We start from the raw sequence: 260,855 nt of genomic DNA on the forward strand, positions 1-260,855 counted from the left end.
TCAGATCTATACAAACAATTGCATATTGGAAATCATTTTCACATTTGTTCCACCTTCTTGGTACCTAATGCAGTAAGTTCCAAACTGTTCTTTCCACCCACCCACTCTCTAATTCTAATCCTCTTCCAAGATTTTCTACCTAAGTGAAGAGCGCTACAGTTTCTCCAGTTTTCTGGAAGACTCTGAGGGCAGAAAAAGGACAATGAAATTTGAAAACAGGTGAACACCAGAGCTGGATGCAGTGGCACATGCATGTAGTCCCAGCCACTAGGGAGCCTTCAGATGGGAGGATCCCTTGAGGTTAGGAGTTCAAGAACAGCCTGGGCAACAGAATGAGACCCCTATCTCTGAAAATATAAAATAAACTAAGAAATAAAAATAGTGTAAAACTTTAAAAGATAAGAAAGAGTAAATACAAAAGACAAAGAAACAGAGGGTAGGAAAGTAAGCAAGAGGTTGTTATAATTGACCAGGCACAATGGGACAAACATTTGGAATAGGGAATGGGCATGACCACTTTATAAATAAATGAATGAATAGGTGGATGGCTGTGTAATTTGTATGCAGTGGTACATAGTTGTACATTATATGCTTGCATGTAATTTGTATGTAGTTCATTAACAAAAATAGGATGAAGAAGAGACATTGAAGGGAATAACACTGATAGACTAACTCTGAAGTCACCTAAAATGCATGGCATCATTAATTCTTATTTTTTTGTTACCATGGTCATAGAAAGGGCATGCCCACTTTTATTAAAAGGGTGTCAGGAGATGTAAAATCTGAAAGCTGTAAGTATTTTCAAACTAATCGTGGCTTGGCTCAATATGATCTTGGGCAAGGAATGACAGTGAAACGCCTAATTTTTCAGTGTAGGCTTTTCACTTGGTGTCATTCCTTGGAAAAGGCTAGTAACTTATTTTCCCCTTACAGCATTTGTAATGACTTTATCAACAGCCTTCATGCATCATTTTCAGTTCCTTTTCTGTACCAAGACATGTGATGACATTTCCAAAAAGGTGATGTCAACATGTTAATAATTTGCCAGATAAACACATGTATTCTGTGTCAGTAAATCACTAGACATGAACTTTAATTACATGTTGTACTTAGTCAGTAGTGGTGGGACTAGAACTCAGTACTCCTGACCCAACTTATTTCCACCATCTTTGCTGTTTCCCGAATGAGGTTTCCCAGACCTAGTAAAATCACCAGAAGCCTTTGTGTCTCTCATATAAAATAGCTCTCGAGATCAATAAGAGTTCTGTGTCTAGAGCAGTCTCAGAGATAGATTATGGGTTTTAGTCCATCAATGGAAAAAACAGAAGTGTACCTGCACTACTCCCATTTTGATTTGTTTGTTTTGTCTTTAGAAGAAAAAATGAGTATGAAAATATATGTTCTTTCTGAAAATTTTTCCCCTAGCATTTCCTTTTGTATTTCTCAGGCAAATTTGACTGTCATCTTAATGGCAATATAAGGTACCATGACCTTTTTTCACCCACCCGTTACTCAGTTTTTCACCATCTAGAATTTAGTGCCTCTTTGGTGAAACCTGACAGGTACATGGAGGGTGAGTAGGGAGAGGTTGGAGGAAGGTAAGAGGGCTAAGAAAACAGCTATATAATTTACAATCCCCATTCCCATAAAAGCACAGCAAGCAGGTAAGGTCGAGTGTGCTGTCAGAGTAGCACCAGCCAGGCCTCCAAAAGCTACAGGACCCTATTTCATTATCCCACAACCTGCACTGCAGTGCACCAATGTCCCACTCTAGGGCCATAGCTAATCTGCTATGACAGAAGAGGAAAACAATAACCAGGAACCCGAATGCAAATGATAGAACTAGCATTGCCTGGTAGCCAACATTCATTTGGAGAACAGCAGTGACCAGTTAGGATAACTAGAACTTATGGCCAGACTCCATGACTTCGTAGCTGTTAGCACAGTGCTTAGTGCTAAGTGCATGGACTTTTGAGTCCAGATTCTGGTTCTATCGTTTGTGAGCTAGATATCCTTAACCTTTCTAAGTTTCAGCTTCCTTACCAGGTGATTAAAATGAAGCCAACCCCTTAGAGTTGTTGAGAGAAATGACAACAATAAAAAAAGTATTCACATCAAATGCATAATACAGCGTTTGGCACATGTTAAGCACACACTAAAAATTGGCTGTTATGATTATGACAGACACCTCATCAGTGTATCTGTGGTGTCAGGCTAATTTTTTGGATTTGCCTACATACCTTTTGGCTATCTGCCTTTAGCTACTAGAGACTTTCCTCAGTTTCTATAAGATAGTGTATTAGTCCACTTCCTACTGCAGATAAAGATGTACCTGACACTGGGTAATTTATAAAGAAAAAGAGGTTAATGGACTCACAGTTCCACATAGCTGGGGAGGCCTCACAATCATGGCAGAAGGTGAAAGGCACGTCTTACCTGGCAGCAGGCAAGAGAGAGAAATGAGAGTCAAGTGAAAGGCGAAACCCCTGATCAAACCATCAAATCTTGTGAGACTTATTCACTACTATGACAACAGTATGGGGGAAACCGTCCCATGATTCAGTTATCTCCCACCAGATCCCTCTCACAACATGTGGGAATTATGGGAGCTACAATTCAAGATAAGATTTGGGTTGGACACAGCAAAACCCTATCAGACCGATCAACTTGGCAAGACACAATAATTAAAAACTCATGCCTTGATCACACCACCACAATTATCAGAATACCCGAGGAGACAATTACAAATGTGTTCTGGAAAGGAGAGATGAACAAAATGTTCCTACTGTGCATCACACAGCTTGTATCCATTTCTTGTAATTAGTTCTTATCCTTCCCTTGACATAGCTCACCACAGAATAGCATAAAAAGCACAATGAGAATACAACTATAGAAAAATAATCTCATGTGCTATTTTGTCATTTACAAAACACAATGCCACTTACAGCAGTTCACAAATGCTATCTTACAATAAAGAGTTCCATTAACATTAGGGAAACCGAATGTCTCATTCAGAATGGCCTTTGTATCAATGACTCCTTTTGTTAGTGGACAGGGAAATGAAGCGGGAAGCAGAGAGCGCTTGCTCTTAACATTTTAGATTTGAAAAGAAAATGATCCATGGGGATGCTTTTGATCTACAGTGAAATGTAATATTCTGTTCAGGAGTTGACATAGTATCACTGCATTGAGCAGGGCAGGTGGGGACAGAGAGGCCCCTGCATATTTTTTGCTTGTTTCTTCTCTCATCAACAGGAAATGTGACAGTGTTAGTAGCAAACCTTCTATCCAGTGTATAAAAACCAGGCACTTAGGTATTTTTGAGTGATAATTCAATAGGATTAAATTACACTCATGTGACAACTCAACCTCACTAATGAGGTACATTTCAGTAAACTGTTGACAGAACTGTCTGAAAGGTTCCTTTAATTTACCAACATGTAACAACATGGGAAAAGCATTAGTCAACTAGATGAAGATGAATAAGCAGTGAGGTCTAGGGGTATTTTACATTAATACTCAACAACCAGAAAGAGTTTTTGTCACCTGCTCTATTTAGCCCAAGGCAGGCAGAAAATAACTGGTACCTGTTAGTGTGATTGACTTACCAAAGCAATGAAAGGAATTATCTTGAAGAGGTCTGGGTGGAAAATATGTCAGAAAAATTTCTTTTCCTTTCAGTTAGCAGGAAGCATGTTTCTTGGAAAGTGGGTGATGGTTGCAATGAAGTTGAAAGAATGCTTCAAATCTTTTCAGATGGCAACACCAACACTTTCATTTTTCAAGTCTTTGAGTGTGTCCTGATAGATTTTAAAAATCTGTCTGTATATATTTCTACCCATGTGTTAAGACTACTGCAGAGTTACCCTTGCCCAACTAAACAATTTATTCCAAGCCAAAAAAAAGAAAGAAAATATAAGGAAGGCAGAAGAACAATAAATAGGAGACAAGGAAACCTGCCTCACTGAAGCATTGAATGCTTATTGAAAAGTAGCTCAAGCTAAGATTATACTGGCTAATAAGAAGAGGGCTATGAAAGTATTTGCATGCTTTGAAAAGTGTTCTGAAACTAATGCTTCTATAATGTCTGACAAGCAATATGGCTAAAGGAAAAAGCAGATTAACTCTATGTGGATGAATACGGTAATAGTTAGGGGGTACTATGGATTCCCAAGTGGATATTTAGGTCCCAGGATTTACTGGTCTCAATAGTTATTTTCCATACCTAATTTTTCTAAAAAAAAAAAAAGAGAATTTACAGATGTATTTGCAAGAGAAAGTGTGTCACAAAGAAAAGGTGGGGAAAAAGCTGAGACTATTATCTTACTGCATCTGTTGGTCATAAAATACTCTAAACGACTGTGCATTTAATTAACGCTTTGAGTATCAAACATAGTAGAGTGGAATGTTGGTTTAGCTAATCCAGACTATTAGCTAATTCATAAACCACATCTATGTGCCTTTGAAAGCAGAATAAGGTTTATAGGGTTTCTTTGCAACAAGTTACCTTTCTCATTTCACCTTAATATGGCTATTGTTCTAGTGAGTTTGCATTTCCAGAACATACAGTGATTGGTAGAGACCACTGGCAGACAGAGTAGCAGGGAGATGATGGGAAGACCTGGTGAGAAAGAAAAATAAACTTTACAGTTTCAGTTGAGCCAGTTGAAACTGTGCATGGGAGCAAAGGAAAGAAAATTATTCAGTGTTATTTTCAATACATTCAGGTATAAAATTTGCAGCTGGACCATGAGTAAGAGAAAAGTTCTGCCAATAGATCAGCTCTAGTAGGTCTGAAAATACTGACAAGTGCTTGCATAACAGAATGGGAAGTACTACAAGACAGCCAGCTAATTTCAGAAATGAGAGAGTGCTTCTCCAGCCCACCTGGCAGAGCTTTTTCTGTTACCAGCCCCCAGGTACTATAGTATCTCTGCCTCTCTGAACATTGTTTCCAATCTCGATGGGAATTATAATGACAATAATCACCAACATTTGTCCCATGCTCTATTATCCATAAGGAACTTTCATCATCTTATTTGTTCCTGAAGTAAGTAGGGACAGTAATTTTTAATAACACTTGACAAACATTTTCATAACACTTGACTTCAGTGACTGCCCTACTGAAGGTACAAAACACCCAAGTCTTCTAATTCCAAATCCAAGTGCTTTTTTCACTGTGCCAAATTATCTCTAAATGTCAATCCTTGGAACATCTAGAGGCAAAGTTGCAGACTTTGAGAAGGGCTGGTCCAATCCAAGTGAGAATCAAATATCCCAGAAAGCAATTGATTCCAGTGGTCCTCACAGAGAATTCTAGGAGAGGCTTCGGCTTTGCATAGTCAGGCTAGGCATCAGGGAGAAAACTGATGTGAAACTTGATTGTCTCTCTCCTTTACATTTGTTTAAAACAATAAATAAAGGAAGGAAGAGGAGATCCCAAAGTATTAAAGGCCAAAAATCTTTTTTAATACTTTCACTTTATGGGAAAATACAAAATTAATAATAAAGTAAACTGGCAACAGAGAAAGAAATAATTAGGAATTTGTACCTTGAAAATATTTTAGTATAAGGTCTCATTTGAAAATACTCGCTTGAACAATAATACTCTTCTCTCCTAACAATGTATATACAGTAGTGGCTAACCTTTGTGTTAAATCTACTTATAAGACTATTCCAGTGTTAGGTCAGATTGATTGTTCTGGCTCTTACTATGACAAATTAACACTCAATTGTCAAGTAAGAGTTTGATGAGAATAATTTAAAAATTAGAAATAAACACTATCTAAGATTAACTCAGCTGTCTAATCAACTATTTGGACAGTTTTAATAATGTTAATAGCTGATACTAGTTAAGAATTGTTGACTGCTTACTATGAGACAGAAATTGCATTTACAGGCATTATGTAACTTCATCTCTCTATGAGTCTATGAATATCAGTGCTGTTATTAGCCACATAGAGATGAGAAAAGATGACTGAGAGCCTGGACAACTTGCCTGCTTCGCATGAGTTAGTAACTAGTAGAGCCAACATTTGAATCTAGGTATGTTTTATTCCAGAGTCCTCACCACACTGGCTTGACTTTACCTTAGCTAGATCCTGTTTCTCAGCTAGTTTTCTAATGTTCTGCCCTATTCCTAATTTTCCTAATCTTTCATTTGTTCTGCTCTGTTCTGGTGATCTAACCCAAACATAGCTTAGTTTAGAAAGATGGGATGAAGTTTAAGCAATAGGGAGCAAATGGAGTAGATATTAATAGAAAAGCCTACTTTCTTTTTGATAGGGGAGGTTAGCACCAAGCTGAGTAGCCAGAGAATGGCTATGAATAAGATGAAGAGTGAATTTTTTAAAAAATAAGGAATTCATCTTCCTAATATACTTAAATTTGCATATAAAGATATATTACAAAGATTTTAATAATGTTTATAATATGAAAGGATGAAAAATATAAATGGTTATCAAAAGGAGTATATAAATTATGACAAATACATAAAATGGAATGTTGTGTAACTATTAAATGAAATGAATGCATTTGTGCTAATATAAATCAATCACCAAGACATAGTGTTAAGTGAACAGAGTGCTGAGTAGGTTATGTCTAGTATGTTACCAAATAGTCTTTTTTTTTTTTTTTTTTTTGAGACAGAGTCTCGCTCTGTCGCCCAGGCTGGAATGCAGCGGCCAGATCTCGGCTCACCGCAAGCTCCGCCTCCCGGGTTTACACCATTCTCCTGCCTCAGCCTCCAGAGTAGCTGGGACCACAGGCGCCCGCCACCACGCGCGGCTAGTTTTTTGTATTTTTGGTAGAGACGGGGTTTCACCGTGTTAGCCAGGATGGTCTTGATCTCCTGACCTCGTGATCCGCCCGCCTCGGCTTCCCAAAGGGCTGGGATTACAGGCATGAGCCACCGCGCCTGGCCCCCAAAATATTTTTTTTAAAAGATAGACATATAAACTAATATAGAATCAGTGTTATTAATTGTTTCTGGAAAGGGTAACTAAATCAAATAAAATAATTATTTGTGTTTTTCTAATGATTTTTTATCCTGTGCATGAATTACTTAAAAGTATTTTAACATTAATACAAATTGATAGATTCTCAGTCAACGTTCATTGACCTCAACAGTGATTAGAACACATGAGCCATGTGAATCTAGTAGCACTGGACTTGGAATCAGACGTCAATTTTAAATTTGGCTCTGTCACCACTAGCTGGATTTCTTTGTATAAGATCTGAATCTTTTAGTTTCAATTTCTTCTTAAGGGAAATTGGCATACTAATATCTACCCCACAACTCACAGGTTATCAAGGATCGGATGAGGTAATATAAGGATTCTCTAAAGTGTAAAAATGTTATTGTTGTTATTTATTGGTGAGGCATGCTCTGGTTCATGAAGTCAGAAATGGAAGAGTTAACATATACAGTTAGATGTGATACATCAGGCAAATCAACCAAATTTATGTCAAATATCCACCTCACGTGGAACCATATTCCTATTCTATTAACATCGGCTGTGAAGACATTTTTCATCTCTTAAAGGGGAAAATATTGATTTGAAAACATACTTGCGTGAATCTTTGTGATAGAAGGTAAACCACACAGGGGCCCTGGGGAGAGAAAGAGAAACAGCATTGTTCCTCAGAAGAAGAAGAGAAAGAGGAGAGAAGAAAAGATGACAACTAGAGTAGTCAAAGATCAGGGGCTCAGCAATGTGACCCCACCACCTCACTTGTCAATAAAACCCCAAAAGGGTGGAGGTGGGTAGATTTTGAAGAAAGCCAGTAAAAGAGCTAAGCACTACAGAGAGCCTCCCAAAAAAAAGGAGAATTCGAGCGAGATGAAGAGAAAAGCATAAGGAAGTAAAAATGCAGCGCCTTTGGGGAATAAAAGGAGGAGTTTTGTAATGCCACTGACAAGGATTGAGATCCAGGCCAGACTGACTTTTGAAGTCTAAGGGGCAGGGGCCCCAGCTGACTTCAGGGTGACATACTATTTCCCCAAATAGGTACTTGGCCATTAAAGTTCAATACACCGTAATGTTAGTCTGCAGTTGTAGAATACAACTCCCGGATAGCCAGCCCAGTGGATTGATTATCCACAATCAGCAGGAATATTCGTAGGCGAAGTGCAAATTGCTTTCCTTGGTGCTTGACCCTTCCAAACCATAATGATAATTGCTGCTGTGTTGCAAGCTGGGCTTATGAACAACTCCAGGGTTAGTGCCCTCCCCTCCAGTAAGGCTACCAAGTAGTGTGGACTGTATACATCTGATTGTGACAAATTACTAGTTTACGTGCTCATCAGTGCACAGTGGTAGGTACTTTGTAACGTCACCAAAGCAGAAAACAACACTCCTCTTTCCTCCAAATAGTAAAATAAAATCTGCTTCTATATATTTTTGGTAGGAAATAAAATAGGTTCAATTTTAATCACATAAGCAGTAAATCAAATATCAAATTTAAAACAATGAACTACAAAGAGCCTCCTCGAAGTCATTTAGCATTGATAAATTAGTAATGTATTATTAAATTATTCATATCTTTTTTCCTTTGGACTATAATGATATACTGTACACAGCACTGATAATTTACTTAGGCTGAGTCCATTCATTTAATTATGCTGCTAAACTTGGTAGGCCAATTGGTCATCATGAGAGTTTCCAGGCAAGCTAATCACAAATATATAGAACATGTCCCTTATTGTCCCCAGCGGCTAAGTGCTAAAATGCTATTTAGTGCTCAGAAGGTTAATGTCCTGCTTATGTAAATTGTCCAATTTAACATTCAGCAGCAGTATCATAAATTCTGGCTCCAGGATTTCATTAAACGTATGTTCAAACTAGTTGACCTTAAAGGTTAACAAGCACAAGTTAAACAGGACAATTATTTAACTCACTTTTTATCAAGAGACTGAAGCGTACTTGCCATTTAATAGCTCTGCATACTTCACAATTAGAATTCTTATAAGGCCTCTGATAAAACTGCAGGTCATGAATTTTCATAAGGATGTCAGATAATAACTATTTATCTGCACTTGTTTTTCTTTCTTATAAACTTAAACTTTGATCTTAACATTCAATTAGAAATAATTCCACAGAGAAAGACTAGGTGACTCAAGGAGCTAGTATTCACTTTCTTTTGGGGCTGCATGAAGATTTAAAACATGTTATCTGCATTGTCATTGATGGAAATGAATATAAAAGTCAGAGGCTCACTATCAAGTGCACGAGACTCAAGTGAGATATTTGACCCAACACTGAGTCACAACATTGCTTACTGGTTTTGGACATTAGACTAAACATTTGATTCTTTTCTTAAAAGTCCCCATGAGTTCCTGTTGATCTGCTGGAGAAAATCTATTCTGCTTTGCATTTATTTTATTATGAGTTTTAATTCGATGTGAAAGAAAGATGATATGAGACATCCTTTTCTTCTCCAGTCTTGTTTTCTCTCCTTGTTCTCTTTGGGCATTGTGAAATATGAGCAAAATCTGGGAGTGATTGCCACAGTCTTGCTACCTATAGCTCAGGTGAGGCATTGAGAGAAATCTGGGGGCTGGCCGACATTTCCACACACTTCTCACTGCAGCAGGATCAAGCAACGGCTTTGGGATACATTAAATTGGTAACCATGCACCAACGATCTCAATAGTTGAAAGCCACTGTACACCAGGAAAGGCACAGGAAGCATTATCTCCTTGCAGGTTCAACTGTTCATAATACATGCTATTTGGAAGATAAAGCCGCAAATAAGAGAAAACAGGATTTTATTAATAAACCATGAGCTGAATTTCTGTTAGGAGCTGAAATTGAGCAAACTATGTCATAATTGCCTATAGGTACATTTATTGGGTGCATAGTAACTTTTAAAATTGGTAATGATTGTTAAAAATAATTAAATTTAATAAAAGGAAAAGAATAGTAGAGATAGATAGATAGATAGATAGATAGATAGATAGATAGATAGATAGATAGATAGATAGAATACCTATCCTTGGCTCAGTTCCTTATTCTGCACTCCTTATTGCCCCCAGAGGTTACTTATTGTTAGGAGCTGTTTAAAGAAATAATATAAGGAAGAAATATTTTCTAGCATGAAAAAATGTGACAGTGTTTTATACCATCTTGTGTTGCTCTTCATCCAAACTTCATCTTTTGAATATTGGCTTCAAATCCTGCCTGAAAGGGGACATAAATAAAGTGAAATGGCTAATGGACTAAAAACACTTATGATCAGGTTTTCATAACTAACATTATTGATAGCTTCTCTCACACATGTACTCGCACATAGTGCAATATCCATTTCTAAAATAAGATTTAGAGCCCTATTTGCAATAAAAAGGCTAGCGCATGAAAATAAAGAATGCCAAAGTGAGGCATAGGGATGGTATTTCCCTAGAGAGGGAGAAAAGACCCTCCTTCTAAAGCAGAGCATCAGAGCTGACCGCAGAGAAGACACAGAATACTTTTTCAGATTTCAGACTTACCTATGCTTTTTTGTGTGCTCTGGAAGGGTCCTAAAGAGCAGAGAGTTGTTCTTTTCCTTTGGAAATGACAACTTTGTTTTTACTTAATAGCACTAGTTTTTGAATTTGCTAGTGTAAATAGATTCCTACTTCTGTGCATTAAATACGATAACAAATAGTGTCATACAGGAAATGTGACACAATACAAATAAGGAGGCTGGCAAGATGGAAATATTGTCGTGGGATCTAGTGTTTCCTATTACCAATTTGAATGTGTTTTCCTTCTTCTGATCTCTATTATAGCAAAGACAGTAGAAGAAATGTTTTTTCAATGCCTAGAAATTCATTTGGGGAAAAAATAATTTTTATAAGTTACTTTATCTTTAAAAATATTTTAGCCGCAATTGCAATAAGAAGATGCTAACAAAGTAGAAAGTATTTCATCTGCTTTTTGCTATTTTAATATTTGGGGAAATAATTTTCTTTCATTTTAGGTTCTATTTTTTTCATGTCAGCAGAAATTTTTTTTCTTCAAAATCTGGACTTTAAAAAGTTATTCTATAAACAATTAAATGTAGATTACATGGTAAACAGTAAATTATGTTGTTACTAAATTAACTTCAAAGAGCATAGAATTTGTGGGATTGATATACATAGCCAGCCATGTTGATAGCTTCTATCATGGTAGGATGCCCTCCTTCAATTATGATCAAAAAGTTCTAGCTCATCACTTAATAAGCTATAACCATTGGCCAGGAAGTTTACTCCTTCGTTCTACCAGTAAATACTGACCGTCCAGTACATTCTGGATTCTGCAGTGAAAAAAATTAAATAACTCAAGCATGAAACTTTCACTTAAGAAATTTTATTCTACTTAACTAACTTCTCCAAAGTTCAGTTGCTCCTTCTATTAATATAGGGCTATAAAACATCTAATTTGTGAGGAGCATATGAGGTACGAGGAATGCATGAGATAATTCATGTGAAGAAATTGTAAGGTCCAATAAATTAGCTAATATTTCTACTGGATTATAAATTCTTTTAAGAGTTAGAGCAGTTTCCCACTTACTTTTGTATCCCCTGCACTTTGCACAATGCTCAGCATTTAGTAGACACTTCATAAATATTGGTTGCATAATTATGAACAACAAACATAGACCAAATTAGTCTACCTCATCTTGCTCCTCTTCTTACATTTGGTACAGTGCTTTTAACAATACCACACAATGTGAAAGCATATCTTGTTCATCTTTGTATTCCTCTTCCCCTTACCTGACACAATCCCTACACATAGAGGCTACTTGAAATTTATTTGATTAAAAAGTCTGTTGGTTAATTATCATTGAAAATAGAAAACTTAAGCACTGAGGAGAAGTGGAGCAAGATGACAGAGTAAGACCCTCCAGCAAGCATCCTCCCACAGAAACATCAATTTGAAAAATTATTTACACACAAAAATGCCTCCATAAGAGGTAAGGAAAACAGGTGAGAGATCAAAGTACCTTGTTGTGATGCATTGAAGAGGATAGGAAAAGACAGGTTTATATTACCTGTTTCACCGTTTCCCTAACCCCAAGCAGCACAACGCAGAGAGAGATTCTGTATGCTTGGGGAAAAGAGAGGGAAGTTAGCACAGGACTTGTCTCTGTACCCCACAGCTCCAGGGTTCAGGCTTGCATGGTGGACTTGATCTCTAGTCTGCATTGCCGCCAGGCTGATATCAGTGGCCCTGCGCTTCAGGCAGCCCTCAATGACAGGCACCCTTCAGTGGCTCTGGGCTTCTTGCAGCACCATGCCAGCCACAATTGCCTAGGGCTTCTAGTGTGCCCCAGTGCCACCCCTGCTATAGAGCTTTCCCAGACAACACCAGTCTGCAAAGACTAGATTAAGTAGCTACTTCTTCAAACATGCAGATATTGATGCGTGACTACAAAGATCGAGAACAATCGGGGGTATATAACACCCAAGTGCTAAATTTTACTGGCTTAAAAAATAATAATAAAAAGAACAATAATAAAAAGAAACACGCCATCACCAAATGGAAAAAATAAGGTACAAATGACCAACCCTAAAGAAATGGAGATGTATAAACTACCTGACAAAGGATTCAAAATAACTGTTTTAAGGAAGCTCAGCAAACCTCAAGAAAATACAGAGAAACCCTAATACAGGTGCAGAATTGAATGTGAATTTAGAATGAGAAAATAAATCACAACAATTTATTGGACTCTTAGGGGAAAAAAAAGAAAATACAAAGAAACAATTAACAAAATGAGGAAAACAATGTGACCAGAATTAGAAATGTAAAGAGAAATTAAAATAATACTTGTTAAAAATAAAACAGAAGTCCTGGAGCTGAAAATACAATAAAGAAAATGAAAAATGCAGTAGACAACGTAAACAAGAGAATTGATCAAGCAGAAGAAAACTCAAGCACTTAACCATGTCCACATGGACCCCTTTGGAACTGGTCTACACTACAGCCTATCCCATTGGCTAGCTGCCAATACTGAAGATTTTAAATATGTAGTCTTAGTCCTACCCAGGATTTAAGACAATCCTAACAATGCGTGTAAGCATATAAGAGGCTAGTTGGACATTAGCAAAGATTTCCCTGAGGAAGGGACTTTTACAGTAGCATTTAGATGATGAGTAGGAAGAATTGTAGGCAGAAAGCACATCCTTCAAAGAAAATAACATGTACAAAGGATGATAAATGGAAGAGAAGATAACAAATTTGTGAAACTAAAATAAATCCAGCATGCCTGAAGTATAAGTTAGGAGGAGAGTGGTCTGGGTTTCTCAACTGCCTCACCATTGGTACTTGTGGCCAGATAATTTTTTGTTGTGGGGGTGGGGTCCGTCTCATACTTTGTAGGGTGTTTTGCAGCATACCCACTAGGTGGCAATAACACACCTAATGTGACAATGAAAAATATCTCAGATAATGACCCTCTGGAGGAAAACTCTGGGGTTGAAACACTGAGCTATTATTAGGCCATTGCAGAATCATGCAGGCCACATAGGGTTTGAAGAGGAATGTATAGGAGATTACTATGATCTGACTTGTGTTAAAAATGATTCCCTATATCCCTGAGAGCATGCAGAGAGATAGCTTAGAATTTATTCCAGAATCCACTGGAGGAATGAGGAGGTTTGGACTGAGGTAGTGGTAGGAGGATGGAGAAAAGCTGATAGATTTGAGAAGTATTAGGTAGTAGAATGCAAGTAGCATTAATGATCTTTATGACAATTTTCACTGTTTTATCTGATCTGTTCTGCCGGTTCTTCCTCAAGCTTTGAGCTGGGCTTCAGGTTGTGCTATAACTTCTGATTTCAATTGATTACATCTTTTTTTTTCAGACTCAGGAAACTTCTTTGCTTATTTCTTGCAGAGGATAATTTTTAACTCTGCACTTTTTATTAAGGTTGACCGTAGACTGTGTGTGATCTGAAAAACATTGTTTGCATTTTCTTTTGAAGTGAAACCCAGGCTAAATGTGTCCCTTTTGGTTATCTACCTGTTTTTCCTGAGAGCAGGATTACCAGAAGCTTGTCAAAGCAGTTCCTATAATTCCGCTGATCTTTATTTGACAAGAAAAACTTAGGGAGAAATCTCAAGTTTAAAGGAAAAATCATCATTGTTGAGTCTTCCAGAGTCTGAGCATCTGCTGAAGTTGAAAGAATAGTCTTTTGGTTATCTCACAGAAAAAATCAACAATGGTCAGAATATATGTATTGCTCTATTTAGTGGGTTGCAGTACAATTTTATTATGCCCACCCTCACACAGTACAAGGCCTTTTCCATTAGTAAAAGAAGGAACAAAAGGTCATAGCTTCCCTGCAACTTTTATCCACTAATTAGAGAGACCTTTTACTAGAGAACATAATTGGGCCATTACTAAATTTCTCTGTAAAGTAAAAAATACACTATTTCATTCTTGTTGGCTGTCTTGTGAGTGAGACACAGATCATCAATGGATCCTCAAAAATTAGTAAGAATATTACTGGTGGTTTTCTAAATGTGAGATTCCAGCCCCAGGGATTCTATTAGTGTTCTTTGTATTTAAAAGTCTATTGGCTAGGTAGACATTTAGAAGCTGCTTCTTATCCAAAGCCATTCCAAATATATAATTTTACAATAGTTAATCATATTAAATGTCAAGTGCAGAAATAATATTGGCACTGAGACAAAAAATCTTTCATTTAGCAAGAACACTAAGGTTTCCTTAAAGCCAGCAATGTTTCATAAACAACATAAAAAGACCCCCTCATAAACATATGTGAGTAGACACATATAGTAACAAAATCAGTGGTACCCATTACAACCAAGTCTTGTAGGTACGTATCTGGATCAGCACATCCGAATCCAGCCTCTGAGAGCCAATTGCTTCATAGAGACATCTTCTTTAAGGTGAATCTTGCTCTAAATTCTATTGCAAATGTCAACATTCTTCTTCCATTTTATCCCGTACAGTGCCAAGGTCCTAGTGCAATGAGTTTGATGAAGTCAATACCCAATTGTGTCTAGTTTCCTTCTTAAGAAAATTAAATTTTAGGTTTTCTACTTTCATTTGATTAACTTTATCTTAAATGGCAAAATGACCAAAGTTTTTTTTTTTTTTTTTTTTTAAATTAGGCAATGTGCTATAGCTTACTTTGAAAGTATTTGTTGTATAATAGCTGGGCACAGTGACTCATGCCTGTAATCCCAGTACTTTGGGGGGTCGAGGTGAGAGAATCACTTGAGCTCAGGAGTTCGAGACCAGTCTGGGCAATATAGCAAGAAACCATCTCTACAAAAAAATTAAAAATTAAAAAGGTATTTATTGTAATAATGCCCATTTTTCATGTGTTGTAATAATGCCTAAAATGAGTCTTGATGAAATACATGACTATCGCCATTTTTCTTTTCTTTTTTTTTTTGCCCAGACTGGGGAGCAGTGGCATAATCTCTGTTCACTGCGACCTCTGCCTCCTGGGTTCAAATGATTCTCGTGCCTCAGCCTCCCGAGTAACTGGGATTACAGGAATGCACCACCATGCCCGGCTAATTTTTATATTTTTAGTAGAGATGCGTTTCGCCATGTTGACCAGGCTGGTCTAGAACTCCCAATCTCAGGTGATCCACCCGCCTCGGCCTCCTAAAGTGCTGGGATTACAGGCGTGAGTCACCTCATCCATCCTGTATTTTGCTTGAGGAAAGTTCTTCCTATCAATACCACAACAACTCCTCAAGGTAGTGAAGTTCAAGAAACTGGAAAGTTAATATGTCATTAGAGGCTGGAAGAAAGTCTGAAAAGGCTAAACTTGTTAGCCACAGAGAGGCAATATGGTGCAGAGGAAAGAGCTCAGACATACGAGTTAGACATGTGAGTGCTGGACAGTTCCTCCTAGGTGGCCTTGGGCATATTTGTCTCAACCCACCTGAGTCTCTTATTAACATATAGCTAAAGACTTCTCAGACATTAAAATTCTATACTTATAAGAAAGAAATCCACAAGATTACATATTTTCGTTTGGTCTTCTCTGACTTTAGTATGGTCATAAGAGGGAACAAAAAAATAAATTCCCTTGTTAAGAATAAACAAGTTTGTCTTTTGGTGATTAATTCCCTAATCTTTCTCACCTCAGGAGCTGCTTAACTAGAAGCACTGCATGTTGTGATCCCTTTCTGTTCAGGTCAAGGATTATTCTGAAAATAGAAATGTTGTTATCTTACTCCTAGGCAGCAAGTGTTCAGATCAAGCCTGGGAAGCTAAACAAATTTCTGAATTGTCAAAACTTCAAGTTTCCTGTCACTACCCATCTGTGAATCAGAAATTCCGCCAACAGAATACCGACTTTCTTAGACAAAGAACGCTGAGGGCTGAGTGGTGCATGGTGCTTCTTGTTGAGTTGATATTTTGATCCTAGTAAGTGTAGCCAATACTCACAAATTAGATAAGAAAAAAAAAAACTGAAAAAAATCTATAGGGTAATAGCATTAGTCCTCTGTGCTTACCATCCTCTCCAGGTACTGAGAGAAAATCATACTTTAGTTTGGGCAATACTGCAGTAAAAGGGAAGAAAATCTAATGACAGAAGTCCTCATCCTTATGTCATGGTATAATGGACATTGGAGACCCAGAAGCAGGGAGAAGAGCAGGCGTGATGGTTCATGCCTGTAATGCCAGCACCGTGGGATGCCAAGGGGGCAAATCACTTGACCTCAGGAGTTCTAAACCAACCTAGGCAGCGTAACAAAAGGCCTCCTCTCTATTATTATTATTATTGTTAGAAGAAGAAGAGAAGCTGAGAGGGTGAGAGAGAGGTGAGGGATTAAAAAAAAAATCACCTATTGGGTGAGGTCTGATGGCTCACACCTGTAATCCCAGCACTGTGGAGGCCGAGGTGGGCAGATCTCTTGAGCCCAGGAGTTCAGGACCAACCTGGACAATATGGCAAAACTCTGTCTCCACAAAAAATATGAAGACATTAGCCAGGCATGGTGGCATGCACCTGTAGTCCCAGCTACTGGGGGCTGAGATGGGAGGATGACTTGAGCCTGGGAGGCAGAGGTTGCAGTGAGCCAAGATCACACTACTGCACTCCAGCCTGGGTGACAATGTGAGACCCTGTCTCACACATATTTTTTGTCACAAAAAAAAAGAGAAAAAAAAAAAGGAAAGAAAGAAAGAGAAAAAAAAAGAAAAAAGAAAGAAAGAAAGAGAAAGAGAGAAAGAAAGAGAGAAAGAGAGAAAGAAAGAAAGAGAGAAAGAGAGAAAGAGAGAAAGAGAGAAAGAAAGAAAGAGAGAAAGAGAGAAAGAGAGCGAAAAGGATCACTTGTTGGGTACAATGTACACTATTGGGTTGACATTAAAAGCCCAAACTTCACCACTGTATAATTCATCAGTGTAACTAAAAATTACTTGTACCCCTAAAGCTATTGAAAAATAAAATAAAATAAAAATTCTCATGTCACAATATTTAGGATATAAGTAGTATACCACAATTATGATCCATGTTATATTTAAATATAAATAAATGTAAAGTTTTTTCCTCCATAAGCAACTTTTTCAAAATTCTTATAATGAAAATTTATTATTTTATTGTAAAAAAAAATACAATAAAGGCCGGGAACCATAGCTCACACCTGTAATCTCAGCACTTCAGAGGCTGAGGCAGGTGAATCACTTGAGGCCAGGAGTTCAGGACCAGCCTGGCCAACATAGTGACATCCTGTCTCTACTAAAAATATAAAAAAAAACCACACAAAAAACATTAGCCGAGCATGGTGGCACACACCTGTAATCCCATTTACTCAGGGTCTGAGGCAGGAGAATCACTTGAATCCAGGAGGCAGAGGTTTCAATGAGCCAAGATTGTGCCACTGCACTCCAGCCTGGGTGACAGAGTGAGAAAAAAAAAAATTATCTTAGTTTGTCCCAAGCTCATCTGTGGTTGGGCTCTGTGTCCTCACCTAGAATAGTGTCTGGCATATAAAAGGTACCTAACAATTTCTTTTTATTGAAAGATATTAACAAGTACATAAGATGATTTCAAATCCCAGTAATGCTGTAAAGATTCCTTATAATAACTATGGTTCTCAACACTTGCCTGAACTAAATATTTCCTGCAAGAGGAATCTGGATAATAATTTGGAGATATGAATTTGTATTTTGCTCTCTAACCCCTCCCTCCTTTTCAGTTTTAAGTAGATAACTAGACCTTTGTATTTCCCTGACCTTGTGACTTGTGCAGAGTTGTAAATGAGCTGTCTGAAATCTGGTACTCTTCAAGTTTTTGTAAAATCATGAACTCACTGTAAGAGATTATGTGTTTGAGAAGTTTTGGAAGAGAGAAGAATGCCTTTAAGAGTGACAAAGGAGAGGAGAGAAATTTCCTGTGGACTGAGAACAGGGAGAGGGGGGTTACTCCAAGGCTGCAACACAGGGAGGCCAAGAATGTGTGGAAAAGTGCCACCCCCAAGTCATCACACCATCTTTCTCAGGTGAGATGGCCTGGCCCATAGGCTACCATAGGATTTCATAGTTGCTTCATGACCTCATATCTCCCAAAGAAAGACGTTCAACTGTATCTGAATTTTGACCACGTTCCATTAACTGATGATGAGATGAACTCCATCATTATTGCATTGTATTAGTCAGGGTTCTCTAGAGGGACAGAACTAATGGAATAGATATATGTATATAATGGAATAGATATATGTATATAAAGGGGAGTTTACTAAGTATTAACTCACATGATCACAAGGTCCCACAATAGGCCATCTGCAGACCAAGGAGCAAGGAGAGCCAGTCAGAGTTCCAAAACTGAAGCACTTGGAGTCTAATGTTCCAGGGCAGGAAGCACCCAGCACAGGAGGATGTAGGCTGAGAGGATAGGCCTGTCTCTCTTTTCACATTTTTCTGCCTGCTTATATTCTAGCCATGCTGGCAGCTGATTAGATGTTGCCTACCCACATTAAGGGTAAGTCTGTCTTTCCCAGCCCACTGACTCAAATGTTAATCCCCTTTGGCAACACCCTCACAGACACACCCAGGATCAATACTTTGTATCCTTCAATGCAATCAAGTTGACACTCAGTATTACCATCACATGCATCTCCCAGTTTCCGTAAATCACCACTTGAAGTCTCCTAGGTCATCCATTTTCACCTAGACACTTGTCCTCTGCTGCTTGGAAAAATCTCTAAAGTGATCCAATATTTCTACTCCCTGTCCTTGCAAACTCATCTACTATTTCCTACATCAACCAAAATCTTCCATCGGCAAATTCCCAACCTCTTCTTTCAGAAATCCTTCCACATCCTTGTTCAACTGGAACTTGGTTGGCCTTAGAGCTCTTTCACAGTTAGGCTGTTTTTTCTTTTACTGCCACACCTAAGATAGATCAACTATTCTTCATGTTTCTCTTTGCCAGTCTTCTCCTCTTTGAAAACGAAGGCTTCTCTGAAGTGTCTAATCCATATTTGTCTTATAGTATCATCCTTCAGTCTCAGCACCTATTCATTAGGAATACTAGCACCTGTTGTCCACTTCGAAGACTTCAGCATTCATGTAGACCTAGGGCTCTCACCTTCACTGTACATTAGAATAAGCTGGGTTTTTTGTTTGTTTTTGTTTTTTTAAATACCAGTGCTAATACTCTATCCTCAGAGATTTAGATGTGGTTATTCATGAATAGGACTTGACTCTCAGTAGGAAGCAGATGTTCTCTCTGACCCATCCCCATTCTGTCCCACAGAAGCACTCTAATTTCCCTGCCCAGAAGTATTCAGGGAGAATAGACAATTGATTTTCAATTCACTGCCTAATAGAAGCAGGTAGTGCTTTGATGCTTTGATTACCCTGCCAGGTGATGTAAAACACTGAATGGGGCAAGTCTTCCATGCCTTGCTCTGCCAGGTGGCGCTCTAATTCCCTCACCAAGATAGTGTCAGTAGAGCCCAGCAAATAGCTGAGCCTCCACCCCACCTGGCAGCAAAAAGGCTTAGTATCACTTGGGCCTTGCACAACAAAGCTTGTGTCAGATCACCATGTCTTTCCTCCTTGGAGTCAGTATGGTCCAATAGGAAGCTGAGCTTACCCCTCTACTCAGAAGCATTTGGTGGTATGAGTCAGTGTTCTAATTGCTAGGGTGGTATTAGTAAAGTCCAGTGGGTAAATGAGCGCACACAGCTACTTGGCTCTTATGTTCCACCTTAACAGGGGGACTGTCTGCTAACGAAAGAAAATTAAATAGGATCCAGAATCTCATAATATGACATCCAAAATTTTTAACAGGGTCTAGAGTCATTGTATCTAAGCAGTCCAAAATACAATTTAGAAAATCACCTGCCTGGGTGCAGTAGCTCACACCTGTAATCCTAGCAGTTTGGGAGGCTGAAGCAGGAAGATAGTTTGAGCTCAGGAGTTCGAGACCAGCCTAGGCAACGTAGTGAGACCTTGTCTCTACAAAAAAAAATTTTAAAATTAGCCAAATGTGGTGGTATGAACCTGTGGTCCCAGCTACTTGGGAGGCTGAGGTAGGAGGATCACTTGAGCCTAGGAGTTTGATGCTGCAGGTGACCTATGATTGTACCACTGCACTCTAGCCTGAGCAACAGAGAGAGATCCTGTCTCAAAAAAAAAAAAAAAAATTAATTACTCATTGTCTTAGTCTGTTTTGTTCTGTTTAACAGAATACCTGAGACTGGGGGATTTATAATAAACAGAAATTTATTGGCTTACAGTTTTGGAGACTGGGAAGTCCAAGATTCAGGGGCCAGCATCTGGCATCGGTCTTCTTGCTGTGTCATCACACAGCAGAAGGCAAGAGGGAAAGAAAGGGTGACAGAGAGAGCAAGAGGGAACTAAACTTGTCCTTTTATAAGGATCCCATGCTCATGATAATGGCATTAATCCATTCGTGAGGGCAGTTTCCTCATGACTCAAAAACCTCCCGTCAGGCCCCTTCTCCCAGCACTGCCACACTGAGGATCAAGTTTCCAACACATGAACTTTGGTGGACACATTCAAACCATAAAACTTGTCATAGCACAAATGAGTGAAACCACAATTTGAATGAAAAGAGGCAGTCCATAGACTCCAACACCAAAAACCAGATGTTGGATCATCTGATAAAAACTTTTAAAAGAGGCATTATAAAAATGCTCAAACAAGTATTTATGATTTTTTGAAACAAATGAAAAAATAGAAAAATCTCAGCAAAGAAATAGAAGTTACAGAGAGAGAGAGAGAGAGAGAGAGAGAGAAATGGAAATTATAGAACTTAAAAATACAATAGCCAAATAAAATCCCAAGAAATTGTCTGGATGTGTTCAATAATAGAGTAGAAGTAACAGAAGATGAATCATTGAACTTGAAAAAAAAGGAGAGAAAGGGAAGGAGATTGAAAAAAATAATTCAAGAAAATAATGGCTGAAAACTTTCCAAATGTGGTGAAAGACTTAAATCTACAGATTCAAGAAGGTGAGCAAACCCTAGTAAGGATAAACCCATAGGAATCAACTCCAAGAGACATCATAGTTAAATTCGAAAAACTAAAGACCAAAAATTTTTTTAATCTTAAAATCAACCAGAGAGAAATTACTCATTCTATATACAGGAACATCAATTCAAACAACAGCAAGTGTGTCTCATTTCAAACCATCAAGGCCAAAAGGTAATGGCACAACACTTTTTAATAACTGAGGAAAAAGAACTGTCAGCTGCAAATTCTGTTTCCGATGAAAACATCCTTTAGAAATGAAGGGGGAATAAAGACATTTTCAGAATAAAAACTTAGACAAATTGTTTCTAGCAAGTCCTTCTTTAAAGAACAGCTAGAGGAAGTTCTCTAAACAGAAAGAAAATGGTAACACAAGAAAGCCTGAAATTTTAGAAAGGGAAGAACATTGGAATGGCTAAAATAGGAGTAAATATATTAGACTATCCTCAGGAGTTTCTTAAATCATATTTTATGGTTGAAGTACAATTTTTTTAAATGTTATATGATGTGGTGCTCAATGAGTATAAAGGAAATACTTAAGACAATTATACTTAAAAAGTGTGGCAGGTAAAGAAACCTAAGTGGAAGTAAGGTTTCTACATTTCACTCCAAGTGGTAAAGTTTCAATATCAGTGGATAGGGAAGTTATGTATGTCTGTTATAATACCTTGAACAAGCACTAAGAAAACTATATAATATGATATATCCAAAGTACTATAAAAAGTCAGGAGGGAATCCCCAAAAATTTTAAAGTAACCCACAGAAAGGTAAGAAAAGAGAAATAGAAAAAAATAAGAAACAAAGAGAAAACAAATAATAAAATGGCAAATGTACACCTTTGCATATCAATAGTTTTTTTTTTTAAATTTCTTTGAGACAGGGTCTCACTCTGTTGCCCAAGCTGGAGTACAGTGGTATGATCATAATTCACTGCAACTTTGAATTCCTGTGCTCAAGCAATCCTTCTGCTTCAGCCTCTTGAGTAGCCAGGAATACAGGCACGTGCCTCAATGCCTGGCTAATTTTTAAATTTTTTGTAGAGATGGGGTCTCACTATGTTGCCCAGACTGGGCTCAAACTTCTGACCTCAAGTGATCCTCCTACTTTAGCATCCCAAAGTGCTGGGATTGCAGGCATAAGCCATGGCATCCAGCCAATAGTTACTTTAAATACAAATGGTCTAAATAAACCTATTTTAAAAACAGAGGTTGACAGAGTAGGTTTAAAAATGTGATTCAATAATATGCTGGCCACAAAAAATCTCAATTCAAATACTTCATATGTAGGTTGAAAATAAAAGGAAGGAAAGAGGTATACTATGTAAATATTTTTGAAAAAACCCAAAGGAGCTCTATTAATATCAGGTAAAGTAGACTTCAGAACAAAGAAAATCACTAGATATAAAGAAAAGTATTATGTAATGATAAAATAATTAATTCACCTGGAAAATATAACAATCTTAAATGTGTCTACACCAAACAATAGAGACTCAAAATAAATAAAGGCTGGGTGCAGTGGCTCACACCTGCAATGCCAGCACTTTGGGAGATTGAAGGTGGCAGATCACTTGAGCTCAGGTGTTCGAGACCAGCCTGGGCAACATGAAGAAAACCCATCTCTACCAAATAATAATAATAATAATAATAATAATAATAATAATAATAAGCCGAGTGTAGTGGCACATGCCTGTAGTCCAAGCTACTTGGGAGGCTGAGGTGGGAGGATCGCTTGAGCCTGGAAGGTGGAGGTTGCAGTGAACCGAGATTGCATCACTGCACTGGTGCACTGGGTGACAGAGTGAGACCCTGTTTCAAAAAAGAAGGAAGGAAGGAAGGAAGGAAGGAAGGAGGGAAGGAAGGAAGGAAGGAAGGAAGGAAGGAAGGAAGGAAGGAAGGAAGGAAGGAAGGAAGGAAGGAAGGAAAGAAGGGAGGGAGGGAGGGAGGGAGGGAGGCAGGGAGGGAGGGAGGGAGGGAGGAAGGGAGGAAGGAAGGAAGGAAGGAGGGAAAATAAATGAAGCAAAAACTGATAGAACTGAAATCATGGCTCAGGGCATCTCACTCTTTCTGACCCAAAATATATCCTCATCTGTAAAATGAGGATATTAAGAACCTATGTATATTTCCTGGTATAGTAAGTACTCAGTAAATGCAGCACTGACAATCTTAGCTTCTGATGGCTATTGAGAAGTGTTACAAAATGGTCTAGCCCACCCGATCTGCTTTACTCAAGAAAAGCCTCTCCTCTCACCATTGCAGCAGCTAATGATTTAGGCTGCAGCTCATCAGAAAACTCAGGGCTGCTCTAGCCAGGAGCTTCGTGGGACTCCACAAAGTTGAGTTTTGGGTTCCTGGCATAGCCAAGCAAAAACAGGGCTCTATATACCCGTAAGGAGATATAAGCGCCCAGCAGACTGCCAGGTTTAGCAGTGTAGTATCTGATCATGACAATGTGGACTTCAGAGAGTATCATGTCTGCGAAATAAGCCACCTACCACTCATAAGCTTCTGAGATAGATGAGGTCATCCCCCTTTTACAGGAGAAGAAACAGAGATTCAGAGAAATTCAAAGAATTATGCAATTCAGGAGAAGGGACTGAAAGCCTGATGCAACTCTAGGTCTGAGTTTTTAACGAAACCATAGAGGTTGACAAAAAGAGAGGAGCCGGGCATTAGATGTTGTGCTTACTTCAGGACATCTGGCAAAGCCTGGAGCCATTCATTTTATTCAATACATGACTATTGAGCACCACCCCATCCCCCAAGAAAAGCTAGGCAACTATTTATAGGTGTTCCATATCAAGAGGCTTTTCTTTGCACATCTGGTTCATTATATTGTTGGAAACTGAAGGTTTTATTTATTGTTTAGCCCTTCTACCATAACTTTCTTTCCCATTATTCTACCAGACATTTGACAAATTCCTTAATAATTTTCACTTAAATAAAATCTAATGGACACACCCCTATCCTCACCTAGCTTGGCCTCACAATAGCATTTAACAAAATCTTTGCTTCCTTTTGAAACTTGTTCTCTGGCTTCCCTTATGTCATAATTCGTTCTGCTCTTTATGTACACTTTCATATGTTGTCTCCTCTACTTCTAAATATTGCAGTTCCTGCTAACTGGACTTTGGCTTCTTTTTCTTCTTCTTCCTGTAAAACCTCCTTCATTTTCTCAGCTTTAAAAACCATCAATATGGAGGTGTCATCTTTTATACCTATTATCTCTAGCCCCGGTCTCTCCCTTGGGATCCAGTTACTTAATCAATATCTTTACTTAGATGATTCTATAGACTATATGTTTATGTCCCTCCTAAATTCATATGTGGAAATCCTAACTCTCAATGTGATGGTATTTGGAGGTGGGGTTGTTGGTAGGCAGAGCCCTTACAACTGGAATAAGTGCCCTTATAAAAGAGACCCCAGAGAGCTTCCTCACCCCTTGTGTTATGTGAAGACACAGCAAGAAGACAGTTGTCTATAAACCAGGAATTGAGCCCTCCCCAGACACTTTGATCTTAGACTTCTCAGCTTTCAGAATCGTGGGAAAAATGAAAAATGTCTGTTGTTTATAAGCCACCTAGTCTATGGCATTCTGTTGTAGTAGCCCAAGCAGACTAAAACAGATGTCAAGACCTTAAACCTAACAAGTCAGACACTTTTGCTTTTCCTCACAAAAGCTGTTCTTCTATGGCCTTTCCCATACTAGCAAATGCACCATCATCCATCTAGCTGTAAAGTCAAAAACCTAGGTGTCATTTTTAATTCTTTCCTTCTCATATTCAACTCATCAACAACAGTTTGTGTCAGGTTTCCACTTTTATTTATCTCTGCCCTAGTCTAAGCCACCATGGTCTTCCACATTAGGCTTCCACAATGGCCTAACTGGTCTGTGTGTTTACACTCTGACCCCCACATTCTCCAACAAAACTAAGAGCCTTTCAGAAATGAGTTCTTTCCTGTCATTACCCTGTGTAAAATAGTTCCATGGCTCCCTAGGTCTCTTGGGGCAAAGTTGAATGTCCTTACCAGGGCCCTCAAGAGCACACTGGCCGTGGACTCTCCTCTTCCCTTTCCCATCAATGTGCACCCCACTTCTCCTGCTCACTATTCCTTACGCTGTCTTTTCCTCCTTAAAGGGATTCATCGCCTTCTCTTGGAAAATTCTGTCCTAGATTTTCACATGGCCATTTCAATCACACCACTCCTGTATCAGTTCAAACGTCACCTCCTGAGAGCATCTCTGACCTCCATCTAGAGCAAGAGTCCCCAACCCCAGGGTAATGGACCTCTACTGGTCTGTGGCCTGTTAGGAACTGGGCTGCACAGCAGGAGGTGAGCAATGGGTGAGTGAGCATTACTGCCTGAGCTCCAGCTCCTGTCAGATCAGCTGCAGCATCAGATTCTCACAGGAGCAGGACCCCTATTGTGAACTGTGCATGCGAGAGATCTAGGATGTGCTCTCCTTATGAGAATCTAACTAATGCCTGATGATCTGAGGTGGATCAGTTTCATCCTGAAACAATCCCTCACCAGTGGAAAAACTGTCTTCCATGAAACCAGTTTCTGGTGCCAAAAAATTTGGGGACCACTGAGCTAAAGTGTCCCACACTATTCACCCTTCAGTCCACAAAACATTCTCTATTCTACTACTCTGTTTTATCTTCCTGATACTGCTATCTGCAGCAATTTGTTCTATTTTTAAAATTTACTTGGTTATTTGTTGTCTCCCTCAAACATAGAAGCTAAGCATCATAAGAACAAGGAATTGTCTGTCTTGCTAGAAATTCTCAGTGCCTAAAAATAACTTAGCACTAGGCATATACCCGAAAGAAAGGAAATCAGTATATTGAAGAGATATCTGCATTCCTATGTTTATTGTAGCACTATTCACAATAGCCAAGATTTGGAATCAACCTAAGTGTCCATCAACAGATAAATCAACAGAGAAAATGTGATACATACACGTAATCGAATACTATTCAACTGTAAAAATAACGAAATCCTGTCATTTGCAACGATATGGATGGAACTGTAGGACATTATGTTAAGTGAAAGAATCCAGGTACAGAAAGACAAACTTTGCATGTTCTCACTCATCTGTGGGAGCTAAAAATTAAACAGTTGAACTCATAGACATAGAGAGTAGAACGATGGTTGCCAGAGGCTGGAAGGATTTGGGGTAGGGGAGAAATGGGGGTGGTTAATGGGTACAAAAATATTGTTAGATATAATGAATAAGATCTAGTATTTGATAGCACAACAGAGTCACTACAGTTAGCAATAATTTGTTGGACATTTCAGAATAACTGAAGGAGTACAATTGGAATGTTTGTAACACAAAGAAATGATGAATGCTTGAGGTGATAGAAACCCCATTTACTCTGATGTAATTATTACATACTGTAGGACAGTGTCAAAATAGCTTATGTATCCCATAAATATATATACGTACTGTATACCCAAAAGAATAAAAAAGTAAACAAGAAAGAGAACTTGGCACAAGGATCATTGAATATTTGTCAAATGAATGAATGGCATTTTGAGGAAGGCTGGACCGTGAGACTTTATCACTGGACAAATAATCACTGGTCCTGGATCACGTGGCCACTCAACTTCAGAAGAGTGGAATAAAAAGACTGCACTCTTGAGGCCTCTTTCAGTTGTGTCTGTGGTCTATTAGGGACACAGGTTGGGGTTAACTGTCACAATGAAATGAAGTGGTAGTTCCTCGTACACAACTTGGGATACACTTTCTACTGGCAGAAAGAAAAGTCTGAAAGTCTGGCGGGATAAAGGTAGTCCACTTTTCTCCTTTGTTCGCTTGGTCATTCAGAAATGCTGGGCAATCTTGTCATTGCTGATGAATACTGCCTAAAAGACAGTTAAGTCCCATAGCGAGGTGAGTTTTTAATGGAAGGGTTTTATGCAAGGTGGAATATGTCTCCTCGATGCATGATAGTACCAGTGTCACTAATGCAGGCTCTGAGACCAGGAGTCCAAGAGTAATTTGTTCAAATGAAATAAAGCCTATTAGTCTTGCCAGTATTCACCTGTTCCATTGTTTAACACCAACCAGATGATGTCATCTGTCCCTTTCTTATTTACAGGGATGTTTCTAAAGAGGCAATCAAATATAGTACAAAGGGCTCAGTGTGGTTAGTAATAATGAGGCCACTGCCTGGGTCTTAATTATATCACACACAGGAGTTCAGTGCCAGAGGAAAGTAAAGGTAAAGAAGAAAGATATCTTTTTTTTTTTTTTAATGTTCCAAAGGGGCTTTTTAAAAACACTGTCCCTAAAACTGAGCAAATTAAAACAAATCATAGTAAACTGAATAATAGCCCCAAAGACTCCATGTCCTAATCCTTGGAACCTGTGAATGCTACCTTTTACAGATGGTCCCAGATTTACAGTGGTTCAATTTAGGATTTTTCTGCTTTATGATAGTGTGAAAGTGATATGCATTCAGTAGAAGCTGTACTTCAAGTACTCATATGCTATGGTTTGAATGTTTATCCCCTTGGAAACTCATGTTGAACCTTAATCCCCAATGTGGCAGTATTGAAAGGTGAGGCCTTTAAGAGATGATTGGGTCATGAGGTCAGAGCTCTCATAAATAGATTAATCCACTTATGACTTATTGGATTAATAGATTATTGCTTTCATGGATTAATGGGTTTTCATGGGAATGGGACTGATAGCTTTCTAAGAAGAGGAAGAGAGACCTGAGCTAGCCTCCTCAGCACGGGATGCCCTATGCTGCTTTGGGACTCTGCAGAGAGTTCCCAGCAGTATGAAGGCCATCACCATATATATCCCCTTGACTGTGGACTTCTCAGCATCCATAACTGTAATAAATAAATCCCTTTTCTTTATACATTAGTAGATTTCAGATATTCTGTTAAAAGCAACAGAAAATGGACTAGGACCCCATAGAACCATTTTGTTTTTCACTTTCAGCACAGTATTCAGTAATTTACCTGAGATTATTCAATACTTTATTACAAAATGGCTTTGGTTAGATAATTTTGCCTCACTGTAGGCTAATGTAAGTGTTTTGAGTAAGTTTAAGGTAAGCTTAAACACCAAGTTTGTGTTAATCTGTTAGAGTAGTCATACAGTTTTCTCATACTTGGTTCACGTTTGTATTTCTTATTTTGTGTAGTTCCCTAATCAATTGTATATTTTTTTACCAGCTATATTAAGGCATAACTGACTTATAGTAAAGTGCACATATTAAAGTATGCTATTTTATATTTCCTGGTATCTATCTATCTATACCGGGAAACTATCACCACAATCTAGATAACAAACATGTCCATTGCTTCAAAAAGTTTCCTTGTGCCTCATAACCCTGCCCCTTCGTAGCCCTTCTAACCCTCCACCCCTCCAGCAGCCATTGATCTTATTTCTGCCACCATAGAATAATTTATATTTGTAAAGAGTGTAAGGCCAGGTGCTGTGACTCATGTTTGTAATCCCAGCACTTTGGGAGACAGAGGCAGGCAGATTGCTTGAGCTCAGGAGTTCAAGACCAGCCTGGGCAACATGGCAAAACTCTGTCTCTGCAAAAAATACAAAAATTACCTGGGTGTGGTGGTGCATGCCTGTAGCACTGCTGTAATCCCAGCTACTTGGGAGGCTGAAGTAGGAGGATCACTTGAGCCCAGGAGATCAAAGCTGCAGTAAACCATGATCATGCTACTGCCTGGGTGACAGAGTGAGACCCTGTAAACCTCCCCCCCAAAAAAAAGAGTTTAATACAACTGGAATCATACAGTATGCACTCTTTTTTTTTTCCTGGCATAATTATTTTCAGATTCACCTGTAGTTCCTTTAGATCAATAGTTGGTTCCTATTTATTGTTGGGTATAGCTCTCTACTGCTCTCTACTGCATGGTCATACCACAATTTATTTATTTATTCACCTATTGATGGATATTTCAGTTGCTTTCAATTTGGATGTATTATAAGTGAAGCTGCTATGAACATTTACCTGGAAGTCTTTACATGAAACTAAGTTTATGTTTCTCTGGGTCAGTAACTAGGGGTGGAATGGAATGGCTAGATCATGTGGTAAGTGTATGTTTAATTTTTTTTTTTTTTTTTTTTTTTTTTTTTTTTTTTTTTTTTTTTTTTTGGAGACGGAGTCTCGCTCTGTCGCCCAGGCTGGAGTGCAGCCGCCAGATCTCAGCTCACTGCAAGCTCCGCCTCCCGGGTTCACGCCATTCTCCTGCCTCAGCCTCCCGAGTAGCTGGGACTACAGGTGCCCGCCACCTCGCCCTGCTAGTTTTTTTGTATTTTTTAGTAGAGACGGGGTTTCACCGGGTTAGCCAGGATGATCTCGATCTCCTAACCTCGTGATCTGCCCGTCTCGGCCTCCCAAAGTGCTGGGTTTACAGGCTTGAGCCACCGCGCCCGGCGAGTATGTTTAATTTTTTAAGAAGCTGACCACCTGTCTTCCCTTTGGTTGACCATTTTGCATTCTCACTAGCAGCCTATGAGAGCTCTGGTTGTTCCACATCTTCATCCATGCTTAGTGTAGTTAGTCTTCTTATTTGTAGCCGTTCTAAAAGGTGTATGGTCATATCTGATTATGTGGTTTTCTTTTTACATTTCCTTAGTGACTTACAATGTTGAACATCTTTTCTTTTCTTTTTTTTTTTTTGAGACGGAGTCTCGCTCTGTCACCCAGGCTGGAGTGCAGTGGCCGGATCTCAGCTCACTGCAAGCTCCGCCTGTTGAACATCTTTTCATGTGTTATCTGCCATTGGTATATCTTCTTTGGTGAAGTGTTAATATTCAAGTGAATATTGAATTTGAGAATTCTTTATGTATCCTGGACACAATCTTTTATCAGATGTAGGCTTTGCAAATATTTTCTACCGTCTGTGGCCTGTCTTTTCATTCTTTACACTTTGTCTTCCAAACAGCAGTTTCTAAATTTTAATAAAGTTCAATTTAACCAGTTGTTCCTTTATAGATCATGCTTGTGGTGTTGTACCTAGGAAATCTTTGCCTAACCCAAGGACACAATGGTTTTCTCCAGTGTTTCTTATAGAAGCTTTATAGTTGCACGTTTTTTTTGTTTAGGCCTATTCCATTTTGAGTCAATTTTTATGTATGGAGTGAGGTATAAATTGAAATACAGTTGTTTGTAAATAGATATCCTATTTTTTTCTCTTTTCTTTTTTTTGGTATATGGATAACCAATTGTTCCAAGAACGTTTGTTGAGAATACTATCCTTTTTCCATTGTACTGACTTTATACCTTTGTCAACAATCAGTTTTTCATAGATAGATGTCTTTTCTTGATGCCCTATTCCGTTTAATTGTTCTGTTTGTCTACCTTGATTTAATACTACACTGTTTTAATAACCACAGGCTTATCATAAGTCTTGAAATCAGGTAGTGTTAGGCCTTCAAATTTGCTCTTATTTTTCAAAGTTGTTTCTTTGCTATTCTAGATCATTTAAAATTCCATATAAATTTTAGGATAAACTTATTAACTTCTACAAAGAAGTCTGATGGAAGTTTTATAGGGATTGCATTGAATCTATAGGTCAATTTGGGAAGAATTAACGTCTTAATAATTTTAAGTCTTCTGACCCATGAACATGGTATATCTCCATTTAGTTTGGTCTTCTTTAATTTTGCTAAGCAATGCTTTTTATTGTTTGGTGTACAGGTATTTTATGTATTTTATCCCTAAGTATTTCACATATTTTTAATGCTATTGTAAATAGCTTAAAGTTCCTCTCCTATAAGGCAACCTACTGCCTTAGTTTTCTGATGTTAGTTATCTGAAGTGGTGTTACCTGATCCTCTTTGTGTAACTGTGGGAATTGCTGACGTGCTTCTACTGCTATTGTCCAGAATAATAAATAAATTGCCCTTTATCTCCTACTCGAGAGTCTTATATCTCCTATGATATGATATAATATCATGAAATTATGGCAGGCTATCTGTTAGTTTGCAAGTATGATAAAAATCTCACACCTTCATAGTTTTTAACAGGTACCCTAACCAGTGCCTAGTGGGAATGGAGACTAGAATCAGCCCTGTGTATGCATAGATAACAACTGTTGCCTTTAATCTTTCCTCATGGTTCTTTCTCTGGCCTTGTGTAGTTTTCTCACATGTGTGCACGGGTCAGTAATCACCTAAATTTCAAAGGGAGCCTCTTTGCAGATCTCTTGAGTTCTCTCTCTCTCTCTTCTCTAGTATTCTGCCCTTCCAACTCTAGTCACCTTGGTCTCTCCTGACTCTCAGCTATATCTTTTCAACTTGGAGAGGCTTCCAGGCTCAGCTTAGGTCCCTGCTTTCTCTGCTAGGGTCTGGAAATTTTCTCAAAGCGGTATGCTGGGGTAATTGTGGGGCTCACCTGATTTGCTTTCCATCTCTCAGTGATTATTATGCTTCATTATCTAATGTCCAGTGTCTTGAAAACTGTTGTTCTATAGGTTTTGTCTATTTGGGGTTGTTTCAAGTGACAAGGTAAATTTGCTCCCTACTACTCCATCTTGATAAAGAAGTCCTATCCATGCCGAAGTCCCATTAATTTGTTATGTAGTTATTTCAAACTTGATGTTCTGTCTTATATTCATTTATATTCTATTTACCTTTAACTTGGAAAGTTGTTTCTACAATCCAGATAAATCAGATTGTCACTCATTTTTCTTTTTTTCATACAGCTTATTTTCATAATCCTGAAATTAATTTTAGGGTAAGACAAGAGGATCTAATATTTTTCTCTTTTTTTATGTGTGTTCCTAGTCCCTCGATTAGTTAATTAGTTCATTGCTAATCAACTTTTCGTTTTTTATTATTTTTTAGAAAGGTTCTGGCTTTGTCACCCAGGCTGCAGTGCAGTGGCATGATCTCAGCTCTCTGCAACCTCTGCCTCCTGGGCTCAAGCCATCCTCCCACCTCAACCTCCTGAGTAGCTGGGACTACAGGTGCTCACAACCGCACCTGACTTATTTTTTGTGTGTTTTTTGCAGAGACAGGGTTGTGCCATGTTACCAGGGTAGTCTCGAACTCCTGAGCCCAAGCAATCCTCCTGCCTAAGCCTCCCAAAGTTCTGGGATTACAGGCATGAGCCATCATACCCAGCCTCTTTCTCTTCTAATCATCAATTTTGCTAACACAATTTTTGCATAATATATTCTTTTACGTGTAATACTTCCTTTATAATATTTTAAGATTTACATATTCTAGGATTTATTTCATCTCCATTTATTTTTTGTTTTGATCTGTATATTTTAATTGTTGTAGCTTTATAGTATATTCTAATACCTGAATGGGCAAACTTTGCCTCAAGACTCTTTTTCTATTTTTTTAATTATCCTTTACTTATTTTGTACCTGACAATTATTTTAACAAGACCTCTCTCTCTGCTCCTTCCCTCTCAAAATTAATTCCAGTGAAATTTTGGTTGGAACAAACATCTTTAGAATATCTGGTCTATACTTCAGAAAATATCTTTTTTTTAAAAGTTTTCTCTATGTCTCCCATTATAGCGTCAAGTTAATTACATGTAAGATTTAATTAATGTATGTTAATTGTGTATGCTTCCTTTGTCTCTGAGACTATGGAATTTTTTTTTTTTTTTTTTTTCTCATTGAGACGGAGTCTTGCTGTGTCACCCAGGCTAGAGCGTAGTGGCCAGATCTCGGCTCACTGCAAGCTCCGCCTCCTGGGTTCACGCCATTCTACTGCCTCAGCCTCCGGAGAGTAGCTGGGACTACAGGCGCCCACCACCACACCAGGTTAAGTGGACAGGGTTTCACCGTGTTAGCCAGGAAGGTCTCGATCTCCTGACCTTGTGATCCGCCCGCCTTGGCCTCCCAAAGTTCTGGGATTACAGGCATGAACCATCGTGCCTGGCCGATTATAGCAGAATTTAACATCAGTGATAATCTCTTTTTTGGGGGACTTTATTTCACTAGTGTTTAGGGACTTAGCACTGCTCTTCTCATAACTCTCTATCCTGATCTCTCTTTCTTGTTCCTTCTCAACTAGGAGCTCTATAATTCTGAGATGTCTTCTTTCTCTTTACTCTCTCCCTTCATAGATCCTATGTATATAGAGAATCCCAAGAATTATTCTGTAACCAGAATCTCTGTCCAGAGCTCCTATCAAGTTAGCTTTATGCTCAGACCTTCCTAGAGGACCACCCTCCTGCTCTGGATACACTGGGCAATTACCCCCTCTCTTTTCTGTTCCATGTCTATTAGTTTAGACCTCTTCGAGGCACTCATATCAGCCAAGCTGCACAAATTATTCAGAAGAAAAATATTTTATCTGTTATTCTTCTATAAATATTGGCATTTCAATAGGAAACTCTCATACCCACCCTGCCTCTGGCCTTTCCCAAAATGAGAAACTCCATGTAAAACTTTCTAACCATGCTGTAGGCAGGCAAAGAAGGTATGTGGGCACTGATATTTTCATTACAACACCCCTTCTAGATTTATATCATTCAGGGCCACTTAGGAGACAGAAACTGCTCTAGTAATTTGAATAGGATAATTTAATATAAAGAATCATTAGCTATATCAGAAGGTTGAAGTAACAAGGGATTGTTAGTAAGAGGTTAAGTAAACTCTACAGAATATAGTAATAGCAGATATAAGGAGCAGTGACTATGTAACATGCAGCATGCAAGGAAGAGGCCTATCTTCCTACCTACAGCTGAGATACAGCTCTCATGGAAGAGCACAGCTGTGGTTCACGGGGTGGCAGAGGAGTTGCTGTGATACTGCCCTGTCAGAACTTGTTGAAAATTGCCAGTGGGGTGACTTGCACCTGTGGTCCCAGCTACTCAGGAGGCTGAGGTGGGAGGATCACTTAAGCCCATAAGGTTGAGGCTGCAGTGAGCCAAGATCATGTCACTGCACTCCAGCATAGGCAACAGAGTGTGATCTCATCTCTAAAAAACAAAAGCAAAACCAAAAAACTCGTTCAAAAATCCCCCTTCCTGAAATTTCCCTTTGAGGTGCTAGAAAAAGCTGTGGATGGGCAGGTGTCTTATTAGAGGCATTCAGGAGTCAGATGCTGGAGACGCCATCTGTGCTACAGGAGAGCACAAGTACACTTCAGCACCCTGATGCTGGGGAAGTTTCCACAGGAGTCTGTAGAGAAAAGCACATAGGAACCAGGAAGATGACCGCTTTCTCTTATAATGTCACTCTAATGCCCTCTACTGACAAAGCTGAACATCTGACCTTCAGGCAAATAAAAATATTTAAGAGCCCAGCTTAATTTTCACAGAGCAGCCAAAAAGGATGAATTTAGAGCCAAGAGGCAATAAGCTGATAACTAGCATAGGTTTGTCTGTAAAATTCTCACACAAGCATATAGGTGACTTCAGTTATTTCTGGCATACAGTGGGCATTCTGTTTGAATCTTGTCAATTATTTTGGTTCATTGTAAGAGCAGAAACTATGTATTTTTTATTCATGAATTCCAGTGTTTGTTAGAAATTTCTGTTGCCTAAATCAAAACCACAATGTGATACCATCTCATGCAAGTCAGAATAGTGATTAGTAAAAAGTCAAGAAACAATAGATGCTGGAAGAGGCTGTGGAGAAATAAGAATGCTTTTACACTGTTGGTGGGAATGTAAATTAGTTCAACCATTGTGGAAGACAGTGTGGTGATTCCTCAAGGATCTAGAACCAGAAATATCATTTGACCCAGCAATCCGATTACTGGGTATATACCCAAAGAAATATAAATCATTCTACTATAAAGACACATGCACACATATGTTTATTGCAGCACTATTTACAATAACGAAGACATGAAACCCATCTAAATGCCCATCAATGATAGACTGGATAAAGAAAATGTGGGTACATATACACTATGAAATACTATGCAGCCATAAAAAGGAATGGGATCATGTCTTTTGCAGGGACATAGATGAAGCTAGAAGCCATCATCCTCAGCAAACTAACACAGGAACAGAAAACCACATACTGCATATTCTCACTCATAAGTGGGAGCTGAACAATGAGAACATATGGACACAGGGAGGGGAACAGCACACACCAGGGGCAATTGGGGATGGGTGGGGTGACAGGAGGGAGAGCATTAGGACAAATAGCTAATGCATGCAGTGCTTAAAACCTAGATGATGGGTTGAAAGGTGCTGCAAAAAACCATGGCACATGTATACCTATGTAACAAACCTACACGTTCTGGACTTGTATCCCGGAATGTAAAGTAAAATTTTAAAAAAGAAAAAACAGAAAGAAAAAAGGAAATTTTCGTTGCCTATTCTGACTGTATGCTGAGTGCTAAAGCACAACCCTCTGAATAGGCAGTGCAACTCAGTGGTTGAGCAGACTCTGCAGTGGAGTGCTTGGGTCTGAATGTGATTCTGCCATGTACTGGTTGTGTGACAGTCAGCAGTTATTTACTCTGTGCCTCTGTTTCCTCATCTATAAAATGGAAAAAATAATAGTACTTAACTCATTAGTTTATTGTGAAGACTAAATAAGCTAACATAGGTATCTCCAACTTAACAGCAGTAATAAATTTCTGAAAATCAGACTTCTGGATAAAAACCTGGATCCTATTTTATATTATTTTAAAGGAAGAAAAATGTGAATGTGTAACAAATCTGCCATTCCTCCCCTCCATGCAATTTCTTAAACTGCAGCTAAACACACAAAAATTTCTATATATACATAAACTCACATTAACATGTTAAATGCACAAAACATCACTTCTTGATCACTAAATAACACTAGCATTAATGCAGGAACTTTGTGTTTAATATGCAGGAACATGTTTTCCATTGAACCACTGCAACCATTTTTTTTTTTTTTCACTTTGCTTCCTTCTCTACAACTTTCTCCAATGCATTCCCAACTTTATTTGAAACTCCTTGTTCCAATTTACATTTAGCCCTAGGCAAAAGCAAGCGTTAGCTATGAAAGACAGCAAAAAATAGGTTCCAGACCAGGACACAGTGGCAATGAAAGGATCACACTGAGCAGGATGGTGAGTGCTTCTGGGCATCAGCAGCATCCTAAAGGGCACCTCTAAAGTGCACCCCTTTTTATTTTTTCAAGAGTCAGGGTCTCACTCTGTCACCCAGGCTGGAATGCAGTAGTGCAATCATGGCTCACTGCAGCCTCGAACTCCTGGACTCAAGTGATCTTCAGACTTGGAGAAGCCAGGATTACAGGCTGGAGCCAGCATACTTGCCATCTCGGCTCACTGCAACCTTTGCCCCTCCCCGCACCCCTGCCCGCGCCTCTGGGTTCAAGTGATTCTCACCTCAGCCTCCTGAGTAGCTGAGTAGCTGGGACTACAGATGCGCACCACCATGCCAGGCGAATTTTTGTATATTTAGTAGAGACGGGGTTTCACCATGTTGTCCAGTCTGGTCTCTTAACTCCTAGCCTCAAGTGATCCTCCCGCCTCGGCCTCCCAAAGTGCTGTAATTACAGGCATGAGTCACCACGCCCGGTCAATAATTGCACTTTTTAAAGGTTTACTCCAGTAACTGGGACTACAGGCACTCGCCACTGCGTCTGGCTAATTTTTGTATTTTTAGTAGAGATTGGGTTTCACCATGTTGGCCAGGCGGGTCTCAGACTCCTGGACTGGAGCGATCCGCTTATCTCAGCCTCCCAAAGTGCTGGGATTACAGGTGTGAGCCACCGCGCCCGGCGAGACCCTCTCCCTCTTAGAAAACAAAAAAATTCAAAACCAAGTTTTAAAATGTTGTATTGAATTTTTAGGATGTGAATATATATTTATTTCCTACACAAACATCTACTGGAATATGCAGTGCGGCTGGATTCCATAACACCCGCCCCAGGGAAAGAAAGTGAGTCTATTTGGTTTGCAAGAAAGGTCTAGCGGGTTATCTTCGGTGGGGGGATATGATCGTATTCCGATCTGTCCCGCGTCCTAGCTGCTGCTGCGTTCAGGGGGCCCGTAAGACACCTGAGGAGGACACTAAACCAACATTAAGGCAGCAGACAAGGGAAGCGGCCGAGGCGAGGAAATCAAAGTGGACCGCGCCAGGCTGGCGGAGGAGTCGGCTGAGGTCATTCAGCCACTGATTTTCGTCCTGGAACCGACTACGCGTAAACACACCGGGCTATTCAGAGCTCTCTCTGTCACATTCTGAGGCTCCGCCCCCGGAACTCCGGGCCAGACGACCCCGCCCCGGAACCTTGTGTCACCGGCACTGAATGCAGAAGTTCCTCTGGTTGCCACCGGACGCAACTGTCAGGTGACGCTTCCGGCGCGGAAAAATGGCAGCCGCCGCTGCGGACTCACGTGTGAGTGAGGAAGAAAATCTGAAAAAGACCCCAAAGAAGAAGATGAAAATGGTAACCGGAGCCGTAGCGTCAGTGCTGGAAGACGAGGTCACAGACACTTCTGATAGCGAAGGTAATGTGGTAGGGCTGAGCTTTGGTGTCTAGGAGGAAAGGCCGGGCTGAGTTCGTGTCAAGCAGCGCTTGCGACTGCATTTGCTGCTAGCCACCTGGGTTTTATCTTGGCACCACTTCAGAGGGGCGACTTTGGCTTAGTGAGGAGGCTTGGGGAAGTCGTGTTCAGAGAAGGAACGCTGTCAACTGTAATTTTGAGTTTCCACATTCTTTTACTAGGTATTTTCAGGGTCACCATTATTAATTATAATAAAATGGGTGGAACACCTGCAGCTACCGAGAAACTTACAGTAGCAAAGGGTGAAAGGAAGAGGGTACTTGAAAACAGGAGAAGAATGGGTCTCATAGGGTGTAAGAAGCAAAAGGTTAAAAGAGGTAAGAGGGAGAAGGGGGTGTACTTGACTTTTCTTGGGCGGTAGATGTGTGCATGTTTTAGAGACTAAATAATAGTGAATGAAAGAAGAGGTTGGTGGTTAAGGTCGACTAAAAACTGGTAGCATTTAATAACTATGTCTCTCAGAGACGCTTGATAATGAAAGGAAGGAACGATGTGTTTTGAGGTTTTCAACCATGCTGTGTCTGTTGCTCCTCTTTACCGTCATTCTTGGCACCAACTTTTTAGGTGACAAGGAATTGCAGGTAATCCCTGACTTCCTACTGCCCAGTTACTGCTCCTTTGTACTAGCTGATACCCAAAAAACAGACAGAGCTATTCTTTTATAACGTATTTCTAATTACATCCGCTGTCTGCTTGAGATGATCCAGTGGCTTCCCATCTCAGTATATAATATCCAAGATCCTTAGGCTGTATGATTTGGGCCAGGTTGTCTGTCATAGACCAATCTGCCCCTCACAAACCACTAATTGTAATCTTGCTATACCGGCATGCTTGTGTTTGTTTAACACCTTAAACATGCTCCCACACCCTGGTTTCTTCACTGGTTGGCTCTACTGCCTAAAATAGGTTTCAAATGCTTGGCATGTCTCTCCTTCACCAGCCTCTGATCCAGTGCCTTACCAGAGAGACTTGTCCCTGACTACCCTATCTAACGTACCACCACTACTCTTCTTCCTGTCTTCCTTTCTTCACTTTTTGACTTACTGCCCTGCTTTATTTTTTCTCAACCCTGCCCAAACCATTTGATGTATGTATTTGCTGCGTATCTTTCCCAATTGGAATATAAGTTCCATAAAAGTAAAGACTACTGTATCCCCAGTTCCTATTGCCTTGTGGGTCCTTCACAGGTATTTAAGTAAATTAATGAATTAAACTGGACTTCCAGGAGCAAGAAGAAAGTGTCATATGCTACTGCAATTCCTAGGTAATTAGAGTTTTCATCTCCTGCCACACTGTTAAGGAAAACAAACTATTTGTTGAGCCGAAATTAGAACTTCTGGTTCTGATATTTTTTGAACTCATTAGACTGGTTCAAACAGTTTTGTTCAAGAAGGGAAGAGTACTATATTTGGAAAAAAATGTCAGTACTGCTTACAAATTGGATTTTTCTTTTTCTTTTTGTGATAGGGTCTTGCTTTGTGACCCAGGCTCACTGCAACCTTGACCTTCTCTCCCACCACCCTCCAAAGCGATCCTCTTGCTTCAGCTCCCCCAGGTAGATAGGACTACAGGTGCATACCACTGTACCTGGCTAATTTTTTTGTAGAGATGGGGTTTTGCCAGGTTGCCCAGGCTGGTCTTGAACTCCTGGATTCAAGTGATCCACCCATCTCGGCCTCCCAAAGTGCTGAGATGACAGGTGTGAGCCAGCACACCTGGCCAAATTGGATTTTTCTGTTCAAGTACTGGATAATTCCAAGTTGGAACTGTTCTGTCTTTTCAGCATATTATTATAAATGCTGATTAGGTTTTAAGGTTCTTTTGCTATTATAGATCAGCTATGTTATGGGTTAAGAAGGTTTTTGGCTAATATGGAAACCTAATTTATCCAATTCAATTCATTGGACAATTGTTGAGTTCCCTTAGGTTCCAATCACCCTCTAGGTGTTGAGAATACAAAGGATGAATACATTTCTACATTAAAATTTCAGTTTTAGGAAAGACATTAAACACAGGACTGTAATATAGTGTATTAGGTATAATTAAAAGATAGTTTTCAAGATCATGGTTCAATTTTGGAAAGGTAAGGATGGAGACGGAGGAATCCATATCCTCTGGAACCCAGCCTAAGTGTTGCTTACTTGTATCTTACATGTATTACTGATAATATACTATGCTATCATTATATTTTAACATATCTCTCTCATTATAGAGATAAGTTCCCCAAATGTCCAAAGTATGTCTTGTTTATTTTCACAGGGTCTTCTTTGCATATTTTAGTATTTGGTAAATTGTTTTGTTGAATAAATGTATAAGGTGGCATTCTATCTAGGCCTTAGAAGGATGAATAGTTTTCCTGGCCTGGTAGTATAGAGGGCAGTTTTCTCAGACATAAAAGCATATACAGTGGCATGTGGTCTCTTAAAATTCATGGCCTATTTCAGACAAAGTAACATTCTGTTATGGCTCTAGCTGTTCAGAGAAGTGACTAGAAGTAAAACTGGAAACAATGGTTAAAAGTAGATTATAAAGGGCCTTGTGTATTTGTAGGCAGCAGGGAGCTACTGAGAATTTTTAAGCAAGATGGTGACAGACATTTATAAATATTACTGCCAGATGTGTGGTAACTGCCAAAGAGTGCCAGGACAGTTTGTAGGCAATGGCAAAACTCCATGTTAGGATCTGCACTGGGACAGGACAGTGAAGACAGAGAGGGCCTCACTTGAAATATTTTTCAGCAAGAGAGTATTCAATTTTCCAAACAGGCAACTTTCATGTAAGCTTGTAGCACCGTAAGTTTTGGGCATACTACACTGTTAGAGGAATTGGATAATAAGAATAGTTATACTTTTGGAGCTTTCCTGTGTGCCTGGTTCTGTTCTGAGTTCCTTATATATATCAGCTCAGAGAATTCTGACAACTCTATGAGATGCTGCTATTATCCTCATGTTACATTTAAAAACCTGAGGCACAGAGGTTTATAACTTGCTCACTTCTGTACATAAGCAAATAAGCAAGTTGATAAATGATACAACAGTTATTGAAGTTTGACTGTACAGCTTATGTTCTTGACCACTACCTTAATACGTTTGAGGAACCAGGAGGACATAGATAATAAAAAAAACTATTTGGAAAGTGAAAGGGCAGGGAGTATGAATCTAAAGAAAGAAAAGATTGGGAACAAGGAGACTTTGGTATGGAGACAAACTTTTCTCCCTCCCACTCAAGAAGATTTCATCACCAAGGGATATTTTCGTGTTCAGATTTCTATTGCACTTCCAGTGTTTATGACCAGAGTATTCTTCCCTTCCTTCCTTTCTCCTAAAGTCCGTATGTTATTTCTGGAAACAAATTCCCATGTTCACTCAATTGTATCAGAGGCACCTGTGTTGGTACTACCTTTCAGAGTGACTTTGTGCTAATTATTTACTATTATCTGCCTCAATTTCCTCATCTACAAAATGAGGATAATCATAATGTCTACTTTAGAATTGTTATAATGATTAAATGAGTTTATATATGTTAAGCATTTAATATTTGGCACATGGTACCCACCCATAAATATTAGCGATGACGATGATGTCTCTTCTGACCTAAAAAAAACTGCTAGTCCCATCTCTTTTTGCCAAATAAGTTTTCCCACCTTTGGTAACGTGGTATTTGTAAGCTGGAACTCTCCCAAGAAAAGAGGTTTGAATTACTCTAGTAACCCTGTAAGGTAGCTGATGGCATTTCTATTTTACAGATAAGAAAAGAAGCTTGGAAATAGTGCTTCCAGTATATCATATTGCTTCCTAGTAGGAAACTGTTACCTCCATAGGTGCAGGATGTTATCTGTTATTCCACTCATTTTACTCCATAGTCTAACCATTAGATCATATATTTTTGGTAAAATTCAAGATCAGTGATAATGATGTCGATAACAATTGATTGTGTCTGCTTGGTTGTGCCATAGACACATTTTCTTTGTCAAAGCTGCTTCTGTCTCTAAGAAAGACACTGCCATCTACTCCCATCCAAGCTGGAAACACAAGTGTCATCCTTTACTCTTCCTGTTGCTTCCATATCTATTTGGTTTAATTAATCCATTTATTCTGTTGCCATTACTTTAGTTCTTGCCCGCATCTCTGTCTCTCTCTCTTTTTTTTTTTTTTTTTTTTTGAGATGGAGTTTCGCTCTTGTCGCCCAGGCTGGAGTGCAATGGTGCGATCTCAGCTCACCCCAACCTCCACCTCCCAGGTTCAAGCGATTCTCCTGCCTCACCCTCCAGAGTAGCTAGGATTACAGGCATGCACCACCACACTCAGCTAATTTTGTATTTTTAGTAGAGATAGAGTTTCTCCATGTTGGTCAGGCTGGTCTTGAACTCCCGACCTCAGGTGATCCACCCACCTCGGCCTCCCAAAGGGCTGGGATTACAGGCGTGAGCCACTGTGCCCGGCCTTGCCTGCATCTCTTTTGTTTACGCTAGTTCATAGGGGACCTATTTGTTGGGCCTGTCATTGCAGCCCTACTCCCTTCAGTCTTCTAGGCATTGCTTCTTAAACCATCAGTGTTGAAGGACCATTCTGGTTTTTGTTTTTTAATCTCCAATCTGTCATAGATAGGTGTTTAAAAAAAAAATCAATGAAAAAGAATAACTGGAAACATGACCACATTGTTGGACATCATGGTAATATCAAATTACTATAAAAGTTTATAAATGCTTACTCTCAATTTATGAATTCACAGTTGATTCTAGTTACAATAATGTTCAGTAAAGTTGCAGGAAATCCTGAATCCCTGAATTAGTGAACCATTGCTTTTAGGGGAAATACAGTTGTAGGCTCCTGTGAGTCTCTGGTGAGAACATTTTTGTCATTTTGTCAATACATAACCTTGTCTTATGTGGGTTTTTTTTTTTTTTTTTTTTTTTTTGAAACAAGATCTGGCTCTATTACCCAGGCTGCTGGAGTGCAGTGGTGCAATCTTGGCTCACTGCAACCTCTGCCTCTTAGGCCCAAGCCATCCTCCCACCGCAGCCTCCAGATTAGCTGGGATTATAGGCGTGCACTACCCACACCTGTCTAATTTTTGTATTTTTGGAAGAGATGGGGTTTTGCCATGTTGCCCAAGCTGATCTTGAACTCATGAGCTCAATTGATCTGCCTGCCTTGGTCTCCCAAAGTGCTGGGAATACAGGTATGAGCCACTGTACCCAGCCTTATGTGTGTTTTTGTTTAAAGACAAAGAAGAGTTCCACTTGGAATGTTTTTCAGAAAGAAAGCATTTGATTTTCCTTGGCCACACGTCGGGGCACACATCTGTAATCTCAGCACTTTGGAGGCTGAAGTGGGAGGACTGCTTGGGCCCAGGAGTCTGAGACCAGCCTAGGCAACATAGTGAGACCCCGTCGCTACAAAAAAATGGAAAAAACTAGCTGGATGTGGGTGGTATGTGCCTGTGGTCTCAGCTACATGAGAGGCTGAGGTGGGAGGGTTGCTTGAGCCTGGGAGTTCGAGACTGCAGTGAACTGTGACTGTGCCACTGTAGTCCAGCCTGGGTGACACAGCATGACCCTGTCTCAAAAAATAAAAACTTTAGACTAGGCATGGTGGCTCACACCTGTAATCTCAGCACTTTGGGAGGCCAAGGTGGTCAGATCACTTAAAGTCAGGAATTTGAGACCAGCCTGGCTAACATGGCAAAACCCCATCTCTACCAAAAAAAAATATATACAAAAAATTAGCCCAATATGGTGGTGCATGCCTGTAGTACCACCTACTTGTGAGGCTAAGGCATGAGAATCACATGAACCTGGGAGGCAGAGGTTCCAGTGGGCCAAGGTGCTGACAGAGTGAGACTTTGTCTCAAAAATCAATAAATAAATTTTAAAAACAAAACTCTTAGATTAAAGAAAAAGGAAAAAAAAAAAAAAAGAGAAATCATTGAATTTTCCTTTTTTTTTCTTCCCCAAGACGGAGTCTCACTCTTTCGCTAGGCTGGAGTGCAGTGGCGCGATCTCGGTTCACTGCAACCTCCGCCTCCCAGGTTCAAGAGATTCTCCTGCCTCAGCCTTCTGAGTAGCTGGGACTACAGGCACACACCACCACGCCCAGCTAATTTTTGTATTTTTAGTAGAGACTGGGTTTCAACATGTTGGCCAGGATACTCTCCATCTCTTCACCTCATGATCCACCCACCTTGGCCTCCCGAAGTACTGGGATTACAGGCGTGAGCCACCGTGCCTGGCACCCCCTCCCCTTTTTTTTTTTAAGACAAAGTCTGGGTCTGTTGCCTAGGCTGGAGTGCAGTGGCATAATCAGGACTCACTGCAGTCTTGACCTCCCAGGCTCAAGCAATCCTCCCACTTCAGCCTCCCAAGTAGCTAGGACCACAAGTGTGTGCCATCAGGCCCACCTAATTTTTTATTTTTTGTAGAGATGGGTCTCACTATGTTGCCCAGGCTGTTCTCAAACTCCTGGGCTCAAGTGATCCTCCTGCCTTGACCTCCCAAAGTGTTGGAATTACAGGCATGAGCCACTGCATCCAGCCTTCAGCTTTTCAAACAACGAACTTTAATGTAAACTCATAGCACCATACATTTTGGGCATACTATACTGTTAGAGGAAGTGGATAATAATAGTTATATTTAATGTACTTTGTTGATTCATTAACATTTGAACTCATGGCCAATAACGTGCCTGAACAAAGCTTATTCAACACATATTTTCTCTGAAAGGCACATTGCATCCTTGTGCTTAGGGACACTGCACAACCCTTCAGCATTATGCTTGGGGGCCATTTTAAACATTGCTGTAGCCAAGAAAAAGAACAGAAATGGAAATATGTGGCACTAAATAGTCTATAGGAAGAACACCAGTTTACAATGAGAAAGTTGAAACAAGGCAGACTGTCTCCTTCTTCAGCCTCAGCTAGGAGTGTGCATGTTGGGAGACTCCAGCCCTTCGCTGCTCTAAACATGTCTGTGAATGACTGCAAAAGTGCCATGAGTATTGATTTGGGGTTACAAATACATTTTACTGAGTTGGTGAATTCTCCAATACGGAATCCACAAATAACAGCGATTGGCTGACTGAATCTCCTTGTGAACTGGCAACACAGTCTGCGTACCCAACCTATGTGATCTGACCACTGCTTGCCTCTCAGGCTCACATCTTGTCATTCCCTAGATGACTAGGGTCATAGCATTCTGAACTGCTTTCTGGAATACAGTCTGCTCTCTCTCTTTCTAGTCGTGCTTATGGCACTCTACTGGCATACTCTTTTTGTTCTTTACTTTCTCTTAACCAGCTTTTCTCTATCCTTTAGGTTTCAACTTAAATGTCTCTTCCACTTTGTCTTTTACAACTTATCCTATCTCTGCAATACAGATAAATAATAAAGGGTCATATATTTTACTTATTATTTTAAAACAATTTTTTTCTTAGTATTTTTTAGAGACATGGTCTTGGTATGTTGCTCACGCTGGTGTGCAGTGTGGCATGATCATAGCTCGCTATAACCTCCAATTCCCATGCTCAAGCAATCCTCCTGCCTCAGCCTTCCAATAACTGGGACCATAGGTGCACACCACCACGCCTGGTTAAAGAGTCCTTTATTTAATAAATTTAGTAATATAGGTCTTTTGGTTAAAGATAGAACATTTCTTCTTTGGTTTAACTCAGAATTTGTTATTTAATATAAGAAATTTCTTTTTTCCTGTCATGAAATTAAATGTTTCTGTAAAGGTGACCCATGGAGATGGATTTTCTAGTCGGGTAGTTGTATACATGTGGTCTTGGTTAAACTAGTAAGTTATCAAAAACTTTTAGATGATAGTACTGAGAAACTATAAAGGCAGAGGCTTCAGACGTATGAGGAATCAGTGTGTAAATTATAGATATATCTAAAGAGTACTGGCTTGTTTTATCAGGAAACTGAATCAGACACTTATCTTTGAATTTTACCTGGATTATAAAAATTGATAGGGATGCGCCCTATATTGACAGTTGAAAAACTTCCTTTAGTAAGATGCTACTTGAGTTTCATGGAAAACACACAGATATAACCCATATGTTGTTTGAATTTTATTTTTCTGGCTTTAATTTCTTTTGACATATTATATAAGAAAGATAGAATAGTGTGCTTTCGTTAGAACAAAACTCAAAACTCAAGTATTGTTAGACTGCAGAAATTTCCTAAGTTCTGTGGGGACAGAGACCTTGTCACTGTGATGACAGCTGTATCTCAATTTGGCATAGAGCCTGATTCATGGTGTAGTACTTGATACCCATTTATTCACTGGATAAATTGGAAATTTGTGTTAACACGATTTTTTTAATACTCTTCTCATATACGAGATTGTCGTGGAGGTAAAATTAGCATTTATGTGTATCAACTTGAATAATAGCAAAATGACTCAGATTGAATTTTTGTTGAATTGCAGTACTGTCAGTACAATTTGAAATTTGATCATAGTAAAATTGAAGGGGATCATGAATTAGGGATATACAGCAGGTGAATGTGGAAAAAACACCACTCAGTGTGCTTTTCTCTGTTTTCTCACTCAACCACTCAGCAGCAACAATCATCACAGAAGACTTCTGTGATTAAATGTGTATGGATTCCTTCCCACACCCTAAGCAAATAATCAGTTCTGCAGTGGATACCAGTTGTTTGCTCTCCAATTCATCTCAATATTATCTACCTGGAGGTAGTGTCAGACCCCACAGACTGAGGGCTCAACTTCATAAGACTGCCCAAACCCTTCAGATACCAGTCCTAAATCCAGACCTCTGGAACTTCTGACCAACTGACTTAAAATTGAGGTTCCCACAGTCTTCCCGGTGGGTTTGATTAATTTTCTAGAGCAACTCACAGAACTCAGGGAAACACTTAAGTTTATGGGTTTATTGTAAAGCATATTACAAAGGATACAGATGAACAGATGCATAGGGTGAAGTATAGGGTGAAGGAGTGTGGAGCTTCCATGCCCTCCCTGGGTGTGCCGCCCTGCAGGAACCTCCAGGACTTCAGCTATCCAGAAGCTCTCTGAACCCTGTTTTCTTGAACGTTTTATGGAGACCTCATTACATAAGCATGGTTGATTAAATCATTGAGGTGATCCATTTAACTTTCAGCTTCCCTCCCTTCCCAGAGGTTGGGGAATGGAGCTGAAAGTCCCAAACCTCTAATCCTGTCTTGGTGCATCTGGTGACCAACTCTGATCCTGAATCTGCTTTGGGACTACCAGCCCTCAATTATTAGCATACAAAAAGACACTCCTTTGGAGATTCCAAGGATTTTAGGAGTTGACCAAATATATATTTCACAGTATCACAGAAGGTAAAGTGCTACAGTTTGCATTTTAAGTAATATATAAATGACAAGTGTTGTTATAGAGGGGAGGGTGATGCCCCTACCTGAGTTATTCATGAACTACTCAGATTTATTGACCTGATAACTTGTTGGAAGTTTAGATACAATATATACTTGGTTCTTAAGCTTGTAGTCTTTAAAAAAACAACCTCCCAAAACAGAAAAACAGCGTCCCTAGTCAGTAAATCACCTCAGATGAAAAAATGAGAACAGTGGTTGATGATACCAAGTATGATAAAGGGTAAGATGATAGCCTCTATCTCTGAGTTATCCTTGAGCTACTCAGATTTATGGAAGTTCAGATGCAACTCTTACTAGGTTCTTAAGCTTGTAGTCTTGGGACAGGGTGCGGCAGAAGCTTCTGTTGCCTGTAAATCAACCCAGGTTAAAAGAAAGAAGCCTTGATTGTTACTCGGGCCATGATCTGATTGACTCCTCCCTCATAGAATGTGCCCATATGGCCATAAAATAATAAGGAGGATCATTTCAGGTTTTCCAGGCAGCTAAAAAACCTGAATTGTTCTGGTTACGTATGTGAAAAACGGCCATCTACTTATAACACAAGACTTGATAACAATTCAGGTTAGAAGGTCCTAGGAGATATCCCTTCATTTTTGATAAACTACAATGCTGTATTTAAGATATAATAACCTAGCAGATAAATGTGCTTTTCATCAAACTGTACCTTATAGCCTCCTTTATCATTTAAGTTACTTAAAATAGCAAAGGAACATGCCTAAGAAATGAAGTATATCATAGTCCTACTTGAGTGGTTTAGCAATTTGTAAGACAGGCTCAGGAAACAGACTACTTCCAGAGTCTGTCTGTTTTGGCTTGCCCAACAGCACATGTAATCACATCTGACAGTGTTTCCCATGGTAGCACTATCATTTTATTTTTAGTTATTTTTATGGAAACCTGGGGTGACTTCATTTTTTTCAAAGGTAGCTTTTTTTTTTTTTGAAGTTTTAAAGCATCAATTTTGAATATTCCAAATTTAGTAATTGGCAGGAAGGACCATGTGGCATGAGCAGAACAGATGATTTACAGCTGAATGGGGAGCAGTAGTTTTATAGAGCCTTGTATAAGTAGGGGGATATGTATACTTAGGTAAAATCAGAATGAGGACAGAGAGTAGACTGTTCACCTTTACTGAAGCTTAGATAGAAATTTTTAAAATTCAAACTTTATTAAACTATGTTTTAAAATATTTAATGAGTAGCTGCATTCGTTCAGTACACATTAGTCCAAATTGAGTCTCTGATACAAAACTTTGTAGTGTCTCACAAGTTGACAGCCCTGTTAGCTTTGCCTTTTTGACTTTGGGCATGTTTTTAACTTTTCTAAGCTTCAGAATCATCACCTGTGTAAATACAATAATAAAAGCAACTCATAGAAATGTTGTGAAATGAGCTGGATGTGGTGGCTTACTCCTGAATCCCAGCATTTTGGAAGGCTGAGGTGGGATGATCATTTGAGCCCAGGAGTTTAAGACCAGCCTGGGCAATATAGTGAGACTTCATCTCTACAAAAAATTAGCTGAGCATGGTGGTGTGTGCCCATAGTCCCAGCTACTTGGGAGGCTGAAAGGAGAGGATTGCGTGAGCCTGGGAGATAGGCTGCAGTGAGCTAAGATTGTGCCACTGTACTCCAGTCTGGGCTCCAAAGTGAGACCTTGTCTCAAAAAAAGAAAAGAAGTGTTGTGAAATGATAATACATAAATAGTGCTTTATAAATAGTGCCTAGCTCTAACTATGTGTTAGCTAGTTAGTATTATCATTATTTTATAGTACTTTGAAAAGGTTGTAGCACAGAGACATTGGCCACTCATGAAATAAGTGAAAGGTGGCTTGCATGATTCCCTGGCATATGAGTTATAAACTATAACAAGACTTAGGCAGCACTTTTATAACTGAAGTCACATTTATTTTCCCTCTTTTCTTGACATCCATTTTTAAGCTTTTGAGATCCTCTCTTCTCTTTCTGTCCTCTGATTGCTGATTATCATTTATTTAGTGCCTACTATTGTGCCAGGTCTGTACTAAGTGCTTTTCATGTGTTATCTTATTTAATCATCATAGCAGCCCAGTGAAGTAGTTACTGTGTTTATCACTATTTTACTGATAAAGAAACTGAGACACAGAAGGGTTAGGTAACTTGCCCAAAACTATGCTATTAGAAAGTACTGGAATCAGAACATCACACCCCAAGTCTAATTCGGTAATCTGAGCTCTTAACCCCTATGCTATAACTCTGTAGTCATCTAAAGCTTCTCATTTAACACCTCACATGAATTCCAGATTCCCAATACCAGAGGCATTCCTTCCTTGTTTCTTTTTCCTTGTCTACCACAGCCACATAAAAATTCCCATTGTGTGTGCCTGTGAGTGTATTTCTGCATGTGCGTGTGGTGTATAATCAGCATTTAAGGGGTGCTTACTAAGGGGTAGGCACTCAAAGAACTTTATATATTTTAACTATGAAAACCCAATGAAGTACCATTTTACTCCTATTTTTACAGATGAGGAAACTCAGGCAGAAGACTTAATGTCAGAAAAGCCACTTAGATTTGTGTCTGGAGTTGAAATTGAATCCTGGTAGCCTTACTTCATTGTCCCCTACTAACTGTCCTCAATCATGTTTTTACCAGGAGTTCTGTTTGACTTAGGGCAAGTTTTAAAAGTGTGAACGGTTAACCAATAGGCCTACCACTTTCAGGTGGTATTTACATTTTAAAAGAAAAACTGTAATAGAGAATGTTTTTAAAAGTAGGGACTGAAGATAAGTGCTAAGAGAGAAAAAATTCCAGCTATTTGGCCTTCTATTGGAAGCACACACCTGGAGTATGAACTTTTAAACTACTTGGTTTTAATCTTGGAATTGATGTGTATTGCATTTCTTGGATCATAAATCACATTTTTATGAAATCCCAATCTTACTTTCTTTATGCCCAATTTTTTTACCATCCAATTCTCAAATCTTTGTTTCAGCCAGTCTTAACTTCGTGTCATTTTGTAAATATTTCATCATCTTTCACATTCCCATCTCTTTGAACATGCTGATTTCTTCTGTCTGGAGTGCCAATAATAATATGATTATAATAGTAATTTTAATTTTCATACAGAGCACTGACTCAAATCTAGAATGTGTTTGGTTCTAGGTTCAGTGATCTTGCCATCTGATCAACTGGCTTGGGTTATGGAATCTTACTTCCTTGGCTTCGTCCTTTCTTTTTTCATTCAAATTATTGCTTTGCTATTTAAGAAACAACTTGAATATCATTTATCATCTTTGTAAAACTTTCTGTAAGCCATCTCAGGTATCCCTGGTCACCCTTTCCTCATTGTTTTTCTTTTAGAACACCTACAAATTCTATTGCAATTTGGCTATGTAATTTATCCACCCTGCTAAACTCCTGAGTTCTTCAAGGAGAGAAACCTAGATTTAGATTTTTTCCTTTGTTCTTTCTTGCCCATCACTCATGAGTGCTCAGTGAATGTGGAGGGACTGTAAGTCTTCTTAAAACTTTATCCCAGGCTATGGAAAATGGCTCACTTTCCTGCCTGCAGCTAACCATTCATATCTGGGGTCAGGGGACAGATGGCAAGTTTGAAAGGGAGCTGGAGGTTTGGAGAAAAAGGCAGCAGGAGGTAAGAAGTGCCTTATGACAACTTCAGTACGTCAGTGGTTTAGCCCTGCTTTGTTCATTATGGTGGCCTCTAGCCACATGTGATTTAAATTTAAGGTAATTAAAGAAAATAAAAATTCAGTTCTTCAGTTGTGCTAGCCACATTTGAAGTGCTCAATAGGCTCTTGTGGCTAGTGGCTACTGAGCAGCTTTGATAGAGAACACTACCATGATTAGAACTTGTAGTCATTACTTCAGTAAGCATCCTTCGTAGTCCTTTAATTTCCAGATTTTTATAGTAGAATGCAAAATTAATGTTTAAGGCAACACACAGGACTTCAAAGGCATTTTTTACTTGTCTTTTGATTTCCGTCTATGCCCTTAGATACCTGGATATATCTGCTTCTGCTGTTATAGATCAGTGCGTGGAAAATTTTTTAAAAACCTCATTTGATTAGGATATAATAATATTTTGAGCCAGTTCTATTTTCTGATTTGCATAGTGATAATCTTTGATATCCTAGAAGTAAATCCTGTTTTTTTAGTATGCTGGGAGACCTCATTACTTTGCATTTTTAATTTGTTTATATTAAATGTCATCATTTTCATTGTCAGTGAATACCTGATTAAAAACTTCTGAGATAGAGCTTCTTTAAGAAAGTAATAAAATAAAAACCATGACTTAAGGGAATTCTTCTGGATTTTTTTTTTTTTTAATTGGTGGGGTGAATGCAGGTTGTATAAAATGGTGCTATAAACTTTTCATGGATTTATTGTGTGTTCATATTATGCATGTTGTGGTAGTCAAGCTGGGAAGGAAATGCACCAAAGAAAATAGCCATGGTTTTGAAGTGGAGAATGAGAGTGGGTTACATCATCAGAAAGTGTTTTGGCTTGCTTTGGCTGCCTTAACGGTACCATTGAAAAACATGAAATCTGCGGCAATTTGTGTGTGAATACATCAGGACAAAACACTGGATGTCAAACACTAGATGTCAGTGTTGTAGTTTTGACATGTTCCCAGGAGTTTGTCATGATTTTTCTGCTTTTAATCACCAAGATATTTTTTATTGACCCAAACTTTTAAGCCATCTTGCCTCCTTACATTTAGTTGAATACTCACTACAGGAAGGACCTTTTCTAAGAATTATTTATTTTGTTATTAGTTTCTGTGTAATGCTACTGACTCTGAAGAGTAAAACATATATAATATTAAAATAATATAGCTTTCAGCTAACTATATTCTCCAAACTTTGTTTTCCATTGTACTTTCCAGGGTACACTGGTCCTAGGAGATGCTTCTTGGGGAAAACTTCTGTGGTCCTGGAATAAAAAAATTCAGTCTTCTATTGAATTGGTTAATAGTACTGCCAGCTTTTAATTTAGATACCTTTTTTTTTTTAGTGTTATGGGCAATAATAAGACTCTTACATATCAACTATATTTGTATGTTAAAGCCCAGAGTCACAAATGTGTTCAGATTTCTTAAATTGACCCAGTGTATAAGATACAGAAAAAGCTTCAAATTAAATGTTTTCGTTAATTTTTCTCTTTATTAAGAAATATACAGCTCTGTTAGCATGATAGAATTGCAAGTGATTTCTTGTTTTTAACATTTTCTTTTACACTGTTGGCACTTTATGTTTTAAGATCATGCTTTTAAAAAATGTGAAATGTTATTTTTCTTTGTTATATAATGTTCAGTTAATTTTTTGAAGATACTTTAGTTTTACTCATGTTCGAGATTCATTTTTATATAGGCATGTTTTTATTTCCTACTTTCTAATTTGTCATAAATTTTTACTTGAAATGTATTAATGTTTTACATCATTTTTTGTTTCATGAATTTTCAGCACTGAAAAAATAAAGGTATTATGCCAAAATAATGCACAAATTGCAAGTATTGTAATCACCAGCTCCATGTCAGCGGTCACCATTTTGACAGCAGAGGCTGTTGGATTTGTTCCTGCTGCCTGGGTCCTGGGTTTGGAAGCCGCTGTGATATCCCCTGTCTATGTGGCTGGGCTGGGTCTCTGGGAGCTGATGGCAATGGGAAAGACGGTCCTATTGCTCTTCATCATTACTGTAGCTGTGGGACTCAGAAAAGTACCCCCCTTGCAAAAATGGGGACAGGCAGGGCACCAGGAAGGGTTCCGGGGACCTTGGCAGCCTCTGCCTAGGAATATTAAAGTTTAATTTGCTTTTACTCTTAGGTTCTATAGGAAGCTGTGGATCGGAAAAGGACCACTTTTATTCTGATGATGATGCTGTAGAAGCTGACAGTGAAGGTGATGCTGAGCCCTGTGACAAAGAAAATGAGAATGACAGAGAATCAAGTGTTGGGACTAATACGGGCTGGGCAGATGCCATGGCTAAAGTCCTCAACAAGAAAACTCCTGAAAGTAAACCTACTATTCTGGTCAAAAATAAGAAGCTGGAAAAGGAAAAAGAAAAGTTAAAGCAAGAAAGACTAGAGAAAATAAAACAGGTGTGTTTCACCAGTTGTCTTGTAGATTATATTGTCTAGGCTAGCTCTAATCTTGATCAAACTGTTTCTTGCAGTGTTTGTCCAATTAACTTTCCAGTTTTTAACTTGCTTTTTATGTGAAGGTGGATAACTAAGGTTCTGTTTAGGAATTTAGTCTAAATTATTCCATTGAGCATTTTCACTTTTTAATCATCTATGCAAAGGCAAAGTAATAGAAATGTAAATGCCGAGGAAACATCTTTTTAAAATCAAGTAATTATACACATGGTGGTGATTCCTGAGCCTATTTTATTTGTTTTAGCTGTCTGCATGCTGACTTTATTAGGATGTGAACTAAGAAGCATGTTAGTTACTTTTTTTTTTTTTGCCAAAACTTATTTTATAATACGAATCTGTGAAGATGTCATAACTCAAGGATTGGTTGTAGTTCTGAAAATGGATTATTTCAGTGTTAGATACAAATCAGTGTTGGATAAATTTGAATTCATTTATGCTTTTGTTGAACTACTGATGACAGATATTAGACTAGGTATAATCTATTAATTAAAGGGCAAAAGTTATACATAAATTTGTTGTGTATTATAAAAGCTAAACATCCATGATAAGGTTTTCGTATCACCTGTACTTGATCTCCGTCTAAAATACTTGGTTACTAAAATAAGCATTTTTTTTTAATTAAAGAAAAATAACTTTCTACAAATGTACTGGCAACATAGAAGTACTAATTCCCAAAGTCACTTCATAGCTAAAAATGAAAGAAACGTTAAATTTGAATTGACACGTATTTCTTTTTATGTTTACCATCTCCTTATCTTGTTTCAAGATGTATGTTTCTTTGTTCTTAATACAGGTTGCTCTGTGTGAAAGGTGGAAATTTTTAAGTATTGCTCTTAGAAACATGGCATACTCTATTATTAATTCAATATTCTTATTGTACTTTATTTAAGATAAGTTTTGTCTTTAAATCTTACGGATAGCTTTTCAACTGAAAATTTTGAGTCTTTGTTTATTATTTGGCAAATGCTAGAAGAGGCTTCAAAAATATCAGAATATTTGATTTCCTCTGGTCCCAGAGTTCTAGTGAGGGTAAGAACATTTTGAAGCCAAGAGTAATGAGTCTGTAACTCTGCTTTAGGCCAAAACTTTGAGTGCTAGAGATGTTACTGTTTCCATAATGCATGAAAGCGCATGTATTGATACCAGAAACAAGACTTGGCAGCTACAAATGCTCTTTGTGTATATTTCTTAGAAGAGTATATGTAATTATTATTTCCTAATTTAACTATTATGGTTTTCCAATATATCAGTTACTTATTTCTAATCATAAATACAAAAATAAATTTCAGAGTTAAAAGTGTTTCAGAATTAAGCATACATATTATCCTTTGAGTACTGAATATAATTAAGAATTGACTGTTTCAAACTTAAAAGCAAGATTTTTAAAATAAATTCCTCTCATAATCTGACAGTGAATTTCATGACCACTAAAATGAACTGTCTCGTTAGAAGAGGAATCTATTTCTTTAGAAAGCTATCAGGCTAATCTTTATATTGAGTGCAAGAATTTGGTTTTACTCTGATTAGACACTTTCATTAATACAAAATGAGAAATAGATGAGTAAAGGCAAGATAAAAAAATTTTAATAAAAACATTATCTTTATTACTGGTTTTGGTGCTTGCCAGCTTCTTGGTGATTAATTCATTATGTCATTATATTTGATATTTGGTTAAATGTTGGCCTGAGAAGGAGACGTGAACAAGCAATGCTATCAAATCAGATTCCTGGGACCAGGATACTATTTAAAGATGAGTTCAAACTAAATTATGTTACCTAGGGGATTTTCTTATTTCCCACCTCCCCTTCTGCTTCTGTACCGTTTGCTATAGCTTACAACCGATTAACCATATATGGCAAGAGTATTGGTCAGATATGCTACTAGAGGAGAAATGGATTTAAATGATTTTGTGCATAGAACAATAGTCATTATATAAATATCTGGATACGATGCTGTTCTTTTAAAAGCTGATACATTTTCTTAATAATAATTCTGATGACCGAGGAAGTCATTTTCTGAAAGTAAAGATAAACTTTTAATTTTCAAAGAGGATAATTTGGAATCTTCCTTATGCTTCCTTCTGATGATCTGGTGATGGCAGAGCAGGCATGTGGCTCCCTCACACCCTATCTTGTACTGCCTTGCTGAATATGCTGGCAGCTTTCCAGGCCCCTGCTGTCAGAAGGCCTGACAGAAACTCACTTTGTGCCTCTCGCATGACACGCTGAGTGCTAACCACAGGCTCTCGAAGCTGAACCCCTAAAATTGTGTTTTTTTAAAAGTCCCTGACAAACTAAGCCAGAATGATTTATTACCTTCACCCTTTCACAGAGTATCATACCAATGTTTGCTGCACTTTCAGAAATATCTAATATTCTTTCACATAACAATATTTATAACGCAGCGTGATAAGAGGCTGGAGTGGGAAATGATGTGCAGAGTAAAGCCAGATGTTGTCCAAGACAAAGAGACAGAGAGAAATCTTCAGAGAATTGCAACGAGGTAAGGCAGTGTTTTTGCCCTTTAAAAAATAAGTAGACTAAAGCTTTGATAGTGATTCTATTTTTGACCCCATTTGATTCTTAAGCTCAGCCTTTCTCAGAGCCAAGTGATATATACCTAAGCCTGCCTGTTCAACACTGAATTCAACCAAAGATTTTCCAGGTCTCATGAGGCAAGAATATAATGTGCTAAGTGTATATTTGGTATGAACCTATTTCAGATCAACTTGTTTTTATAGTCACGAGAACTGTGTAATCAGACCTCTTACTGCATTTCTCTTATGATGCTTGTCTAAATTTATGGTACTCGATGATGATTTTTATCTTGCATTATATTTATGGCATAATACATTACACATTACAGCTATTTCAAGCTGTCTTTTTACTCTGCTTATTTAATCATTGGCGCCAAACATTTACTCGATGCCCTCTGTGTCCAAAGACAAATAGGATATGGTGGCTGCTGGGTGGTCCTTGCCTGGTCATCTGTAGGAATTACAGTCTCTTTGAGAGTAGAATTGTGTCTATGTGTTGGGAACATAGAACAGGAGATTGTCTGGGAAAGTTTGAGAAAGCATTACAGAGGAGATAACATTTGGGCTGCTACTAAAGAATGTAGCAGTTACATTTAGCAGAATTACTTTTAAATTCTTGTTACCTAAATTATTTTGGTCATTTTCTAATCCATCTCAGTGTTACACAGTGTGATAGCATGGTGTGGTGAATAAGAGCATCAGTGATAGAGCCAGACTGCTAGGTTCAAATCCTAGTACTGGCTCTTACTAGCAATGTGTCCCTGGGCATGCTACTTAATTTCTTTTTCTCTCAGTTTATCTGGAAATAGAGGATAATATACCTAGCCTATAGGGTTTCTTTGATAATTAAATGGATTAGTACATACACAGAGCTTAGAAAAGTACAGGCTCAGTACATGAGAGTGAGTGCCTCCTAAATTTCATGTCCTAGGCACCTCCCTTGCCTCACCCTGGTCCTGTCACTACTGTGAAGGGTCTGGAATTTTACTCTTCTTATAAGCTCATAAGCTAGCCTGTTTAAGTTTCCTGGATGCTGGTAGAAGACAAGACACTTTGGGTCAAAGACAAAGGACTTTATTACTCATGGCAAAAGCAGTAGCAGAGCTTCACGTTCTCAGTGTTTCCTTTGTCCCATAGAGGGAGTGCAGGTGTCCCAGATGGATGCCTGGACGTGCAGTATGTTGTGTTGTAAGAGCTGGAACACTGTGCTTGGGAATCTGTCACTTTTACACTGATAGGTAACAAGCCTGCTCTTTGTCTGGGGGGAGACGTTACCTCATTCCTCAAGGTTACTTCCTACAAACACAACCCTGAGAAATGGCCTGGATAAAGAGCAGTCAGGTGCATTCATTCTTGAAAAATCCAGCAACCATATACAGGGATGTGCAAGGCCCAATAATTATTGGAAGAGGCAGATTGCCTCTTATTAGGGCAAGAAAATTCATAGATTGCAGAATTTTAGAGCTGGAAGGGATCTTAACGGTATAAATCAATGCTATCCAGGAGAAATGAATGTGAGCTACATTCATTTGTAATTTAATATGTAATTTAAAATGTTCTTATAGCCACAATGAGAAATGTAAAATGAAAGAGGTGAAATTAATTTCAATAATATTTTATTTAACTCTATTCAAAATATTCATCATGTAGTCACTATGAAGCAGTTATTAATGAGATTTAAGGATTCTGTTTTTCATACTGAGTCTTGGAAATCTGGTGTGTGTTTTCATTTACAGCACATGGCAATTCAGACCAGTCATATTTCAAGTGCTCACTAGCCACATGTGGCTTGTGGCTCCTGTATTGGATGTTGCAGGTCTTAATTTTCAGAATTTATCTTTGAATGAACCCAAATAAATGCAGAATGTAGTTTTTAAAGTAAGTCTTTTTTAAAGTAGGATTTTAAAATAGTTTCATAACACAAGAGTTACAGATAACGTAGCTAAATACTTTTTAAGCTACTCAGGTATTATTTTTCCAATTTACAGATGAAATTGAGATCCAGAAAAATCTTTCCTGGAGTGAAGCACAAAGTTATGTACCAATCCACATTTGTTATCTGTTTAGAAATTTATATTCATTCATTGAAATATATATTGATTTTTCAGATGTATTTATCAAATGTATTTAACCACTTATCCAGCTCTTTGAGTACTTGTTAAATGCTTGCCTCTTTTCTAGACAGTAAAAATACATTTTTCCTATCCTCATAGTTTGTATTCTAGTGTAATTATTTAACTACATTGTTCTGGTCATTTTATATTCTATAGGGGTGTGGTGCAATTATTTAATGCTGTTCAGAAACATCAAAAGAATGTTGATGAAAAGGTTAAGGAAGCTGGAAGTTCTATGAGAAAGCGTGCTAAGTTGATATCAACTGTTTCCAAGAAAGATTTCATCAGTGTTTTGAGAGGAATGGATGGAAGTACAAATGAGACTACTTCAAGCAAAAAGAAACCAAAAGCCAAACAGGTAAAACTTTTATATAGGATTCGGTGTATAAGACTTCCAGCTCTAAAGCTAGAGTCTTGAGATGGAAAAGCAGACTACAGAATTACAGGGTTCTTTTGTTCCCCCAGATTTTATTAAAATTTCTCCATGCCCACAGCCTTTAGAGATAGGGCTTGCCTCTCTCCTGTCTGAAATCCTGCCATTTTGTGCATTTTGAAGAAGAGAAGCCTGTGTGAGCCACAGCTTTAATTTCAGACTTTACCCATAGAAGTAATTGTGATGGTGTGTAACTTATAAAATATGAAGAATCAGAGAGTTTTAGGAAATAATGGTAGAAAGTCATTCTTGCATTGAGGCATCTTTAGTGATGTTTGACTGAGAGATTAAGAGCATAAATACTTTCTATGACCTTTGGCATGAGAACTTTGCTTTTCCAGCCCTTTTGGCCTGGGGACCTCAGTAGTTTCTTTCTTTCTTTTTTTTTTTTGAGACTGAGTCTTGCTCCCTGGCCCAGGCTGGAGTGCAGTGGCATGATCTCGGCTCACGGCAACCTCCACCTCCGAGGTTCAAGCAATTCTCCTGCCTCAGCCTCCCAAGTAGCCGGGATTACAGGCGCGCACCATCACCTTCGGCTAATTTTTGTGTTTTTAGTAGAGACAGGGTTTCACCATGTTGACCAGGCTGGTCTTGAACTTCTGACCTCAGGTGATCCAACCGCCTCGGCCTCCCAAAGTGCTGGGATTCCAGGTGTGAGCCACCGTGCCCAAGCAGTAGTTTCTTTTTAATGAAAGTGAAAGGTTTTGAAATGTGCTTTAATTTTGCAAGGGGTGGGTTTCTATTGTTGTCGTTTTAAAAAGCAAAATATGTAGTTGCATTTTGATGGCTTGATTTCTGTTGCCAAAACCAAAGGTTTTTTAATCAGTCAGGACTTTTAATCAGTCAGGAAATGAGAGTTTCTGTCATAAATTTTGTTTGTATTTTGGGAAAATAATTGAAACCCGGGCGAGAAGAGCATTTAGGAATTTTATGCTAGCCTAGGGTTGGAGCATTTTTTAAAGTTTCTTGATTAAGTTGATATTTTACCTAATTTCGACAAAAGTTTTTGAATCTACTTGTCTCTTAAAAATCAAAGGGCTCAAATTGTATATTTATATAATAATAGTTCTCACTAGTGCTGCTATTTTAAAGTGTCTATCAGAAGTACTTGTAACTACATGAACACTGTGTTTGGGGTTTATACGTTTTAGTTCAAAAGCCTTAATAGGCTGTATTCACACTAGTAACATTTTACTGTAAGAGTTAGAAAGATTCAGCAGCATTGGATGGGAAAGAACTAGTGGGAAGATGAAGGACTTATTTTTTTTTCTTTTTCCTATTGATTTCAAAATACCATTTTATAGAAGCACATACTTTTGCTTTGGGATTCTTCTTTCATGAGTTATGAAAATGCACAACAGATTCTTTCCACTGGCATTGTATTTTTTTCTTAGCATTTGCACTTGCCCTTGACTTTGTTTTTTTCTACTTCAGTGATCACAATATTTGTAACTCTGGGACAAGGTCAAAAATTGCTTGAGACTTAAGCCAAAGTGGTTTTGCTCTAAAAGTAATTTGTTTCTAGAACACCCTGCCCCATGCCACCAATACCTTGACATATCTTTTTCTTTTAAAAATATGTGTTTTCATTTTGATTGCATATTTATGGAAAAACAGATTCCTTTTTAAAAAATTTTACTTGAGTTTGCATCTGAATAACTATGAAAGTACCATACTATTTGAGATTGGATCAGTTGTTGATATAAAACATGTTTATTGGCTGGATGTGGTGGCTCATGCATGTAATCCCAGCACTTTGGGAGGCCTAGGTAGGCGGATCATGAAGTCAGGAGTTCGAGACCAGCCTGGCCAACATGGTGAAACCCCGTCTCTACTAAAAATACAAAAATTAGCCGGGCATGGTGGCGCCCACCTGTAATCCCAGCTACTCAGGAGGCTGAGGCAGGAGAATCGCTTGAACCTGGGAGGCAGAGGGTACAGTGAGCCAAGATTGTACCACTGCACTCCAGCCTGGGCGACAGAGCGAGACTTCATCTCAAACAAACAAACAAACAAACAACCATATTTACTAAGGACCTGTTTCTACCAGGTGTTATCCTTGTGTCCTTTAAAATCTAACAATTAAGATGGTCAATGGACAAATGACTTCAAGTAAATAAGTAAGGAAGATTAACTTGATAGTAGGCAAATTCTAAATTAGTATGTCGAGTACACGTTAACATTAGTTACACCAGTTTTAACAAAATGTACATTAAGTGGCTACCCCTGTGTGGGGGGAATTTCAGAGTAACTTTGTACTATTTATTTAGAGCATAGATCATCATATGAAATAGGTGAACTTTAAATGTAGTTCAAGGGAAGGCAGGGTGGCAAAAGTGAGCGTAGATTTGGTGTGCCAAAGTGCTATTCAGAATTGTGTCACTGATGAACGAACTAAATAAAGGAAGATATTAAGTAAGTAGAAAACAATATTTGCCATTTTTTTCTTATATTTAACCTTGTCCTAGCACCGTAGCTATTGTACTCTTTCCTCATAGATGTTCCTTCTCTCATCATAGAATGGAACAAAAGAAATCTTACTGTTGTCCCTTCCCTGGGCTGTAATGATATTCAGAGCACAGATTTTTAAATTCACTATTCCTAATATTGTGAAGTCTCTAAAATTAGAGGTCACCCCCATATAAACTAGATTCACTGTCAGCTATCAGGATACCAGTTTGGAAACACCTTCATTTTAATGATTTCAATTCTTTTTCCCAGTTAAATGTGTTACTCAGTTTTTATGTTAAAGTCTTATGTTCAATAACCAAAAGAGGCAGGAGTTTTATATTAAATATGGATAGAATTTTAATAATATAACATAGGTTATATAGGTTGAGCCCATTATAGTTAACCATACTTTAGGAGTGGTTTTGGTGTTTGGTTTTGGTTTCTCCTAATGTACACATGGCTTGGGAATTTATTTTAAAGAACACTTTTTAAAAAAATAATTTTTATAGAACTTTCATGTTTCTTCAAGGTATAAGAAACAGACATTGTGACAAATGTTTTTTAACTGTGATAGGGCCCAAACAAGTCATTTTTCTTTTTCTTTCCTTCTTTTTTTTTTTTTCTTTTGAGACAAAGTCTCTGTCTGTCGCCCAGGCAGGAGTGCAATGGAGTGATCTCAGCTCACTGCAACCTCCACCTCCTGGGTTCAAGCGGTTCTCTTGTCTCAGCCTCCTGAGTAGCTGAGATTACAGGTGTGCATCACCATGCCCAGCTAATTTTTGTATTTTTAGTAGAGACAGGGTTTCACCATGTTGACCAGGCTGGTCATGAACTCCTGACCTCAGGTGATCCACCTGCCTTGTCCTCCCAAAGTGCTGGGATTACAGGCATGAGCCACCGTGCCTGGCCAAACAAGTCATTTTTCTTAGAATCTTTTCTGCATTAGAGTTTTATTATCAAAGAAATAGGAGCACAGTGTGAAAAGTGAATTTATGATTAAATAAAATAGCCACTGCCCTTTTCCATTCTTCTGTACACCTTGGCAACTCTTAGTTCTTTCTTCTGGTATTTACCTCCATATCTTAAATAATATTTACACTATTTCTTTATCAATACTAGATACTATCTTTTATGGAAGATAAAGTTGGTTTTTCTCACACCTCTCCACATTCTGTCCTTCCAACATAGTATATTAAAATTTCTTATACGAGATTGAATACTAGTATTCAATGTGAATATTGTTCACTGCTGAGCAAAATACTACACAATAATAATACTTACTTTCTTCAGCTTTGTTACAATTTTTATTTTCCTGGAGTTATCACTTGCCTTTTTTTTTCTTAGTTTTGTATGTGCCAAAATCCTTCCACACTCTTCAACAGAACTGTTAAACCCTTCTCAGTAGTATATTTCTTGTGGTCATCCGCTGCTGCTATCTAAACTGGTTGTTCTTTACCTTCTGTGCACTGTCATTTTGCAACATTGCTTTATCCCCTTCCTGGGAATTCCATTTGCCTCTCTCCTATGCAGTATCCTCTGTTTTTTGAACTAAATGTCTTCTTTTCTCTTGGCTTTCTCCTGCATTTTAGTGATGGCACAGTTACCGGCATTCTGGGAGAGAGTATAGGTGTCCTAATTTTTTATTGATATATTGGCCTGATAAATAGCTTCCAATATTTGGAAAAAGGGTTTTTGCAGATGCAATTAAGTTAATGATCTTTAGATGAAGACGTAATCCTGAATTATTCGGGTAGGCCCTAAGACCAGTGACAAGTGTTCTTAGACACATAGGAGAAATTTGACAGACGGAAGCGGAGCAGGCAGTGTGACTGTGGAGGCATAGGTGGGAGTGATGTGGCTGCAAGTCAAAGAATGCCAAGAAACACCAGAAGCTGGAGGAGACAGAAAAGGATGGGTTCTCCCCTGAAGCCCCAAGAGGGAGTGAGGCTTTGCCAGATATGGGCATCTGGCCTCCAGAACTGTGAGAGAATAAATTGCTCTTATTTTCAGCTACCTAGTTTGTAGTAATGTGTTATGGCAGCCACAAGAAACTAATAGAACATAGATGTCCATGTTGGAAAGTAATTTTCTCTCAGAAGCTTGAGAGAAATTTTTTCTTTCTGTCTCCTTCCTTCCTTCCTTCCTTCCTTCCTTCCTTCCTTCCTTCCTTCCTTCCTTCCTTCCTTTCTCTTTCTTCTACTTTTTCTTTTCTTTTTTTTTTTTTTTTTTTTTTTTTGCCATTGAGAGGTTCAGTGCTGTTCTGCTTTCTGATTCTTTTCTTTTTGGAACCTTTTAAGACCTTCTGTATCCCCATTCTTAAAACATTCATACTGACTGATTGGTAGTCACTAATTTTATTTTATTTGTATTTTTGTGAGATAGGGCTATGGAAAAAGATACTGTTAGTGGATGTGAGAAGACATAAAAAAAGAATGATTCTTAGCCAATAAATAGAACTTTGGGGTAAAGTGTTGAATGTTAAATTCAGTAGAGATTTGGTTGTATGAAATGAATCAGATCACCACATATTTCATTTAGAAACAAGAGAAATCCTTTGCCAAGTTGTTTTAGTAGCTGTTCTGGGTGGTACATATATTGCTCATGAAATTAGAAAATCGTAAAGTTGGAAAAATTGTGATGTGGGGATATTCATAGGAAATGTGATTCTCAGGGGCAATGTACTTTAGAAGAATATAAGAAACTTAGCTTTGATTTTTAAAATGGCGTGAAGTAAACATGGTAAGAGGGAAAAAGCCTGCCGGTTCTCTGGTTTTTCAGATTCCTTATAGTTTTCTTTCCTGTTTTCTTCCATGGAAGTTGGAATGTAGGATGTTTGCTAATGAGTGGGGAGTTAGAAAAGGAGATTCTGAGAAAGTAGGTTGGCATCAGATTTGAAGTCTTCTATCTTCTCTTGAGGAATCTGGACTTTATTCTTTACACATTTGGAGGCCAGTGCCATAAGGTAAGTGATCTGGTCAGATTTGATTTTTCTGTCTTTCTCTTTTGATTTATTTCAGCTTTTATTTTAGTCTAAGGAGGTACATGTGGAGGTTTGTTATAAGGGTAATATTGTGCAGTGCTGAGGTTTGGGGAATGATTTAATCTGTTGCTCAGATAGTGAAGATTTCATTATTTTTAAGGAAAAGAAAGGGCTGAAGGATGGAAAAGTTAGAAGACCAATTAGTGGAAGACAATTGCCATAATCAAAGCAAGAAGAGAGAACGTGAACTAAGATTGTGTGGGGTAAAGTGGGTTGGGGTGAAGGGAAAAGAGGAATCAGATTGGAGAAGCAATTTTAAGGTATAGATGGACTTGATGTGCGATTAACACATGTAGAGGGATATGGGAGAGGGAAGAGTTGTTAATTAACTCAGAGGTTTACAACTTGAGAGACGCAGAAAGGGTGACAACTTTCACTAAAATAGAGAATATAAAATATGGAACATGTCTGAGAGGTAAAGATTTTTGGAGGCAGTGGCTGCTCCAGGTTATATTCAGAAATGAGAAGGATGACAGTAAAGATCAGGTTAACAGCAACAGTGCAGGAGAAGCGTTTGGTTAGTGCAGGAAATAGCATGGCTAGAAACAAGGAGGCAACCAGAATAGCAGAGTATGGTGAGGCCACCTGGGGCAGGACCTGATGAGTCCTGTATGTCTTAGTAGGGTTCCTGAATCTTTAAGAACAATTAGCTTGTTTACTGAGTCAGGGAAGATGAATAGTCTATTTTAGAGAGTTTTTCACATGAATAAATGTAATATCTTCTAGATTTAAAGAACTAATTTTCAGTTATCTGGAAGGAATTACCTAATCCAGAAGCTGTAATTCCTCTCTTGGATTGAATACAGGAAGCATCATCCCAGTTATATATCAACATGTGGCAAGGCATATTGACCAATATCTTGATGTTGACCCTGAGTGATTTTTATTTTATTTTATTTTATTTTATTATTTTTAAAGAGATGGAATCTTGCTATGCTGCCCAGCCTGGTCTCGAACTCCTGGGTTCAAGCGATCCACCCACCTAGGCCTCCCAAAGTGCTGGGATTGCAGGCATGAACCACCATGCCTGGTGACCTTGAGTGATTTTTAAAAATATTACATTGTATTTAGAACACTGTTTAAGGAAGCAACAAAAACATATTTTTTAAGAAAAGTTTTGTAAAAAATTTAAGCTTTAACTCTTAAAGGATTAATACCTCTGTTCCTCTATTCAAAACATGTTCCTATCTAGAGTGATTTATTTCTCAGTATGTTAATCAAGATTTTATTAATGTAGAGGAATTCATTTTTTTTCCTTAACTTTCAAAGTCATAATTATTCCTTTTGCTGTTTTCTTGAAAAGCCGACTAAAATTCAATCAGATTTCTTGGAATTTAATTCTGTTACTCTAAAGACTGGACAGAAGCAGACGTGATGTTAAATCTATGAGTCTCTAAGGAGAATATATTGGCTGCTGTTAGGAAAGCATTGGCTATATGGTACTTGTACTCTTGAATTATAGACTTTCTACAAGGTTTTCATTTACTTGAAAGTGCCAATATATCAATTTCAGGGTTTTGTTTTGTTTTTTTAAATAATGAAACTGAAATTATAATTTTATAGTAAGGGAAAATGCTAGTTGGTTTCTATTAGAAAGTGATTTACTGGCCAGGCGCGGTGGCTCATGTCTGTAATCCCAGCACTTTGGGAGGCCGAGACGGGCGGATCACGAGGTCAGGAGATCGAGACTATCCTGGCTAACATGGTGAAACCCCGTCTCTACTAAAAAATACAAAAAACTAGCCGGACGAGGTGGCGGCGCCTGTAGTCCCAGCTACTCGGGAGGCTGAGGCAGGAGAATGACGTAAACCCGGGAGGCGGAGCTTGCAGTGAGCTGAGATCGCACCACTGCACTCCAGCCTGGGCAACAGAGCGAGACTCCGTCTCAAAAAAATAAAATAAAATAAATAAAATAAAATACAAAAATTAGCTGGGTGTGGTGGTGGGGGTCTGTAATCCCAGCTACTTGGGAGGCTGAGGCAGGAGAATCACTTGAACCCAGAAGGCAGAGGTAGCAGTGAGCCAAGATTGCGCCACTGCACTCCAGCCTGGTGACAGAGCAAGACTCTGTCTCAACAACAACAACAAAAAAAGAAAGTGATTTCCTTAGTGATTGCTGGACAATAGTTTTCAATAGAAGTCCCTAGGAAAAAGAGTTACCGGAAAAGTCCAGGTACTTATTTATTTTTTCTGATTTTTGTGATATGAGCACTTTAAATGTCAAACATAGAGATAAGGTAGGGTACTCCTCTATTTCTCATTTATTTATCATAAATGGCAACCTCGTAATTTCTTCATAGGTAAATAGTTAGTGGTGAGAATGCTTCCGAAATACCTGGCCTCTTAGGTATCTTGCAACTTACACCCAGACTCCAAATTGCTATGTACCTTTGAAAACGTGCATTTCTTCTGTTTCTTAGATCTGCTGAATTCTTGCTTCCAAAGACAGAAGCCTGGAAAAGGAGGAATTCCTCACTCAGGTCCCTTCATGGGCCTCCGGCAATTTTCAGGATTTACTTTTGGTTTTATTGAGGCAGGATCTCACTCTGTCACCCAGGCCGGAGTGCAGTGTCGTGATCTTGGCGTACTGCAACCTCTGCCTCCCATGTTCAAGCAATTCTCATGCCTCAGCCTCCTGAGTAGCTGAGATTACAGGCGCATGCCACCACGCCCGGCCTTTTTTTTTTTTTTTTTCGCATTTTTAGTAGAGATGAGGTTTTACCATGTTGGCCAGGCTGGTCTCAAACTCCTGGCCTCAAGTGATCCTCCCACCTCTGCCTCCCAAAATGCTGGGATTACAGGCTTGAGCCACCGTGCCCAGCCAGGATTTAGCTTTTAAATCAAGTTGGGATGTGGAAGACAGGCGAGCGGGTAGAGAAAGATGCTGTCCTTAGATTGCCCCTGTATTGCAGGACAACGGTGTTTTACTCTCACGTAAAGCTGCTCTAATAGGAATGTGTGGAATCCTAATTTTGTAAATAATTCAGCTTAATGTTTGTTTACCGAAAATGCCTAAATAGAATTTAGGCAAAAGTGAGACTCCATGTTTGAAATGAGAATGAACAGGATTGTACATATTACTGTTGATGGGAACGGTTTTAAGCCAGTTTCTCATTGTATTTATGTCTTTTAAAATATGCTATTTAGTTTTAATGTAGGGTGGTTTCTGAATTGAACAATTTTAATCAAAATGAACTTAGGTTTGGCAATATGGCACATGCAGCATTTTGACTTATGGAAAATACAGATATTAGTGAAGAATAAGAACTGGTTATTACAGAACAGCTGTAGAAATCTTTAGTTACTGTTAAATTAAAATTAATGGTGCCATGCATCTTTTTGCCCCTATATGAAGAAATGTGCTATTTGAAGTCGCTGAAGTGGCTGCCTGTATTCAGTTTTCTTTAGTGAGGTTAAGGCTTTAAAAAAAAATTATCCTGCACAGATGAGTCTTATGCATTTGACTTTTTAAAATGCATTATATTAAGACATCAGTCTTACGTGTTAGCAAGTATAATGCATTTTTAAAAATCAGAATAATATTTTATTGTGTCTTGGTAAAAATTAGCATTTTGAGTAGTAGGCAGTTAAGACCATTTGTGGGGATATATAACACATAGTACTAAAGCCACAGATTCTAGAACCAGACTGCCTGAGTTCAAAATGCCTGTTATGTATAGTAGTAATAACAGTCCCTACCTCATAGGGATGTTGTGAGAGTCAGTTGAATTAATATACATCAAGTGCTTAGAATGATGCTTAGCGCATAGTAAGTGCTATATAAAGGTTTGCAATAATTTTTGTTTTGCATTGCATGCCATTAAAATGAGTTCCTTATACTTAGTGCTTATTTTTTCTCTAAAAATTATAGTCAAAGATGAATTCCAAAGTTGGAAACCAATTTGAAGGGGAACTATTACTACTTTTTGTCTGAATTATTGAATAATCCAAAAATCTTCCAATAATTGGATTAAATTATGTTTAGATTTGGACATTCTCACTCACTTTAGGTGTGATGGCTCTAATAATGCATAATCCTTAGAAAATCTAAAACTAGATTTGAAGGAACTAGAAATGTGTCTACTTTCTCTTGTTCCCCATTTCAAGTTATGGTTGAACTAACTTTATTACTTACAAGAATTTACTTATTAGGATGTTTGTCTTTTATGGGGGTGCTGTCGTACTATTTGAATGTCCTCATCTTTGTGAATAATGTGCAGAACATCATTAGAAGATCATACGTGTCCTAAGTTGGGGATTATATGATGCACAATGACTTGGCATCAGCAACTAAGGATAGCGAGTAGAAGGACTGAGAGGGCACTTACTAATGTGTGCTTTGTGCCAGATGCTATGGCAGATGTTTTTACCTAATTCCATTTCCAATAGGAAACTTTTCTTCCTTCTCTCACCCAGATGAGCTGGAAGAACTGTGGCTGGCTGATGAGCCACAGTACCAGCAAGACTCGGAAGAGAATGGTGAAGGAAGCAGCTTGCATTCTGCTTTTTCCTAGATCTCACATGCCCCATGTAGAGCATTATGAAGACTGACACATTTTAAAATCTGATTTCTCAAAACTGTTATGTAAGATAAAATGTTAACCATAGTAAGACATTTTCAAGTTATGAAACTCATAAAACTAACTTAGAAAATTCTTTATAAAGTTAGAATTGACTTTCTCTTGATTTGTCAAGGAATTAAAATTTACTAGAAATCAAATACATCATGTATTTGATGATTGTGTGTTTAATACAGATTTTAGAATCTTCCCCCATGCCCCTCGTTTGTTTGTTTGTTTGTTCGTTTTTAATTAAAGACAGGGTCTTGCTGTGTCACTCAGGCGGGAGTATAGTGGTGTGATCATCACAGCTCACTGCAGCCTCAACCTCCTGGACTCAAGCGATCCTCCCTCCTCAGCCTCCCGAGTAGCTAGAGCCACAGACACCGTTAGGCCCGGCTGATTGTAAAATTTTTTTTCTAGAGATGAGGGCCTCGTCATGTTGCCCAGGCTGATCTTGAATTCCTGGGCTCAAGTGATTCTTCTGCCTCAGCTTCCCAAAGTGCTAGGATTACAGGCGTGAACTCCCAGCTCTTTTATGAAAAGTTTTCAAACAGGAAGAAAATTACAAAGAATAGTGGTATAAACACCTATATTTCTGTATTTCTACTTAGGTTTAAAAGTTGTTAACACTTACTGTGTTTGTTTTAATAGCTATCTGCCTTTCTCTCCATCTAGTTTTTGTTTGTTTAGGTTGATTATTTGAAAGTATTAACCACATGTGCCCCAAAGATTCTCTTTTTTTAAAAAAAAATCAGCTTTATTGAGGTATGACATTCATATACCATACAATTAAAAGATTTTTTTAAATAACTTTGAGAACCAGAATTCAATTAAGGCTCACCCATTACATTTGATTCTGTCTTGTTCTCTTGTATTCCAGACCAATCCCTTGCCTTTCTTTTTTGCTTGTAAAGACTAGCTTTTTAAAGAGACAAGCCAGTTGTCTTGAAGAATGAATAATGAATCCAGGTTTATGAATTTGTCTGATTAATTCATTATGGTGTCATTTATCTTGTTTTATGCCTTTTTCCTGTAAGCTAGAAGTTAGGACTAAAGTCTTGCTGAGATTTAGGTTAAACTTTTTTTGCCATAATTATATCATATGTGTAATAGCTTATGCCATGTACTTGATATTGTAACACATCAGGAGACCCATTATCAGAATGTCTCATGCTAGTGATGCCAGTTTCCACTTGGTTAAAGTGATAGTAAATACATTTTTTTTATATATTAAAGGTACACCCTCCCCATTCCCCAGTTAGAAAGTAATTTCTGGGGCAAATAGTATTATACCTGTCTCCATCTTTTGCCTTTTACCATCAATTAGTGATCCTTGCCGAAACAGTTAAGTGACTTGAGGTTACAGAATGGTGATTTTCTCATTTGTTTTCTAATTTATTAGCTGACATTTTTCAGGAGATAAATTAAAGTTCCTAAAGATGGGGGTTGATGTTTCATCCCTTTTAATTACAGTTTTCCAGAGTAAGGAGTTTAATAGTCACCTCCAGTGTGGGCACTTGAGCTTTCCTCTCTTTTTTCTTCTTTTGTCTTTTTTTTTTTTTTTTTTTTTGAGCTGGGGTCTCACTCTTGTTGCCCAGGCTGGAGTGCAATGGCGCGATCTTGGCTCACTGCAGCCTCCACCTCCTGAGTTCAAGTGATTCTCCTGCCTCAGCCTTCTGAGTAGCTGGGACTACAGGTTCCCGCCACCATGCTCAGCTAATATTTGTATTTTTAGTAGAGATGGAGTTTCACCATGTTGGCCAGGCTAGTCTGGAACTCCTGACCTCAGGTGATCCGCCCAACTCAGCCTCCCAAAGTGCTGGGATTACAGGCATGAGCCACTGTGCCTGGCTTGTTTGTCTTTTTAAAATGTCATGGACACAGGGATTTTTATTCATTCAGTGTTTACAGTCAGTGAGTATCATTGTACTTTTTGTTGCTTAAGTTTGCAGATGTGGCTGTGAGAACCTGTGTAAATGCTCATGTGTCCTTTTGGCATGACCTCATTTTCTTTGAGTGATTCCTTGCATTCTGGGACAAGATGTCCGGCCCAAACCTTGTGCTTTCTGTGTCCCAGACCTAGAATCACCCGTTTCTCCAAGGGGGTCTGATGGGACCAGTCTATTGTTTGTTGAGTTCAGTAGATGGATAGTGTGCATATTCCTTACTAGATGCAGCTTTATTTTGTTTGTATAACATTTCATAGTTTTGCAAAACACTTTTACATATGTTTTCTTATTCAAGATTTTTAGCAAATTTGTGATATCAAGAAGACATTGGTATCTGTTTTTCAGCTGAATTCACAGCTCTGCTAATTTGTTTATAAATCTGGATTTTCATTTATATGCTGTATAATGTAGCAGATAAAATGTGCTTTAAGAGACTAATTGGCAGAGTGTATCTGAATATTTCAAACAACTAATTTACTATGAAAATGAATAGAGCACTGTCAAAAGGCTCCCTGAAGTGTTGCATTTGACTTTTCAGGTAATTTAGTTAGCTTTAACTTACTTAGAGTTCTTAAGAGAGTTTAAATGTTGAGGAAAGTCAATGTTGAATTAAGAACTAAATGTATGGATAACAAGATGTATAATAATAGAAACCACCAAATAGAACCACTTTGAGCAAGGACATATGTATTGGGTAAAACCAAGGGCAGTAAATGAAATTAAAACAAAAAAAAATCAGTGGGTGAAAAAAATTGAATCCATAAAGTATGTTTTTAACTACAATTGCAAATATCTTACTGAAAATTTTTAACAACAAAGATATTAAGATGAATTTAGTCAATGTTAAGAACTTTTTAAAATTTAGGTGAAACTGAGTAAAAAATGAAAACAACTTTCTTGTTAGGGAAAGCAATGAAATCAACTATTGTTGATTACTAAATATAGATGAGACTATACTGTTTCTTTCTTTATGGTTTGATTTTAATTATCCCCCACCCCAGCAAATGAAATGCAGTTAACTATCTCATTGGTGTTAGATGCATGTGTAATTCCAAACCTTATTTTTCAGTGTTCAGTGGCTGCCAATGTATGTTTGCACTTTGAAATGAAAGCTGATTAACATTTTTAAGGGTTGTCTTCACCTTCAAAATGGACACAGACTCCTTCTGTATGGTTTTGATTCAATATTTATGTAAAACTAGGCCAAGGAACGTGGGGACTGTTTGTTTCCTTGCATCATGAAGTTTTCATTAAGTTCTTGCATTTAGTCACTTTTACTTTTCATTTGATATAAGCAGAAAGAATTATATAGGTTGCTTTAAGTCACTGAATCAGTGCTGCCTTGCAGGAACACTGAAAGACTCTAAGTTGATAAAATTTGATTATTTCAGTTTATACTTTACAATTTATATTAGTTAGTTATATTTAACAGCTAACACATCTTCCATCTAATGATAGTAAATACCTGGTCTAACATGTATATTATAGTTAACTTTATCTTACATTATAGCTATTCCCAGTTAATAAAAAATAATAAATTTTTTATTTCTTTGAAGGGCTGGACCTCTAAAACTTTCTAATTTGCAGTATTGGAGTCAATGGCTTATCTAAGATTCAAATCCAGAACTCTTTTTTTATTCCTTTTGTGAAAAGAATACACCAAATTGCTACTACTTCTGTTTCACAAACAAAACCAAAAACCCTCCATTCTCAGGATGTCTTAACATTTAATGAAATCTATTCAGGGATCACCCCAAGCAAGCTTTTCAGTGAATGACACATTTAGAATTTGCCTCAGGCTTTTTTTTTCTTTTTTCTTATATTAATCTTTGATCTTTTTTTTTTTTTTTTTTTTGGTGGGTGCTGCAACTTTTTATACTTAATGGTAAATCATATTTATGGAAAAGATATAGCAAATTGAAATTATGTCAATCCAGTGTGTAATGTAATTTACCCCAAATCTTTTATGGAAATTACCTTAAGCATATTCAGCATTTTGCATGTATTTTAGTACTCGTTCATAGGTTATAACAGGTTATATAAGAACAAAGTATATTACTGTATTGTGTTCATATCATCGGTTAAGTTTTAGAGAAGTTTAGTATTGTGGAAAGAACGTGGGCTTTGGAATCAAATGGATCTGTGTTTGTGTATAGACTCAGCTCTTTATTAACTCTGAACTTGAATACTTACTTCACTTCTTTGAGCCTTATTTTTCTTATAAGGTAAGCATGATACTTGCTATCTGGCCAGGAATCTTAAGAGAATTAAAAATAAGGCAATATTATATAAAGTGCTCGACACACAATGACTTCATAGTATACTTACTGTGTTTGACCCTTTTTCATTTATTGTTAGAAAGTAAAGCAGAATCATCATTGTTAATAAAACCAGAAGGATTTCTTAGGGTATTTTTGGGAAGATCTTGGTAGAAAAGAAGCTTGGGAAACTTAGGATTTGTGGAAATGGTTTAGATGTTACTTTTTTTTTTTTCTGTTTCTTGCTGTCCTTTTTTTTTTTTTTTAATTCTTATACATGTAGTTTTAAAAGCCACATTTTGCCATAAACGTTTATTATAAAATAAAGTTGTTTTCCACCCCATTCTGCCCACCCTTCATATCTCCTACCTCAGGGGCAACTAATTCTTATTTCTCTAGCTAGTCCTGCTGGCATTTATACATCTCTGTATTCCTAATGTTACAGGATCCTTGGGTGTCGCTTCAGCTGGAAACCTCTGTGGTCAGTGGTGCCTTTGCCGGTTTTGCTCGGTCCTATGGGCTCATTTTGCCGACTCAGCCTGGCAGTCTGCGCTTGGCTTGAGCTACCGGCCTGGATCCCATGCCTGCCAAAGGCGTGGGGTGTATGAGCGGGCATGGGGTCCTGCCACTGAACACAGCCAGGCATGCCAGCTGCAGCAGGGTGGACAGCTCCAGGCACTGGCATGGGTGCCGGCTACTTGCGAGGCTGCGGCTGGGCCAGGTGTAGGTAAGCAGCTTCCATGGCTGACACTGGGGAACGTCGTGGCCGTTCTGGAAGCTTGGAGATGCCAGTAACTGCAGAGCCCTAAAGAGATGTCACAGCCCTGGCTCAGGGAGCTCCTAGATCTGGGCTTCCCGAAGGGCTGCAGCTCTTCTCTCCTTCTGTCTTCTCTCCTTGTCACCTGCAACATGGTGAGCAAGGGACATATGTCAGCCCTGTTTGTGTTACACCTCTGTTAGCCTGAGTTAGCGGGTCCCGAGTTCTTGTGCTGCATCCAGGAAGAATGAGGTACACAGACAAGTGGAGGATGAGCAAGATGAAGAGGAGCTTTACTGAGCAATGGAACAGGGGAGACCCTGCGGTGGATAGCTCCTCCCTACAGCTGGTGGTCTTGTTGTCTCTGGGTCTGGCTAAGTCAGGAGCTTTTTATGGGCTTTAGAGGAGAGGAACTGAGTGCCACTTGGTCCGTGGGCTATCATGGGTTGGCCCGGAAAAAGCACTACAAGTTCCCACTCTGGTCCACAGGACTGGCAGCCAGGTCCACAGGCTTCGGGCCCTCCCTGGCCTGAAGGTGGGGCCTCACCGGGGACCCTCCCCCTTCTACCCGGCAGCCTGTGTGCTTCCTGCCACTGCTCATGGCGCCCAGAGTGTCCTGGCCAAGGAGTGCCTGCAGGTCAATGCTGAGCTGCCCTTAGCCCCACCTCGGCCTCCCTCTCATGGTTGTTGGCACCCAAAGTCTGGAGGGGGCCCAGGGGGCCTGGCGTGTCAGCGCTACCCCGAGTGTGCGTACACTCAGCCGGACTGCAACAGTTCTGGGTTCTGCTCCAGCCTTGCTCTGAGATCGGAGCGGGCACTGGGAACTGGGAGAGGCCAGGCAGCGGGAGAAGATACTTCCGAGTCTGCAGGGGCAGGGGGCACCTTGCTCGCCCCTCCACTCCAGAGTGCAGCCATACCTGGGTCTGCAGCCGGAACTTGGGTTGCTGCAGCTATGCCTGCGAGGGCGGGACTTCTGCCTGCTCCCAGCTCCCACCAGCTCTATGGAGCCTGGCACCGTCCCAGGCCCAAGTCCTCCTCTTGGTCCCTCTCAGCCTGCCCTTCCGTGCCTGACTGTGCTGCTCCGCCGCTGGCGGGCGGCTTAGTCTGGCCCCATCGCTGTGGCTCCCTGGAGCGAGCCTGGGAACTGTTTGCCTACTGTATGTTTTCCCTGCAGGTGGCACGGCCCCTGCCAACCCCGTACAAATGACCCCGACACTCTGGGGACTGGCCCCTTAAGTCTTGGCTGCGCCTTTGGCCAGCTACTCCCGGGTTCCCAAATGCGGCTGGCAGTGAGATTGAGGCCATGGCAGAGGCTCCCGGCCTGGGAGCGGATCCTGCCTGCCTGTGTGAGCGTGGGTGTGACACAATTGTCTGCCTCGGGACGGACGCGGGGCACAAGGGTTCCGACGCCTCCACTGCTGCTTCTGCTCCTGCTACCACTGCCTGCACCTGCCTGCTGCAACTGGTATGATGGCAGCAGCCACTCCGGACGGGCGGCCGCTGCCATCACTAACTCGTGCGTATATACAGTCGTATCTTTTGATGAATCAGTTTGAGGCATTATCTATCAGTTTTCTATTATAGTAGGCAAAGATTTAATTATCTTACACAATCTCTTCTCCTTTGTCCACTCAATATAGATTACAATTATATGTTGTCAGTATTCAGCATTTATTATTCATGTGAAAAATTTATTTATAGCTGAATGTTGTAATATTCCATATTTATGTTTCCTTTCTATTTGTTTTTCCTGAAGTTAATAATTGTCTTGACTTTTCATGTTTAATTTCCTTTATTTAGTTTTTCAAAGTCAAATGATCTCAAGTAACGTATCTATTGTAATTCTTTCCTCTGAGACTTCCTTTCCTAGAAACCTCTATTTTCCTTTGTATCCCCTGATTGCTTTCTTGGGTTGCTTCACTGTTGTCATCTAGGACTTAAATTTTCTGTGATCCTTGGAATTTCTCCTGGATTGAATTCCCTATTTCTGGGTTCTTGGAGCTTCTTTATTCTTGGTTTACTCTCACTCTTTTGGTAAAGCATATTCTCCGGTGGTTTTGTCAAGTTAAAATAACATACAGTGACAGATGTCATGGTAATGACCGTTTTCAACATGCTGTCCCACGGAGTCACTTGGCTGCAGGTTGTCCTTCATGCTTGATGTGTAGTTGTTATTTCGGAATATCCATTCATTCTCATCCTGGCCGTTTCTTTCTTTTTCCTTTGGTGGGGCTCTATTTTCTCTATCCCATGTTGTCTTCTTTTTGTTTTACTCCATCTGTTTGTGGAGAACATCCTCAGTGTCTTGAGAAAGGCTGCGTTGGAAATAAACTTTTGGGGACCTCATATGTCTGAAAATACTTCTGTTCAGTATTCACATTTCAATAATAATGTGTCCCAATATTTAATTTTAGGTTGGATATTATCTTCCTTTGACATTTTGAAAGTATTTGTCTGTTGCTTCCTTGATTCCAGGATTGCTATTGGAAAATCTGAATCTTTTGATTTCTGATTATAGGTATGTATGTGACTTTTGTTTTCCTGAAAGCTTATGGAATATTCTTTTAGTTCCTGTTGTCCTAAAATTTTACAATAATGTTCTCATTGTGTTGTACTGGACACTCGAGGGCTGCTTTTAATCTGGAAATGTGTGTCCTTCACTTTGGGAAATTTTGTTAAAGTACTTCATTAATTTCCTCCTGTATATTTTTTCTCTGTCTGTAGAGCTCGTGTTATTTGCATCCTGGGCTACTTGGACTGGTTCTCTAGTTATCTTTTTCTTCTACTTTTCATCTCTTTTAGTCTATTTTCTGGGCAATTTCCTTACTGTTATCTTCTCACTTTTGTAATGTGGTTGTTTTGTTTTGTTTTACTTAATCCACCATATTTTTAATTTTAAGCGCTTTGTTATTCTCCTAATGTTTCTTTTAAAATAGCAACTGTTGGCCAGGCATGGTGGTTCAGGCCTGTAATCTTAGCTTGGAGGCCAAGGTGGGTGGATCACATGAGATCAGGAGTTCGAGACCAGCTTGGCCAACATGGTGAAACCACATCTCTACTAAAAATACAAAAAATTAACTGGGCGTGGTGGCGGGTGCCTGTAATCCCAGCTACTCGGGAGGCTGAGGCAGGAGAATCGGTTGAACCCAAGAGGCGGAGGTTGCAGTGAGCCGAGATTGCACCATTGTACTCCAACCTAGGCAATAAGAGTGAAACTTTGTCTCAAAAATAAATAAATAAACGAAGTAAAATCAAGTAGCAACTGTTCTGATTTTATGGATGCAATATATTTTAACTCTTCAAGGATGTTGATGATATTTTTCCCTAAATTTTTTTCTCTTGAATTTTTTTTTCTGCAAGTCACTTTTTACATTTTGTGTTTGTGTTGTTCTCAGTCTTCTTTTTGATAATCGTTAGTTGTGTGTTCATGATTAGATCAAATAGACCGAAAAATTCAACTGGAAGCTATGAATATACGGATGTCATCCACCTTAAATTTCACTGTAGGGTTCTCTGGGTGAATTTATTAGCAACTGGTCAGATTTTCAATAAAGTAACTTCCGATCTCCTACTTAGAAGAAAAAGGTCTGCCTACCAGCATTTTGGGAGCCCAGTGTGAGAAGAGAGCTGGGATTCAATATCTGGTTGCTCTGTGTGTGTGTGTGTAACTTAATCCCATTTTCAGTTCTATACCTATGCCTTCATCTGTGCAAGCCCATTACCTCTTTAGAAGTTAAACCTCCGGGGTGTTATGCCAGCTTATTGTGGAATGGGATGGGGAAGTTTCTCAAAACATATCTTTCACCCCGGTTCTTTTTATTTTGGTTCTTCCACTTCAACCCTTAACTTCCAGAAGTCCCTGATACTTACCTCCAGTTTCTGATTCTTTCACAGATTCTGCAGTGTAAATAGGGTTAGTTTTGTCAGTGCAACAGTTACAGTCTTAGGATTTAACTTTCCTGGTGTCTTCTGGTCCATCACCTTCACCTTCAAAATTGTGTTGATATTGTCTCTTCTGATCTTGTCCTTCTGAGTTATGTCTTTAAAACAACAAATCACTTTTCTGAAGTTTTATTGAGTATTGCAATTGAGCAAGACTAGTTGTTTATGTTCAAACTGCCACTTTAGCATGTGCCCTCTGCCTTTTTTCTTTCTGCATAAGTCTTTAGCAAATGTAGGCATTAGAATTTAGAGAGTCATTCTGCTGCCTTTAAAACGAGGTTTTCTTTTTTTTTTTTTGAGATGGAGTCTCACTCTGTTGCCCAGGCTGGAGTGCAGTGGTGTGATCTCAGCTCACTGTAACCTCCTCCTCCTCAGTTTAAGTGATTCTCCCGCCTTAGCTTCCCCAGTAGCTGGGATTATAAGCCTGTGCTACCACGCCTAGGCAAATTTTTATATTTTCAATAGAAACGGGTTTCACCATGTTGGCCAGGCTGGTCTGAAACTCCTGACCTCAAGTGATCAGCCCACCTTGGCCTCCCAAACTCCTGGGATTACAGGTGTGAGCCACCACACCTGGCCTAAAACAAGGTTTTCTTGAGCTGCCATCTTGACAGATGCCATCTAACATATCTGTTTTTAAAATGTATTAACCCGCGCTTGTTTTTATACATTTTCTATCGTGTCTTTTTTTTGTTTCCAAATTGTTGCTTCACAGTGTAAAAATGCTAATGTAATGATAGCTTGAGTGATGTCCATACTTACGGCATACAATGCTGAATCTTATATTAGATTTACAAAATCGAATACTGGATTTTCTAAAATCTTTCCTTCTCAGCCATAAAGTGTACTTGGTCTTATAGCAGTAAACACAACTGTCACTAAGAAAAAATGTTTATTTAAAGCAAATAAATAATTGTCTCTAACATGTACCAGAATCACTGACTGACTTATAAAAACAGATTGCTAGGCAGCATGCCTAGAGTTTCTGATTTAATAGGGCTCGAGATTTTGAATCGCTAATAACATATTTTCAAGTTATGCAGATAATGCTGCTGGTCTAGAGATCACACTTTAAGAATCACTGATACAGACTATATTGATCCTTGAAACCAAGAAACAAAAACATCACCAAAATCCCCCTGTAAAGCTCTTCTTGTTATTCTTTACATTGGACAATTGAGCAAAACTTTGAACTTACTCTGTTGTTGCTCTTCTTGCCTAAAATAGATGTTTACAGCAATCATCTTCCAAGACAAACATGTGATATAGTTAGTGTCACCATTTTAATTAGTGAATTCCTTCCTTTGGTCTACTATTGTTCCTTTCTTTCTGAAATACATGTTTAAAGTTTTGTCGGCTGGGCACGGTGGCTCACACCTGTAATCCCAGCATTTTGGGAGGCTGAGGCGGGCGGACCATGAGGTCAGGAGATCAAGACCATCCTGGCTGACATGGTGAAACACCGTCACTACTAAAAATACAAAAAAATTAGCCAGGCGTGGTGGCATGTGCCTGTAGTCTCAGCTACTAGGGAGGCTGAGGCAGGAGAATGGCGTGAACCCGAGAGGTGGAGCTTGCAGTGAGCCGAAATGGCGTCACTTTACTCCAGCCTAGGTGACAGAGCAAGACTCCATCTCAAAAAAAAAAAAAAGTTTTGTCCACCTTCCCTTTTCTTCTTCGTTCTTCTGTTGCCTGCGGGTTTTCTGGTGCTACCTCGGAGAGGAGTAGAGGAGTAGCTCAGTCCAGCTAGAGGTTGGTTGCCAGGGTGAGCTCTCTTATAGAAACAGTCTGTGTTGAGTCAGTCATGTGACTGTTGAGTCAGTCAGTGTGCTCTTTTGGTAAAGTGTTGATGGCATTTTGGGTGTACTTGCCTAACATAGAGGCTTCACACTGAGATTGCACTTGTTCACATGTAAACTCAACTACCAAAGTCAGGATAGGTCTTTGCTAGTCAGCAGTTTGGATATGGCTATACACTTTTCTGAATTTAATTGAAAGCTTTGAATTCTTACTTTGACAGGAGAGATGTTACAATTGTTGGTTCTAAGTGGATTTTTGTTCATTGTGAACATCAGTTTTTTATTTAAAGAAAACCTGGGTTGACTGGGGTGTGGTGGCTCTCACCTGTAATCCCAGCACTTTGGGAGGCTAAGGCGGCAGGTGGATTGCTTGAGCCCGGGAGCTCGAAACCAGCCTGGACAACATGGCAGAACCCTGTCTCCACAAAAAAAAAAAAAAAAAAAAAAAATACAAAAACTAGCCAGGCATGATGGTGTGCACCTGTAGTCCCAGCTACTCTGGAGGCTGAGGTGGGAGGATCACTTGAGCCTGGGAGGTCAAGGCTTCAGTGAGCCATGATAACGCCACTGCACTCCAGCCTGGGTGACAGAGTGAAAATCAAGGAAAATGGCCTTTTATCCAGCTAGCTAACTTAATCTAATAGAAGTAGAATTTCAGTTTTAAGAGTAGGTTTGATATTGTAGAAATAAGAAATGAAAAATTGTTAATATACTCGTTCTCTTCCTACATTATTGTTCTCCTATCATTGTGGCATGAGAAGCAATGGAACTGTTTTATGTTGGTTTTTAAATAGCACAGATTTTTTTATTTGTTTCTGTATGTTGGGTCAATTATAGTAAAAAGTGTGCTGATGTTTGACATACTAAGTCAGTTCTGAAATCTTTGCTAACATTTATATCCCATTCAGTCTTCAAGTTATATTTAAGCACAAGCTTTGCTTGATATTTTGACCTCAAGAAGACAAGAGTGAGCCAATAGGACAGTTTTCTTATTTGCTTGTAATAGTGTTCAATTTATTATTTTTTTTAATGGAATGAATGTTTCAGGGCTTTTTTTAAATAAAGGGAAGCTTCGCCTGTTAGGTAAGTAATCTCTTGTAACCTAGCAAATACCTTATATATATATATTTTTTTTTTAAATTTTTTTTAAAAACTGTTTTTTACGTAGTTGATGACTGCATAATGATAACACTGTTTTCTAACCAAATGTCATGGGTTCTTGTGCCTTAGGTTTTTACAAAATTTTGTATTTCTGTGATTGACATAAATAGATATGCATAGACTGTTAGCCCCCCCAAAAACAGGGGCTTTGGTTTGTTCATCACTATGTTCCTAACATAGTGCTTGATACACAGCTAATTCTCAATAAATATTTGTGGAAGGAATGAAAAATTTTGAGTGCTGCATCTATTGTGTTACTTAATTGATACCACAAGGTGGTACTATTGTACCATGAAATGAAAGCCTGTAATTCTTAGTACCACATAAATCCTGTGACTAAATGAAATGAATTGACTACCTATTATGTTTATTGCCTGCTTCATTTATTTATAATTTCAACATGCGATTAGTCTTTGATTACATGATTGGGTCAGGCAGTGAGCTCATAACCTAAATAGAGAACATTTGGTTCAAATTTTTATAAAAAGGTTAAGTGAGATAGCATCTTAAAAAACCTAGCATAGTACCAAGGTAGTTTCTTTTTCTCACTTTTAATTTACTTTGGGTTAAAGGCCTTTGTTAAATTGTTATTTGTGGTGAAATAATTTGCCCCAAATTTTCTAGTAAATTATCACTGAAGGTTAAATAGTATTATAAGTCTGTTTTGGTTGTCAAAAGTGCTTAAAAAATTAATATCAAAGCTAGATTTATATTTTTTTCCCTCACTTCAAAAAAATTTTTTGTTTTGCTTTCATGTTTCTTTTATGGAGTCCATGCAATATTTTATTAATGTTTAGTTCTTTATTATACATTTGTACATAATCATAGTGTATAAAGTAAGTCAATTTATAATTTATCTTGGTTTTACCCCTATTTTAAAAACTAAGCATTGAAAAGTTTGTTTTGTAGCTTGTACCTTTTTGTTTCCTGATGATGGAATTGACTTTGGAATATTTTGATTCTATAATTTTCCTCAGACTGAAGTGAAATCAGAAGAGGGCCCGGGTTGGACGATCCTACGTGATGATTTCATGATGGGAGCATCTATGAAAGACTGGGACAAGGAAAGTGATGGGCCAGACGACAGCAGACCAGAATCTGCAAGTGACTCTGATACATAAAGCATCATAAGAAATACAATTGCAGTCATTTTATTTTTTTCTAGAGAAATACGTCATCCTCTGATAGTTGGTGAATTATAAGGATACCATTTGTAAAAAAGTCAAAAGACTTTTGCTAGATTTCATATTTCCCTTTTTATGTACATTTTTTATATACTTCATTAAAATTATATTTTAAACCCTTGCATAATTTTAAGCATTGTTCCTCAGAACATTTGTAAAAGGATATATTTCTGCTTGACTAGCGAGATACGCATTTTGCCGGGATCATATTGGTCATGTCTATTGGTGTGTTATTTCAGTATCACCAATGTTTTCAGAAATACAGTACTAATTCATAATTAAACTCTTTGAAGTTAATATTTCTTTGCCTTCTAACTTATAGACCCAACTATGTATCTGTAGTTTTTGGGAATGATTGGTGTCTTATGGTTTGTGTTGGGAAGTTATTGAGAAAACCTGTATAATAAAGTTTAAAATTATAGTTTTTCAGATTTTGGGTGGTGATTTTAGTTTTGGGTAATCTGGAAGATATGATTTAAGCAACAACAGATTTCAACTTATTTTATTATTATTTATTATTATTATTATTATTATTATTATTATTATTATTATTATTATATTTGAGACGGAGTCTTGCTCTGTGGCCCCGGCTGGAGTGCAGTGGCATGATCTCGGCTCACTGCAAGCTCTGCCTCCCAGGTTCACACCATTCTCCCACCTCAACCTCTCGAGTAGCCGGGACTACAGGCACCCACCACCACGCTCGGCTAATTTTTTGTTTTTGTATTTTTAGTAGAGACGGGGTTTCACTGTGTTAGCCAGGATGGTCTTGATCTCCTGACCTTGTGATCCACCCACCTCGGTCTCCCAAAGTGCTGGGATTACGGGCGTGAGCCACCAAGCCCGGCCCAGATTTCAGCTTTTATTTTCTTTCCTTTTATTTATTAAATAATATAAATAATGACAGATTTATTTTAGATGTTAGGCTATTTTTGCAGGAGAGATTTACAGAGGTGGAAATTCTCATGCTTATGCAATGAGACATAATTTCACAGGAAGCATGTTTGACATGTTTTAGTCTCTCTCTTCTTTTTTTCCCTCCCAAATATTTGAGTTAGCTTAAATTCTTTTTATGGACTGCCCAGCCAGTGAAATGATGCAGTTAGGCAACAAATAATCTGCAGCAGAATATTGCATTCTATTTGAGACTTGATTCCATATTATTGCCTTAAAACTATTAAATTGGGTGAGTTTTAGTATCCAGCTATTAAAAAGAGGAAAGACTGTTTAATATCATTCCAAAATTTTTGTGAAATGTGGCCCAAGATGTAAAGTTTTTAAGGGAATTATTTAATAAATATGATCTGTCCCTTTTTGAAAAGGATCCATCCCTTTTCATAATAAAAATGGTTCCCTCCTACCACCCAGTTGCACATACTTGCATCTGTTACATATTGAAGGATAATCTTCCCCCCAAAAAACTATGCAAGAGCAGAGATGTTTATATTTTGAAACCCATTTGAGTGTTACAGTATTATATGACTAAAGCTGAATCAGTCTGTGTCCTGGTATTTGTTATCATAAAGGAAGATGTACACCTAAGATATCAAGTAGTTAAAACAGCAAAGTACAAGATGCATTTTTGTATTTATTCTAACTTTTGAACATTAGTGTCTTTCAATATAAATAAATGTGAACAAATATGCCTCAGTAGTGATACAGGATAACTAAATATCCTGCTATAACTTAATATGGATAAATATTTCAATATGACCTAACAAACACATAATTTTGAAAAAAAAAATATGTGCAGCAACTTAAACACATTTTTCTCCCCAGAACTAAGATTACATTTAATTTAATTTAATCTGTTTCTGGGTTATACTAGAGTTTTGCAGGAATTTTTCTGAATAGTACATTCACATCATAGATATGGATAAGTAGCTTATTTACTGTTTTGAAACATAATATAGTCCCTCATTTAATTTGAAAAAATTTGACAAGATTTTCACATTGAAAGTAAGGAAGAGAATATTTGCAGATTTCCTTTGTTCAGAAATGATTTTATTCCAAAGCAAAATTGAGTTGCCACTATCAGGGAAAAAATTGTATCACTTTTGTTAGAAGGCTATGAAGTATATATGAATTATATGACAATTTTTATCATATAGATTTGATATCTTCTATGTATTAGTATTTCTGTCTCTTGGGTATTAAGCAAAATACCATTATGTATAAATATGAAACCAGGAATGTGCATATTTTAGAAACTAATTGTATATCTTAAGTGAATATTTGAGTTTAGTTCTGTCACCTCTATTCTAAATATTTTACCTACAACATTTACATTATTCTGATATCAATCAGATAAATAATCCAAGTCTATTTCATCTTTCTACATTGTCTTTGTGGTTTTTGTTTGTTTGTTTTTGAGACGGTCTCACACCGTCACCCAGGCTGGAGTGCAGTGGTGCAATCTCAGCTCGCTGCAACCTCCGCCTCCCGGGTTCAAGCGATCGTCCCACCTCAGCCTCCCGAGTAGCTGGGACTACAGGCGTGCGCCACCATGCCCAGCTAATTTTTTGTCTTTTTGATGGAGATGGGGTTTCACCATGTTGCCCAGGCTGGTTGTGAACTCCTGAGCTCAAGGGAGCCTCCTGCCTCTTGCCTCCCAAAGTGCTCAGATTACAGGTGTGAGCTGCCATACCACCTGTCTTTGAATTTTTTAATGAGGGGAAAGAAAACCGCAATTCCTGCCTCCCCATTTATTTAAACGTAACACTTAGGATTTTATTTTTGGTAACTACTGAGAATAATATAGTAGGTTACTTTTCCTCGGTTAGAAAGAACTATGGAAAATAGGAACTAATAATTTGGAAGCATTATTTCCTTATTTCATATATAGAAATAATTATCTTATTTCCTTATTTCATATATAGAATGTTCTAGATACTTGGATGGCTGGGGTTAATGTTCTTAGTCTTTATCATAGTTTAGCATTGGTTGTTAATTATTTTTAAGCATCAGAATTTGAAAGCCAATGATAATACCTGACTAGGACTGAAAATAGAATTATCTTAGAAGTTTAGCACTTTTTATAGTGGAGTTGGAGCACTGAATTTATTTTCAAATTACCTAGAATTCTGCATTGCTCAAATATTACTCAATTAATTGCAAAATATACCTTGTAAACCCTTTGGATAGAATAGTTCAGAGGGTTACTAGTACTTAAAGCCTAAAGTCACTCAGTAGGAGGTTCTAGAAGGTCTATTTGAAGGCAATCCAATTTCTTTAAAATAAAATATTTTTTGTCTTTCAAAACAGATGGGTGAAGAAAGGAATGTATAAATTCTGGGAAACCTCTTATGGTTTCCTTCCATTTCCTTCCACATTTCCATTAATGTGCTAACTTGAAGGAATTTAACTTCGAGGAAAGTTGACTATTATAGTGAATATTATAATTTGTCAATACTTTATTGATAATTTAGCTTTGTTTTTATTTGGAAACATTTTTTCCAGTTGACCAAAGCAGAATTCATTCTGTTCTTCCTTCAAATTCATCAATTAGGATCAATGTGATTGATATTTATCTCCACTCTGCATGTCAGTGATATGGTATAGACGCTGGTAAGCCCTGTAGATATCATGAGTATGAAGACTATTTGAGGTGAATTGGCAGTGAGAGCAAATTTTGGAAACAGGAGAGAGAACTACTTCGTGCCTACAAAAAGCTCTCTCATTCCTTCCCCAAGAAAACAGGAGTCTGAATTTTGGCCAGCTGGGTGTTTGAATCTTACTGACTATTGCAGCATTGGTAGTCCTGGTAAATTTTTTCAGTGAGCAAGCTTTTCTGACATTTGATTAAACATATTGCTCAAGGGAATCTGTGAGCAGATTTAGAAGTAGAATGTTTGAGGTGGTTGACAAGACATTTAAAATTGTGATTAATGTTTTAATAAAATGCTAAGTTAGAATGAATCTAATCACAGTTATATAGATGGAAGTTATATTCTAACAGTTCTTAAATAATTTTAGATTCTCTAAATTTAGACTGTTTTCTAGCTTAGAGAGCTGTATTAATATTTTTTACCTAGTCTACTGAACATAATTTCAGGGAGTTAGTATTTAGGACTTTTTACCTAGAGATGCAGTAAACCTTTTAAATTTAAGTTTGCTTTCTTAAAATACCTGTTCCAACATTGCTCACCTTTCTTCTCCCTCCTTTGTGCCCTCTCCTTCAGTGGGAGGAGCACATATTCAGCTTTCTGTTAAACGCTCTTTGGTTTTCAACTGAGTAAGGCGAGCAAGGATATATGTTAGAAGAGTGGGCATAATACCTTATAATAAAATTATAGGGACTAAAAGTCTAAATCATTGCTGTCAATAGGACTTTTTGTGATGATGGAATTTACGTCTGTGCTGTTCAGTATGGTAGCCACTAGCACAAGTGGCTATTGAGCATTTCACATGTGGCTAGTGATACGGAGGAACTGTTAATTTTAGTTTATTTAATTACTTTAACTTTTAAGTTACATGTGGCTAGTGGGTCTATCCCAACTATGAAGAGAATAAAGCTACAGAGCATATATCTAGTCTAATAAAACAATAGTGAAATTGGGAATTGTGAATTTGTCTTAAGCTTTTTCCATAAACTTTTATTGATACAATTTAGGCATATACAAATACTGGTGAAATTTTATTGATTGAATTATTGTTGACTTTTCTTTCAGTATTTATATTTTGAAAAAGATATGTTTCTTTATAATTAACTTGTATGGTAGGGTAACTGTTGCCTTAAATGTTAAGCCACTTAGTTAATAACAAATAGCGTTTGGTTTTTTAGCATTGTTTATCATCTGAGGCTTTCAGAATTAATACACCAGACCTTAAATCATTTTGTTGTTCTCCAAAAGAATGGGTTTATGACGCATCAAAAGACATCTTGAGAACTGCTGGAGCAACAGATACCATGTAAGGAGTGAATTCCCATGTTTTTCACTTATATCGAGGGGCCTACTTATTTAGGAGGTTTTCTAAGTAAGTGTATTTAGTTGTAGGACCCTAGAGTTGCCTAGGTCCATTCTATTCTAGCACATACTCAACATACTGCCAGAGCAAATGTAGGTTGTAGATTCAGGCAAACACACACACACACACACACACACACACACACAAAACCCTGAAGAGCACAATGAGCATTAGCACAGCCAATTTAAAATGATGAGGTGTTAACCACATTTGTATAAATAATAGTTTCTCTAACCCTGAATCATTATCTTGCATTTTTAATGCAATCGGTTCATAAACATCAAAGTGAAAATACCAAATTTGTAAGAGGTCAGGAACAACTGGGGCTCTAAATGGAGAGACAGCTGAGAGCTGTGTCCGTATGTGTGGGTGGCCTTGCAGCTGTTGATTCACCCTCAGGCTACCAGACAGTTGCCTCTTTGCACTTGCAGAACCAGACTTCAATCTTAGGTAAAAATGTATCCCTCCCATGGACAGGCCATAAACAATAGATTGACATCAGCTTTGAAAATATCAGTGCGGCAGCCAGACTCAGCAGTTGCCCTGAAATACTGAGAAGTACCAATCATAACATCAAGACTGTTTCTACACAATAATATTTGTCTTTGTACAGCAACACTGGGTTCTCTTAAGTATATTATAAATATAAAAGCTCAAAGTCCAAAAGGTTCAATGTGATGATATCTTTGTCTACAAATGGCAAGAACACTAGGATAGATTGCATGAGACATGACTGCCGTATCTTGGTCCTTACTAGGATTCCCAAATGTACTCCTTAATAACCAGTAAAATTATATTTACACTGAACATTTTAAGAAATGCCAGTGTTTGTTGTTGGATGAGAGACAGCACAATTTTGGAATCACAACTGAGTTCAGAGTTCTGTTTTGAGTCTTACTAGCTTTGTTTCCTTGTGTAAGTTTCTTAACCTTTGTAAGGCTAGCATATAAATCAGATATAATAATATATAGTTCATGGTGTAAAGATTGGATTAATGTATGCAGTGTCTATCTAGCACAGTGCCTGATATGTAGTAGAGTGTCAAGAGATGTTCTCTCTTATGCATTTGGAAGATGAAGTGCAGTGCTGCGCCTATAGGTTTCCGTTCATTTCTCATCTATGTAATTGTGAGTGTTCCTTTTCTATATAGAATTCCCCCCGACAAAAGTTTAAAGTCTAACAGGTGGTAGGTGCTTATTGAGGCCCAGCAATTCTACTTCTGGAAACCTTCCTCAGGAAAAGATCCTGATGACAGAAAATGCTGTGTGAACAGTATTATATAGAATTGTTTTTAATAGCAAGAAATTGTTTAAAACTTACAAGTTCAGTGGTATGAGGACATTTACATAAACTATCATGAAGACTGATGAAAACACGGTGTCAATGATATGTTAACTGAAAAAGTAAGATTGAAAACATGGATAGTATAAGTTTCTTAAATGCCAATAATGCATGAGGTAAATAGAATAATACTTTTTTTAAAGAATGTAATTTTTGACAGTCTGAAAAGCCTTATATTGAGAAAAATGATCCTGACATTTAATGAGACACTAAAACATTTTTTATTTTTTCCTTACTTATTCTGTTCTAGAATCCAAACTCTAAATACTGTTTAATAGAGTACTATTGATACTAGCTATATTTGATGACTGTATGAAGAGTCCTATTTGCTAGAATCCTACTTTATCTTTTAAGGTTTGCTAATTACCCTGCAATGAATGTTGAACATAAAAAATTTGACTCCCTTTCCATGTGTCCACTGTTTCCTTGTGCCTCTTGAGTAATAAAACTTTATTTTTAAGTGAGAACCACTGTTTTCTTGATGTAAAAAAAAAAAAACATTGCTATTTTGTTTTTAACCATCCTATTTTGCATAGTTCTATCACTTATTCAAGTAAAAGTTGGAACAGAACATGTGATAATAACAGCAAACATTTAAACAATATTGGTTTTATGCCAGACAATATTTAAAGGTTTCATAATGACCCTTAATTCATACCATCTTCCTTATAACCCTGTTAAGTAGATGCTGTTATTGTCCCCATTATACAGATGAGGAAACAAGCAATAAGTTTCGGTAACCTGACCAGGGCCACACAGATAGTATAGTTCAATCCAGGCTCGAGTCACAGAGCTGCTGTACACAATAGTGATTCCTCACATTTTAGATGATATTAATGTCGTATAGAAAATGAGATTCTAGAAATTGAACTCTTCTCTGGAAAGATAAACGGGCATTCAGTATTTCGGTCTCATTTAACCATGACATTAACCTATGGCCAATGGAAGGTAGTAGTAGATGCCATGCTCTTTTGGGTCCTCACTTTCAAGGTGACAAAAGGAACAATGATCATGCCAAAAAGGGTGGTGGCCACATGTGTGCCCAAGGACAGGGCTATTAAGAAGTTCTTTATTCAAAATACAGTAGAGGCTGCAGCAAGTGTCTTCAATGCCTATGTGCTTCCTGAGCTGTATGTGAGGCTACATTATTGTGTGAGTTGTGCCATTTACAGCAGGAAGCCTGCAAGAACTGGACAGCTCCACTCCTATTTAGACCAGTAGATGCTGGCACCAAAGCTCATGTAAGGAGCTGAGTCTTTAAGGACTGAAGAAAACTATCCTCTGGAGAAAAGTAAAATGGAAATAGTACTTACAAAAAATTAGTAGATGCCATTAATCAGAAGGTGAAAATTTTCCTGGCCGTGTCAATTTAGAGTTAACATATCACCCCAGGCTGTTGCTGTCAGTTTATTCTGTAACTTGCTACTAAATAATTCATTATAGGTCTTGCCTGAGCATGTCTGATAATTAAAACCTTACATTTGAATTATCTGGATGCTGCAGAAATGGAACTACTTTACTGACGTGGTATCCAATAATTTACTATATACAGCTATTGGTTCTTTATTCCTAAGATACAATATACCGACTATTTGCTGCTCTCTGTTACTTAATGACATTAGGTGACTCATAAAGGTGTAAGTGGTTGACATTTTTGCTATTAAGAATTTAAATATTCAAATTATGCTTTATAAATGATTAGAATTTTAGCATGTTATTTCCTAGGAGATAGCAGGTAACTAAAACTTTATAATTAAGGATATCCATTGCTGTTGTTTTAGCATCTTTTCTAAAAATGCATGTTTTACAATATTTATGTGAAACTAATTTTTATTTGATGTGCAGTAACAACAAATCAATGCAAAACTATAAATTAATGAATAACAGTACAAAGTTGTAAGACATACCACAGCTTTCCTCTAGGTGGCATGATTTCAGCTATCATTGAGTCAACTGATAAAAATGTTTTTTCCCTACAACCACATGTATGTAGTTTCTGAACAATCAGTATAAGTGTGACATTGATTAGATTTAATTGTTACAACTGGTTAAATAACCAGATTGACCTTATAATAGTCTACTGTTTAATGATCTTAAGTAACTTAAAATTATAAGATAAAGTCCTCTTAAAGAAACAAATACAAAACACTTGTTATCTCCAATAACCCAGCAGCCAAAATTATTTGTCTCCTCAGGTCACAATGACATACCCATTTCTGGATTTATTTCTTTGGCAGATATTTATTTCTTATGGTAGATAGCTTGTTATTTGCTTGGAACAGTAAAGATACTGCCTTTTTACTTAAAAGGACTCATATAGATATAACAAATCTAAAGAGAAACCACAAATTATAGGATTCTTGATTACAAAAAATTTCACATTAACAGGAAACAGTCCCTTCAATTATGTGCAGGTAACTTTCCTGGTGTCCTGGTTTTATGAAGCAGTTACTGTGTGCTAAACAAGAAGGATCAACATGTGAAAAGTCATTATTATGTGACCTGCAAACACCAAACAACAAACAGAAACACTGTTCTTTTTTTTTTCTTTACTGGCACTAAAATGGGAAAGGGGCCCAAACTCATTTTTACCTTTGAGATTATTTTTCTGTTGTTGATTTTCAAAAATTTAAAAATTAATTTCTCTGGCTATACACACAATACATAACATGCTTGTTAATCCCATTTTTGTTGTATTTATCTTCTTCCTTTCTTTGTGGGAGACTGCTTTCATGGAGCTCAAAAGAGCTTGACCAAGCACCTCCTGGGGGTTCATTTTTGTGTCAGTGCAGGTTTGTATCAATGCTAAAATTGTGCAAGTAGCATTTTCAAAATGTGTCTCGGATGGTGATTTTTAGAATATGCTGCATAGGGAAAGGGGAAAAAAAAGTCTTGGAAGTATGCAAAATACAGTATCACCATTGTAACCGAAAAAAGGTGAAAGACTAACAGATGTATTCTTACAGATTTAAAGTGGCTTCATTTTAAATAAGGTAATTATCTGGAACAGTCCTGGTTTACCCCTATTGTCTTAATGTAGAGCGTTAATAAGAGACTTTAATCGTGAATGCTTAACTGAACTTCGGTAGTCATTTAACATTTTATTCACCAAAAGTGTATTTTCTTGTCATTTCCTCCTATAATTACTGGGGGCAAAATACTATAATATTTAAAATGTGCTCAATGACTGGCATTCTCTTTACCCCCAAAAATGTTTGGATTTGTGTGATAAATAATGTCGTTTCCCTAGTTATGAGAACTTTATTTTCTACTAAGGTTTAAAATAATCATCAGTGAGAGTTTGTGGTCTGTAGTCTCCAGTTTTATAAATTATAACCATCTATATAGCTGTGCTTTTAGAAATACTTATATACTTAGGCTTTTAAAAATACTTATTTACTATTTTTTTCCACTATCATAAACTACACTGAGGTTTTCCTTTTTTATGCAATTACTATTGACCCTTGGTTTTTATTTATTTATTTATTTATTTATTTATTTATTTATTTTTTAATTGCAGGCTAATCGAGGCAGCAGAAGGGCAAAGTTGTTTGAAATGTAGGTTGGTAATTTTGGTAGTGGAAATTTAGACATTTGGAATTTTACCCAATCTATGAAGCCCACTGAGATGACGACAGACACATAAATTCATTTAAAGACCATGTATCTTTAAAAAAAAAAAAACTTTTGTTATATCATACTCATATTAATTATGAGAATGCAGTCATATTTTTCTTTATCACTCACCTTCTCTTTTTTTTTCTCATCTTTCATTTTTATTTTTAGTTGGCTAAAACACTCTCTCCATTTCTCCCCAGCAACCTCATTCTGGCTTCTTGCTTTGTGAAGTCTGTCTGTGAACTTCTGTGGTGATAGAGTAAATGAAGTAGGAGTAGAGATTCTGTAAAGGTGAGTGTCAAGTACTGCCCTAAAAAATATGGAAAATTCTGCTGCTGGTTTCTTTTTGTCGACATTAGGATTTTGTTAAGCCCTGATCCATAGTGTTATGCTGTGTGCCAACTATTTACCATATGTTCTTTTATTTATATCAGTCACTAAATGCTATCTTACTGGATGAATTTCACTAGGGGCAGGAAACCAGAGGCTGCAGCTACAGGGATGACATAGCGCAGGCCACTTTGAGACCGCCTCCCCAAGAAAGACTTTCCTGGAGAGCTAAAATTGTAGAGATATGAGTGGCCCAAAAGCCACAAGCAGTAATCAATCAACTAATCATAATTCCAAAGGATGAGATAATGTTCCCATAGTGTATCATTAGTGTGATGAGTTTATCTCTTTAAGGCCTCACAACCTGCTGATATACTGTGGTTTTTCTTGGTCCTATCTCTTTATTTTTACCACATCTGATCTCTTTAAACCCACTCTGTTTCCATTTTCCTCCCTTCCCATTGTTTCCTCCTTTTTCCTTAACACTTCTTCCTTAGATTAATCTTTAAATACAAATGGAAATAATAATCGGATTATTTTTCATGAGGAAACCACCTTTCCATTTCATTATTCACAAATAGAATAATGAAATAAAGCTGTTTACAGAAATGCATATAGAAGATCAGACAAAAATGATATAGACCAAACATTGTTCTTGAATAGTGGTATCAAATGTAAAATTATGAATAAAATCTTAAAAGACTTTTGGTGTATTTTCATATTAAAGGGTTATTTTGCATTTATCAAGTATCACTGTTTGGGGGAAAATGTAATCAATTACAGTCGTTCAATATATTTCTTTTTTCCGCCTCCTGATTTTTCATGCTTGAAACCATCCTGGAAAGCTTCCAGAATTGTTACAAATGAAGTTATGCTTTGGTCAGTGTTAGTAAGGGCCTATGATCCATAGGCGTAAAACTCCAGGACAGGGATGAGTAGTTTTGTTTTCTTCAGCCTCTTGTAGAAATTCCACATTACTTAACTGAATAGACCCATTGATGAGTGGAGAATGGCTAAGAGTGGAAACAGCTCCACTCTCTACCTCTGTAATTTCGAAACAAAAAATTCCATTTGAGGGCGTTAATAAGAGACTTTAATCGTGAACGCTTAACTGAACTTTGATAGTCATTTAGCATTTTATTCACCAAAAGGGAATTTTCTTGTCCTTTCCTCCTATAATTACTGGGGGCAAAATACCGTACTATTTAAAATGTGCTTACAGAAACTACTAGGAGGCAGAACTAGAAGCAAATTCTTCTTGGGTTCTTCCCTGGCTTTTCAGAGAGAGAGAGAGAGAGAGAGAGAAGGCCAGATATTTTTATTATAAATTCCCTGACAGAAATAAAGACATGATAAGATAAGAAACTCACAGAGTCAGTAACTTGTTCAGGATCACAAAGCCAGAAAGTGACAGAAATCTGAACCCAAGAAACCATGACTGGAGCCTGCTCTTTAAACCACTGTACTCTCCTGCCTCCTTGAAGTAATCAAGATGGTGTATATCATTTAAATACCATTTTACCATGAAGACTGTGGAGACCCTGGCACATAAGACCTCCATAAATTTAGTGAATGTTTTGCCTCTTAAATATAGAGATGAAAAAACATTATAATAGTTATTTAATAGAAGAAAGGATTCATTTACAGTTACCAGGGATTCAGCTCTAGCAATCTTGCCTGTTAGGTCTTCAAAGAACTGATCATTTGAGAGGTGGAAAGGGGCTCCTCCTCTCCTGCTATACTCACTTACTGCACTTACCCATTCCAGCAGCTTCTACCAATACCTCCCGTCTTACCCTCCTGGGCTTTGGGGAAATTAAAGTAGCCTTTTATGAGTAAGTCAGGGGTCTCAGGTCTAAGGAGCTGTTAAGTGAGCAATAGGTACTCAATAAACTAAGTATTATGAACAAAACTGTATATGTCTATGTAAGGAAGAGGGGTGGCCATCAGAATTTATGGTTTAGACGCCGTTTTCCTAGAAGTGATGTAAACGGACTCTTGCTACTCTATCTGCACTCTAATCTGAATCTACTTAAGGTGCATCAGTATCTGTACCAAGAAGGTTGTCTGTAAACATGAAAGATGCTCACTGGCTTGTGGGGAAGCTGAACCTATATCCTCAGCAAAATATGGTGATAGCTAACTCAGGTAACCAGCCATATTCCACAGCAGCATCTTCACTCAGTAGCTCCGGTTTGGAGCTCCTGCTCTGTGTCTATAATGGCCACAGATGTAGGAATATTCACTTTTTGTCCAATCTGTAGAGCTAGCCTACTGCAGTTCTCAAACTGATCTCAGAGGGAGGACTTAACTGGATGAAACTACTAGGCTGACAGTAGCACGTCTTGATTATCTTTTCCTTGGGCTATTGGGATGGTAGCTGGTTTCTAACTCCTTTCAAGTTGCTTCAATTCAAAACTGGTGTCAAGGAAAGGAACCTGCTGGTGCTGATTTATACATAATTTTTAGAATTATTCAGAAATGGTGAGTTGGACCAATTATTTTATTCCAGAGTTTTTCAATGTGTGATAATGGAAAAAATTCTGTATTCAAGGGAGTTCGGAAAATGCTGGGTTAAAAGAGTGAAAAGGTCTTCTCTTCTACACGAGCTTCAGAGCCTTTAACATGAAAATGTTCTGGAATGAGGAATCTAAGAGGACAGGAGAGTACCCAGTATCTCCCAGACTTGTTTGACCCCAGAATTCCTGTTTGTCAGAACATATTCTGGGACCACTGTTTCTCACAAGTACATAGTAGGTAAGAACATAGTGGATCCTGACTGCAAAAATCCAGCTCTACCACTTACTGTGGTCTCGAACAAAGTACTTAACTTCTTTGTACCTGTCTCCTCATCTGCCAAATATGGATAATAATACCTACTTTATAGGTTTATTGTGAAGATTAAATGACCATACACAACACACATCAAATTACTAAGTGTAGGATATGTTAGCTATTATTATTTTATTTATTCAGTGCTCTACTAATAATCTAGGCCCCATATACATCTAAAGTATAAATTTCAAAAGTGATAGAAAGTTCTTTGTGACTTTTCTGAACTAGGGAACATCTGAATTGTGAATAGTATAGAGATCTTGGGTTTGGGGGTAAATTCAACAGAGTTTCCAATTTAAATCATCTGTCTAGTCAGTATGGCTGCAGAGTCATGCCGAAATGAAAATGTTGACTTTGAGTAACTAAAGGTAAAATAAAAGAAAAAGGGAAAGTGGAACAGTGGTAAGAGTTATTCTTGTATTCATCTAATTTAGACTTGGTTGAAATTGAAAATGTCAACTTATGAGTAGTGTAGAACAGTAGACATCAAACACTAAAATTCCAGCTTCCTGGATTAATGCTGTGGAAAGAATGAAGTTGGTTGATAATGTTTAGCCTAGCAAGAAGGTGAAGAGAAAGCCATACAAGAAGTGGCTTAGGCAGCAAATGATAAAGGTGACCATTCATTCAGATCAGTGAAACAGACAAATATACCTTATTCTTTAGGTAAAATTGATGGATCTCTGTTTTCCAGCAGTTCATAAACAGAGGGCTATATTGTAAACAACAAACTAACAAAATAAACTCTGGGATGGCAACCTGTTAAGGCATCCCAGAAAATTAGAGGTAGGACATGAATTTAAAAGATTGGAAGGTATGTCTTCAGGACTGGCCTGGCCCTGAGTAGACTGGTGCTCCCTCCCACAGGGGTGTGTGTGCACACATAATACAGGAGGAAAGCCTTCCATTCTAGGGCAAGTCATTCAGTTTGGGAGGCTGTGACTGAGTTCCACTAAGTAAAAACGGGAAACGATTGTCCTTCAACAGACCTGTCCAAAATGACTAGAAAGTAAATACCGTAAATCACTATTGTCAGGGCGCACATTCCACCGCCTTCCTCCCTTCCCCACAGCGGTCCTCATTTCCACACCCCCTCAACGGTTAGGGGAGAGCTCGTGGTCTAAGTAACGAGTAGACTTCTGACTGTAATCCTAGCACGTCACTTTGTTGAAGGCAGACACGTGGTTCAGAGAGAACTTATAAATCTCTCCTCTCCGGCAAGATCGTGATGTTATCTGCTGGCAGCAGAAGGTTCGCTCCGAGCGGAGCTCCAGAAGCTCCTGACAAGAGACAGATAGAGATAGAAAGAGAAAGACAGCAGAGCGAGAGCGCAAGTGAAAGAGGCAGGGGAGGGGGATGGAGAATATCAGCCTAACGGTCTAGGGAGTCATCCAGAACAAACTGAGGGGGCTGCTCGGCTGCAGACAGGAGGAGGCAGAGGGTCTATTTTAGGGTGGCAAGTGCCTACCTACCCTAAGCGAGCAATTCCACGTTGGGGAGAAGGCAGGAGAGGTTGGGAAAGGGTGGAAGTCCAAGGGAGCCCCTGCGCAACCCCCTCAGGAATAAAACTCCCCAGCCAGGGTGTCGCAAGGGCTGCCATTGTGATCCGCAGGGGGTGAACGGAACCGCGACGGCCGATCGTCTGTGGCTGGGTTGGCGTTTGGAGCAAGAGAAGGAGGAGCAGGAGAAGGAGGGAGCTGGAGGCTGGAAGCGTTTGCAAGCGGCGGCGGCAGCAACGTGGAGTAACCAAGCGGGTCAGCGCGCGCCCGCCCGGGTGTAGGCCACGGCGCGCAGCTCCCGGAGCAGGATCCGCGCCGCCTCTGCAGCCTCTGCGGCCCCTGCGGCACCCGACCGAGTCCCGAGCGCCGTGCGAAGCGCACCCTCCTCCCCGCGGCGCGCCGGGCTCGCCCCCAGCGCGCGCACACGCGCGCACACACACACACACACACGCACACACGTGTGCGCTTCTCTGCTCCGGAGCTGCTGCTGCTCCTGCTCTCAGCGCCGCAGTGGAAGGCAGGGCCGAACCGCTCCTTCTTTAAATATATAAATTTCAGCCCAGGTCAGCCTCTGCGGCCCCCCTCACCGCGCTCCCGGCGCCCCTCCCGTCAGTTCGCCAGCTGCCAGCCCCGGGACCTTTTTTCATCTCTTCCCTTTTGGCCGGAGGAGCAGAGTTCAGATCCGCCACTCCGCACCCGAGACTGACACACTGAACTCCATTTCCTCCTCTTAAATTTATTTCTACTTAATAGCCACTCGTCTCTTTTTTTTTTCCCCATCTCGTTGCTCCAAGAATTTTTTTTTTTCTTACTCTCCAAAGTCAGGGTTCCCTCTGCCCGTCCCATATTAGTATTTCCACTTTTGGAACTACTAGCCTTTTTTTTTTTTTTTTTTTAAGGAATTCAAGCAAGATACGTTTTTCTATTGGGCATTGATTAGATTGTTTGCAAAAGTGTCGCATCAAAAACAAAACAAAACAAACAAACAAACAAAAAAAACTCTCCTTGATCTATACTTTGAGAATTGTTGATTTCTTTTTTTTTTCTTCTGACTTTTAAAAACAACTTTTTTTTTCCACCTTTTTAAAAAATGCACTACTGTGTGCTGAGCGCTTTTCTGATCCTGCATCTGGTCACGGTCGCGCTCAGCCTGTCTACCTGCAGCACACTCGATATGGACCAGTTCATGCGCAAGAGGATCGAGGCGATCCGCGGGCAGATCCTGAGCAAGCTGAAGCTCACCAGTCCCCCAGAGGACTATCCTGAGCCCGAGGAAGTCCCCCCGGAGGTGATTTCCATCTACAACAGCACCAGGGACTTGCTCCAGGAGAAGGCGAGCCGGAGAGCGGCCGCCTGCGAGCGCGAGAGGAGCGACGAGGAGTACTACGCCAAGGAGGTTTACAAAATAGACATGCCGCCCTTCTTCCCCTCCGAAAGTAAGTACTCATTTTGACTTCCATCCCCCGAGGTTTAGCGCTGCCCGGAGCTCTCAAAAACGCAGCAGCTCCCGGAATCGCCCTTCCCTCTCGCGGTTCCCGTTCGCTTTTTTCCCGTTCTCCTGTCCTTCGCCCCATCCACCTCCTTTCCAGTTGTATGCCTGAGGCCACTAGGCTTTAAAATGTTTACTTTGTACTTTATTTTCTCCATCTTTCCCTTCCCCCTAACAATTCAGCGCTTTAAAAGGCGTTATTCTCTTTTTCTCTTCACTGAAGTTCTTTAGTCCGCCACCAGCTAGGAGTCAGCCCCACTCTGTCAAACTGAGGTGCTCCCAGGGGCAGAGTTAAACGGGGGAATCTTGGTAGGTTTGTTTTCTTTGCTCCGATTGGCGTGGACCGCGCCGAACTGGTGCACGAAGGGTTAAAAAAAAAAAGTGTCTCAAAGCTAGCCTCTCCGGAAAGCGCCCCCTTTCCGTGCTGACCTATCAACTGGTTCCCCAAGTCTTCTCTATTGTCTCTAACTCCCCTAAAAATGTCAGCATCGCCGAGACAAAACTCGGTTTGGAGGCCCCTCGAGAAACCTACCTGGAAACCCTCAGTCCTTGATGTGTCGTTTGCTATCACTAGGTGTTTCATTACCCAAAGGCAAAATCCTATAACCACGTTCCCTTTTCGCTTCACCTGGAGTGTAGAAAGGACAACTCCGTTTCTGACTGTTTTAAAAGGTTTTAGTTTACGTTATTTTTCAGAATACACTCAAACCTGCCTTCTTCAGATCTCCAGTGTAGCAGATCATTTTTCTTACGGGTCTGTTATCCTGCTCCTGCCTTTTCGTAGGCTTCCTGCACTTACTTCAATGCATTCCTAAAACTCAGAGTAGATGATAGCCGTTTTTTTTTTTTTTTCAAACTGGCTTCTCTGAGAACAGTGTCCTCAAAACCAGCTGGCATACGGTAGCAATAGGAGTGAAATGATTTATTGTAGAGGAAAGGAAGAGACAGTGTAGAATTATTTCAGAGTGAAAAAGAGAGAGAGAGAGAGAAGAAAGAAAAGAAAAGAGGCAGCATCATTCACTGATACCTGAGAGGGTTAAATACCAGGAAGAAGAAAAAGCAAAGTAGGGGCGGTGGGGGGTGGGGGGAACCTCTTCAACATTTGTGTATTCCAAATCGCAAGTCATAAACTTTTCATTGGTTGCTCATTTCTCTCCTCCCCTTTCCATGCCCTATATACTTGCTGGCTGCCTTTGCAAAGTCTCTGTGTCTTGCCTAAATAGATAATACAGCCATCTTGGTAATTTTATCTTAAAGGTTCTAATTGCAGGGTGGTGCTTTTCTTTTTTAATATTTATTTTTAATTTGGCAAGTGCTAGCTATGTGACCTGCCATGTCTTGTACTTGATGGTCTCGGAAGTCAGCCCATGTATCTAACCCCAGTCTTCCTAGTGACCTTTATTTTGCTGCAGCTTCTCCTGTTCTTGTTCAATAGCAGAACAGATGCAGAGAATTCTGGCAAGCAGGATGATTTTATTATTGTAATTATGGCGCTATCCATAACAGTGGTGATAAATACACTCCGCCCCTGGGTATCCCCTTTGAGAAGTAAAGTTTTCTATCTGGGGTGGAGCCAAGGAGATATTAGTAAAGAAAGTTCATTAATTAGTCCAGAACCATTGAGACAAACAAGGAGTTGAGTCAGTTTGCTTTCTCTAGCACGTGCATTGGTTCTACTGGTATTTGGGCAGAGCGGAGAGTATGTTATGTAGAACCTGAATAGCTCATCTTTCAATGTTTATATGCAAGAGGTCTAATAAACTCCCAGTGCTTTTATAACACAGAAAGGAGCTCTGATCTCATTACTGAATAGGTGTGGAGAGAGCAGGTAACCCAAGAGGGCATTAGTTCTTTGTTCTCTCAAACACACTTCAGTCTGAGGAGCTGAGATGGTCCAACCCGGGGTGATGATCATCAACAAACTGGAAAAATTTCTAGATTATTAGGAGGATTTCAGAGTATGGCATTTAACATCAATGTGTGGATTCTCCTCTCCATTTCACCCCAGCCACCAAATAAATGAAAACCTCCGATACATCCAGGATAAATAAAATATGATGCCAGTTTTCATACAAAGAAAACAGGCTTTAAAAAGTCTGTATTCTGTGTGGAAGTTTAGGAGCAGAAAGCCATATTAATAGCAGGTTCGATACTACTGTGCAAGGACTGGATAATTTTATAGAAAATAGGTTAACTGATTTTCCAGCACTTTCTAGTTATACTGGAATATAGCAAACCTTTCCAAAAAAGAAAAAAGAAAAAAAACGTATTTTTAAAAAGCAAATTGAAAGTACAGTATTGGCTTATATACTAGCTTTCCCTCTTTAGGACTTTTCTGCCTAACTTTTAACTCAGCTGTCACTGAAGTGGCTGTGGGGAGGGAGTGTGCCTGCCATTCCTTGCAGTGAATCTGGCGAGGGTCATAAGCCCCAGAGATGAAGGCATGGGAAAGATCACTGGTTCATTTTTTACCACCAACTTATTAGCGTTCAGGGAGTGACTTCAGCTCAAGTATTACAAATATGCTCTAATTATACTCAATGAGCTATATATCATTACAGATTGCTGATAGCCCTTTGTGGGACATTTTATAAAGTTCAGACTACATATTTTTAGCAATGTGGAGATTTAAAAGTAAAAATATAAGAGATATTGTATATGCCCTCAGGCATATTTTGTCTTAAATATTATCCTTGGCCAACTGTACTATATAAATACAGTAAATATGAATAGAACTGGCTAGGTGCCAATCTCCTAGGATGAATTTTAGTCAAGAATGTATTTATGGGCTATAAATAATACTGTGTCAACATTTAAAGAAGGAGTCTGATTAGTTTTGAATTTATTCGTATTGATCTTTTCACGTGCTGTTAGTTTAAGACTCAAAGTGGAGTTATGCTAAGGTTTACCGATAGTTTGCCCACTGGGAATTAGTGGACCTCTAGTAGTTTAACAATCCATTTGAAGTTCGAGGCACATCTATTCGAAAGATGCTGCACAAGGTTTTAGAAACTTAGAAATGGTGATTCAGTTATACACAGGAAGAATTCAAATAATTGACATGTAAAAATCTGTAGAGAGTTGGACAATCAAAAAGAGGAAGAGACACAAAGTTTCATTGTCTTTCTTTTCTCTCCCCTTTTCACTGTAACCAGTCAGCACATGTTGTGGTTCTAACCCTGGTGATTTTGTACTGCCGCCATCCCCCCACCTCTACTCCCACTGGAACATTTGGCAATATCCAGAGACACTTTGGGTTGTCATGACTGGAGGTGGAGGGGTGCTACTGGTATTTAGTGGGTCAGCCAGGGATGTTTCTAACCATCCTATAATGCACAGGGCAATGCCCCCTCCCAACACCAAAGAATTATCCTGGCCACCATGTCAGTAATGCCCCTGTTGAGGAGCCCTGGTATTTGTTTGGGGTTACTGAATTCTGTTAACAGTACCATTTAGAAAATAATAACAAAAATAAAATATCTTTATGATCAAAGGATATTCAAATGAGAATACTGAATAGGAGGATAGTCAGACACTTATCTTAATTAAATGGAGTGTGGATTAGACCATTGTATATGGTATGTAGTTTATTTTTTGTGGTCTTAAATTAGAGACATCAAAACTTCCCATTTATTTAGCTTAAATGATGGTGTTGAGCTATCCATTACTAGCTTCAGTCAGCAGCAGTGTGATGTTAGAACAGAGAAAAAAGAAGTGAGGTATTATCATGGATTCTCCTTGCAAGGGAAATAAGCAGTTTGTGTTAATAAAGAGTGGAATCTCCAAGCTAGGCAATGGAAGAAAGTAAATAATCATCTCGATTTATTCTACCATTTTGAAGTAGGTACACTGAAAATATACAGCCTGAAAAATCACAATGAGATTTCCTTTGTAGTTGTTTCACATGAATGTTAAACATTTAACATGAAGCAATCTCCTTTTCTATTTCCTCTGTAATTTTCCAAGTTAAATTGTGGAATGTAGAATGAATACCAATGACACTATGGTTTTGGGGAATGTGACTTAGCATTCAATTCATGAATATGTCTTTCTATATACAAGTTGCTGGGCTGTTGGCCAGTTGCCCAATGAAGGGAAATGTTAGCCATTGCTGGAACATAGTGGTATTTTTGCTTTATGTAGTAAGCATTTTTACTATTTTATTTTTTAGGATTCCCTGTGTGTGTGTTTGTATGTGGGTGTAAGAGAAACAGAAAGAAAAAGGAGCATATCAAAGACAGACTTGAACTCCTTGACTTCCAGAATGATTGAGTTATTAATACACAACAGACCAAACTTTAATTCTCCCTTTTTTATTGCATCGTTGCTTGTACTAACTCTAGTGCCTAATTGTGGTTACATTTAAGTTAGGCCACATGCTCCTCCTTCAGGATTTCCTCTTTTTTTACTTTTCAAAGACTAGAAAAACCTCTCAAAGAAGTATACTATTTATAACTAAAGCAGTTGGGTTGTCTGTGTTGCCAAGTGAGGCCAGCCAGCTTTATGCCTCTCCTGAGAAGACCCCACCCGATGAAAGAGGGGCTTTGCAGAGGTTGAGGGGCAGGTGGGGACCTCTCCACCTCACAGAAGGAAGGGGTTGGGGGAGGCCACTGTGTCTCCACAGCAACCCCTGTGGTCTACTCGAGGAGTTGCACTTTTTGAATGACGACTTCTCCCTGGAGAAAAGATGGTGATGTAACCTAGTCGCAGCATCTTTCATATAAAGATATGAAAGAATGACAGATCATTTTTCCTAGAGGAAACTGAGATGTGAAAAAAGGGCTAATGACTCACTGTTGAACCCACATCACATCTGGGTTAGAACCAAGGAGGTCACTGACTTGTAGTCCTTTGCCCAGAGATTACAACACACTTTAGGCTGCATATTTAGAAGGTTCGAGAAATTAGAGTGGAGGCTCCTGGACCTGGGAGAAGTGTGCAGGGTCACCACTGGAGTGGGACTCTGGCCCACTGCCACTCCAGCCCGCCTCCCCCTGCCCCTCACCCACTTCACCCCGCCCTGTTACAGGTTCAGGAGTAAGGTGAGCAGCGAGCGAGAGACTGCATGGAAGAGCTCTGGAAATAGCCCTTTCTGCTATCTTGATGTAGCATTTCCGGTACTGATGGGCTCCCGGAGAGAGGATTTGGATTTGCCCTATATGCTTGCTCTATTTAGGCAGCGCTTCTGCTCAAGGGTGTATTCCATTTTGCAGATTCTGCACAGCTTGATGAAATGTGGCTCTGCAAGATAAACAAATGTCCATTGTCATTTTGAAGGCATATATGTGCTTTCATTTTAAAAGATATCCTTTAAACAATGATAGTTTTTAACCTGGGAATTCAATGTTCTCCAGGTATTTTATTTTAGATTTAATAATATTTTAGGGAATTCTTTGATGGGTTTGTTTAGACTGAAAAGTTTGCTTCTGTCATTTGTTTAGAATAAATTTGCATCATGCTACAACCACAAGCTGCTTTTGATGGTTGGTTGTTTTGTTTCTTTTCTAAGCGCTGATATCCAGAACTGGGTGTTTAACTGTACCACACTCTCACCACTACCTTACTTCCTGAATTGGCTTGGTGGTCTTGACTCGGAATAAAACTGCCCCTTGGCCTTTTCCCCACCATCTCCTAATTGCCTTCTTTTCCTTCACTGTGAGGGAATGTCTGCATGCATGGGTGGTCGAGTGCTCACACATCATATGCCCTGAGTTTGTGGGAGATAGCACCCCCTTTACTTAACCAGGCCTCAGTTTCTTCCCTTGTAAAGATGAAGAAAGTAACACTCGCCTTCTAGGATTGTAAAGGATTGATGATGACATATGTGAAGAAACACCTAGTGCAGCTGCTTCTGGCATGGAGTAGGCCTTCTTTGCCTGGTAGCAATTCTCTGAGTCTCCAATGCCTTTGACTTTAGGGTGTACTGTTATTTTATGTGCCGCTAAGAAAAAAATATCACTCCAGTGAACATGCCATTGATTTTAAGAGAGGGTCTGGATTTTAGAGAGATGAAAATGTGATTATAAGCAATGCCTCAGACATCCCTTCCATTAACCTGGGATGTCTTGGAACCTCCAGCTCATTCTTTCCTTTGCGATAGTTCCACTCAGTGGATCTCTTTCCTTTGCTCACTCAGATTGTTCCTTAGGTGGCCTCTGCCACTTCAGGGCAGGGATGGGGTGGGGCTGGAAACACAGCACATAGGGTTGGTAATTCACCATGTCTGGCACTATCTAGTTCTCCTATGAGAAGGCCTTCAAGTCTAACTTACCTGTATTCTTATAGAACTTAGCATATTGTGTTTGATCAAGGAATGTTTGACCAATGAATGAGCATTTCCTTTAGAGAATAAGATTGAACTACAGGAAGAAGAAGAATCTGTGAGTTCAAAGAGGTGTCAGGGTCAGGAGATGTGGAGAGATGAAATGTTCTGACCTTCATTATCAGGGAAAATGTGTCTGATGGGTCATGTCACTATGCTAAAGAGCACAGGGCTTCTCATAACCATATCTTTTCTGTTTCCAACTCTCAGATAATAATGAAGGTGGTAATAATGATGATTAAAGCTAACCTTTATTGAGGACTTCTTATAGGCAAAGCATAGCTAACCTTTATTAAAGACTTATAGGCCAAGCATAGTTTTAAATATTTTACATGTATGTACTCTTTAATACTCACAAGCAATCCTATGAGGTTAATACTCATATTGTCCTTTTGACAGCTGAGGAAATGGAAATAGCTATTTCTATTAGTCATGTGTTATGGAAATTAGACTTTCAGCCACCACAGGTAATAGAAGACCTAATACAGAGCCCAGGAAATAGAGAACATGACCTTTCTTGCCATCTTGATAAATGATGTAATACATCCATGAGAGAATGGTGACTCTCCTCTGTTAACAAGAATTACATTCACAAGCTCTGAGAAAATATACCTGTGAAGCACACAAACTAGGCTTTTTTTTTCTTGCATCTAACACATTCAACTTTTATTTCTGCACTTAATTGATGCAAAAAGTGTGATTTATTAAGCCTTTGGTTGTTTCTGTTTGTTTGTTTGTGAGACAGAGCCTTGCTCCGTCACCCAGGCTGGAGTGCAGTGACACGATCTCAGCTAACTGCAACCTCTGCATCCCGGGTCCAAGCGATTCTCCTGCCTCAGCCTCCCAAGTAGCTGGGATTACAGGCATGCGCCACCATGCCCAGCTAATTTTTGTATTTTTAGTCAAGATGGGGTTTCACCATGTTGGCCAGGCTGGTCTCGAACTCCTGATCTCAAGTGATCCATCCGTCTCGGTTTCCCAAAGTGCTGGGATTATAGACCTGAGCCACCACGCCCAGCCTTGGTTTTGTTTTTGAACTGCAATCATTTTCCTCACAAAAATTTTGATAAATTTTATTGATAGGGCACTCCTATTTATTGATAGGGCATTCCTATTTCAGAGAATTAATTTATTTGAGAAGGCAAGATGATGTACAATGAATGTGGGCTTTGGAGCTAGACAGACCCGTTAAATAAAGAAAGGAGAATAAATAAAAGGGAATTGTACCAAAGGAATCTCAGAGGCTGAAAGGGAAGCGGTAACATCAAAGACAAGAAATCCTACTCCAGGCCTGTGGCAATTGTTAAAGAGTGGTCCTGTTTTGGTTAGCAACTTGGCTCTCTCAGTGCAAGTTATTAAAATTGCCTCATTGATATTTAAGTTGCTTCCTACTGAATTCAGATCTTGGGTCTGCAGCTGTTGGCTTTGCAGCTGGATTTGCAACCCCTTCACTTAGCTCAGCCTCAGTTTCTTCATTTGTAAAGAAGAACATTGACTTTCTAGGGGTTGTAAAGGATGATGTGTGTGAAAAAGCACCTGGTGCAGCTGCTTCTGGCCTTCTTTGCACAGCAGCTAGTATTCATCGAATCTCATTGACTTTAAAATGCACCACTATTTCATGTGCCACTAACAAAGAAATATCACTTCCCATTTAACTATTAGTTATGACATTAACTAAATATCACTGCCAATTAACTTAGCCATTGATTACAAGAGAGAATCTGGATTTTAGAGATAATAGAATATGCAAAATATATAGAATCAGTGAAATCACATAAATGCTTGTGAAATGAAAGAATAGCGGTCTGTGTGCGCATGGTATAGAGTGCTGTAGCAGGAGTACATGGAAAATGAAATTAAGTGGAGGCATGACATCTGCCCTCAGAAATGTTTTCTAGTTAATGAATGTTAGGAGCCCATCTGTGGAATCAAGAACAGGAAATCCACATAGTATATACTCTTCCCAGCCAGAGTCTTGGAATCAAGATTTTTTTGTTTTTATTTTATTTTTGACATCTCAAGATTTGCCATTTGTTTCACAGGGTATATAAAATTTTAGAGGATTTTTTTTTTTTTTTTTTGAGGCAGTCTCACTCTGTTGCCCAGGCTGGAGTAAGTGGCACAGACATGACTCACTGAAGCCGCCATCTCCTGGGCTCTAGTGATCCTCCTGTCTCAGCCTCTAGAATAGCTGGGACCACAGGCATGCACTACCATGCCTGGCTAATTTTTTCAATTTTTTGTAGAGTCAGGGTCTCCTCATGTTGCTCAGGCTGGTCTTGAACTCTTGGCCTGAAGCAATCCTCCTGCCTCTGCCTCCTAAAGTGCTGGGATCACAGATGTAAGCCACCACACCCAACCGGGAAAAATTGTTTAAACTCTTTGAACTGATCTCTGAAGGTGCGTATGAGTCACATAGTACTTGCCTGTTTGTTTTCCTGGATCCCTAAGTCCAAAATCAAAGAACAGAGGGGATGTTGCCTATAAAAGGCTGATATACAGATGGGACTTCTGTGTAATGCACTTCTGGGGCTGATTTCGCTTCTTCTCACAGGTGCCTTGTCTCTCATCACCTCCACCAGTTGAAAAGAAGCCAGGACATTTGGAGTCAAGGCTGTGGCAGGTCAGGCAGCTGTGGTTACACTCACGTAGACCTCATTTCACCTCTGCAACCAAGCACTGGCCACAGCCACCTCTTAGCTGTCAGACAATTCATTTTAAAGGAGGCTTTAGCAATAGTATGACATTATAGTGTAGAAATCTAAAAAAGGAAGCCTGGTGCAGTGGCTCACACCCGTAATCCCAGCACTTTGGGAGGCCAAGATGGGTGGATCACCTGGGTCAGGAGTTTGAAACCAGTCTGGCCAATATGGTGAAACCCCATCTCTACTTAAAATACAAAAATTAGCTGGGCATGGTGGCAGGCACCTATTATTCCAGCTACTCGGGAGGCTGAGGCAGGAGAATTGCTTGAACCTGGGAGGCAGAGGTTGCAGTGAGCCGAGATCGTGCCACTACACTCCAGCCTGGGAGACAAGAGCTAGACTTCATCTGAAAAAAAAAAAAAAAGAAATCTCAAAGAGGAAGCTGGATGAGATGAAGGGGAGGGGCTGGCCAACAGTCACTGCAGAGGGTTTGAGGAGTAGAAATGATATCAGAGAGGGGAAGCCACACTAAGGCCTTGGATAGTTATTCACAGTGCAACATGTTCTCTCAGTGCGTTAGCATCCTGGCTTTCCTGGGGCAACCCAGTAACACCACTTCACTGGTGTGGAAAAACATTGCTGTCCAAGAGGAACTGAATTCACTGGCTTTAGTGTCTGTTAGGAGGGAAAGCCTCATCGTGCTGAGAAAGCGATCCTTCCTGGGCCGGGACCATCCCTTCATTCTCTCAAATGAAGGCTTGGATTTGTTACTGCCTGATAAGTCAGAAATGTTTGGCTTAGATGTTCTCTTAACCACAATGACTTGAGGAACTTAAGGCAAATGGAAAATGCTTCCTGGATATTGTGAAGTCCAAACCTTCTGGAAATAGTTTGAATGCATTTCCATCCCTCCACAGGCAGCTGTTTTTCTCTCACACTAGCGTGTTCCACTAACGTGTCACTGTCCCTCAGGCCTTCCAAGCTACCTATATGTCAGTAATTATGAAACAGGTTATTTCTGAAGAAGAGACGCTGCGTTTCTGAAGAAAAAGTCACGAAGCAGCTATTTAAGAATAACGCTGGTCTTTCAGAGTTGTTGTTTCAGGAAGTACCGTAGCATCTTTTCGGTCTTCTGAAAGAAAAAGAAAAACGTTGTGACTGTGACTTTGGCTCGGTTCATTTTCCTTTTCTTATCTAACCCACACCACACTGATAAATGCCACATCTGTCTTGACAAGCTAGTTTGCAAATAACTATTCATTCATAATTTTAGACTGTTGTAAAAATCCTTATTTGTTACTTCATCTTGTGAGCAAGAATGCAAAATTTGGTTTTGAGAAAGATACTAAAATGACCGCAGGTCCACTGGTCTTTGCAAATCTCTCTATCTGAAAAAGATGACTGTGTACTTTTTAGTGGGTTTTCAGAGCACTAAAATATTTATTGTTGCCAAAACATAAATGGGAATTTTCTGGGAAATATAATTTAATTTTAAAGTTTTGGATTCATTCCAGTGTTGGTAATGTCAATGCTTTTTAGACCAAGTTTATCAGGGATTTTTCTGTTTACACCAGATGTAGCAGTAACTTCGTCGTTTCTTCTATTTCGGTTTTAAAAAATATGATCATTTATTTCCCTATCTATTGGCTTAATCTCATTTTCACTTATTTTCACTTTTGCTTTGACATCTTATGGCAATATGACTGAAGTTGTTTCTATTTCCTTTATAGTGAACTCTTTTTTGTTATTTTTTTTTGAGACAGAGTCTCACTCTGTCACTCAGGCTGGAGTGCAGTGGTGCGATCTCAGCTCACTGCAAGCTCTGTCTCCTGGGTTCATGCCATTTTCCTGCCTTGGCCTCCCGAGCAGCTGGGATTACAGGCACCCGCCGCCATGCCCAGCTAATTTTTTTTGGTAGAGACGGGGTTTCAACGTGTTAGCCAGGATGGTCTCGATCTCCTGACCTCGTGATCTGCCCACCTTGGCCTCCCAAAATGCTGGCATTACAGGCGTGAGCCACCCTGCCCGGCAGTGACCTCTTGTAATAAAACTGCTGGCTTAGAAACTCCAAAAAAGTGTGAATGACTTATTCTGATTCTACTTTAGAAGGAGAAAGAAACAATCACAGACCGAGGACTTTTCTGTGCAAAGGATGGGTGGTTTGGTCAAGGAACAGTCCCCCCGGAGGTCAGTCAGGTCTTTCTGTGGGAAAACATTTCTACATTCAAGTTCATCCTTGGCATTTTGGGCTCTGCAGGTTAAAGAGAGGGAGACAGAGAAAGGAGTGCTCCAAACCTTCTGACTCCTACCTGGAAGTAGCCAAGCAGAAGCAAAGTTGAATAATAGCCATGACCTCAGGCTCTGAAGCAGCAAGTTCCACCTTCAGATGTGTCTGTTAAACTTCACCACCCTGGGTTGCTTGTACCTGTCTTCACTGTTTTCTATCTGAGATATCTTGAGGCATTTTTAAAACATTAAGTTGTTTTGAATAATAATTTAGTCACTCATTTGTATCTCTTCATAGTATTAAGCCTTAGGTTATTATGTGTGTTAACTCCAGTCACTGATCAGATCTCTAAGTCCTGAGCTGCCACAGTTCCACCTACTAAACATACACTTTTCTTCTATGTAGAATGAGGTGACTTGTCCTGGAGAGAGAGGTATTTCAGAAGAATTCCACTGTCAGAAAATATCACCATCAATAATGAAACTGTGTGTAAAGTCATGTCTAATTTATTAACTGTCACAAGTACCCAGATTATAGAAAGAGGGTCTTGATCCAAGCTGACCCTGAAGTGTTATACATTTGGATCAGTTTTCCCTTTCTCAGTAACATTTGCTGAGAATTCTCTAAGAGTAGAAACTCATTGTAGTTCAGTGTTGGGAAGAATAATTGTACCTACTGACAGAGTTGCTATATCACAAGAGAGATGCATTGTTTGTTTGTGTGGAGAGGCTGGAGGGATTAGGGCAGGAGTTTATTTGATAGGGAGTTTAGTTGTACATTTGTAAGACATCTAATTTTGCTTAAGGTACCATTGCAGTAAGAATGGTTTATCTCTATCCTATAGACACTCGCACTACACAAAACCACTACCTACTCAGAACAAATAGCCCTTATGAGGGAATAATTTTTCCTTGATTCACCTGATTGGATTATTTTGAGGTCAAATGAGGTTTTTTGAAAGGCCTTGCTAACCTGTAAGGCACAATAACCTGTACCAGGGTTCTCAAATTTTACCATGCAAAATAATTACTGATGTACCTTTATAAGTGTAGATTCCCAAACCTTTGTCACCCATCCCAATTCAGATTATAATTCATTCATTTTAAGGTGGGCTCCGGAATGCATCTCGATAAGAAGGCTAGGTAATTTTTGTGCAGTTAGTTCAGAAACATACTCTGGAAACACTGTGTATTTTTGTTTTGTTGCTTTATTTCTTAGCTGTGTCATCGCAGGCAAAAATAAACCCCAACATTTTTATAGTTAATTAACTTCATAGTCATTTAATTACATTGTAAATTACCCATGCAAAGTTTTAATTCTAGGACTCTTTCTATTTTATGACTTGTGTTACTCATAGTCCCCCGTCATAAATTAGTGAGTGCCTGTGTTCTTCTAAAAATATTATGTTTCTCACATGGACACAGTGAGGGGAACAACACACACTGGGATCTGTCGGTGGGGAGCGGGGAGGGAGAGCATCAAGATTAATTGCTAATGCATGCAGGGCTTAATACCTAGGTGATGGGGTTGATAGGTGCATGGTACACATTTACTTATGTTGCAAACCTGCACGTCCTGCACATGGATCCCAGAACTTAAAATCAAATAAAATAAAATTTAAAATAAAAAAGTTATGTTCGTAAGACTATACATGCCTCAGATTTTGAGAATTGTTTATATTTCTTTGTTACAAAGCCTTTTTGCATATATCCAAAGCCTCACTGTTCTAAACAGAGTGTATCCATACCTCAGTGCTGCTTCAATGATGTAGATTATTGAAAACTGATTTTTCTTTTTCTTTTTTTGAGATGGAATCTTACTCTGTTGCCCAGAATGGAGTGCAGTGGTGTGATCTCGGCTTACTGCAACCTCTGCCTCCTGGGTTCAAGCAATTCTTCTGCCTCAGTCTCCTGAGTAACTGGGACTACAGGCACATGGCACCACACCCAGTTCATTTTTGTATTTTTAGTAGAGAGGGAGTTTCACCATATTGGCCAGGCTGGTCTCGAACTCCTGACCTCGTGATCTGCCCGCCTCGGCCTCCCAAAGTGCTGGGATTACAGGTGTGAGCCACCGTGCCCGGCCTGAAAACTGATTATTTTAAAACTAAGGTTTACTTTCTGTGGACTGAACAATTATTAGCATCCTTACATCTCTATCTCATTCATGGTCTTAACCTCTAAGGCATTGGATCAGCACTGGAGCTCCCTGTCCTCCCGCCTTGCTTAAAAACAAAAAAGAAAGGAAAGAAAAGAAGGGATTTTAGTACTGCTTTATAGCGAGTGAAAGTAAACCAAAGGTGCGTGCTTGAGAACTGCAGGCTGGAAACTGCAAGTGACAATAATTACCTCACATTATTCCCACACAGACTTCCTATGACCTGGATGACCTTGGGATCTGAATTCTGTTTAATAGAATTGTCCCTCTTCTGCACCACGGCGTACACTGGCCTGAAGAAGGTGCTGTTTCCCAGGAAAAGCACTTAAATCCCCCCAAGAAATGCATAGGGCCATAGTTTCGAAGAAAAAGTATTGCTAACCAAGTGACTTACTCTGCATATTCTGCCTTTCTCTGGTTGTATTCTTTGAGATGATAACTTTCAGCATATCTTTTTAAAGGTCAGATATGAATGAGAAAACTTTGTTTGACTTGTTAATCTTGTGACAAACAGTTTATATGCAGTGTAGCTTCCTGTCTTTGCTGACTGGTTATTTGAGGGAATTTTCTTCCTGTAAGACTGTGGAGAAGCCTCTAAAAATAAACAGCATGGTTTCTTATTGGTGGGAACATATGTGAGCAGATGTCAGCTGGAAGCAGCATATGGTGGCAACATGATAGCAGTATGTGCTTATAGAATCCCCACTGCTGGGTCTCCGTCTTCCATGCCACACTGGCCAGTCAGAGCCCCATATCTCAGTTCAAGAGTGTTCCACCTAGAAGGTGTAATCCACACATTTGTGAAAAATCTGCCACTGGGATCTTGATAGTGGGCTGAATATTGGACATGGTAAGTTCCAGAGTATGGAAAAAGTCCCTGTTATCCATTTAAAAATTGAGTGATAAGAGGCACACATATAGAAAAAATAAATAAATAAAAATCAAGAGAAGAGTCGACAAAGCCTTTGTCTTGTGTTGAAAGAAGTTTTCAAGTCAGGTCTGAATAGTGGCAGTGTTACTTCTAGAAGACGTGCCCTATAAAAATGGAAGGTGCAGGGACTCAATGCATGTAAGGAGCCAGGAAAGAATGACATTCATGCCAGGTCCTGAAAGGCAGTCAGGGCTTCTTTTGTCACACAAGTTTGACAACTGCTCATATTCCTTGACCACCGTTTATTTGTCAGTCTGTTTTAAATATATCATCTCATTTCAAGTTTATAAAAACCCTCAGGGGTAGGGTTATGTCTGCCTCATCTTACAGACTTCTCCATGGATTCACAGGAAATCAGTGACAGAACAGGGGTTTGAATTCACATCTTCTTCTGCAAAAATTCTATATTTTTATTGACCCTACCACCAATAGAAAAACTTTTGAACACTCAGCAATATTTTCTCTTCAATTTGAGGTATTTTGGGGGGAGAGAGGATGTGCTTTCTTTTCTAAGAATTTGGTGGACAAAATACAAATTGGGTTGCTCTTACTTTAGAGAAAGCAAAGTTCAGATTTTCCGGATGTAATAACTATCGTGGAAGATGTGTTTAGTCCGTTTCAGAGAGCTCTAGCTTTTTAAACTGTAGGTAAGTAGCCCCAAACCAATATTCACTTGTAGTTTTGACTGATTCAAGAAGGAATTTTCACATGCAGCTTAGAAATGATGACAGGTGGTTTTAAGAACACTGAATCTAGGCCAGCCAAATGAAAACCAAAGTTTTATTCTTAATAGGTAGGCTGTCTTTTGTCAAAGGAGGTCAAAGCCTGTCTTATTCATCTTTAATATAAATCAAGGTATTTATTTTACCGTTTCAGTTGTAAATTGTATGCTGTTATTTTAACATTAGAACACGCTAAAGGGAAAACTGAATTCAGGAGTCTGACTGCTGGTTAAGGGATGCCAGAAGATCTGGAACTAGAATCTGGAATCCTCCTTAGATCCTCAGTGTCTAATCCCCTGGCCCTAGGTAGCAGGGACTTTGTATCTGGGGAAATGATAAGAACATTCAATGAGTCCCTCTTCTACTTGAATCTTTGTATAGTTCTGTGCCAGGCATCTCTTCAGTAAAATAGCTAATGACTGTGCTTTTTAAAACTCCTAGCTGTCTGCCCAGTTGTTACAACACCCTCTGGCTCAGTGGGCAGCTTGTGCTCCAGACAGTCCCAGGTGCTCTGTGGGTACCTTGGTGAGTACACTTGTCTGCTTTATTCCTCGTTTGACATAGTTATATCAAATCCATCTTTAGTGTTTGTCTTCTGTGGGGAACTTGCCAGAGGCAAGATGAGATTCTGAAATGCAGCCTTGTAGTTAAGCGATCACTAAGGTGCCTAGAATTTTTTTTAGTAAGAGTTTACATGAGAAAAACTGATGAATAACTTTGAAGTAGTACAATGACTATATTTCAGCATGTAAAAGAATGACTTGTGGGGATGAGATCTGTGTTCTAGGGGTCACAGAGTGATTTGTCATACACCTTTCCTGATCCCCATGGAGGCCACTTTCTGGAGGGTTGGACAGCATGGCCTGAATGTCAAGAGGATGTTCTTTTTTAATATCTTATTTGTATCCGTGTTCTTGTTCTTGACACGTAGTAGTTGCTCAATTAATGTTTCTTGTCCTGAACCAAAGTTGAAAGGAGATTTTCTCTCCTTTAAGGTTCTAGAGCAAGCTTGTCCAACTCTCGGCCTGCATGCAGCCCAGGATGGCCTTGAATGCGGCCCAACACAAATTTGTAAACTTTCTTAAGAAATTATGGGTTTTTTTTTTTTTTTGCAATTGTTTTAAAGCTTATCAGCTATCGTTGGTGTTGGTCTGTTTTATGTGTGGCCCAAGACAATTCTTCTTTCTCCAGTGTGGCCCAGGGAAGCCGAAAGATTGGATGCCCCTGCTCTAGAGGGAGACCTGTGGGGGAGTTACGCTGCGATTATCTGTGGCCTTTGTACTGACATGTCTGGGTTGCATGAGGAAATGGATTGTCGTGGGTAAGGCCCTCAGCTAACGGGACCTGTGAGCTTGCCACTTGCTCAAACCGCTTAACCCTGACCCTCAGAGCAGACGCAAGCTCCCCAGAGCCAGCACCAGGTGTTAGGCTGAGGGGTACAAAAGCCAGAGGTCTTCACCCCTTTCTCATTGGGAACACTGATTAATTCAGCCATTTATTGAATGCTTACTATATACTGGACAATGAGTCCACAGCAAACAATAGAGCTTGGGCGATCCCGACACTCAAGGAATTCAGTGGCTAAAGTTATCACTGAACCATGCTCAGGAAAAAAGGAAACAGACTTGCAATCGTGGCATTGGTTCACTGCATATTTTTGAGGCCCTGAGAAGGTTTGGATTATGTTGATTCTAAATGTGGGTGGAGGTCCCGGCTAGAGACAAAAGAAATGTTTTTATTATCCTAGGAAAAGCCTAGGTCACTGGATACCCTATTCTGCAATGTATCATGCCTACACATTGTTGCTTAGAAATCAGTATAGTTTATTTACAGTGGCCTAAGCTGGGGTTTCTTCAAAAAGAACTCATTCTGTTGAGAATATACATTGATTTTAGTACAGAAAGCCTCAAAGTGGCTAGAAGCTGCAATGTGAATAAAAAGAGTGAAAAGTTTAATCATGCCTTTAAAGCTCCCTTTTGTGAGTCATTATGTTTTGTTTTTATACTCTAAATTCTAATTTTATTTCACTAGCTAAACCAAGGAGTTAAACATCTGATTCCCACCCCCCCACCCCCCCACCCCCCCCACCCCCCCACCCCCCCACCCCCCCACCCCCCCACCCCCCCCACCCCCGCTAACTGGCTATTTGGAAAGGAAAACGGGAGGAATTGAGAGAAGGAAAACATTTGTTGAATACCCACTATGTCCCTGGTACTTAAGACACATCATCCTAATTTTCCCCACATTGGTTGGTCAGGGAGGGCCGGAATGACGATCCCCATTTTTTAGGAAATTGTGGTTTGGAGAGGTAAACACCTTGTCTTTGGTCACAGAGCTGGCTAGTGACAGAGCCAAAATCTGAATTCAGGTCTGGCCTGGATGCCACCATACCACAGAGACCCCAGACCTCTCCCCCTTTCTTTGGCTTTTCCTTTGGAATCCTGTCCTGTTAATTTTGTAACTTTCTTGCCTACTACTTGGGACTAATTTCCTTTTCATCTTTTCCTCCCATAGTAAACAAAGTGAGAGGCCTACCCTGGTGTTTTGGGCAGTTTTTCTTCTCAGACACTCCTCACTTGGGGTTATTTTCGGTCACTTAATTTCTGCGAGCTTCTCTCTTCCTTTGGTGAAAACACATTGGAAACCCACCCTGCTCCTCAGCGAGTCAGGGAAAATCAGGAGTGTCTGAGGGTGTGGAAGGGGAGATGGGGCGCAAGCTCCACATAGATTCCCATACAGTGGGAGGCTTTTCCACTTTGCCCAGCACGCAGGCTCTGGAAGAACCCTGCAGACCCCTTTCAGACCTTCATGCAAGGCTGCTGAGCAGTGGGGCTCTGCATTTTTTTTGTCTCTGTTCTTAGAAATAGTAATTGAGTAAAAATGTAAGTGAGCGTATGCCAGGGGGCAGGCATCCAGGGTCAGGGTGAATTTCTCCATGCTGAGTGTGATTCTGAACACTCGTTAAGTGAAGTTGGCCTGTGCCAAGCAGCTCCAGGGCCATCCCTGTCACCTTGCGTGAACCGCCTCTCCATTCCAAGGAGATGTTGGGAGCGGCTGAAGGGAGCGTGAGGCCTGTGGCGCCTCTTGCTTTTCTCACTCTCTAACCTGGGTGTTGTTGATAACGACGTGTTCTGACACAATTGGACTGGCAGCTCTGATGCTGCATCAGCTTTAAATTAAATACCCTGGAGGAGAAAATAGTCCATGCTCCTCACAGCCCATGTGAGTGCGAAATAATTTTTCTCTTTTCAAGCTTATTATCCCCAGTAATATTGGTTAAGATGCGGTTAGCTTGCCTAAAGGTTTTTTCCTATTAAGACATAACAGTAGAGATAAGTTTCTCTATGAAGGAATGGATTAATAGTCATGAAGGCAAATATAATTTTTTTTAAAAAAGTATTTACTGAGTAAGAGGCTTTTAAGTAACTTGGTTAAGATTTAAAGGTGGTGTTTCTCTCTCTCTCTCTCTCTCTCTCTCTCTCTTTTTTAGAGACAGAGACAAGGTCTTTCTCTCTGTAGTCCAGGCTGGAGTGTGATAGCATGATTATAGCTCACTGTAACCTCTAACTCCTGGGCTCAAGCAATCCTCCCACCCCAGTCTCCTGAGTAGCTAGGACTACAAGTGTGCACCACCACACTGGCTAATTAAAAAAAAAAAAATTTTTTTTTTTTTTTTCAGAGATGGGGTCTTGCTATATTACCTAGGCTGGGCTCAAACTTCTGACCTCACGCAATCCTCCTGCCTCAGCCTTCTGAAGTGCAGGGATTATAAGACATGAGCCACTGTGCCTGACCTGAGGTGGTGTTTCTTAAAGTGTGATCTGCATTTCTGTCTCCTGGGACATCCATTAGATTCCTTGGCCCCATTTCAGAGCTGCCGAGTCAGAATCACTGGGGTGGGTGGAGCTGAGAACTCTGCACATTTTAAACAGGCACTGCAGGTGCTTCTGACCTCACTAAAGTTTGCAGCTGCTCAAGTCAAAGGATGCTCTGATTATGCACATCTGTTTACTCAGTCCTACCACATGGATGGATTCAGATCCAGTGGACTCTCTGTTTGATCAGCTGGTCCTTCAAGTGTGACCCTGAACCTACAGCCCCTGTGGAGTTTTTGCCATGTGCTTTTCATTTTCCCAAATGCATGCAAATATTGAGGTAGTTATTAATAGTATCACACATACCCTCTGCTCACTGTTCTTCACAGAGGAACGAGTATGCAAGGAAGTAAATTAATCATGTGGGTGGATGTTGGATGCCTAGTTTGGAAGTTATGTATGGGAGTGAATTTCTGCACTCAAATGCCTTCAACTGGGCAACTGTGGAGTGGGGAAGGGACTTTCAAAGCTAGTGTTTAATGCATAAGTGACACATATCATGTATAAGATAATGTGTAATTCCCCGAGGTAGCATTTGGCCAAAGCGCTGCTGACCTCTTGATGGCCTGAATCCTGTTCTGAGACATTCCATGGGGTAAGGACCTAGCAAACAATGGAATGTAAACTTTACTATCTCAGCCAAACTCAGCTTTGGGTAACTGCAGGGTTCTCTTTCCAAATGGTGTTTTGTTCAACCAGAGGCATTACAGCAGGCAAGAATCTTACCAACCTATTAAGAAGCAAAGTTAATGATAAATCACCTGGTATTTTCTTTGTGCAACCCTGTGCTTCCTGGTATTCTGATGTTTTTGAACCACCTAATACTTTGAAGCCAACTGTACAGTATGGATATTCTATAATTACTGTAGATTTTTTGGCTATTGAACTATTTACAGAAATATCCAGTTCTCGTATGTGGTCTGCATCACTAAATAGCCCACATCGCTATTGAAGTGTGAGAAGAATGACATGATAGTATTCATTTTACTTCCCGCATAAGTCTTCAGTTAAAAGAGCTGTACATTAACTACAAATATAGATATAATTTTAAGATAAATGTCAAATGCATATAGAGACCATTGGAAGAGAAAGGTGAAGAGAGGACATTCATTTTTTTCTTCTTCTTTTTGAGATGGAGTCTCGCTCCTCACTCTGTCGCCAGGCTAGAAGGCAGTGGCCCATCTCAGCTTACTGCAACCTCCGCCTCCTGGGTTCAAGCAATTCTCCTGCCTCAGCCTCCTGAGTAGCTGGGACTACAGGTGCATGCCACCACGCCCAGCTAATTTTTGTATTTTTAGTAGTGACAGGGTTTCATCTTCTTGGCCAGGATGGTATCAATCTCTTGACTTTGTGATCCGCCCGCCTCTGCCTCCCAAAGTGCCGGAATCACAGGCATAAGCCACCGTGCCTGGCCGAAGAGAGGACATTCTTATGATATATTAGTTCATTCAACTGTATTTATTGTATTTTATTTTATTTTGAGATGGAGTTTCACTCTAGTTGCCCAGGCTGGAGTACAGCGGCGTGATCTCTGCTCACTACGACCTCCACCACCCGGGTTCAAGCAATTCTCCTGCCTCAACCTCCCGAGTAGCTGGGATTACAGGCACACACCACCACACCCGGCTAATTTTTCTATTTTTAGTAGAGATGGGGTTTCACCGTTGTGGCCCCACTGGTCTCAAACTCCTGAACTCAGGTGATCCACCCTCTTTGGCCTCCCAAAATGCTGGGATTACAGTCATGAGCAACCGTGCCCAGCCTATTCAGCTGTATTTATTGAGTATTTACTTGTGTCAGACAGCAGTCTAGCTGCTAGTGAATTGAATAGCAAAAATCCTTGTCCTTGGGGAGCTTATATTCTGGTGGCATAAGATAGATAATTAATAATAAAGATGAAATAAGAATTTAGAATTGGATAAATGTTTTGCAGGGGAAGTAGAGCTTGGTCATGGGGATAAGGAAATGAGGTGCAATTTTATATAAGCTGGGCATGGATGTGTTTGTTAAGAAGGCAGTGCGTGTAAGCAGACACTTGAAGGAGGTTAGAGAGTAATCTGGGACTAGCTAGGGAAGGGCATTCTATTCTGTTCTATTCTGACAGATGGAATAGCTGGTTCTGTTGTGGCATGTTCAAGGATTGTGAAAAGGATCCTAGGGAGAGATTAGAGAGATAACGAGGGGTAAGTGATATGGGGCCTTGTAGGCCATCATCAAGTCTGTGGCTTTTCCTCTGACTAAAATGGAGAGAAGAGTGGTTTTAGCCAAAGGGCCATGTGGCTGTTAAGAATGTTATGTCAGGCCGGGTGCGGTGGCTCACGCCTATAATCCCAGCACTTTGGGAGGCCGAGGCAGGTGGATCACGAGATCAAGAGATCGAGACCATCCTGGCCAACATGGTGAAACCGTCTCTACTAAAAATACAAAAATTAGCTGGGCGTGGTGGCATGCGTCTATATTCCTAGCTACTCAGGAGGCTGAGACAGGAGAATCACTTGAACTCCGGAGGTGGAGGTTGCAGTAAGCCAAGATCATGCCACTTCACTCCAGCCTGGGCAACAGAGCAAGGCTCCGTCTCAGAAAAAAAAAAAAAAAAAAGAAAAGAAAAAGAATGGTATGTTGAATGGCCAAGGTGGAAGTAGGAAATTCAGTGAGGAGGTCTTTGTGGTGCATCAGGATGGCACTTTGCAACTGCATTTCTATAGCAAGAATCTCAAACAGATGTGCCTTATGCTGAGTTTTTTCTTTAGCAAATAGTTTGATAGGCAGGCTACAGTGGATTTTGTATTTAGGAAATATGTTTCTGTTTGATGGTTTTTAGTTAATAGTCCTTAGTTATTGGCAACTCACCCCCTTCCTTTCTGAGGAGAAGTCAGTTCTGCAGCCTTCTGTGTGTGAAAATAATCCCTTGGGTCTCCCAACTTGTGCTCACGCATGTGGAATGGCAGCTACTGGAGTTCATACTTGCGGTGAGGCCTAGTCATGGCCTTCTTTGACATGATGGCCAGGGACATGTGACACTGCACCCATAGCTGACCATACTTTGGCCTAGGAGAATGTCAAACTACCTTTTCCGGTGTGAAATAGAAAGTCAAGCTTGGAAGGATCCTTCTTTGGATCTGTCCAGCTGTGCTCTGTGCATGTAATAGAAGGGCTTTTGCCTAAACGTTGAAATGAGGTCATAAGCCAGAGAATTTGTAAAACTATGTCTCTTATCAGTCAAAAAGAATTTCTGTTGGACTCAAGTTTGCTTTCTAATTCTTAAGTTTTGAACAGGAAGACTTCACACTGGGTTGTTGATTTTATTTCTTCATCCATCTGTACAAGAAACATCAATTAAGCCTACTGTGTGCCAGGTGATAGATATAAGAAAACTGCATAGATCCTGTCCTCAGGGAACCTGCATTTAGTGAGGAAGTGAGGCGGACCAAACCAACCAAACAGAAACAAAAAGCCAACCCTGTGGTTAATTACAAGGAAAGCATCTTAGGGGCCAGAAAAAGAATTGTGCAACTTGGCCTAGTGGTGAAGGAAGCCTTATTGGGGGAGATGATATTTACCTCTCGAAAGATGACCTTTGAGATTGTAGTTTGGTAGTCATCAAGCAGCAATAGAAAACTGTTTATGTTTTCTGGAAGGAGATTTGCCCCTTCATGTAATTTCTTTCTCTTTGAGTTTGCATGACTACTGTCTTAATGAGTCATGAAAACCAAGAAATGCTTAGTGTCGTCTTTGAAAAAATTGATATATTCTTACAAGGGAACAACTTTGAAATACTGAGACTAGAGAATAGGACAATATGGTTACATCAAGTATTTGTTATTCAAAGTTGATATATTAAGAAGACATAATGGACCTATTGTATATAAACATCCATGTGATGATGTGGTATACTGGGACTCTGGAATCTGGCATTGTTTTATAAGCTCAGGTTCACTATCTAGAGCTTTTCTCTCAATCTCAGTGAGCGATAAACAGCACAGGTTTCTCCCATGTTCATGTAGATGGCCTTGTGGGATGGCTGTGGCTCTGTTCCATGAACTCTTTATTCCAGGACCAGGGCTTAGGGAGCAGCCCCTAACCCGGGCATGCTGACCTTATGGCAGAACCAGGAGATGTGGCAGTTGTCTTTACCCACATTCCATTGGCCAAAGCAGGTCACATGACCACACATGATTTCAGTAGAGTAGGAATTGGGTACAAGGGAGAGAGGCTGTGGGGATGGGCCCAGGGGAGAGGGACAGCCAGCATTTTGAACAAATGATACAGTCTACCACAGTGTCTGTAGAGGTGGAGGAGTTGGGGAACAGAGAGAGGTTTTGCCCACTTTAAAAAAACTTTCTGGCTGGGTGTGGTAGCTCACACCTGTAATCCCAGCTCTTTGTGAGGCCCCGTGGGAGGAACACTTGAGCCCGGGAGTTTGAGACCAGCCTGGGCAACATGATGAAACCCCATCTTTACCAAAAATATAAAAAATAGCTGGGCCTAATGTGGCACGTGCCTGTGGTCCCAGCTATTCAGGAGACTGAGTTGGGAGGGTCACTTGATCCCCGGAGGTGGAAGTTGCAGTGAGCCGAGATCACACCACTGCATTCCAGCCTGGGTGACAGAGGGGAGACCCTGTCTCAAAAAAATAAAATAAAAAATAAATAAATAAATAAATACATTTAAAAACAGAAAAGAAAAACTCTATTTTGTGGATATGACATGATTGGATCCACACTATTGCTGTATCTGTGAGAATATGGGGCACTTTATTGAAATATGAATATGTACTACATACTTGGTTGGTTTTATAAGACATGCATATTATTTCCCTCAATTTTCATTAATGCCATTCTCCTCCAATCAAGATAAGTTTATCTATTTTAAAAGGCCCCGTTGGCAGTACCAGGTTTCTAAAGCAAGTCCTGATACATTATATGGAGTTTATGTATGTCCGGCAAACTCTGAAACTCAGGCTTACCTCCAAAGCATGCAGGGATATCTTTTAGCCTTAGGTCCTAGATTGTCACTCTGGTCCTGGTATGTCTAGCAGTGTCTAATAGATGTTGTCCACAATAAGATTTCAGGCTGAGTTTCCATGAGGGTCTGTAGATGTTTAGCTGTTTGCCAGAAGGAGCGTGGCTTTCCTGTTTCTTATCTCTCTTGTGAGAGTTCAATGCCATCTTAAACATTGGGTCATTGTGTACCGTGTAGTTCCCTAGAACCCCATCTATAACTTGAATCTTAGTCTCTTGAGAATGACCCACCAGGTTGATTGTTTAGAGTCATGCTCCTACCTGTTGTTTCCAGTGAGCAAACTGGAAAGTAACCCTACCTGGCACGGGGCATCTGCTGTGGAACCCTCAGCACAGTGACAGTGATCTGCTCTGACCGCCCCCGAGCGTGCTAGGTAGGTCAGTGCTTGCAAGTTCATAAATAATTATCCCCACAGCCTATTCTTAGTAGCAACAGATGCTGAGCTTTTCCAGCCTGTTCTCGGGGTCAGTGGTGGGAAAGAGAAGAAAAAAAATGAAAGCATTGTTTTGCACATGGCTGGACATCTGTATTTCTGAATTGCCCTGTTGTGTGTATGATGCAACTGCTGGAGCTGTTTTGCTGAATGTGAACTTTGTCGACCGACTGGAGTCTAAATTGGTTTTGGATCCCTCTGAAATCTAAATGGTCAGACCATATTTTTCTAATATTCAGCTGGATTGTATCTTTGCTCTGAAGTGGAGCTGACTTCGTATGTGTTCACAGTGGCAGCAGGGGTTGCTTCTCTGTTTTCCTGGTCTGTGTTGCTTGTTTTCCCAAGACTGCTGCGTACCTTGTCCATTGTCTATACTCAGGAGACCAGGAAGGTAACTCCCTGTGGAACTGTGGTCACTGGGACTTCAAGGATCATTAACTCTAGTGTTATTGTTAGGAAGAGAGCAGATTGTTTTTCAGAAATGAAACAGGTGAAGCACCAAGAATAGCAAACCTACTACATGGTGCACTGGTACCATGGCAAAGACTTGGACTTGGGATATCCAGGCACCTAGGTTCTTTGTTGGGACCTTCGACAGTCAAGGCTGATGTTTCTGTTTGGTAGCTGTAGTGCAGACATTCTCAACTTCGCTATGTATCAGAATCACCTGGGGAGCACTCAACATATTACTTACGTTACTCAGGCCAGAGTCCACCTCCAGAAATTCTGACTCCGTTGGTCTGGAGTGGGACTTGGTGTCTTTAGTTTTAAAAAGTTTCCCGGCTGGGCACAGTGGCTCACGCCTATAATCCCAGCACTTTGGGAGAATGAAGCGGGCGGATCACCTGAGGTCAGGAGTTCAAGACCAGCCTGACCACCATGGAGAAACCCCGTCTCTACTAAAAATACAAAAAATTAGTTAGGCCTGGTGGCACATCCCTGTAGTCCCAGCTACTTGGGAGGCTGAGGTAGGAGAATTGCTTGAATGTGGGAGGCGGAGGTTGCAGTGAGCTGAGATCACGCCACTGCCCTCTACCCTGGGCCATAAGAGCAAAACTCTGTCTCAAAAAAAAAGTTTCTAAGGAGATTCTAATGTGCAACTGGAGTTGAGAACCTGTATTTTGGGGGCTTACAAAGCTTTTAATAAAACTGTGTGGCTCTGTCTAGATATCCATGTTATGTTTTGAATGAATTTCTGCATGAAGAAAAGACATCTATTTGGGTGATGATGTTGATGGATGGGGGCAGTGGATCCTGTCTTTTATAACAATATGATTAGTAATAATAATACCTTTCAGTTATGGAATAGTTTTATTAGGCTCTGGGCTAATCTCCATATTAGCACTATATATAAACGCTATTATTATTCTAAGTTTTATAAATAAGGAAACTGAGGTTTTGTAACACCATGTTTAATTTCCTTATGATCACACAGCTGTCTGACTCCAAAGCTCTTCTTATTCATCACTCCTCCAAGATGATAAATTTACATTTAAATAAGGAAAATGTGGATTAAAGAATGAGAAGTCTAAAAAGGAGAATCCTCTGAGTGAGAACCATATGCATCTGTATGTGTCAGGGAATCATTCTCTTCTGATGAAAGGAAAAAAAGATATGTCTCGATGTGTTTCTTTTTTTCTCTTACATACAGTATTTTTTTTCCTAAGAACCTGTGAAAGTTCAAGGCAGGCAGTGGAACGCAAGGGCTTGCATACTGGTATTGGAATTAAGCAGTGGTCTCTGAACTTAGTTCATGCATGCTCTTCATGTTCCCCATTAGAAGAATGAAAATAGCTTCTTATATGAATTTATATGGAGGATGAGTGTGTCTTTACAGTTATTTTCTCGTCTAGGCTGGGTGATAATTAGAGTGGGCAACATAAACTCCAGTGTTTTCATTTTGTTCCCTGAATAGGACAACTGTTTTGTTGTTGCTTTTGTTGTTGGCAGAGTACATACATCTTACTTAAATGACTGTGTTAATTCTCTAATGCCTGTTAAAAGATTAGAATAGTACCAGCACCTATCAATAGGCAGGATCCTGGAAATTCCATAGCCAATTCCTGATAGGCCCCATACTTATGAAGGAATGTTGCAGTTGAGGCATCCAATAAATATTTATTAACTGAGAGAGTGAATGAATTTTTGCATATGTGTACCATAACAGAAATAGCATCCTGCGTATAGCTAAGGACTTCTTGGGAAATGAGAGTGATTTTAGTCAATTGCTATGCTCCCAGTTTCTCCACAGGGCCCCTGTGTTCTGCTAACCAACTCCTAATTGCCTACCAGAAGCAGCTTTCTGTACACTAAACATAGCAATATTAGTAGGCTTTTAAAAAATCTTATCATCCCAAGCTTCTGTTTATATCTCTCAGCCTTGATGAAAGGAAGCTGACTTTTGCTTTACTCTAAGTAGCATTCTTCATATTACAAGTTAGAAAAAGTTCTGTTGTCCCCAGGGCACATAAGGAACAGGAGAGAAGTTGCTTGCCAGCCCATGTGAAAGATGAGAAGCCCAACTTGGATGCATTCATGTCCCCTGCTACAGGGACACCTGGATGAGACCCTACTCCCTCTGTGAGTTCAAACTGCTGTCACCGGAGTTATAAAGGGACATTTAGGCTTGTGTTCTTGGGTCTGTAGCCAGACAGCACAAGTATTTTTAGGGCTCTTTTTGTCTCAATCTGATTTCTGCTTGAAACTTTAACACACGCAGACTTCACTGAAATACTTTTAAACTACTCTCTGGGCAGTGTAGGAGGGGTTGGATTAGTACTACAGCCTTTAAACAGTTCAAAAAAAATTTTTTTTTATTGCTAAATATCCAACAGGCTGAACGGAGGAAATTCAAGTCTAACCCTGGAGGGACCCCTGTTTAGTCATCTGTCTAGACAGACGAGTTCATATAATGGGCCTCTCTGTTTCTTTCGCTTTGTATAACAGACGGTGGTCCCTTCCTTTAAACTTTGTGAAGATGTCAACCTTTGGTTCTTTTTATCCCAACCTGCTGTTGATAAGGCAAGAAAGTGACTCACACATGAGCCAACAATGACTCTTGAGTGTGACAGTCAGTCTTACAATCGAGTAGAAATAAAACATACGCTTTGCATACAGGGGACCTGGGTAAAATCCTGACTGTAACATCGGGGAAGTCAGTTACCCTTTCTGAACTTTATTTCTTCTTCTTTTTTTTTTTTTTCCTAAAATGAGAGTTAATTAAAAAAAAAAAAAAGACAAAAAACTCAACGTTACTTCTTAATGGTTCTTCAAAAGAAGAAATTATCTAACATATAAAAATGTTTTTCACATGGTAGAGGCTGAGTAAATGGTCATTCATTCAGTCAGTCATTTTAAGGTGATCATTGAAGCTTTTAACATTTTTGCTTTCTTATTCTGAAAACCATAGAAAAAATAGAAATTCTAGCCCATATTTTAAATTTCATGTCAGCATACATTGAGAACAATCAGTGCTTTTTTTTCAAAGTCTAGAAAAGAAGAAAAGTGGTACCAATTTCTGTGAGAGGAAGATAATATTGGAGATAGTATTTTAAAATACGGGATATCAGGAGAGGAGGGAGAGCATCAGGAAGAATAGCTAATGGATACTGGCCTTAATACCTAGGTGATGGGATGATCTGTACAACAAACCACCATGGCACATGTTTACCTATGTAACAAACCTGCACATCCTGCACATGTACCCCTGAACGTAAGAAGTTGAAGAAAAAATATGGGATATCAATAATTTATATTCGTAAGTTGAATGTATAGAATCAAAGGGAGGAATGGTGGTTGCCAGGGGCTGCAGCAAGGGGGAAATGAGGAGTTACTAATAAATGGGGTAAACTTTCAGTTGAGCAAGATGAATAAGATCTAGAGAGCTGTTGCGCAACGTTGTACCCACGGTCAACAATAATAGATTGCACACTTAAAAATGTGTTAAGTGCGTACATCTCCCATTAAGTGTTCTTACACAATAGAATTAAAAATATTGTTAGAAGTGAATAAGGCAGAATGACATTCTTTATCTTGTTAGGAGGGCTGGAACGTCAGACCTTGCATGAAAGGACAACGTGTGTTAGTAACTATTTCTACAACTAGGCGGAACGTCAGCCACCTCACTTCCTTGTCATCTCACTTTAAGCTCTGCCTGGATGGTTCCTGAAAACAATGACCTATAAAATTTTGTTTTATTCTATTTAATTCAGTTATAATTCACCAGGCATATACTGCCTTAAGAATTTGGTGCCTGAATCATGCAAATGAATAAAATATGAGATAGGTAGGGATGAGTCCCTCTTGGAAGAGGCATCACCAACAGGTCAGAGAGTACTAGGACCATACAACCTAGGTTTAAGTGGAGGCGTTACTGTTTCTAGTCCCATAGCACAGGGCAAGTTCCCTCTTTAAGCCTCAGTTTCTTATCCCCCACCTAAGTGGGATAAATCCAGGTGTGTACCTGACAGCTGGTGTGCTCCCAATAGCTAGCAACATTGTTTTTGCTGTTATGTTTATTCTTTTTATTGTTATTACTATATTATCCCTGCCCTCAAGTAGCTTATAGCCTATTTGTGGAGAGCCATTTGTACACACTACCCTGCACAAAGCAAAAAATTAAAAAACTGCTGAATGGCATTTACAAGCAAAGTTCAATCTGAACACATAGGAAGATGGTTGGTTAATGAAACCAGCTTTGTTTATTTTGAGACACGGTCTTGCTCTGTTGCTCAGGCTGGAGTGCAGTGGTATAATTACAGCTCACTGTAGCCTTGACCTCCTGGATTCAAGTGACTCTCCCACCTCAGCCTAGGAGATTAGCTGGGACTACAGATGATGCCACCATACCTGGCTAATTAAAAAAATTTTTTTTTTTTATAGAGATGAGATCTCGCTTTGTTAACTGGGCTGGTCTCAAACTCCTGGGCTCAAGGGATCCTCCTAAAGTGCTGGGATTGCAGGCGTGAGCCACTGTGCCCAGCTGAAACCAACTTTTAGGAGAAGCAGTCCCTAGCATACCTAGATCAATGTGTATTTCTTAAGTGCTTAGCCACAGCCTTAACATGAAAGGCAAAGAGAAAAATCAGCCTCCTCTTCAGCTGGTAGAGGACAGAAGCAAAACATAGATATCTATGTTGATAGCCTAACTTTTCACATTTTGTAGTATAGTTCATGACATTCTCAGACACTGAAATTCCATTAGAACCCAGTGCTTTACGTGGCTTTGAATATGGTATGTGTGAGTCATGTCTCTTTCAATACAACTGCAATCAATAAAAACCCCAGTAAAATGTGGTTAACCACAAGGGCATCCCTCCCCACCAGCTCCACCCCCAAATCAGCACTATGATTCATTCAATTTAGTCCTTCTCTCCCTAATATACTTTACATTGGGAGATACTTATGCTTTCTCAAGCATAAAAAAACAGAAATCCTACTCTTCTGCTGGTCGCCTGCCCCTCTATTGTGCCGCCTTGCCCCACCCCTAACCCCTAGGAAGCCCAGTCGTGGCCTATACTCTGGGTAGCTGTGGCTGGGGGGAAACTCTGCCCAGTTTCATGGGGAAGCAGGACAGATGCTTCCAAAGGATGCAGTCTGAGGTCCCAGAATGCCTTACTGAGAAAAAAGTCTTTTCTTCTCTCTTACTAATATAACCCCAGCATCTTCCTGTATTTTCCTTAAAATGAATCCTGAGATAAGGCTTCCCATTTGCCACCACCTCCTCCATTTTAATTCATTATATATGTTATAGTGTTTTTGTTTGTCTGTTTGTTTTTGAGACAGAGTCTTGCTCTGTTTCCCAGGCTGGAGTGCAGTGGCGCCATCTTGACTCTCTGCAACCGCCGTCTCCCGGGTTCAAGCAATTCTCCTGCCTCAGTCTCTCGAGTAGCTGGGATTATAGGCACCCGTCACCATGCCTGGCTAATTTTGTATTATTATTATTATTATTATTATTATTATTATTATTATTTTGAGATGGAGTCTCACTCTGTCGCCCAGGCTGGAGTACAATGGTATGATCTTAGCTCACTGCAACCTCTGCCTCTTGGGTTCATGTGATTCTTCTGCCTCAGCCTCTCAAGTAGCTGGGATTACAGGCGCCCACCACTGCGCCCAGGTAATTTTTGTATTTTTAGTAGAGACGGGGTTTCGCCATGTTGGCCAGGCTGGTTTCGAAGTCCTGCCCCCAGGTGATCCGCCCGTCTTGGCCTCCCAAAGCGCTGGGATTACAGGCGTGAGCCACGGCGCCCGGCCATTTTTTTTTTTTTTTTTTTTTTTTTTTTTTTTTTTTGGTATTTTTAGTAGAGATGAGGTTTCACCATGTTGGTCAGGCTGGTCTCAAACTCCTGACCTCAAGTGCTCCTCCCCGCTCGGCCTCCCAAAGTGCTGTGATTATAGGTGTGAGCCATTGTGTCCAGCCTGTTCCTTTTGCTGTTGAGACAGAGTCTCACTCTGCCACCCAGGCTGGAGTGCAGTGATCATAGCTCACTGCAGCCTGGAACTCCTGGCCGCAAAGGATCCTTCTGCCTCAGCCTCCCAGAGCGCTGGGATCACAGGGGTGCTACACCACACCTGGCCTGTTTTTTCTCTTATACAGAAGGGACCTGAAGCAACAGTATGCATTGTGGGTGCACACCAGAGGGATGGAGAAAGGCAGACAAGGAAAGGCGGGTAATGGAAGAAGAGGTGTGGCAAGGGCAGCAGCCTTCACATTGCTTCCTTGCTCTGTCTGTGGCTGTTACCCTACTTAGTAGCACCTTCTCAGGACAGCTCGGCCTAGAAAGCTGTCTGCCAGCAGATTCTAGTTGTCATCCCAGCAGTCCTTAAAACGTGACCTTCTGCCACCAGCAAGGGAAATCTGGTCTCATTAGTACCTTTACTTATAAAAGCAGACCAAGAAAACATGATACCTTTTTTTTTTTTTTTTTTTTTTTTTTTTTTGAGACTCGTTCTGTAGCCCAGGCTGGAGTGCAGTGGAGCGATCTCGGCTCACTGCAAGCTCTGCCTCCCGGGTCATGCCATTCTCCTGCCTCAGCCTCCCAAGTAGCTGGGACTACAGGTGTCCGCCACCACGGCCGGCTAATTTTTTTGTATTTTAGTAGAGACAGGGTTTCACCATTTAGCCAGGATGGCCTCGATCCCCTGACCTCATGATCTGCCCACTTCGGCCTCCCAAAATGCTAGGATTACAGGCGTGAGCCACCATGCCCGGCCAGTACCTTTTATTTTTTAATTTTATTTATTCACTTCTCTTCTGCGAGCCTGGAGCATCTTTTCTTTAACATGATGAAAATGTTGCACCTGTCTTTGTTCCTCTCTAATGCTCAAATCTGGCTTTCATATTTTTTTTCAAGGTTGCCAATTTGGCAGGAGGTTTTATTTAAAAGTTCTGAGGTTAAATACCTGGAAGATAAGATGAAGCCAGTTGAAAACAATGTTCTTTTTCTGTTCTCATGCCTGAGAGAAGTTCAGTCAGTCCTTATTTTGAATTGGGGAAGACCAAAATTTAAGTCAGCTGGCTGTGATACAATCTCATTTTACCATTTTCTTTCACATGCTTCTAGTTATTGGAGGAAGCTGGGTCTTAAAATGTCCAGTTGCATTTAACTTCTTTTACTTACTTAAGGAACCAGTTACCCTTTGATAAGTACCTATGTCTAGTTCTTTTTATCCACAGTTGGTATTTAGTCAATAACAACAATAACAGCAATAATAATACTGATGCGGTGCTTCATATACTGCAGGCATTCTTCTAAACACTTTTAGAGACATTGATATTCATTTGATCCTGGCAATAATAGGTATTATTACTCTCTTCGTTTTGCATGTGGGGAAACCAAGGCAGAGACTGATTAAATAACTTGTCCAAGCTGTGAAGTGGTAGATTTATACCCATCGAAGTTGCCACCATCATCATCACCAGCATTCATTGGAAGCTCATGTCGGTTACCAATCACGTGTCCCTAAAGCAGCAGTATAGTGTAATGATTAAGGGCACAAACTCTGGAATGAAAATGGCCTAGGTTTGTATGTTTGGGGAAGGACATTCCACTCTAGAAGTAGATTCCACCTGGCCTAAAATATATAAATAATTGTGCTATCACACCAAGTTAGAAACTTACATGGTGCACACACATGCTACGCTCCTTATGGTCTAAAACTGGCAAGAGTAATCAGCATGCAAAGTTCACTTTAGATGGCTTTTTTTTTTCTTCCTAGCTAACCCCTTTAATTAGCAAATAGTACAAATGTTTATAGAGTTGGAAGATTTTTAATATCTTTATTTGAATTGCACAAAGCAGCCAAACATAGTTTGGCCCTAGGCTGCAGAGTATATGTGTCCGGGTGCCAAGAAGCAACTGCACTCCGCCTGGGATGCCAAGCATTCCAGACCTGTTACCTTGTAAGTGTAATATTTACCAGATTTTTGCTTCATCTGGAGATGAAGAGCAGAGATGAATAGAGTGGGGGTGGGTCAGGCTGCTGGGAAGGGAGCTCAGTGTTGAGAGGAATCCCTGAATGAGTAGGTAGCTGGGAAGGGAGCAGAGATTTGCCAGAAAAAGCCCTTTTGCTGGCAACTTGGAATCTAGGAAAAAATAACAGAGGCTAACATGCTGGGGTGCTTACCATGTGCCAGGCACAGTGCCAAATGTTCTGCTTTCACCATCCTGTCTCATCCCTACAATTCTATGAGACAGATGCTATTATTATCCCTACTTTGGAGATGGGAAAAGTGCAGCTTAGAGAGTTAATTACCCAAGATCAATTCTATTCTGTTCCAACGTCTCTTTGTTACTTTAGTAAAACTAGTACAGAGCAAGGAATGACAGTGCATCAAGCTGAACCCCAACAAGTCAAGGCACTTACTGTGTCTTCTCTTGGTTCTTCCTTTCTCTAACCTTCACAACTGCCCTGAAGATTAGGTGGTGTTAACATTCTATAGATGAGGAAACTGAGGCCTTAGAGCTTAAGACATTTGCCAAAGGCCACATTCTTTTTTTTTTTTTTTTTTTGAGATGGAGTCTCGCTCTGTTGCCCAGGCTGGAGTGCAGTGGCGCAATCTCGGCTCACTGCAAGCTCTGCCTCCTGGGTTCACTCCATTCTCCTGCCTCAGCCTCTCGAGTAGCTGGGACTATAGGCATGCACCACCACACCTGGCTAATTTTTGTATTTTTAGTAGAGGCAGGGTTTCACCATGTTAGCCAGGATGGTCTTGATCTCCTGACCTCATGATCCACCTGCTGTGGCCTCCCAAAGTGCTGGGATTACAGGCGTGAGCCACTGTGCCCACCTGAAAGGCCACATTTTTTAAGTGGTAAATCCAGGAGTAGAATCTGGGTCTGCTGAATCCCACATCTTAAATATCTTTGTGTTCAAACATGACATCTTCATTAGGCACCAGTGACAAGATCACAAACAAAACAAAACTCTAAGACAAGCTCAATTTTCTGTGATGGTCGTAAAAGGGAAGGGAATTGAGGCAGACCTCTAGGTAGTTGTACTGAATCCTGTGTGTGAATAAACAGAGCTAGTAAATGAGATAGTACTACCAGGGGTGTGTGTGTGTGTGTGTGCACGTGCACACACGCATATGCACACAGTGGGGCAGTTGCAGGCTGGAGCAGGGAAGGTTTATTTTTAAATTGAAGAAATTAGCAGTTGCCAGAGAAGCACATGTGCAATGTCCTATGTTTTACTTTCATCGTAACCTCATCTGATGAATAAATTTTAAGGGGATTCCTGCGGGTCAGCAAAAAGAGAGGGTGAAATCTAGCTCTAGTTCTTTTCTGACCTTACCAGATGGAGGCCGCCATTAAAACCCTCGACTCAACTGAAAAAAAAAGTTTATGAAGTATTTTTGTGAAAATTAAGCGATAGCATTGGAAACCACTCTTTATGTCCCCCTCCCCACCTCCTGGAGTACTCAAAGCTGTCTTCCAAGGAAGCTGGAAATATAAATAGAAAAGATGTCTTGCCCAGAGGCCCCTGGCAAGAGCCCTTATTCAGCTACTTGTACCTTTGCTCTTGGGGACCATGCTTTGGTTGAGTCTCACCCAAAAATCAATGTTTTTAGTTGAAGGCAGAAAATTATAAAAGCAAAGGTATGAAGTGAAGCTCTTTGGTTAGTGTTGTCAGTGGAAGAACAGTCACCTCATTGGAGTAATCGGTGCCCCAAGACACATACACACGCTTGAGCAGGACCACCGATTCATCCAGGCGCTCGCTGATGTGATACTGATAAAGTGACTAGTTTTAAGCAGTTGATCATACTTCTGAATTAAAGTATTCATAGTTTATTCAGAAATAATAAATTTGTTTTGTGGAAAGTGAGATTTTTTTCTCTACTTATTTCACGGCACCACCATGTCCCATTGGACATTTGGGCACAGGAACTGAAATCCAAGGGATGATTTTCTATCACTTGGAAATCTTAAAGTAGAAGACAGATGGAGTAATTTGCTTGTGATGAATCAGCCAGTCTTTGGGTGAAAAAGTCAGGACTAGGAAAACAAGGACTAAAGTCACCAACTTCTGCTCCCAACACAATCACTAAGATCTTCTTCAAATGCAACCTCTATTTTCCGTAGGAGTTCCAGTCTTTCATGAGTGTTCAATTTTAAGCACTGGTAGTGTATATGGAGGTATGAGGTGGTGTTTCTCTTTTGGCTACTCATCTGAAATTTTGAAAATAAATGTTCATGGGGGTAAGAAGATTGTTTTATGGCACAAGCCTACTGTAAATTCTTTTTGGAATCTTCTTGAAAATATTTGAGTTTTTAAATTAAACACTAGGTGATAAGGAAAGGTTTCAAGGGAGGATAAAGTTAAAAAGAAAGGCAATTCCCAACCAAGAGGAAAGAAACCTATGTGATGGAGTCTTAAGCTTTTGTATTCTGCCCTTGGATATTACAGCAAGGCCCTAGGACTGGATTGATGATGCAACCAGGGGTTTAATTAGAAGACTGTGAGCACGAATGGAGCCACATTTAGACAGAATCTGAAACCTCTGTTTTCTCAATGCATAATTCTACAGGAATTTGCAAGTGACCTTTAGGAGGGTCCAGAATTCAAGTCTGGAAAGCATGTGTCCTTTTTAATGTATAGTTCTATTGCAAATATGAATCTGCCTTAAGAAAAACACAAGACCATTTTAAAATGCAATAACAGGGCTGCTAATTTGCCCTTCAGAAGTCATTTTTCTTTTACTTTGTTGGGAAAGCAGGTACATGAGAAGTGTGTGTATCTTCAGTGTCACACAGCCCTCAAGTGGCTTCACAGGGCAGATAGAAAGTATTAGCAAGAAGTAGCAGTCCTTGCAGAAGCCCTTCGTCCCTTCCATAATGTTTGTGAGTTTTTTTACTAAAGGATTTTAACACAGCTACGTGTTGAAGGACTTGCAAGATTTGATTATATATCCCATGAGTCAAGTTTCAAGGGGTTACAAATTGCAACAAAATCAACCACAGGCTTTGGAAAAACTTTTCATGAAAGACGTTTTAGACTAAGAAATATTGGCTTTGGATTTCCCCATCTAGAAAGGTAGAGAGTAAACATGTACTGACAAAAAAGCACCACATTTGGGATCCCGAAAATAATTGTGAAACAACACAAGAATGCTTTTCCTCCTCCCTTTCCTTCCTTTCCACGTCACAGAGTTTGTCATTTATGACGATTTTGTGGTTGTTGTAACAGTTCTGTGAAAATGAGATACAGAGAAAGTATTTTTAAGGTTTATTTAAATAGTATAAAGTCACAGATTCCCCCTCCCCCCCGCTTCTAGAACATCTTGATTCATTAAAAAGAAAAAAGAAAAAAAGGAATTAAATAGCATAGGTATTTTGAATGCATTGGTTGTGTGTTTTCTTTTTAATAACTATATCTTGTCACTCATTATTTTATTGGATTAAAAGTTATAATCATTTTCAGGTAGATAATTAAAGTAGCTATGTATGTTGGAATGGAGTTAGAATAATTTGGAATATTGTGGTGGAAAAAGCGTTAGCAGGTATGTGGGATATTTGAAAGCCTTAGAAAAACAAGTATGTTAAATGCTTCCTATACTATTAGGTGTCATAAGAGAGATTACATATAATAAAAGTCTATCTTACCTTTTAAAATAAAGCACTAAAAGTGGTTCATTACAAGTCACTTCCACTCTGGCTCTACCACCTATTAGCTGTGTGACCTTAGATAAATTATTTAATCCTCATAAGCCTTAGTCTCCTCATCTGCAAAATGGAAACGAAAATAGTATCTACCTCACAGAGTTCTTGTGAGGCTTAAACGAGATAATCCAGGTCCGACCCAGCTGCTGTTATTCTTGGCCCTGTACATATTGAGAGAGGCTGGCTTTCCAGGCAGTGGATTTAACATACGTTTGCTTCATCTCATTTTTCCTTAAACTCAGGGGCTATGGACAGTCCATTCGCACCCCTAGAATCTTACCAGAAAAGGACAGAAGGCAGAACTCAAATCTGCTGAGAATAGATGGTTAACATGAAACATGGGGGATGACTCATGGCGGGAGGAGGTTCAGTGAAGCCCGAATGTCTCTGACAGTTGAGGACAAAGTGGCTGCAGATGCTTCAGAGGCTGCCCCAGGACACATTGCAGCCTGTGCAGTTATTATTCATAAGACTGATGCCACAGTGATGTCACATAACCACCCAGAGGATGGCTCGTATTATTATATGCATTGAAACCAGAGTGAACCCTTCCCATGTTTGGGATGGATGTGGTGAGTCAGAGGAACACCTGTTAGGAGGTAGGATCTGGGATTGATTCTATTTTTTCCCCCTCTCTTACTAGTACTTTCCGGTTGGTAGCTGTGAGCCTCAGTTTCCTATTCTGCAAAGGGGAGATGTACCTCAAAAGTTGGGTAGAAGGGTAGAGTAGAATTAGATAAGATAATGTAAGCAAATTCTTGTTATTTCTGAATGACCTCTGGGAATATGTGGACAGCATATTGTTATTCAATGATAATTAAGAATAAGTTGAAGTACAGTGATGCCGCCTTGCACTTATCATTTCGCATTTAACAAAAGGACGTGGACAGGCATTATCGTATTTGAGCTTGATGAGAGCCCTGTGATCACCAGTTCACAGAGCACAAAGGTTTTGGGCCTTCCCCAAAGTAACACGACTTCAGAGGAAAATGGGAATTCCTGCTAAGAAGTGGCCATCCTTGGTGTATAAGCCCCTTTATCCTTTTAACCATGATATTCGGGACATTTTTGCTGAAGAGTTTTAACATGACCCCATGTCAAGACTAAGACCAAGGTCTTCACACATAGCTACAGAAGATCACACACAGAGAGTGTCTTTGGCTGGTGAGAGGCTCATGAGAAGGAGCGTAGCAGGGGCCTCCTAGTGTCTCCTTCCAAACCTAAATTAGGCTTTTCATAAGCTCAGTCTCTGAACTCAGTTCTGTCTGGCTGTTTCCCCATCTTTCCCCTTGGAGGAAAATTGAAGATTTAAACTGTTAGAACTAGACTTCTCTAATAAGCCTGTGTCACAGGTTATCACAGTGGTTGCATTTTATTTTGTTTTTATTTATTTTTTTAATTGGGCAGCCTCTCCCCCAACCTTTTCCCCCAAACCAGAATAAGTTCAGAGAGACTTCAATGGTCGCATTTTAAAGGTCATCTAGTTCTGTCACTACTCCTTGAATCTTGTCATAAGATCCTGGCTACTCGCAGAGATGTTGCTTGATCCTTTTGTAGGTAACTCTGTCTGAAGGCTCTTCATTGTACTGAGCTTGGGCTGTTCTGAGATTTATCACTGCCCCCCTCATCCTTTAGGTACTACAGAACAAATCTTTATCAGGAGAGGTGGGGACATAGGACAGTGGAAAGAGTGTGGACTTGGGATCAGACAGACTTGGTTTGCAATTTTCAGCTACCTTTCTGTGTCAGCTGTATGCTGTTGCACAAGTGACTTGTCTGCTGGAAACCTTAGTCTGTTCATTTATACAGTGAGAGTGGTGGGAATTGGAAATTATCTAGCCAACCTAGTAGGCACTGTCAATAAGATAGCATTTATATGAGATTGCCAGATATCATTAAAAATGACATTATGTCCAAGAAAGCCCTTCGTAAGTTGTTTTCAAATGTAGGCAGTGCTCCTCGAAAATCACCGGGAGTCTCTTTGCATAGCTGATTTATCAAGTAATCTAATGGGACAACAAAACTAATGACTCCAAGAATGACTTTCTAAGATGTGTCCTACTGAATCAGGCTCAAGCCTGCCCACAGGTTCCTGATGCTAATAGTTACAAACTGAGGAGTAGAGGCAGACTACAGGGCCACTCTGGTTTGTTGGATTCTGGATGGCAGAGAAAGGGAGGGCTTCCATCCACAAGCTTTTTGACACTGCTCCTCTCCTCAGATTTGTGACCTTTTCTATATTCCTGCCTAGAAAAGTCTTATTGACATCAGATTCTGAAAGTAGGTGCCCCCTTTCCTCTTTGGCTTCCAGCGTTCTGTTAATAATATAAGCTTATGTTTATTGAGTACTTACTATGTTCATATTTATTGCCTTATTTAATCCTTATGGCAATTCTTAGAGGCAAGTGCTAGTATTATCATATTTTAAAGATACAGAAATAAAGTGAGTCCCTGCTCTTTTGCTGTTCCCATCTATCAAGGTAAACACCTAAAGAGGCCACTATAATACACAGTATGATAAGTGTCAGGATGCAAAGAAGGGAGAATTCATTGTGCTCTGGAAGAGCCAGAGACACTTCTAAAAAGAGGTGACACTAGGCTGGACCCTCAAGTATGAATAGAATTTGCCAAATATAAAGGTTTCTAGGTGAAAGACTGACATGGTATGGGTGTGGTGGTGCTTGGCATATTTGGAGATTGGAAGTGATGTGGTGCACTTAGGGTCTGGGGCAGAGTCCAGTATGGCAGGGGTGAGAAGGGAGTGGAGGGGAGACAGCAGGGTGCCCATTAAGCTGGAAAGGGAGTTTGGGGTCAGAAGATACAAAAATTGACATGCCATGAAGTTGTCTCTTTGGGATATTTGAAATTTATTAAGACTGTGCACTTGTTAGAGGTTAAGAGAGAGGAATGGATGGTTAAGAATGGAAGTAGGCTTCCTTGGTACCATGCTGTCTATATTCCCGGAAAAGGCGTGTCCAGCTACAGAGGGTAGTGCTTTCTCACCTTGAACCCCAGTAACCACAAGGGCGGGTAGTGTCTTTCCTACCCTTGGATGGAAGAGTCCCATCCAAGCCCATTATTCTTTTAGACACGAGGGAACCGAGGCCTGGGAAGTTGATAATACCCTGTTTGAGATCTACAGAGAAATCAGTTGTACTACTACCTTCTCTTAATGCTCACTTCTGAAAAACCCCTCCCATGGTGCACATCTTAAATCCCTTCACAGCTCAAGTGGTTACTGTACAAGGCCTGTTCCCACCTGACCTTTTTGTTTCTTCTGCCCAAGCCAGACTTGTAAGAAAAGGTGGTCTGATTGAAGGCTGGGGAATTAGGATTGATGACTCTATGTTGCCTGGCTATTAGACTTACAAAATCCTTTTAGGATTCTGGGATCCTTCTCTGAGATATTTTAAAGGTTCACCATGCCATGAAGATCATGTCTTTTTCTATGTCTCCCCACCCCCACTGGCATTATTCTACATGGAAATGACTGTGATCTGGAAGGCCCATAGACAGCAAGAACACATCTGTATCCTCTGCAAGAATAGAAGCTATAGTTAAAGGACCTGTGCACCCACAGAGGAATGGACATGGAATTAGGCATGGTATATAATTAGAGTAGAGCTATGGAGAAGGCACATTTAGGCTCCTAGAGCTCCCCAGCTTCCTTCTGACAATAAAAAAGGGTAATGTGCAGTCAGTTGCTTTCAATAAAAGGAAGCAAAAGGATCAGCTGGAGTTTTTTAAAGTCTGTCTGCGTTTAGACTGCACCGATTGCCTGTCCAAGGCAGACTGATCTGCGTCAGGCCATCCTGAGGGAAGAGAGGTCACAGTTGGTCCCCCCACATCCAGAGGGAAATTTTAAAAGTTCAGTAAACTACTGGGCAATTATGGATTGCTTGGAACACCAAAAAGTGATTTTGTCTTTGAGGTTGATGATCAAACAACATCTCTGAGTCTCTGCTGTGCCCACTGAGGTGGATAAGTGGCCCCCTTGCCCACCATGAAAGAAAGAGCAGGCTGTTCTGAAGACATCTTTATTCCTGCTGAAATACGGGAGACCTGGTCCTCTCCCTGCTTGTCCCTCTCTGGATCTTATCCCTAGGTCATTCCCAAAGTACCGTTTCTAAAGAAGGTCACCGTATGTCAGGAGCCACTGAATAGCTGATCCCTGAGTTGGCTGCCAGAACACTAATAACTTTCTCCACCCTGGTCCCTTCCAGACATTGTACCCTCTAAGGCTGCTGTGCATTTAGAGGAAGATACTTCTGCTCTCAGCACTAGTAATAACTATTCACAATCATAATGAAGAGAAAAACCGCTCTTGTCAGAGTATCAGTGCCAGTTGAAAAGGCAGCTTGTTGTATATGTACCACTCCACTATGGTGCTGTTTTAATGTTGCTGTATCTCTTCAAATTGGAGTATGATGGCAGTCTCCGAATTAGCCTTCTCAGCTGACTGTGCTTCCCTTTTAGAAGGCACTTTATATGGGGTTGGTTGTTCCACTGGCTACTTGATATCCTACAGGGGAGCCTATTCTTGAACCTGATGTCAGAAGATGAACGTTGAATTAGCACTGAGAAGTCTGGGGAAGTCACTTACATTGAATCATTTGGTCTCTGAATTATGGTTTTCTCAACAGTAAAATGGGGATAATCCTACCTGGCTTACAGGGTTATCATGCTAGGAAGAAATAGTATGTGGAGGTGCTTAGTGAAACACTATGAAGACCTAAAGGGTTGGGATTAACATTCATCATTGTTATGTGACTTAGCTGTTTGAGAGCAATTAATTTCCTTTTGCTTTGTGATACGTGCTGAACACCTATTGTGTACTAAGAGACCTTGTCCTGGGCCTGGAGCTGGGACACAGGAGTGTGAAGATGACAGATCCAGTGTCTGTGCTCTTGAAACTTACAAAGGCACCCTTGCCCAACACAGAAACTGCTCTTCCTGTACCGGTCCCATTTGCACCTGCTTACAAGTAAAGCAGACCTCTTCCTGGCCTTCGGTGATCTCTAATCCAGTGCTACAGTGAGGCAGCAGCACAGCTTGCTTCCGGCTAAAGAGCATTCTTGAGTGTTTAAGAGCACTGAAAAGAATTGAGAGGCGTTATCAATTTTCCCTGATCAAAACCCCTCTGGTCGATGAATGTACTCAGATAGTATCTCATAGGTGCTCTGTGGTACAGTGTATATGGGTGCTAATCAACTATTCAAGGAACATATGTTCTTTCTTGGTAACCTTTCAGGCACTACACACACAGAAGCTGAATTAGTTTATTCAGATGCGGTTGTGGAACTCGCTATTTTTTCACTTTTCTGACACAAGGAAATTTTTCAGATATGTTGTCTAACCTTTAAGAGTAGTCTAGTGAAACCAATGTAGTATGGGAGAAATAAACATCTTAAGTGACATCACTGAGGTACCCTGACATACGAAAAGTGAATCCACTGACTTTAGGATATACTTGAGTACACATAGGTAAGCCTCACGCAGACTTCGTGTAAAATTCCCATCTCTATACCTTCATTTGCTATTTGTTTAATTCTTGTTATATATGTACCACTCCACTATGGTGTTCTATTTACTTTCATCCTCACACATTTATAAACCACTGACTTTAATCAAGAAACACTTCTTTAAAGAGGACTTAGTAAATGTTTTTTAGGAAGCACAGGACAGCCATTGACTTGGGACTAACTAAAAGCATTTGTCCTGCCCCCTGGTCTACACAACCACCAGTGAGAAAAGAAAGCAGGAAAGCTTTGGAAACCATCTGAGTTTTTTTGCACCTCCATTGCAAGGGCTTCTTGAAGGTTCCTAAAGAAAACGGAGAGAGCTATATGACAGATCTTAAGCTTCCCCAAAGAAAAAAAAAAAAAAAAAGTACTTTTTTCTTAAGAATTCTCCTTCCATTCTCAAAACTACTGTGCTTTCCAATAAATTGGGACCGGTTAGATTAACTCTTTGGAGACCCTAGCTGCCATTCTTCCATCAGTTTTCTCTCCCAGTGTCCCTAGAGCAGGTTAAAATTCGGACATTTCATAGCCTCTGTGCACAAAAATAATGAGATTGAAGGTAAACTATAGGGGTTTGCTCTCAGCTAGTTCAATTGAATTAAAATAACAGACGCTTAAACATTTTAAAGTACTTAACCAGGGTCTAGTTCTGCAGTGGAGATTCTTAAAGGCTGTTTTTCTTCCTCTTACAAACAGTGGCCCAACCTTGAAGAACAGAAAGCTGCTTAGCACCCAAATACACATGATTCCTTAAAACAAGTATAACACCCCTGGCTCCATTCCAGAACTCGTTCATGCCACAGTTCATCTGGATTCCTATAATTCCTGTATGTTCCCGTATCTTAATTGCCCATAGCTGTGTTGCCAGTACAAACAGGATGAGGGAAGAGTGCACACCCTTAATGAATACATCTACCAACCCTAAGAAAGCACCATCATTTGAAACTCTTAATATTCTTTCTGGCACTAAATGGCCATCTACTGAAGTGCTAATATGGATATCTGGTAACTTAACGTTTCTTCCAAGCAATGCTTACTCCCTACTATCTTTATATTCTACATAGAGGGCTACCATTTGGCATAAAGAAAAATTCAGACTTTCCATTCCGCTTTTCAAGGAAGTATGTTTTGAAACAAATCCCTCAGAGTGCTCATTAATAGAGGATGGGCATTCTGGGCCAAGGTGGGTTCCGGAACCTTCCTGAGTTCTGTCCCACTGGCCATTTTCCTTGATGATTTGCAGTAGGACACAACTGGCCTACTGGTCCCCCTTGAAGAAGATATGCCGCTGGGCAGACTGGAAGACTCACTGTGGTGGTGGTGTGTGCCTGTACAGGTCCAGAGCCTCCTGCCCGTAGACTTGGCTGTGTCCCTCGTGTTGAGCAGCACAGTGGAAAGTGCCTGGTGCAGAGGAAGCACCTCAGAAGGAATAAGTTCTAGTGTGAATTCAGGTCCTTTTCCACCTAAACAAACTTGACTTGAGGACCTTTGTTCCTTATCTGTGAGTTTTGGGGATTGAATGAAATAACATCAAGGATCCTTCATTTTATTATACAACACTGTGCCCTGCAGTATCATTTAACACATGAATTCACAGGTTTACCAAATCAGACTTCAAATCCTTCTCAGCATATTTAAAATGAGGACTCACATCAAATAAGTATAGACTGAATAGGAGTATATTGTAAATATTGCACAGGGTGTAAGCGTAAGATGATGACATCTGCAAAATTGTTTGTGTGGAAAAGACCAAAGACTTGTAATTTATTAGACATTCAGAACACAGAGAATATGTAATGTGAGTGCAAAGATCAAAAAATAAAGAGAAAGAGTAATTCAGTGTTGGGATGCATTCAGAGAAGCATAAGTTCCACACTAAAGAAGGTGAGAGATAGTTCTACTTCATTCTGCCTTGAGAATTATGTTCAGATGTAATGGTTCAGGTTTAAGATTGGGGCAAAGTAGAGAACAACTAGAATAAGTGAATGGCTTTCATGACAAAATGTGAAAGGAAAGAGGGGATGTTTGCTTACAGAAGAAAGGAGATGAAGAAGAGAAGATGCAAAAACTGGCTTTAAAAGCTGGCTTGATCGGCCAGGCGTGGTGGCTCACACCTGTAATCCCAGCATTTTGGGAGGCCAAGGCAGGCGGATCACAAGATCAGATCGAGAACATCCTGGCTAACACAGTGAAACCCCATCTCTATTAAAAAAATTTTTAAAAAAAACTAGCCAGGTATGGTGGTGGGCACCTGTCGTCTGAGCTACTTGGGAGGCTGAGGCAAGAGAATGGAGTGAACCTGGGAGGTGGAGCTTGCAGTGAGCCGAGATCACACCACTGCACTCCAGCCTGGATGACAGACTCCGTCTCAAACAAACAAACAAAAAACTGGCTTGGTATAAGTAGGATTGAGTGGAAAGGGAATAGATCATCTTATGTGGCAGAATTAGACCCACTGTGGTGCAGCTCTTATAGAAAGCAGCTGTCAGCCCAATATAGGGAAGAACTCTTGTACCACTGGAACAATGGTCAGAGGCTGAAGTAGACCACCTATCTGGGTTCTAAGATCTCTGTCACTGAAGGGTTCTGAGAGAAACTGTCTTGTCTTGTCTTATAAAGAAAATTGCAGTAAGAGGAGTTAGATGCTTATAAAAGAGAGCACCTAATGGGTGCCAGGCAATCCCTTTGTGTGCTATCATTTCTAATTTCAATAAAGACTTGCAGAGAGACTGAACATCAGCTGTATTTGCTTTTCACTTCTCTAAAACTGGATGATCCAGACCATGTATTCCTCTTCATATTTATTCACACTCAAGCCATTAATTTAATATGCTAGTAATAACAGCCCATGCCACTTGGTTAAGTTGGTAAACAGCTTGTAATCCTAGCAGGGTGTGCCCTGCCACTTATTAGCTTAAGCTTTAGGGCAGAGCAACAAATCAGCACAGTGCCTCAAAGTAATTAGGCAATTGCCTTACAGAAAAATTAGGCCACAAGCAAGAAGCTTACAGAAAACACAAAGAAAATCTCACAGTACAAGACATGCGTTGGCCATTACATGCATCACTGCTATAATTTTGAAAAGATTAGAGAAAGATTTTTGGGCTAATAAGGACCCGCTACACCCATTAAGCATGTCAAAAGTCCATACTAGTCATTGCAGAGCTGCAGGGGAAAGTGCATTTGTTTCTGGAAAGGGGAATGTTGGCGTTTATTTGTCGTGGGATAAGAATGCTTTCTTTGCAGGGATTAGCAAGAATGTCCAATGCTGAGCAAGAATGTCCAGAGCTGTGGAGTTTAAGTCCTATCTTGCAAATGCTTGGTGTCATCCTGCAAAGATTTCACCTTCAGTTTCGTAATCTATAAAAGGGATCAAAATAACATGTGCTTCTAATGTATTAAAAGGTTAAGGATGAGATCCTAAATTTCCAAGTTTCGTTCATTAAAGGAATCAACACAGGCTGGCTTCCTTCTACTGATCTTGTTTGAAGCCTTTGCTACTTTCTAGAATAGTATATTGTTATCTGTATCATGGAGTCACTGGCCTCATTAAAAGCCATGAAAGGACCAAAAAGATGATCATTTTGCTCCCTGGATATCACAGCAAACGAAAGCACAGATTGAAGGGAAGTGAGAAAAAGAGGAGAGAAAGAAAATGGAGCAAAGGAAGGAGAAAAGACAGTAAGGGAGAAAGGAAAAGAAAAAGATAAATTTATGTGCTTTAAGGGATGAGATTATGGCAGAGAAGAGCTGCTTCAGTGGCCTGTTCCAAGTGTGAGAACTGCCTTCCCTATTGAGGCCATTGGGAAGGGACACATGACATTCACGTTTTACCTGCCCACAAACGTGGATCCAGCTATACTCTTCATGCTCATGGGCTCTGAGACTCCTCTAGGTTAGGCATTGGCCTCTTAACAGCAATAGTCAGCCTGCCCTTTCAGCACCCAATGCTTTTACTGCTAACACCCAGTACACCCTACACAAACTGCCTGCACAGCCCTGAGCCTGATGAGAAATGTAGAGGAACTGAAGTGAAATAGGTGTCTCTGTGTAGGTGGGGTTTTATGAGGATGATGGAAACTTTGGAACAGAAACTGGAAACCCCATGTCTGACACAGTTCAAGAAAACTAAACACCATGGGCCGGCACCACTGTTATTTTACTTTTTTTGCAGTGTAAGAAGGAGCCCAAACACTCATGCTGACAGTACGCACAGTCTCAAATAGCAGTTAGATGAAGGCCAAGTCACATAAGCTGATGCTGACACAATTAGACTCACCATTGCCAACAGCTCGTCAAGTCTGATACCATCCCCCTCTCAGAGACTCTGTCTTTACATAGCAGATGCTCTGGTGCTGTGTTACATTTAATAGGTGGGATGGCCGGAGAGAAAATCAGAAACCACCGCTGGATGCGCTGTTTATTTCTCAGTCATTTTATGTTAAATTGCTGTGACTTGAACGTCAGCAGTGTTTGGGATGTGGTAGTGAAATAAAATCCATATCCAGTATGCCAAGACAAATTTCAGAAAACCCCAAAACACAATTGTCTTGGTTTCTTGCTGGCTGTGTCTGTGCACACACAAATAGTAGCTAGTTTATTGCCCTCCAACCAGTCGGTGGGTTGCTTGTCTTGTCACATTCTGGGGAATGGCTAATGAACCCCAAACAACTTCCTTCAAAGCTGGGGATGTCAGGAATGAGGGGCCACTACACACTCATTAAGCATGTCGGAAGTCCACACTAGTCACTGCTGAGCTGCAGGAAAACTACAGTCATTTCCGGAAAGGGAAGGCGGGGGGGTTGTTCTCTTCATTCTAGGGGCTTGGGAATAAGAGCCAGGGGATACCACTGAGAACAGCAGCACTAGGCACCAATGTATGGGGATGTGAAAGACCCTGGGCAATGCTGGTATTAATGACGTGCCTCTCACTGGGAAACTTTCACACTGGGTGAGCCCCCAGGTCTCCACATCAGGTTCATTCTCTTAGGGGGTATCTATGAAAATACTGTGGGCTTGCATTAAAGTTTTTCAAGCTGTATTGCAAGGTCAAACTTATCTCTAGTGGAGGAGGAACTGCTGCCTTGTTATTTGATTTGTATTTTGTTGCCAGCACGCTCCGTTGCATGTGTTGGTGTTTCTGCCTGGCGTGGTAGTCATGCCTTCAACTCAGATCTCCTTTGCACAGAAGGCAGGATACTGTGCTGAAAAGCTTTTGATTCAAAGGCCAGCCTCACTTTGACTTTGGCCCAAAGTTTTACTTTTCTCACTCTTGATTTCTTTATCTGTGAAATGGGGATTAAAAAAGGCCTTTGCAGTGATGAAGTTAGTAAAGCTATTATAAAATGAGACGAGGACATAAAATAGAATTCTGAGTCTGCAGTAAGATCAGGTCATTCTTTTTGGAGTAGGGAAGGTAGGATGGACATTTTTTATTCCTCTCTAGCTAGTTCATGACACTGAGTAACCAGAAGGGAAGCCTGGTCAAGTGCATTGTGGTTAGACCATCATAGTCTAGGGCAGAAGTTCTCAAACTTGAGTATAAAAAAGAATTGCCTACTATTCACTCAGTAGGTCTAGGATGGAACCAAGTAACAAGCATATTAATAAGCCCATCAGGTGATTCTGATGCAGGGGGTGAATGAACAAATATCTAACATAGTGGGATTTAGGGGAGAAAAACAATTTTTGGAGGCTCCGTCAGTGGAGAGCGTGATGTAATGGCAGAGCTGGAAGTGGGCGGTAAGGCCATCTAGCTCACCCTGCCACCACATTCAGGAAGCCCCACTGCATCTTTTGGGACAGAATGTGCCTTGTGAGTACACAGGTTCTTCCAGGGAGACCAGTAAGGTGTGATCTCTCACAACCTTGAAAGAGAGTGAGTTGTTTGGTTTCTTTCTTTTTTTTTTTTTTTTAAATCTTCTAAATTATTAGAAAATTACTTTTATTATTGAGTCAAACTGGCTCCTTGGCTATATAGAAAGTAAGTCCCTGAAATATTTGAAATCCCTTGAGATTTGATATCCCTAAGTCTTCCCTTCTTCAATCTGAGTACTACCAGTTTCCTTCAGTGAGGGGTGCTGATCCTGGCTGTACATTAAAATCATCTGAGGAACTTAGAACTAAGTCCACCCCAGTCAATTAACTAGACTCTTAGGGACTTCAACCCAGGCATCAGGATTTTCAAAGTTACTCAGTTGATTAAAACGTGCAGTCAAGGCAGACTACTACTGCAAATCATAGAGGAATCCTATTTTTCCAGTTTAAGAGCTTTAGAACTCTTCCTCTTTTATCTGTCTTACTCTTTTTTTCTAGGTATAAAGCCTGATCAAAAGTTTAGGTGCTTGAGCCTCGTGTAGTGGCTCAAGCCTGTAATCCCAACACTTTGGGAGGCCGAGGCGGTGGGTCACCTGAGGTCAGGAGTTTGAGACCAGCCTGGCCAACATGGTGAAACTCCATCTTTACTAAAAATACAAAAATTAGCCAGGCATGGTGGTTGGCGCCTGTAATCCCAGCTACTCAGGAGGCTGAGACAGATGAATTGCATGAACCCAGGAAGCGGAGGTTGCAGTGAGCTGAGATTGCACCATTGCACTACAGCCTGGGCAACAGAGCAAGACTCCATCTTAAAAAACAAAACAAAACAAACAAACAAAAAAAAAACGTCAAACGCGGTGGTTCACGCCTGTAATCCCAGCACTTTAGGAGGCCGAGGCTGGTGGATCACAAGGTCAGGAGATCGAGACCATCCTGGCCAACACAGTGAAACCCTGTCTCTACTAAAAAATAAAAAAAATTAGCCAGGTGTGGTGGCGGGTGCCTGTAGTCCCAGCTACTCAGGAGGCTGAGGCAGGAGAATGGTGCAAACTGGGAGGCGGAACTTTCAGTGAACCGAGATTGTGCCACTGCACTCCAGCCTGGGCGACAGAGCAAGACTCCATCTCAAAAAAAAAAAAAAAAAAAACCTTTAGGTGCTCCTTTGTCTTTCTGTATGTCTTTGTAGACTTCTTTTCTTCTGTCCTATATTTCAGCAATTCTCAAATGTGAGGGTACATAGGAATTGCTCAAGGAGTTTGCTAAAATGCAGACCACCTGCTGAGAAATACTGTTAATCAGCAGGCCCCTGTGCTGCTTTGTAAGCCTCGTTTAGCTTTTCCCCTAGGAGGAGGACTAGCTTGGACTTGATGTTCAGGTAATTGGGGAGTACCTCAGGCAGGAGGATAAACAAAACCTCCAGGCCACTACCAATTCCGTTCATACCCACACTTTCTGTGTTTCACTTTGAACTACTGACCTTTCTGGCTTATCTTGGAAAATCCCCCACAAGGACACTGAGACCAGTGCTCATCTGTCCTTGAGGATTGTGGTCAGTGCTGACTCCAGGAAAGCTGGTGTTAAACACTAAGGCCTCCTTCTTCTTTTCCCCTGGACTTTACCAATCTGCTTTTAATTGTTAACTAGAACTGGTTTCACCAGCTAGGAGTCAACCAATATGTAGTCACTCATTGGTTCTCAAACTTTGATGAGATGGTGCATCAGACTTTCCTGGATAATTCACATTTATCACGGATTCCTAGTCAAGGCTGATGCCATGGGTTGGGAACCTCACTTTAAGAACCACTGCTTTAGCAAATACAGCAAATACCTGTAGGTTCTTGACCCAAGCACCTACAAGCAAGTTTAGAGACACACACTTTCTCTCTGCCAGTTTTGTGGTGTGACCAATCTAAGAGGGAATAAACAATAGATAGATAGCTGAAGCATTGCCCTCCTGAAGGGCTGAACCCTAGACATCATTGGGGGACTTCTTGCAAACCTCAAATCTACATTCTGTTTCAGAGCTCATCACATATGAGTGACGTTGTAAGACCTTTATTCAGTTTTGTTTTTTATTAACCTTTTCTTTAACTTTATTTTGAAATTATTTTATTTTAGTTTTTAAGACGGAGTCTTTCTCTGTCACCAGGCTGGAGTGCAGTGGTGCAGTCTTGGCTCACTGCAACCTCTGCCTCTCGGGTTCAAGGGATTCTCCTACCTCAGCCTCCCGAGTAGCTGGGACTACAGGCACCTGCCACCATGCCCAGCTAATTTTTGTATTTTTAGTAGACACAGGGTTTCACCATGTGGCCAGGATGGTCTTGATCTCTTGACATCATGATCTGCCTGCCTCTGCCTCCCAAAGTGGTGGGATTACAGGCATGAGCCGCTGTGCATGGCTTATTTTAATTTTTTTTTAGAGACAGATCTCACTCTGTTGCCCAGGCTTCAGTGCAGTGACTCAATCATGGCTCATTGTAGTCTCACCCTCTCAGGCTCAAGTGATCCTCCCACCTCAGCCTCCCAAGTAGGTAGGATACAGGCACTTGCCACATTACCCAACTAATTTTTTATTTTTTAATATAGATGGGGTCTTGTCTTGCTTTGCTGCCCAGGCTGGTCTCAAACTCCTAGCTTTAACCAGTCCTCTCACTTCAGCCTCCCAGAGTGCTGGGATTATAGGCATGAGCCACTGTGCCAGGTCTGAAATAATTTTAGACTCACAAGAAATTGCAAAAATAGTGCAGAGAGTTCCTGTGTACCCTTCAACAGCTTCTCCCAATGATAATCACAACTATAGTACGTTTTCAAAGGGGATGGATACCCCACTTACCATGATGTGATTATTAGGCATTGCATGCCTATATTGAAGTATTTCATGTACCACATAAATATATACACCCTTACTAGCAAGGCACAAAAATTAAAAATTAAAAAAGTAGAACATATAAAAACTGAAGAAATCCAAGCCTAGTTAATAGTATTGTACCAATGTTGATTAACCTTTTTAATAAAAATAGTCCTAATATGAACATTGTAGTGAGAGGTGAAATTGCTTGATGCAGAGCTGTTTAGTGGAAAGTTAGGATTCTCTTGTCACCTTTTCTGATGGTCAGGTTTATAGTAAATCAGATGAAATGTTAAAGGATAGTGGTGGGGAGTCTGTGAGAACTTTGGTGACTGGAATTTCTCCCTATTCAGTGGAAAGGAATTAGAGTATATAGCGTCATTTATAAACTGCCCCAGGACACTTAGCTCCTCCTGTTCTTTCTCTCCTCTTCTAATTAAGTCTGTCAGTTAGTCAAAGCATCCTCTCTCTTGGGGGCATTCACGAAAGGCCCACTGACCACTTGGCAGCTTTGTTGCGGGATGGGAAGGGAGGCAGGGAGGAAACTGTGGAAATTTGTGCTAGATCCAGCGCTCCAACTTTCCATCTGCTTACTTATATAATCCTGACAATACGATCCATTACATATGAGGTAGAAAATTATTTACTTCATTATATAGATGAAGAAACAGGCTCAGAAAAGCCAGATAATATCCCTGTTGCCACAGAGCTGGGAACTGGTTGATTCAGTTCAACCAGTTCATTCTTAACTGGATTAGAATTCAGGTAGCCTTGAAGGTCCTTCAGTACATAAGAATCCTATAACTATATGAGGCTTTGGCAGGGCTACCTACAAAACTTGCAGAATCCTTCTTCAGTATGAAAATATGGGGTATCTTGTTTAAAAAAAAAAAGGAAAAGTACTGTTGAAGATGCTAAAATATAAAACTTTTTCCTTTGTTCCATGGTCTCCCTCTCTCTGTCTCTCTCTCTCTCTTTCCAACTGTCGCGGTGTTTTTTTATGTGCTGTTTGATATTGTGCTCTCTTGGGCATGGGAATGCTCCTAGAGTGACAGGAGACTCTCACAGGGACTTGAGACCCTTGCCCTAAAACTTGGAACATGCAGCCCAGCAGCTGCTGGGGTCCCCCTGCCACAAGCCCACAAGATTGATGACACATTGAGCCAGGTATCTCCCTTCCCATGGGACTGCCACTTCAACCCATAGGGTTGCAAACTCTGCACTGGGATGTGGTTTGTACCTGAATTAAGAGTGTACACAAAAATCTCAGAAATCACCCACTAAAGAACTCTTTCATGTCACCAAAAGCACCTGTACCCCAAAAAGTATTGAAAAAAAATTTTAAAAAGGAGTGGGTGAGAGACATGCTTTTACTGGGTTGCTCCCTAAACATATTGTGGCACTACCAGCTTGTGGTGGGGACAGCTGCCACCAGGCCCTGCCCTGAAATGGCATGGGTTGTGTGTCTGACCCCAGCTCTCACTGGGTGGAGGAAAACAGTGACCACTGGGTGGGGCAGGGAAGGCAGGGTGAGACTGGGGACACCAGAGGGCAAGGGGTAAGAGGCAGAGAGTCCTGGGCAAGTGGACAGGTGATAGGAGGTGAGATGGCCTGGGGCTGAGGTCCCCAGCCCTCTGTGCATGCTTCATTGTCCTATAAGACCTCATTTACAAAGCATCAATTCAAAGATGAAATGATTGAGGATTTCAAGATGATGACTAGAGAGGCCACAGAGCACTAAATTCAGGTATGAGACCTTTCTGAGGATGGAGAGACCCTGTGCACCTGTGCTGGCTACACTCTCATGAAGTCCACCCTAGGCTGTGGAGAAAAACTATAAGGAAAGATTTGTGAGTTCAAAGTGCTTACATACAATAAGTTGGTAAATTTTTTTGGAGCAGATACAAGTCAACATATAATGTACATACAGTATTATGTGATTAAGTGCTATATTTAAGTTTTTTGTATACTGTTACTTTGGAAATTAGTGACTAGTTAGATTTTCTCAGGTTTTTTTTCTCTCTCTTCCTTCCGCAAAATATGATTTGGCATGTGTGGCCAAGGCTGAGGTGAGGGGGACACCACTTGATGACATACTGGAATCTTCTATGTGCAAAATTTTCCCTGGGAGGAAGGCCCATGAGAAAGCCTGGGAGGAGGACCAGAATCAGCGTCCTGGTGTGAAATCCAAAGGGTTGAAGGAAAATCGATTTGATTGAACTGAAAAAGTAGGTCAGAAATTGAGAGAAGGGAGCGGGCCAGGATGTGAGTGTGGATAAGTTGGCAAAGGTCAAGCACAAGTACCTGACCACCTGGCAATGGAATAGCAACTGGGATGCGTATTACAGAGGACTTTAGCGAGAACTCCCATTCCAAAGGGGGAAATTAGTTCTTGGAGGAAGCAGAGGAAAAAGCTCCATCCCTCCAAGACTAAGTGGGTGGATCAGAGCTGCACAAGCCATTAAGCCCCTACCCCAAGCTCCCTCCGTGGAGGGCGGGAGCCTGCTGCGTCCCGACTGGGCATCGAGGGGCCTTTTTGGGTCTCCCTGCCGCGTGTATAGGGTGTTTATGAAGTAAAGGCAGGGTCAAAGGCTGCTAGCGCAATTTACAGCAATTTTGTTTTTTTCCAAATGAGGAAACATTTGGCCAGTTGCTCACGTTCCTCAGCCAGCCAGGGGGCTTGTGACCCAGAGCAGATGACAGCACAGGACAGCTGGCATCGACCCCTGGAAGGGGTAGTCGGTTCTTCAGTTGACAGTTTTTACCACACTCTCACGCGCTGGAGCAGGAGTACAGGCAGGGAAGGCTGCCGGCTCCTCCTGGCCTGGCCGCTTCGCTGTGGTTACAAGACCAAAGCAGAGTGGCTGATGGAGGCTGCTCAGCAGTCCTTTCACTGTGTGTGTTAGCTACTTCTACTTATAAAACAAGGACCAAAAATGCAGATTTGTGTTATTAGACAGTTGAAATATAAACAGCCTAAATGCTTATAAGAGCCAGAGGGGAGGAGGGCTGTTTGCCAATGTATAGGAAGCCCAGCTGAACAACTGTACTTAACTAGCAAGCTACTCCTGTAAATATTTGCAAACGCCCTTTCAAAGCTCAAAAGCCTAGGACAGGATCATTGGATGATTTGCTTAGAAGAAGAAGAAACAAAATTGACCTCATGGTCTGAGGCAGCCATAAAAAGAAAGAGTGTGGATGGGCAGAGGACCAGAAAAGTGGGGGGGGATGGTCCAAAGTTTAATAAACACAAAAGAGATAAAAATAAATCTCAAGAGCACTTATTTACAAACTTGATGGAAGGATAAGATTGAGGCGGGCGGGTGTGAAAGATGGGTGCTTGTGAAAGTGGAAGAGGCCTGCAGGGATTCCACTGAAAGGGCGGAGGGCGGGGGGGTGGGCCGCAAATTCAGTGAGATGTTTATTCTTCCTAATGACAGGAAACACGCTGAATTAGCTTCGCTCTTCCAGGATGCTCCTTCAAAGAATGTTTGAAGCTTCTACTGTCCAATGCGGAGGCTATGCGAAGATGAATGCAGCATCAGCCTGTGGAAGGTTTTGGCCAAGAGGGTGGGCAAAGCCAGAAAGCCTGGCCCCAGACCGGCCTAGCCTTCTCTGGGTATCTGGCCTGTTTTCAGCTGAGCTGGTCAGCATAGGACAAGCTGTTCCAATCATGAGGGCGGGCATATCCCAGAGGAGAAAAAGTATTTGTTCTCAGCAACTACCTTGTCAAAATGCTGTGCTAGGGGACTCCAAAAGCCTTTCTGCGCGTACCAGTGCTCCCTGGCCTGGAAGCCGCCCATCAACTAATTTGCAGTGGTGATGCAGTGGATCATCACCATGTCTGCATGAATACTTTTTTTCTTTGAAACCTGGATACTTTGGATTTTTGGGGTTTTTTTGTTTGTTTGTTTGTTTCTGAGACTTCTGACTCATGGGTTATAAAGCCTCAATTCACACAGTCATTTTATGAACCAGTATGGAGCAGACTGGTGTAGAAATTCCCTGCTTCTCCATGAGCCTGGGTGCTGAGAGTCACACATATATAGGGGAAGGAGATGGGTTGGGAGAAAGTTCCTATGAAGGAAAAAATTCAGGTGTCTTAAGATGAGAAAATGTTGGTGTGTTCCTAGCATCTTTTTTTCTTCAGTGTAATCGTCAGGGCATGGATTTCCCAATAAATCATGGAAGGTATTTACGTCTATTTTAAGATCGGCAAGATGGCTCATTTATTTAAAAAGAAGTTAGTGTTGCCAACAGTCAGATGCCTGAGTCTTTCAAGAGGCTCCTGTTGATGACCAAGTATGCAAACGGGGTATTTGGTGAACTCCATGTATACAGAACCCTGTCCCAGATACGTGGGAAAGAAGAAAGACCTGGCAAATCCAGTCTCTGCCCTCAAGATTCTTAAAATTTCACAGGGGAAACAAAATAAACAAACACAATTCAGAAGTAATAAAAACATTTATAAAAAAACATGAACAACTGTGAATGATTATTTGTAATGAAGTCAGATAATTGAAGAGTGGGTAGAAAGAAATGGAGCCACTAGAGTTGGATGAAACACTCTGGAAAGGGGCAAGAAAGTGTATAGGAGATTTTGGAAGAAGACTGTGGAAACATACCTGTAACAAGTGGTCTGCACAGTGTAGGTGCTTAATAAATGGATATTGTATTTGAAAGCATGGAGTTAGAATAGGACCTGCTCTGGTCTTGGTTTAGCCTCAGTTGCACATTCAAAGACATTGGCAGATTCCAAAAAAAAAAAAAAAAACCCAGCACAACTCTAAAGCAACCCAGGAGCTTAATTGACTGATTGATTGATTGATTGATTGATTTTTGAGATGGAGCCTCACCCTGTTGCCCAGGCTAGAGTGTAGTGTTGCGATTTCGGCTCACTGCAGCCTCCACTGCCAGGGTTCAAGCAATTCTCCAGTCTCAGCCTCTGGAGTAGATGGGATTACAGGTGCATGCCACCACGCCTGGCTAATTTTTGTATTTTTAGCAGAAACAGGGTTTCACCATGTTGGCCAGGGCTGGTCTCAAACTCCTGACCTTAAGTGGTCTGCCCACCTCAGCCTCCCAAAGTGCTGGGATTACAGACATGACCCACTGTGTCCAGTCTTCCTAGGAGCTTTAAATTGTCATGTGCCATCAGCAACTCTGTATTTTACATGGTTTAGAACTGAAGGAATTTGTGCCAATTCTTTTTATTCATTAGCTAGGATGACCTCCCTCCAACAGAGATTATCCTGCATAAAGAATTCTAATACTGGACCTGGTATAAGTTAGTACGTGGGTTATACTTTTGTTTATTCAGATTTCCTCATCAAAACTTGACTAGAGAATATGTTAAGTCATATGTGTGTGAAAAACTAAAATATTGAAGTCAAAGGAGATATGATATATGAGCCTGGTTAAAAAAAAAAATTTATTTGGATGCCAAACTTTCAAGGAAAAAAAAATACATGGGCAAACTGCTGGCCATTAGGAACTATTTTCTTGGCATGTCTGATTAAAGTGTATGCAGGCCTGTCAGCTCTCTCCAGGCATCAACTGTCATAAACTTGTCCCAATTCAAAACCATCTATGATTTTCCACCACTCTGTCAGCCTTCAAAGGATGGGGTTAACTGCATGCTTTCAAATGGAATTGGAAGTGGTTTGTTAATCTCTATTAATTTGCTACTCCTATAACTAAATGCACATGTTTATTTTCTTTCTTTTTTTTCTGGATAAGTTGTTAATGACATTAAATTGGCCGTCGGAAACTAAATTATTCTGTAGATATTTTCCTTATGGCTTCTTGGGATTATCTCATGCTAGTCTTTTCTGAAAGCACAATGGATTTTATCATTTTCAATGATTGCCCTAACTTTTTACAGATGCCATCCCGCCCACTTTCTACAGACCCTACTTCAGAATTGTTCGGTTTGACGTCTCAGCAATGGAGAAGAATGCTTCCAATTTGGTGAAAGCAGAGTTCAGAGTCTTTCGTTTGCAGAATCCAAAAGCCAGAGTGCCTGAACAACGGATTGAGCTGTATCAGGTAATGTTCATTTTTTTTTTTTTTTTAAGACAGAGTCTCTCTCTCTCTCTCTGTCACAGGCTGGAGCACAGTGGCATGGTCACAGCTCACTGCAACCTTGAACTCCTGGGTTCAAATGATCCTCTTGCCTCAGCCTCCCAAGTCACTGGGACTGCAGTAGTGCACCATCACACCCGATTCTCTTTTTAAAAAACTTTTTGTAGATATGGGGTCTCACCATGTTGCCCTGGCTGATCTGGAACTCCTGGCCTCAAGCAGTCTTCCCACCTTGGCCTCAAAAAGTTTAGGGATTACAGACATGAGCCACTATACCTGGCTCATTTAGGTTGTTGTAATGGGCAATCAGTTTGAGGTCTTAACACAAAAGAATTCTAGTGTCTTAGATTTTCTTAGCTGATATAAGCCATTCTATATAGTCACAATCATGATATAGGCCCTCATTTGCTATTACTGTTATAGTAATAGCTTGTTCCTAATCACTCAGGAGGGAAGAACCCTTTAGAATGCAGTATTGAAGTTCTGAGCACACTTCCTCGGTTGCATGAACAGCCGGAGTATGTACTCTTGAGAGGGTTTGGTTCCAGAATTCAACCCCTTAAACTGTAAAGTCAGATAAACTGTAAAGTCCGATTCCTTCCTGAGAAGCAGTCAGCTGACCTTCCTTTACTCATCCTATGGCTGTTTCTTTCTCCTTTTCTATGATTTTCTCTTTGTTCGCTTATTGTCTTCTCTCTTCCTGTCTTTTTCACTTTTTTCCTCCTCTCTTTGCAACCTCCTGTGTCTTTATTAACCTTAGCCCATTTCCTTTTCCTTTCTAATTCTACCCACAGTCTCCAATCCACCTACCCAATACAACCCCCACCCCCCCGCCCACACACACACACACACACACACACACACACACACATAGTCCTGACGTCTCCTATTCTCATCTTTCTAGTAGAGTTGGAGTTGGTGGGCAGCAGCGTCAAAATATAATGATAATGATGATGAAATGCCAACTTGCTGAGATTTTCAGAGATGTTCTTAAAAGCTTGTTACCTGAGTGTAGTCTACAGGGCATTTGCATCGGCATCACCTAGGGGCTGTGAGAAATGTAGAATCTCAGGCCCCACTCTAGACTTTACACAGTCAGAATCCCCATTTTAACAAGATTCACAGGTGCTTCTTGTGCACATTAAAAAACCACTCGAAAAATCCTGAGTCTGGTGCAGCCTTATAAACAGGCAACTTAAATACATCCTGATGCCATATGAATAGTGGTACTCGCATATAGGGTATAGGTGGGGAAATTTCACCAGGGAGCTGACATTTTGGTGAGGCCTTGAGAAGTATCTATTAAAACGCAACGGGGGATCATCATTCTTGGCAGGATGGGCAGTCACTGCAAAGACAGTCTTGAATGGGCTTGCTGAGGGTACCTGGTACATAGTGCTCAGTGCCTGGAGGTGAGGAGAGACTAGGGAGAAGGTGACCCTCCAGAGATAGTGTGTAGAGTGACACTACAGAGGATTAAGAACAAACCCCTTGGGATCCCCATGATAAGGGATATATATATATATGACAATATGATTAAAACATGGGACTACTTGAGAAAAAGAAATTGGCATCTATGTACAGAAACCTCTGGTTTTTCTGGAGTCTAATCATTTGGAATTTGTGATCATTAGGATCCAAATTTTGTTTGTATTCATTATGAAAATGGAGAACTACCATACAAATGAATATGAGACTTGAAGAAGAGTTTAAAATACTCAAAGCAGTCGTATTGTTTTCTTTTTCTGTGTTTTGAGACAGCATCTTGCTCTGTCACCCAGGCTACAATGCAGTAGTGCAATCATAGCTCACTGCACCCTCAACTTCCAGGGCTCATGCGATCCTACAGGTGTGCATCCCCATGCCTAGCTAATTTTTTTTTTTTTTAATTTTTAGTACAGATGAGGTCTCGCTTTGTTGCCCAGGCTGGTCTCTAACTCCTGAGCTGAAGCAATCATCCCACCTCAGCTTCCCAGTGTGCTGGGATTACAAGCATGAGCCACTGTGCCTGGCCCCAGTTTTAAAGTAGTAGTTCACATGTGTATTCATGAAGAATAATTCTTACTTATTTAAATAGGCCCTCGAGAACCTGTTTTTGGAGACTTTTAAATCCTAACTCGCATTCTGGGTAGCACCAATGGGCCGGCCGTTGCTCGTCACCCCAAGGTCAGAGAGCATGCTTGTGTGACCAGACACTATGCTGAGCAAAGAGTTGGAAGTATTGTTTCCAGTGATACTCACAGCTATACTATGGAGTTTGTAAAATGAAGTGTTCTTTCTGCTATTCTATTCTTTTTCCATTTCACAGAGAATGATGCTAAATCCCAGAGAAATTAAGTAACTTGGCCAGGGTCACACAGGTAGGAAATGGCAGGGCTGGGATACAAATCCACCTCTGACTCCCAAGTCCTTCCATCTCCTCACCACATACTATGCTATTCCTAGCAAATTTTTCCCTTTCTCTTACCCTTGGGATAAGCCAGAATAGAAGAATAATAAGACAAACGAGGCTAGAGGATGAAGTAATATTTGGAGGGAAAGCAAAAATTGGTTCCTATGAAAAAAAGCCAGATTAAGGGTAGCCAGATAAATTACAAGATGATTTAAGCAAACAAACAAAAAATATGATTGTATCTCCTTTTTCTTTTCTTTTTTTACCAATTAAGTCACTCTTAAATTTCCTTCTGTGCTGACTATAGCATCATAGGTTGCTCTCTTTGGCCCTACTTTAGTTAGCTTCAGTAAATTGAAGGCAGGGTCACCTAGGTCCTGTTACCTGTAATGGAAGCTGCTAAGTCACTATTTTTCTGTGGCCGCTTGACCCTGTCCTCTGAGGAGTAGCCTCTGCCAACAGGCTTGCCAATGACTTTTTTCCTCCCAGGGCCCAACCCTTCTCCAGGAAAGGGTGTTTCTCTTGAGGCTGGCAACTTAGAGGACCTTAGTGAGTTCTTGGTAGATGTGTCTCAGAGGTTTCTGCAGCACTGGCTGCTCCATGACACAAGCGACACGATCTGCATGGCTTAGAGTCCCATGCTTAAAAGAGGAACGGCCCAAGATGGAAGCTTTTAGTTTGGAGAAGCATGGGCACGTTCACTGTCACTATACATGGGCATCTGGAAGGAGAAAGTTCTAGCAGAAAAATATAAAATAATGGCAATTTTTTATCTTTCTGGGGCTCACCTATACACCTCCTGAAACACAGGTAAGGTCCAGAGAGCAAGTCAAAGAGATCCTTGAACACCCGAAGAGAAGACTACACATACACACTTTTGATGGATCAGAGAGGCAGCCTCTTGCCCTTTATTGCTTCAACTGGGTTGACTATCTGTAGGGCCACAAGAAATTAGAAGCACTAAATTAAAAGAGGAGGACACCGTGACATCAGCAGCAGGTCCTTTAGACCAGCAGTCCCCAACCTTTTTGGCACCAGGGACCAGTTTCATGGAATACAATTTTTCCACAGAGCGTTACTTGTGCAGTTTATTTCATTGTAATATATAATGAAAGAATTATACAACTCACCATAATGTAGAATCAGTGAGAACCCTGAGCTTGTTTTCCTGCAACTATACGGTCCCATCTGGCAGTGATGGGAGACAATGTCAGATCATCAGGCATTTGATTATCCTAAGGAACGTGCAACCTAGATCCCTAGCATGTGCAGTTCACAATAGGATTCTTGCTCCTTTGAAAATCTAATGCCACCGCTGATCTGACAGGAGGTGGAGCTCAGGCGGTACTGCAAGCAATGGGGAGTGGCTGTAAACACAGATGAATTTTTGCTTGCTTGCCTGCTGCTCACCTCCTGCTGTGCGGCCCGGGCCCCTAATGGGCCATGGACGGGTACCATCCAGGTTGGGAACCTCTGCTTTAGACTAAAGATTTTTACCAGTGTATCACAGTAATGCTATCTCAGATAATCAGACCACAGAAGCAATGCCTGTTGTGGACAAGTTTTCTAAAACTTACCCTGTTTATAGTTAACCCACTCTTTATCTCCTTGGCTTCCTGTCTGGCTTCTGACTTTTGCTTCTGACCTCTTTATTTGGAGTCCCATTTTTAGCATGGTGTTCTCCAACTTTCCTTTTTCTTCAGCTGCCATTTGGAGGTCTTTGTAGTCTTTGGTAATAAACTCCCATCTCTAGTCCCATTATAGGAATTGATGCCTATGGTAATAGCCTTGAATTATGAAGACGAGGCTAAATTATAGTCAGGAAAGTGAACACATGCAATAAATTTTACAGAGTTTAACATCCAAAATTGCTGAAATATTATTTTGGAAAAAAAAAAGATCTGGTGCTTAAGTGGGCAGATCTTCAGCTATTTGAAAAGCTCAGCTCTTCAGAAGAACAAAGCCTCTGAAGTTCTTGGATACCCTTTGATTACTGTATTACTTGACACACAGTTGGCATCCTACTCCCTAGAAGAAGACAGGGTGACCATGAAAAGGTTCTCTGGTCATTTACATGGTTGTTTGGATGATTTATTAGGACTCTTCAGGATGCTGATATTCAGCCGGAGGAGAGTATGTATGTGTGTACATGTGTGCACACGTGCCTGTGGACTTACATGTGAGCATAGGCACTCCACCAGGTTTGGAATCCCTGGGGGAGCTTTTACAAAGACTAACCACAGTTTCCTTCAAGGAGATTCTGATTTTCCCTGGAAAGGAAAATGAGAATCGCCTCAGCACAGATGTTTGTTTCAAAGAACTCTCCTGGTGATTCACATGTGATTGTTCAGATTTGGATCTTCCAATTGGAATTCACAGATTTAAAATATAGCCCAAATTTTTGGGTCATTCTGTCTCATAAAAATGCCTCCAGGTATTTGTTTTAGAGTCACAGTATGAGGCTGGATGGACCTAGGAGAGCAATTCCGTACATGAATTCAGGATTTGTCTTGTCCAGAGCCGTAAAGGTTTATTTCTCTCCACCTGGGATAGTTAGGAAACCCATGCTTCTGTTGAAGTCACTCTGAGCTTATTTAAACCTAAAATCTTGTGAACTTAAGATTTTCATTACCCTGCTCTCTTTACAGAACAGTCTGTCAGAACATTAATGAATGATAGTAAAATAAAATCTTTCTTTCCTGCTTTCTCTAACCTCTTTCAAGTTAACAAGCTCTAAATAGCATCTACTGGTGTGATCAAGATAGGCTTCCCATGTGTAACAATAATGGAGGGAATATGAGAGGGATAAAGTGTCTGACAGATGAAGGGAAAGAGGAGGAAACAAAGATGAAAAACAACTGTTATTAGATAGTAATGATCCTTGCCATATTTTTAAAGCTTTATGCCAAAGGCAGCCTTTATTGTGATATGTTCAGACAAAACTCCAGTGCTCTAGGAATATCTTCAAACCTATGATAGCTGTTATAGCTCTCAGCCAATTTATAAATTTGAACACACCTTTCTTTGATTACATTTTCCCTGTATGTATGATTAAAATCATGACCAGAATTATGAGGTAGAGGGAGAGAAAATAGGAAGGAGAACTCCCTTCAAGTTGAACGTCTCCTATATGGGCAAGAACACCTGCTATCTTGGAGTTGGATAAATCCCCATTTTACACATGAAGAAATGCCTAGGGAACTTAATGACTTATCTAAGGGTACCCATAACTTCGTGGCCCTAAATAATCCTTTGGGACCACCAAAGAATACTTATATTTAAATTTGCTAACCTCAGAGGACTTGGAGCTCTCCAGTATTTCTAGTTTCTTCTCACCAACTGACACCCTTTCAATACTCATTTCTCGTTTAAAACCTTACCACCTCCAGAATAGTAAGATTCATACCACTGTTTGGGTTATCTGTGTGCTGCATAACAAGCTTCAAAATTTTGTGGCCTCAAATGATAATCATTTTGTTGTACTTCACAAGTTTTTGTGGGTCAGAAATTTGATCAGAGCTTGGCTGGATGTTCTCTTGCTCCATGTGGCTTTGGCTGGGGTCACTTGCTGGCATTTAGATGACAGTTGGGTTGGTCTGGAGGATTGATGATGGCGTTGTGCCTATGCTTGGAACTTTAGTAGGATGACTGGAAGGCCGAGCTCAGCTGGGCTCCTCCCCCTAGATAGTCTCAGATGTCTCCATGTGGTCTTCCCAGAAGTGTAGTCTGGTTTCTTACATGGGGACTCAAGTGTGCAAATGTCTAAGGTAGAAACTGCAAGTCCTCTTAAAAACTAAGCCCACAGGCTGGGCGTGGTGGTTCACACCTGTAATCCCAGCACTTTGGGAGGCTGAGGCAGATGGATTGCTTGAGCCCAGGAGTTCAAGCCTGGGCAACATGGTGAAACCCCATCTCTACTAAAAATACAAAAATTACTCAGGCATGGTGGCACACCTGTAATCCCAGCTACTCAGGAGGCTCAGGCAGGAGACTCACTTGAGCCCAGGAGGTGGAGGTTGCAGTGAGCAGAGATTGCACCACTGCACTCCAGCCTGGGCGACAAAGTCAAACTTGGTCTCAAAAAAAAAAAAAAAAAAAAAAAAAAAAAAATCTTTAGGCCCAGAAATGACACATCACTTTTGCCTTCATCTATTGATCAAATCAACTACAGGGCAGCCCAGATTAAAAGGGAAAGGAAATAGATCCCATATATCAATGGGAAATGTGTCAAAGAAGTTGCAGCCATCTTTGATCTTGGAACACTAACCCACTGTGTAAAGTAAAGTAATAGTCAGCAGACTGTGAGTGTACACCTCCTGGCATCAGCATCATACCTCGTGCCAGCCATCTAAAGAAAAATTAGCCTCCACCTTCCGGTTGCTCAGGGTCTTGTGAAGAAATGTACATGTAAGTGGTATCTGTATATGAATAAAGATATACCCGAGGTACTTTTAGAGCAAAAGCTGAAGAATCCAGAGAAATGCTTCAGAACTCATTCCTGCCAGAAAGGGAGTTGTGAGAATTTGTGGGCAACTTGCCATCTTGGTTGGGCTCCTTTCGTGGGCAGACACATAATTCCAAGGAACTGAGCCATATGCCTGAATCAAGAGATTCCTTTGAACCCAACAATATTTGTTGCAGAGATATCAGAATAGACTAGATTGAAATAGGAGTGGGTTTGGTTAATTGGTATGCATAGTATTTTGTCAGAACGACCTTCCTCATGTTTCAGTGTGCACACTCATGTCCCAGGATTTGATGACTACGTCTGGCCTCCCCGTTTACCTTATTGAGGCAGTATGGCATAGTACGCAATGGTATGGGCATTGTGACCTAACTTTCTTAGTAATTCCCAATTAGCTTGGGGTTTATTGTGAGGGTGAAATGAAATAATGTTTGTGACTTCCAGGTGGGGAGTGCATGTTTCACATGTGTTAGTTCCCTTCCTTTGCTGTCACTGCTTAGATTTTGACTTCTATGTCTTTGATTCGTGCAGTGGGAAGAGCTCTCTCCTGAGTTACCTGTGAAAGTCAGTTGCCAGGTTGTTTTTAAGACTGATTTATTAGCTTCAGACCACTGAATAAAATCATGCAAAAATAACTCCCTGGGGGAAGCAGAGTGATGTATTGGGTTCCTACATCTTACAGTATCAGGAGAAAAAGTCACTAAAATGTTGCCTTTTCCCATGGGGCTGATAGTCTCAGTTGTCTCCATGTGGTCTTCCCAGAAGAGTAGTATGACTTCTTAGATGGAGACTGAAGTGTGAAAATGTCCAAGGCAGAAGCTGCAAGTCCTCTTAAAAACTAGATCCAGAGGCTGGGCGCGGTGGCTCACACCTCTAATCCCAGCACTTTCGGAGGCTGAGGCAGGTGGATCGCTTGAGCCCAGGAGTTCAAGACCAACCTGGACAACATGGTGAAAAGCCATCTCGTCTGGGCATGGTGGCTCATGCCTGTAATCCCAGCACTTTGGGAGGCTGAGGCGGGTGGATCACGAGGTCAGGAGATCAAGACCATCCTAGCTAACAAGTGAAACCCCATCTCTACTAAAAATACCAAAAAATTAGCTGGGCATGGTGGTGGGCACCTGTAGTCCCAGCTACTCAGGAGGCTGAGGCAGGAGAATGGCGTGAACCCGGGAAGGGAAGCTTGCAGTGAGCCAAGATTGTGCCACTGAACTCCAGCTTCAGTTGAAGCCACCCCTAGGATGGCAAAGGAACCCCCCTCTCTACAGAAAACTCTCAAGACTTTGGCAAGTGAAAAGTACAGATGATCCCCTACTTTTGATTTTTTCAACTTTATGATGGTGTAAAAGTGACTCAACTTAATTTTGTTCATACATATGATATCAGGACACAATCCCATTGTAAGTCGAGGAGCATCTGTAAAATAAAATCTGTCCTCCTATTTGCCCTGACCTCTTTCCTTAGGATTTTAATGCCTCGTCGAATCTGCATTGAAACAGTAACCAGCTTGTCAAATGTGATGAAATGTCATTTCTAGAGGCTATCAGTTGCAAGGATATATAAAACAGTGGTGAAATCCTAAGTCATTTACATCCATTTAGTTTTGGCTTCAAGTTGTATAGTAAATATTAAATGATTTTTCAGACTTGAGGATGATAGGGTGAATTGATGTTTGTGGAGCAAAATAAGTAAGCAAAGATTGTGGTGGGGGGAGTGAATCATCACCTACCTTTAATGGACATTCCATATGTAACATCTCTGCAACAGATTTTAAAATGCACATTCTTAAGGCTTCATAGTGAAGGTTCAGGGTAGATGGCCTAGGCCTACCGTCTAAGGGATCCTAATGCTGCAAAATTGAAAGGTGGGGTTTTTATCATACCAGGGAGCACAGCACTAATGGGGTTAATGAAAATTGTCCCTTTCTCCTAACCCTAAACACATACATGTGCTTGTGGTTGTGCATGTGTGCGTGCGCGCGTGCGCGCGCGCACACACACACACACACACACACACACACACAGAGTTCAGCTTTCATTTCTCATATTGCCCAAGGGGGTGTAAAATAAAAAGAGGTCAGCCAAAAAAACTGTCTGTTAAATTAGACTTGCAAAAGTGCTACTGAAAAAAAAAAAAACCAACCAAACAAACAAAAAGCCATACTGTGCTCCTGTTGTACATAATTTTACAGCATACAATCTTCTTAATACTGATCCTAGCCCTGGCGCCACGCTGGAGACACACATAGCACAGTAACCCACCTAAAAAAAAAAAAAAAAGGAAGTATAATAAACACTTTGTTTGCACAAGGCTATTAATATCTCAGGGTTTTTTTTCAAACTGATCAAATGGCGTGCGTGCCTCATAAGGAAACTGGATTGTTATCATTTGTATTAGGTTATAACATTAGCACAAGTGTGTTAACCTTGTCAGCAGACAAGACCCCCCAAAAAGTAGAATGAACAGCAGCCCTTCTCCACTGTATTCAAATAAATGTTAATGAATATCCAATACTAACTAATAATCTTATTCTTTTATCATAATGTGACTCAATAACAATATTGATAATTATCGCTAATACATGCAGTGCTTACTGTGTGCTAAGGTAGGTACTGGTCTCATCCTTATTTTACAAGTGGGAAAACTGGGACACAGTGATGTTAAGTAGCTTGCCCAGGCCAGGCAGGTAGGAAGAAACAGAGCCAGAATTTGAACCCAGGCAGTCTGACCCCAGGGGTCATGCTCTTGACCATGATTCCATACTAGCAGAAAGAGCACAGACTTTGAAGTTGATCAGGGTGGGTTCAAGGCATAGCTTTGGTCCTTTGGGGAGTCTGAGGAAGTCATGTTACTAACACTATTTCCACACCAGTAAAATGCAGATAAAAGCACCTACTTGGCAAAGATTTTGTAAGGCATAGAGATAATGCATGGAAACTTCTAGCACAGTATCTGTATCCTCAACGGTTACTATTATTATCATTACAGTTTCCGAGCATTGAGTTTGAACTTTTGTAAGAAACAGTGTGAAATTTATGATCTGCTCAGAATCTGCTAAAAATGAACCATTTCCCCTAGCCCTTCTTGCTGTAGGGTCTGGGTTCTTGGTTGCTGTTCCAGGAGTTTGCGTCAGGGTCTCCTTCAAGAATATTTTCCACTCACTCAGCTTGTGGTCATCTCATTAAGTTGCAGATGAGCAGACCGGGTGCAGTGGCTCACGCTTGTAATTCCAGCACTTTGGGAGGCCGAGGTGGATGGAGCACTTGAGGTCAGGAGTTTGAGACCAGCCTGGCCAACATGGCGAAATCGCATTTCTACTATAAATATAAAAATTAGCCAGGTGTGGTGGTGGGTGCCTGTAATCCCAGCTACTCAGGAGGCTGAGGCAGGAGAATCACTTGAACCCAGTAGGCGGAGTGTGCAGTGGGCCCAAATTGCACCACTGCCCTCCAGCCTGGGCGACAGAGCAAGACTCTTTCTCAAAGAAAAAAAAAAAAAAAAGGTGCAGATGAGCATCTCAGGGCGGGAAAGGAGAAGACCTTGGTAGCCAGTCAACCCTTTCTCTGAACCTCAGTTTTTCATCTGAAAACGGAGATAACAGCTCTTGCCTAATGAGTCCCTGTGAGGAGAACACCTAGGTTAAGTGTCTGGCACATAAGACACAGAAGGAGTAGGTTACTGTCAGGATTTTTCTTGTCATCTTGAACATGGTTCATATTTCCCCCTGAGGTTGGCTTGTGATTCTAAAACCACTCCACCACAGTGGTGTCCGTCATCTCTGCTTGGATAAGGTCTGATCTGTTTTCTGTTAACAGTGGGACAGAGCAGGGTTTTGGTAACAGCCATTGTTTTATCACTGTGTACATTCGCTTTATCAAGATGCTAAGGGCTGCAGTGCTGAGCTGGGGCCTGTGCTCTGTCTTGCTTCTCTTTTTGAAGAATGATTACAATGACTGACTCCAATAGGGGTATCTTTTTATCTCATCTCCTGTCCTGTTACTACCTCTCCCTGCTCCACCACCACACAAATAGGCTTGATATATGCTTCCCAATTGATTTTTAATAAGATTCCTTTTGTTCTTCATGTTGTAAATGTTCAGTATGCCAATTCTTCTGTAACCTCCTTTAGGGCAAAAGCTGTTTCAAGGGAGCATGTATGTTTATTTCTCAATGCCAACAGTACCCAGGATATTTTTTGGAACCCCTGTTCTAGAACTGTGGCAGAGCCTAGCATACATACTTGAGAATTCCCTCAAAGGGGACAAATCCAGATTTGCGAAAGGTAGTGTTGATTTTTAAAGACTGCCAAAGTTCTATGGAAGAGGAAAATGATAAGTCATTCAGCTGATTTTACTGGTTCTTATATCTCTGAAAGCCAACCACCTCCCATGTCTCTGCTGTTACTATGCTTGTCCAAGCAGTTCTTGTCTGTCACCTGGGCCATGGCAGTGGCCTCCTGGCTGGTCCCCTGTTTCCACCCTGGCCCCTTGATATGGTTTGGCTGTGTCTCCACTCAAATGTCATCTTGAATTCCAATGTGTTGTGGGAGGGACCAGGTGGGAGGTAATTGAATCATGGGAACAAGTCTTTCCCATGCTGCTCTTGTGACAGTAAATAGGTTTCATGAGATCTGATGGCTTTAAATAGAGGCGTTCCCCTGCACAAGCTCTATTCTCTTGTCTGCCACCATGTGAGATGTGCCTTTCACCTTCTGCCATGACTGTGAGGCTTCCCCAGCCACATGGAACTGTAAGTCCAATTGGCCGGGCGCGGTGGCTCAAGCCTGTAATTCCAGCACTTTGGGAGGCCGAGACGGGTGGATCATGAGGTCAGGAGATCGAGACCATCCTGGCTAACCCGGTGAAACCCCGTCTCTACTAAAACATACAAAAAACTAGCCGGGCGTGGTGGTGACCGCCTGTAGTCCCAGCTACTCGGGAGGCTGAGGCAGGAGAATGGTGTAAACCCAGGAGGCAGAGCTTGCAGTGAGCTGAGATCCGGCCACTGCACTCCAGCCTGGGCAACAGAGCGACACTCCGCCTCAAAAAAAAAAAAATAAATAAATATATAAAATAAAAAAATAAAAATAAAAAATAAAATAAGTAAAATAACCCTTTTTTTTTTTTGTAAATTGCCCAGTCTTGCAGCAGTGCGAAAATGGACTAACACAATAAACTGGTATCAGTAGAGTGGGTTGCTGCTGAAAAGATACCCAAAATGTGGAAGTGACTTTGGAACTGGGTAACAAGCAGAGTTTAGAACAGTTTTGAGGGCTCAGAAGAAGATAGGAAAATGTGGGAGAGTTTGGAACTTCCTAGAGACCTGTTGAATGGCTTTGATAAAATTGCTGATGGTGATATGAACAATAAGGTCCAGGCTGAGGTGGTCTCAGATGGAGATGAGGAACTTGTTGGGAACTGGAGCAAAGATGACTGTATGCTATGTTTTAGCAGAGACTGATGGCATTTTGCCCCTGCCTCAGAGATTTGTGGAACTTTGAACTTGAGACAGATGATTTAGGGTATCTGGTGAAAGAAACTTCTAAGCAGCAAAGCATTCAAGATGTGACTTGGGTGCTTTTAAAGGCATTCAGTTTTAAAAGGGAAACAGAGAATAAAAGTTTGGAAAATTTGCAGCCTGACAATGTAATAGAAAAGAAAATCTCGTTTTCTGAGGTGAAATTGAAGCTGGCTGTAAAAATTTGCTTAAGTAATGAGGAGCCAAATGGCAACCAAGACAATGGGAAAAAATGTCTCCAGGGTATGCCAGGGATCTTCACAGCAGCCCCTCCCATCACAGGTCTGGAGGCCTGAGAGGAAAATGTGGTTTCGTGGGCCCGGCCCAGGGTCCCTGTGCTGTGTGCAGCCTAGGGACTTGGTGCCCTGCATCCCAGCCACTCGAGCTATGGCTGAAAAGGGCCAACACAGAGCTTGGGCCATGGCTTCAGAGGGTGCAAGCCCCAAGCCTTGGCAGCTTCCACATGGTGTTGAGCCTGTGAGTGCACAGAAGTAAAGAACTTGGGTTTGGAAACCTATGTCTAGATTTCAGAAGATGTGTGGAGATGCCTGTATGCCCAGGCAGAAGTTTATTGTAGGGGCAGGGTCCTCATGGAGAACCTCTGCTATGCAGTGCAGAAGGGAAATATGGGGTTGGAGCCCCCACACAGAGTTTCTACTGGGGCACCACCTAGTGGAGCTGTGAAAAGAAGGCCACCATCCTCCAGACCCCAGAATGGTAGATCCACCAACAGCTTGCACCGCATGCCTGGAAAAATAACAGACATTCAACACCAGCCCATAAAAGCAGCCAAGAGGGGGGCTATTCCTTGAAAAGTCATGAGGGTGGAGCTGCCCAAGGCCATGGGAGCCCACTTCTTGCATCAGCGTGACCTGGATGTGAGACATGGAGTCAAAGGAGATCATTTTGGAGCTTTAAGATTTTACTGCCCTGCTGGATTTCAGACTTTCATGGGGCCTATAGCCCCTTTGTTTTGGCCAATTTCTCCCATTTGGAATGACTATATTTATCCAGTGCCTGTACCCCCATTGTATCTAGGAAGTGACTAACTTGTTTTTGATTTTACAGGCTTATAGGCAGAAGGGACTTGCCTTGTCTCAGATGAGACTTTGGACTGTGTACTTTTGAGTTAATGCTGAAATGAGTTAAGACTTCGGGGAACTGTGGAGAAGGCATAATTGGTTTTGAAATGTGAGGACATGATATTTGGGAGGGGCCAGGGCAGAATGGTATGGTTTGACTGTGTCACCACCCAGATCTCATCTTGAATTTCCATGTGTTGTGGGAGGGACCTAGTGGGAGGTAATTGAGTCATGGGGGCAAGTCTTTCCCATGCTGTTCTCGTGATCGTGAATAAGTCTCATGATATCTGATGGTTTTAGAAAGAGGCATTCCCCTACACAAGCTCTCTCTCTTTGCTGCCATCCATGTAAGATGTGACTTTCTCCTCCTTGCCTTTCATCATGATTGTGAGGCCTCCTCAGCCATGTGGAACTGTAAGTCCAATAAACTTTCTTTTGTAAATTGCTCAGTCTTGGGTATGTCTTTATTAGCAGCGTAAAAATAGACTAATACACCCCCTCAGCAGCTGTTTACAGCATAGCAGTCAAAGTGATTCCTGATAAAATGTTGGTCAGATCAAAATCCCCTCTTTAAAGCCCTGCAGTGGCTTCATATCTCACCCTGAGTAGAAGCCAAGTCCTTACCATGACTTAGGAGGCTGGCTCTGACCTGTTCCTTAGTCACCTGCCCCTCAGCCATAACTTTCCCCTCATTCCTAGGGCTCCCCTGTGTGTCAATGACCTCTTTGCTCTTCCTCAAACACTGCACTCACTCCTTCCTGTGGCTTGTGGCCACTGTTCCCTCCACCCACAGTGCTTTTCCATCTACTCATATGGTTGGTTCCCTTTATTCCTTCAGGTCTTTCCTCAGAGATCACCTGCTCAGGGAGACCTTCTTTGGCCACCGTTACCTAAGATGTCAGAGTCACTTTTCCCAACACATCCTAGCCCCAGTGTCTACTGTGCTTTTCTCCTTGATAATCTTCATTATCTGCCATATTTGATCTATTCCATCTTTATGTTGTTTATAATCTGATCTCCACCTCTAGCCATAAACTCCTGGAGATGTGTCTGGTCCACAGTGGGTGTTCAATAAGTGTTTTTGAATGAATTTAACTAAAATGTCAAAATAAGACTACAAGGAACATCCTTCATATAAGTCTGTAACTTTATGCAGTGATTCTATTGAGAAACATCACTCATTTTTTCGGATTTGGAAATTCTGTTCCATTTGTTTTAAAGATATCTAAATATTGATGAAGAAAGAAATGTATATAACTATGCTGCTTCTGTGACTTATTCAGAGCTAATTCTGATAAAGTATTTAATATGAATAGATAATAACCATGTAGGTAAAAAATAAAGTGATGTAACAAATTAATGAAACTGATATTCTTGGGTACCCCATAAACTTGATGTTTTTAGAAAAAACAGACTCTTACTTATCTGGGCTTGTTGGTTTATAGTCACATGCCCTAAATTAAAGTGCTCACTTAAATTATAGTACAGACCACATGTGTTATAGGTGCCAGGAGGTAGAAATCGAGTGTTAGAAGTCTGTTCCCCAAGTGCACACATGTTAGTGTTAAAGTCAGAGTGGAGTTGGAAGGGGGAGGTCAAATAAAAATTAGAAGATATGGCTCCAGAGAGCTTGAGGTCTTGTGGACAGTCTTTCCCTCAATGGCAGGAAACAGCTAGATCATTGTCACAGTGCTGGGCTGTGTGGTACAGCCTCAAAGACTGCAGGAATTCAGCTAAGAAAAAGTCAGTATGGTCTTGATTTAATTCTCCTTCAAATTCTGCCATTACATATTGTACTGCACCCCTCTCTCTCCTGGTCTATACTGATGTGGCTTTAGTCCAGTTGAATCCTTTTCTCTTGTGTGTGATTTGTGCCTGATGGTCTCATGAATGCTACTGAGCTGCAGCATCCAAGAGACTTTCTCTTCACACAAAGGACTCCTTCATCCCTTCGACCTGGAGAAATGTATTTACTTGCTATGCACATGTGCACTTAGCACAGAGGTTCATCTGTAAAGATTTATTTTTTTTTAATGAAGGAAACAATAGGGAATTATAAGGTGTTTTCATCACAGAGGAGAGACTTTCCTGTGTGTGTGTGTGCGTGTGTGTGTGTGTATATATGTGTGTAACTTGAAGGCACATCCACTGACATTTCCATAAAGGTCATCAAAGGTCTGCGTATGCCATATTTTATCATAATTGCACGTGGCTATGTATAATACAGGTATATATCAATGTGCAATACTCTGTACTGTAAAGAGAAAGAGTTCACGTTGTGACATAATAGTGTAGCTATCTGAGCTCCAAAGAGACTTGTATTCTCAGTCTTCTGAGGCTGATGTGTATTCCATGGGAGCTGACTGCAGGCCCTTATGAAGCTCTTGCCAGGTATACATTACTTACGACCTCTTAGACAGACGCAATTATAAAGGAGCCATGGCAATTACAGGACATGGTGATGGCAAAAGCAAGATAAGTACTGGGCGGGTTAAGTCACTTCTGAAGGATAATCATGCAGTGTGTCAGTGTGGTAGGCACCCCCGAAGTGACCCAGCATAATCAAGGAGGCTACAGTTAGACAGGAAGAGAGAACTCCGTTTGTGCCTCTGTGAAATAAAAGCCACTTTACCCAGTTCTGATTCTCTATAAGCCTCCACTGGCTATTAATTTGAAATTTTCTTTCTTGCTTTCTCTCCCTCATTTCATTCTCATAATGAAATAAATAGAAAGGGTAAAAAACAGTATTAAGTTGCTTATTCTGTCTGATGATGCTTTCTGTCCTTGGTATATATAATCTCTGTGGTGGGTTTCTGGGTGCATATAAAATTCCAAGAAGCAGTTTTTTGTTGTTGTTGTTGTTGTTTTTTGTTTGTCTGTTTGTTTTTATCACTAGAAAAGACTAATTGGGGGCTTACTTGTCACTTGATCAAATATGTCTTTCTAATGAAGTCTGTTAGTTAATAAGAATTTACCAAGCAGGGATTGTGTAAGCTGCCATGAAAAAGACTCTGTGGGGGTAATAAGAGAGAGAAAGAACATTTTTTGCTTTGAAGGAGCTCATAGATTCAGCATTATACTCCCCACAGTATGATTTATGAATCCGTACTGTTGGAAGTAGGATTGTGTCCCCTCCTCTACACCTAAAAAAGATATGTTGAAGTCCTAATCCCCAGTACTTTGGAATGTGATCTGATTTGAAAATAGGGTCATTGCAGATATAATTAGTTGAGATGAGGTCATCCTGCAGGAGGGTGGGTCCCTAATCCAGTAAGACTGGTGTCCTTATAAAAAGACAGCCATGTGAAGACAGTCACAGGGAGCCTGCCATGTGAAGATGAAGGCAGAGATTGAAGCTATGCACCTATAGCCAAGGAACACCAAAAATTGCCAGCAAACCACCAGATGCTAGAAGAGGCAAAGGATCCTCCCTTGAGGCTTCAGAGAGAGCATGGCCCAGCCAACACCCTGCTTTCAGACTTCTAGCCCCCAGATCTGTGAGAGGATAAGTTTGTGTTAATTTTAGCAATCCAGTTTATGGTACTTTGTTACTACAGTTCTAGGAAACCCATACACCTATCAAGCCAACTCTCCCTAAATCCTAGTATATATTGTTAGAAAAGATAAAAGGGGAGGATGCATTTATTTGTTCTCCTTTCTTTCTTTTTTTCTTTTTTCTTTCTTTCTTTTTTTTTTTTTTTTTTTTTTTTGAGACAGAGTCTCACTCTGTCATCCAGGCTGGAATGCAGTGGTACAATCTTGGCTCACTGCAGCCTCGACCACCCAGGCTCAACAGATCCTCCTGCCCCAGCCTCTTGAGTATCTTGGACTAGAGATGTGCACCACCATGTCCAGCTAATTTTTAAAAATGTTTTCATGGAGATGAGGTCTCATTATGTTGCTCAGACTGGTCTCAAACTTCTGGGCTCAAACGATCCTCCCATCTCAGCATCCCATAGTGCTGAGATTACGGGAGTGAGGCACCACGCCTGGCCTTCTTCTCCTTTCTAATGAACCAGCACATCCCTATTACCTGGACTGTGTTCTCTTAGTGCTGGTTTTTGGATGTTCATAGTCATCCTTTTACACTCTCCTCTCTCCAGGAAATCTTCCCTGACCCCATCTACCTGGCAAGGATAGATGCCCTGCCTGTAACATTTCCTGGTAACCTATGAACACGTTGTTTTAAGTTTTTCTTGAGATGTCTATATTCCCTTACTATTCAATGCACTCCTTTAAGAACAGGGTCCATCTTATTGTCTCGGGGTGTACGTATAATGCAATGCTTTACTTACAGCCAGTGCTTAATATTCGTTGAACTAAACTGGGGGAAGTGAGGTATAAAATAAAATCAAACAAATGAATAAATGAGGACTCAGGTGCATACAAGATGCTCGGCAATGAATGAATGACTGACCAAACAAATTAACTGATCATATTAAATATTTCATTATTATTAGTTATTATTATTATTACTTTGAATGAGGGTAAACGGCTCCTCCAAAGCCAATGAAAGCTTTCCAGAGTATGGATATGGGAATGATGTGTTGGAGAATCATTTGTTCCTGCTGTGGTTAAGCCAAGAAATGCTCACAGGAGTGTGTTCTCTGTGCCTGTCTGCCTGAGAGAAAATCTTGGTTTTTAATGACAGGGTTTCGACCTAGAGAGTCAGATTCCTCCAAAATTAATCAATGAATATGTATTCTTTAAGCTACCAGTGTCAGCAAACCAAAATATAAGGGTTTGTGGGGATTTAAATAAGTTTGTGTTTCCCTCTATCTTTTATGGGCTTAATATTCTATTGGAGGAAATGGACATTTCCACACATCCAGGGTTACCCTTGAAGCCACTATGCACAAGGGACCAAATGCTCAGCAAACCCTGTAGCATTGAATGGGGAACTAGGAAAAGGGACCTGACTTTAGTTTAGAGTGAAAGTAAGCATGTCATTGAAAAACTGGACTTCAAGTTTGGATTTGAAGAGTGGAAAGGCTTGTTTTGTTTTGTTTTGTTTTTTTAGGGGAAAACTGGAGGAGAGAAAGGCATTCTGATAGGGTTACTAGTCAGAAGCCAAAGTTTGGAGTACATAATCCATGTTTTAGAGATATTGTTTAGATTAGGCTTCTAGGGATGAAAGGCAAGTCTGGGATGATAAGTTGGTGGCCAGTTGTGTTATCAATACTAAACTAAGGAATCTGGACTTTGTTCACTAGGCATTAGAAGCCTCTGAAAGTTTCTGACCAGGTAAGGAACATAATCATAACAATAACTCACACTATTGAATACCAGACAATGTGACTGATGCTCTTCCTACTCTGTGACACTTGACTTTCTCAACAAGCATCCAAGGTGGATTTTATTATTCCTTTTCGTTGATGAGAAAATTATAGATCCAGTAAGCCATAGTTTAGGCTTGTCTGACTCCAAAGCCTCTGGACCTTTTCACTATGCTAATGATTTTCAAAGGCACTTGGCACAGCCCTCATGGCTTCTTTGGAGAACTCTTAGGGACTCCTGAGTAAATGGAATGGATTGATTGTCAGGTGGCCCAGATGGTCAGGGCTCTTAGTCAATGAGCAAAATTCCACTTTTTTCTGCTGTATACAACGTACCACAGAGTGTTGATTTCAGAAATGACTACCAGGAAGGAGGTAACTAAGAAGCCAGCAACAGGTTCTGGTTTTGGCCTTATGATTTTGACATTGTTATCGTTAATGTGATGAAGACATTGGCTGCACTGTTGCTGGTGCTCTGTGGCTGGGAAGAGTAGCTTATACATTGAATAGCAAACTGAAGATTCAGAGAGATTCCAAGAGGCTAAAACTTGGGTCAGATAATAGAGTTCAACATTAACAGATACATATGTGTAATTTGCATTTACGTTCGAAAAATGAATTATATAAATACAGGCTACAGCAGTGGTTCTCAGAGTAATCACTAGTTAGCAGCTTCTGCATCACCTGGGAACTTGTTAGAAATGCAAATTCTTGGGCCTCCACCTCATCCTATTAAATCAGAAGCTCTGGGGATGGGGCTTAGTAATCTGTGTTAATGAGCACTCCAGATGTTTCTGAAGCAGGCTAACATTGGAGACCACTAGGCTAAAAAGACCAGCCCTCCCTCCCTTCTTGCTTTCCATTATTTCTTTCTCTTTATTCCACCTCATTCCAGAAAGGATTTGGAGTGGAAAAATCTGACTTAACAACAGTTTGTGGATAAGAACAAAGGTTTTATTTTACAAAAAAATTTCTCTGACTGAATGGTGTGTTGTGGCTGCTGCCAAAAGTAAATAGTTTGCATTAAAAGTAGTGACCAGAACAAGGGAAGCAATAGCTACTGCCCTCTTCACACTTGACAGGTTCTATGTATCTCCATATTCTGTTAGACTATATCTGGAGTTTGTTGAGGAACTAATTTTAAGAAGACATTGGAAAGGGGTTTAATAAGGATGGTGACACACCTTGAACTTTGCCTTAAAGGGATCAGTTGAGGGAAGCCGCTTCTTGTGATTGGAGCCTGCCTGACATGGAAAAGAAAGAGTTTTACATCTTGCTCCAGAGGGCGAAACACAATATTGGAAAGCCTTCTCCACTGGTATTAAGAGGGAAAGACATTAGTCCAGGCTCTTCCTGAAGGGTTTGTTAACACACCTAAGTGCTTCAGGCTTCTGCTGCTTCTTTTTTTTTTTTTTTTTTTTTTTTTTTTTGATGGAGTCTCACTCTGTCATCCAGGCTGGAGTGCAGTGGCGCCATCTCAGCTCACTGCAGCCTCCGCCTCCCAAGTTCACTCCATTCTCCTGCCTCAGCCTCCCAAGTAGCTAGGATTACAGATACCCGCTACCACGCCCAGCTAATTTTTTGTATTTTTAGTAGAGATGGGGTTTCACTGTGTTAGCCAGGATGGTCTTGATCTCCTGACCTCGTGATCCGCCCGCCTCGGCCTCCCAAAGTGCTGGGATTACAGGCGTGAGCCACCGCGCCGGGCCTGGGCTTCTGTTTCTTTAAGAATGCAGATAATAAGGACCATGATATTCATCCCACAGGGTTTCTGTGAAGGGCTAAAAACATGGCAAAATGTTCAAATATCTGAAAAACTACAGTGGTTGTACAAATATGAGGCAATGGCACTATTGTTAAGGAAGACTAGTTGACGGAAATTTTAAGTCCGAGGTAATGGAGAATCTCAACAATATGAATTGTCCAAAACGGGGATGACCTTTCTCATTAAATAGTGAGTTCACGGTCATGAGAGGCCTTTAGACAAAGAGATGTTAGAGAATGAACTGTATTGGATTGAAGCAGATGGCCTCCAAGTGCCTTGCCAATGCTAGTATTTCATAATGCTGAAGTGAATGACTTGAGGTCAGGCAGATCTGGGAGACTCATGCTCATAGCCAGCAGAGTGAATGTTTGATTCATCATTTGTTCATCACTCCTTGAAAGTCACTGCAAACATTTAAAACATTTAAATACATTTAAACATTGAATACACTTAAAGATATTTAATAATTAAACATATTTAAAGCGTTAAAAACATTAAATGCATTTAAAAACAAGATGGGCCCACACTAATGAACCTGGTGTCAATTTTTCTCTACAGCGCTATAGTTAAATTCCCTTTGCATTAGAAGTCTGATTGAATTGCCCCATGGTCTCCTGTGGGTCTGTTGATGTATGAATATGGAAAATAACATTGAATTCCCAATGCTTTCTTAATAACTCTTTGCAATGTCTCATAGATGTGTAAGAGATGTTGCCCTTAGTGTCTAACCCAAATCCTGAGTTGTTTTACAGCTTTTTTTTTTTTTTTTAAGGTTAAGATTTCTTCTGGCTATAATTTTGCATCTAGACTTCTACTTGTTTTTTCCCCCTGAAACTATTGGGTAACATCAGTGAGTTTCACCTTTATCCACTCCCTGGTTGGCTGCTTTCCAATGGCAGAGAAATGAATGGATGCTTTTGTGTAGGGAGTTTGGTAATTCAATGAAGAGCTTAGAGCCTTGCTGAAGGCGATATGTGGGTATTTCGCACATATTATATCTAATGAGTATATATCAGTAATGTAATGAAGGTGACATTCAAACATCACTGTGGGTGGCAGCTAAGCCAGATACAGCTAAATCTCATTTTCAATACATGAGAAGCCCTCTTTTCTAATTCAGTCAGAAACAGTTGTTGGTCACTTAAAGATTAAAAAATCAGTTAAAGCAAGGGATTAGAAAAACATAAGAGAGAGAAACAGAAAGAGAGAGATGCAAACCTTAACTTTTTTAAACTTAAAACAAATATATATGTATGTACATATGGATGTATACATACACATTCACATGCTGAGGCTGAGTTTTTTTATGAAAGTCCAAGGACTTTTCTTTGACATGGATGTGCCAATCCATGTCATTTTTTTTTTTTGTTTTGTATAAATCACATTCATAGTGCATCATCTACAATTTCTATCTTTAGTTTCTCTGAAGCAAAGAGAAACATTTAAGGACAATTGCTGAGCAACCTGAGTGCAGAATTCTTCTAAATTCTGTCATATTATTTCTTTTATAGCTGTCTCTCTCGCACCTAAAATTTGAAAAAAATTATTGTGATAAAATATACATAATATAAACATCACAATTCAACCATTCTTTAAGTATACAAGTCAGCAGCATTAAGTACATTCACAATATTTTATAGCCATCACCACTATCCATTTCTAGAACTTTTTTCATCCCCAGCAGAAACTCTGTACCTATTAAACAATACCTTCTAATTACCTTCTACACCCCTGCTAACCTCTATTCTGCCTTTTTTTTTTTTTTTTTTTTTGAGACAGAGTCTTGCTCTTTCGGTCAGGCTGGAGTGCAGTGGCACGATCTCGGCTCACTGCAACCTCCGCCTCCTGGGTTCAAGCAATTCTCCTGCCTCAGCCTCCTGAGTAGCTGGGATTACAGGCGTGTGCTACCATGCCCAGCTAATTTTTGTAATTTTAGTAGAGACAGGGTTTCACGTGTTGGCCAGGCTGGTCTCAAACTCCTGACTTCAGGTAATCCGCCCACCTCGGCCTCCCAAAGTACTGGGATTACAGGCATGGGCCACCATGCCTGGCCTAGTCTGTTTTTTATCTGTGTGAATTTGCCTATTCAAAGTACCTCTTGTAAGTGGAATCACAGTGTTTGTTCTTCTGTGTCAGCTTATTTCACTTAGCATAATCCTCAGAGTTAATCCATGTCATGTAGCATGTGTCTGAATTTCATTCTCTCTTATGGCTGAAAAATATCTTAGTGGATGAGTGTACTATGTTTCATTTATGCATTCATCTCTTGATGAATACTTCAATTTTTTCCCCCCACCTTTTGACTATTGTGAGTAATGCTGCTGTGAACATTGATGTATAAGTATTGCTTGAGTGCCAGCTTTCAGTTCTTTTGGCTATATATGTAAGAGTGGAATTTCTGGATCATGGGATAATTCAATGTTTGCCTTTTTGAGGAACTACCAAACTGTTTTCCAAAAAACTTCTTTCCTACAGGAACTTGTCTTTATGAAGACTTTCCAAGACAGTCAACTTGACTTTCAGAGAAGAAACAGCTCTCTTTACTTTTGGTCCTGCATTTCATCAGTTTCTAGACTATTTAATTAACTTGCATAATTACAATAACAAGTCCAAGTGTCATAAACAGGTTTAGAAATGTATATCATTTCATGCTTTCTAGGGAAAAAAAGAACTGTGTATAATTGATATTTGTTAAGCATACAACTCAACTGGTAAGAATGGAAGTGCTTGGAGAGTAACTTTCCCCAATGATCCCCAGTGTGCTTTGGGCATCAGCCAATACATATTATAAAACATGGAATTAATGGAGAATGCTGGTTACTCTGGCCAGTTAAGGGGACGCCAGTTAAGAGAGCTTCTACTATTCAACTATATTATCTTTGTCATGATAAGCTATGTAAAGAGGCCAGGAGTGGTAGTTCAAGCCTGTAATCCTAGCACTTTGGGAGGCCGAGGCGGGTGGCTCGAGACCAGCCTGGGCAACATGGCAAAACCTCGTCTCTACTAAAAATACAAAAAATTAGCCAGGCGTGGGTGGCGCACACCTGTAGTCCCAGCTACTCCGGAGTCTGAGGCAAGAGAATCGCTTGAACCTGGGAGGCGGAGGTTGCAGTGAGCCAAGATCATGCCACTGCACTCCAACCTAGGTGACAGAGTGAGACCCTGTCTCAAAAAAAAAAAAAAAAAAAAAAAAAAGGTATGAAGAAATTTAGAAGCAAATGACTCGTGAATCTAGAAAAACAATTAACAGCTACATATCCACAACTGCTAACATTCAATACTCTTGTTGTTCAGAGACCGGAGAAAGACAGACAGCAAAGGCTAAAATAGAATGGGAAGTTGACTGATCTGGTCATTTCTTGTATAAACTTTTGAATGTAAGCAGCAGGTTGATTTTCCATGCCTTCTTCTCTTACAGTTCAATTTAGTGTGGGTGATAAATGGGAGATAAACAGAGACCAGTGAAGTCGTGCCTATTCTTAGGAAGAAGATACCTTTCAAGTTAAGATTCAAGACTTTACGATGTGATTAGAGGGTTTTCTAGACAGTTCTGAAGCAAAATCATGAAGCTGTAGGAGGAATACTTTTATATAGCATCATTCATCCTTGTTAGCAACCCAAATGATTAAAGGTTTGGGAAATTACCCCTCTAAATATGGTCTAAAGGAACTGGGTTTATTTAGTTTAGAGAGAGCAAGCAAGCACGCTGAGGGGGACTTAATCATAGTCTCCAAGAATATGAGGGATATTCTCTGAGTGATGGAAAGCAGCTGTTTCCTGTTTCCACTAAGGACTGGATAAGAAGAATGGAGTTAACATGCAACAAGTGGGTTAAGAACTCTTTGGCCATGAAATTCAAGACAACAAATCCACCAGGCAAAAGTCGCCACTATGTTTGAGAATTATGTGGCTAACTAACTGTATTTCTTGGGTGCTTCATATGTGGCCTGTTCTTGAATCTGGAGCTAGTGAAAAAGATCCAGAGGACCTTTCACTCAAGTGAGGGGATGAAGTTGTCCATTGTCTGAGCCTACCAGTGCTCTGTGGTTGAGGAAGCCCTTATCGTAAGTCTCCTAGTGAGATTTAAAAGAGAAAAAGCTTCAGAGTCTCTTTGCTGCTCTTTGGACTCTTTCCAGGCAAGATCATCTAAATGTACTCTTTTTCTGTAAGGTGAAAGATTTCTATAGATTTGGCATTATGTGTCTTTTCTGCTTATTTGGTCGACATGGTCATAATTTTAAAAAATTCTGTGTCTCTAATGACACTAGACATATATATAGACATATATATATATACACACACATATATACAATATCATAGACATTTGACATGTATATCATAAGTAATTAATTCAGCAATGGAGACAATGTTTAGTTCTAGGTAGTATGTCTAAGTGTGAGCTATAGGAATAAGATATACACTGTGCTAATCAGCGGTACAGAAATATGCAAAGCATTATGTAAAAATGCATTGTTGCAGATTAGCTACAGGAAGAATTTAAAGACAGAACAATGAGTTCTGTGAATGTTACCAGTTTTTAGTCAGTGAGGCAGATCAAAATGCCTGAAAACTTCTTCTCAACCATTGTTTTTATCATTGCTATTTCATAGTAGGTTAATTATACCACTTATTCAGAATTAGATAAGTGATGTTTTATTTTCCCAACTGGGAGTATTCTCAAGGCAAGATTTGATTCCCAGGGGATGGATTGCTATTAAGTTGTATCTTTAAAGCTATAGCTTTTTGCCAACATTCATTGTGTATACATTCCACCATCTTATATTTTCATCTTGTACCAACATTCATTTTAATCTTATTTAAAAATCTCTGCCTCTATCATTGAATGTTTTCTTGACTAGATAACTTGTTTGGTCTTTAAAAATCCAGCACTGAAGTGGGAAAATGACTCAGGATTGAGTTGGATCCTCTCTTCACACTTGTTCACTGGGAGGCATTGGGCAAGTTAACTTCCTTGAATTTGTTTCCTTAATCTACCCTACAGGAATATTTTGATAATTAAATAAAATAAAATAATGTGTGCCAAGCTCAGAGAGTAGTGTACCCAGCCCTTAAGTCATGTTTATCTGCTTTCTTTAATTCACAAAGAGCATTTCTTGCCTATCATAGAGTCATTATTGCCTCCACATTCTCTTCTTTTAGTGGAATTTTTGGACCACAGGGGCAGGTCTGTAGAATAGGACTTGTGTAAAATTCATGAGGGCACCCAAGGGTCTAATTGTATGAATCTCCTTCCTTTATTATACTTACTTAATCCAGAAAAAAGTCTACCATTATGACAAGTATTTCAGGAAGCGTTTGTTGCCAAAGTACCTGAAACAAATCATGTAAACACATGGAAGGAAAGTGTATTTTCAAATCAGTGGGAAAATGATGCATTTTTGTTTTACAAGGATTAAAGGAGAGTTAATAAATCTTCTAGATACTGAAATAAACATTTAATAGACATTGATTCAATTGAGTATTATGGTTTGAAATGACATCAAATTGAAGACATGATCCCTGACCTGGGAAGTTTTATGAACTTACTGGAGAGACTAAGCCCATTGCTATGGAATGACCACAAAACAGTAAGAGTAGTACAAAAATCAGGAAGAGTAGTACAAAAATGAGAGAGCTTGAACCCCTAAGTACTGAGGAAAGGCACGATACAGGGTTTCAGTAGGGATTTACTATAGCTCTAGTAGACTTAGAATCATGATTTAGTTCCTAAAACACTATCATTTCAAAATAGAATTTTAAAAAAAACACCTAAAATATTCACTTCCTGTCAAAACCTAGGAACATACTGCAGTTGCGCTTTACTCATTTGAGATAAATACACCTTTCTCAAAATTTTAACTTTTTCTTTTCTTTGGCCAGGTGCTGTGGCTAATACCTGTAATCCCAGCACTTTGGGAGGCCTAGGCGGGCAGATCACAAGGTCAGGAGGTCAAGACCATCCTATCTAACACGGTGAAACCCCATCTCTACTAAAAATACAAAAAATTAGTCGGGAGTGGTGATGGGCACCTGTAGTCTCAGCTATTCTGGAGGCTGAGGCAGGAGGATGGTGTGAACCTGGGAGGTGGAGCTTGCAGTGAGCCGGAATCACACCACTGCACTCTAGCCTGGGCAACAGAGCGAGACTCTGTCTCAAAAAAAAAAAAAAAAAACACTTTTTCTTTTCTTTTTTCTTTCTTTCTTCTTTTTTTTTTTTTTTTTTTTTTTGAGAGGGAATCTCTCTTTGTCCCCCAGGCTGGAGCACAGTGGTGCCACCTTAGCTCACTGCAACCTCCATCTCCTGGGTTCAAGTGATTCTTCTGCCTAAGCCTCCCGAGTAGCTGGGATTACAGGCACCCGCCACCATGCCTTGCTGATTTTTGTGTTTAGTAGAGACAGGGTTTTATCATGTTAGCCAGGCTGGTCTTGAACTCCTGACCTCAACTGATCCATCCAACTCAGCCTCCTAAAGTGCTGGGATTACAGTGAGCCACCTCACCCAGCCTGAGATAAATACATCTTTCTAAAGTCTCAGTGTTTAGGCTGATTTGCTTTTAGACATTCATCTATGCAGAATACCAAACAACTTCTGCTTAGATTCATTCTGAGTCTACAGGAGATGGAATATCTTTATAAATCATAACAAGTAACATTAAGAGTAAAACATCCCAGCCAGGGACTTACCTCAAAAGCTGAAGCATGACACATATTTTAATGGCAGTGGATTCAGAAACCAAGGTTAGGACCGTTCTTTCTTTATTAGAAAGAGATTTATAATTCAGGGCCTTTGAGAGTGAGTCTGGGTCCTCTGAACTGGACTTCTCCTCTTGTCCCTTCCTGTACCCCAACCCCCCAAATTAAATAAGTAGGGAAGCAGAACAAGAAAACCATTAACTTAATAGCATAGAATTTATGGCTGAAATCTTGCAAAGCTTATGTCAGCAAAGTAAAATAATTACTGTCACTTTCTTTAAGACACTTGGCTTTATGGTTCCTGTCACCTTTATCATAACATGCAGCTGATTTAGTAGCTCTATTTTTCATGGCAAATAGCCTGGTGTTGTGTTTTTTTGCATGTGACCATGCTATTGAGATGACAATACATGGCTATACTATAGTAGAGCTAAATTTAGATAATGAATTAGAACACTGTTAATAGTTTTGGTTTAGTCATGCTGTCAGAATGCCAACTCAGCCTTTTCTCTTGCTCTTTTTCCCTCTAGATTCTCAAGTCCAAAGACTTAACATCTCCAACCCAGCGCTACATTGACAGCAAAGTTGTGAAAACAAGAGCAGAAGGCGAATGGCTTTCCTTCGATGTAACTGATGCTGTTCATGAATGGCTTCACCATAAAGGTTACAGGCCACTCTCTCTTTTCCTCCCAAGATGTTTGGTATCCCTAAGTTACTTTAAATTGATTGCAGATTTAAGGGTATAGACACACATACAAATGACCTCCTTGACTTAATGTTTTCCAGACAGGAACCTGGGATTTAAAATAAGCTTACACTGTCCCTGCTGCACTTTTGTACCATCTAATAATTACATCATCCCAAATAAAAGCGAAGAATTAGAAGCAAGATTTGCAGGTAACCGAAACTTGGTCATATGAGGTGGGGGAGGGAGGGGTCTATATTGGTAATCTCATGGGGGATAAAATCAGTTTGCATGTGAAAATGAGACTGGTGAGGCCTGGGGAATTTCATTCATTTGGACAATGATATGGTTGGATATACATATGTGAAGGGAGAAAGGATTGGAAGAATGGGATAGGTTCCCCGTTTATAATTCTCAATGTCCAGTGATGACTTGGTCAATAATAACTGATTATTAACTCATTAACCCTCCAGTAGTAAGTTAAGACCTTTGTTCTTCATTGTAGCAAACCAACTTTCCATCTCTACTGATATTATAGAGAAAGATAGAATGTATTTAAGAAAATTCAATGATAATCCCCCAAGCCAAATGTCAGGAACTGACAACCATATTTCACAGAAGAAAGAGTCTCCTCATGCTACAGCTCCCATAACTAACTTTCCATGTATAAGAATATTCCACCTTTTCTAGCCCATACCCAATATTTCAAGTGGGTTCCTTATCAGAATTTTATATTAGTTTATAAACACATAAAAAGGTTTTGGCTTTCCCCATGCTCACCTTTAAGTAAGTTGGACAAAAGTCATGGAGAGTGAGGAGATACCAAGGCCTCAAGTCACTTCATGTATTAGATGATGAGTTGTTGGATGATGAGAGGTGAGAGGAAATCTCTGCCCATGTGCCAATGCAGCATCTGCCCACAATGCCAGGCCAGAGAATTGATTTCCCTGCCCTCCTAACATCACCCAGGACCTCCATCCACTTTTAGAAGACTACAGCAGTGCTCGCTCATGGAAAAATACTCCCAGAGGTCTAGAGATTTATTTCAGTCTCTAACCTAGTCATGATTCTCTGGAGTGTGGAGATTAAATGCTTAAACTGGCAGTCTCTTGAGCATGCTTTGGGGAGCTCAAGTTTCTAAATCTCAGATGGAATCAGGAAAGTGTTGAGGATGCCATAAAATAAATGAAAAAGCCCTTTCTTCACAGCTTCCCAAAATAGCATTAGGTAAGGGTGACTTCTGTTTCACTTGAACCTAATTCACTCCAATTCAGTTAAGTCTCAGTTTATGTTCATTAGGAAAGTCTTTTGAGTTTAGTAGTCTTAGGAAGAGTGTTAACCAGCGGGTGACAAGGCATATTCTATTGCCATGTGTTCAGTTGTCGAGGACTTGAACACAGCCTAAACTGAGGATTGACTAAAATAAACTGCCTAGATTGCCCTTGGACTATAGGTCAAAGACTGCTTCTGTAGTGACTTTCATAACCAACAGCCCTGGCTTTGACACTGAACTGCCTTCTGACAAGAGCTCCATTTAGAAGTGTTAATTGTCACGTGGGTTAGTCGAAGTCCTGTTGTGCCATATCTATTTCCATGGGGAATGACTGTTGCCAGCTGATGCTGCTTTGGTGGTCATCACTGCTATTTGTGACAATATACAAAGGAAAAAAATATGGCTGATTATATTTGATGAAGGTGAAGCTAAATGTTTATTACCCAAATGCATTTTTTCAAGGTATTGATGGCACCTCCACATATACCAGTGGTGATCAGAAAACTATAAAGTCCACTAGGAAAAAAAACAGTGGGAAGACCCCACATCTCCTGCTAATGTTATTGCCCTCCTACAGACTTGAGTCACAACAGACCAACCGGCGGAAGAAGCGTGCTTTGGATGCGGCGTATTGCTTTAGGTAAAGGAAATAAAAATAAAATCAAGTAATTGCATCTGTTAACTCTTACACTGCCTTTGCCCTTTCTTCTACCGTGTATTGACCCGAGTGGAACTCATTGCTAAGACCAGATAGAGTGCAGTACAGCTCCTGTATCTCATACCACCATTCTTCCCAGAGGCTTATATTCATCAGGTCTTTAGCAGTGAACCAAGTGTGAAGGGAGAAAACTAGCCCCCCTGAATTTTTTCCCCAACATTCCTCTGAAGTTCTTTGGCGCTGAAGAAGAAAAAAAGCTCTCTGCCCCTCAGAACAAATAAAAGCTTATTGGAGGTGCGTGATGTCAACTCCTTAATCAAGAAAAACCCACCATCTGTATGATGCCTTCACCCTCACCAAGTTCGAGTGCTTATAGTCACACTTCTGTCATAGTAACAGAGATGAGGCAGCAGAATGCCATGTGTCATGCCTTTAGCAACAGCATATGAGAGAAGCAAGAAGAATTTATTTCCCATTCCCACATGAGTGCATGGAGGGAGAATGTGAATGTTCTTAGGTGGTCTCCGTGAGAGGAGGGCTCTTTCCTTATTTTGAGAGGTACGGGACAGGGAAGGGTCCTCACTGATGAAGGACTCAAAAGGTCAGAGGCCAGGAGTAAAGCTGCACTTTTTGATTGCCCGATCCAGTGGTTGCCCTCAGCAAGACTGCATGTTTCTTGATCTCTGGTTCATTCCTAGATTGGGGAACATGTGGTGAAATAAAGGATCGATTTTCAAAGGAAAATGCCTTAGACGGTTCTTTGAAAATTGCTGTTGTACTCCTTTCATTTTGTATTTGAAAGGGCAATAGAGGCTGGATGGCAGAACTGCCCAGTGTTGATTGGAAAGGGCTTCATCATGCCCAGCCACTCCCTGATTATATCTGGTCACTTGAAGGTAAAGGTATGATTTTCCAGGTCACAGACAAGGAAGTCAGGGTATAGAACTCATAGGGGCAAGCAGTCCAGCAAATCACCACACACAACACCCTATCATGAAAGTCACTTAAGATTACAGTAAAGCCGTTTAAACCTGGCCTATGGGCCAGGCACAGTGGCTCACGTCTGTAATCCTAGCACTTTAGGAGGCTGAGGCGGGCGGATCACGAGGTCAGGAGATCAAGATCATCCTGACTAACACAGTGAAACGCTGTCTCTACAAAAAATATGAAAAATCAGCCGGGCATGGTGGCAGGCATCTGTAGTCCCAGCTACTTGGGAGGCTGAGGCAGGAGAATGGCGTGAACCCGGGAGGCAGAGGTTGCAGTGAGCCGTGATCATGCTATTGCACTCCAGCCTGGGCGACAGAGCGAGACTCTGTCTCAAACAAACAAACAAACAAACAAAAAACACCTGGCCCATGGTGTTTGCTCATTAGATGTTTGTTGAATAAATGAATGAGTCATTTTTCTGGTTTGGGGTGAGGTGGTGGTAGAGTGAGGTGGTGAATCAGCTTTAAAATCTCCATTGCTTTTTTTTTTTTTTTTTTAACAGAAATGTGCAGGATAATTGCTGCCTACGTCCACTTTACATTGATTTCAAGAGGGATCTAGGGTGGAAATGGATACACGAACCCAAAGGGTACAATGCCAACTTCTGTGCTGGAGCGTGCCCGTATTTATGGAGTTCAGACACCCAGCACAGCAGGGTGAGTGTTCAGCTTACCTGTTGTCTCTGTTCTTGGGTTACCATGTGCACCTGCTGATAGTATTTCCAAATGAGTTGTAATTAACTTGGTGCCCTTTTACCATCACACATGTATGGGTACTGGAGAAATTCTTTTATTAGGTTGGTGCAAAAGTAATCGCGGTTTTTGCCATTACTTTCAATGGCAAAAACCGCGATTACTTTCGCACTCCCCTAATAGATGAGGAGGAAGAATGTAGGCTGTAGATGAAATCAGAAAGTGACACTGATCAGTTTCAAACCACAGGTCTCACCTGCCCAGTTATAAACAACTGGAGGGAAGTTTTGTTTGGTTTTTTCTTTATTTTATATTCTTTTTCAAAAATAATTTTTATTCATACATACTTGCATATATTAATGAGGTACATGTGATATTTTGATACATGTATACAATGTGTAATGATGAAATCAGGGTAATTAGGATATCCATCACCTCAAAAATGTATCATTTCCTCATTTGGGGAACATTCCAGGTCATCTCTTCTAGTTATTTAAAAATATACAATAAATTATCGTTAACTATAGTAACCCTACTGTGCTATAAAACATTAAAATTTGTTCCTTCTATCTAACTGTATTTTGGTATCTATTAATCAGCTTCTCTTCACCCTTACCCTGTTCCCAGCCTCTGGTAACCATCATTCTACTCTCTGCCTCCATGAGTTTTATATTTTTAACAGCTATAAGCATAAATAGCCAAAAACAGCACACCCTTTTAAAATCAATATGTCATATAGTATCATTTATAGATAAAGTGTGACAGGACCCAGGTCTCCATCTAAAAAAAAAAAATCTGCTGTCATCTCCATCAGGGACTGTTACATTAGAAAGAACACTGGGGATTTCAGTTAATGCCAGTGAGTGTGTGATTATTAGTAAATACACTAGCAATTTACTAATGTATGACAGAATGTAGTTTAACATCTCTAAACCTCAGTTTCTTATCAGTAAGAAGGAATGTCTGTATTAAAAGTTATCTTTAAAATAATAATGCCAAACGCAAGAGTTGATATGAAGTACAAAAGATGATATATGTAAAAATGACTTGAAAATTAGTTTCTCTACTTTTAAAAAATGTAACACAAAGTAAATGAGAATCTGAGTATTTTATCAAGTTGTTTCAGTGAAGATAGAGTTAATTCAGAAGGTAATTCCCAGATTGGATGGTATGGGTTTCCAGCAAGATTAGAGAAGAGTTTTTCTATGTAATAATGTTATTTGTTCACATGCTTCCTCCTGATGGCTCATCAGGATTTTAGAGATAGAAAGGACATCTTATCCAACCCTTTCATTTTCTTAAAGAAATTGGGGGCCAGGCACGGTGACTCATGCCTGTAATCCCAGCACTTTGGGAGGCCAAGATGGGTGGATCACGAGGTCAGGAGTTCAAGGCCAGCCTGGTCAAGATGGTGAAACCCCATCTCTACTAAAAATACAAAAAAATTAGCCAGGCATGGTGGCGGGCGCCTGCAATCCCAGCTACTTGGGAGGTTTAGGCAGAGAATTGCTTGAACCCGGGAGGCAGGGGTTGCAGTGAGCCGAGATCGTGCCACTGCACTCCAGCCTGGGTGACAGAGTGAGGCCCCATCTCAAAAAAAAAAAAAAAAAAAAAAAAAGAAAGAAAAGAAAAGAAATTGGAGTCTAGATCATGTAGTCTAGATGATACCCAAGACCAAAGAGAAAATTAGTGACAAACCAAGGCTTGGCACGTAGGCCTCCTTGTTTTATAACCAGGCCTCCATTTGCCCTATCTTACTGGGTTTAATTCCCAAAATATGGTTAAATGTTAGGGTTTCTATTCTGCTCTTTATGCCTCTGTAAATCTCCCTATTAAAGAGGCATTAGAAAAATTGCCTTCACTGCAGGATAGGAAAATGGATCAGCTGCCAAGAAGATCACATACTACATTCAGCTGAATTCATGAGTTTGGGGGTTATCAATTATTTTAGACAATCTGTATTATAAAAATTCCTCTTTAGTTCATATGAAAAATCATGAGTTCATGGAGTATAAAGTATATTTATTTATAAATGCCTGCATATGCTGGAATTTAAATTGACAAATATGGCTCCCCTTCCTTCAGCTGTTTTCCCAACTCCCCTGTAGACTTTGGCACTCGGGGGCGACCGTGTGCTTGGCCATGTGAGGGAAGCTTGCTCATGCCTGTCCCTTTGTCTGAGCTCTCTGGCCAGGCTGCCTCCTCTGGGCTGCGGCAGCAGTAGCTGTAATGTGGGCAAGGCCCTGTTGCCAAGTAGAAACATAATTCTCCTCTCTGATACACAGAGGGAGTGTGTGAAGGCTGAGACCACGCTTGTTTTTCAAGGAGAGAGGAAGAATAACTGTCATGGTCACAAATGTGTGGTTTGGACAGTTACCCAAGAAGCCAGAGGTAGCTAATAAAGTAGTCAGTGTTGCTGTGCTGAACAGATCTTCTGTCTTAGGCTGAAAAAATTGCAGTGAATCTCGAGGAAAAGGTCATTTGCTGTTTGACTAACACATTAATGGCATCCTTGGAAATGTCTCTGTATCATCAGTGGGGAACCTACATACTTCCATTAGTAAAAGTCGCACACCCCTCTGATACAGAATGGGGTTAAAGGTATAAGTCTAATTATAGAACCGTCTCTTCATCCTGTTTTCGGACTTGCCATTAACTCCTCCAACTCAGCAACTACTATTTACCACATAGAAAGTTAATGGAGGGTTGATTATGATTGTGATTATGATTATGACCGTTTTAAGCAAAATATAAGAAAGTGAATAATTCTTTCTTATAGGAGATCTTAGAGATCACTTTTATGTCATTTCTAGCATCATTGTATCTATGAAGCAATGCTAAATAAAAAGACTTTTTTTTTAATGAAAATTGAGGATACCTTAAATTGGCCTGAGGAGACACTTAACGTAGAAAGATTTCATTTCCTTCCTTCCTTATTTATTTATTTAAAGAAACAAGGTCTAGGTGTGTTGTCCAAGCTAGTCCTGAACTCCTGGACTCAAGTGATTCTTCAAAGTGTTGGGATTACAGGCGTGAGCCACTGTGCCCGGTCTGTAGAAAGATTTCACATTGCTTGCAGGTGTCTTTTTCTCTACCCAAGGGTAGATTAAAGCTCTTATGAGAGCTTTGATAGAACTTTTTATTCTTCTACTTATTCATGTATTCATTTCTTCACTTAGTACATGAATCTCATTTTGTCCAGAGAAGACTTACTGGGGCTATAAGATAAAAGCAGAGTCTATAGAGTTCCTGACCTGGAGTGAGCTCTGAATCTAGATGGAATTGAAACGTATACTCAAGAAACAACTTCATTTACAGAGTAGTGTACAAAAAAGACCAAATACTACAAGGATCAAGTTTTGTGGGGACCTAGGAAGTATGTGCAGCCAAGGACTGATCAGAGGAAAGACTTATTGGAAAAACTGGGAAAATCTGTTGAATGAGCAGTTTTTTCCAATCTGACTCTTACAGAATCATTTGCTTAAGATGTGTGAAAAACGAGTTCTGTGTGGGAAAATAATTACTTTGATGATTGCTAAGGTCACATACCAGTTTGACTGTAATTTAGGAAATTAGCGACAGAAAATAATTCAAATTTCCTACTCAGCGCTATGACTGATAACAATGCAGAATTGTTCTTTAAAAACTAATTGTGTTCATTTTCCATCTTTCCCTATGATGTCTCTCCTCTCCTGTGTCCTTTCAGGTCCTGAGCTTATATAATACCATAAATCCAGAAGCATCTGCTTCTCCTTGCTGCGTGTCCCAAGATTTAGAACCTCTAACCATTCTCTACTACATTGGCAAAACACCCAAGATTGAACAGCTTTCTAATATGATTGTAAAGTCTTGCAAATGCAGCTAAACTTCTTGGAAAAGTGGCAAGATCAAAATTACAATGATGATGATAATGATGATGACGACGACAATGATGATGCTTGTAACAAGAAAACATAAGAGAGCCTTGGTTCGTCAGTGTTAAAAAAAATTTTGAAAAGGCGGTACTAGTTCAGACACGTAGGAAGTTTGTGTTCTGTTTGTTAAAACTGGCATCTGACACAAAAAAAGTTGAAGGCCTTATTCTACATTTCACCTACTTTGTAAGTGAGAGAGACAAGAAGCAAATTGTTTTTAAAGGAAAAAAATAAACACTGGAAGAATTTATTAGTGTTAATTATGTGAACAACGACGACAACAACAACAACAAAAAGAAAAAAAAAAAAAAAACAGGAAAATCCCATTAAGTGGAGTTGCTGTACGTACCGTTCCTATCCCACGCCTCACTTGATTTTTCTGTATTGCTATGCAATAGGCACCCTTTCCATTCTTACTCTTAGAGTTAACAGTGAGTTATTTATTGTGTGTTACTATATAATGAACGTTTCATTGCCCTTGGAAAATAAAACAGGTGTATAAAGTGGAGACCAAATACTTTGCCAGAAACTCATGGATGGCTTAAAGAACTTGAACTCAAACGAGCCAGAAAAAAAGAGGTCATATTAATGGGATGAAAACCCAAGTGAGTTATTATATGACCGAAAAAGTCTGCATTAAGATAAAGACCCTGAAAACACATGTTATGTACCAGCTGCCTAAGGAAGCTTCTTGTAAGGTCCAAAAACTAAAAAGCCTGTTAATAAAAGAAACTTTCAGTCAGAATAAGTCTGTAAGATTTTTTTTTTCTTTTTAATTGTAAATGGTTCTTTGTCAGTTTAGTAAACCAGTGAAATGTTGAAGTGTTTTGACATGTACTGGTCAAACTTCAGACCTTAAAATATTGCTGTATAGCTATGCTATAGGTTTTTTCCTTTGTTTTGGTATATGTAACCATACCTATATTATTAAAATAGATGGATATAGAAGCCAGCATAATTGAAAACACATCTGCAGATCTCTTTTGCAAACTATTAAATCAAAACATTAACTACTTTATGTGTAATGTGTAAATTTTTACCATTTTTTTATATTCTGTAATAATGTCAACTACAATTTAGATTGACTTAAATTTGAGCTCTTTTTAATGATCACTCACAAATGTATGTTTCTTTTAGCTGGCCAGTACTTTTGAGTAAAGCCCCTATATTTTGACTTGCACTACAGATGCATTTTTTATAACATTTGCCCTACTTGTGCTTTGTGTTTTGTTCATTATTATGACATAAGCTACCTGGGTCTACCTGTCCTTTTTTTTTTATTTTACAAAAAAGATGGGTTCGAGTTCAGTGGTCTTCCTTCATCTTCCAAGCATCGTTACTAACCAAGTCAGACATTAACAAACTTTTATGTTAGGAAAAGGAGGAATGTTACAGATACATAGAAGATTGAGGTAAAATGTTTTAGTTTTAGCAAGGATTTAAGGTTCTATCTAAAACTCAGAATCTTGATTAAGTTAAGAAAAGTTTCTCTACCTTCATTTAATCAATATTTTCATAAAATCCTATTGTTATTACAAAGTGGACACTTCATAGGAAACTTCTTTTTCTTTAGTCAGGCTTTTAATATTCAGTGGGAAATGGAAACATACACATTTTAGTCGATTTTTCAAATGGGGGAAAAAGTCCAGGTTAGCATAAGTCATTTTGTGTATTTCACTGAAGTTAAGGTTTTATAAATGTTCTTTGAAGGTGAAAAGGCACAAGCCAATTTTTCCTATGATCAAAAAATTCTTTCTTTCCTCTGAGTGAGACTTATCTATATCTGAGGCTAAAGTTTACCTCGCTTTAATAAATAATTTGCCACATCATTGCAGAAGAGGTATCCTCATGTTGGGGTTTATAGAATATGTCAGTTTGTCACTTGTCACTTATTTAGCTTTACAATAAAAATTAATAGGTAAAGCAATGGAATATTTGCAGTTTCACCTAAAGAGCAGCATAAGGAGGTGGGAATCCAAAGTGAAATTGTTTGATATGGTCTGCTTCTTTTTCGGAATTTCCTGACCATTAATTAAAATAAAGAATTGGATTTGCAAGTTTGAAAACTGGAAAAGCAAGAGATGGGATGCCATAATAGTAAACAGCCCTTGTGTTGGATGTAACCCAATCCCAGATTTGAGTGTGTGTTGATTATATTTTTTGTCTTCCACTTTTCTATTAATTATGTGTAAATCACTTTTATTTCTGCAGGTATTTTCCTCTCAGATAGGATGACATTTTGTTTTGTATTATTTTGTCTTTCCTCATGAATGCACTGATAATATTTTAAATGCTCTATTTTAAGATCTCTTGAATCTTTTTTTTTTTTTTAAATTTGGGGGTTCTATAAGGTCTTTATTTCCCATAAGTAAATATTGCCATGGGAGGGGGGTGGAGGTGGGAAGGAAGGGGGGAAGTGCTAGTATGCAAGTGGGCAGCAATTATTTTTGTGTTAATCAGCAGTACAATTTGATCGTTGGCATGGTTAAAAAATGGAATATAAGATTAGCTGTTTTGTATTTTGATGACCAATTACGCTGTATTTTAACACGATGTATGTCTGTTTTTGTGGTGCTCTAGTGGTAAATAAATTATTTCAATGATACATGGATGTCTTTTTCCTATCAGTACCATCATCGAGTCTAGAAAACACCTGTGATGCAGTAAGACTATCTGAAGCTGGAAAAGTCATACCACCTTTCACATTGCCCTCGGCTTTCTCCCTTAAGGATAGTCACTTCAGAAGTCATGCTTTAAAGCACAAGAGTCAGGCCATATTCATCAAGGATGGAAGAAATCCCTGTGCAGTCTTTTTATTCCTTTATTTATTGGTATTTGGTAATTGTTTGAGATTTAGTTTCCATCCAGCTTGACTGCCGACCAGAAAAAATGCAGAGAGATGTTTGCACCATGCTTTGGCTTTCTGGTTCTATGTTCTGCCAACGCCAGGGCCAAAAGAACTGGTCTAGACAGTATCCCCTGTAGCCCCATAACTTGGATAGTTGCTGAGCCAGCCAGATATAACAAGAGCCACGTGCTCTTTGGGGTTGGTTGGTTGGGATCAGCTACTCGCCTGTCAGTTTCACTGGTACCACTGCACCACAAACAAAAAAACCCACCCTATTTCCTCCAAGTTTTTTGGCTGTTACCTACAAAACCAGACTCCTCAAATGAGTTGCCAATCTCTTAATAAACAGGAATAATAAAAATAGTAATTGTGACTCAATCTGGTTGTCTTGCTTTGTCTAGTGAAAGAACTAGTGTGTGCCTGTTGTGTTGTCTAAACACCATCTAGAAACAAACCATCAATTCGAGTATTGAGGGAGAAGAGAAAATGCTTCCCTTGTCTGCAATCTTATCTGTGTTTGATCTTTCATAGTAAACTCATAGAGAGAGGAAGTTTGTCACCCAACTCATTCATTCATGCTTCTGTGCAGCCTGGCTAGTCCCAGACCTATCACTGCAACATTATATTTAATTGATGAGTAAGAATAGAAGGTATCATAGAATCAGAGAGATGAAAAGAGCCACCTAACAGCCTTACAAACTTTGGCAAATTTGTCAGGAACTCTGGGCCTCTATTTAGCTTTAAAATGAAGATGAGAATACTTGCTCTATAGCATTTTGTCTGTGTGTTTTAGTGCCCTTGTCGTTGTTAAGTGAATGGACACGCGAAAAGGTTCCCTGCTTAGTGTTTTTTTCTGTAATTGGCTGAGTAAATGGCAGGCAAGCTTACAATATTTCCAAGCCTGTTCTGTTTTTGGTTTCTTGGAGATCTTGTAATGAACTTTTAACCTCCAGACTATAACCTGGGCTCATATTTCTCCACCTTGATACTAAATATGTAAAACCTCCAGACCCTTATCTCATAAATTGATCAGGACATCAGTAATTCCTGAGAATATTCTATAACTCTATATGTTAACCTTTTGGTTACAGGACTGACAGAAGTTATTTACAGGGAAAATGTTCATTTTAAGCTTTGCTGAAGTCCACCAACTAAAACTCAAAGTAAAAGAGAACAGTGGCTAGTTTAATGACCCACTCCCTAACATGATAATGCAGTATTGATAACTACAGTATTCTAAGTATCTACCAGACACTGTTCTCTTTTAATTTATTTAATCTCATATTTAATACTAGGATGTAGTTTTTTTAAAAAATATGACTCCATTTTAAAGGGAAGTGAGCAGACTCAGAATGCTTAAATTACTTGTCCAAGACCACTCAGTTTGTTGGTGAAGGGTCCGGAACTTCATTGTCTGTTGTATTAGCCACTAGCCACATGTGGCCATCGAGCAATTGAAACATGGCTAATGTGAATTGAGATATGCCAGATGTGTAAAATATACACCACATTTTGAAGACTTAGTACAAAAAAAGATTGTACTTTTTTGTATTTTTATATTGATTTCTATATTGATTACATGTCTAAATAATACTATTTTGAATATATGGGATTAAATAAAGTATATTATTAATTTTACCTGTTTTTTTTTCACTTATTTAATACAGTTACCAGAAAATTTAAAATTACATATGTGGCTCACATTTGCATCTTGTATTCTTGTGTTTCTAGTAGACACCTCTGGTGAAGAATTTGAAAGCAGCTCTGTTTACAAACAATGACTACATGATACCCATTAGCTATAATATTACCAATCTTTGTTTTTGTAATTTACATATGATTGAACTATATTAGGTCATACCTTATGAAAATGCAGTTTTTGTAGGTCAAAATTTGTTGAATATTCACATTCTATAGAATTCAACATAAAAGGTGGTGCTGACTGAAAAATGTGGTAATGAAAGTACAAATATTACCTAAGCCCCACTGGCAAAGCCCTTGATGAAACTGATGGTTATGTACAAGCAAAGCACCACTAAGTGGAACAGCACAACCTACTCCTAAGCAAGATGGGCTGTTGTATGAAATGATTTCAGCCCTTAGAAATCTTCATTAATGTACCTACAACAACATTTTCTACCATTTTTAGGGGAGAATAAAAAGAAAAAGCCAAAAGCTCACTGTTCCTTGTAGTCACTAGTCTTGAGATGACATTACTTTTCTATCTGGGAATAAGCTGAGCTGTGCTCCTTTTGCTTAGACTTAAGCCTTAGACTATGGATAGACCTATGCTTTGTAAACTCCCTGAAACACATATAATGTGTGTGGGAGGAGGATTGCTTTAAAAAAAAAAATGAAGCAAAATTTCAAATACAAAATTAGATTCAAAGTCTTAGAAAGGGCCCATAAAAGAAAAAGACTAGGAATTCAAGCACATCATGGCAAACCTGTCTCTGAACTTTAGCTAATACATGCCATTGTTCTATCAAAGACTATTACCTTGTAATTCTAGCAAAAATTAGATTGCATCTCTTTTTGCTAATCTACTAAATCATCACTCTATTCTCTAGTCCTTCCTTTGTCTCTGCAACCGCATCCTCTGTGCTGAACAAAGAAAACTAGGACCCTGATTTTACTAACGTGCCAGGTCAGGTCAGAGATAGTAGAGGAAATGTTATTTTTGTGCCTCTTTTGGAGCATAATAACCAGATCTGATGAGATTAGAGAAATAATATAAATACTAGGTAATTATATCAATATATACAAATAATTTCACTTAACATTGCAAAGGTAATGCTTTTTAATTGGCTTTTTTAAATGAAAGGGTTGCTTTAGGTTTTTCCCTGATTGAGTCTTTATTTCCCTGAAATACTTTGTAGTTAGTTTCTTTATTTCAGCAAGTAATGGTTGTTTGGAGAAGAGATGAGTGTGTTCCTGTAATTGGGCAGAGACCTTGTAAAAGGAACAGAATGTACTGAGAGAGACTTTGTGCTGTGTGATCAGAACTAGGAAAATCATTCAGCCTAAGAGAACAGACATAATTAAACAGAAAAGCAAAAAATTAGTGGTAAGGAAAGAGGCCCAATATAATCTCTTAGGCTTTCCCTCCAACATGGGATTTTCTCTCCTATAGATGCCAACCCAACTGAAAGAACACAGATGTGTTCCTCAGGTGACATCACCAAGGTCTGGCCAGCCCTGGAGTTGGAAACCCTCTCCTCAGGCCCAAATCTCAATTCTGAAAATCCTGAATCTCAGGCTGCTGGGAGCAAACAAGCTAAGAAGTTATGTAATTCAATACTGCTCTAAAAGCGATGTGAAGTCATGCAGTTTGGCTTGTCCTCAAGCATGGGTGTAACACTAATTTCTTCATTTGAACCAAATTAAACTCTACAGAAAACTGGGAGAATGTTAAATCAAGTGGCAGTTGTTCATTTAGTAAAGTATCAAATTTCACATCACCGTGTGTGCACATCTTCCACTTGTCCATAACCTGGCCTTCTAAGAAATCACTGGCTCCATTCAAATTTCTGAAAGTTGAAATTTCAGCAGAAACTGGTGGGAGGGGCACCAAGGAGCTCCAAGGAAGTCCAGCAACCCCCTGAATATTACCCCTTTGTTACAAGCTCTGAGAGTTTTCCATGAGGAATTATTCTTGTAGGATTTTTCCACAAGAATATACATACATTCATATATACAGTTTTAAATATGAATATCCTCAATGGGGCAGCACGGGAAACAATTTCAACTGAAACATGCTAGAATGGATTTTGATTTAATCTCCATCCAGGACCCAGAATAGTGAGACCACCATTGAATACCTCAGGGCACGATAGAAGTGGAAAGGCCGGAGGGACAAATGGAGTTGAGCCAGAAAGGGAGTTGGGGACCCTGAGCACTGACATTATGTGTGCCACACATTTAGTCAAGTTTGATGTCCTGTATATACCATCACAGCAATAAACAAATGTAGAGATAAAAACAGAACAAATTGGTCAACTGGGCTTAACTTCAAGCAAAAGATTCAGTCAAGGACTCTCATTGTGCCATTGTCTTTCAATAGGAGTCTTTAAAAGCCAAAAAGTGCTAGTTGCAGAAGTGATGTGATGGGAAAAAGTCACTCCTTGTTCTCAGTATCCGCCCTGTTGTGCTGAGTTTCTGAAATTGTCGGACCCCACTCCCAGTGGCCTCCCTAAAATCAGTGAGTGTTCCCAGTCCTATGCTTCTTATTTGAGACCATTCCTGATATGATTTGGCTCTGTGTTCCCATCCAAATCTCATCTTGAATTGCAATCCCATAATCTCCATGTGTTGTTGGAGGGATGCCATGGGAGGTAACTAAATCATGTGGGCGATATCCCCCATGCTGTTCTCATGATAGTGAGAGTTCTCACGAGATCCAATGGTTTATAAGCACCTGGCATTTCCCCTGCTGGCACTCATTCTCTCTCCTGCTGCCCTGTGAAGAGGTGCCCTGTGAAGAGGTACCTTTTCTGAGGCCTCCCCAGCCATATAGAACTGTGTCAATTAAACCTTTTGCCTTTATAAATTACCGAGTCTCAGGTATTTCTTCATAGCAGTGTGAGAACAAACTAATACAACTCCTTATTTATCCTGTTTCCAGCCTCTAGTACACAATTGAGGCTTATGGCGATTTGACAAATGTTTGCTAAATTGAAAAAGGGCATGGATGGGACTATAGCTCCAACTCTGCCACTGACATACTATGGGACTCATTAAATCACCTAACTTTCTCAGTGCTTTCTTTGTCAATAAGACAAAAGCATTGGATTGGTTGACCTGTAAAGTCCTATTTTGTTTGTTTGGTAAATCTAGAACCTAAAATCTAAAAGAAAATCTAACATATAGAATATGTTCAGTAGTTATTTGTTGAATTAATGAACAGATGCTTGCTTCCTGTTCATTGGTACAATTAGAGAAAAACACACCAGGGCAACCAAAGAATCAGAAACAAAAATTACAAATGACTTTACAGGTATTGAGAATACAGTCGTTCTGGGAAGACAGACACATGTAAATTATATTATTAGGTTGTAACATATGTGTGAGGTGCATTGGAAATATTGAGGTTACTAGTAACAAGAAAAAATGACTCTGGCTAAACCATATGAACTGGGGTTTGGGGGTTTTTTTTTGGTGGGTCAAAACTAAAAAAATAAAAAACTGACTATTGATTATTTCACATGAAGTTCACAGAATGAATAGGACACAGGGAAAGCAGACTTAGGGATTAGCAGAGATCAAGGAAGCCCTGGAGGGACTAGAGGCAGAAAAGAGGAAATCCAATTGACTGTTGCAGGAATAGAGGGATGTCTTGGTACATTTAGGCTGCTATCATATAGACTGAGTGGCTTATAAACAATATAAACTTATTTCTCACAGTTCTGAAGACTATGAAGTCTAAGATTAAGGAACCAGCAGATTCAGTATCTGATAAGACCTTGCTTTCCGGTTCATGGATGGTCATCTTTTCACTGCATCCTCACATAGTAGAAGGGCCATGGAGCATGTCACAGGCCACTTTTATAAGGGCATTAATGCCATCCATAAAGGCTCTGCCTCCAAGAACTAATTACTTCCCAAAGGCCCCACCTCCTACCACCATTACCTTGGGGTTTAGAATCTCAACATAAGAATTTTGCAGGGACAGGTATTCAGACCATAGCCTCAGGGGAGTCACTGCTGGGAGAGACACCACCGCTCTGTGGAGGCTATGGGCATGGTCTCCTAATACGTCCTTATTCAGTACTTCCCTCAGTCAAGATGGAAAGTTCCAAAAGAAAGAAATCAATTGGCTGAACTTAGGTCATGGGCCAGTTCCTTTGCTAGAACATGGGATTTTAGGGAAAGAATCTGAGTCCCTTGGCTTCTGTGGTAGGAAGAGCAACAGGGAGTAGCTACTCTCCCAGGAAGACTGCCTACGTAAAGAAAAAACGGTTACACAGGAGAAAAGTTAAGTTTATTAGGAAGAAACATGGAGGCTGGGCCACTAATGTTTAGGTGTTAGTTTGCTGGGACTGCTGTAACAAAGTACCACAAACTGGGTGGTTTAAATAACAGGGTTTTATTGTGTCAGTTCTGGAGGCTAGAAGCGTAAAATTAAGGTGTTGACATAGTTGGTGTCATCTGAGGGCTGTGAGGGAAGATCTGTTTCAGGACCTCTTTTCTTGGTTTGTAGATGGCCATCTTTTCCCTGCACTTCTTCACACTGTCTTCCCTCGATATGTGTCTGTTGTTGTGCCCAAATTTCCCTTTTATAAAGACATCAGTCATATTGGATTAGGGGCCACCCTAATAACTGCATTTTCATTGAATCTCTTCTATAAAGATCCTATTTCCAAATAAGGTCATATTCTGAGGTACTAGGGGTTAGGACTCCAATCTATCCTTTCTAGAGAGGACATAATTCAACCTACAACAATTTAACTCTGAACTGCAGAAGAGAGTGACTATTAATAGTTATTTCTGAGGAAACTCAAGGAATAATAAACTGAATGAAAAATGGGTTGTACCAACCCACTAAAGGCCGGATATTTCTGCCAGTAATAGGAAAGAATTTGAGTCAATTAGATCAATCTCTGTAACCCGGTCTTCTTTGTAAGACACTTTGAAAATGTCTAGAGCTGTAGACTTTCAGAGCAAAGCTCGCACATTTCTGTATGGATGGGCACTTCCTCCTCTCCTCGCTGATCCCAAACCAGGGCACACAACAGTCACGTGGACAGCTTCTAAAATTATAGATTTTCAGGTGTATCCCAAACCCACTGGGTCAGGCCATTTGGGAGAATAGAAAGGGAATTTTATAGTGAAGAAGAAATATATTCCAGGTAAATCTAATGCAGTACAATGCTAGTATTTGTCAATTACTTTCTAACAAAGTGGGATATAAATGTACGAGGAAGTCTTCACAAAAATGAGACCATTTCAATGAAAGATATTTTCATGATAACTGCAAATATTTGAACTACTATCAGAAGATGAGAATCTATGATATGGTCTGGTAACAGACTCATACTCACTTCTCCAGGAATCTCAATCATATCAGCTGCATGCTCTGTTAGGAGATGGTTGTATATCTGCGCAGCTCTCTAAAAGCAATGTTGCCCATCTCTGAAAAAAGAAACGTCTTTCTCCCCATTCTATTGCATGGCAAGGTCAGGGTTGGAAGTCTTGGGAAAATGTCAAATATCAAACATGAAATGTTTAGAAGATCACGGTTTGTCATTTCCCAAAAAAGACGTATCCTAGGACAAAAAGGAGAATTGTTCCTTCACATGATGGTGCCTGCAAAAGGTTGCCATGGAAGTCTGGCGATTGGGGCAGTCTGTGATCCATCATCTCAACTAGACATTTCCTGTGGGCCTGAAGTTTTCTATGGGAACTTTTTTGAATGTTTCTCTTGTAGAGAGCCCATCCCTGGTGGCAGCTTTTGATTATCCTTCCCCAGCTGATAGTTTTGGCTTTGCTAGTAGTCCCCAGCCAACTCAGTCTCTCCAGATAAAAAGAGCAATTCAATTCCGTATTTCTTTTCCAAAATTTAAATTAAAGAGTTGATTAGTTTTAGATAGCCAAAATAATAATTATTATTTTTCTATGTTCAACAACTGTTTTGGTAACTGCATATGCACCTTTAATGAGGAATGTTTCTGAGGTAAGAGGAACATTATCTGAGCTTACCACATTTGAAATGAATGTTTTCCCTACTATGTTGTAGCGTTTGGTTCAAGCATCTGTTTTCCTCCTCAGTACCTGTCTGCCTGGTGCAGAAGAAAGGAGAATGAATAAGCAAAGAACTGATTCGTCTGCCTAGCCCAGTCTACTACTTAATTGGTTGCCAGGGACCAGGTTGCCACAATTTATTTCTAAAGAAAACAGACATTGCAATGAGAATGTAAGTAATATGGAGTCCTGCAATAAAATATGTGAAAATGTCAACTTATAGTGCCTAGCACACAATAGGTGCTCCACAGATATTCGTGTCCACTCTTCTTCTCCCTAATCATATTATATGCTTACCTCATGGCATCTTTCTTAAAGACAAATCTGCCCCTACAGATAGCTTCTATGCTTTCCTCAAATCCATTCCAATGGAGCTTGCTTGACAGCTATTACCTGGCCATCAGGCAACACTTGTGTAAGTTACTCATCAATTAGGAAGCACTCACCAAAGCCAGCCCAGGTTCATAGATCCCTCATCTGTCCTCACAACTCACCAATTACCCACTTCTTTTGGAAAGCTGCCCTGGCTACAACTGTGCCCAGAGGGCAATTGGCCATTGTCTGATGTCCTTGGAGTAAGGAAGGCATCTGCATTTTTAAGGGAAGGGGAAGAGAGCAGTGTCCTGACTCCTGTTGAAACTTTGGCATCCTGGGAGTTCACTCAGCTGGTTCTTAAAGGTTGTCTGCCTCTTACCATGGCAGAACACAATTGCTTTTAAGGAATGTTTGGATAAAACATTTTCCAGGCCACATTTATCCCCCTGCAGGACTATGTTATATGTGACAACATTCCAATTTTGAGGCATGACTTGTGCCAATCCACACAGGCAATCAGAGCTGACACATTGCATGAGTTATTGGTCAAGTCCTCAAGAGACCAGAAAGAAAACCAACAAAAGGAAAACTTTACCAATAAAGGGAACCAATTGAAGTTGTACATGAAGCCTTCAAACAGAAGTTTCTTCCTCAACTTGTCTTGTCTTGTACTGTCTTCCTACGTCTTCTGCCTAAAACCTCCACAAGTCTAGGTGGGACATGTGGTGTATTGGATGCTGTGCAGTGTGGCTAAATGAGGTTGATCGTAGTGGTACAATACTTGAACGTGGACCACCTGAGGTTGAACTTGCAAAACTCAGGGACCATTTCAGACAAATATAGTTTAAAACCTCAAGTCACCTCCAGTGACATCACAGCCTGAAAGCAGCCCTTACACTATAAAGTGCAACACAGGTGCATGGAAAAAATCTGTCTGCCCCCACCTCCACGACAATCTACTAACCATCAGATATACTGCATGCACAAATTATGTAGTGAACCAAAATCCCTTCTGGAGAAGGTGCTGTGACATCATTTTCTAATTACAAATATCATTAACTCTTACCTAAGTCTCTCACACAAACAAAATGCTATTTCAAGGTTTTTATGATCTTTGGAAAAAATCAACCAGAAGTTCAAAAGGGAAGTCTATTCCATGGATGGTTGTGGAAATTTCCACAGTTCTAAGGGCCTGATTCTCTGATCACTGACCTATTTTTATCCCCTGATTATCTAGGCAAGTATAATTATAGGATGTATTCATTGAACCATTTGAATTAATAGAAAGTCTAAATGCAAGCTATCATTTAAGAATGCAATGTTAATATTTTCAAGTATTCAGTATGCAGAGACTCTAGAACAAAGTGTTATATAATAGAGGCTTTGGGAAATCACACAAATGATGTAGATAAGACACAGAAGAACTATTTTTAATGGTCAGCTTTTGGTATGTAAACAGCTTTTGAAGAGCTTTAAATTATTATCATGTATGTTTAATAAGTTCAGTGCAATCCTTTCAAGCTTTGTTAAAAAAATATTCTTTCTGATACCACAGTCAACATGCTGTCTTGGCACTATTTTAAAAATCCATGTTCTCTCCTTAAGCAGAATGAATTTATACATTCTCTCTATTAAGAAACAGTACACATTGTTGGGCCAGGCACGATGGCTCATGCCTGTAATCCCAGCACTTTGAGAGGCCGAGGCGGGTGGATCACTTGAGGTCAGGAGTTCAAGACCAGCCTGGCCAACATGGCAAAATCCCATCTCTACTAAAAATCAAAAATTAGCTGGGTATAGTGACACATACCTGTAGTCCCAGCTACTTGGGAGGCTGAGGCAGGAGAACCACTTGAACCTGGGCGGTTGCAGTGAGCTGAGATCGTGCCACTGCACTTCAGCCTGGGGGACAGCAAGACTCCATCTCAAAACAAACAAACAAACAGGCCGGGCGCGGTGGCTCACACCTGTAATCCCAGCACTTTGGGAGGCCGAGGCAGGCAGATCACGAGGTCAGGAGATCAAGACCATCCTGGCTAACAGAGTGAAACCCCATCTCCACTAAAAATACAAAAAATTAGCCTGGCGTGGTGGCAGGCGCCTGTAGTCCCAGCTGCTTGGCAGGCTGAGGCAGGAGAACGGTGTGAACCAGAGAGGCAGAGCTTGCAGTGAGCTGAGATCGCGCCACTGCACTCCTGCCCGGGCGACAGAGCAAGACTCCGTCTCAACAAACAAACAAACAAACAACAAACAGCATACATCGTAATTATATATAGTAGCAAAATAAAATACTACATTAAACCACATAGACTATCCGCAGAAATTTAAAATATAAAACCAAAAACCCACATAGACTTATGATAAAGCAACAACAGATTACTAAATTAAGGATGATCCATTGTATGTGGGGGTGATTTAAATTTGTTTTTACAAATATTATTCAATTTTAAAAGCAAATCATTATGCACTTGGACAGCATTGAGAGAAGATGAGAAATGGTTGCCAGAGAAACATCTGTTTTGGATAAAAATTTAAAATATAATCTCTATTATGTTCCTTATGGTCCCCCACATAATAATTTTTATATTACTATAAGAGTCAACTGTTAATAAAATATAAATCTTTCCTGATGTCGCAGGAAACTTTCTTTAGTGAGATTATAAGAATACAATGCCAGCTGGGCTCGGTGGCTCACGCCTGTAATCCCAGCACTTTGGGAGGCCGAGGCACGCAGATCATGAGGTCAGGAGATCGAGACCATCCAGGCTAACACGGTGAAACCCCGTCTCTACTAAAAACACAAAAAAATTAGCCGGGAGTGGTGGCGGGCGCCTGTAGTCCCAACTACTTGGCAGGCTGAGGCAGGAGAATGGTGTAACCCGGAAGGCGGAGCTTGCTGTGAGCCGAGATTGCGCCACTGCACTCCAGTCTGGAGGATAGAGTGAGACTCCGTCTAAAAAAAAAAAAAAAAAAAAAAAAGAATACAATGCATCGATTATGTTTTATCTTGGCTGCCAGTGAACTCAGAGCTAAATTATAGCTTACCACAGGCGAATTTCCTTAGCCCAGCCTAGGTTGCCAGGTAGAATTTTCTCCTTCTTCCTCCTTTGCTGTCTGTTACTTAAACCCCATTCTGTTACCTCTCTTCTTGTTGCAACTCATTTTTTTCTGGAGATAGGCAAGGGATGGGTAATACCAATAAAAGGAAAAATTAACATTAATGAAAATGAAAACCGTGCCAAGCTCAGTCTCCATATGAAAAATCACAATTTCTAAATTAGTGTGTTCTTATTAATAGAGTTTTGCTTCATTTTTACATATTTGTATGTTTTTCTTGTATTTTATCTGTATTTCCTGTCTTCATAATCTAATTTTTTCCCCCTTGGGATCATAGTCAGTGAGTAACACAATCATAGAAATCAGCAATTTGAGGGCTGTGAGATAGTTTCTTTATGTAGAAAGGCAACATTTAACTTCTTTTTCCTTCAGCTGTAAAATAAGGAAAAGAGAACATGTCTTTTTTTTTTTTTTTTTTTTTTTTTTTTGCTCTGTTATCCAGGTTGGAGTGCAGTGGTGCAATCTCAGCTCACTGCAACCTCTGCCTCCTGGGTTCACGCCATTCTCCTGCCTCAGCCTCCCAAGTAGCTGGGACTACAGGTGCGTGCCACCACGCTTGGCTAATTTTTTGTATTTTTAGTAGAGACAGGGTTTTACCATGTTAGCCAGGAAGATATCCATCTCCTGACCTCGTGATCCGCCCACCTTGGCCTCTCAAAGTGCTGGGATTATAGGCGTGAGTCACCACTCCCAGCCAGGAGAACATATCTTTAAGAATTACAGATTGTGTCTATAAAATAGCTAAGACAGTTTCTGGCACGTGGCAGAAAAGCATTTCAATAAATAGTAGCTTTTATACAAAGAAAGTGCTATAACTTTCTTCCAGTGATATAGTAGGAAAGTTCTGGACTCAAAGCTGTAAGACATTATTAGCCCGGTTTTAGTTTTGCTGTTCACCAGATACATAAATACTGGGGATACATCATTTAATCTTAGAGACAGTACTCTCCACTAGGAGTAGAATGAAAACTGCATATATAGTTTAAATATCCTAGAATCCTGCCATGGTTTGAACGTGTCCTCCAGATTTCATGTGTTGGAAACTTAATTTCCAAATTTACTTATGGATGGCGTTTGGAGGTGGGCCCTTTGGGAGATAATTCGGATTAGATAGAGTCATCAGAGTGATGTCCCATGATGGGACTGGTAGCTTTATAAGAAGAAGTGAAACCTGAGCTGGCATGCTCTTGCCCTCACACCATGTGATGCCCTCTGCCATGTTACAGTGTAGCAAGAAAGCCCCACCCAGGTGCTAGCACCTTGATCTTAGACTTCTCAGCCTCCAGATCTGTAAGAAATAAAATTTCTTTTCACTATAAATTACTCAGTCTGTGGTATTCAAATATAGCAATGGAAAATGAGCTAAGACCAATTTATATTAAAAATATAAAAAGAAACGAGTGAATTTATTTATTTATGTATTTATTTGAGACAGAGTCTCACTCTGTCGCCCAGGCGGGAGTGCAATGGTGTGATCTCGGCTCACTGAAAGCTCCACCTCCTGGATTCATGCCATTCTCCTACCTCAGCCCCCCGAGTAGCTGGGACTACAGGCACCTGCCACCACACCTGGCTAATTTTTTGTATTTTTAGTAGAGATGGGGTTTCACTGTGTTAACCAGGATGGTCTTGATCTCCTGACCTCATGATCTGCCTGCCTTAGCCTCCCAAACTGCTGGGATTACAGGTGTAAGCCACCGCGCCTGGCCCACAAGTGAAATTATTTTAACAATATATTTTAACACAGTACAGCCAAAATGTTATCATTCCAATGTGTAATTAATATATAACTTTATTAGTAATACATTTTATATTATTATGTTTTCATCAAAAGTCTTCAGGATCTAGTGTGTATCTTACACTTACCACACATCTCAATTTGAATAAGCCACACTTTATGTGGCTAGTGGCTACAGTACTAGATAGCACAGAACTAAACTTTCTGTTTCCTCTATTAAGAAATAGAAATAATTGTTAACACTCAGTACTGGTGAAGATGTGTGAAATGAACATCTTTCTGCAATGAAGTTAATTCATAAACATGCTTAACCCTTTTAGAACCAATTTTGACTATCAAGATTGTTGTAAACCCATCTGACAAGGGATTAATAACCAGAATACGTAAGGAGCTCAAACAACTCTATAGAAAAAAAAAAAAAACCTAATAATCCAATCAAAAAATAGGCAAAATATTTGAATAGACATTTCTCAAAAGAATACATACAAATGGCAAACAAGCATGTGAAAAGGTGCTCAACATCATTGATCATCAGAGAAATGCAAATCAAAACTACAATGAGATACACCATCCCAGTTAAAATGACTTATATCCAAAAGACAGACAGTAACAAATGCTGGCGAGGATGTGAAGAAAAGAGAACCCTTGTACAATGTTGGTTACAATGTAAATTAGTACAATCACTATAGTAAACAGTTTGGAGGTTCCTCAAAAAGTTAAAAATTGAACTAACATATGATCTAGCAATCACACTGCTGGGTATATACCCAAAAGAAAGGAAATCAGTATATCAAAGAGATATCTGCACTCCTATGTTTATTGCAGCACTGTTTACAATAGCTAAGATTTGGAAGAAACCTAAGTGTCTATCAACAGATGAACTGATAAACAAAATGTGGTGGTACATATACACAGTGGAGTACTATTCAGTCATAAAAAGAATGAGATCCAGTCATCTGCAACAACATGGATGGAACTGGAGATCATTAAGTTAAATGAAATAAGCAAGGCACAGAAAGACAAACATTGCATGTTTTCACTTATGTGTGGGATCTAAAAGTCAAAGCAACTCAATTCATGGACATAAAGAGTAGAATGATGGTTATTAAAGACTGAGAAGGATAGTGGGAGGATGAGGGGCAGGTGGGGATCGTTAATGGCTACAAAAAAAATAGTTAGAAAGAATGAATAAGACCTACTGTTTGATACTACAAGACGGTAACTATAACTTAATTGTATATTTTGAAATAACCTAAAGAGTGGATTGGATTGTTCATAACTCAAAGGGTAAATGCATAATCTCCATAATGTGCTTATTTAATGCCTGTATTAAAACATCTCATGTACCCCATAAATATATACACCTATTATGTATTCACAAAAATTAAAATTAGAAAAAGATGATTATACATAGTTATACACATCCAGTAATGCTGTTTGTGGGAAATTATCTTAATAAAATAATCACAATAACTCCAGGCACAAATTACAGTATTAATTATAGTTACGGAAAATTAAAATAATCCAGAGGCCCAATAATATGTATTTAGTTAGATGAATTACTTATGTAATATATATAAAACACAGTATAACCCTATAGGGTAATATTACATAGTGGTTAAAATCACATTGCATTAGAGAGATGGAAGGGTTTTCAAGCTGTGTTTTGGTGATGGTTGCACAGCAGAATAAATATGTTAAAATTTGTCAAACTATAGACTTATGGTTGAGTGAATGTTATAGTATGTAAACTATATACCTCAATCGAGCTATTAAAATGCTAAAGCAGAATATTTAGTAAAATGTAAAATGCTCACAATTGTTGATTAAATTTTGCCAAAATCTCTATATACAAAAATAATGAGACACATAGAAAATTTTTAACAGTTGTTACCTAAGGGCAGTAATATTTGGTGACACAGTCATTTTCTTTTTTGTGCTTTTCAATACTTTCTAAATTTTCTATACGAATATTTAATAGTTTATCATTAGAAAGCAGAAATGTTACAAAATTATGTTTATGAAGAATTGCTGATATACAAAAAATATATCTGGTTCGATTTGAAGTGGCAAGCAGGATAGAAAAGTGCATGCAGAGAACAGCTGAACCTTGAGAAGAGCAAACACTTCTATACTGCTTACTTTGTCAGGCACTGTTATTAAGTGTTTTGCATTTATTAATACACGTAGTCTTTACAACAGCCCTATGAGATAGAGTTTATTACAGTTCCCATTTTTCAGGTGAGTACTGAGAGATAACCAGAGAGGTAGATGGGCCAAAGTCATACAGGTCTTAAAAGGAGGAGCTAAGAATACAAAAGCAGGCAATGAGCTCCAGAGCCTATGCACTGACCTGCTGCTATGCAATACAGCAGAGAAATGGACCAAAAGGCTCATCGTTCTTATCTCTGTGTGATGCGAGACTAGTTTTATATCTTTGGGTTATTATTTTTTGCTTTATTATCTGCACATAGTAAACATACATTATTATACTGACAAATAAACTTTATGCAAAAGATAGAGTCATTAAACCACATCAGTAACCCGAAGCTAATAAGCACTGCGTATGTCAAGGGGTTTGGTAAGGATTCCATATAAACTGAAAGGCCCTCTCTGTGTAAGCTAATGTGACAATTTTGCTAGCATTGTGTCAGCACAGTGCGGGCCCTTGATTGTTCTTGCTGACTTTCTGAAGAACCACGGGGTGGAGGGGATGAGGCCTGAAAGGGAAGTGCGTGGAGCTTACTTAGGCAGGCGGCCAAAATGGCGGCTTGGCGGCTGCAGCAGCAAAGACACCGGGCAAAAGTGCATCTAGGATGTTTGGGAATAAGACTCAATTGTCTCAAGTCCATTGCCTTGAACCCTGGGTCTATTTCTCTTTTGTCTGTAGCCTGTCATCTGAAAAATGTCGTGTTCCAAAAACATTTTATTCATTAAATTTAGCCCCTGCCTTCGTCTCCTGAAAGTGGATCTGTGTCATCCAGGTTTCTGATGCTCCCCTTCCTCTCCTGGAAGTCCCCTGGGCAAGACAGGAGTAAGTGCAGTGTGTGAGATCATGGCAGCAAAGGTGACCTTGTCTGCAAATTGCACATGTCCTTCCTTGCCACAGAGATGGGATTCCAAAACAGACCCAGTAAAAGCCAGTTGAGGAGTTTCACAGAGTCACAGCAGGGTGTTCAGCTTTATACATAGTTGTGGGATGACTCACTACCAAATGCTTCCTAAAAGAGACTCCTTAAGTTACGGTAACATTTTAGAATGGTATTTATAGTGCCAATAGAAAATAGGAGGGGCAAGTTATTTGGAGCATTGCCTTTTTCTGCACACTCTCCTCCCTGCCAGCTATTTCTCTTTTTCAGTTTTCACATCTTCTTTGTCCCCTGCCTAAAGGCAAAGCCTGCAAGAGACAGCCTTCTGATGGCCAAGGGGCTGTGCAACTGACCCCATGTACTGGCAATAAACAATCTTTCAAGTGTTCCCATTATATCCCCCTCTGTCCCAAATCCCCACCCTAGCCCCTCTAGCTAGACCCTCCACTCTGCTATGCTCCTTCCAACAGTTCTGTTCTCTGTTTATTAACAATTCAGATGTACTGTCTTGAAATGAGTGGAAATGCCAGAGGTTATTTGTTCTGGTTTCCTTCCACTGTGTATGCTCCGTTTCCGTGGTTGTCTGTTGGTTACCTAGGATATGGCTAGGGGAGGCAAAGGATTGGCCGGGAGCTTGGATGGATTCCCTGGGAGACTGTGGAACAGGGCTTAGTGGTCAGTAGGATGCCCTAATTGAGTGCCTGATTAACCACTCAGTGACCCCTTCTGGGCTGGGCTCACGGTGTCCTCTCTAGGACTCCAGGAGTTCCACATCCATACCCCTGTTTTGGCTCTTCTTCCCTGGTGTATAAATTTGTGTATCTGTCCACCACAAGGCTATAGGATTCTCTAAAACAATGATTATATATTATTCTGTGTTGAGCCTGGCACAGTTCAATGCACACAAATGGTGCTTAATATATGTAGGTCAAATTCATACCTAAATAAGCACTTACTCTGGTTTTTTTCTTTTTTTAGTTTGAAATAATTTTGGCTTTTAACATTCTAATAATGATTTTGATGGAAAATACACCTCGTATTTATTAATCACCAATTGCATCAAGACCCTTTTAGCTCTATTAACTTCTTTACCCTTCACAACAACTTTATGATAAAGTAGATATTATTATCATCATCATCAAATTACATGTAAAATCACCATGTTAAGGGAGTGTAAGTAATTTTGCCTGGGATCTCTGTTAGGAAGTGGTGAAGCCAGGATTTGGGTCTCTGGGTGTCGTATTGCTTACACTGCTCCATAAAGCCCCCATACTAGAGTTCTACCTACAAGTATGCTTTGATTATGTGAATTAAACTGGAAAAAATGTGCTTTTTTGAAAGTCACTCAAAGAGTTAATACTGGAAATAAATGAATGGCTATGTGGAAATTTTAAAAGTTTATTATCATGGAAAATTTCAAACATACACAAAAGTAACAAGAAGAGTACAGAAGCTTCATGTATCCTTTATTCAACTGCAACTGCTTTATTTGAATTATTCTTCACTTTCCCTTTTCCTCCACTGGATTATTTGGAAAGAAATCCCAGATAGTGACTCAATTGCCTAAGATCTTTAAAGTTGTTAACACAATGATATTTCTTCTCCTGGAACATAAACATGCTTAGAACAATTTTGGTAAAACCATCCAGAGAAATTGGAAATTTATTCCTTCTGGGTGTTAGAACTATTCAGCTGCTATATATATATATGGCTAACAGTTCACATTATCCTCAGACACTATTAGTTCTTTAGAGTACAAAATATACCCTACATAAGTGGAAAGAAAGAGAATCCACTAAAATGTACTCCATATTTTAGATAGACTCACATTTGGGGAATAAACATGTAATTTTGCATGTCCCAAGTGGAACCTCAACAGAGTGCTCTAGATCAGCATAAATGAATTAAACTTTCAGGTGTTATTACTTTCTTTTCCGTTGCAGATTTTATATGCAATATCACATAAGTGAGCTTTTTCCATTCTTTTCAATGGAGTCTCTGTCCATTTTTTCAGAGGCTGGTTTTTGGTAGTAACAGCAGGAAGGATAACATCGCCAGCATTTTCCCATGACGCCCTCAAGAGATCAAGACTGGTTTGGAGAAACATCCAACATTTAAATGTGTATAGAAAAACTTGCAACCATCCCAGATATTTTTACAAAAGCTTTAGGAGAAAGGCTTATCAAGAATGGTCTTTTATCTGGGGAAAACTGTTACAATTCTACTCTTCAGCATGATTTTGGTTTTGATCAAAACTAGAGATTGTGACAGTGGGATTTCATGCAGAGCTCTGAGGTGTATGTGCGCATGTGTGTTTATGTTTGTGCACATGCACGAACATACCAGACCAAGCAGGTGGGTGGAGAGTGATTTGTAAAAGTGACAGGAGGGGCACATGAGTGAGAACCATTTTGGTGTCTGTAGCTTTATATACTTGGGGATGTCAGGTCTAAAAATAACTCTCCTTTGGAACCATTGTTGTTTATCTGTATCCTGGGTTTTCCCATTCTTAAAAATACCCTGACATACATAAAAAGACTGTATTCCAAAGGTTAATGCCCATTAATCCTGAAGGGAGTGGTGAGTAAATTCCTTATATATCAGTCTAAGAATAGGTCTTGGAGGTATTCAAGTGTGTGCCATCATGTGAGCAGTTTCTTCTTTTTTTAAAGGAAACAAATGGTAATGGTTGGGGAAGAAAAGGAATAAATGGTGAAAAATGGATAAAAGGGTTTGGATAAAATAAAATTTACCCTAAACATTTCTCTGTGGCTTGAAAGAATCACCGCATAGAAAAGGTTTTATCTGGGGCGGGGTTGCTGGGGGGAGAAATTGTCTGAGAATATTTTCCCCACTGTGGCATTTCCCATTGGAGCCTAACCCAAAACTCTGAAAATCCAAGGAAAGTGAGCGCTTTTATTTTATTTTTTTCTTTTTTAAGTCTGCTTTGCACTGTGATTTTTTTTTTTTTTGACTCAAGGGATTCTGATTCTTTCCTCTGCATGCAAGGATAGCAGGCCCTAGCCATGTCCAGCTTGCCCCCTCAACACAGGTCAGAATCCCTTTCGGATTTCTGTTTCCAACAGAATGTCTGGCAACCAGACTTTCTGAATCAGCGTTGTTTCTGCACCGCTGCTCCTGACACGCTGGAGGCCAGGCAAAGAGCAAAATAAAAAGAATTGAAACTAATTCCGCAAGGCTGGTAAAGGTTTCAGATAGAGCCCAGTTTCCTCTCTGAATCCGTCGTTCTCCTCTGTGCCCTGTTATGCTTCTGGGCACCACCCTCTAGGCAAAAGAATATCCTGGGACCAACACCTAACCGGGTTTCCTCACAGTACCTGTTTGTATGGTGAGTTAAAAACAAGCAAAATCTAAAAACGGTGTACATCTGGACAAGTTGGAAAGGTCAACTGGATTTTTTCTTTTTAAGGATGTATTTCTGCATGACTCACTGGGCCTTCTCACTTCCTGCTAGAATTATTACAAAATATATCTGGGAGACAGTGAGCCTGCTGATGACTTCCCTTCACGGACTACACACAGGCCTGCTGTGGGATCAGGCTCCCCTTGGCTAGCGGCCCTCTTTCTTGGTCCCCTCTCCAGGGTCACTAGCAAAGACACAGACTGGCCACAGATAACAATTACTTCTCTCAAGCTGGCTTGTTTCATTAAGCATTTTGGGAAAACCAAATGGCTATTGATGATTGGGATTTTGCTCATGGGCAGCCCTAATGCAGGGGAAAAACACCACTCTGGAAAGGTATTGGATGATAGCTGTGAATGACATTTCTTATGACGATTGATATTTTGAAAAGTGCTTTGTAATAATATTTCAGGCACTCAGTTTAGATTTCAAGTTCTCAAGCAAAATTTTACATACTAAGGAGGAAACTCTCTGCCCCCCTTGCAAATTTTTGTTGGTAGCATTCTCATAATCCATTTTTTTCTTATAGTAAAAATTTACGTGTCTTCTGAGATATTATTATTATTATTATTATTTTTAGAGGGAGTCTCGCTCTGTCCCTCAGGCTGGAGTGCAATGGCACTATCTTGGCTCACTGCAACCTCCACCTCCCAGGTTCAAGCAGTTCTCCTGCTGCAGCCCCCCGAGTAGCTGGGATTACAAGCAAGAGCCACCAAACCCAGCTAATTTTGTAATTTAGTAGAGATAGGGTTTCACCATGTTGGCCAGACCATGTTGGAACTCCTGACCTCAAGTGATCCACCCACCTCGGCCTCCCAAAGTGCTAGGATTACAGGGGTGAGCCACTGCACCTGGCCCTGAGATATTATTTTGATGTCTTCTGAGGTGATCTCGACCCCTCCCCTTTATTTGTAGTGTTTTCAAAGAAAACTCTATTTTAAAATGTCACCAATTTAGAATAAAGATGGGAACTTTTAAGCACTTATAAAACATTAGTGTTCATGCAAAAAATAAATGTCATAACGATAATTATGCTATATCCAGTCCCAGGCCCACCTCTTCTCTAGATCCTCCTCTTGCCCAGTCCTTGGAATTATTTATTTGCATCCTTGTGTTGCCAACTCACCACTCTGAATCTTTAAAGCCCTAACCTCTCCCCTGAGCACTGTTCATCCATCTCTAAGGTCAGTTGAATAATTCACTTACATCACTGGTCACCTAAACCTTATGGTTCTCACCTGGGGTGATTTTGCCCCTCAGGAGATATTTGACAATTTCTGGAGATTTTTTGGTTGTTGAAACTTAAGGGGAAGGTGCTATTGGCATGGTGGGTAGAGGCCAGGGATGTTGCTAGATATCCTAGAATGCATGGGAAAGGCCCCCATGACAAGGAATTCTCTGACTCACAATATCCATAGTGCCTAGATTGAGAAAACTTGCCTTAATCTAAGAAGAAATTTATTCAGTTTTCCTCCTAAATCCCACTTTTTCCATTAAACATTTTTTCTGAATGGGGGGCAGTGGCTCATGCCTGTCATCCCAGCACTTTGGGAGGCTGAGGTGAGTGGGTTGCTTGAGCCCAAGAGTTCAAGATTATCTGGGCAACATGGTGAAACCCTGTCTCTATTAATTAATTAATTAATTAAATTAGCCTTCTGTGGTGGTGCACGCCTGTAGACCCAGCTATGCAGGAGGCTGAGGGGAGGTGGGAGGGTCACTGGAGGCAGGGAAGTCAAGCCTGCCATGAGCAATGATTGTACCACTGCACTCCAGCCTTGGTGACAGAGAGAGACACTGTCTCAAAACAAAACAAAAACTTTCTCTGAACAATTCTAGTTATTCCTTCCTTTGAACTTGACTACCTTGTTTGTCACTAAGTGATGTACTGAACTATATTATTTTTTTGAATGCGTGTGTGTATAGTTCATCTCCCTAAATGAATTTGAGGTTTCCTGATAGTAGGACTTATCTCCTGTTTTCTTTTTATGCCTTTATGCCCAACCCAGTGCTCTGCACTTAGCATGTACTCAATATGTTTCAGATAAATGAATATATCTTTAGTGAATGGCTGAATCCTAAAGATGATACAACCATTTGACCCAGCCATCCCATTACTGGGGATATACCCAAAGGATTATAAGTCATGCTGCTATAAAGACACATGCACACGTATGTTTATTTCAGCACTATTAACAATAGCAAAGACTTGGAATCAACCCAAATGTCCATCAGTGATAGACTGGATTAAGAAAATGTGGCACATATACACCATGGAATACTATGCAGCCATAAAAAAGGATGAGTTCGTGTCCTTTGTAGGGACATGGATCCATCATTCTCAGCAAACTATTGCAAGAACAGAAAACCAAATACCACATGTTCTCACTCATAGGTGGGAATTGAACAATGAGATCACTTGGACACAGGAAGGGGAACATTACACACTGGGTCCTATTGTGGGAAGGGGGTAGGGATAGCATTAGGAGATATACCTAATGTAAATCTAAGAAGAAATTTATTCAGTTTTCCTCCTAAATCCCACTTTTTCCATTAAACATTTTTTCTGAATTGGGGGCAGTGGCTCATGCCTGTGATCCCAGCACTTTGGGAGGCTGAGGTGGGTGGGTTGCTTGAGCCCACACCAACATGGTACTTGTATACATATGTAACAAACCTGCACGTTGTGCACATGTATCCTAAAACTTAAAGTATAATAAAAAAAAAAACTCACTCTTAAGAGTTCATATATATGTAGATTCTATTTTAGAAGGTAAGTTAGTTAGCAATTATTGACTGTCCTTCATCAAATACTCAAGAGAAAAAATAAATTCAGAATTTAGATTAAAAAAAAAATGATGATATATTGGGATGATGGCAACTTTCCCAAGAAACTTAGACATAGGGTAAAAAAGGTTGCTCTTAGAAATTTAAAGAAATTAAATAAGCGTATAACAGAAATAGATAGCATGTCTGCTGGGGTTTATAGAAATATTAATTGGATGTTAATTAACAATAATCTTAAACTTTTCAATAAAGACATGCAGCACAAGAAGAAAGGAATAACAGAATTAATAATTTACCTTCAATCTTAAGAGGATTGAAATTGCTGAATTTGGGAGACACATATGTGTAGAGGATTGCTCCCTGTGATATGATGGAAATTTTATTGAACCCTATCTTCACTTAGATGACATGATCCTCGAGACATTTCCCTTCCATTTGTTTCAGTTCCATGCCAACCAAACAACATTCGGATTAATAAGCCAGTTTCCCAGCTGGGAAGATGGGAACGTTTCCATCAACGTGCACAAAGGGATGCTTTAGCTAGGAGGGGCAAACATTCAAGACTCTGGACAGAGATATCACCCATAATAAATTAGTAAATTGATCTTTTGGCTTATACATTAATCTCCTGAGGACTAGTGTGTGAGTGGCTCCCCAAGATGCTGACTTTGTCTGGGATTATTGATAAGGTCCGTTTGCTGGGCTGCAAAGTCTGAGGGCCAGATCCTGGCTTGTGACTCATTCACTAAAGCAATGTCACGTTGAAAACTGCTTGACCAATAGCTAACTGGCTGTTCCTCTGTGACATCCCTATTTTGCCCCAAGCCATTCTTCTTGAGCTTCAACAAATCTTAATGATTTCATCCCAGATCCTGATATTATCACTTTGTTTCTTAATCTCCGAAGTACTTTGAAAATTCCATTCATACTTGATCTGGAAATATTTTATCGGAAAAAAACCAAAATGCCCACATGCAGCTTCTTTTTAATAAAGGAAACGAAAGGGGAAGGTCAAATTGCTTTTAGAACTTTTTATAGGCCTGGCAGCACTGGAGACATTTCATCATTGAAGAACGTGTGACAAGTAACTGGGACCATTTGCTGAGGGTTTCTCAGGGACAGACCAAGAATAGCAAAAGAGATCTTTTCTAAAGGACTCCATGATTCGATTCAGTTTTCCTGAGAACAGCTAGGACTAATTAGAAATAACTTACAGCTTGTATTACTTACATGTGAGCATTTGTTACAAGCTCTCATATGCGAAACAAAGATTGAGTTCAACTTGATTCATCACTCTAGTTCTCTTTCCATGTTCTGCTCACATCTTTTCATTTAATTGCAAGAGTTTCTTGTTTAATGTCATTAATTAACAGAGGAAGTTGGGATGAAAATATCGCAAGTGCTCCACCTAATTATATCCCAGTCATGAATGCTGGAGAAAATGTGGCTTCTTACTAAAAGGAAAACAGTCTAGAACAATATTATGCAGTTTAAAAATTCCACCGAACCGCTGTACAAATAAACAATGCTACTGAATCACACAACAAATCATCTCACAATTAGGCCACACAAGACCAGCTGCTTTATAAAGGAGCCTGTGAGCCAAAGAGAAGGACTTTGAAGATAAATATTGCCATATGTGAAGAAAGAAAAAATTCCCAACAAACCTTAATTGCACGGAGTTTCATTTTCAAATGCTATTTGCCATGGGAATAAAGGATTTTGTGTTGTGACCCGTGACTATTGTAAGCATCATCTAAAGTGTGGGAGATAGAATTACGGATCTGATTGGAGGCCCTGTAGGCCTGGCTACATGTGAAATGTGCCTCCTTGCTTCATCTCTTCTTCCCTTTTCTCATCCCACTGGCATTTCTCAACACTCAACATATACAATTGATTTTCCATTAATTTATGTGGATTGTCCACTTTGTACCTCAACTGAAGAAAAATGTGAAATGCAGGCTGGCCTCTCAGAACTATAAGTTGGTGGATATCCCCAGGGCACAGACTTATTTTAATATTTGTTAGAGTTCAGCAAGAAAGCTATCTAAATTTGATGATCCATTCCAAAGCCAAGCATTAATGCTCTGGCTTAACTGCAATTCTTAGATTCTCCTTGCATTTGACAGTAACTGCAGTTCTTGGATTATGCTTGTTACCACTTCCTTTTTTTTTTTATACCCTTGACAGTGACTGCATTTTTAACTTCATTTCTCATTTATGTCAACTAGTAGCCAGAGTAGGACAATCATATAAGAAAAAAGAAAAAAAAATAAAAATAAAAAACCTAGAGAAATTCCAAGATACCAGAAACTAAGGGAATAGAGCCAAGATTTGCAGGTCACAGCCACCATCGTGAAGCCCAAAGAGTAAAAGTCACCTAGAAGACTAGGAGGAAAATTCAAGGGATAGCTGACTCCATTTTTAATATTTTAATCTTTATAAATGCAATACTAGAACTTTTTAGAAGAAAATTAATTCTTGTTATTCATATGTGTACAATGTTGATGAGGCTAGTGTCTCTTAATTCATAGGTGCACAACCTTTCCACTTAGATGGAGCCTTCCTTTGGTCCATGACGGGTGAAGCAGCAACATTGACATCACAGCCATGCTTTTCCAGGGTCATCTTCGCACTCTGTTTCCTACAACATGGTTTCTTTTTTGTGCTTCATGAAGGAATTGTTTCTCTCTTTTTTTATTTTCTCTATATAAATTCAGGGATCAAACCTGCCTGAAACAAATTAGAACCTCCCAAAAGGACAACCAAGGTTACCAAATACCTATAGTTTATAACGTGTCAAAATATGATGCAGAACGTTTTGAGGTTGGTGATGGAATAAATGTTATGTTTTTTGAGCAATTACCATAATCTGTGTAAAGTTTTATTTTAGAAAGACTGAGAAGAAAATTAAAGAGTAAAGAAGAGACCAAATCCTTTATTCTTCTGCAATGGGAATGCGTTGTTAACAGAAAAAAATATTGTGAGACACTTATTTACTTTAAAAGATACTTAGAATTTAAATTATATATAATCTGAGAGATCTTTTCTCCTGTATAGTTAGTTATTAGTCACAGGTCATTATCTCCAAGAGTGTAAGTCAGACATCCTCCATTGTTATTTTCTCAGAAGCTGCTTAAGTCATAGCTCTTCCTTTAATTCTGTTTTATACTCGTAATTACAAGTGCTAACATGATAAATGTCTACAGTGATGTTGAAAAGAATGATGGTCACCTGACCTTTCCTTCTATGTTAAATATATTAGTTCCTGTTTGTTATGACAGAAGTGTAGCACAATAGTTAAGATTATGGGGTTATGTAGACACACATATTTGTCTCATAAAGTCATGTGTGTGTGTCTGGGCACACTGGCTCACACCTGTAACCCAAACTTTTTGGGAATTTGAGGCTGGAGGATTGCTTGAGGCTAGGAGTCTGAGATCAGCCTGGGCAGCACAGCAAGACCTCGACTCTACAAAAACCAAAAATAAAAATTAAGCCAGGCTTGGTGGCACATGCCTGTAGTTCTAGCTACTCACTACTTGGGAGAAGCTGGGGCAGGAGGATCACTTGAGTTCAGGAGTTTGAGGTTATAGTGAGCTGTGATTGTACCACTGAGCTCCAGCCTGGGCTGGGCAACAGAATGAGATTCCATCTCTTAAAAAGAAAAGTCGTATGTGTACAGAAGTGCTCCATTATTAAAGGAAAGTGGTATAAATGAGATCAGGTTGAAGCAGGTATTGAAGGCAAAGGTAAATTGCACATGCAAAGGCAGAGATGTTGACTAAAGAAGGAACAATTTCAGCCTGGTTTATAGATCATTCTTGATGATGTGCGGTCAGTGCCCAAAAGTAGATAGCTACATCCCTATAGCCCCATTCTGGGGTGGCCCTAAAGATGGTGGTAAGGAAAAAACCTACCAGTAGGCAGAACTTCAAGAAGTGCACATGGTTGCTCATTTTGCTTGAAAGGAGAAAGGGCAAAAAGTATGGATGTACAGTGACTCATTGACTGTATCTATTAGTATACCTGGATCGTTAGGGACTTTGAAGAAGCCCTATTAGAAAATTAGTGACAAAGAGGTCTGGGGAAAAGATTTGTTGATGGGCCTCTTTGAATTTTAACCAAAGAGCAATCTAAGCAGAGGAGGATTTCAATGATCAGGTGGATGAGATGACCTGTCTTATGGACTTCAGTCAGTTTCTTTCTCCAGCTACACCCATCCTTGCCCAAGGGGCTCTATGAAGAAAGTAGGCATAAAAGAAAGAGTAGAAGTTATGCATAGGCTCAGCAACATAGATTTCTACTCATTAAAGCTGACTTAGCTTCAGCCACTGCTAAGGGTCTGTCCTACAACAACACTTGTATGACACCACTAGCTGGTGGGTTTAACAAGGCACCTGGTTGGAGGCTGATTACACTGGATAAATTCCATCAGGTTAGAGACAGCAGCAGCACTTTGTTATTACTAGAACAGACATTTACTCTAGATTTAGATTTGCCTTAACTTCTTGTAGTGCTTGTGCCAATACTACCATCTATGAACTCACAGAATGCTGCTATTACTACACATTGCTGCTGACAAAGCAATTCAATTTACAGCAAATTAGGTGCAACATGGGGCTCATACTCATGGAATTCACTGGTCTTTCTATGTTCCCAATCACTGTAAAGCAGTTGGTCTTGTAGAACAGTGGGATGGCCTTTTGAAGACTGGGATACAGTGCCAACTGGATGTAAATAACTTGGAAGACAAGAGTAATATCCTCCAGGATGTTTTATTTGCTCTAATCACTGACAAATACATAATGCTCTTTCTGCTGGAGATAAGATTTACCTATTTATGGCTGGGCACCATGACTCACGCCTGTAATCCCAGCACTTTGGGAGGGCGAGGTCAGGAGATCAAGACCATCCTGGCTAACATGATGAAACCCCGTTTCTACTAAAAATACCAAAAAATATCCGGGCGTGGTGGTGGGTGCCTGTAGTCCCAGCTACTTGGCAGGCTGAGGCAGGAGAATGGCATGAACCCAGGAGGCAGAGCTTGCAGTGAGCTGAGATCGCCCCACTGCACTCCATCCAGCCTGGGCGACAGAGCGAGACTCCGTGTAAAAAAAAAAAAAAAAAAAAACTTAAAGAAAAAATAAATAAATAAATAAAATTTACCTATTTATGCAAATGCACCCTTCGAATCCTAGAATGGCAAATCCTATCTACGGGAATAATAGTTATTATCCTAGAGATAAACTAGTGGAATTTTTGCTTCCTATTCCTGCTCTGCTGGTCTAGAAGTTTTAGTTTCCAAAGGAGTGAGCACAGTAATGATTTCATTAAACTGGAAGTTGAGAATGCTACCTGATCAGTATCATATGGAGCATTGTGGCAAAGTAAGCCAGTTCTTCTGCAGGTTATACACATATCATTGAAGTTGAGGTTTAGAGGTGAGAGGATAACACAGGTTCCAGTTCATCCTCATAGATTCCAGCTTATTCTCATGAATTTAGTTTGTCTTTGCTCTTCTCTACTTTATGTCTGTCTTTCTTTCCTGTCAGCCTGCTCTGTTGACTTTAAACCCAGCACCAAATGCAAAAGCAAAAGTAAATAGTTTAAACCATTCCTGTAACTGTATGATGTCAAATACATATCACTCTTAATAATTTTCTCTGATTGAATCCTAACTAACCAATCAATTGGGAATCCAATATCTGCCTCTAACTATACATGTGAACTTAGGCAAACACCTCTAAGCCTAGGTTTCCTTATTTATAAGATGGGAATAACATTAACTACCATATAGGATTGTTGTGAAGATTTTATGAGCTCAGGGCTGAGAACTCTACAAGGCATGTAGGAAGCACTCAGTAAATAGTTATCACTACTTACAAAGCTTGGCTTTGACTCCAGCTGATCTTACATAGTATCACTGAGGTTTGGACTGTAAGAGATTTTGGGAATTCATATGAACCGGTAGCTTGGCCTAAAAAGTCCAAACTTCCCAGATCTTATCCTTCCTGGTTTAAAGTCACTATACACAATGTAATTTACAAGATGTGCACTGGAGAGCAATTCACTATTGTTTATTACCACTGAGAGAAAGGTTTTAAAACAAACATTAGATTTCACAATTTGAATGTTGTTCTTCAAAGTAACTTTTCTAAATTTGTTTCCTTCTTCTTCTATAAATAAGGAAATTGGAAAAATTTATTTTCAAAGTTCCTAAATTGTAAATTCTAAAATTCTATAAAAATCAATTAACTGAAAGGCTATTTATTCATCTAATAAAGATGTCTTTGCTTTAAAGATATTTTGGGGGGTGTTTCTGCTTAAACATTGTCTTCAGAATTGGTTTTTGAGGCCCATCCAGAAGAAATATCTCATTACATTATCGCTAAATCTTGTTTGTGACTCAAATGAAGTTTACATTATGAGATGGCATGAGAAGATTTGGGGCCATTTCTAAACATCTAAGGATGAAGATAGACTACGATTAAAAATATTCTGGTAAACACTACCAAAAATGAGGTTCCAAAAATCTTTTGGGTGATATCAATACTTGAAATATCATTAGAGTTTAATTTAATATTTAGTAAATCAGAGGAAGAAGAGACTTAATATATTCCCTAAATTGGAATCTACTTAACAGCTAAGAAGTCCAAATTCAAGTCCTGGTTCCAACATTTACTTGGTGTATTCCCTCAGGAAGCCACTTCATTGGTGGAAGTTTTAGGAACTTCATCCATAGGGTGGGAATAAGGTATCTAGCCAGGCTTCTCATAGAGTTGTGGTGAGACATAACTGACATAGTAAATGTAAGAACACTTTGCTCCTTTGAAAGTACTCAAGACTCTAAAACAGGGGTTGGCGAACTATGGCCCATAGGCCAAATTCAGCCTGTCACTGGTCTTTGTATAACCGCTGAGCTAAGAATGATGCAGATGAACATTTGCACCAGTTTGCTAATGGGAAACATTACATTTGAACCCCAACTATAAAAAATATCACTTCCTCCAGGCCCCCTTGAAAGAATTTCTTTCTTTTCATCAGTAGATTGGTATTACAAAAAACTGTGCTAAATTACTATTACTATATTTTGCATTTCATTAGTAAAAATTTTGTAGATATTTGTATTCTCCCTTGTATAAGCTTTTATTTAATATCCTCTATTTTACCTCTTAGTTCACAAAGCCCAAAATATTTACTATCTTATCTTTTACAGAAAAAAAATGTGTTGATCTCTGCTATAAAGTGTTGTGCTTAAAAGGAATTTGTATTATTAGTAATAAATATAGTCATTGTTCAGAAGCAAAGGTTGCTGTAAACTATTTGTTTGCTTTTCCTCCTAGTTATATTAAATCTGTTTGTTTATACATTTAATGAGTATAATACAATATTCTTTCTTACAAATTCTTACAAATAGTAAAAAAAAATGAGAGAGAGAAATCTGTTACTTGCCTAATTATAACTTGAATTTTGTAATCTTTGTTTTCATAAACTGAATTGCAAAATTCTAGATTTGTGTAAATGTGAAGGAAAAAATTCAATTAAATTAAAACATAAAAAGAATCTGAATAATTAAACCTAGAGTAGAGATGCTGGTGTGCCCCATGCTCTGAAAGACCATCTGAGGGCTTCTGAGACTGGTACACCCTGCGGAGTTCTCAGAGAGCGAGGGATGTTTAGATCACGCACTAGAGGGCCTCATGCAAGCAGGTACAGATATAAGAGGTCCCTCGCCCATCTCTGATGGTAGATATGGCAATAATAACAATCTGATGGGTAGTACAGTCTTAAACACGAGACAAAATTAGTTTTGTGTGAAAATGGTTTCAAACGTGGGTGTCTTTATTGGAAATGCAAAATATCAAAGTAATCTTCAGGGGCCACAGCTTCTCTTGTGTCATTTCATAATATATGCCGATGTCTTCACGTAGGAAAAGAAAAAAGAATAGGGATCAAAAAAGAGGGAAGGTACAAGGAAAGGAATAAGCGACTTTCAAATGCATGCCACCTGTTTTTAATGTTGTTTCAAATATGTGTCTTACAGTATGCCTGGTGTGCCTTTGTTAGAGATTAATTAGACAAATTTGATTTTATAGATGATATGAGCCAGAATTGCAAAGGTGGTGTTTCTCCTCTCATGTGAAGAGGAAGTCAGGGGGAGATGAAAGGGAGAATAACCTTTACCTCATAATTTCCTTTCCCCTCCTCTCTGTGTAAGCCACATTAGTCTCTCAGTAAAGGTACTTGGAGAAACTTGCTAAAATTTTCCCTCATGCTTGAAATTTACTTACCCTGGGTAACAGGAAATGTGGAGTCTTGTGATGTAGATTGTTATACCAGATGGTAATCTTAGCACATGCTATTTATGTAGATCAGCCATGTGTGTGAGTCATCCATGTGAGGCTGACCTCAGCCACTGTGAAATCGGGTTCCATGCCGCTGTTATTAATAAATAATAGTAATGGTACTGATTAGGCATCTTTTTGATGCACACCTAATGAGGCCATTACCTTTATACGATATTAAATTTGGAATTGTTTTCTTTTTCTAAATACTACTTTATTAACAACTGGCCGCATTGTTAGATTGCTAATTTTCACTGGCAAGGGCAGGCACACAATTTAACTCAGCTAAGATTAGGTAATTAAGACATCTGCCACTTGCATTGCGCTATTCATTGAATGCCCTAACTACTTTGTTCTTTCTTTGAAGCAAAGGCCTATCCTTATTTAAATCATCCTCTTCTGGGTCCTGTGATTTGAATTATTATTTTACTGATGATAAATTTGAGTGGGTAATCCACATTCTTTCGTCTTGTCTCCCTTTTAACCGTTAGCTAATTTAGCGATGGAGAATAGTTTTGCTTTTATTACAGCTTTGATTATCAGGTGGTTGCAAATAATTCAGAGAGTGAAGCCTGCGCAAAGATAAACGCTTTAAAAGCAGGAAGTATGTTTTGTTTCCTTTCAACTAGCCATATGTTCCACCTTCTTGCCTTTAATCCTTCCCTATTTTCTTTCTGCCTTCTTTTCTTGCACTTTCCCATCATAGTGCCTAAAACTGTGCTCTGCACAAAACAGTCGATATCTTTGTGGCTTCGTAACAACTGCAGAGATTTTCTGATATGACCCACTTTTCCAGAATATTTCCTGCTTGTCTCTTTGAGAGACATGCCATCACTTTTTTTTTTTCTGTTCTCTTACCCAAAGATAACATTTCTTACCCAACATCATTAGTGTAAAGATTCTAAGGTTTTAATGGTAATGAATTACATGCATTTGTTTTTTCTTGGCTTGTGATTGGGACTGGAGTCCTTCATTTTCTGACTGAATTCAGATCAGAAAACAAAGATAGCAAGTTCATTAAGGGTTTTAATTTGCACACAGATCCCCTGGAGCAGCAAAATGATTAAGGGTACAAAAGAGACAGATTTCAATAAGAAATAAGAGGCATTGATTTACTTCTTTCTAGTGGGAGTTAGGGAGTGAATTATTACTGCAATTGTGCTGCCAATAATACTTAACCCGAATTTTAGGTAATTTTTTTTCTTAGTTGCTGTCCTGAGTGAGGTGTACAGCTATGAGATGTATGGAATTCTTTAGAGCAATGTCCTGTATCATCAAGAACTTGCTAGGCATAGATTTCCCTGAGGGCCTACAGTGGGACCCAGGAACACATCCAGCTCTGTCTTGGCAGTTCATCCTTTCTCTCTCCTGCTCTATAGCAGGAAAAAGTGAAAAGCACCCATTTTTCCTTCAGAGGAAACAACTCTTACAAGTTTATCCAGATCTAAGCAGGGACTCATCTGAGACAATCTCATCTCAGCACTAGTTAAGTGGTTAAGAAATGAGGCTTTGGAACCAGATCAATGTGGGATTGAGTTCCAGCCCCAGTGACTGTAACCTTTGACAAGTGGCAAAACCTCTCCTTGCCTTGGATTCCTCATGTCTTACATAGGAGTAATGTAGCACCCATCTCATAAATTGGCTGTGAGTATTCAATGAGAGAATCATGAAAAGTACCTGGCACCAGCAGATGGCAGCTATTTTTATCTATGATCCACTAGGTAGAACATTTCTGTGCTTTCCCCAGTCTGAAATGGAGATGCCTTTACATCATCCTTCATGGCTATTCTTAATTACTCTTGTCATTTGACTTTTAAGTGCCCATCATTAGCTTTCTATCAAGCCAAATGCCTATGAAACAATAGGGATAACAATTATATAAGCAGTCTTTGCAGAGCTTTGGAATACTGACTTTTTTTCAGAATTTCTGGATCCCTGATTAAGATAAGTAAAAAGCAGAACATTTCTGGTCGAGGATTGTTATCAATATTAACCACTACTTCTGTTCCTGACCCTCTCCCCATCCCATAAAAAACTAAACTATAATTACACGAGATGCCTAGGTAGTAACAAACGCAAGTAGAACTTAAGAGATCAAGACTGGAGTCAGAGGAATTTTCAGAGCTGGCTTATTCAGCCCTAATATCCCATGATATGTGACTGTGAACTTTTTAGCTAGATTATAAACTCCTTGAAGGGCTTGTTGATTTCTGGAGGGAGGAAGGTGGGGTTTGAATTTGCAGTGATCTGAACTAGGATAACTTCCCATATGTCTTCCAGGGCTTATCTGAAAATTCCATTCCTCTCTGAAAATGAACTTCTTATTCCCAAATACTTAATTATTATAATCTCTATACATAGCAAGCATCTGTCTGGTGCCTAACAGATCTGTTACTGTACAAAGCTCACATTTCACATATGAAGAACTTACCTACTAAGTTTAAGGTGATTATAATAGCCTGGTTAAGGAGATAAACAATTCAATCTTGAAATGTGAAGAATACCCATTATAGAGATTTTAGGAATGTAGACTGTACTTGCCTCCTCAATTTTCCTTAACACATAGAATAAATATTTGAGGTTGAGTTATTTTGGTCTTTTCTGCAACTTTTAAAATTCATTTATCAAACTCCTAAATATCATCTTTATAAAATACTGTAGGAAACAAAAATTAGAAAACTCTTGAATACGATTATCATTGGTGTCTATTTTAAAGGCTAATCGTTTGTTAGTTTGACATTCTGTGTCAACGGATATCAACGTGACAGCTAATCAACATGATGATCCTGTTAGAAAATGCCATGAGTCCAGAGACACTTTTGTAATGAGTCATTGCTATTTAGCTTCTTCCACAAATGGTCTTAACTTGAGCAGGACTCTTAAACCAACAAACGTTAGTTGCTAGAAAGGCATTTGTATTTAACAATGAAGATATTAATTGTTTTGTAGCTTCTATTAGCAGCTCTTTAATCTACAGCATAAAATTTGAAATCTGAAGGGGACTTAGAGACTGAGCCAAGTCCTTATCCAGCATGTAACTCGCATCCCAAACTATCTAGAATTGTCTAGCCTCTTTTACTAACTGTTCACTAGAGATAGACTGTGAGCCAAAAAAGCAAACCACATATATAATTTTAAATTTTCTAGTAGTCATGTTAAAAAAGTAATCAGACATAGGTGAAATTGATTTTAATACTATATTTACCTCAATATGTTCAAACGATTACTACTTCAGCATGTAATCATTACAAGAATTAATGCTTGTATAATTTTGTTCTTACATTGCTATAAAGAACTACCTGAGACTGGGTAATTTATGAAGAAAAGAGGTTTAATTGACTGGCATTTCTGCAGGCTTAATAGGAAGCATGGTTGGAAGGCCTCAGGAAACATAATCATAGCAGAAGGTGAAAGGGAAGCAAACAGTTCTTTACTATGGCAGAGCAGGAGAGAGAGACAGAGAGGGCGGAAGCGCATACTTTTAAACCATCAGATCTCCAGAGAACTCACTCACTGTCACAAGAACAGCATGGGGGAAACTGCCCCCATAATCCAATCACCTCCCACCAGGTCTCGCCCCTGACACATGGGGATTACAATTCCAGATGAGATTTGGTTGGGGACACAGAGCCAAACCATATCAGCGATACACTTTTTTTTTTTTTTTGAGATGGAGTCTCAACTCTATCGCCAGACTGGAGTGCAGTGGCACGGTCTCGGCTCACTGCAACCTCTGCGTACTGGATTCAAGCGATTCTCCTGCCTCAGCCTTCTGAGTAGCTGGGATTACAGGCACACACCGCCACACCCAGCTAATGTTTGTATTTTTAGTAGAGACGGGGTTTCACCATGTTGGCCAGGATGGTCTCGATCTCCTGACATTGTGATCTGCCCGCCTTGGCCTCCCAAAGTGCTGGGATTACAGGCGTAAACCACCGTGCCCAGCCATCAGTGAGATACTTTGTATTTCTCTTTTTCATACCAAGTCTTCAAAATTCAGAGTGTTTTTTCACAACTAAAGTACATCTCAATTTGGGCCAGTCATACTTCAGGTGCTAACTAGCCATATGTGGTTAGTGGATACCATACTGGACAAGACAATTTTATATAGTCACAGAGGAAGAATTCACTGAAGTACCCTCTGACTTTCCTCCAGAAACCCATTATGGTGTTAGATAGTTCTCGATATCAGAAAGTTCTTCCTTGTGTTGCACTAAAACCTGCATACTTTCCATTTCTACCTTAGTCTTTGTTCTACCTTCTCAATCATATTTTCAATACTACTGAAAATTTCATATTATAATAGTTTTCAGTAGTGGCAGTATATTGTGATATAACTCTCATTACTTTCAAGTGGTCTCTTCTTGAATCTCATTTCACCCTGGTTTACTTTTGAAATTGGAATTTTTAGATCAGCTACAGAATTTTCTACTCAGAGCTATTATACCCATTGCTCCAGAGTGACAAAACTTCTTTTGGAACAGAATTCTTTCAAAGAACTAATCAGGTATCCCTCTCAGCTTATTGTTATCTATGTATGTAGTCAACACACTGTCAGGATTCTCGTTTAATTCAGTGGTAAACATGTTGACTGAGATAAAGCATAAGACAGAGGAAGAGCCATTCATGGCTCACTCTGAGAATTCTTCTAGGTTAAATGCCCTCCATAGTCATCCCACTTAGGTTACAGTCATTCGACCAGTTACAAAGTCACCAATGGACTGGTCATCTCAGCCCACATTACTTCATCTTCCCCACAAGGACATCATGACTCACCTTGTCAACTGTCCTTCCCAGGCAGTCAAAGTTCTTAGTTGTTAGAACAGGAAATAAGTTCCTATTTCTTGATTAATTTGTGAACTTCATGGTGGGCTTGGTCTGGAACCGCATTTTTTCTTCTCCAATGTTCTGCCACCCTTTGAATTCTTCATACTTCCTCAAAACAATTGCTAATGGTTCGTGGGTCTCAGCTTTTGGTTTTTTGTATCAGGGATCTTATATAAAATAAATAGTTTTCATTCTATTTCAGCATAAATTCTTTTCTCTTGATATTTATTCTATGTTTTGGGTATAAACATTATTTTCATACATTCTGGTATAGGTTATATGACTATCAGTTTTCAAACAGTTTCCATGGTTAGTTTATGGAAACAGGCGTGTGTGTGTGTGTGTGTGCGCGCACGCGCGCACGTGTGTGAATTTTCCTGTCATAGCAAATTTCTACAGTTTCAAGTATCTTGTAATTAGGGTCATGAGAAAGTGTTTACTTCCTGGATCAGAGGCAGAGAGAAAGCAAACTTTTTGCCATGGAAACCATGATTTCCAACAGTCTACCAATACCACTTTCTTTTTTCTTTATCTTTTCCTCCCCTACCAATTCACTTTTGTTTGGCAGCACTGCTTGTTCTACTGTTATCTTTCTATTATTCCAACTTGCTGATTCTCTTCAAGTTAAAGGAGCGGGCATCAATTTCTACTAACACGACCAATGGGTCTGAAGCTCTGTCTTTTTGGAAGTACAGAAAATCAACCACTCAGAATCCCAGTGGAAGAATACAGTCTATTTCTCCTGCTCCTTTTGAAAACAGGTCTTATGTGTGTCCCAAAGCTGGGTCATTTTGTTAGCTTATTACTGACTATATTGTTTTAATGTTCTGCTTTGGTGTGTGTCTCATGCACTATTCTGTGAACTCCTGGATGTTTGGGGCTATATTTTATCAATCTTTGCATTCTCTGTACCCTATGATTACTTAATAAGCACTTCATAAATAATGTGTTATGGGTGAATAAATTAATAAATGAATTGCTTATATGACACACACACAGTTTCCACTGGAAAGCTTCCTGTTGTGAAATACTTGCTACTTTGCTTCTCAACCCCATCCAAGTATGTTGGATAGCTCTAATGATAGAAAGCTTTTATTTTGTATTAACCTAAATCTTACCCTCAGAACTTCCATTTTCCCATAGAAAACATCTTCTGTTTCCCAAGTATTTATTTTATGTATTAAACTGAAGGCTTCAGGCCTGACAAAGATAGCAATTTTGTTTTCAACAGGAAGTACTGTGCTTATTCCTTTGCTTGTTCAACCATCTTCATTCCAGTGGCATTCCAGTGGCAAGCTTCTGGCATGCCCACCACGCAGGTCATTTAGGGAGAAATCCAAATTCCACTTAGACACATTTTGAACTCCTCTAAATATTGTACTTTCTCAGGCTTCCAGGGAGCCAGTGTTTATCACTGGATGAATACAGTTACAGAGAGATCAAGGACTTAGTTTATTCTGGGTCACATCCATTATAATGGCATAGTTTAGGCCAAGGAATCCTCTTGTCCCCAACAACTTTCCCAGGTCTAAGATTTACATTTTCTGCCGTGTTGCCCTCCTTTGAGGGATAAACCCATGTGGCCAGGCTGGGACTGCTCTTTCTTTATTCTAGAGCAGCAGGACTGCTCTGCATAGCTCTTCCTCTCTCCTACACCCATTGCCAGACAATACAGTATGCAGAACCCAGCATCTGACACTCATACTTGGCTCAGGGCTGCTTTGTGAATCACATGTCAGAGCAGGACTTCAAATCTCATGTCCAACACAAAGAAAGATGACGCCAGTGCTTTGAAATGTCTTTAAACACAAAATATGTCAACTTCGTGACCCCTCAACTCAGTCCCCTCTCTCTCCCTTGGACATTTTTTCAAGATGTTTAGAAACTGTGTCATCTTTGTTTGTGAAATATTATTTTATTTTAGGATAAATGTTTGTCAATATTGTGAATGTGCACTAAAAATACTGCAAGGAGCATGAGACCATAATTATATCAGCTTTGATCACATTGATTCCACTAATTAAAAATTCCACTGAGGAGAGTGCTGTGGAATCATGTAAACCCTGTGAATTACCTAATAATGATAGAAATATTCAAAGCATTAGTGATTAATGAACAGATGTGAAGAGGCAATACAAGCTTATGGGAAACCATTTCTAATGGTGATGTCAGCAAGGAACAATTTGCAGACATAATTACTAAAAAATTATCAGAGACTTCCTTGTCAAGTATTTTGTATGTTTATAAAGCTGTTGGTGACTCATTTTAGAAGTCTGGGAGACTTATTTGATTTGGAATCAGGATTTTATTATAGCTTAGCTGTTATGTAATAGTTTACTCAGACTGATGGGGAGATATTCTTCCATGTCAACATAACTTGTATGGTTTGCAATGAGATTTCCTTGTAGTTATTTCAGCAATTCATATCTGAATGCTTTCCCATATTTTCAGTCCTGAAGTATATTCTCAGTTTGTAAAATGGAGTGCAAGACAGGCTGTGAGATAGATTAATTGTTCAATGGATTATCACGAACCCTAACAGTTTACTACATTGAGACAAAGTTGCTTTGGTTTATAAAGCTGGTAGTGTCATATGGAATGGCTATCTCTGGCATGCTATAAATTCAGTATATGAGTGTTTTGCCATACATATGTGTGCTTTACTGTGGTCAGTATCATAATTAGCCAAGCTTTACCCACATATCCCAAAATTCCAATGCTTGAGAGCAAAGTCATCTGGGTACAACCAGTTTTTATGTTGGCTGGGGAACTATTGTTTGATCAACATCTCTAGTTGCTAACTAGCAGTATTTCATTTGGAGTTTCCAAAACACTAATAGCAACCAGATAGATATTGTGTCTGTCCCTTCCCTCAAATTTTAATGATGTTGTTGTCTCCAGAACAATTCCAAAAGAAACATAGCCTGAAAAATGTGGTGCTTTCCAAGAAAGGTTGGGTGTTATCATTGCTCTGAAGGGGATAGTGTGGGGAAATAACAGGATAAGCAGGGAGGGCTCCTGTATTCCTTTCCTGGCTCTTCAACTGCCTAGCTGCTACTGTACCATTGTTAGTTTTTCTGGTTTCTCTCTAAATAAGTTTCTTTATCTACTGACTAAAGGAAGAAGAATTTAACCATGAGACTACATAATTAGCTTGAGTATTTACCTACATGGGTTTATATGCAGGTATGTGGATCTCATTTAAAAACTTTTAAATGAATTTTATTTATTTATTTATTTATTTTGAGATGGAGTCTTGCTCTGTCACCCCGGCTGAAGTGCAGTGGTGTGATCTCAGCTCACTGCAACTTCTGCCTTCCAGGTTCAAGCGATTCTTCTGCCTCAGCCTCCCAAGTAGCTGGGACTACAGGTGCATACCAACATGTCCGACTAATTTTTGTGTTTTTAGTAGAGATGGGGTTTCACCACATTGGCCAGGCTGGTCTTGAACTCCTGACCTCACGATCTACCTGCCTTGGCCTCCCAAAATGCTGGGATGACACACGTGAGCCACTGTGCCCAGTCCGAATTTGTTTGTTTGTTTGTTTGTTTGTTTATTTTATGTTTTGAGACAGAGTCTTGCTCTTTCACCAGGCTGTAGTGCAGTGGCATGATCTCAGCTCACTGCAACCTCTGCCTCCGGGATTCAAGCGATTCCCCTTCCTCAGCCTCCCAAGTAGCTGGGATTACAGGCACGCACCACCATGCCCAGCTTTTTTTTTTTTTTTTTTTGTATTTTAGTAAAGATGGGGTTTCACTATGTTGGCCAAGATGGTCTCGATCTCCTGACCTTGTGATCTGCACACCTCAGTCTCCCAAAGTGCTGGGATTACAGGTGGGAGCCACCGCACCCGGCCCCGAATTTATTTTATCACTTTATACTCTATTTGATAGTCATTTCTGCCTATGCTGTATATATTAACATAGAGAGGAGGAAGAGTGGAAGTATGGGATAATGGAAAGTAGAATTTAAAGCAGCAGAAAAAAGAAATGCATGTTTTCCATTGGATAAATGAAGGTCAATAATATATTTTGGATGATAGGTACATAATTCTTCAACACTAACAACAGAAATGCTTCTGTTTTATAGCAATAAATAATGAAGAGTATTTTATGGTCCAGAAAAGTCACAGTACAAAGGCACTACTTCCTTTTGACTGGTTTTTAGTTTTCAATCAACAAAACTTCTATTTTAATTCCTGAAGTACATATTGTGATACAAGAAGGTCCCAAGAGGAAGAAATTCTGCTTCTTTTTGGCATCTTTTGGAAATTCTTTAATGCAGTAATGCAGCTCTATTATTTCATGGTGAACATCTGTAGATCCACGTAATACTTTGTGGCACAAGGCTGAGTGAGAACAAGTGTCCAAGGACCACTACTAAGTGTTCCATATACACAGTCAGAAATCAAATGTACTTTGTTGGCTGGGCGCAGTGGCTCACTCCTGAAATCCTAGCATTTTGGGAGGCCGAGGTGGTCTCATCACTTGAGGTCAGGAGTCTGAGACCAGCCTGGCCAACGTGGTGAAAACCTGTCTCCACTAACTATACAACAATTATCCGGGCATGATGGCGCATGCTTGTAATCCCAGCTACTTGGGAGGCTGAGGCAGGAGAAGTGCTTGAACTCAGGAGGTGGAGGTTGCAGTGAGCCACTGCACTCCAACCTGGGCAACAGAGCAAGACTCTGTCTCAAAAAAAAAAAAAAAAAAGGAATAAAGAAATAAAATGTACTTTGTAACTTAGGAGAATGGGCTGACGAGGTAGGTAACAGCATAATCATCAACTTTCAGGAGCTGTTAGAGAACTGAAGTTCAGTCTAGAACAAAAGAGAATAGCTAAATTAGTGTTGGAGACAAGAAAGGAGGTTCAGTTTATTGACTGTGTATGAATGCGACTCTGGCTCCCAGTGGTTTTTGTTATCCATTTGCATGGATATTGCCTCTTTCTCTCTGATGATCCCATTTTCACTTGATCTTTGTTTAGAGATGAACAAGACAAATAATAATAATAAAAATAGCAGTTAACCTTTCCTGAGTCTTTACTATGTGAGCAACATTTTATTAAATGATTTAATGTGTAACTTCATTCAGTCCTTTCAACAGCCTTATGAATTTGTATTATCACTCCCATTTTAAAGATGAGAAAACTGAGGCTTAGAGAGTGACTTGCCCAAAGTCACCAAGCTAGCCAGTGGCAGAAAGGGATTCAAACTCATGCACTCTGACTCCAGAGCTGATGTTCTTGACCATTATTCCTTATAGTCCCTTGCATATGAATTTTGAAAGGTTTGATACCAGAGAAGATTGATGTTATTGGCCAAAATGGAGAAATAATTTGAATAATCTGTGGATTCCAGGCCTAGCATGTTTGGTTCATGCCTATAATCCCAACACTTTGGGAGGCCGAGGTGGATGTATCACTTGAGACTAGGAGTTCGAGGTCAGTTTGGCTAACACGTTGAAACCATGTCTCCACTAAAAAATACAGAAATTATCCAGGAGTGATGGCACACGCCTGTAATCTCGGCTACCTAGGAGGCTGAGGTGGGAGAATTGCTTGAACCTGGGAGGAGGAGGTTGCAGTAAGCCGAGATCGCACCATTGCACTCCAGCCTGGGTGACAGAGCGAGACTCCATCTCAATAAATAAATAAATATAAATAAATAATCTGTGGATTCCAAAAGCGTATCTTCCATATTACATCACTGAGTTTCTGCTTTGCATTCCTATTGCTAATACCAGAGCTCAGGTTGCTTCTTACTTCTTACTACTTACTCAAACTTCCCTTGAAAAATGTTATTTCTTACTACTTAATATAATTGTATTTTGTCAAAATTATGGAAAATAAGGAAACATTGGCATCAAAAGAAACTTCACTTTCAAGTTCCCTAATTAGGAATAGCAGTTATATTTTCTTTTAGCTATTTTTCCAATTATACTTTAGAGTTATACACGCACATATGTATAGTCATGCACCACTAATGGTGTTACAGTCAGTAATGAACGGCATGTATGATGGTGGTCTCATAAGAGTATAATGGGGCTGAAAAATTTCTACTGCCTAGTTGTGTAATGGTGACCCTGACGCTGTAGCACAATGCATTATTCACATTTGTTGTGATGTTGGTGTCAACAAACCTACTGCATTGCTACTCATAGAAAAGTATAGCACATATAATAATGTACAATGCATACTAGCTGATAATCATAATAAGCAACTGTATTAGGGGTTTATGTATTTACTATGATTTATTATTATTATTATTATTATCGTTATTATTATTATTTTGAGACGGAGACTGGCTCTGTCGCCCAGGCTGGAGTGCAGTGGCGTGATCTCGGCTCACTGCAAGCTCCGCCTCCCGGGTTTATACCATTCTCCTGCCTCAGCCTCCGGAGTAGCTGGGACTACAGGCGCCCGCGACCACGCCCGGCTAATTTTTTGTATTTTTAGTAGAGGCGGGGTTTCACCATATTAGCCAGGATGGTCTCGATCTCCTGACCTCGTGATCCGCCCGCCTCGGCCTCCCAAAGTGCTGGGATTACAGACGTGAGCCACCATGCCCGGCCTCTTATCATTATTTGTTAGTGTACTCCTTCTACTTATAAAAAAATGTTAACCGTAAAACAGGCTCAGGCAGGTCCTTTAGGAGGTAGCCAGATGAAGGCATTGTCATCATAGGAGATAGATGACAGCTCCATGTGTGTTATTGTCTCTGAAGACCTTCCACTGGGACAAGATGTGGAGGTGGAAGACAGTGATAAGGATAGTCCTGTCCCCGTCACAGGTAGGCCTAGGCTAGTGTGTATGTTTGTGATTTGTTTTTTAACAAAAAAAGTTTAAAAAGTTAAAAAAAAATTAAAAAACAGAAAAAAGCTTTTAGAACAAGGATATAAAGAAATTATTTTTGTACGGCAGTACAATGTGTGTTTTAAGCTCACGGATAATACTAAAGAATAAAAAAGCTAAAAATCTTAAGTTTATAAAGTTAAAAAGTTACAGTAAGCTAAGGTTAATTTATTATTATTATTATTATTATTATTATTATTATTATTATTATTATTTTTATTTTTGAGACGGAGTCTCGCTCTGTTGCCCAGGCTGGAGTGCAGTGGCGCGATCTCGGCTCACTGCAAGCTCCGCCTCCCGGGTTCACGCCATTCTCCTTCCTCAGCCTCCCGAGTAGCTGGGACTACAGGCGCCCACAACCGCGCCCGGCTAATTTTTTGTATTTTTAGTAGAGACGGGGTTTCACCGTGGTCTCGATCTCCTGACCTTGTGATCCGCCCGCCTCGGCCTCCCAAAGTGCTGGGATTACAGGCGTGAGCCACCGCGCCCGGCCCTAATTTATTATTAAACAAAGAAAATGCTAAAAGTAAATTTAGTGCTGCCTAAGTGTACAGTGTTCACGAAGCCTACAGTAGTGTACAGTAATGTCCTAGGCCTTCACATTCACTCACCCCTCACTCACTGACTCACCCAGAGCAACCCCCAGTTCTGCAAGCTCCAGTCATGGTAAGTGCACTATACAGGTGTACCAATTTTTATCTTTTATAATATATTTTTGCTGTACTTTTTCTATGCTTAGATAAGTTTAAATAAATAAATTCCATTGTGTTACATGTGTCTGCAGTGTTCAGTACAGTAATGTCTTGTACAGATTTGTAGACTAGGAGCAATAGACTATAGCCTGTATCCTAGCTGTACAGCTAGGATAGCTGTAGCTGTAGCTGTAGCTGTGTAGATAGCTGTAGCTGTGTAGTAGGCTATACCTTCTAGGTTTGTGAAGTATGTGAAGGAGTTTACACAGTGACACAGTTACCTAACAATGCATTTCTCAGAGCATATCCTTGTCGTTAAATGATGCATGAATGTACATACATATATACACACATACATATATGTCTGTGTGTGTGTATATATATATACAAATTATATATATACAATTTGTCTCAGAAACTTTTAATTTTACTTTATGAAAGTCATTTTTTCCATGTAATTACAAACTCCTGGTAATCGTATTTTAATGGTTGTGTAATAATCCAACTTACTCTTATATCAGTCCTTATATAATTTGTTTTTGTATTTTTGTATTTTTTAGTAGAGACAGGGTTTCACCATGTTAGCCAGGATGGTCTCGATCTCCTGACCTCGTGATTCCCCTGCCTCGGCCTCCCAAAGTGCTGGGATTACAGGCGTGAGCCACCACGCTTGGCCAGTAATTTCTTACTTTCTACTTAATATAAATAATTTAATAATAAGAATCTTTGTGCCAACATCCTCTTCTCTCTTCCTCTTTTCTGTGTTTCCCTACTTACAACCATAATGGCAGCTACCAAGCAACTTTCCTAAAGCATGTGCCTTTCCTTGATGCAAATCCGCAACATCAGCAAAACAAATTTAAATTCCTTAGCCTGGCATCCAACACACTTCATAGTCTGATTCGGTCTACCTTCCAGGTCTCACCTTTGACCTCTCTTGTATTCTAAACTCCAGTCATACTCACAGCTTGGGAAAAGCCATGTGCACTTGCAATTCTGCGTAACTGTTCATGCCATTCCTTCTACCTAAAATGCTCTTCTCTCCATGCCTATCTGTGAAACTTCTGCCCAATGACCAATCCTGCTTCCAAATTTCATTTTCTCTTTCAGCTCTTTCTAACCATATTAAGTTGCCGTGCCTCCTCACTCCTTTGTTCCTCTGAACTCAGACTGTCATGCTTGATTTTATCTGTTTCATTGTTGTATCTGTGTGTTGGCTCAAAATTTTATTATAGGGAAAACGGGCTAGCCATATGTAGAAAGCTGAAACTGGATCCCTTCCTTATACCTTACACAAAAATTAATTGAAGATGGATTAAAGACTTAAATGTTAGACCTAAAACCATAAAAACCCTAGAAGCAAACCTAGGCAATACCATTCAGGACATAGGCATGGGCAAGGACTTCATGTCTAAAACACCAAAAGCAATGGCAACAAAAGCTAAAATTGACAAATGGGATCTAATTAAACTAAAGAGCTTCTGCACATGCAAAGAAACTGCCATCAGAGTGAACAGGCAACCTACAGAATGGGAGAAAACTTTTGCAATCTACCCAGCTGACAAAGGGCTAATATCCAGAATCTACAAAGAACGTAAACAAATTTACAAGAAAAAAATCAAACAACCCCATCAGAAAGTGGGCAAAGGATATGAACAGAAACTTCTCAAAAGAAGACATTTATGCAGCCAATGGACACATGAAAAAATGCTCATCATCACTGGCCATCAGAGAAATGCAAATCAAAACCACAATGAGATACCATCTCACACCAGTTAGAATGGCAATCATTAAAAAGGTAGGAAACAACAGGTGCTGGAAAGGATGTGGAGAAATAGGAACACTTTTACACTGTTGGTGGGACTGTAAACTAGTTCAACCATTGTGGAAGACAGTGTGGCGATTCCTCAAGGATCTAGAACTAGAAATACCATTAGACCCAGCCATCCCATTACTGGATATATACCCAAAGGATTCTAAATCATGCTGCTGCATGTATACATGCACATGTATGTTTATTGCGGCACTAGTCACAATAGCAAAGACTTGGAACCAACCCAAATGCCCATCAATGATAGACTGGATTAAGAAAATGTGGCACATATACACCGTGGAATACTATGCAGCCATAAGAAAGGATGAGTTCATGTCCTTCTCAGGGACATGGATGAAGCTGGAAACCATTATTCTCAGCAAACTACCGCAAGGATAGAAAACCAAACACCGCATGTTCCCACATATAGGTGGGAATTGAACAATGAGAACACTTGGACACAGGAAGGGGAACATCACACACTAGGGCATGTCATGAGGTGTGGGGAGGGGGAGGGATAGCATTAGGAGATATACCTAATGTAAATGATGAGCTAATGGGTGCAGCACACCAACATGGCACATGTATACGTATGTAACAAACCTGCATGTTGTGCACATGTACCCTAGAACTTAAAGTATATATATAAAAAAAGAAGTCAATGAATTGTGTGTGTTTTATATATGTACCTACCATGTTATCTGAGGACAAGGTCTAAGATATATTTATCCCTGTCAGCTGTAGTGTCTACCAAGGTCCATGCATATAGTAGGTCCTTAATTATCAAATGAATTAATCTGTGCTGCTTGGCTTGAGCCCAGGAGACTACAGGAATTTGTAGCAATATAGGCTGAAATTGGAATTACAAGTTCTTGGATTATTGACTCTCTAAGGTTGCTAAATTGATGCTATGAAGGACTTCTGAAATATTAGGATATTTACTGAAGTACATAACTATGCTAATGTTACAGACTTCCTAAAACCATGTTATGATGGAACTGTGTGGGACTTTGCAGTCTCTGGACTTGACTATTTAATTTTTTTGATAAGAAAACAGGGCCAGGGAGGTGCCTGATACCATCAGCCATTGCTGTTAGAGTGAGGCGTGGGTTGAAAGTCTATACTTCTATTCCAAGGCTCAATTGTTGCTGCAACATACTGCCTCAATTTCCTCAGGGCAGTCCCTGTTTTGATCCTTTATAACTAAAGAAAGATCAGCTTCAAAAAAACAAAACTTATCTAACCAAGTTTAAGTTATTGTTTGTGTCTGGCCTGGAAAAATCAATGGGGCCAATACTCAGAAAGTGTAGTTTCCTTTCAAGTTAATTGTGATTTTTCATGACTCTTGATTTTGTGTTACTCCTATTAGACTAAGTATCTGCATTTGAAAGCAGGTACCTGATTCTTCGGGACACTTCAAAGGTCAAATTTCACTATTAAGCTACATTTCCTTCAAAATTCATGTTTAGGCCAGACACGGTGGCTCATGCCTGTAATCGCAGCACTTGGGGAGGCCGAGGCAGCGGATCACGAGACTAGAAGATTGAGACCATCCTGGCCAACATGGCGAACACCGTCCTTACTGAAAATACAAAAATTAGCTGGGTGTGGTGGTGCACAACTGTAGTCCAGCTACTCAGAAGACTGAGGCAGGAGAATTGCTTGAACCCGGGAGGCAGAGGTTGCAGTGAGTTGAGATCGCACCACTACACTCCAGCCTGGGCGACAGAGTGAGACTCCATCTCAAAAAAAAAAAAAAAAAAAAAAAAAAAAAAAAAAAAAAAAAAAGTTTAGGTGCCAGAAATTCCTTCTAGCTGAGTAATGAATGTTTCTGAGTATTAAATAATCACAGTCACTGGAAGTTAGAAAGGATCTTAAGAGTATTGATCTCCTTGATCTTGTTTTATATTCAGGGAATTGAATTTTAAAGAGGCAATGGCTTTCTGAAGGCTCCCATAGCAGTCAGGAGCAGGAACAGAAGTCTTTCCAAGATAACACTCAGTTATCATCATCTTTGGGTAAGTCAGAGGAAAATGAAGGAAGGCTTTGCCCTCATGAGGGTTATATAACAATGTGATAGTTATTGGCCACCTTGTTGGTTAACAGGCATAGTAGAGATATTTCCAATGGAAAACAAGCCAGATTCAGACATTGATACGACCTGGATGATTCAAAGATGAGTGTTAAGAGACATCAAGGAGGGTGCTGATGGAGAAGCGAGCTGTTATTAAAACAACCCCTTGCTTTGTCATGGCCACAGCCTCCAGTCACTGAGCTCACAGAGGTCTGGCACTTTCTTTCATTTGGTATCTCCAGTATTTGGAACACTGTCTAGCTCACATTAGTGAATGTGTGTCGAATGAATGAAGGGTCTGATGAGAGAGAGGTGACTAAACAAGTATAGCTTTGTAATTAAGAAAAGAAAGAGAGAGAGAGAAAAAATAAATAGCAAGAACCAAAACTCAAATATATTTTTGATACTGGGTTATAAACATATAGTGTCTCATTAAGGCTTTGTTAAGTAAATCTGGCTTGAGAAATTGTACTTCAATCACTTAGATATGAAATAGAAGGGAAAGATGAGTAAACTACACAGTATTGACCACACAATCAGTGAGTGAGAGACCAGATGTAATCTACCCAAAGCTGGACTTCTGGGTATGTATTTGTCCAATTATTTATTTATTCATTCATTCGTACAACACCTGCGTAAGTGCCATTTGGTGGGATACAAAACCTACAAGGTGACCGCTTTTAAGGAGCTCACCATATATCTACTCCAAATATATTCAGCTACTTCCCTCTCCACCCCCACTCTAAATGTGTATGCTCTATAGCATAAAATAAAATGAGAAAATACTAAAAAGACAACATTTGAAGGGAGGTTGGCACTATTATTTATGTGTTGTCAATAGGAATTTAAGGATGCCCACTTAATTCATGATTTTGTCCCCAGACCTGGGAATTCACAAATGATTCTGGAATTTCCTTCAAACAAGATACCTTTGCTCCAAAGGCACTTGTACATCTCAGGAATGTAGTTAGTGGCAGCTGCTCCCCACCCCCCCACCCCCGCCGCCAACCAGGTCTAATGTCATAAACTCTGCAGGAATCCTGTCTGTAGTTCGGCACATTTAGGACTCACAATCAGTCCTTACATGGGCAAAAGCTTGTTTGCTCTGCACTTGCATTAACCTCAGATCAGTTAAACAAAACACAAACACAATGGCTTGGGTATAAGGTATCATTCTACTTAGAGTGACCTAAGATTTCTAAAAATGCCCACAGCAAGCAACTCAGGATGACTTCCCAAAATATAGATAGGGTAATAGAGAGATGTGTTCTAGCTAAAATCAACCAATAACCAGAAAACTGGTAACCCATGTCTGATGTTCTAATCCAGTGGTTTTTATATTTCATTGTTGTTGGCGAATTCTATTGAAAAGCAAAGATTCTTTTCAATTTCAAGGAAATTTTATTATATTATACAATGACTATGTGTAAAGATTAAGATTATATAAGAAGCACTCTGAGCAGGGATGATAAATAAAATATTTAAGTAGAAATACATTAAACAGTCAGAACAGATACTGACTATAGACAACTGCTATGCTTTTTCTGGTTCATATTAATACCAGCCCTGCTTCTGTGCTGAGCTCACTGGTCTGTGTTACATGAAAATCACACTATGTATCTCTTACAGGTGAAGATCAACACATAAAACATCTAATTTACATTTAATGTCCATTATACAGGTGAATACCAACATCAAACACAAGAGTATTCTTTGTCTCAACTTCATCCATTTCATCTTCTCTACCAAATTATTTCTATTAATATAAAAACATATTGTGTATTATGTCTTCCTAGTTAAAACACACACACACACACACACACACACACACACACACAACCAAAACAAAATACTTCCTTTATGCTATACTATCCTCTGTCTACTCTGTTCTACCTCTTTTCCTTATAGCAGAATTTCTGGAAAGAATTTTTTCATACTCACTGTCTCCCTTTCTCTTTCTTTCACTTGCTCCTGAATCTCCTTTAACTGGGCTTTCTTCCCTCTTCTGAAAATGCTCTCATTAATGTTACCAGGGTCGTGCTTATTGCCAAATCGATGGGCACCTCTCAGATCTCCTCCTTGTGAATGTTTGCAGTATTCAGTGCAGTTGCAGTTGATTCACTCCCCTTACTGAAGTATTCTTCTTAGCCTTCTTTGCTGAATCCTTCACTTTTCAGTTTTGAATGGCAGGTATGCTCTTGGAGATCTCACCCAACTCCCAGACTTCAGTGACTACTTCTACAGAAACCTCCCCAACAGGGAGGCCTTCCTTGACCACGCACCCTGTATAGCAACTACTGTCTGTCTTTAGCCTCTTGCTCTGCTTTGTTTTTCTTCATAGCACTTATTACCACCTACTGTTCTATGATCTATCCAGCCTATCTCTGTTGTTGCCTATTGTCTGTCTCCTCTACTAGAATACAGCTCCAGAAACTAGCTGGTTTACTGATGTTATTTTCATATGTAAAAAAGTGCCTGTCCCAGAGTATGGACTCACTGTGTATTTGTTGAGTAAATAAATGAATGTTTACAAATGGTGACTAAAGGACTAACAAGCAAGATCTTTTTCATGCTATGTAAATGTATGAAAAGTGACCTTATTTTAATTTGCAATGGCAAATTATGGAAGGGCTTGGTCAGGTCTGCCATGGGTCAAATGCAGCCACGTTTCTTTCTCTCTCTCTCTCTTTCTTTCCCCCTTTTTTTTTTTTTTGACAGAGTTTCACTCTGTCACCCAGGCTGTAATGCAGTGGTTCAATCTCAGCTCATTGCAACCTCCCAGGTTCAAGCAATTGTCCTGCCTCAGCCTCCTGAGTAGCTGGGACTACAGGAGCATGCCACCATGCCTGGCTAAATTTTTGTATTTTTAGTAGAGAAGGGATTTCACCGTGTTGGCCAGACTGGTCTTGAACTCCTGACCTCAAGTTATCCACCCACCTTGGCCTCTCAAAGTGCTGGGATTATAGGCATGAGCCACCGTACCTGGCCTACATTTATTTCTTTTACATATTGTCTGTGACTGCTTTCCCATTGCAATGACACAACAGAGTAGTAAAGGCAGAGATAATGTATGGCCTGCAAAGTCAAATATACTTACTACCTGGGACTTTCCAGAAAAAGTTTGTTGGCCCCTGTTTTATTATACACATTAGGTAGGCAGTATAATGTAAAGAGTAAGAGTTTAGCTCTGGAGCCAGATGTCCTAGGTTCAAATGCCATTTCCTCCTTTGCCCTGCTGCAGCCTTAGTTAAGTCACCTCTCCTCATTCTGTCTCAGTTTTCTCAACCATTAAATGGAGAAAGCAGCAATAATAACCACACTGCATGATTGTGAAGATAAAATGAGTTAATACTTGTGAAATACTTAAAATCTTCCAGAAACATACTCATGAACATTACTGTATGGTGAGAAAGTAATTGAAACTGGTTTGAAAAAACTGAGGACAGGTATATCAAAATGTAGGTATGTGCATTTAATTTATCCTGACAGACATATTACAAACGACTAAGTTCATTTCCCTCCACTGGTTTATTCTGTTGAATCTTGGGTTAGTTGGTATGAGCAGATACATTTTCCTTCTGTTGCAGATGGAAAAATTTACACGCAGACTGTGCTTTTCCTTAACTAATCTTTGCGGGATACACACAAAAAGCAAATAATTGGTGTGTCATCTACTCTCTGTTTTGATGGAATTTAGGAAAAAACTCAGTTGAAATCAGACAGACAGACACCGTGTGGGAGTCTCTATGATGATTTGTCTGGTGGTCCTCTTTTCACTGGATTTTACCCTGTTAGGTGGACAGTGTCAAAGGCATCCTAGGATGACTCCCCAAGCATCCTAGCAAATTTCCTCCCCCGGTCTTGGTCTTCACACTTGGAATCTCTGGTATGATTTGTCCTGTCTGCTCTTCAGTGTCCAGGTCAAGTTCTTTCTCTTCCGGGATGGCTTCCAGTGAGCTCTCCATTCTGTCAATGCCTGTGACCCATTCATTTGGCCCCTAGCTGAAGGCACTTGTTAACTTTTTAATTTTTCATCATCTAAAAAACATCCTATTTTCACAAACTAGAGTTCTATTTGATTGAGGTGAGGGATTGAGCCTTACCTCCTTGGTATGCTCAGCACGAAAGAAAAGTGCCCTACACAAAGCATCTGCTTGGAATTGGCTACTATTGATCTATCGATGGAAATTCTATTTTTTTTTTTTTTTGAGACAGTCTCACTCTGTCGCCCAGGGTGGAGTACAGGGGCATCATCATAACGCATGGCAGCCATGAACTCCTGGCCTCAAGGGATCCTCTAAAAATGCTTGGTTTAACAGGTGTGAACTACCATACCCAGCTAATTTATGGTAGTTCTTAATATGGTTTCTGGGATGCAGTACCTGCCGATGTCTCCTGCATCGGGAATCTTGTTCTCACGTTCTGTGCTCTGGCTATTACGCTCCAACCTTCCATGCTGACGTCCGCCTCAAGCTAGTCCCTATGTCTGAATTGCCCTTTCCTCATCATCACATTGTCAACTGTGAGTCGTCTTTCAGATATGAGTTCAACAGTCACTGCTTCAAGGAAGCTTCTGGAACAGGCTTTCTCTCACTTTAGACCAAGACCATGTTGGGGCCTCTCCTCAGACTGCTCTGCCTTTTCCTTCATGGTACCATCATATCAATAGTTATAGACTGAATTTTTATGTGGTTATCTGGTGAATGTCTGTCTCTTCTACTAGAGTGAGCTCTCCATGACGAAGAACGTTTGCTTAAATGACATCTTATCTCCAACATCTAGTGTCGTGATTGATTCATAGTTTTTGAATGAATGAGCAGTGACTAGCTGACAAAGATAAGGGGATGATTACACTCTTGCATAGTGAGAAAATGCGTTCCACAAAATTTTGCTGACTCTCCTCCATGTGCCCGTGCAGCTCCATTGTATAGGAGCGCCAATATCTGATAATAAGGTATCATAAGTCACAGAATCCCAGTGACAAGATACCTGGGGACAATCTATCTAATTCCCATATTTTGCAGATGAGAAAACAGAGATCTATTGAGATTAGATAACATGTCTTTTGAATCTGGGACAAAATCCCAGGTTCTCCTGATTCCCATTCCATGTGCTTCTTATATTTTATTCTAGTCTTCATACTACTTTTCAAATCTTTATGAAGTGACAGATTTCCCCTTGCTAGCAAGAGTAGACCTTTGACCAAAAAGCTGAAAAAGAGAAGTGCTGTTAAAACCTCCCTCTGTGCTTCTGTGCCACAGGCCTTTCTCACATCATTTAGAGAAAGGAGATTGCATTGCAGGTTGCTCCTTTGTGGCATTTAGGGATCATTTCTCTGTGGAACTGTTCATCGTGTGGTATATGGTGATTGATGGATATCAATTTCCGCTTACATATCTCTGCTCTATGACATCATGCATTTGGAGACATGCCTCCAAACACACGAGGTTGGCCAAGGGAAAGAAAGACATTTCTCAGCCCAGCTTGTTGACTAAACAACTGTTATATTCTTGAAACCAAGATGATATTGTTTCTATGAGCTTTTTCTCAGATTGCTACCCTCAGCTTGGTCTGGAGGCACTAAGAATGCTTTTGCTATACTACTTGAACATGCCCAGTTGCAACTTCTGAGTTTCATTAGTGGCTTACCAACAACTTTCTGGCACAAAACAAAAGAACGCCTTCCTGAATGGTGAGTCGGGAAAGCCCAGCACCTGCTCTGCCTTTGTATTCTCCTCTCCAGCACCCTGGGGATAACCGCTTTGCAGAACAGGAGCTGGTCTGTGCTGGCTGCCAAATGGAGAACCCTGATTAGAATAATGCCCAGCAGGTTTCTGCTCTCTCTTCTCCTTTCCCACCCTTAAACAAACTAGAGGATGGCTGTTGCTAAGGGCCAAAATAACAAGACCTGCGTGCTTTTAATTGTTATTGTAACAATTAAATTAACGGCTTTTCAATTGTTATTTTAAAGTCCATGAACCGTCATCCATGGGAAGGAAAATTCAAGATACTGAAAAAGTTAAGGTAACCTCCTGAACTTAAGGAAAGAGAGCAATTTATTCAAAGAACGAACAAGGAATAAATACATTTATATCTGAGAAGAAACATTCTCTGTTTTAACTAATATTGGCCAGATCAGTGTGTGAATGTGGTCAGTAATCCAGTCAGAGTGGGTGATTTAAACACTGTTTTAAATTAGGATTTGAACTTGGGGCTAGGTGGGGCTTTGATTCTTAGTGTCTTTACTTTTGCTCATTATATAGATGAGGGAGCTGCTTCTCCGGCTTCTTCTTTCTTTCCTTTTCTTCTATTCCTCTCGCATCCTCTTCTCCTTCTCCTAAAGCTTAAGCAGAGCCCGAGTTGGGGGATAAAGAGCAACTACTGAAGTGTCTATTGTCCCCTGACTTCAAGTCCTGCATAAATGTAATCATGGTAGTTCCTGAACAAAATACTTCCTCACTGACCAGACATGACCTATGTAGGGACAAAGGGCCCTCTGAAGGTTTGCTGAAAAATCAACCCTCGAAAGGCAGATTGATAGGAGAAAAGGTATACAAATTTATTTAACATGTGTACATGGAGGGTCTTCAGAATGAACACCCAAGGATACAGAGGAAATAGTCCATTTTTATGCTTAGGTTAAACAAAATACGGACAGTCATGTAGAAATATGATTAGACAAAAGGGTTATGGTCTAATGCTAATAGACTGAGTGGGGTAACCCAGCAAGGCCTGTCTGCCTAGATTCTTCTTAGCCTCTCTGATCATCCCTTCTTTCCTTTTGGGTATGGGGTAGGGCCCTCTCTGGAATGGCAGTCTTATGACCTACAGTCAAACAAGGTAGGTCAGATCATTTCTTTATGACCAGTTTTTACACAGAAAGACAGAGGGAAAATTAGAATAATATTTTTAGGTCTTATGGCTCGCTTTGGGGCAAAGGAGTTTTGTCCAGAAGACTCGCTAGAAAAGAGGGATTCCAGTTTCTGTGCTAGCCTTAGGAGAGAACGAGAGTGAGACAGGAGGGCAGAGGTCAGAGAAAAACTTTTGCTTTCTGAGGCTGTTGCTGAGGCTGTCATTTTGGGGTATTCTTTCTTGAGGCCCAACATCTATACACATTGCAGTAGATAACATGTGTCAACTGAAAATGCTTTTCACGTGAAAATTCCAGTGACAGGGTGTTTAAGAATTCTAAAAATACTGTCTATCTTCTCTTATGCATTCTTTCTTGGGGACACATTTTTATAAGAAAATATGAACTCAATAGGAAAGTTATACACAAGTAAGTTAGAAGAGTTAGATATGTAATGAAGTCAAAGGAGAGGCAAAATACTATCTGTATTTTTTGTTGGCATTCAACAAATAAAAATGCTAAAAGTATAACAAAATAAAAACAAAAATCTTACAAGATAGTGTCTTTATCATCCAGAGTGGTCAAGCTGTAATCTGTCTATAAATTGTTTTTTTTTTTTCTTTGAATGAGATCAGATCTCTCTTAGAACACAACTTGATGAGGTCTTGTTAGAATAGAGAGGAATGGAGAAGCAGATGGCATTAGGATATTGGAAAACATTGCAAGACCCAGCAATTTTAAAAGCACTTTTTCCCCCATCCCTATTAAAAAAAAAAAAAAAAGAGAGAGAGAGAGAGATGATCTCATTTGATCCTGTGAAGGACTGCTACTCAGTAAGGAAGAAGTCTTGGGCAGTGTGAATCAGTTCAAGTCAACATCAGTGATGACTTATGTTCTGAGCATTTAGGGGAGGGTGGAATTCCACCCTGTCCTGCTGGTAACCTCAGAGGCTTGTGCTCACAGTGACTGTATCCCTTAAGGCAGTTAGAGGCTGAGAATGTAGATGGAGTAATGATGATACAAATGTTACTAAACTTTGTCCTCTGAAAGGAGCCTGGAGTGTTGCAGTATAGGAAGCTGTTGATTATCAAATGATTTTTCCCTCTTGGAACCTTAAGAAGAAAACATTGGTGTGTGTCTTCAATAAGTCCTCTGATTTATGAGGCACTGATAATTGATTCAAGAAAAAGAAAGTATAGATTTATATATACACACACATATAATACCTATGCATGTATATCATATGTATATGCATGTTTATGTATGCTTTGTGTATGTGTAAACATCTTTTGGTAAAACATTAATGAAATATGAAATTGATGTAAATATCTTTGGGTTAAAAACAGTTCATATGTATATAACAATTAATAAGGGCATAATTTTTCACCTTGCAAAACATTTTTTTTCCTTCACAAAATGATTCCTCACAAGATTATAAGTGAATTAGCTAGTAAACTTCCATAGGTCCCTTAAAATAGGATTTACTATATTAGTATTTATAATAATAATAATACAATTAGCATTTATAAACCTTTTGTGCCAGGTACTGAGCTAAGGGCTTTATGTGAAATACTTCATTTCTGTCTCCCAATCACGCTAGGATGAAAGGTAACATCATTATCCTCTGTATTTTAAAACTTGAGGTTTACACCTGTTCCCAAAAATCTATTGAAATAAAATAAAAATTAAAAAAAAATTTAAGAAAGATATTCAGTCTCATTGAAAAAACGAACAAACAAACCAACCCTTGAGGTTTAGAAAATTTAGTGACTCTCCCAGAGTCACATCTTAATGAGAGATGTAGTTGGGATTCTGACCCTATAGCCTATACCTCCCTCTTCTCAGCAGTATTTCTATATTTTGGGGTTCCATGGCTCTTATGCAAAGCAGCTCATCTGTACAAATAGCTTGGGCAATCAATCATATAACAAAGGTGTAAATAGAAATAAAAATATTAACCCTTGGCTTGGATCGAAATGTTACTCGTTTTAGCCAACGTTTTCCTTTCCATCATTAAGAATTCTTCTTTTTTTTTTTTTAAGTTTCAGAAAATCTGATATCAAATAAATTCACTGCATTCTTCCTGTGTAACCATGTGGCAAATGGTAGTCCTGGGCATTGAAAGACAGGCACAGCAAGCAAAGACAGAATGAGGAAAAACTGTGAATCTAGATTTTTCCTCTGTGTAAGAAAGTATAGTTCCCTTGGTACAGAATGCAGAGACTAAAGCCTTTGACTATTGGACCAGAAACTCTTGACATTGCTGTAGTGAATCACTCCTCATACACAGCTTTTAATGGGGATGGAACCAATTCCAGCATTTCATGATGTTGCCCGAAGATAATTCAGTCTAGCACCTGGATTATTTGGAAATCCACTGGATCCCTCCCCGACTCCCACATACTCACCCTACATATACACTCCTGATATAGCAACAAGCACGAGCGAGTGATAGAGTTGGAAAAATGACCAATATTTATTCAGTTAATAAAATAGAGTTGTTTTCCTAGAAACACCAGCAAGGCAAAAGGAAACAGAGAGAGGAATCCTGCTCCTACCAGAGAGATGAATGGGTGTGAGAAAATGTGAGGGAGACTCGATGCATAAACATAACTGAGGCTAAAGATCACTGCAGCCCCAGCCAGGCTACAACATGGAGAAGATGACTGTGCCAGGCTGGGCAAGTGGGGTGCTATCTATCGAGGAGTGGGTAGGACAAGGGGTCCAGGCCCCATGCTTATCTATTAGGTGAAGTTTTGATCTCAAGGCTGGGAAAGACATGGCCAGAAATAAATGTTTAGGACATAACATTCTTTCCATGTTAGGACACCACATTCTTGCTATTTGGTGACAAATGACTGAACCGGGAGCTTGGTCCCATTTATGATCTAACTCAATAAAAATGAAATCCTGGGCATCTGGTTCAGAGCATTACAGGAAAGAGTTAAAGCCCAATATTGCTGCCTCACTCTGTTCTTCCTTTTTGGTGAATGATAGGCTAGGACGTGAACTTGTTGCTTTCTGGAAGTGCTTTCTCTTTCTTTCTGTGGATTTTATTTTCTACCTTCTATGAGAGATAACGGCTCCCTCGCCTTTCCTCTTCCTCTAGGCTTGAAAACACTCATAGTAGAAAGTATACCTTCTATCTGAAGACTACATATAGAAGGTAAAAGAAATGGAAAATCATCTGCATAAAAAAGAAAAACAGAAAGTGAGTGAGCATATGGGCGTGTCTGAGTGTGTGTGTGCAGTGTGGGAAGTGTCTGAAGAGAAGTCCAGCTACAAGAACTTGCTGCAATAATTCTCTAACAGCATGAACAAAGCCTCCAATAATAAATGGTGACATTTACACAAATATCTGTGGTTGTGCTTTCCATTTGTTCTTATAGGAAACAAGTAAGATTTTTAAATGCTTTAGTGATGTGATCAGTAAACAGTAGTGGGAAAGAATTTCCCTGAAACCTGACTTGCAATCAAAATAAGGAAGGAAGATCTGAGAGAATTGAGAATATTTCAGCTAATCAGGATATGGCACTTTCCGGCACCTGGGTGTCCAAACAAGTGTTTTGAATTCAATACTATTAACATGTGTCACTTTAATGAATATTTTCCTTTGAAGTTGATTGGATGGTTACACTTTTGGCAATAATCTTGTGGTCTGTTGCTTATATTACCTGACCCACAGTTCATTTTCCTTGTGTTGGCTGTGGGAAAGAAAAAGAGTGAAAAATATCTCGGAACCTGGGAAACAGCACTGAGAATGCGACTCATCTTTTAGTTAAACCACTTCAAATAGAAGCTCTTGAAGGACTGCCTCCTCACTGTCTGTGATATGTGTAACCAAAAACAAAGAAATAAGTTCCCTTGGTATCAAACAGATAAGGGGAAAAATAAACAAAATGAGATGAGGCTATTTTTTCTTTTTGAAGCCTGAAATAGGAGGTCAGGGGTTTGTACTCTTCCTTTTGATTTCTAACAAAACCAATCAGAGTCGAGCTACTCTCTTGAGTTAAAAAGTGTTTTCAGGGAGTCCATAATAACATGTTCTAATTGATTATTGAAAAATCCCCACACAGGAACATCCCCTCGTGGTTTGAATGTCTTTTTAGCTCTCTGCTATTTGCAGAACCTTAAACAAAATGTAAGAGAGAGTCCTTGGCTAATTCCAAGGACCTTTATGAGGAGTGGGAGAGAAAAGGGAGGATGTGCATTGGATGCGGCAAAGTGCTCTCTCAAATCAGGACGAGGCCAGGCACGGTGGCTCATGCCTGTAATTCCAGCACTTTGGGAGGTCGAGGGGGGCAGATCACCTGAGGTAAGGAGTTTGAGACCTGCCTGGCCAACATGGTGAAACCCTGTCTCTACTAAAAATATAAAAATTAGCTGGGAGTGGTGGCGGGTGCCTGTAATCCCAGCTACTCGGAAGGCTGAGGCTGGAGAATCCCTTGAACCAGGGAGGCAGAAGTTACAGTGAGCTGAGATCGCACTATTGTACTCCAGCCTGGGCGGCAGAGCAAGACTGTCTCAAAATAAAATAAAATAAAATGAAGTAAAAATAATTAGCATACATTGGGAGAGTTTCTATGGAGGCACAGCCCCAGTCATGTGTGTATATGTGTATATGTTTGTGTGTGTGTGAATATGTTATGCATGTGGGTATATGTGTATGTGTATGTGAGTATATATGCATATATATGTGAATGTGTGTTTATGTGTATATGTACATGTGTATGTGTATGTGAGTATATGTGTGTATATAAGTGTACCTCTATATGTGACTGCATTTTCTTTTAGACTCCAGGCTCTTTCAGGCAGTTTAACAGAATATTTAAAGGCATAGGCTTTGGAATCAGAAACCAAGGTTTAAATCGAGGTGACATCATTCTCTAGCTGCATGACTGTCTGCAGACATGCTGCTTAATCTATCTATCTTGGCCTCATAGGCCAGGCAAGGTGGCTCACGCCTGTAATTCCAGCACTTTGGGAGGCTGAGGCGGGTGGATCATGAGGTTAGAAGATCGAGACCATCCTGGCTAATACAGTGAAACCCCGTCTCTACTAAAAAAAAAAAAAAAAAAATACAAAAAATTAGCTGGGCATGGTGGCGGGCGCCTGTAGTCCCAGCTACTCAGGAGGCTGAGGCAGGAGAATGGTGTGAACCTGGGAGGTGGAGATTGCAGTGAGCCAAGATTGCACCACTGCACTCCAGCCTGGGTGACAGAGCGCGACTCCATCTCAAAAAACAAACAAACAAACAAATCTATCTTGGCCTCCATTTTTTCACCTGTAAATGGAGATGATAGTAACACCCACCTTATTAAGATTGCTGCTGTGAGATAGTGTGTGGGAAGTGATCTGCACAGTGCTTGATAAAAGCAGCTCTCAATAGTGAGATCTTAGGTATCATTAATTGGCAACCTCCTCCCTCCACAGATCCAAGAGCATTTTCCTCTCCCCTCCCCTCCCCTCCCCTCCCCTCCTCTCTCTTCCCCTCTCTTTTCCTTTTCTTTCTTTCTGGTGGATGTTTCACGTATGTAGCTGATAGTCTGACTCATAGCAGTGTGTGGATTCTTGTTTCAGAGAGCCGTCTCTCACAGCCATCTAGAGAAGCACTGTCACTCCCGGTTCTGCTTCTGTTGCTTCCCACGTAAGGCTATGGGTGCACATGACACACAATTCTGTGGAACTAATACCGGAGTCCTGTATGTGGAGAGAGGGATTCTCCCTTCTGCCACACCATGTGGTCCAGAGCGCAGAAAGTCCTTACAGATGGAAAGAAGCCAAATCTAAGGAACGCAATGGGCTTTAATTCCAGGGGACCATTTTGTTTCATACAGACTTTAAATGCCATCCAGTAGCCTCTTAAATTCCCACGTGTTCCACTAAGACTCAGTAAGAAAGAGACTTAGAAGGCACATGGCCCTTCGCACTTGAGATGCATTACCATGCTGGTTTGTTTAAATGCTTTCTGGTGGGATTAATTCTCTCTGGTTGATCATGGCAGTCACTTTCCAGCCACCTTTCGTATCTTCAATTTTTGTGTTTTCTAAATTTCCTTTGTAGGGAATGTCATATTTGGAAAGCCAATTACTTAATTATGGGTTCAGAATTACTTATTGATTCATTCAACAAATATTTATTGAATACCGTCTAGGTGGTAGGCACTGGGATGAATATTAGGAGAAGACAGTTGTTAAAAACACCTTCCTGAACTTCAAAGTGCTCACAGTACGGTTGAGGAAGAAGAGAAGTAAGTTAGTGATTTCAGTGAAGTGTAGTAAGTGCTGTGATGATTGTGGTAGCATAGGCCTTAAGGGATGGTGGGCAGGGTCACTGAGCTTGGTAGGGGTAGAGGCAGGATTCAATCTCAGTGTCTATGACTATGAAATCTGTGCGTGTATGCACTAAGATTGATGACTCTTTCTTCAGTTGCCCACATCACTGACTTTGAATAATTAGTAAATAATACTTAGATTCTGAGATAAAATAATACCCCAATCATACTCATGTGGGCCATTTCAGTGGAAAATGTGAAATTATGCATTATTTTTATGAAAGAAAATTTTTGCTTGTAATCCCAGCCCTTTGGGAGACTGAGGCGGGCAGATCTCAAGGTCAGGAAATCGAGACCATCCTGGCTAACACAATGAAACCCCGTCTCTACTAAAAATACAAAAAACATTAGCCAGGTGTGGTGGCAGGTGCCTGTAGTCCCAGCTACTCGGGAGGCTGAGGCAGGAAAATGGCATGAACCCGGGAGGCGGAGCTTGCAGTGAGCCAAGATTGTGCCACTGCACTCCAGCCTGGGTGACACAGCAAGACTCCGTCTTAAAAAAATAGAAAGAAAATGTTACAGTTAATAATAGTGACTAGAAGTAGACTAATAGAGTGGTAGAGACTAACACATAGGACCAGAAAGAAAATATGAATTATTTATAATGTGTCTGTCATGTCTATATCCAATTGCACATAAATGAAACCTTCAGGAGATCAGGAGATTATCCTATCTATTAGAATTGTGCTTGGCTATGTGTTACAGAAATTTGACAGTTCAGAGCTGGCAATCACTCAAGGAAGCCATCACAGGCACAGCTTTTTTTTTTTTTTTCTTTTCTTTTAGAGATGAGGTCTTATTCTACTGCCCGAGCTGGAGTGTACAGGTATGATCATAGCTCACCGTAACCTCAAACTGAGCTCAAGTAATCCTCCTGCTTCAGCCTCTCAAGTAGCTGAGACTACAGGAGCATGGCATGATGCCCAGTTAATTTTTTTCTTTTTTGAAGAGACAGGGTTTCGCTATGCTGCCCAGGTTTGTCTCCAACTCCTGGGTTCAAACAATCCTCCCGTCTTGGCCTCCCAAAGCATTGGGATTACAGGTGTTAGCCACTGTGTCCAGCCAAGGGCACAGGCTTTTTCACACTTCCTGTTCCATCATTCTTACCATGTGCTTTGCATCCTTACGTAGTTGCAAGATGACTACTTCACTTCTAGCTATTGCATCTCTATTCAAGATGGAGAAAAAGGGAGCAGAGCTGAGAGTAAAAGATGCCTGCCAGCTGTGCTTGGTGTTTTTATTAGGAAAAAAACCCTATCACCTTGCACTTTCATTTCAATGTCCTGTGCTGGGTAAGAAAACCACCTTGAGCTGCAAAGAGTCTGGAAAGCTGACTACTTTTACTGGGCTAAACTGCTGCCCTAAACAAAATCTGGGCTCTGTTAGTAATGAAGACTGGAAGAATGCATATTGAATATGCAGCCAGCACTGTCTGCCACATTCCCTTAAGTAGGTTAAATATTCACTTAAACTCTTGTTTATACCACTCACTCTCACAGAATAGATTAAATATATATATAGGGCAAAAATACACTTCAATTCAGGCTTTGTTTGAATTATCACATAGTCTAAATAAGTTGAGTGTAAGTTACAGAATTTGACTGCACAAGGGGAACAGATTTTTTTTTAACCTTTTTTGTGTTGCTGCAGCCACAAAATGTTCTTTTTTGGTGACAGTGAGCTAGTTTCCCAGTTATTTTATGCTTTCAAATGAAATATTACTATGCTTCTTTTATTATCTGTTTTTTTTATTTCCTAATTTGTGCCATTAGGTATTTTCCTTGGGTTGTAACCAGAGATTTTGTAAAATATGCCTTGAATTTGGAATAAAAATTAACAGAAAAAAAACTGAATAGGATTATGAACAAAGAAACCAAAGGGTTTAATAATGAATCAATCAACACATATTTATTGAACATTTTCATGGCCAAGACAATTACATTATAACACAAACCTTTATGATTTCCCTCAGCACCTGGCATACTGTCCTACACATGATGGTCAATAAATGCTCTGACAAAATTGCATCTGCCAGAAGATTTAAATAGTTAGATAAATGTATTAATCCATTTTCATACTGCTATGAAGAAATACCTGACACTGGGTAATTTATAAAGAAAAAGAGGTTTAATGGACTCACAGCTGCACATGGCTGGGAAGGCCTCACAATCATGGCAGAAGGTGAAGGAGGAGCAAAGGTGCATCTTACATGGCAGCAGGCAAGAGAATCTGTGCAGGGGAACTGCCCTTTATAAAACCATTAGATCTCATGAGACTTATTCACTATCACTAGAACAGCATGGGAAAAACCCGCCCCATGATTCAATTACCTCCCATCCAGACGCTCCCATGACACATGGGGATTATGGAGATTTGGGTGGGGACACAAACATGTAATTTTGTAATATAATGTCATTTCACCTATCATCATCATCATCATCATCATCATCATCATCATCATCATCACAGTCTTTACTAATGTGAAATTACAGAATGTCAGTTTTAAAGTGAAGTTGTCAGCTGGGCGTGGTGGCTCACGCTTGTAATCACAGCACTTTGGGGGAACGAGGTGGGTGGATCACGAGGTCAGGAGATGGAGATCATCCTGGCTAACACAGTGAAACCCTGTCTCTACTAAATATACAAAAAATTAGCCGGGCAAGGTGGCACATTCATGTAGTCCCAGCTACTTGAGAAGCTGAGGCAGGAGAATAGCTTGAACCCGGCAGGTGGAGCTTACAGTGAGCCAAGATCACACCAGTGCACTCCAGCCTGGGCGACAGAGCGAGACTCTGCGTCAATATAAATAAATAGATAAATAGACAAATAAATAAATAAATAAATAAATAAATAAATAAATAAAAAGTGAAGTAGACATAATCTGGGATTGTTCAGAGAAAAGAATAAAAGTTCTGGGCCAGTCAGGAGTCCTGCCAAAGAGAAATGGAAATGAGCCTACCATCCACAAAGGATCCAATGAAGATCTTCCAGACATTGGGGTGCTGCCACTTTTACTGCTGATTACTTTGATTATTCTTTTTTCTTTTCTTTTTTTTTTTTTTTTTTTTTTTTGAGACGGAGTCTCACTCTGTCACCCAGGCTGGAGTGCAGTGGCGCAATCTCGGCTCAATGCAAGCTCTGCCTCCCAGGTTCACGCCATTCTCCTGCCTCAGCCTCCCAAGTAGCTGGGACTACAGGCCCCTGCCACCAGGCTCGGCTAATTTTTTGTAGTTTTAGTAGAGACGGGGTTTCACCATGTTAGCCAGGATGGCCTCGATCTCCTGACCTCGTGATCCACCCACCTCGGCCTTCCAAAATGCTGGGATTATAGGCGTGAGCCACCGCGCCTGGCCTACTTTGATTATTCTAAGTTGTTGAGCCTTGTTTCTGACAGAAAAATGAATAGAACAATTAATAGCTTACATAAAGGCATTGCTACCATTTTATTGTTTGTGCTTTCCCCAAATTCCTATGTTGAAAACAAATTATCAATGTAATGATACTATTTGGAGGTAGGGCCTTTGGGAAATACTAGGTCATGAAGGCAGAGCAGTAATGAATGGGATTAGCGTCTTTATAAAAGAGGACCCAGAGCACTGCCTTTCCCCTTCCACCATGTGAGGACACACTGAGAAGGTGCCATCTATGAACCAGGAAGCAGGCCCTCACAAGACACCAAATCTGCTGGTGCCTGGATCTTGGACTTTCCAGTCTCCAAAACAGTGTAAAATAAATTTCTGTTGTTGATAAGCCACCCAGTTTATGGTATTTTCTTATAGCATTCAGAACAGACTAAGACAGGCAAAAAGTCAACTGTGGCCAGGCGCGGTGGCTCACGTCTGTAATCCCAGCACTTTGGGAAGCTGAGGTGGGAGGATCACAAGGTCAGGAGATCGAGACCATCTTGGCTAACATGGTGAAACCTCGTCTCTACTAAAAAAATTCAAAAAATTAACAGGGCGTGGTGGTGGGTGCCTGTAGTCCCAACTACTTGGAAGGCTGAGGCAGGAGAATGGAGTGAACCCGGAAGGCAGAGCTTGCAGTGAGCTGAGATTGTGCCACTGCACTCCAGCCTGAGTGACAGGGTGAGACTCCATCTCAAAAAGAAAAAAAAAAAAATTAACTGTATTTGTTATAGCCCATCTAGAAACCTGCCCATTTGCAGATAGATGCACCTCAGCCTGAATAGCTATGTAAACCAAGCCCAAATTTAGAGCTACACTTGAGATCATTCAAGGAGAACTGAAGTTTCAATATGTATTGGAAGAAGACAGGGTAATAAAAATACCAATTGTTTCATTCAATCATTAACAAATATTTATTGAGGGCCTGTAACTTGTCTGGCACTATGTTAAATGCTGTGAATATAGCAGTGAACAAAAACTAAGTTCCTGCTCTCATAAACCTTCCATTATGGTGGGAGTGTGTCCGGAATTGGTGGGTTCTTGGTCTCACTGACTTCAAGAATGAAGCTGTTGACCCTCGCGATGAGTTCTTAAAGACGGCGGGTCCAGAGTTTGTTCCTTCAGATGTTCAAATGTGTCTGGAGCTTCTTCTTTCTGGTGGGCTCGTGGTCTCGCTGACAGGAGTGAAGCTGCAGACCTTCACATTGAGTGTTACAGCTCATAAAGGCAGTATGAACCCAAAGAGTGAGCAGCAGCAAGATTTATTGCAAAGAGCGAAAGAACAAAGCTTCCGCGGTGTGGAAAGGGACCGGAGTGAGTTGTCGCTGGCTGGCTCCGGCAGCCTGTGTTTATTTGCTTATCTGACCCCACCCACATCCTGCTGATTGGTCCATTTTACAGAGCGTGGATTGGTCCGTTTTGACAGGTGCGTTTGCAATCCTTGAGCTAGACACAAAGTGCTAGATGGAAAAGTTCTCCAAGTCCCCACTAGGTTATAGCTAGACACAGAGTTAGCTAGATACAGAGTACCAATTGGTGTATTTACAAACCTGGAGCTAGACACAGAGTACTAACTGATGTATTTACAAACCTTGAGCTAGACACAGAGTGCTGATTGGTGGATTTACAATCCTCTAGCTAGACATAAAAGTTCTCCAAGTCCCCACTAGATTAACTAGATACAGAGTGCTGATTGATGCACATACAATCCTCTGGCTAGATATAAAAGTTCTCTAAGTCCCCATCCAGCTCAGGAGCCCCGGTTGGCTTCACCTAGTGGATCCTCCACCAGGGCTGCAGGCAAAGCTCTCTGCCAGTCCCCAACGGCGCCTGCCCTTCTTAGCCCTTGGACTGTCCATGGGACCAGGCGCCACGGAGCAGGGGCCAGCGGCCATTGGAGAGGCTCAGGCCGAGGGGGAGCGCACTGCAGGGGGGGAGCTCAGACACGGCGGGCTGCAGGTCCCGAGCCCTGCCCCACAGGGAGGCAGCTAAGACCCGGCCAGAATTTGACTGCAGCACCTTGGTGGGCTAGCACTGCTGGGGGACCCGGCACAACCTCCGCAGCTGCGGGCCCGGGTGCTAAGCCCCTTACTGCCTTGAATTGGCGGCGCCAGCCGGCAGGCCGCTACGAGTGCGGGGCCACCGAGCCCGCACTAGCACCTGCCGGAACTCACACTGGCCCACAAGCACAGCCCCGGTTTCCGCCCGTGCCTCTCCCTCCACACCTCCCCGCAAGCAGAGGGAGGAGGCTCAGGCCTCAGCCAGCCCAGAGAGGGGCTCCCACAGTGCAATGGCGGGCTGAAGGGCTCCTCAAGCACCGCCAGAGTGGACACCGAGGCCGAGGAGGCACTGAAAGTGAGGGCTGCTAGCACATTGTCACCTCTCAATTGTGACTTGTCTGGCACTATGTTAAATGCTGCAAATATAGCAGTGAACAAAAACTAAGTCCCTGCTCTCATAAACCTTCCATTATGGTGAGAGGAGCCAGACAATTAGCAAACAAGTAAATAAGTAAGCAGGCATGTACATAAACACACATATGCAATCAGATAGTGCTAAGTGCTTATAGGGAGGGTGCTATTTCAGATAGGCTAGTTAGAAAAGGTCTGATAAGGGAACATCAGTGAGAGGTGACAACGTGCTAGCAGCTCTCGCTGGCTCTGGGCACCTCCTCGGTCTGGGATTCCACTGGAGGCTTTCAAGGAACCCTTCAGCCCACCACTGCACTGTGGAAGCCCCTCTCTGGGCTGACCGAGGCTGGAGCCAGCTCCCTCTGCTTGCAGGGGCCATGTGGAATGAGAGGTGCAGCCGGGAACCTGTGCTCACTGTGTTCACATGGTTCTCGCAGGCCAGCGCCAGTTCCAGGTGAGCATGGACTCGGGGGGCCCAACACTAGGAGCAGCAGGCTGATGCCATGCACCGGGAAGTGAGGGGCTTAGCACCTGGGCCAGAAGCTGCGGAGGGTGCACCGGGTCCCCCAGCACTGCTCGCCTGCCCGCTACACACTTGAATTCTTGCCAGGTCTCAGTTGCCTCCAGGCAGGGCAAGGCTCAGGACCTGCAGCCCGCCATGCCTGAGTCCCCAACCCCGTGGGCTCCCACACAGCCTGAGTCTCCCCTATGGGTGCCGCCCCCTGCTCCACAGCACCCAGTCCCATCAACTGCCCAAGGGCTGAGGAGTGTGGGCATGCCATGTGGGACTGGCGGGCACCTCCGCTGGCAGCCCCTGCATGAGATCCACTAGCTGAAGCCAACTGGGCTCCTGAGTTGGGTGGGGAGAACTTTTATATCTAGCTAGAGGATTGTAAATGCACCAATCAGCACTCTGTCAAAATGGACCAGTCAGCTCTCTGTAAAATGGACCAAACAGCAAGATGTGGGTGGGGTCCGATAAGGGAATAAAAGCAGGCTGCTCCAGCAAGAGTGTCAACCCACTCTGTGGAAGCTTGCTTTCTTCTTTGGCTCTTTGCAATAAATCTTGCTGCTGCTCACTCTTTGGTTCCGCACTGCCTTTATGAGCTGTAATACCGTGAAAGTCTGCAGCTTCACTCCTGAAGCCAGCGAGACCAGGAACCCACCGGGAGGGATGAACAACTCCAGAGGCACTACCTTTAAGAGCTGTAACACTCACTGCGAAGGTTTGCAGCTTCACTCCTGAAGCCAGCCAGACCAGGAACCCACCAGAAGGAGGAAACTCTGGACACATCTGAACATCTGAAGAAACAAGCTGCAGACACACCATCTTTAAGAACTGTAGCACTCACCGGGAGGGTCCGCGGCTTCATTCTTGAAGTTAGTGGGACCAAGAACCCACAAATTTCGGACACATTAGGACAGAAACCTGGAGATAAGGGAGTAAAACGTGTCTCTCTGGAGAAAGAAGCTTCTGTAGTAGCAGGCGAAAGAGACGGGATCTGCAGGCTTGTTTGAAAAACAGCATGTGAAAGATTCTGTGGATGACAAAATGAGACAGGGTAGCTCAGAGGCCTGGTGCAATAGTCCAGGTGTTGTATTTGAAACATTAGGGGTTTGGTTTAGGTCCTACTGCTGGCCTTACCACACAGCCAATCACTGAGATGTCGATTATTGCCAAGGAAGAAGGCTTTAATTGGGTGCTGCAGCAGAGGAAATGAGAACTCAGTCTCAAATCCGTCTCCATGATGGACTAAAACTAGGGCTTCTAGCCGGGAAGAAATGTAACAATGTGCAAGAAAACAGGAACTATGGAAGGGCAAGAAGCAATCATGATGAATGAGGGGTCCAGCATCTCATTGTTTTCATGTGGTGATCTGGTGAGCTTCAGTTTTTTCATACTTTTTTAGAGAAACCTGAAGGCCCTTTCCTGAGGAAGGAACTCAGACAAAACAAATATGTTTAAAGTTTTAACACCAGAAAGGTCAATTTCTTTCTTTTTTTTTTTTTAATTTTTTTAAGTTTGGAGGTACCATTGCAGGTTTGTTACATAGGTAAACTTCTGTCATGGAGGTTGGTTGTGCAGATTAGTTCATCACCTAGGTATTAAGCTTAGTATTCATTAGTCGTTTTTTTTTTATCCTCTCCCTCCTCCCACCGTCTAACCTCCAAAAAACCCCAGTGTATGTTGTTCCCTTCTGCATCCTTCTGAGAACCCTCAGTATTTGGTTTTCTGTTCCTGTTAGTTTGCTAAGGATAATGACCTCCAGGTCCATCCA

General features: G+C 40.0%; 2 protein-coding genes across 6 annotated transcripts; both read left to right on the plus strand.

Annotated features, from left to right (window-relative positions):
* The first annotated feature begins 37,710 nt into the window (after window positions 1-37,710).
* LOC105493508 (ribosomal RNA processing 15 homolog) lies at window positions 37,711-86,778 on the plus strand. Of its 3 annotated transcripts, none has more exons than XM_011761181.3 (5): window positions 37,711-37,885; window positions 53,144-53,418; window positions 55,880-55,977; window positions 58,282-58,483; window positions 68,466-68,615. In XM_011761181.3, exons 1-5 carry the CDS (start codon window positions 37,747-37,749, stop codon window positions 68,598-68,600), a joined length of 849 nt encoding a protein of 282 aa, XP_011759483.2. In that variant the 5' UTR covers window positions 37,711-37,746; the 3' UTR covers window positions 68,601-68,615. The 3 variants fall into 3 exon arrangements, with proteins under 3 accessions (XP_011759483.2, XP_011759482.1, XP_011759484.1); XM_011761180.3 differs by lacking the exon at window positions 68,466-68,615 and adding an exon at window positions 81,455-86,778 and having other exon boundaries at window positions 37,712-37,885; XM_011761182.3 differs by lacking the exon at window positions 68,466-68,615 and adding an exon at window positions 63,827-64,724 and having other exon boundaries at window positions 37,712-37,885.
* A 9,198-nt stretch (window positions 86,779-95,976) lies between these two features.
* On the plus strand, window positions 95,977-192,520 carry LOC105493507 (transforming growth factor beta 2). Of its 3 annotated transcripts, none has more exons than XR_011614278.1 (8): window positions 95,977-97,688; window positions 113,187-113,270; window positions 154,314-154,477; window positions 182,234-182,366; window positions 182,490-182,600; window positions 184,239-184,301; window positions 185,812-185,965; window positions 189,708-192,520. XR_011614278.1 is itself a non-coding variant. In XM_011761177.3 (8 exons), exons 1-8 carry the CDS (start codon window positions 97,343-97,345, stop codon window positions 189,864-189,866), a joined length of 1,329 nt encoding a protein of 442 aa, XP_011759479.1. In that variant the 5' UTR covers window positions 95,979-97,342; the 3' UTR covers window positions 189,867-192,520. The 3 variants fall into 3 exon arrangements, 2 of the variants coding, with proteins under 2 accessions (XP_011759479.1, XP_011759481.1); XM_011761177.3 differs by having other exon boundaries at window positions 95,979-97,688; window positions 184,124-184,301; XM_011761179.3 differs by lacking the exon at window positions 113,187-113,270 and having other exon boundaries at window positions 95,980-97,688; window positions 184,124-184,301.
* The last annotated feature ends 68,335 nt before the right edge of the window (window positions 192,521-260,855 follow it).

This window comes from Macaca nemestrina, chromosome 1 (genome assembly GCF_043159975.1).
Source record: "Macaca nemestrina isolate mMacNem1 chromosome 1, mMacNem.hap1, whole genome shotgun sequence".
In the NCBI taxonomy this organism is placed as follows: domain Eukaryota; kingdom Metazoa; phylum Chordata; class Mammalia; order Primates; family Cercopithecidae; genus Macaca; species Macaca nemestrina.

What these genes read in the sequence shown, in the direction of transcription:
- LOC105493507 (XM_011761177.3), top strand. Translation starts at nt 97,343, where the DNA reads ATGCACTACTGTGTGCTGAGCGCTTTTCTGATCCTGCATCTGGTCACG. An exon ending in AACGGATTGAGCTGTATCAG is followed by an intron (nt 154,478 to 182,233) that starts GTAATGTTCATT and finishes TTTTCCCTCTAG; the next exon opens with ATTCTCAAGTCCAAAGACTT. An exon ending in TGAATGGCTTCACCATAAAG is followed by an intron (nt 182,367 to 182,489) that starts GTTACAGGCCAC and finishes AATGTTTTCCAG; the next exon opens with ACAGGAACCTGGGATTTAAA.
- LOC105493508 (XM_011761180.3), top strand. Translation starts at nt 37,747, where the DNA reads ATGGCAGCCGCCGCTGCGGACTCACGTGTGAGTGAGGAAGAAAATCTG. An exon ending in GACTAGAGAAAATAAAACAG is followed by an intron (nt 53,419 to 55,879) that starts GTGTGTTTCACC and finishes TTTATAACGCAG; the next exon opens with CGTGATAAGAGGCTGGAGTG. An exon ending in AGAAACCAAAAGCCAAACAG is followed by an intron (nt 58,484 to 81,454) that starts GTAAAACTTTTA and finishes AATTTTCCTCAG; the next exon opens with ACTGAAGTGAAATCAGAAGA.